This window comes from Lonchura striata, chromosome 1A (assembly GCF_050655825.1).
Source record: "Lonchura striata isolate lonStrDom1 chromosome 1A, ASM5065582v1, whole genome shotgun sequence".
Taxonomy (NCBI): domain Eukaryota; kingdom Metazoa; phylum Chordata; class Aves; order Passeriformes; family Estrildidae; genus Lonchura; species Lonchura striata.
Window position 1 is genome coordinate 52,007,707 of NC_140741.1, and position 282,221 is coordinate 52,289,927.

General features: G+C 36.7%; 5 protein-coding genes across 5 annotated transcripts; all 5 read left to right on the forward strand.

Annotated features, from left to right (window-relative positions):
* Positions 1-9,094: 9,094 nt before the first annotated feature.
* RPS16 (ribosomal protein S16) lies at positions 9,095-12,649 on the forward strand. Its single transcript, XM_021528059.4, has 6 exons — positions 9,095-9,150; positions 9,238-9,293; positions 9,952-10,053; positions 10,724-10,820; positions 12,272-12,319; positions 12,453-12,649. The coding sequence occupies exons 1-6, from the start codon at positions 9,096-9,098 to the stop codon at positions 12,596-12,598; spliced, it is 504 nt and encodes a 167-aa protein (XP_021383734.1). The 5' UTR covers position 9,095; the 3' UTR covers positions 12,599-12,649.
* A 1,135-nt stretch (positions 12,650-13,784) lies between these two features.
* OTOGL (otogelin like) lies at positions 13,785-108,628 on the forward strand. Its single transcript, XM_085569748.1, has 58 exons — positions 13,785-17,887; positions 18,849-18,888; positions 19,934-19,982; positions 22,079-22,355; positions 23,804-23,902; positions 24,523-24,677; positions 27,380-27,501; positions 28,636-28,841; positions 30,853-30,983; positions 31,601-31,707; positions 33,932-34,038; positions 34,736-34,861; positions 35,578-35,686; positions 35,924-35,970; positions 37,316-37,461; positions 38,999-39,122; positions 40,746-40,923; positions 41,666-41,790; positions 43,611-43,820; positions 44,654-44,819; positions 45,925-45,999; positions 46,585-46,637; positions 47,317-47,479; positions 50,590-50,697; positions 51,710-51,848; positions 65,591-65,725; positions 66,177-66,323; positions 67,875-67,994; positions 70,274-70,390; positions 73,097-73,253; positions 73,772-73,798; positions 75,254-75,421; positions 76,987-77,265; positions 77,885-78,002; positions 79,228-79,307; positions 80,189-80,859; positions 81,529-82,983; positions 83,659-83,836; positions 84,694-84,836; positions 85,880-85,903; positions 86,040-86,132; positions 86,735-86,924; positions 89,157-89,371; positions 90,425-90,566; positions 90,897-91,082; positions 91,576-91,788; positions 92,625-92,729; positions 93,048-93,155; positions 93,531-93,632; positions 94,888-94,992; positions 95,077-95,117; positions 96,099-96,162; positions 97,131-97,309; positions 97,718-97,822; positions 98,662-98,781; positions 100,207-100,252; positions 104,360-104,439; positions 106,756-108,628. Exons 1-58 carry the CDS (start codon positions 17,809-17,811, stop codon positions 106,954-106,956), a joined length of 9,255 nt encoding a protein of 3,084 aa, XP_085425874.1. The 5' UTR covers positions 13,785-17,808; the 3' UTR covers positions 106,957-108,628.
* Positions 108,629-109,096: 468 nt separating this feature from the next.
* PTPRQ (protein tyrosine phosphatase receptor type Q) lies at positions 109,097-238,000 on the forward strand. Its single transcript, XM_085569150.1, has 63 exons — positions 109,097-113,061; positions 115,642-115,779; positions 116,403-116,538; positions 117,573-117,827; positions 118,772-118,989; positions 122,409-122,595; positions 122,734-123,018; positions 123,315-123,599; positions 124,180-124,449; positions 125,564-125,824; positions 127,338-127,468; positions 127,647-127,776; positions 129,080-129,230; positions 129,740-129,846; positions 130,325-130,422; positions 133,121-133,283; positions 134,642-134,902; positions 136,587-136,747; positions 137,773-137,884; positions 138,584-138,810; positions 140,912-140,981; positions 142,977-143,176; positions 144,425-144,674; positions 145,826-145,954; positions 146,689-146,835; positions 148,420-148,592; positions 150,911-151,124; positions 152,786-152,938; positions 153,051-153,230; positions 154,029-154,136; positions 156,484-156,765; positions 157,512-157,694; positions 158,408-158,509; positions 160,788-160,908; positions 164,460-164,620; positions 166,181-166,326; positions 173,094-173,259; positions 173,736-174,026; positions 174,265-174,540; positions 175,328-175,479; positions 176,601-176,742; positions 178,311-178,580; positions 188,188-188,520; positions 194,801-194,922; positions 198,563-198,749; positions 200,982-201,226; positions 201,828-201,894; positions 202,466-202,624; positions 203,917-204,139; positions 204,583-204,656; positions 209,975-210,074; positions 210,905-211,033; positions 212,264-212,308; positions 218,481-218,507; positions 219,171-219,252; positions 223,689-223,779; positions 225,208-225,284; positions 227,682-227,816; positions 227,933-228,058; positions 230,215-230,363; positions 232,131-232,266; positions 235,321-235,444; positions 235,732-238,000. The coding sequence occupies exons 1-63, from the start codon at positions 113,014-113,016 to the stop codon at positions 235,767-235,769; spliced, it is 10,209 nt and encodes a 3,402-aa protein (XP_085425276.1). The 5' UTR covers positions 109,097-113,013; the 3' UTR covers positions 235,770-238,000.
* A 19,350-nt stretch (positions 238,001-257,350) lies between these two features.
* Positions 257,351-259,633, forward strand: MYF6 (myogenic factor 6). The gene is made up of 3 exons (XM_021528075.3): positions 257,351-258,036; positions 258,255-258,345; positions 258,523-259,633. Exons 1-3 carry the CDS (start codon positions 257,521-257,523, stop codon positions 258,639-258,641), a joined length of 726 nt encoding a protein of 241 aa, XP_021383750.3. The 5' UTR covers positions 257,351-257,520; the 3' UTR covers positions 258,642-259,633.
* Positions 259,634-265,118: 5,485 nt separating this feature from the next.
* On the forward strand, positions 265,119-267,651 carry MYF5 (myogenic factor 5). The gene is made up of 3 exons (XM_021528074.4): positions 265,119-265,735; positions 266,220-266,295; positions 266,419-267,651. Exons 1-3 carry the CDS (start codon positions 265,229-265,231, stop codon positions 266,610-266,612), a joined length of 777 nt encoding a protein of 258 aa, XP_021383749.1. The 5' UTR covers positions 265,119-265,228; the 3' UTR covers positions 266,613-267,651.
* The last annotated feature ends 14,570 nt before the right edge of the window (positions 267,652-282,221 follow it).

Sequence of the window (282,221 nt, forward strand, 5' to 3'; positions counted from 1 at the left end):
CAGTTGTCACATCATAACTCAGGGACTATGCCAACAAATTTGAAATCCAAACTCACAGACATTAACAGGAAGATGAAGAATTTAGAAAAAAAGTGCATTTCAACCTCTAAGCAGGTAAGCCTGCACTGACATTGCTCTATATAAAGCAAGATTTCTGTTGCTACGGTTTCCAAATGGCCTCATTGTGAGCAATCAATAAAGGCACTGAATGAAATTGTTAAATTAAAACTGCAGCTCCTGATAGTGAAGGCAAGGACTGTGTGTATCTTCAGTCACAACTGTAAGTTAGTTTCTTTAAGTCCTTGTGTTCAGAGGATTTGATCACTGCATAGAGCAAATTCATGCATGCACAGCTTGAGATCACACAGGGATGGTCTCTTTTTCTTTTTGCACAAATGATGGTTTGTCTTTTGTACTGTTGAAAGGTAAATATCATGACATACAACTAACTGCAGAATATTTTGTTCAAAATGATAAATTGCTTTATCACATTTTAACATTTTATTAAAGCGCTATTAATCAGAAAATTTCAACTTTTCTATGATTTTAGTGAAAAAGGTATAAACACCAAGTACAGTCAAATTGAACATCAACAGATCTGAAACTGAATGCTGTCTATAGAAAAGAAAAAAGTATTTATATAAGCTCAATATGAATAGGCAAAAATATATAAGTACCATTAAATATCATTTAGGATGACAGAAGATTGTGAAAAATTATGGTTTTGGCTTACCTATACAACATGCTGCTGACCATGTGTCTTGGTTTGACAAGACAGGAGTCTGTGAAGGAGGGCAAAAGCCTCCTGTGCAATGGAGAAGGTAAACCCCCTCCCTCTGAATTACCAGGATTTTTAAATCAAAAGGCTCTGAGGCAAAGATATGGGAATGGGAGTAACAATTCTTTACTAGGAGAAACTAAATAACAATTTAAAGAGGCAAATGCAATTGGTACAAACAAAACTAGTGATAAAGTCCACACCCTGAGGATTCGGGGTGTTGGTAGCAGTCCGGTTGGGATGATTGCTCCCCTTGCAGTGGCTGATGAGCTGCAGCTGCAGTGGTGATCTTTAGAAGGGTATAGTTTTCTCTGAAGATCTGGTGGCAGTGGGGCCGGTCTTCCTCTGTGCCGGGGCCGCCTCCGAGCTCCGCCGCCGCTGCCTCACCGCGCTCCGGCCACTTCTCTGGGAATTCCGCCGAAGGAGCTGCTTCTCTGGGAATCCCGTAAACAGAGAGAGAGCTGCTCTCCCCCAGAAGGTACCACTCCATACAAAAAAAGAGTGCTTGGCTTCCCCCTCTGGGTGGAACATCTCACAATGGGATGGTGTTTTGTTACCAGCCCTGCAGTGAGTCAGTCAATGGCCCATTAACAAACCATTACCTCTACGGGGCAAACCATCATTCTTGGAAGAGATAATAAACCTGCCCAACCTCCAACAGATGGCAAATAGAATACAAGCTTATCTTACAAACCAGGACACCATGGAATGGAATTACATGGTAGAGATTATATGGGATCTTCTTTCCAAAATACTTTAACTTTTAAAATAAGCAACTAGCAACTGAGTCCCCCCCCAAAAAAAAAAAAAAAAAAGGAAAATTGTTTATAAAAGAATAGCTAAGATTAACAGTTTAGAGCATCTTTAAATCCAATGGACTACATTTTTTTAACCCTTAATACCCTGATGTATTTGTCCCAAGCACACCCCTGGTGTGTCTGTGAGATATTTGACCTGTTTCCTTTCAAACCCCTCAAAATAATGGAATTGGTAGAACAGAAAGGTTTACTCCCCTTGATACAGACAGCATGCTAGATGGAAAAAGAAATGTTCCAAAGATTTCCAATGATGATGACCGAAGTCGTAATTACAAAAGGTAGAGGCACTTTAAAAAGCTTAACTTTCAATTAGACATAAACTATGAATCTATGTCATTTTGCAAACAGAACTCAGGAACCTAAGTAACCTAAAGGCAAAGGTTTCGTATTCCTTTGAGATTTAGGCATCTTAATCGCATATATATTTTAAACATTTTTGAAATCTGGCATTCATTTCCAAGATAACCACTGATTTTTCTGTGGTATAAAATCACCAGAGTTTGTATTTCTATACTTACCTTACTCTCCAAACTCCTTCATTTGACATGATTTGCAAGCTTAGCATCAACAGTGTATTTCATGTGTAAAACTAGAGTCACCAACCATAAAATCACAGAATCATCTGTGTCAGAAAGGGCCATTAAGATCATCGAGCCTCACTATAAAACCAATACTGCCAAATCCAACATTAAAACATTTCCCAAGTACCACATCTATACCTTTTCATAAACGCCTCCAGGGATGGTGACTCAGCCACTTCCCTGGGCAGCCTGTTCCACTGCCCAACCACCTTCTGGGTGAAAAACCTTCTTCTAATATCCAACCTAAACCTCCCCTGACACAACCTCAGGTCATTCCTTCAGGTACTCAAAAAACAATGGACTACAGGATGAAATGTTATTTGTATGAATATTCCAGTCAATCATCATAAGACACATATATAATTACTTTACTTTGTGTGTGAAACCTTCTCTAGAAGAACAAAGTACCTTACAAAATGTGAACTTTGTCTTCATAAATAAAAGCATCTGGATTGCTGTCTAACCATCTGGTTTGTCTAAAGTTTATAGTCTCCTGAGTATTATTCACAGGCCCACATATGAGCAAGCCTGCACAGACATTTTTATTTGGTAAAAGCTTTCCCACAGACCTTAATTTTTTTCTATCTGTTTTTGATCTTGTAAAAAAATGTCACTAATACGTGTGTTGTAATACTGCATGTGTTTGTGTTTCTGTGAACTGTGCAGATCTCCTAGTGTGTAGATATTATGGGCTAGATTCTCTTGGGAACAGTGGAGGAATGAACTACAGAAGAATCATTTGGAGATACCAGACCCTATGACTTCTCTGTGGTCTATGAATAAAGGGCTAGGTGAGGATGGATAGGTTACTTTAAAATGCATCAACTACTAACATGTAACAAAGCATTGAGAATTGTTTCAGTTCAAGAGCTACAGCTGGTAATTGGCAACAACCACTTTGTCAATCCTACACCAGACAGGTATTCTGCTGTGCTTGACAATTCCATGACTCCTAGCATGCAGCTAGCTGTGTTCAGCTCTGTGTGAATAAAATATGTTATTATTTTCCCTTAATTCTACAAGCTGAACAGTCACTATGTTTCTGCTTGCTCTCTCTGTTTCATAAACACAAGATTTTCCATCCAGAGCCCTTAGAAAGCCTTGCCAAAAGGGTTCATTCTCCTTTAGAGTTCAACTGCTCCAGTTTCTAAAGAAAATGTCTCAGTTCTCTGATAGGTCAATAAGTACACAACAGTTCATGAGCTCTGATACTTCTGCCTAATCTGCTCTCTTACCACAGGCAATGGAAAATGTTTCACTTGAAACAACAAACATTCAAAATCAGAAATAGAAATTACCTCAGTAGATATTAATATAACTTCATAGAAACCCATATCTTTCTGCTCTAAACAATGACTGATGTTTCAGCAAAGTAAATGTTGTATATTTTTCTGTAGTTGATAACAATGATTTCACCTTTTTATCTATTAGAAGTCAGCAACTTTATGTATTATGTCAAATGTGTGATTTAAAGAAGTATAGACCTATAGATTATGGAGTGCAGTACTGTATTTGCAATCTGAACATAATTAAGCCACCTGGAGCAAAAAGCTTGTATTTTAAGTGTGAAAATGTGTCTATTTCTACAGTCACTCTTCCTTGTATTTCTTTAATATAAGAAAGTAGAAAGGATCCAAATAGCCCTGCAGAAACTAAGACCCAGGACTTCTCTTTCTACAGAAGAGTTGAGAGAGGGCAGCTGGATCCCACTGGACCCTGCTGTGTTTAGTTTCTAAAAATGGGAAGTAAACTGAGAAGCAGCCTCCAGGGGCAGCAAAATACAGCAGGAAGCTTGGAGATACTGTTCTGTTCTAAAAAAAATAAATTGTTTCATGTATGTGATTCTATTTACTTCTTTGCTTATTAGTGTAGCTTGAGGGTGCTGGGCTGTTGCCAGGTCAGATTTTTGCAGCTTTGATTCCTGTTGACATACAAAAGTGTGAGTGTGTGAGCTCACACATACATACTTAAAAGCAGCTTCTGTGAATGCTGAGGAGAAGAGTTTTAAGTAATTCTAACTTGCTGTTAATAGATTTCACTAAAGCCTTGTATGCTGCAAGAGAGATCCACCATATCTTCCAAGTCTAAATCCTAGATCATTCAATTTTAGCCTCTATCATATAGACAGATTCTAAAATGAGCCATACCTTTCCATCTGGAAAGTTAGTGTGCTAACTGATTATACAAATTTCCAGCCATTTTAAATAGGATGCATGTTGCAAATTTAAGTCACAACTTTTTTCAGATTTCAGCAACAAGCCAGGTAACAGAGCTGAAACAATGAGCCTTATTCTTTGTCTGTATGTTCAGATACAAGATGGCTTTGTATTTCTATTGTTTATTGTACTGAAAACCTAGCCTATTCATTCAGAATGAAAGTCAAGACAATCATTAATTGTGATTTTTCCCAAGTAGCAATGCTAAGCCTGGTCCTAAGTAAATTACTGTACTGCTAATTATTTACATGCATTGAATTTCAGTGTGAATGAGCCTATCACTGCATCAATTTCTACATTACAAATCATTTCATGTTTCCAATCTCAATGCAAGATTAACACTTTTAACCTATGAATGGGAGACAGTATTCACACCAATCAGGATAACCCATATCCTTATGTTCCAGAACTTATGCTACAGAGCTTTATTTGAGAAGGATAATTAAACAAAAAATTTTGCTTAAAATTTTATATTTTTAGGAAAAAAAATATTTATTACTATGAAAATCTTGTGTGATCTATATTTGTTTTCAGAACATATTTCCAAGAGCTGGGAAGATTTGTTTTCTGGCATGCATCAAACATTTTTCCATTGGCCACAGCATTCTTGCACTAATTGAGTTTAGAAAACTCTTCAGCTGCTGCCTGGATTAATACAATCTGTGAAAAGCAAGCCTCAGAAATAATGGGATCCATTAGCTAATTACACTTTATACTGAATCAGTTGCAAACTGTAACATGAGAACTATATTCTGGTATCCCAGACTTTTCAGCTTATCAAATCTGCCATCAAAAAGGGATGTCAGTATCTTCCTTCTGAAATACTTCATACTTCCTAGTGAAGGAATCCACTAATTTTCAAAAGATACAAAACTGTACAAGACCAACACTGCCTTCTGAAGAGATGATTTTGCTGTCTGAAGTAAAAACGTCAGAGAATTTGCTTTGTTTATCATGTATGAAATCCAAACAACTCTGTTCCCTAGTTAAAATTATCCACTCTGCTAAAAAACCACACAAAATCCTACAAAGTACAATCAATTGCAAATTGGGACATTTTGGTAGAAGGTGTGTATCTTTTAAAATGTGATTATGGACTATGTAGAAGAATGTTTATTTGTATTTCCCCTAAATGTTCCTTTACTTTCACAATAATTTTATTTCCCATGACAATATATGTATAAGTAACTGATTGTATTTTGCCATAGCTCTTACCTTTCTATTAATGTTTTAGATAATACATGAGGAAGATAATCTCACTATTTCTCCCATTATTTTTCCACTGAGAGCATTTTATTTCCTTTTTAAACACAAGGAAATTTAGAGCCACATTACAGCTGGCCTTGTTAACATACTGACCTTGACTCTTTGTTGCCTTACACTCTTGGCAGCTACATAATTCTGTATTAAGTGAAAGCTAAAATGCCGTCCTCTTTGAATGTTTACCTTCTGAACTTACATGTGAATTTGATTTCAAAGAGGACAAGATCTGAGCGGAGAACCAATGATTTAATATGGAAGTCCAGTCACTTGCTGTTTTAAATTCCAAACTACATTAAATCCCCCAAAAAATAAACCCCATGCAAGGATGTAAGTCACAAAAATCTTTAATATATTTGACTCGTGTTGCCAAATAAACTTTGAGCATTCAAGTAATAAATATGCTTAAATTTAAAATTCATGGGTTGTGCTGGATCAGCTCGACAGTGCTGGTGGACAGTGAGTCCACAGGTTTTGTACTGCAGGTTTTGGACTGCTCTACACTGACAAATTTCCAAAGAAAGATTCATTGCTGCTCTCCTCAGCCCAACTCACTGGCTCTGTTCAGCTCACCTCTGTCCACCTCCTGCCATTCCCTTCCAGCCCTCCTCCCTGTGGAGCCAAGTTATATTCACAAGGTTTGTGCTCCTGTCACAAAGTGAATAAACAACTGGAGATGCTGTCAGAGACATTCCTTACAATGCTACATCCTGCTGCCATATCCTCACTGTTTCCAGAAAACTGAGAGAGCAGCACTGCATGTGGCTGGTCTGTGGGAGATGAGCAGGTCACAGCAGCACCTTACATCATAGCCTGCAATGAGGTCAAAGCAGCCCCAATGGAGGAGGTCAGGTCGTGAGACTCTCATTCCCTTAAAGCCTCACTAAATGCCCATGTAAAAGATTTAGTAGTTGTAAGAATCCTGTTGCTATAAAGATGCACAACACACCATCCATGTAGAATTACTAGAATGACTGTGAAATAAAGTACTTACATTTTAGTAAAATCCAAATAGTTTTCCTTCTATTAGGAAATAATAAAATGCCCTATATGTACATAAGTACAAACCTGCCAGCTTTTTATGAGATGCTCTTTCTGCTAAGAGTGGTTTACCAGCAAATATGCCTTAATTTCTCTGGGTCTGATTATTCCCTATAGGAGTCCTCACACTGGTGCAAAATCAGGCTAACAAAAAGAAAGAAGGCCACCAAAAAAATGCCTTACATTCCACAGGTGCAATTATTTCACAAATAAAAAGGAAATGAATACAAGAGTTTGTAAGTGGTGCTTGCAGATTCTTACCATGTATTCCTTTTGAAATCTGAGATACATTACCATTTTAAAGTACTCTGTGCTCAGTAAAACTAAATAGGGATATTGTTAGTGCTAGGACTTTTTGTAAAATTATAGTATCTTACCTGAGGGCTTTCTTTTCCATTCTGGTATACTTTTGTTTTTTTTTTTTTTTTGCTTGTTTTGTGCTATTCATGTTCCAATTAACTCTTACAATGTTACAGCCTACAACCTCTTAGCTCTTATTCCTGTTTTTATGGTAGAAAGCAAAGGGAACAAGCAGCACAAAGCCTTTAACCTTATCTTCCAGGCAAACTTATCACTATATGCTGGTTATTGTCTTCTTTTGCTAATGGAAGGCAGAAAGATACATATATGTAGGTACATCACTGGTTTTCACACAGGCTCCTCCAGGATGATTGTTTTCAGTTCCAGAAGATGAAGTGCAGCAGATGAACACCCAAATGAGGATGAATTTTAAAGGACCTAAGGACACATGCTCCCAAAATGTAAGTTTTATACATGTTAAAGATACCTATTTAATGGTATACTTCATATTAAAACAGAGGTTTTCAGTAGCAGACCTTAGATAATGCACACACAGGAAACAGATTTAGAGTTGCTTTCTTTTTCTTTTATAGTTCCTGGATACCCAACAAAACTGAATTACTAATGGCTCACTTTTGGGTTGATCATGAGTCCTACCTGAACCTTTTTGTCTATCTGGGTTAATTAGGTATTATGTTTTCTCTTTTTCACCTAAATAAAGATTTTATTATGCCTCAATATTCCAGCTCCTGCCGCTGCTTTCATTGTGCAAGTTAAAGATCTCTCTCATGCTGAGCCACCTGTTTTCACCAAACATGTAAAACTTGTATTGGCTCTGAAATTTCCACTCATCTTCAAGAACTGAAACTGGCCAACAAGGAGGTGATCATTCCCCTTCCTCCTATGATAGGGAAAGACTGGAAGATAGACCTGTGTGACTGCATAAACACTGTTCCTTAGGAAACAGCCTTAAAAAAAAATCACTTTTTGGATCACATGGTTAAAGCTTTGTACAATTGAGGGTTTGAGATGTGCTAAATCTTACACGTTCTGCACAGTCCTATTCATTTGAACAGAACTAATCACTCAAATTGTATAAAGCTAAGTGCTTGTTTAAATCCTCACATGACTGATGACTAATGTTCACTATTTAAATCCTGTCCAAAGACAAAGGAACTGATTGTTTCATTTGAGCAGTCAACTTTCTAATCATCATAGTAATTTAAATCTATATCATTTAAAATGTCTAAGAAGCGTGACCTCGCTTCATGAACAGATTCTTCTTTTATCCTTCTAGAAAATCTTGCATACTAAATACTACCGCGTTAGAAGTAAAATATTTTCAGTCTGAGAGTGACTTAAATTCCATGCTTTACGAAACAAGAAAAAAATTGAGACAGAAGATATTTGATGGGGTTCTTTGAGTGCACGAAATCTAAAGAGAACTCCGACTTGATCTTAAAAATAACCATCACTGAGTATTTAAGTGGGTATAAAGCAGTTTCTGAATGTGTCAGTGTACAGTGCTAGAAGCGAATACAGGGTTTACTGCTTCCTCTTCTCCAGTTTGCCAGTTATAAAAGCCACGGAGTTTGTCCTGTTGCATCTCCAGGAGGTTCAAAGAGCGACTGTAAGCCTCTCCGCCTTGGCACCGTTTAGTTCTCCTTACAGCAGAAGCCCACCTGGTTCCGCTTTGTGACCGGGACCCAGCAAAGTGCACTGCGGTGTCAGAGGGCAGAGCTCCCGCCAGCCGCCCGCTGTCCCTGCCCCGCCCGGGCTCTCCCTGCCCCGCTCCCTGCCCCGCTCGGGCTCTCCCTGCCCCGCTCCCTGCCCCGCCCGGGCTCTCCCTGCCCCGCTCCCGCCAGCCGCTCGCTCTCCCTGCCCCGCCCGGGCTCTCCCTGCCCCGCCCGGGCTCTCCCTGCCCCGCTCCCGCCAGCCGCCCGCTCTCCCTGCCCCGCTCCCTGCCCCGCTCCCCCGGTCCCGCCCCGCCCGCCTCGGGTCCCTCGCGCTGCCGCAAAGCGCGCCAGCAGGGCCCGAGCCGGCCGTGCTCTGTCGCGCTGCCGGAAGCGCTGGCGTGGCGCTTTGCGGCGCGGCGCCCCTGATGCGCGGGCAGGAAGCCCCGTGCGGCCTTTCCGCGGAGCCGCCGCCGAGGACGGGTGAGTGCCGGGCCGCTCCGGCCGCGCCCGCCCGCCGCGCTCACGCCGCGCTCACGCCGCGCTCACGCCGCTGCCTCTCTCTTGCAGGAACAGCCATGCCGGCCAAGGGCCCCCTGCAGAGCGTCCAGGTCTTCGGACGAAAGGTGAGGCGCGGGCATGGCGGCCTGCCCCATCTGCTCCTCGCTGCCGGGCTGGCCCGCGCCTTCGGGCCGTGCGCGCTCGGCGTTCTCGCCGTGGCTCCTCGGCGGGGTCGTGCGGCGGGGCTCGGCCGGGGGATGGGGCCCACCGGGCAGCCCACGTGCCCGCTCCGTGGCTGCCGGAGCACGCCGCGTCCCTGGTGCGCTGCGGGGCTGTGGGGGAGGCTTTGCTCCTCTCGGGGATGGCTCTGGGTGGTCTCTCACCGGAGTCGCCCCAGCCCACAGCGGCCTGGCTTATCAGTGTCGGAATCTGAGGGGCACGTTGTGAGGCGGTGTCGGGAAGGTAAAGTTCGCCCTGTTGGATGGAATGCTGCGTCTCGAATAATTCACGGTACCAATCTCGTGAGAAAATGAGCCACAAAACTACGGTATTGTAGCACGGAGGGTTTTTCCTTCGTATACAATTAAGTCTTGTAAGTCTAAATCAAACACTGAAACTTATTAAGATTCTGTTGTAATACTGTGATTGTACCTGGAGGTGTAGGGAGAGATACTGTTTTGTGTTAGTCTAAGACTAAGACTGCTCGATTTTTAAAATGAAATTGAAGTTCCTGCTGCTTGTGCGAAAATAAAACGCTGTGTTAATACATGTTTGGATTTTTAGAAAACTGCAACGGCTGTTGCCCACTGCAAGAGAGGGAATGGCCTCATTAAAGTTAATGGAAGACCTCTGGAAATGATTGAGCCCAGAACTCTGCAGTATAAAGTAAGCATCCATCCAGCTTCTGCCCTGCATCCCTTTTTATACATATAATTGCTTCACACTGGAGACAAGTGGCCTGTCCTACTGAAAGTACCAAATTTTTGGTTGCTAACCTGAAATACAAATGCTATTATGAAAATACGGTAAACTTCACTTCTGTGATGGGGGGTTTTGCTTAACAGGTTTCATTTAATGTGAAGTATTCTTTGCACTTCCTACCCACTTTCTAAACTGAAATTGGTGACTTAAAGCCCTCATTTTAAAAAGGTTATTTAGAAGTTTATACAATAGGTGCTGAACAATGCTGACAGAATCTGTAACTATAAAGTATAAGTAGTGAAGAAAACTACCTAGAAACTATCGGGTCTTCACTTTTAATGAATTTGACTTTATTTTTATATATAGTTATGGCATTCTAGTTATTTCTCTTAATTCCCATGTATATATGGTTTGCTGCTAAGATATTTGAAACTTAAATAAACCGAAGACTTCAGAAAACATGAAAGCACTAGTAGATGTCAAAGAACTCTGCTAGAGGTGTACTTGACCTGGGTGTTTCCTTTTAAAATCAAGGCTCCATTTTTCACAGGATTCAATAACATCGCATTCGGTAAAGCTACTACGAGCTCTGACCCTTATTGCAAATGAATTTTCTTTGTGTTTCGTTTCCCAGCTGCTTGAACCTGTCCTCCTCCTGGGGAAGGAACGGTTTGCTGGTGTTGACATCAGAGTCCGTGTGAAGGGTGGTGGCCACGTAGCACAAATCTATGGTAAGGTTTTTGGTGGGATTTCTGGTGTGGGCTGGAATGGGTAAAGCCACTGTGGCGAGTTGACTCTGGCTGGATGCCCAATGTTCACCAAGCTGCTGTATCACTCATCTCCTTATCCTGATGGGGAAGGGGAGAAAATAAGATGGAAAACTCTTGTGGGTCAAGATGAATGCAGATTAATAAAGCAAAAATAAAGGCTGTGCACTGAAGCAAAGGAAAACTAAAGGCTTCCATCCGCAGGCAATGTTAAGCTACTTCCCAGGAAGTGAGGCCTCAATAGCTATAGCAGTTGCTTTTCCTTTGGTTTTACTGCTGAGCAGACATCCTCTGGTATGGAATATGCCTTCTGGTCAGTTTGGATATCAGTTGTCCTGGCTATGTCACAGGAAAATCATCTCAGACATACCCAATGCAGCTACATCTTTAAGAGGCTTAAGTTTGGAATAGTGACTGGCCAAACTGTTCTTTCTCCACTGTGCAAATGTAGTTTCTCATAAGGGCATGTTGATTATATTTTATGTTCAAAGCTGTAACAGAAAAAGCTGAGTAAAGCAAAATGAAGTTTTGACTAAATGCACAGGAACTACCTTTACCTTGTGAAGTGAGAGAATAGTTTAAATGCAGCTGAGCACAAAGATTTTAGGAGTGGTTTAGCCTTAGAAATTATATCCTTAGTTGGATATTTCCATGTTGCTCAGAAGCGTCTTTGCAGTATGAGCAAAGCTAGGCAGTTTTCCCCTTGCAGGGAAGGCTGGGCATATATTTGCATTAGCTGTTCCTAAGAGGTCATCTTTGCAAAAGATAGATTTGTTCTGCTCTTAATTTCAACGTAGTTAGTAAAGTGGAGCTGAGGCTGCATTAAAACTAGGCAAATTTCAGGCCCAAACTCAATACCATTTATTTTTCAGAACATTGATATTTTCATCAAAATCTTGATGTTAATGTTTTGACAGATAAGTGTAACAACATCCTCACAGTTCTGGTTACTGTTACTGTGCTAGTTTGTATTGCCGTGTTCTAGCACTCAGACCATCTTGTTGTCCCTTTTGCATCCTTAGTCTTTCAACACAGTATCAATTTTATCTTTGATGAAAAGTATAGACATTTCAGAGAACTGTGTTTCTAAAGATTTTGAAAGTTGACTACTTGTAGATAGAAAATGAACCTACATTTGTACTTGGGAGAGAAAGTGATCAGAGAGCACTTGTGCAATTTCTTGGCTAGCTGGCAGCTGTCAAATCAACAGATGAACTGTGGGTGGCCTCTTGGCACAGATTTCTTAAGGTTTGCCAAAGTAAGGGTCACGTGGACTATGTGGGAGGGGATACTAAGGGATGAAAGGGCAATTTGGCAGTGAACAAAATAGCATATTTCTCAGATAACTGGCACTTCGTGTTTATATTTTAAATAGATTTGCAGTCGTTAACTGATCTTTTATCTTTGTTTAACAGCTATCCGTCAAGCTATTTCCAAAGCTTTGGTGGCTTACTATCAAAAATGTAAGTAACTGATTGTTTTGTTAGCTTTACATGGAAATGTATGGCTTTTGGTTGTTTTATTGCAAAAAGTATTAATATGGATTTGTTCCATGTGAAACAGCTTAAACAAAAGATTTTTTTTATTTTTAAACAGACGTTGATGAAGCTTCCAAGAAAGAGATCAAGGATATTCTAATCCAGTATGATAGGACTCTGCTTGTTGCAGATCCTCGTCGTTGTGAATCCAAGAAATTTGGAGGGCCTGGTGCTCGTGCACGCTACCAGAAGTCTTACCGTTAAAATTGGCGTCTAATCATGTGGCAGTCAATAAACAGAAAGAATTTGATAATTTTTCATGTTTCTAAATTGCCTTTTCTTGGATGGGTAAATAGATTTTTTCACTGTGTGTTAAGATTGATACACAAAGGGATTTGTATTACAGTAAAATCAGTGCATTAATGGCAGTTCTTTTTTTTATCCTTTCATAGTAATTCTGATAGGTAGGGTTTTAGAAGTAAAGAAAAACTTTCTTTTGAGGAATGTGTGGTTATCCAAACATAAAGAAGGCTCACATCCTGGATTGGCAGGCACATGCAACACAGTGGTTCATGGGCCATTTCAGTCTTTACTCTTCTGATAGTTAATGTTGCCAAAACCAAAATAATTACGGGGCAAAGGAGGGAGATATGTTGAACTCTTGCATTACCAGATAATGCAGCAACTGAATCCTGGACTAATACATCTAAATTAGGAAACTTAAAATATTTAAATATAGTGTTTTGTAAAAATAGATCAAGGATTTTGTGTTTTAAGATTAAGTCTGAGTGATTAATCCTTCAACCACATGTTCACACGTTACAAGCCAAGAGGGGGTAACTGCTTATGTTACGAGCTAGGTGAGGCAATTTGAAAGCCTTGGAGGACGAAAGGGTGAAAAAAGTGAGTTGGAAAGTGATTTTCAAAAATTTGGCTACAAGATGTGCATATTAAATGTAGACGTTTCAGATCCTGTCCATTTACCCAAGGACGAAAAGTAAATTCTGAGTAAATGTGGGATGGGCCAACAATAGTCTTAAAAAGACTCATTCTGTCCTTTGGAAGAGATGCAAATTACGGAGTGAGGCTGTGGGTACAAACTGACCCAACTGGAGTGAGTACAGCCCTGAGCTGTTTGCTGTGTTTGTAAGCCAGTTTGGAGTGGAACTAGAAGAAATACTGGAGACTACTGCTGTATTGCTCTCCAAGCCTGGTATTTTAATGTCTGTGTATGCTTGTATGGCAGTACTGGAATTGTCATAGGAGTACCTTAGAACATGCTTGAAAAGCCCAACATTTAAAAATCTCAAGCTAATTTGCTTAATGGGAATTTTTTTTCAGTGTACTTAGTCAACACAAACCAGCTTCCCTTGTGTGTTGGGGAATTGGAATGAATAGTAAAATCCACTCTTTCACTGTAGTTTAATAAAACGTTGCTTACAGCTTTTTATTAATGTTAAGCATTTGTCATGAGGTCTGCTTTTTCAGTAGAAGGGTATTAAAGTTATCCTCACAGTTATTCAAGAGTTAAATGTGCAGCAAACAAATTCCTTCTAAAAAGGGAATTTCGCATCCATCTCCCCATTTTAGCTACCAGTTTCTGCCATGAAATAATTGCATTCTGTAATATGAATAGAAGTGCAATGCTTATATTCAAACCTCGCATGCTCCTGTTGAAGCAGAGAGACTTGTATGTTCTATCACCAATTCACATACCTGTGTTACTTGGTTTTACACAAAGCAAATTGGATACTCCATCTCAGGCTCCTGTCTGGTGAGATGCATGGTCTGCTTTCCTCAGTCCCCCTTTCCTGCTCTCTAAGCTGCCACGCTCATCCTCCTGGCTAGGTTTTCCAAGGAAAAGATGCTATGCAGAGTTGAGTTTGATCACTTGAATTCCTATGAGTTTTGTGAAAACCTGAGTCTTGATGTTAATTAGCTTCAGCTGAAGGAAAATAAATCTCTAGTTGTTTGGCTGTTTGAAAAGCAATGGCTCACTCATTGCTTAGGAGATGCTTCCTGGCCTGCCAGTTGGCACATAAATACCCTATGCTGTGGCTTGTCCAAAACTGATTCTTGTCTGGCTGTTAGATCTGTGGGATGGAGGGGAAAAGAGATGATGCAAAGTTGTGGTGGTGAAAATTAATGAGGCAGGGGGAGATGGAATACCTGATGCCAGTAACCTTAGAGGTGGATTTCACAGTTACGAGGAAGCCTGATGAATCTTCTGGTCACAGAACAGCTTGTAACAATTGGGGATTATTGTTAGCTATTATTTTGTGGAAAGGCTGAAAATAAAACTTGCATTGCTACTAATATATTCAGAGATATCTGCATGTCATTTCTTCAACCAGAAGACTCTAAACGTAATAAAAATGCTTTCTGAATGGAACTCTGATCCTATAAAAATGCCATGTTAATCCTGCAGAGTGATGTCATTCCCACACACTTATTTTCTAAATGAGAAATGTTTGTAGAAGTGGGCTGCTGTCTGTCTGGATGGCTGAAGATATTTTTTTTTCTGAGGTTGCTTACTAGTCACCCACTAGAGGGCTTAACTTCATTGGGAAACTGTAACCACTGTAAAGTTTGACGGTGTTTGCAAAAATGTTTCCTCCTGTTCTGGGTGCAGGGATGATAATCAAGCACTTGTCATTGAGCATCCACTCTGGCCAGAGAAACACATCCCCAGAGAAATAGTAAGAGTTTGATCTTCAAACCATTAAGAAGGTTCTTGAGCAGCCTGGGAGATGGTTCTCAGAAAAGAAGAAATGCCCCTCACCTCAGCTCTTTCATTAGGTTCACCAGTGTTAATCCTTAGGAAGATTATCTGTGCACAATAAAATGCAGCCTCACTTGAATTCTTCATTAAAAATACCATGTTTTGTTGACAATGACAGTGGACCCACTTTCAAACCAGGGTAAGCTTGTGCCCATGGCACAGAAGGCAGTTATTTCTTTATCCATTTTTTGTTATCCTGATGAGCATTGTGATGTGTATATAAATTTAAGTAGTCTCAAACATTATGTTGGAAAATTTGGAGATTTTTTTCTTTTTACTTCAATGTACAAATATATTACCACTTAAACGTTTACATTTTATTTTTGAAGAAAAAAAATCTAACTTAAAAATGTAACACTGACATTTTTAAAGTGTGGACAAGTGTGTTCTGTATTGTGCTTGTTTTCTTACAAAAGCAATTATTTTCTAGTGCTTTTTTTTCCAAGTTTTTCAGAAGTGCCAGTCGGGGAGTATTCTAATACTTGTGTAGATAATAACATGTTGTTACCTTGATATAATTTGATTTGAATTTTTAATCTCTCTCTTAATATGCTCTTCTGAGTTACAGTTCAGAGTACTTGGTTGAGTAATTATTTTTCTTTAGCTGACATCCTTAACATGCTTGGGACTTTGCTGTTTCCTACCTTGCCTTGGGCTGAAATGTCTAAACTTTATGAAGCCTATTGCTTTAACTCTTACAAAATTCCTTTGCAGATAATAAGGCTTGGACTATTTTTAAATATTAAAAGTTAAAAAACTGTGAAATACTGCATATACCAACTTCGCTATAGAAAAATTGTTTACAAAATTCCAAAACCAAACAAAACTCACATAAGTGCTATTTTGGATAGCTTTTCTTTCCCCTTTTAAACCAAAAAAAGTTCATTTCTATTAATATTACATTAATTTAGCTGTGAAACTGCATATGAAGCATAATGAGAAATACACTCTTGAGAAAGGGAGGAATACCAGATCAGATTTCTAAAAGGAGCTTGAGTTTTCAAGAGTTTCTAAACCAGACTTAGCTTGACAGTAAAATAATAGAGAGACTAGTAATGGAATTTGGAAGACGTAATGCTTGGTTTCATTTCATCTTGAGATCAGTCTTGAAAGTCTATTTTCTGTAAGTTCTCGCATAAGAGTTAAAATTCTGTGAGTGACTATATCAATGTTTCCATATGGCCTAAGAATTCACTTTTTTTGCTTCTGTTTGTGGTGTGGAGTTGTTTTGGATCATACTGCAGGTGCACATACAGCAGGTGCAGCTGAGCTGAGATATGCAGTCCAGCTGCAGACAAACAGCCAATCCATTGGAACAGACCATAGCTACTCCCATAGAGGTAAAAACAAAGCAACAAACTCCCTTGAAATGCAACTATGGAAGTGTCAGCTTCTCAGATCCAATAGTAATAAAAATAGTTCTTAAATACTCCACACAGGGTATGTAGTAGTGTTATGCATCAGTTTCCAATAAGTACCCTTGCACCATCAGTGACCCCAAACCTTCACCAGTGCTGTTGGCTGCTCTGTGGACACAGGGTTTTGTCCTTGTCCATGCTTGCAGAGGCTGAGTTTTCATTTGCTTTCTCTTGTCCATATGGGGAACAGGAAAGAGAAAGAGCTGGAAGAAAGGATGGGAGAACTTTTTACCCAAGAGAAGCCATCAGCTTCTGAATTTTATTTGGGTCCAACCACGGCTTCTGTAGCATGCTCAGAGGGTCTCACAAAGCACCTCTTAGGAAGAATGAAAAATAGGCTAAAGATAGGCTTTGCAAAATAAAATGAGCAGCAACAATTTCAAGTAGCATTATAAGTGTTTTTAAAGCTGTGCTTTTTGATGATTCTGTTTACATTATGGCAAAGCAGGTAAGAGACTTTTATTTTAAAACATAATTTTTAATTTTTGTAAAATTGTCGTTTTATATTTTAATGAAAAATAGAAATTAAACCCTTTGGCCCTGTCAACTTCTTTCTCCTTTTTCCTAATATGAAGTTTTCATAACATGTTTTATTAAAACTAAAATATAGTTATCCTCTGAGAATCCTTCTTTTGTGCTATAGGCAAACTATATCCAGAAAAGCATCCAGAATATTCTTTAAAAGCCAGATATATTATTTAACAGAAGTCCATCTCTCTCCTTTCAGGACAGAGAAAAAACATTAATATGTTAATATGTAAAACCATGTAGTTATAATTATACAGTGGTATTATTTCAGGATCTTGCAAAAAAATGTTGCTGTACTAAGGAGTAGAGAATAGCCCTCAGCTCAAGCCTCAGTGCGCACAAAGGTGTGTGACGACAGAAGGATCTCTCAAACCACCATGACATGGCAACATTTCTGTCATTGTCTGCTGTGTTATAAAGGGCCAATTCAAATCAACAGGGGAGTAATACTCGCAGGTCTGGTGGAAGTGTAACTAATACAGGCTGTGCTGAGGAGCTCCCATGCATTGCTAATGAGACACATGCAGCCAGGAAGTTGTACTCGCAAAGCTCCTGAAGCTGCATGTAGCTACCAAGCTTGATGTCTCCTGCTCTTTTCCTCTTTTACATTGCATTCTTTAAAGTAATGAGTCCAATTATCTAACCTCTGAAGGATTTAAACACACTGTAGAAATACACAATTGTAAGATGCCCTATAATCAAAGCCCTTAATTTCGATAAATTACCTTTTTCCAACTTATACTGAAATGAACATTGTAGGAAAGCACAGTTTAATGATACCATGGAGTATATTCTTGCTTCATTCACTGCTGTCCACTTTGCAAGGTAAGAATTTTATTATATTTTTTGTAGTAATACTAATTTTTACAAACTTTTTCTAAATATTTTAATATTACAGCTAGTTATTTTTCTATCATTATTTTTTTTGACCTTGCTGGAATTTTTAAATGCAATTTAAACAAGTATATATCACCATTCTCTCTCACAGGTGTCGAAACTAAAATATAAATTTTTTAAGAGTCATTTTTTACATCTGAATTGGTTAGAAAACAATTATTTATTAACAAAGTCTAACTTTCTTGCCTTTCTTGCTATTATTGTCAGATGAGTAGCATTTAATGGTTTTCAATGAGGTAAGATTTTATTTGATGACTACACCTGCAGTTTGTTTAAACATTTTTAGACTGCTAGGGTAGATAATTGCCCTTCTAGTTATAGAAATTTTCTTACTTTCTATGTAATGTAACTGGATCTTATATATAGTTTCCTTGCTACAATTATAAAGATTTCTAATATAATATTAAAAGTTTTTTTGTAGTTTTGTTTGATTTTGTTTATTTGCTGGCTTGTTTTAAGCATGGACTCATTTAAAATTATTTGCAATTCAGTCTTCTAAGCAACAGTCAGAAAAGTATTTTAACTCTGAAGGTTTGATTCTGGAAAGCTCTGAGTACCTGTTCTGTTTTACCTGTTTACCTGTTCTATTTTTTTGTTCTGAGCCTCTAAAGAACTATGAACTCTTTTTACTTCTTCATGGTAGCGCATACCAGAACAACAGCCATGAAAACCTGCAGGTAAAGACTGTGTGAGAGAATCAAATTGTTAGGAAGGAGTGCATAAAGTGCTACATTCCTTGGATACAGAGTTTGTACAAAGGTGCCCTGGAAAACTCAGGATTGTTAAACCCTAAAATTCAATAATGTTGTTTTAAACTTGACATTGCTTGCCAAGGGCAGAGTGATGCTATAGAAAAAAATGTTTAACTTTGAGATTTTTTAATTGACAGGATCTTATTGCAAGCCTCCTCTTTTGAGAAGAACTTTGAGGTAAGTTTTTATTGAGCAAATGCAATGCAGTGCAAGTTAGAAAGTAAAATATAGCCTTGAATACAATGTGTAAAATGTCATCTACATGTAGATTGGATGTAGAACACACTTTCAGAATGTTTACAACTCTTTCCCAAGTATTTATGTAATGGGCATGGGTTCTCAGTTTGAAAAATGGAAGTCCTTATGAAAAATGATACTTCTATGGTCTCGAGAAAGCTTAGAGGAATAATGGAATGAAAGCAGCATGAGATCATGATTTCATGACTGGAAAAATACATTAAATGAGTATCCATCTACAGTTTTAACTGCATGATAAAATCCTAGCTGCTATTTGAAGCACAGAGAAGTAAGTGCGGTACAGCCTTAAAATAAACATTTTGAATACTAATTTTCACATAGAAGCTGAAATCCAAACAAAACCCAAACTAGGCAATGTTCCTGATCCCATTGAATTAAATGGGATCTATGCCATCAATTTCAATGGAAGCATCAAGTTGGACGTAGCTTTGTGTGTCTTATGATTTCTAATACATCTAGTGGACACACAGGCATGTCAAATGATATGCCATCATGAAGTGTTGATACAACTAAGTGTGTTTTATAGTTTGATGCCCTTGTTTCTAAACTTAATCACAAATTAAAGTTGGCTCCAGCTGGAGACTCATCTCTTGCTATCAAAAGTACCATCAGAGTATATTCAAGCAACACACTGGGGAACTTGTAGCCACTGACATGCCACATGAAGTAAATATGAAGCTGCTTTACAATTTTGTATCCTGTTGTGTAAGTCTGTTTTGCCTATTTATGTCTCCCCAAAGCTCCAGGTACCTCCCTGTCCAAGCAGAGATTGGAGAGCTGCCCAATTCTGTAAAATGAGACACTGACAAAAAAAAAAAAAATCACCTTTTTAAATGTTAACCTAAGAAAGACCTCTTTGATAAAGTGATGGTAATCAGAGAGAAACACTTCTCTCTGGGGACTTGCTTATTCAGGTTGCTCCAGGGACCTTTGATAATACAAGATCCTTTTTGTTTTCTTCCAGAACTGAGTCTAATGCAACTCGACAGAAAAGAGATCTTGTAACAGCCGAGGTAGGTTATACCTCCAAAAGCAGGAGGGTGGGGAAACCCTCCTCCCTTTTCTGCTCTGGGCCTTTGCATCCTTACAAATGACCCTTTGTGGGGAGATGGGCTGTGGTAACAGGAGGACAGTGAGGAGGAGCAGCTACTCCCCACCTGCTCACCCCACCGGAGCCATGGCCTAATGCCTTCATTCTTCCTCAGCAAAGCACCCAGTGGATGACTGACCTGCCGAGCCGACTGACACACACCATGGGAAATAAACCCGGGGCGTCTCTGTCTTTTGTGGGGGTGAACAGGACCTGGAAAGCTGTTTGTGTTTGTTTTTGTGTTTGTGAGAGGCACAATGGCTGCGCCACTGGCAAGGCTCCTTCCTGGACATAGTGCCCTGGCGGCTCCGTCCCAGCCCTGGCTCCCATCACCCTGGCCCCACGCTGCCTCAGTGCTGCATCCCAGCAATGTTGTGCTGAAATTCAATCCTAAATGGAGGAATCTTGTTCCCCCACTTGTACACACTTGGGCTATGGAGCCCAGCCAAGGGTTATAACCCCTTTGAAGGGGGTAGGCAGGAAGCCAGAGGCGGTCCCACCTCAGGGTGTTCCAGGGAGCCTGTGGCTGAACCAGAGGTGATTTTCTCCAAGACCTTTGAGATCTGTGTGCCGCTACAGAAGGCAGCTGGTGTGAAATGCTGCACTGAGGGAAATTAAGACTCTGAGAGAAGCAGGACTGGAGGTGTCCTTGGAGGGCCCTCAGCAGGGAAGTGCTGTTGCACCAAGCACGTTCTGCAAAATGACGCAAAGGCCAAAAGCAGCTTTTGTGAGGCGGGTGGCTTGGAGTCACTATCAGAAAATATGGGAATGGGTCTTGTTGTGCAGAAAGGGAAGGGACCCTCTGCAGCTAGCAATGGACCATGGGCACCAGGAATAATTTTGGTGCAGAGGGCCTTCCAGGTGGTGCATCAATGAAATCTATTTCAGGTTGATTTTTAAACAGATTGTACTACTTGGAAGCATCCCACAACATATTTCCATTTGGAAAAGGGAACTGTAAGAGGTGTTGGCAAGACTAACCCTAAAATGTTCCTTGCACAGTGTTGTTAACTTGAGATCCATCAGTTCAAACTAGAGATGTGGAGAATGAGTGGAGTCAGTAGGGAAGAAAGAAATTAGCTTACAGGAAAAGACCAAAAATTTCTTAGTTGTGCAGCTGAAGGCTGGCACTTAAGTCTGTGGGGACTGCAGAAAGGTAACTGTTTTTTCATAGAACATCAGATAAGAAATAAATAACACACAGAGGAAAGAAGAGCTATTTAAGCAAAAAGGAACAGATTTATAAAGGAAGGGATTTATACTGGCCACGAATAAATGTAAGTAGGAAATATTTAAGTACTCAGCACTTCAATTCTGGTAAACTTTCCAGTCAGACTAGTGGAGGCAGAAGCCCCAGGGTACTTTCAGTCTGGAATGGGATCAGTTCTTGGAAGGGAAAATGTGATGTGATGAGCTGCAATATCAGAGTGCTGGGCCAGGTGCAGGGTTTCCTCATAGTGTCAGGCTCCCTGTGACTAAACAGGAGGCAGGTCAGGCAGATATGCTTTCTCTGTTGTTTGGGATGAACCAATTCTGAAGGATCTCAAGGAGAACACAAAATCCATTGCAGCTAGATTGGCCATAATGGGATGATCTGGATGCAGCATGGAGTAGGAATCAGGGGAGTGGAAGCAATAGAGGGACCTCTTCAGCTATGGGTATTTGAGTGAAGTGAAAAAGGGAGATTGCACTCTATCCCCTTCCTTTTCCTTCCAAATGTAAATGAAAAACTTCCCATGTGGAACCTTGGTGATTCACTGGAACTGGAGGGCATAGATGAGAAGCCAGTAGTGATCTCACATAGCAGTTGTATCTTTCCCCAGTCTCCTTAAAAGCCACTGTGCTTCCCTTTCCCAGGCTGCTGATCCCTCCAGCACCACCTATGATTGTGCTTGAGATGCAAATTGCTCTTCTGTATTTAAAGTTCCAACTCAGTGTTTGACTGCAAGGCCTCAGGCTTTTATCAATTAATTTGTAAACAACAAACACCCTGATTTTGCTTTTACGTTTCTCTGACAGGTTAAATCTGCCTCTCAGTTGCAGCATCATGGGGCCCTGATGAGGAGTCCACCAGGAGGTCAGTGCTGTGCCCCTCACCTGCAGGAGGAGAGAGCTCTGAAACTGCTGCCTTCCTTCCCTGTGTTACCATGGGCTGTGGAAGCCCTCTTCTTTATGCCTCTACAAAACTCCGTCCTGACTCATTTTCTCATTTTAACCATGTTAAATATTAAAAAAAAAAAAAATCTGTTAAAATTGTACTTTCAAAATAGGGCCTTACAACCAAATCTGAACTGCTAAGGAAGTCAATCTTTTGAGATTTTGTTTTTTTTTTAAAGTTTAGTTCTATTACAATTTTTAATTTCTGCCACTTTTTTTCTGGCCTTGTCAGAGGATGTAGCTGTATCAGAGAGGCTTATAACTGGTTGTGCAAAGTGAAAGGAGTACTAAGGCAATGAACATGAAGCTGCTTTTGTAATGATTTAAGTATTGGACAAACATGTAAAGCAGGCTCAAGAAATTGTTTTACAGAAAAGTTCACTATGCAACTTTGATTGGAATTTTGATATCCTTGGAAAAAAGGCTCGTGCCTTCTTTTGCATTTTATTATGTAAATGAATATATGCAATTTTACAGCTCAAAATTCTAAAAACAGCAAAAGATTTGTTATAGAAACAATAGTTTTTGCTTTGTTGGTATTTTCAGAGTATCTATGTATATTTGGAAAGCAGTTCTTAAATGGAAAAAATTCAAAGCTAAGCATGGAAAGGAATTTTCACAATGACAGATGATATTCCTAACCACTGGTAGCTTCTGTGTCCCTTTACTGTAAAGGTCCCATTTTTTTTCCCATTTATGTCACTATCAGTTTTGCTGTGCTTCACTGGGAGTGGAAGGGCCTGTTTATTTAATTTACTTTTCACCTTTTGTAATGATTTTTAAATCTTCACCAGCAACATTGGAAGCTTTTATATGTATGTAGACTTTTAATCCTATTTCAAGAAAGCAAGCAACTATCTGCAAAAACTGGTGACTTTGAGACTAGCTTTCTTCTCCACTTTTGGGGAATGATGATTTAGACCCACCTCAATGAATGATTAGTAAATGACAAGGAGGTCATAGACCTCAGACCAAACAGACTATAAAACTGTTTAATGCTTTTGGAAAAAATTACTAATTATAACATAAAACAAGCCATTCCCATGGAACCTAAAGTCCCTGACTCCAGTCATCTCTGAAGCAGAAATAACCTTTTAGCTGACTTTTTTTAGAATGTGGGGAAGGTTGTTTAGGACTAGTTTTGACTCTAAAATATATATTCTGGCTTGTTCATAAACTGAATGTACTCTTGCAGTAATGTTTAGGAGGAAGAAGCTGAATATACGTATAAATTATGCTGAATTTAGTGAATTAGAATGATCTGTGTCCTGTATATTTTGAGATCAGTGGGACTAGGATTTGATTTCTTTACATGGGAACTTGACCTTTTGTTTGCTTGGAGGAGGTTGACCTTTTGCTCTTTTGTTAGTTTATAAGTCTCAAACCAAATGAGAACCTTGCTTCTCTTTTAACTAAGGAACATGAAGGATTAAATTAAGCATATATTAAAAAATGGAGATAGCTGTTGATTAATTTTCTCAGCTAATATAGTGGCTCATGATTTAACAATAAAAAGATTTAACTGAGATCTCTCAATCTCTTTGCAAAATACTGCATCTACTTAAAGGCTGGAATGCTTCTTTGCAGGTTCATGTCCTCAGGAATGCCTTAATGGAGCAGCCTGCACAGAGGCAGGTGACTGTGACTGTCAGATATTTCAGGCTCAAGGAAGCAGGTGCCAAATTGGTACGTTTTTTGGGCCAAAATAGTTTAGTGTCAAGTTTCAGGGAGATTTAGGAAACAGATTTTGAAAAAATACTGATACCAGCATATTTGTGATTCTTCTGTAACAGGACTCAAATCTGGCCAGTTAAAACGATTAAAATTTTACGCATTAGGGACATACAGAAAGCAACATCAGAAATGCCTACATTTTAGTACTTAATGATATATAGATATATAACTAATAGACTATAGTTTAGTATATCAGTAGCCAGACAGCTTTTTTTTTAAAGTTAGATGAAAAACCAAAAACCACCGCATTTCTTTTAAGAAGCAGTGGTTTATTGCAAATTAAATTACCTACTATTGAAATACACTAGTTTCTGGAATCTCCTGTGTGTAGGGATCAACAAGAATTGTCTTCCAGGATGTGCAGAATATCTAAATCCCTTGCCTCTACTTGTAATTAAAATGTCTCCACTGAAGCAAATAAAAACTTAATGATGATTGCACATGGCTAAAACTGCAGACTTAAGACTAAAATGACTGCTGACTTTATTTAAAGTTGAAGGCATAAGTTTATCTTTTGTACTTGCTAATTTTTGGTGACCATGCTTCTTGTAAACTCAGTGTGTTCTCTCCAGTACCTAACACTGGTAAGGACCGAGATGGGATTTGCAAATCGTGGGGACAGTATAATTTTGAAACATTTGATGGCATCTACTACTACTTCCCAGGGAATTGCTCCTATATATTTGCAAAAGACTGCAGTGCTCTGGAACCTCAGTACACTGTTTGGGTAAGTATGTAAACATACTCTAGACATAAGTATGTAAGTAAACATAAAAGTAAATAAGTAAGTAAAATAAGTAGAGAGACAATAACTATACCAAATTGGGCATTAATTACTTATAAATATAATTTTTTTGTGGAAAACATCTGGAAAAGCCTAAACCTATATGCAGTAACTCAAAATACTAATGAAATTATGATCAAAAGAGTCAGTATATTAAAAATAGTTTTTCTTTCTCTTCCGATCCTTAATGGGATATCTGCTCACTCCCTTGTGGGAGCAAAGGTAGTCTTAAGGTCTTACCATTCTAGGTAGGACCCTAGAAATTTCAATAAACTTCAGCTATCAGGCTGTAAATAAATATTGAGTTGCTGAGTTGCTGAGTAAGTGCAAACAGCTATTACTTGCCTAGTAGCGAGGAACACGAATGTGCTAGGCCCTAATTCACAGCTATTGGCATGCTATGAGGAGCTGTCTCCCTGGCCAATGGGATTTGCTCCCCATCCCCTCTAGGGATTTGCATTCTAATTCTGGATTACCTCTACGTCATGCAGCGAAGATTAACTGCTCAAAAGCTTTCAACTTGACCTATGTATGGAAGGCACTCTTTTTAGTAATTTCTTCAAATTGCTGAGTATCCATGGTTAATGACTGTGAGTCAGGGAGATTCAAACCTGTACCCTCTTTGAAGAGAGATGCCCTATTTGTCAGGCAAGTGGTTACTGTGGAGATGATATAAGATCATTCTATTACCTTATTCACAGTGGTTGGGATTTGGTGCTGATTGGGCAGGGAAGAAGCGACAAGAGGAGTCCTCATTTTTAGCCCATGTATGTACACTGGTCATAGGCATGAGGGCAGATCTAGATGCTGATTTCTGCTCTGAGGACTGTTTTTCATTTATAAACAGATTACCTCTTCTTCCCTCAGATAACAGCACTTAGTGAAGACAAATCTACCATTAAAACTGCCATTTCTACCTGCTCAAGTTACAGAGAGATGCTGTTACACTTGCCTTTCACAATTTCATTTTATTTGGATTCTAAATGCAGCTGTGACCTCTTAAAGGTTTTCAGAAAGTGCTGTAGCAAAGTCCAATATTATATTAAAATCTGGAATCACTATGTCAGTGGATTCCAGTGGCTCTGGAAAGAAAGAAGGTTCTATTCAATTGTTGGAACAAATGTAATATTTTACTAAAAAATGAAAATGTTTACTCAGCAAAGTCATAAGTAATGTGAGACTGTAGACAGACTGGGCAATGGAGAGACAAAACCTTGCCAAATCCTAACATTATGGTCCTTCTGGCTTTAATAATCTACCCCTCAAGAGGAGAAGAAAACATAAGAATTATTTTGATTTTCCTTTATTATGTTTTTGTCTTGGGATGGATTCTGTCATGGGATGGTAGAAGCCATTTGCCAGGACTAATAACTTTTATGTTGTCTTTAGTTATGATTATCTTTGTACATGTAAAAGCTCCTAATGCTTTTCCTGACCTAGTTTATTTCATCCAAAGAAACAGTAACTGGATTTTACTTTCAGATTTAGTGTCAGTCAAGAAAGACTAATTCAAGTATTCATGAGCACTGAATGTCTTTACTCACAGATATTTTCTTCAAAACAGTTACATTTACAACCTCCATCACTATGTTGGTAAAATGTTCCCAATTAGAAGTTTATTTAGCTTAACAGCACTGTCAAGTAAACTGGTCATGAAATTCCCATCCTTCTCAGAGAATGATAACATGACACACAGAGCAACATAAGTCATATTTGAGCTATCTAAACTCTGTCCATATTTTAATCGGGGTAATGATAGGCATCCAGGATTCAAAACACATTCACCTCTCTCTTCAGTGGAGTATAAAATAAGCTCATGGATTTTTGAAGCTCGTTTGGACATCCTACAGGTTTGGATGGCTCATTTCCCCTGAGATGACTGAAAACTCTGTAACTTTTGCTCAAGCACAAACCCACAGTTTTCAAGTCCTGAGAGTACTGTAGTCAAGCAACAGAAGTTGATACATGACTGAGACAATGCCCAGGCTCACATGTAATGGAGAGAAGCCCACTTCAGAAAACTGTACCTTTCTCCATTAGCAGGGCTGGAAAGCCAGTGCAAAACAGATTTTAATGGATCCATTAACTCAGATGCCTGCCATAATCTGTGGCAGCACTTCAAAATCTCAAGAAATCCTGAGTGGTTCAGGAGGGTATGCTGTAGTTCAGCTAGTACCAGTCTCAGCAGGCAGGGAGAGTGCTGCTGAGTTACACTGAGATTCTGTATGGTTTCTAATCCTGTTTTGTAGATCAGATCTCTAGAAACAGAGAATTACGGGTGTTTCTTCAGTGCAGGTAACAAGCTCCTACTTTGGCCTCTATAAGCTAGCTCACTACAATGTCTCTGACGTTTGTCAGTGTAAAATACCTGACTGCTGTAACCAGTATTTAGACCACAGGCCTGTGATGCTATGCACTATTAAACAGTTGCTGTATTTCTCAGTAGTATTGTGTAATGTGAACTTTGAATTTTACATATGTTTGTAATTGTGACTTTGCAATATTCTAGGTATTTATATTTAAAACTCTTTCAGTAATTAGAGCATAAAAATGTAAAATATCATATATTAATTTAATAAAAAGGGTGCAAAATTATTGAGGACAAGCATTTCTTCTTATTGTGTGTCTATTTTTTTCCTTCAAAGGTTCATAACAGTCCTCACTGTTATGGTTCAGTATATACTTGTCATAGGTCTATCAGCTTATTTTTTTCAAACCAAGAAGAAATAATGATTTCTGGACATGAAGTAAGAAAAAGTGGAATCAGGTAAGTGTTTTAATGGTAAGTTTAATATTTTATTGCAAAAAGGTAATGCGGAGTTTGGGAAACAGATGATTCTTGCACAATTCAGATAAAATAAATTGATCTGTACCTTTATGAATCCCTTGCTGTTCTGTATTGGGGCTGATAGTGCTCTAATCTGAGCAGCTGTGACAGTACTGATGTGATACATGTGAATACACTCCCTGCATGTACTGTGTTCACCTTCTCAGCTGTAACCTAACAATTATTTATTCCTTCTTTTTACAGACAAAGTCTGTTTCAGGCAGTCCCATCTAATCCCTGGTGCATACTGATAGCATTTTGAACAAGGCAATCATTATTTATTCTTGGTAGCTATAGCTAATATAAGACATGATCTTCTAGATGTGTCTGAACTGATTAAAACAAAGATATAAAGCCCCTTTGGGGCAAAAACTCCACAAAATATCCCTGAGGTACATCAAACCTCCAAATTTACCTTTATTTTTGTAAGCAAAAAGATGCACTTAAGGCTATCATAAGTTTATTTTACTGGTTGATAAAGTACAGAAATTTTAAGAAAGTTGCTGAGGTGCTTTTGCCATCCCCTTTGGAATTCCTTTAGTATCTGAGAATGGTAGCTACAGTGATACTGTTCAACCCAACAGAAGTAACTTTGCAAGACTAGGATTAGATCTATGTCTATTATTGTTCAGTGGTCTTTCACCAAAGGAGGAAGAGTTCCAACTTTTTTGTCAGTGGTGTTTTCTGTACTGCAAGTTCCTCCTTTTGCTGATGCCTAACCCAGTGATGACCCAGTGCCCAGAGGGCTGCTGGTGGTCTCCTTGCCCAATGCAGCATACTTGTGCACTCAAGTATTCCTCAATGTAGTGTGCCAGGCTTTGAAAGCAAAGATGCATTTTTCTTTTAAGCCTATAACTGGTACAACTGATAGGTGATACAGCAGAAAGCATTCATTCTTGATGGCTGATAAAGAGAAGTAAACATAAGATAGTAAAAACATGATGAAGGATTGAATGGAGTGACTGTGTACACTCAGGAAAAAGTGTTGAGTTAGAAGGTGATGTTTTATGTGGTATTTTTCTAGCATGAACCTTATCTCATCCGAGATCTTTGATGTAGACTATATTTTTCCAGATTAATATTGCCTCAGACAGTTGGAAATGCTTTCATTGAGAGACTGGCTGACTATATTCTGGTGAAGACTACCTTTGGTTTTTCTCTTGCTTGGGATGGAAACTCTGGTATTTATATTAAGCTGACAGAAGATCATAAGGGAAAACCTTGTGGCCTTTGTGGAAATTTTAATGGCAATAAATATGATGACCTGATACTTCAAAATAGTAAGTAAATAGCTTACCCTTACTTTGTGTGATCAGTTTCCATGTTCACTTTAAATCAAATGCTGTATAAATATAATGCTGTAAAAAGGCAGCCCTGTTTCATTTATTTCAGTAAAATAGTATATCTGCTCTACTTTGACTTCTCCTCATCATTAAAGAAGCAATGGGAAAAGGTCCTAGTTCAAGAAAGTATTTAAACATGCATTTAAACTTCTTACTCAGCAAAACACTTGGGGTATGTTTATCCTACCTTGTGGAAGGGGCTAACAGTGGGCCTGTTAACTAAAGAAGCTGAGAAGCAAGAGGAAGCTGATTAAGGAGCCTTCTCCAAGCTGTTACCAAAGAGACCATGAGAAGAGAGGAACTGAAGAAAGATAAGGAGGGAACTTTGCAGCTGGACAAAGTATTTTTAGAAAGTTAGCTGAAGTCACTGTTACTTTTCACCAATGGTGTTATGCTGAATTATTGTGGCCAATAGTTAGGGTAGAAGAAGTATAAACAATTAGAAAGTGCATAAAAGGTCAGCTATCTTCGACAATTAAAAGTTGCCATGTGAATCTGCTTACCATCTATACTTTGTGTCGCAACCACCTCAACATCAACACTACCTGATGAAAATACCTTCAAACAATGAATACATAAACAAATGTTTATGGTTTTCTCTACGTTTAAAGATGGAGGAAAGAACACCATCCTGAGTCATTCTTTTATAGCAACATTATAAAAATCCTAGTTGAAATAAGTAAATTTCCAAGCTGTTTCCTGGGAGTTCCTTGTATCTCCTTGTTGGTATGATGGACTAATGGCCTCTTACTACCCTGTAGAATGAGGAGCTGATTTGTGCTGTGTCTGAGGCGCAGAGATGAGTTTTTAAACTTGTATTCTGTAGCCTAGGTAGGGAGTACTCCATGGGGACTTTTGTCCTACTTGCAACTAATGTGGAGAAAGAAAAAAAAAGGAACAAGAACAAGCTTGAAAATATGAGGATTTTTCTCGCTCTCTTATACAAACCAAATAAGCCCCTAGTTATCCCCCAGCCTTTTATGTTTGGGAAGGGTTTTCTGCATACAGAACTACTCTGTCAGAGAGGAAGAAATATTTTAAGTCTCTCTCACTCTTAAGTAAAACAAACTGGATCTTATAGTAATTTATTTGTGGAGATCCAAGTACATATATCTCATTTGTGTACTTTGTGACTTTCCACATTGCAGTGTCCATCTTTGTACCTCTTGTGCTAGAAGTTAGATTTAGTCTTCTATAGTACAGCTTTGTGGAAAAAAAAAAAAACCTTCTAGCTAATTTCATTTCAATATCTTGTCTCCTAGTGATGCATGGATATAGATAACCATAGTACAGACAATTACTGCCAGGTTCTTCAAAGTGGAGGCAATATAACCTTTTTAACCTAATTAGGAATTTAGAGAAAATGCAATTTTTAGTTCTTTCTGCAAGTATACAGAAATTTTGTGTCTGTTTTTGTACTGCCAACCTTCTTGTATGTTCATGTATCTAAGCCTGTTGCCATGACTTCCAGTTGTGCATCTTGTTCATTAATTCCTCCATGCTCGTGCTGTGAGGAGAGCTGGGCATCTTGTGTGTGTGTGTTGTAGGGCTTTTCTACAATAAGGGAAAGGAGGGAGATAATAGCAGTAACTGACCTTTGTGAAACGTGATGAAAGACTTAAATTGCTTCAAACAAATGTATTTTTTCTTAAGTATTCAATGCCTTACACTTGTCATTATTTCTATATTCGTTATGAAATTATCAGTGATTGCACTTAACCCAAGCTGAAACCTTGGCACGTATTTTTCAATATTTTTATTTATATGTAGTATAAAATGCAACCTGAAGAAAAAAAGGAAGATACTACTTTTCTTTATGATTTGTACTTGGAAATCGCCTGTAATTGAGGTAATGAGCACATTGAAAAAGTACTAAAATTTTCAAAGCTGTCTTATGTGTTTGTGTTGACAATATTTTTATTGCTTGTCTCCTAATGTTTTTATGCAGTAGGTGAATATACAGAAGACATTGCTGAATTTGCAAATAGCTGGGCTGTGCAAGCCTCAGATGATATAGTTTGTGTCCCTACTGCCTCAGATTTTTCCAGTCCTTGCTCAGCCAACCCGGAATCCACTGAGGTAAATAAATTATGTTTTATATATATGCATAGATACATGCATATGTATACATGTCTTTTCTTAATCTTCCCTGCCTACTGATGGTACAAGAATCTAACAATATACACAATGTTGAGGCTTTGGGAAAGATTTGGATCAGGGCTGTTGCTAGGGAGTGCCTGAAGTTCATACATTTAGCTTAAAAGTACAAAGGCTCAGATTGGATGTGCCAAGTGGCACCAGTCTGCTGGCAGAGCAGAGCTCTTCATTACTGCATTAAACTTGGGTTCAGTTTCCAGTTCTGGCATCTTGCAACTCATTATTTTAGTGACTGTGAAATACTGCAGAAATAGTTGCAGGTCAGCTACTGCATTGACACAAAATGCTTTTCTTTGCCATTTCACACTTTTTCATCCCAGGTAGTTTAGGACCAGCATGCAGTCAAGCACACCTAGGCACAGAGGAAAAATTCTAGGAAGAATAATGAAGGTGATATAATAATAAATTGAGACATCACCATGCTCAAATTTTAATGGGGATATAAAGGACCTTAGACTAGGGAAACAAAGTGAAAGAGAATGATGCCTGTTCAGAAAATATTGGCTAACTTCCATTTACTGATTCTCTTTCATGCACAGGACATATTCTTCAAGTGCCAAATATTCCTACAGTTTCCTTTTCTCAGCTGTCACGAAAGTATAGATCCGTATTCTTATATTTCAAGCTGTATGAATGATCTTTGCAGGTAAGTACTAGAATTCTTGTGTATTTAATCTTGACACATGAAATCAATGCTCAGACTTTTGTGTGGGACCAGATTTAAAGAACATTGTGGGAAGTTGGGAAGATGAAAGTGAAATGGAAAAGAAAATTAAAGAGATGGCGTTTCTCAAGGGGTGATTTGTGTAGGAACAAAGGGCACAGAACCAGCCTGACAAGGAATATTTTGATTGCTAAGAGCTTGCATAGATTCAAGGAAATACTAGACAAATAAGTGTAAGGTAAATTCATGGAGAATCACTCATGACAAAAGGTGAGTTGCTAATCACAAAAACCCATGAAACTTTTATCTGGAGGCCCATAAACAGAACTATGTGGAGATGATGCTAGGAAGAAATCTCAACAATACTGGAGGAGCTGGGCTATTCGTCAGACACAGCTGGACAGCTTTTTATGAATAACCACAATTATTCAAATTAGTAGAATTTTTACAAAATGGTGACATTTACTTACATTCAGCACTGCCAAAAGAAATTCAACTCATTTGCTTTGATGGGAGTCACACCCCCTCATCTGCTGGCATTGTAGGCAACCTGGTATCCTGATTAATTCTAGTCATTCAATTAAAAACCGTACTCCAGTAATTGAAGAGATAATTGGGCAATCTACCACTTTCTTTTTAGTAAGATTTTCAAATGAAGAAGTAATTGTCAGAAATAGGAGGATTTTTTCCAGACTATATAATTTTCTGAGTATCACCAGTTTAATCAAAAGTGCACAGAAAGGATCACAAGACTAAACAGAAGGATCCCTCAGTACAATCCATTACAACTTCTTAGTTCAATTTTCGACGAATATTTAGTTTTCTGATTTACCATAGAGTCAAGAGAGAAGAATTTGTGTTTGTAGGCAAACACTGGTGTTGCTCAGAAAAGAGATGAGTTGCCTGTGTATGGTCTCTGTGTAACTCAGGAATTTACTGTGACTTTTGAAGAATAATGAAAGTAATTTTTTTCAAGTAGGATATTGAATCAGTGCTGTGGTGTTAAGAAAGGTTGGATTTTTTGTGAACAATCTGATGTGTGTTGATATGAATTTTGTGAATGTTAAAAACTTTGACATTTCTATGTCTCAGAAATTAATTAATTTAGGCTTATTTTGTTTATAAAAGAGACCACTCTTCTTGTGGATTAGTGTCAGTTTATGAAGGTTTTTTGTGTGGCCATAGTATACTCCAAGTATTCTTTCTATTAAGACCCATTTAATTGGATTAGATAGGGAGAGTTGGAGAGACTCTGATCACTGTAACAAAGAGTGTAGTGGTGTTTGATTTGATAATAGATGTGTTGAAAGCAGAACACAAACACAATACAACATATTTTAAGATGATTAATTTTGGAAGCATGATCCTGTGTGCTAAGAGGCACACTCAGTTGATGACCTGTCATAAACATGCTTATAATAGAAATGTCATGTTATGACTAGTTTATTTTGGCATCAAATCTTCCACGACAAATGTAAGTTGTTAGACTTTCACAGTAACAGAAGTTTGGTGGTATTTCACTGTATGTGACTTACATCTGAATAAAATTTGAACTTGCCTAAATATTAATGAATATCTTTTTACTTGATTCTGGTAAAAATGCACTGTACAGCTTCTTCTGTATAGAATAAGGCAGAAATCTTGTCTTTGCTCAAGACTGTGCTGTAAATCCCTGAGTCTGTCCACAGTATTCAGTGGATAATACTTCTGACTCAGAACTTCAGCACAAGGTCAGGAGTCCACTAATACGGTTCTTCTTGTCTAAGTTCAAGGCAACTGGAGACTTGAAGTTCTCACTTGAACCAGGATGTCTTTTGTAAGTGTAGGTCTGAGTTTTTGCATCATGCAGGAGGAGAAGCCTTAGATGGGGATCTTGAGACTGCTGAGTTCAAGAAAAGGTCCTGTTTCTTTTTCACTTCAAGCAGCTCTTTTTAAAAATAATAGATTAAAAAATAGATTTAAAAACTAATAGATTAGTGGTTTTATTCATTGTTGTAACATTAAAATGAAATACCTTTTTATGAGATCAAATGATAAAACCACAATAGTGTATTCAGTATAGCTCATTCCTTTTTATGTTTTCCCTGTGTGCCTTTATGATCGAGTGCTGTCAGCTATGTGTGAAATATCCTGTGCTGTGTCACATGGCAGAAATTTGTAGATTGGATTTGTATTCCTTGATTATTCTCTTATTTTATCATTTCAGAGTGGATGATGATGAAACATACTGCAGGGCAGTGACAGAGTATGCTAGAGCATGTTCTCACGCTGGGTCCCCGGTGCGGGACTGGAGGGATGACTTTCCTGCCTGTAGTAAGACTCTTCAATAAAGCATACTACATGACCTTTGAGATATCCCATGTATTAAGTTCAAATATTCCATCTTGACAACATTTTTCCCTGTAGAACTCAAACCTGATACTCAAACTGATCAGCCAGTTTCACTCTTGCTGGGAAATAATGAAGACTTGCTTGAGGAATATTTTAATTCCATTGTGCTATGATTTAGATCCATACAAAATTCATGTTTCTGAGGATTTCTTGAAACATTATGTGTGCTAATCATATTCTAGGACAAAAAGCAAACATCTGTGGAGATTTGCTGCTGCTCTTTGTCCCAGAAGACCTCTCAGCCTCTACTGGCCCTATAACAGAATTAATGTAGTTAATCCACTTCCTTCTTGTTATCACTACCACACATCAATTGCAGCTCATTCTCTTGCACAAGGCTTAGAACTAGCTGAGATATGAACATATTCACAGAATGTCACAGAAGCTATAACTTATTTTGGAGAGATGATATAAGGATTTACTAAAGAAAGACTTAAATATTGACAAGAGCTTCACCATAGTACATCAGTTAAAACTCTTCCAAAACATCCATTTTACTTGATCTGATTCCCTATCTATATCAGAAGAGCTGCACAATGTTTATTTGATAGAAATGGATTTTATAGCATGGAAAGAGAAATTGCACTAATGTTCAGTATACCATGGGGTTTTTTTTTAGCTGAGAAGTGTGAAGACACCTTTGTTCACCGTGACTGTATCAGTTGTTGTCCACCAACTTGCACATTTGAAAAGGATTGTCTTGGCAGCAATCTGCACTGTTTAGATGGCTGTTACTGTCCAGATGGTAAATATTGTCAATGTTATTTCAAAAAATATGTGTAAAGCTAGTATTACAACATCATAATGATGTCTAAATAGATTATGGTTAAAGTTAATGCCTGAAAATTATTGCTATTGTAAATTTTGCTCTAGATGTTGTTATTGTCACAGTGATTGTGGCCTTTGTTGTGTGATAAACATTTACCTAGAATACAAAGATGTCTCAGCATGCAGTATCAGTTCAAATCTGGAACTGTTACTAGTGTTTTCTACAATAAGATATTGCAAAGATTTAGTCTACTTTATTTGAATTATTAAAAAAATCTGCAGAAATTTTGTTTAAACAGAATGGGTCATGCTCTGTACAAGAAAACAAAGTTTCTGAGACCTGTATGGGACAAAAATTATTGACTGCACTATGAACCATCCTAGTTCTAGACAGACTAAAGATAGTGAGATTTCAGAATCTTTTCATTTTTGAGTCTGTACAGTTTTACATGCTTAAGGCAAACATTTTTCATAAAGCAACAACTTACAGTGACAACTTCTTATTAGTGAGCTGAGGTCTGGGCTCTCTGCACCCTCTGGGCAAATGTTTTTGCTGGTCCTTGTTTAAGACTGATAACATCACCTCCGGGGAGCCTGGAATGTTTGAGTCCCTCACTGCTCTTGAGGGAAGAGCAGTGATCTGGGGTTTGTTAATTTGTTTTCTATCTCATTAATTAACTTGTTTCCCAACAGGTCTCATTATGGAAAATGGAACTTGTATCTCTTTGTCGAATTGTCCTTGTGTTTATCATGGAACCACTTTCCCTGTAGGCTCAAAAATTGAACAAGAATGTAGCAACTGGTATGTGAAAGCCTGTGTGTTTCATCTCTCTAGGATTACTGTCCATAGTTAGTTTAACTTAGTCACACTTAAATTTTAAATAATAGTTACTGATTACATTTTACAGTCTGAGGCCTGTGTATCACTAAAATATACAGGGTATTCTGTGTGAATTCAAGGCATATTAATTTACTCAAATCTACTTATTTTGCTAACGATCGGAACATTATTACTCTGTTTTGTGATTTTCCTTTTTAGTATTTGTGTTGGTGGCATTTGGAACTGCACTGATCATGATTGTCCAGGTATTTGTATTTCATTACTCTTTTCTTACTTCGTAACAAAAATGATAAACTTTTCTAAAGACAACAGAACCATATATGATCCAAGGCTTTTGGCTGCCACTTTAGAAAGAAAGATTAAGCTGGATATTGACAGTTGCTGTGGGCCAGCTGGAACGAAGCTGTTATTTGCCTGATCGTACTCATCCTGCATTTTCTTACGTGCTTCCCCTACCTCTGTGCTATATCCATGTGTTGTTTTCTATCTCTTGTTTATGCTTAGTGTTATTTGCCACAGATAGTGTATTTTTACTGCCTGTGCAATACCTAGGCCAGGTATAAGGATCTCCTCACTTTCACTGCAACTTTATTGTAAGTAATAAAACCATCATTCTGATGCTGTGGGCTGGATTTTCTCTCTTGTACTAGCAGTTCATGTTTGAATAATCATCCTTATCTTTAAAGATAGCATGTCTCTGTAGTGAGTTACATGGAGGAACATGCAGCAGGCAGGTGGTAAAACTCCCTTGATAGTTCATCATATAACCTCAGACAAGGTTATATTATGAAGCTTGTGAGAGATTATTTTAAAAATTAAGGCACTCTCTTTGAATGTGGTAACAAGGCTCAACAGTTGCTAAGCAGGGCTTGACAGTGTGGATCTGTAATGTAAAACAATTTCCATTGAGAAGCACTCTTTATGTCTTGTGTGTGTTGTATGCACATGGGGGGTTCATTACGACTACTTTGGCCTGGTCCTAGGGACAGAGTTGCTGTTAGCAGTGGAAGCAGGTTAGATGTGCTCCAACAGAGCACATCCTGCAGCCAAAATGGATCTAGTTTGTGTGCTCTGATGCTATCCCATGGTGTGAATGAAAGTGTGGTAAGTGGGAATGACCTGGAGACTTGCTTCTGGAAAAACCTCAAAAATATATTCCCTCATGACACCTGCATCCCCTTTACACCTGTGGTAAGAAGCAGTTCCATAAATACCTAGAAGGATGGAGAAATAAGCTTGTCCTCTTTCATACTGAGTCATGGGGAAAATTGACAATAAGATTCTAGGAGGCTTCTGAATTGTAGTAAAGAGAAAAGTCTTTTGTATTTTAGTCATAGGTATCTCACCTAGTTAGCACCAAAAGATGCCACACATGGATGTGTTCTTTATGAGATGATATCTATTGGAAATAGATGTTTCTAGCAAAATTTGTTTCTAAATGCCATTATTGTTAGCTAAATTAAAGTTAGTCTGGATTGTATAATTAGAAATCAGGAGAAAATTCCTTTTTTTTCCCCCTCTCTTACATGATTTGCAGAATAATGATACATTGTTATGTAAGTGAGCATTCTTTATACTCTTTCTCTCAAGCTGAGTGCTCCATCACAGGCAGCTCTCATTTCACGACATTTGATGGACGTCATTTTACCTTTCTGGGGATTTGCCAGTACATTTTGGTAAAAGGCACTGGAAAAAACAAATTCACAATCACTTTACAAAAAGCACCTTGTGGACAGGTAAGCCACATTTTTTTGAAATGTTGAAACAATCTATATTCAGGCAATCTTCTGTAAGTTCTACTGTAAACTACTTGGTAATGTTAAATAGAAAATATAAGCTGAAACCATCTTACAGCTTTTTTTTGTAATTGTTTGTGTTGCTCCATGTTATACTGCCCTTTGTAAAAGCTATTGCAACATTAGAGGGATCAAGTCTAAAGAATTACTAATTTATGCACATTAAAGTTTTGTAAACACCTTTAGTTATGGAACCAACAGATGTCAGGCTTTGGAAAAGCTGCATTTGACAGAACTGTAGGTTTAATACATCACTATTTAGGCAAGAATTTTTTTTTTTTTTGGTAGCTCTAGATTTTATTTGATATAACATATTTAATGCCTTTTAGAAAACCATCTATGAGACTAGGCACCACACATACTTGTTAGAAAATATTTTGGCAGACATTCAACAATAGGTTTTAGGAATAAAGGTGCTTATAAAAGTACTTACCTGTGAGAGTGGATTTAATGATGCTATTAGGCTCTCAGGAGAAGGAGTCTTGAGACTGTGACTCACAGCTGACCATGTGCTGAGGACAGGGATGTCTGAACACCTCAGCAAGGAGCAGTGCCTTGCTCTGGGACTGTCTCTCATGTCCTCCTTTCAAAAGCTTGATTATGAGCTGGTGCCCCTCTGCCTTTCTTGTAAGCACCTCCTTCTCCTGCATAGGTGTTGAAACAGCTGTTTCTCCATTTCAGGTGGCCTCAAGCATGAAATGTTTGGTTAGGTAGCCACTGAAAAATAAGGTTGCACCAGTAATAACCCTTTGTAGAACTCCAGGCACGTTGAAAAATTTGTAGATGAAACCAGAGGGGTCCCTGGGGAGCATAAGATGCTTGGTTTCAGCTAATTCTGTGTTGGCTTTTGTCCTGTCTTTAGGTTCATAAATTCTGCCTGGATTGCACATTAAAATGATGCATGTGACATGGTTTATAGGTCACAATTTTTTCAATAGTCAGATATTTATAAATTATTGTAATATCATACTGGACAATTTATGTCCTTTTTTATGTCCTTTTCGTCTGTAATCAGAGATCATCACTACATTTTATGTGTGCCAAAGCTTCTTTTTCCTGCGTTGCTGCATTTGTGCTCTGATTGCAGCAGCTTGATTTAGATCAGGTCAGACTTTCTTTACCAATGGCTAACCCATCAATGAGCAGTACCCAAGATGACCATGCATATATGGAATTTCAACCCAGTAACAGTACCTGGGGACCTTTGCCCACTTGCTATAATACTGCCGTAACAGCTAAAAGGTATTCTCATAGCATATGAAGATTATGCATAAGCAATGTTTTATGATGTTATACATACAATTTTGAGTGCCTTGTATAATGCTTTGAGTGATAATTTACAACTGATTTACCTGTTGACAGTTCTGATACTTCCTTTCTTAATGCTTCCCCTCCCCCCAGTTTGTTTGGTTCTGTTTTCCATGGTAATATGAATGTCCATTGCCTCTTTCTGATGGTGAAACTTGTTTCTACTCAGAACTTTGACCACGCCTGCATTGAATCTATAACACTGGTTCTTGAAGATGATGAGAGGAAACAAGTAACTCTCACAAGATATGGTCAAATCCAAACTGTCCCTAACCAAATTTTTAACCTCAATGGTAAGAAGTGCATGAAGAGGAATATTACCATAGTTCACATTTTGTCTCTTATATGCTCCAAAACTTTTTAATAATATCAATCTATGAAAAAGGGATTTCTTTAAACATAACTTATAAAAGCATACAATCACTTACTTCTTAGTACATTAGTAACAGTTATAGAAATTTACTTTTATCATCTGTAAAACAGTTCTTCATTTTGCCTTCATTTCTTTGCATTTCTTATCTTACAGAGTACCTAGAAATTCCACTCATTTTGTTTGTGTTTAGGGGGAGAGAGGTGAGAAAAAGAAAAGAGGTGAAGAGACCTTGATGCTAAGGTCTAGCTTGTTTAAATCTTTTTAGACTAAATGGAATGGAATAGAATCCATGTGCTCCATGGGATTTATATTGATTTCACTGCTGACTTATGTTGTGATTTCAGACAGTTTACTTCACGGTTTTGGAAAGGATAGTAAAATAAACCAACCTTAAAAGCATGCTATAAAGTTAAGCACTGAAGGTAGAAATAATATTGCTAAATTTTGAAATTTACATTGACCAGTTAATGGAATTTTAGTCTCTTTCTAAAATAGTAAAGTGAGAGTAAAGTTCTTACCTAGCCTTCAGCAAAACAGATTTTAGGGAGTCCTGTGCTGGTGATTGCAGTTATGTCTTTTCTTCATTGTATTTGTCCAGTCACAGTGTGCTGCTTTTAGCATTCACAGTTTCCTATGGCAATGAAATTCATAGCTCAGTTATGCTCTATGTTTATAATTCTGCTGCAGAATTTGATTGGTAACTTAATTTTATTGCTTTTGAATTGGCCCCTACTCACTTTCTTGTCTCTTTTCATAGTCTGCAACAAATATAATCTATGAAAAGTATTTTGGTGTCACATTCTTGATTATTGTGTGTATCTAGTAAGTCTGATCACCTAAGGACATCTTTAAGGATTTTATCCTCCTCTCTTAGTTTATGCACCTGAGTCTGTGTGTGTAGAGGCTGCTTATGAGGGCAGATCTACTTTAAGCCTTCAGCTGCAAGTAGCCCAACAATGTGTAGCAAATGAATGCTGTGACTGTGAAATTTCCATTTCCTCACATAACAGATTTGCTGGGAAGGAAAGCTGGAAATTTGATAGGGGCTCAGTTCACATACAGTCCAAGGAAGTAGCTATACTGATGTCAATAGTGGTAAGAGAGAACCTGCTACCTAAGGATTCAACACACTGTACAGGCATCTGTTAATTACTCTTGTAATATCACTGGAGACTAAGAAACAAGTGGTTCCTGAATACCTTCTCATTGCCAGAGGCTTGCAGTTGCATTGTTTTATTCTAAAATAAAAAAGAACCCAACAAACAAAGAGAGGTGCAAGCATGATTTCTAGCTAACTCACAGGTACAGAAAGGTGTGAGATTTTATTAATGTCAACAGTAGCTGGAATTCCTGATTTATGTTGTTACTGGAAATAAGCTCAGATGGAGAATGGGTAAGGATATTTGGCTGATGGTGAGGTTGTGTATAGTTTTTCATTTTATGTCTGAGTTTTCAAATATGTTTTTTTATTTAATGGGTAAACCAGTACAACCTGGAAGTTGGGTTTCAATGACTGTTTTTCTTCCTCTTTTTCTATGTTCAGGGGCTATTGAAATTCAGAATATATCTTCTTTCTTTGTTCAACTGAAAACTAGTTTTGGTTTAAAGATACTGTTTGCTAAAGATGGAGAGAGGATCTATGTTCAAGTTGATGTCAGCTGGAAGAGAAGAACATTAGGACTATGTGGAACTTACAATGGAAATTTAAGAGATGATTTTCTGTAAGTTTCATGATGTGCATTTATATTGTACTTAATAACAAGTGAAAAGTTTTGTTGAACATAACCATCTGATTATTTAATTTCATTAACATGCTCAAACTTTATTAAACTAACCAATATAAAGTGTCTTAATTAAAATGGCAGTCACTTTTATAAATATGAAAGTCAAAAATGTAGGCATTCTAAGATATTTTGCTAAGTAATTATAGGAAGTTACCATATTATTTTTAGAAGTTACTGGATGATGATATTTGAATGCACTTTTCCCTTTCCTGTTGCTCCCTTATCTTCAGAGCAAATATATGAGCACTGAGAAAAAGAGTGGGTGATAATACTTATATCATCCTCACATGGTTGACACTTACTACTGGTTGATTTTCCTCCCCACATGAAGTTTTAATGTAAAAAAATGTAATTCTGAACCACAGGAGTATTTAAATTAGAAGGGCACACTTTCCTTACTTTTTAACCTTATTTCCTCCAAAGTTCCTCAAGCTATAATGTCACAAAACTTGTCTGCACAACAGACTTGGAGGGTGGGAACATTTTAACTTGAAAAAAATATTGAGGAAAAAGTTTCACAAGCCCTCTCTTCTTTTATATCTCAGAGATGGAAGTTCTTTTGGCAAGTTGATTGTTCAATGTGACTATACATTTAAGTCTTTTTAATGAACTTGCATCCTTACCGATGTACACCCTAAGGTCAGCAGGATGCTTGCAGTGCTGATATTTTCCTTTTCAGATCTCCAGCAGGGATGATAGAAGGGACCCCACAACTTCATGCCAATGCATGGAAGGTTTCCTCAGCTTGCTCCATGCCTATCAATATCCCTGTGGTTGATCCCTGCAACGTGAATCAGCAAAATGGTATGTTTTCACATGGGAGTCTGCACTTAGCTGTATCTTAATATTATATAATTAATATTATGTCTGCACTTAGCTGTATCTTAATATTATGTCAGCTTCAAGTTTAGATGTACACGTTCTTTTCTTTTCCTTTTTAACTTTTTTTGGTTTTTTTGGCATAGGCAAAGAACATTTTCCCATACATTTAGTATGTAAAATGAAGTAAGTACTTGATAAATAAAAGCTAGTTGATCATTTAGTGATGGGTGTACTGGCAATGAGAACAAAATTCTGCTGTCTATTATACATGCAGATTTTTTGCTATATATGGTCCTGTAAATTATACCAGTGAGAGGAAAGATTGATACATGTTTGTTAAAGAAAGTCCAGGAGTCCGTGTTGAGATCGAAAGTCCAGGAGACAGTGTTGAGATCAAAAGTCCTGTCTCTGGCTTCTCCATGCTTATTGCATTAAAAATTTCTTTATCCTCCATCTATGTTCTCTGACAAAAACTGATGCAAAGAATCTGAGAGCCTTGAATTTGTTCAAATTCCTGGGCCAAGATTTAATTTTGGCTGGTTGGCATGCCTATGGTTTGTGTTGAACTTTCACTGTCTCCTTTTTGCATTGCTGTTCTTTTCAATTAATGAAGACAATGGGTAGACTGTTGTTGCCAATTCTGACAGAATGTGGTCTAATATTTTTAATTTTTCAGACATCATATCTCACTAGGGATGTGGGATTTATCCATATTTAAAGCCTGTTGAAGCAAGGCTGGTATAACAATAAATTTCTAACAATATGGGGAATTATAGGAGTTTTTCTACCCTCTTTGTTGTCTGTCTTCTCTAGACAGCCAGCTCTCTCAGCCAGAACAGCTCAGAGCCTTCATGCCTTACCTGCAGTTCTGTTCTAGTTCAATGGAGGTGGAGTTTGGCATAAATGTGAGCTGCTTAGAGCAGGAGGGTGGACTGCATGACTTTCTGAGGGTTCTTTCCAGCCCAAATTTTGCTATGATGCTCTAATAATCACTGTGAAAAAGCAGTGGAGAGTGAAGTGATCCATACCACGCTACAAGCGCAGACATCTTTTCTAGGTCTGAGATTATAGTGATCTGATTAACGAGGAAAAATAATTATTTTTTTGGTTATTTATTTTGTCAGGTTAATTTTCAACTGAGTTAAGTTCAGTCCTTGAACCTAGTTTACTGGGAGAATCCAAAAATGTGAAATTCTTCTGTCAATGTGTGTACGTGGAAATGAACATGGAGGTTGAAGGAGAGGCGCATTCTTTTAGCAGCAAAAGTAGCTTAAATATAAGCCACATCACAGAGTTCCTTAGCTATTCCACCACTTGTGGTGGTAGTCTGCTTCAGTGGCTGGCTGGAGGAGGGTTTATTGCTGCTAGAAGGTGTATGGCCAGTTTGGGATTTGCATGCCCTCAATCTCTGCTTTGTCACACTTACTGATACCACATGCCAGGAAGTACATGGCCATTGTTGGTGTTGAAACAAAATGAATGTCAAGAGAAAAACCATATTCCAAGTTTTTGGGGACTCTTTAACTATTCTTTTGAAATATATTATTTTGGCATTTAAATTTCCTACACTATAAGAGGAAGGCAAAACTGTTTTAGTACAGTAATTTTTACCTTAATTGGAGTTTGCTGTGGAGGGAGTTGCTTGTAATATCAATTTTAAACTGCAGAATTTTACAGACAGATATGGTATGCAAGTGTTCATTGCACACCTGGCTATGTTTGATTTTAATATTAAGTGCTATTCATTTGACTAACTGTTATATTAAAATGGATCTGACTAAAACAATGTCACCTTCTCTTAGCTGGGTATGCATCTCACTGTGATATCATCAACCAAGACGTGTTTGCTCCTTGCCATGCCTACATCAGTCCAGGGCTGTACTACCAGCTCTGCCGCTTCGATGCGTGCAAGTGTGGAAGCAGCTGCCTCTGCAACGCTTTGGCGCACTACGCTTACGTCTGTGGCAAGCACGGCGTCATCATTGACTTCAGATCTCATGTGTCTTACTGTGGTGAGTAACATTTCCGTAATGGACTATCTTTCAGAAATGTGTAAAACTCTACAAATTTCAATCACTCCACAAAATACAGGGGCTGGCTTCTTTTTCCTGGAAAATAGAATTTGCACCATGGTGTAATGATGTTCTAGGGGAGAATGGTAACAGCCTCTAAATTTGGCATCTGAGTTGGAGCCCCTGAGCTACCTCATGCAGAGTGTTTGCCCTTTCTATTAGTCACAGAGAGAAATGGAATTTTTTCTTTGAAGCCCTAAGTCACATGGAAGCCCCTATTAGGATAAAGTAGTCAGGGAGTGGCAGGAGTAGAGCCATTCCCTAAGGGAAGGCTAGCTGGGCTGCCAGGGGTCTCCCTGGGTGAGCAGGGCAGGGTGGGCAGTGACTGGCAAGGAGGATACAGTAATGATTTAAAACAAAGCATTTCACAGAATCTTAGAGTATTGTGAGTTGGAAGGGACCCACAAGGTTTATTGAAGTCCAACTGCTGTATTTCTGTTTCTAAGCAATGCCTCAGCCTTAGCTAGACCATTCTTCACCTCTTGGAAGCCTGAATTACTAGGTAGATGCCCAATTTGACATACAGAAAGAATAGAAAGCAAAACAGATGATTCCAGTCAAATAATTATTTTAACAAAAACCCATTTCAATCTAAGTATTTCTTACTTAAGAAATTGGTAAAACAGTATATTTTTTCTCATGCTTTTCAACTAAACCCAGTGCAACAAGAGACCACCTTCCTTTGATTTTTTTAACTTCCAAGATACACTACTTTGTTTTCTATTTTTCACATTTTAAGAGTATGCTGTTCTTTCTCCCTCTCTTTCCTCCAGCTGTGATGTGTCACAGTGGTATGCTTTATCATCAGTGCTCTTCTTTTTGTAAACATTCCTGTGCTTCACTTTCTATGGTAAATATCTGTGCTGATGACTGTGCAGAAGGATGTAATTGTCCTGATGGGAAGTATTTTGAAGAGTCGGTCAATTTTTGTGTATCAATGTAAGTAATAAAAAAATAGAATATATGTATTTCTTTCCAGCAAGATTTAAAGTAGCTTTTCTGTTGTTTCCCTCAAGATGTAGACTGCCTAGAGAAAATAACAAACAATATGTGAAGATTTAATATTCTGTCTTAATAATCAAAAGTGAGGTCTCATCTGTTTCTCTGTGTACATACATCTGCTTCACTTTAGAGCAGAAATGTCAAACTGCTTTAGAGAAGGGTAGTGAAACTTTTTAAGTTAATGGAATAACATTTTCATGTGAAAAACTTATTTTAACATTTGAAAAAAACCGAGAAGGAATCTATAAAGCAACAATCCAAAAAGTAAGAGATAGTATGGGAAGAGTGGCTAGAAGTGTCGTTTTTTCTGTCTTGAATTGCAAACCTCTTCAGTTAGATGGGAGGAAATGGTCAGTGAGAGAAACCAGTTTTTTATGTTGTACACCCAAAATTTTACAGCTTACCACCACAGGTAGTTACAGAATTGTTTCTGTTCATTGCAACATATATTTTGAAAAGATCAGTAAAGTTCATACTGTAGGGACAAAGACAGTTTTAAACTATTCACGAATGGGAACTAACTTCTTATTCACATATTTTTACCTGGTTTCTAGCTACTTCTAACCTGTCTGGTTCTTATCACAGAGTTAATGGATTTTGCTATGATAATTGCTCTACCTCATGATTTTAACAATACTTTGAATTGGAACTGCATGTTTTCATTCTACTCCCATAACTGAGAAGAAAAAGTACTTTTTATTAGAATAATGCACATAAATTTTTAATATTAATTAAAATAAATAAAATTTTATTTGCTGTTTCTAATATTTAATATTAGAAACAGCAAATAAAAAGTACAGAGGTTGAGGAAAATCCTGGCTTTGTTGAAGATGATACGAGTTTTGCCACTGACTTCAACACAGTCTGAGTATCATCTTTAAGATTTTGTCTTTCAAAGAATATTGTACATATAAGGATCTAGTTAATGAATTAAGTTAATGTTATGATGAGACCTCCATATCATAACAGCTTGATAAATAGTGGGCCCTTAAATCCCATTTCTTTGCTTTTCTACCTAAATGCAAGAATATTCTTTTAACAGATCTGGCTGTCATTGTCATTACAAAGGCAGAGCTCTCCAGCCTGGAGAAATCCTTCCTATGCCAACAGGGTCCTGGTAGGTTTGAGTGCAAGAATTTTATCCTTCTTGTATCACAGTTTGGACACATCTTTAAGTGGTTTGAGAATTTTTCTCATGTAGATTGAAAGTTTATTGTATCAAGTTTGTTTTTTTTTTTTTTTTTGTTTTTTTTTTTTTTTTTTGTTTTTTGTTTTTTTTTTTTTTTTTTGCACACTTAGTAAAAGAGAGCCTAGTATAAATTGGATTATGTACCTGATTATTTTAACAAAATACCTGGAATATTCTGTAAGCTATGGTGGATAAGGTTTTGTGTTATACTGCCTGCATCCTAAATCACCTGGCCCTCCATTATCACAGGGGTTGACATACTCAGCTTTTTTTTTTTATTTCAGGGGAAATTAGGAAATTACATAATACATAAATTATGAATTTAGGCCCTCTCTACAGATCAGGAATTAGAAACTACCAAGAAAATATTGAGCGGAACTCAAGCTTTTGGATTTTAATCCTCTTTCTCCTCCTAATTTCTGTTGTTCAAATTAGGTTGAATTGTATAATCCTTTTTAACATGGTGACTACAAAACATTTTTCCCTCGAATAAACATGAGCTTTCTTTTCTAGTCAATGCTTGAATGGAACAGTGAAATGTATTGAAACCACTACAGAAAACATAGGTAATTTACAGTCTTATCCCATATGAAATTTGCATGAATAGAGAATTTGATATTGAATAGCAATTTGGTTTTCTCCTCATAAGTATTTAAATGATGGGATACTTTATATCATAAAATATTTAAAATAGGAGGTTAGGAGCACAAGTAGTCTAGGGGGTTTACCCTTATTTTCTGTAGTGGAAGTTCTACTACTCAGTCACTTCGGAAATTAAAAGAAATAAATAATTGCATGTGACATCTAGGTCAACGTGTTCTCATGAGAATACATATAATTAGGCTCACTGTCCATGTTTTGGAAGCTTTAAGGTCTTGATTTCTAGAAAGTAAACTTTTAATGCATTTCTAATGGATTTAGAAATACCTTGAAAATGATGCCTCTTCTAAGGGTTTTTTCTGCCTAAGGTATAATGGCTCTGTCATTAAGAATGGACTGTGTGAGATCCAGGATGTCTACATCCAGATGCTTAATATTATTGTTTTTTTACATTAGAACATATATTAATTTTATGTGTCTGTAATATAGATATGTTATAGACTGCTAGTCCAATTGCATTCTTATATGAACTGTAATGTAACCTTCCCTTGTATCCAAATAAATAGACTGTGAACAAAAAGAAATAGAAAACCTTCAATGTAAAAGAGGAGTCAATCTTATTTAACCTTCATTTTGTATTTGAAGTTCACATATGCCCTGAAGGAAAAATCTACTATGACTGCAGATCTCCTCTGCCTGGGTTGCCAGCATCGGGTGTGAATTGTGGGATCTCTTGTGCGAACCTTGCCATGAACTTCTCCTGTGTCCCCTCACCACCCTGTGCAAGTGGCTGCATTTGCCCCCCTGGGTAAGCTTTGTTGGAACAATCTGAAGCACAAGCCAAATGCATATTTTCCACAGTTCAACTCTGCATTTTTTTTTTTCTTTTTAAATTCCAGTGGTATCACACTTCTAATTTTGAAACTATTGTTCTATAAATTGTTGCAGATGCACAGTAACAGCTAAAAGCCATCAGATATCCAGCTTACTACTGTTCCAATTGGCTGGTATTTGGGACTATCTGGGCAGGAGATGACTTCCACCACTTCCACAGTTTATTTTATTTGAATGTCATAGCAAACATGACAAAATATTTTTATGTAAACGATTTGTGCTCCTGCTTACTGCTGCCCAAGTCTTTGTCTCACCTAAATTTCTGCTCAGGCTTACACTGTCAATGCCCAGCCTGGGGTATGGAGGGCAGGTGTATGGGCTGGTTTCTGCCCTATTTCCCTTCATTCTCTCTGTCCTTTTTTGCTTTATCAGCTTGTATTTTTGGATTTGGTGCCCAGAAACAGACTGTTGAACTTGGCAGAAGTCAAATCCAAGTATAAAATCTAAAAACTTCTATTGTAGTTTGTGTCAGGATCAATCACTACTCCTTCCTTTTGTCTCCATTTCCTCCCTTGACACCTCCTGTGTGCACTTTCAGATTGAGGAGACAAATAATGCTTTGCAAATTGCTGTAATTGCTACTAATCTCATGTGGAGTGCTACTTTTTCTTTCTCAGGTTTCCATTTTATTTCACTGTGTGTGTAGCCAGTGGTCTCCTGACAGTGTATCAGCTGTGCATAGATCAGAGTATAGATGAAGACTGTCACCATTCCCCTTCCAGCACCTTGTGATGTTCATAGATGACTAAGCACTGGTGAAGGTAGAGATTTCAGGCATAGCTATTTAAGATTTCACTAGTTCTTGCCTGGTATTCTGTAGTCCTCTAAAACCTCTGCCTCAACTGAGAACTTAGCTTTCAGGACCATTAGTGTTATGGGAATAAACAATTATTTTCAGCACAAAAAGTGCATGGATCTGTAAAAGTAATAAACTGGTAACAAACTGAAACATCACTGTGATATTTGCATGACATTAAACTAGTATTATTGACTTCAAAGTTCATTTGAAAATTTGAAGAAATTAAAATGAAAGTAAAAAAATAGAGCTAAAGCCTTGCTTTCACAGTCACGCAATTAAATTGAGTATTACTTGATTATTTTCTGAAATATAACCAGAGTACAGACAAGCAGAATCCTAAGTTTCTGTCATATAATAGGATAAAACACATTAATTATTTTTATTACATAAGAGAATAAACATTCTTTTTGCTATGAGGTTGAAAAGTAAGTGTATAACACTTAGTGCATTTAGTAATGTCCTCATTGTTAAATTGCACTTAATTATGACTTTCAGTCTCATGGTTCCAAAAAGCGAGTATGGCTTTTAACTAGGAAGTGGCCAGCTGTATTATCTTAAAGATTAGTTTCAAAAAAATCTCTTTTTTATGCAAGAAAATGTTAGACATGTATCTCCTGCTATTAAATCTAAGTGGACAAGTCATTAAAAATTTGTTGTGAGACATTTTACTGTAATGTAGTTTTAAAATTCTCTTAAGTTGCCCTTCTCTTTGGTTCTCCTTTCCCACCTTATTTCTACTACTGCCTATTGTTTGACTGAATGACCTAAGCTTTTGGGGTGGAATCCTGAATTCCCCTGGAGACTGGCACCTTATTCTAGCACCCTGGGTATTTATGGTGCTTGTAAAGTAGAGCAGTTTGTGCGTGGTATGGAAACCCTTTCCTTTGGAAAACCATGACATTATGGACTCCAGTATGCAAAAGAATGGTCTTCCTAAAGTAAAAATTGTTTACCTTTTCTATTATTAAAGCTCTTGCACAACAATTTGTTGTTCTTTTAGCCAATAGTTGAAGAGGTGACAAAAAATTAGAAATGCTGGAAGTCTCTGATATACTTTAGAAGTTGAATAATGCAATAGCCCAAATTTTCATGAAGAAATTAGCTGAGAATGACAGTAAATTCAAAGATACCCAAAGATAGACTGAAAGTCACCCTTACACTGAGCTGGAGATATAGGGATAAACTGAGTTGCAGAAACACAGAGTAATGTAGAAAGGGACTTCATGGGGCTAAAATAATCTCCTGCCTTTAGGCAGCACCAGCAATACCCATGTTATTCTTGGGAGTCATTTAGCTTCTGTTGACAAAGACCAAGTACCTTCCTAAGCCATCTGTTCTGGTGTTTTCCTATCCTTGAGAAATTTTCTGAACACTTGACTCCTTTACTTAGAGCCCATCACCGTTTAATGAACTAGTAATGAGGCGAAGAAAACGAAACTGTATATTCATTTCAACCTCCAGTGAAAGGTTCTAGATTGTACTTCGAGCCATGTGTTGCATGACAACTCCAGGAATTTTTCTCCTAAAGAACAGCACCAGGAGTATCAGTAACATTTTTGTTAAGAAAGTTAAAATTCCTAAATAGGTGGAAATGAGATAGCAAAAGTATGGTTGATCATATATCTGGGTTGCTTATTGATTTAATTAGATTTGACATTTTTTGCATTAAAAGCCTGTTTTGTCTTGACCTTGTTGGTTGTTTGAGCTTCCCTTGTGTAGGCAAGTAACCTCCACCACTGCTTTTCATAAACTGTGCAGCAAGTGCCATAGGCCAGCTCATGTTCTGCACTCAGAACAGGACTGGCAATGCTTGTGTAGAGGAGCAGGCACTCCAGTCCAGCTGCTTTCCTGACACAGCAGGACAGCGCAGCAGAGAGGGAAGGGCAGTCTGGCCACCCCTCAGCTGCTCGCATGGTACCCAGACCCGCTGGAGTTTTCAGAGAGGAACACCTTCCCTACCGACACTCCTGCATGGGAACTGCAGCCCACACCAATTTACCCCTTGCCAGATAGAAGGAGAGCTGCAGCTGTGGGCTTGGCAGTCTCCAGCTCTGCACAGTGGAGGTCATTTGATTTGGACAGCTTTTGCTGATGAGACAATTTTCCTTAGCTGGGTGGAAGACTGGTTGCTCTTGGTGGGGTTTCAACAATACGCTGCACATTCAGTTACATTGATCTTCTTTTGGATTTACTTTTTCATCTTAATATTTTTTTTTATTTTGAAGGATGGCTGAGCACAGAGGGAAATGTTATATTCCTGACAGTTGTCCATGCACCTGGAAAGACAGAGAGTTTCTGTCAGGAGAAGTGATAGCTACTCCATGTTACACCTGGTGAGTTCATTTTGCACACTTTCAAATCATCTGGATCTAGACCCAAAGTGAAACTGATACAGAAAATGTGTTGTGTACTTTGAAAATCAAAAATATATATGCCTGTTTATAGATAGAAGATATATCTTTTATTAGGCTTACAGATAGGCTTGGATAGGTAGGAAGACTTTGGGGTGAGTGCCTTTTCAGATCTGAAAAGGAAGCTGAACATATCCAAGTTAAAAAGCAGCCAAAAACAAGCGCTTAATTCCACACATACATGTTCGTTTCTGAAATGAAGATGTGGCATTTTGCAGAATAGAATATAATGAAAGACAGCCAAAGAGTAAAAGAGAGATATGCTAATTTCCTAGCCAAAATATCTATAATCACTTAAGTGTATATTTAATAATGAAAAAAAATTAGCATGGCAGCTTTTAATCAGTTAAAAACCAAACCAACTGAGGACTTACACTTACAAAAATAGAGGATGCCAGTACTACTTTCATATAAGTTTGTGTAAGCCACTGAATGTAGCTGACAGGAAAGTAATCTTACAAAATATCAGCATTAATTTCTGAAACGTATTCCATATTTGTCTGATATCCTGAAATCTTACAGATAGCAACTGGAGGTATTTTCCTTTGAAAATTTACAGACCTTTATCAAAATTTAGATAAAATAGACTACTGATGTCTTATGAATAAGCATGTTGTGGCATTGTGCCTTATCTACACTGGGGGCAGGGATGGAAATATTTGCATAAGCCCTGCAAAGTTTGAGATTTTGCATTTATTTTTAATGCATTTTTATTGTACTTATGGAAAAATATTCAGCACTATCTTGCCATGGCATCACCAGTATCCTCAGAAGCAATTCACAGTGTAGATCTCTGTTTCAAGGACTGAGACTATTATTCCATTCCTGAATTTCTGTGTGATTTGAAATAAAGAACACAAGAAAGCATTTTCTTGAAAATATGCAGCGAAGACTGCCATTATGAGGAGATACTGATTGTTGGCTTTCCTTGCAGCGTTTGTCGGAGAGGTGTCTTCAACTGCACCAGCTACCCCTGTCCTGCTGTGTGCACCATTTATGGAGACCGACATTATTACACCTTTGATGGGTTGGAGTATGATTATGTCAGTGACTGCCAAACTTACCTGCTAAAGGTAAGAGGACTGTTTTCTTGTGTCCTCGAGAAAACAAGTGTTTTGAACATCAGGAGTTGGTCTTTATAAAACAATATAAAAAAACCAGCTGTAAAGCAGATGTGGAAGAAGAACCTGTACATGATATTTTGTGCTCATCTGTTTGAAATGGTACATGGGTGTGTTCTTGCATATCTCTATGATTTAGATAAAAAGAAAAACTAATATTTTCTTTTCTGTCTTAACCATACATTTGTCACAATGAGCAAAGAATAACACAATAGAAACTATTAGAACTAGGTGTAATCCATTGATTCATTTAATAATTATCTGTAAACCCTGTTTGGCCTAGGGTTAGTGTTGAGCTCAGGCTGCTTGGAATTCTTCTTGAACGTGATCTGCATCAGATCTGGATTGATATGTATAATAATATCAAACATAATGATTTCATAATTCAACAGTGAAATAATTCATTGAGATTGTCTGTCAGCTACATGCTTATGTTCCTCATAGCACACATTTAGAATACATTGCTAGCTTTTTGTTTAAAAATGCCATTACTTTAAAAACCATGACATTTAAAAATATAGTCTATTATTAAAACCACTATTGTTTATTATAATTGTTGCTATTTTAAGATTGTCTGTGTTCTCAGTTACAGTAAAATGTTTAGAAGAATACTCATTTTCCTGACTATCTAAGTTTAAGAATAAAGCATAGTTTCTCAACAAAGACTATTGCAAATAGTTTATTTCAAGTATGTTTTAGTAGAGTATTCACAGCTGTGAAATAAAATACATTTGTTCCAGATTTTTTGTGTATGTTTAAAAAGAAAAAAGAGAGATTTGAAAAAGAATAATATCTCACAGCAAATTCCTGTCATGTATCGTATATAATCAAAAAGCTCTTACTCTTAGAGATATATGAACCTTTGTACAAGTCTTCCTTCTTTAAGATGCAAAAATCGGGGCTACTTTACTTGTAAAATCATCTTGCCTGTATGATGATGTGAAAAAGTAGGTTATCAGTTCTTAATTCTTGTGCCATTCATTCAGAGAAGTTTTTAAGACAAATCTGTGCTCCTTTTTCAAACTTTAGTATGATACTGGAATATTTGGCTTTTACAATCAAATATCACCTGTCACTCTACTGTGTAAGAAAGAGCCTATCTGGAAACAAATCATGGGGAGCATTTGGCATCCAAGAATAAAGTTGGCAGCCAGATAATTAAGGCACATGGCACACTGTCAATAGGCCATTCTTCAGGTGAACATGACACAAATGATGAAAATGCTGCCTACACAGATCTGCTTTTCAGACTTCTCAGACTTTTTTAGCAGCTTTTCAAACTTAATTTTTTCCCAAACTCAGCTTATGTGAGAAAGTATAGTCTAATTTGTTCAAAATTTTTCTTTCTTTAGTATATGGAAAGCTTTCATGACCTATATTGAAGGATTCTTTAGTACATATTAGGCATTGCATAATTATGTCTGGAACAGAAGATATACCTGCGGGCTGATTTTTGACTGGGAAATGTTTAGAGAATTTTTAAGGGGGAAAAAAAAAAGAAAAAGAAACAAAGGATGGGATGTTATGACAAATGCCCCAGAGTTTTGAGGGAACTAAAACACACAACTGATGAATTATGTGATATGAAACCCAGGAATAAGAGGAATGGAAGATGGCAGGATAACCAAATATTTTAAAAGGACTTAATGGCTGAATTTGACAGGAACAGAGCAATATGTCTAATTTATATATGAAGGAACTTAATATAATTTTTTAAAAAGATAAATTATAATGGGAGAAAAGTTTAACCATCTTTTTTTTTTTTAATAAAAGTAATTCATGCATGATGAGTCTTCAGAGATATTCTGTGAAGGCAATATATTGACAAGGATAATCAAGTTATATGTGTGTATTTTAGCTCAAAGACCTTTTGGGGAAATATTTCAAAAATATTTTTTAGAAACTATTCTCATATAGGATGAGAATGAATATTCTTTGAGACACAAATTCACAAAATCACAGAATGGGTCATCTGGTCCAACCTCTCTGCTCAGGCACATCCTAGAGCACATGGCACAGGTCTGTGTTCAGACAGCTCTTCATTATCTCCACACCCTCTCTGGGCAATCTGTGCCAGTCCCCAGCACAGCAAAGAAGTTCTTCCTTATATTAAGCAGAACTTGCTGTGCATCTCTCTCTGCCCATTGCCTCTTGTCCTGTTCCTTGTCTGGGAAGAGCCTGGTTCCATCCCCTTGACAGCCTCCCTTAGACATTTATGAACTTTGATGACATCCCTTCTCAGTCATCTCTTCCAGAGGCTGAACAGGCCCAGCTTCCTCATGCTTTCCTTGTAAGAGGTATATTCTAGTCCCTTCATCATCTTGCTTTCCCTCTGCTGAACTAATTACAAGCCAGAGGTTAAAACACAAGAAAAAACACAAGAATAAGTGGCCTTTTTTTTTTTTTTTTTTTTTTAATCTTTTTAAAGAAGGAAGAAATCCTGGTGGAATCCCACAGGGATCCATGCTGAGACCTGCACTCAGCAGCAGAAACAATTTTGAAAAGGTGATGTGAGGACTGAGGTAGAGTATTCTGATGATAAAAATTCAGTCTGAATAGCTGAAACAAAAGCTTCAGGACATCTTATGGCAGAACACATTGCATAATAAAAGAGGAAATTCAACAATGAACAAATGCAAACCAATGAACAGAAACTACATTACTGTGAAGTTAGGCACTAAATTAGCTACTATTATGCAGGAATAGAATTTTATGTGAGAAAAAGAAATGAAATACATGTAATGGACATCTTCATAGTGGCAGCTTGAATGATAATCACATATGCTTTTATTTGTATGTACACATTTATACTATATTTGTATCACATCCAGATGTGGTTAAGCTGCATTATATATACAGACATGATAGCATGATGAGGCTGCTCTTGTTTAAATTATTCTTTTCTTGTTCCTAGAGCAGAGGTTTCCATGTCTCTCTCTCTGTATAATCCTCTTCCCATATATTGTGACATTTTAAATAGTAGTGTCTAAGTAATATGAGTCTACCTTGAGCTACTATTTGTTGAGAAGGTATGTAAGAGAGCCTTGTCTCTTTTAGTGTTATCCAAATAGAGAAGCCAGATGAAAGGTGGAAAAGTGTATATAGAACTGCAAAATTTATGTTCCTTGCCTAACATCTTGGCAGATATCCAAGGCAGTAGTGCCTAAACTGTGCTACCTGTTCTATAAACCATTTTTTTTTAAACACAATCACAGAATCATAGAATGATTTGGGTTGGAAGGGGTGTTTAAAGGTCTTCTAATCTTCTGTCATTGGGGTGTGTGCTTCAAGTTTGCTGCCTGTAAGCTCGCAGATCATAGATTTCACAGCTGCTAATACACATTCCATTGATTTAATGCTAGTTTGTAGTGCTGTTGCAAGGCAGATTTTTATGGATAACATGAAATGCTCACCAGACGCCTGAAACTGAAGCAGCTACAGTGGTTGTATTATTGTATATACAGAACTGTAATAAGTTTATCCTTTCCCTTTTATCTTTTATCCTTTAGTCTTTTTCCTGTAAGCAGTGAACTGCTTTGTTTCTACTAACAGAAGCACCCTAAAGGTGTTGTGGCAGGGCAATAAGGGAAGTTATAGCTACAATCCGTTTGTTGGCATATGAGCTCTTCCCAGATATAGAACTGAGTGCAAGAATTATAATTTGAATCCATCATCCCCAGAGGCATGATAATGTTCTGTTCCCATCCATGTTACCAGCCCTCACTGTTTGATTTGGCTGTTGGCCTTCCTAAATCTGATCTGTTTGAACAACTCTTTGTCATCATATTCCATTGTACCAAACAAAGAACTCATCCTTACCTTTATTATGTTTTTAATAAGGAGCCCTTGTGCTCCTGTGGGAGAAAAATCAAGTATAAGCTTTCAGCCAATTATGAAACTTACTTGTTTTCAGCATCAGTGTCTCCTGTCAGGCCTTTTTGTTTAAGGTGACTGTAAGTGTATGAAAAAGCCCTTTATAGCTAGTCAACAGATTTGTCCATTGGGCAGAAAAATGACATAAAATATTTAGATCAGCAATTAAGAATATTAGGGTAGTAAGGTCTCATGAAATAATAACTTCTCTTTTATAAAGGAATTAGGAGTTACATTACATACTGAGATGTAAAGTCCCTATATAGATGAATGACATTCACGGAGAAAGCATCAATATTTATTTTTAACATTCTAAAATCTCAGTTATTTTGAAGGTTAAAAAAAAAACCTCACCAGACCAACTCATTTATCATTGTCGATCATGTAAACACTTCATTTTGCTAATCTAAATATGAACAATAAAATTAAAGTCAAATAGTTTCTTACTTGAAAATATTTAAATATATTTTTTCATCCATTTTCTTGCTTATTGTCTTATTTTACTGTCTTTGATGATGCTACATTCTTTCCTCCAAAAAATGGGGTTGTTTTCCTGGTAAACATTTTACTGGTTGCTGTCTGTTTCTTCCACTTACCTATTTCATAGACCTGCACTTACAGTAAAATTAATGTCTTTCTATGACAAGTCTTGGCCTTTTTATTTCTGTGGTGGTTTTCAGTCCTGCAGCTCAGAACTTTTAGTAAGTCTTGAAGGGTGAGCGCACTTGGAGCCCCTCAGAAATGTTCTCTTAGGTGAAACAGAAGAAATTTTTTTCTCAGAAAAAAATATTAAAAAAAAATTAGTAGCATTTGTAATAAAAAATATTTTCTCTGCTTTGGGGCAGATTTCAAGCAGGAGTTCAGAGGGATAAACTACCCATCAGAATATTCTCAAATGAGAGGGTGCTCTGTTGCAATGCTCATCTGCCTTTTAAAAAAATACCCCAAAACCCCCACTGAAGTATTTCCACTAATCTTAGGTTTCCACTGACCTTAAGTTGTCAAGAAGATCCTAAAGCACAGAAAGGGATGGACTGTTTTGATCCTGTATCTTGAAAGATGCAGGTCAGCATAACTAAGGTCTCATCCTCAAGTATTCCTATTTAAAAGATTACTCTTAAATTCAAAGTATGAGGTAAATATTTTCACTTCTTTTCCCCTGCCATTAGAGGTTTCAGCATTTTAAAGTACCCTTTTTAAGCTTTTTTGATGCAATCATGAAAACTCTTTTGAAGCCAAAGTTGGAGGATTATGATAGCAGCAAACATTTTGAGCCATTTGATCAAATAATCAGACCATTATGCCAATTAAAAGCACAGATGTAACTCTTTTGGGTCAGCAGACGTTACATAAGAGCCCATTCAAGTTAAGTTCATTTAACAAAACATACATCAGCTCAGGAACCACCACTACAGTTTCCCAAGTGGCTCTCCTCTGGCTGAGCAGTCCCCAGAGGTAGATACCTGGACTGATCTGGGGAATACAGCCAGTGAACTCTTCTCTTGCATTCCCCTTCTTTTGTAACTTGAAGCAAGTTCAAAGCTCTTAGTAAATTACACTTTTATTAGAGTGCTTAATATAGAGGTTGTTTGATGCACTGATAATCCTTTGGCCATTATTTGCTGATATATTTATCTTGAGTGGTAAATTTTTCAGATGATGTCTAGGCATAAGATGGATGAATCATACAGAAAGCAACAATTTTTCAATTACTCGTTTGACAGATCTGAGGAGTCAGAAGTAGGATTTATCCTATTCTCCCTTATTGAATATTTTGTGTAATTTTTTGTGCAGCTCTTTTTCAACATCATTTGTGCCAGGTAGCCAGACTGTAGATCCATGAAATTGGCAAAGCTGTAGAATTAAATATTTGGCATGGTCTCTCTCATAGCCTATTTGTAAAATAAATACATTCTTCTTGTTGTCAGTCACCCTATAGAGGATTAAAGCTGCAGGTTCATGGTTAATCAACATTGTCAAGCTGACTATTTATAGTTAAGACAAATAGTTTCTTATAATAGATTCTGGAGATTTTAAGGAGAAAGTAAAAAAAAGTTGAATTTGAAATTACAAATGTTTAAAATTGGACACCAGACTCTAAAAGCAATTTCCATTTTTTCTGGGAATAAAACTGTACATGGGCTTTCAATCAGAGTGCCTTTAGATTTTTAGTTAACATACCTAATCCTCAAGCCATATTCTCTTGTATGACTTTATGAGTAAATGATGCACCAAAATATTTCCACTTAAAATACTTGTCAAATAATTTATAGCAGCAGTAACTGCACAGAAATAATGATGTATTGTGTGAAAATTTGTGCCCAAAAAAGAAAGAGACTATATTTTAGTGAAAAAAAATTATTTACTGTGAATAGTTTGCTCTGCTCTAGTTGCAAAGAATATCAACAGTTTGCTTTTCATTAGTCCCATGATTTCAGAGGAAATCTTTCTGGATGCCCTCTTTTTTTTTTCTGGGTCTCTGGAAGTCCTGTAAGGGTCAATAGCAAGCTCCCTCGGGGAGACATCCCTTTCCATCCTGTCTTCAGCTGTACCTGTTTTTCTATTTGTTCTATTTCTTCTGTGAGCAAAAGATCTGATTACAGTTGGCAACGGATTTATGCTCTGGTTCCATTTTCTTCAGATCAATGATTTCAGACTCAATTACCTCTACATGCCTTTCCGCCTCCACCACCTGATTCTCCAGACCATTAAATTATGCAGTGAATGAATCACTTTTATTCTCCAACAAAGGAAAGATTTCTTTCAACTTGTGCAGATTAACATGGAGGGCTTCCAGGAAAGGCTTGGGGAAAATATTCTTACCACTATAATGGCAATTTGGAGGTGGTGTTTGCGTAGTGTGATTCAGAAGTTGGATTCCCTTACTGAGGACTTTGCTATTTAGTGACCTTTTGCCTTGAATTTCTGATTTTTGGTTAATGTTCATCATCCAAAAGCCCTTTGACCATACTGACTCCAGATTGTTTTACTCTTATGGTTGCCTGAAAAGGCAGTTCACAGGATGGCTGCTTGAGGGCCTCTGGTGGGTTCAGCTTTGTGGACTGTTGATGACAGAGCGCAGTAAAAGATGAGCAAAGCCCAGAGTGATGTGATGCTGTTTCAGAGCTGTGTGTGCAGCGGTAGCACCCAGCCCTTCTCTGTGTGGGGAGGTGTTGGATGCTTGGGCCAGTGACCTGCAGGTGCTGCTTAGTTTATGGCCTCTGACTCTGGGTGTTGGTGAACTATGAGAACCATGAATTCAATTTATAATGATTAAGGTCAGGATATGAAGTTTGGGGTTTTTTCTGAATATATAAAAACTAAACTTCAGCAGTGTAAATGAACACACTTTACATTCTTTTATATTGCAAAACATAACAGCTTTGTGCAAGTTTCAGCTTTCTAGCTTCTGCAATCATTTGATGGAGCCCTTGTCCTTTATTTTCTTGTTGCGGTTTATCATTACAACTAACAACAAAATATTAACATTTATCATGCACTTATTAATAAAACAACACTAACAGGTCTCATGTAAATACATGTAAATGCATGCTTAGATATTAAAACTAACACCACCAACTGTACTGCTGATTTGTAATTCAGAATAATTCATATTACAGATTGTGTCACTTGGAAACAAATATTCAAAGATTCTCAAATCTTCAGTCTACAGAAGGTGTCATGTTTAATTAGAAAGAGATTGCAGTAATATGACCTGTGCAAAAGCTAGATCTGGTACACAAGCAGGCAAAATAAAGTAAATGAAACAAAAGGAAATCTGCTTTAAATGATTTTTTTCTCAAACCCTTTAATATAGTTCTTTTAAAATGTGAAAAAAAGAACATCAAAACTTTTTCAGTGATATCTCTCTAGTGTTTTCAAAATTAAGAAATATTGAGTTAGAACAAGGTTCTATTTTAAGTAGATAAAGTAAAATATTTTCTGTTATGTATTTTCATTATTATTATATTTTTAAAAAAACTATTTGGATTTTATTGTTGACAAACCTTCAGAATACCTAACAGCTCTTTATTGCAGTAAAATCTGCTAGAAAAAGCCTCTATATATAAAGAAATTATTATATAATGGTATGTTTTTCCTGTTGCTCATATGTATACATACATATACATATACATATACATATACATATACATATACATATACATGTACATAGTTGTCACACATATTTTTGGATTTTTTGAGAGTTTATTCTGCCTGAGAGGTATCCTTTTCAGAAGTCATTTTTAAAGAAATAGGAAAGAGTTATCATGGATGCATTAGCAAGCATCTGGAAGTTGTTGGAGGGTAAGTCAGTAGCTGGAATAATCTCACTCCTCTTGAATTTTCATCAGTGAATCTACTCAGTCATGTTGCTCTCCTCCTATTCTATTCAACTGTGCTTCAAAGCTAGAAATGTCTTGTATCTTACATGTGTATTGCAAGCTTCTTTGCTATATTTTGGGTGAAAATACTCTGCAGCCGTGTAAAAGATGTAAAGGAAAAGAAAATTAACGTGCATTTGCATAAGCAATTTGGCTCTCAGATTCTTAGTTCCTAAATGTCTTTTTTTATTCTTTTTTTAAATACTTGTATAAAAATACATAAAATTGGTTGTAAAAAAAGTGCTATTACAATTTCTTTCCTCTCTTTTCTCTCTCGTGTAAAAGGATCACCCACTATCTTTCCCACAATATTTTTCCCAACTTTCATGTGGATTTCTTCCCAGACTGAGACAGTGTGTTTCAGTGCCATCTGTTGACTCCAAGCAATATTGCTTCATTGTTTTAATAGCTGTGGGAATGACTATTTGCTGATACAAATTAGTATGGGATGCAAAAACAGGGATCAAATAAATTTACATGGACTGTATATGTAATTCTGGGAAGGTGCAGAAGAAATTAGGTGCAGCAGCAAAAAAAGGGAAGCCTTTCAATAAGAGATGCTTCTTAGTGTCAATTAAAATGAATTTTGCATAATTAATGCATTTCCACTGATTATCTGGAGATCAAGTCCATAGTAAAATGTCACAGGAAATGAATAGAGCAAGAACAAGTTAGATGCCAAGGCATTTGTCTACTCCCCAAAATAACTTACATATTTATGCCCAAATGCTCATTAAATATGGGCTAATATGTTTTACTTCTCCTGGATCAAGCTTCCTAGAAGTAATAGTTTCAAATATTAAGTTCCTTCAGAAGAAACTCCGAGCCAATAAACCATGACCAAGCTAATTCTGACTTTCCATAAAATCTCCTGAAATGTTAAATCTGAACAGAGCTAAGGAATCTCTCTGAAAATATGTAGGAAGAAGAAAGAAAATTCTACTTTTTAAACTACTTTGTATTTTTTTTTCAATATTTTTAGAGATTTTTGCACTTCTCTTTGTGGCTATGTATGAAAACACCAAAAACATCATTAAAGGAAAAGGAATATAGGTCTAATTTATCTTTATGCCACTCACAGGATGTCCTTATATGTCTTTATGGCCACCCTAGTTTGCAATTTTGTAGGGAATAAATGAAAAGTAATGGGTAAATAAGGGTATTGAGAATGGAAAAAATGAGTCTTTACACTGAACAGTTAGAGAGATTTTGATGAAACTTTCAAATAAATTAATACAGCCAATTATATTTTCTTCCCCAGGCTGCATTTTGACGATGTAAGCACACTACACAGAATTGGTTAAAAGGGACAGGAGATTTCTAACAGGATATTGAAATAGAAAGTTTCTAACAAAAATAAACTCTAGCATTCCCAAGCACTGCTAAAAAAACCCCCAAACCAACACCAAACCAGAAAAAGGAAAGCAGTGCTTTACTTTTTTGACTAGGAAGAAATATATTAAAAAAAAGTGCAGTGAAGTCTAGAAAAAGAATGTCCTGAGAAGTGGGACTGACAATGAGCTTTTGACTGACTGCCCAGAGCTGTGACTCTGTCTTTTCTGTTGCTTGGCAACTCCATGTTATCACAAAGACACTGATATTAAGTTGGAACAGGCTGGATATGGTAATTTACGTGGGAAGATACTCTTGCAGTGGGAAAACCATTTTATTTCTAGTTTCTGTCAGCATAAGTAGGTTTCACATGATGAACTGAAGTACATCCCCTGCTGGGTGCATTTTACCTAAAAAGGTAATGAGTGACTCTGCCTTGGAAAGAGGCTGTGCAGAAAAAAACAAAACCAAAAAATCCCCCACCTTGTTATTCATTAGACCTGCTCCTAGTGTCTACTCAGACATTTCTTCTAGTGGTAGTGACAAAAGCTTGTTTTCATATTTGTGTGGATTTAGTGCAGATTAGAGAGGTGGAACTTGATCATTATCATTTATACCATCACATTCCTCAAGAATTCTTGAGATTTGCTTAAGACCTCCCTGTCTTATATAAACATCAGAAGATGATCCTCGCTTTATCTGAATAGTCTTTTCTTTTGCGCTGGTAATAGTTAAGTGCTAAGTTTCAGCTGCACTTTATTTCTTCTTTATTGAAAGAAGACGCTGCCTGTGCAGCAGCTACAGAATAATTTGAAGACTGTGATAGAAACTGTCTTTGAATTTGTCTAGTATTGTATGGCTTGGAAAGGTATCTATTGACCTATATGGAGAGAACAGCAAGCAAATAATTTTGTAAATGTATGGAAAGCAAATAATTTTGTGAAAGTTTAGAGCCAAAACAAACATGTAATCCATAATGATATTTTTATGTTTGAGTTTAGGCCTAAGATTTAATTAGAAAAAGAGAAAGCACAGAAGATTCAGGATTTAATACAAAGCCCTTTTTTCTTAAAAGTGTGATTTACTCATTACTCTACTGAACTACTAGCACAGTCTCTATGCATATCTGTCCTGCATAATTTCTAGTAATTTAACACCATCATGCAGTCTTATAAGTAAGGAAGTATTTCAAGTGTCTTCAGGACTCCTTGTTCTGGCTTTGGTCAGCAAAACACTTCCTGGCTCCAGGCTTATCTGTACTGCAGAGTTAACTTGAAATATAACTCAGTGTGTGCTCTTGGCTCAAATCCCAACCATATACAAAAACTTCTGACTTTAGTATGTTGATGCTGTTCAGCTGAAGGGATTGGCCTGGACTGGCAGAAGGCACAGGCAGCAGCTTCAGTTAGCATAACTAATATAGCTACCCTCTGCTGCCTCAAGGACTTGACTTCATTGCCAAAAAAGGTGTACTTTCACTGTGGGATAATTAGCCTGATTTCACTATCCTTATTTAAAATCAAGATCTTAATTTCTTTTCTTACAAGGAAGACATTACTTCCCTATTAACTCAGAGTGTCCCTTTTTGCTGAGGCTAAGCTAACCTGTGCAATGAAAAGAGCCCATAGTGTCCTAGGCACCAAATAGACCCAGAGACTGCAAGCAAAGTCCTTCTCTGCGCTGAGCCATCGTGGGGAGTAACTCCTTTTCTCATTTTTCAGTTGCCCAGCACAGAATGTTTCAGTTTGCATCCTATCTACCAAACTAATGACATTGTCTCCTTTTTAATTTACCACATCACATCCAATAAATCAAAAACTGCTCTGGGCTGTTATCTGACTTTGAGAGGAATAATTGGTACTCCAGCAGCAGGCTTGGTTTAATTAAAACATAGTGTATTTCCCAATAAGATAGTGACCGGTTTTATTTTGAGTGCAACCTAACACGAATTTACAACAAAATGGAACAGATGAACTTTACCTTGAAACTTTAAATACTTTTAAACTGGGTTCCCTTGCTAAATCATGGAGATCTGATTTCCTACATGCCCTTACCACTAAGCAGTTAGTGAATAACCTTACCCATGTAACTGCTGCCTTCCAAGCTAACTGCTGGCAAGTACCATCTGTTTCCTAAGCCCTGGCATTAGGATACATAGGGCTTGCAGGCAGTCTCCCACAACTTGTGCTCATCACATTCACAAGCACTTGCTTGCTGTAGTGTTTTCCCTGCCAGGTAGCAGCATCCTCTGGCTTGTGGGCCATGCTAGACTAAGGGTAGCAAAACAGTAGCATGTTCTGTGTGTGGGAAAAAAATGCCTCTATACTTTCCATCATCTGGGGTTGGGTTTGTTTTTTGATTTTAGATTGAAAGTGTTCTTTAAAGGGTTTGGTGACTTTTGCTAAGAAAAAATTACTTTTGACTTTCACTAAGAAAAAAATATACAAACTGCTTCCTATAGAACCTATGTTTTATGCATGCAGTATTTCTCACTGATGAAGAGAAATTACTGATTTTTTTAATTCTTGAATTCTGATGAGCACAGAATAAATAAGGGTACAAATGTGAGACAGGCAAGAAATAGTAAGGAGTAAGTAGCCAGCAACTTTTGGGGGTACACTGAGCAAGGCAGTGGTACATTGACCACAGGAGGGAGCAAAGCTCTGGGGGAAGATGCTGTGGGCAGACACCAAGGCGAGGGATGCCTCCTGTTGTGACCGAGTGGAGCTCTTCAATGCTCTTCAATGCTCCCAGCATTTCTGGGAGCCAAGAGTAGTTCCCAGGACTGGGGAGATGCTGAGAGCAACCATTTCCATCTTGCACACCATGCCCATTAGTACCTCCAATTAATTTTATCTAATCATAGTCTCAGAGAGTATGTTCAAAAGAGGGTGGGAACAAAAAGAGTTTTAGCAAAAGAGAACCTTTTTGTTCCCAGCACTACCCAAGTGTCCCATATGAGATTAGATTAGTCAGTGGGTGTTACTTGCCATTTCCAAGATTTTTATTTCATGTCTGTCTCAGGTTTCTGATGACTGTAGGACTAAATTTATTCAAAGATTGAACCAGATTCAGAAACAGTGTGTCATATTAATATTAACAGTAGTTCATATTAATGTTATGAAGTTAACTTTCTCAAGTAATTTCTATAGTTATGGCTGCTTGTTGATTTGCAAGGATCGGTACAGAAAAGAACAGAAAAGCAAATTAAAATAGGAAATAATAGGAAAAACACAACTTCATTTTTTTTTTTTTGTGGTAGTGTTAACAACTGAAAAGACAGTTCATCTCCTTTGTTCAAATAAAATCTTACTACGGGGAATTACACAGAAGAACCACAGAAGCTATAGGTGAATGAACAGATGTGTTGAGCCAAGGTGCAAAGGTGATTTTTTTTTTTGTGCCTAGAATGCAAAAATAATGAATGGGCTGTAGAGCCAAAAGATTTGGGATTGGCAAGGCAGTACACTTAAGTTTGAAGTACTAAAACACCAGTAAATCAGGACAACAAAATATTCAAATCTTCTAAATGTTAATATAACTCCACCCTACAAACAAAAATATTGGCAGAAACCTTTACCCCCTCCAATAACGTTGAGTATGACTCATGGTTTTGTGAATTTTGTTGTGTGGTGGCACAGAAACTGTTCTGTTACTGACGGATGGAAGATTTCTTGGTTTTAGAAACATGAAAACATCTTGATCTCATGTACCTTGGTTTAAAAATAAAGCTCTTTTTATAGCATGTCTAAATTTCAACAAGCACACTGTGCCATAAATATTAGATTCCAACTATAAGGATTTTTTAAAAGCCTAAGCCAGACTCTTATTTTAGAGGTAGCCTGATCCTCTGAGTTTGTAAAGTCTTCAGCAAGAGGAGTCACAGCTGTACATAATGGCTCCTTGAATTTAACTCCAAAGTTTGTGGGCTCAATTTTGAATTTAAAAATGCATTTCCTGATTTGGTAACTTGCTTAAAGTTAATTTAAAATGTGTGTAAATTCTAAAGTATCCTTTTTTTTTTTTCTTTTTTGTGATGGTAAGCATAGAATAAATCTGAAATGCAATTGCATACATAAGTAAAATTATTTCTTCTTAATGTTGCAGAGCACAGATAACTCAAATATATCTATAATTGCTCAGAACAAAAAGTGCTTTGACAATGATATTGTTTGCTCAAAGAATGTTTTCATCACTGTTGGAGAAACTGAGATTTATTTTAGTGAACCTTCTGAGAAGCAGGTTAGTTGTTTTCTTTCCTTTTTTGGTTGCCTTTTAAGATAAGCACTGCAAATTTACAGCTCTAAAGGGGCATGTTTTTGGAAAGCATCTCCCAGTCTGAGTAAATGTAGTACAAGTGTTTAGGCCTGGTTAAAGCAGCAGGTCCCAGAACACACTTTTTTTTTCCCCATTTTTTTTTCAAGTTCTATTTGTCATACAAAGAAGATTGCCCAAAAGTCTCAAGGAGTTGAAACATACTGGCATTTATGAGTTTCTTTTCAGTTGATTTAGAAAGAGAAACCAAAGAATGAAGCAAACTTCAGTGACTGAAAAGACAAAATATCAAAGAATTAAACAACAGTTCTACTAATATTATTGAGTCAGCTATATGCTAAGTATTCTTCAATATATGCTCTGCTGTAATGTGGTAGCATTACTTTAGTAGATCTTAATAAATATTCATTTGTGTCAGAAGACCCTAGGGGCACAAGACAACAAATCTAACTATCAGCTCTGGAAGGCTGGATATTATACTGTGATACACTTTCCAGAACAGGACATTACAGTTCTGTGGGATAAGAAGACAATGATGCATGTAAAAGTTGGACCTCGATGGAAGGTGAGCTGAAATATAAACCCAAGATTTTGTGTCGATTCTCTATATTGCTAATGTGATCTTTTATTGAATAGCTGTGATAGTCTTTCCTTCAAGACTAGCTTTCCCAGTGATATAGCTTGTTCAGCTGCTAGTGTTTCCCAGGTAAGAAGAGATGGAGAAAGCAACTTCTGAAGAGAAGGAGTGGTTTCTAAACGTATGCTCACTCTGTTGCTTGATACACTGCAGCCTTGGAGATATGCAGTGATTCGGCTCTGACTCAGAGATACTTTGGGGGATGGAAGGGAGGGGTAGTTTTTGAGTTACCCAGCTCACTGAATGTTTTCATTGCCTAAAGCCAATGTAAAAGATGCTTCCATGCCCAGTGACCTGGAAGATGGCAAGTTTGTAGTACAGATTGCATTAGACTGATGTTGGAACTGCAACCTGGGATGTAGTAGAGGCTTCTGAGATGAACAGATGGAGTCACATGTTTGCTTTAATTTAAAAAGACAAAATGCAGAAAAAGACCTAGAAAAAACCTTATATTTAAACCTAATGCATATATTGTGACAGGATTCAGTCATGATGCAAGGAAGAATTCAAGACTCCTTTTTTTCCCAATTGTTCTTCTTTTTCTATACAATAATCTACCTTCATGTCTCTGGAACTCAATCATTGGGTGCTGGCAGAATAACCATATCAGTGCAATTCAGAATGACATTATTCTTTGTTTCAAACAGGAAGACTTGTATGAAGATGGGGCTTATTCAGCAAAAGAAAAAAAAGCATGCTAGGCTAGAATAGAGTATCAGATTCTTTGAAGTGTAAGTCAAAGCTATAATGACCATCTAATGTAGTTTTAAAGAAAAATTATTATAGGCTTCTGAGTTCTACAGGTTTCATTTAGGAACACAAATACTTCCCGTTCTTTCTCTTTCCAATGACTATTTCTTCCAGAGACTCCAGTGCGGGAAGATGTCTGCAACAGAACTGAAGAAAAAAGAACTCATTAGTGTGAGCCACAGCACCCTAAAAATCCAACTCTACTTTTTATTGTTGTGCAGAAATGTCTATTTTCCTATATATTTATATATGTATGCACATATACATAGTTTTTCTATCAGCAGCATATGTCCAAGGAAAGAAAGTTGCAACTGTCTCTTTTATAATTGCTATTACAAATGTTCTAGCTATTGTGAACTAAAATTAGAGGCAGCAAGTTTTAATGACAACAACTAATCAGGCTTCACAATCATTAAATAATTCACCTGAACTTTTTACTTTTGGACTGGAATCACTACTGAGCTTTCAGAAAAAAATATTACTAGATTCCAGTCTGTTTTCACAGGCAGGCAGTAAGAAGAAGTTCTGGAAAATACGAAGAAAACCACTGATTTCTGTTAAAAGATATTTACAATATGGTACTGCAGGCATAGCAGAATGCCAGATATTTTCAAAGGATAAGTCAGATTTACATTCACAGTTTTTACTTAAAAATTTTTATATTCCATGTGTGTCATTTGTGCCAATTATTGACTGTAAGTTTATGACAAAACTTCTTTTCTCTTTCAGGGTAAACTAGCAGGCTTGTGTGGAAATTTTGACAAATATACTTCAAATGATCTGACTACATCAAACAACATGGAGGTGAGAAATGCACAGGTGTTTGGAGACAGCTGGGTATTAGGACAGGTAAGTCCCAGGTCCAATAAAAATGTAGAGAAAAAAATATTATGATTTTAATTTGTAAATGAGCACATTATAAGCACATGATGTACAGGTATTTTCTAAAATTATGGTCACTGTATAAGAGGATATTTTAATTTTTGTGTCCGTAGATATGAAATGTGTTAATAATATATGTCATAGCAAACATACAGAATTTAAATGATACCAATTGATCTCTTTAGGGAAGGATATGTTTTCCCCTGTGTAAGACAATTATAGCGTCTGCATTTCAGTATTCTACAAAGTTGGGTGCACTGCTTCTGGTATTTTTGATTTATCCAAATTTTAAAAGCAATTATAATTTCTCTGGGGTTGGAGGCATCAGAATAGTGAAAGCAAACAGAATCTGAATGCTGGAAAAAAGAGGCCTGGAAGAGTTTCTTTCTAAACACTAAAAATAAAATGAAGATTTATTTTAGTGGCACTTTCTAAACAGAATAAACTGACAAAGTTGAGGTAGTGAAGGGATGGGCAGAAAAGGCTCAGAACAGCAACAGGATCAACCCAGTATGGAAACGTGGATTCTGAGGAGAAGGTAGGAGGATGCTGTAGGGAGTGAACGGTTTATAACATCATTTGGTGTTATAAATGTATAATGTTATAAATATATAAATTTATAATGTTATAAATGTTATATAAATAACACCAAATGGTGTTTATAACACACATTTATGTTGCAACTCTGGTTTATAACACAGGAGAATAGGCGTTTCATTAATTTTTGCTGAGAAGATGTAAAGTTTTATAGCCTTGTGGACCTCCTGAAAAGTCATTATTTGTAATGCATTCCCTTTGGATGTCTGTCAGGACCAGTTTTTAATCTGTTCTCTCCTTGACACAGTAGGAAATTTATCTCTCACCTCATGGAAGAATGCTTTGGAATAAAGATTTTGAGGCTTCTCTGCCTCAATATCTCCCTTCAGATATATTTTATTCTACATGAAATGTTTAAATATCATAAGCAAGCAAGACTAATGTGTAGAGTTATCCTGCTCATCTAGAAGGTCCTACATAAACAAATGTGTGAATACTTTTATCAAGTTCATGATTTTTTCTTTTTCAATTTATCAATTTAGTGTCTCCTTTAAAAAGGTGCATAATGTTTGCACAGCTCATTAACTTGTAGGATTTTATAATTTTTGCATATGCCTCACAGACTTGCACCTTACTTTTTGGTGGAGATACATATCTGTAAAATCTCATGTCATCTCCTGATACCTATGTCTGTCAAAGCACTCAAATCTTTGGTCTTGCTGGTTGGCTTTGCTCAGAAAGACTTGACACTTCATCTGCCCTGCAATAGACCTTCAGGATTTTTTCAGAAAGGACCTTTGACATGTAAAGATGTATCCTGGTCACCATTTCTGAAAAATAGAAGTACTGTAAAGGAGTATTTGATAGCTGGAGGCCTAGAACCCAGCTCTGCTACTGGGAAATGTGCTTGTATTAGCACTGTGAAGCAGGACATGCTTCCAGGGCTTCTCCTTCCTGGGAGTGGCAGCACATGTCCTCACAGTGTCTGAGCACCTGGCCAGGAGGGCAGCATAGGTGAGTGATGCACTGCAGCTAAGGCTGCTGTGGGACACTCCAACGATGCCTATGCATTCATTGCACACTCTCCTGGTGCATTACACCCACCTTGCCTGCAGCACCAGCACAGCATGGTTTCAGATGAACTCGTGTTCTTTCTGAGCTGAGTGTCCATTTCCTATATTATTCTATTCTTTTTTTTCTTTCTTTTTGAAGAGATTCTATAAGTAATGTAATTGCATCTCACCCATTTTTGTGTTATCACGATGATCTTTGACTATATTTTAATGAGTGGCTCCCTTCCTACCACTGCTTCTTTATTTGAACTTACAGGGCTAAAGCCATCTGTAGTATGACTCCATTTAAAGTCAGTGAAAACCACCCAGGATGGATTTGGATCACGTATTTGTTTGTGATGTTACAGTTGGTTGCTCTGGTAATGATTATAATGTGTCACAAAGAAAACATTTTGTCTTTATGCACTGAGCAGACAGCAGGAACATTTTAGTGCTGTAGAACAAAACAAAAGATTCTTTTTTGGTGCAAATGTTTTCAATTATAAAAACAAATCAAGGAAAGAAGATGAACATAGAACTGAAATTTTTATTTTCTGATTATGAAAGTATTGAATTATATGATACTATGGTGTACATGAGTCAGTGATAAACACACCTACCTATAAAATATTTGTGGGTTTTTTGCTTGTTTTCAAGTGCAAGAGTCCAAATGAAACACTGAGACCATGTGAAGTACATCAGAGCAAGTTTCCTTATGCAAAAAAGGAATGCTCAATTTTATACAGTGATCTTTTTGCACCTTGTCGCAATGTGGTAAGTTTATTAAATATCCAAGATTGCTCTCATTAAAATAATAAAATTACAGTAATTAATTTCTTCTTGCCAGTACCCTCAGTCTAAATGTGAGGACAAAGAATAAAGCCCTGCAAGTATCTCTGTTTGGGTGGGCTATATTTGTGCAGAGCTCCTTGTTCCTTTCAAGACTGGAACCTAAAAATAAAAGTGGTAAGAGAATTGTGAGTTAATCTACTGAATAACAAAGGTTCTGTCCTCTTAAGGTTTTATTTATACCTTTTGTCTATATAGGTAGCTAAGTTTTGCAAATTGTAAATTTGTATAAATTGAGGGATTCTAAAGTGAGTATATGTGTAATGCACCTACAGCTTAGTTCAAATGCTTTTATTTTGTTGTGTCCTGCTTTATATAGAAAGAAATATGAAAGAGCAAGATTTCTTCTTTCAAGCTATTGGTATTTTTAATTGTTTGGCAGCTTATTGTCTGGTTTTATCAAATCTCTGAGGTTTGGTATCCTTGTTTTCCCAATACCTGGCTGAGTATGAGTTAAAAGAGTTACAAGAATGTCCTTCAGTTCAGCCTAGACAATACGGGGAAAACACTATTTAGTATGGTAATCTCTTATTCCATTTTAATCCACCCATTATCAGTGCAAGACATACTTTATACATTTTTCCCTATTTCTAATTTTTGCTTCCCAATGGTATTTAGGTGCTTCTTTACACCTGAACAAGCAAGAACCACTACAACAATTAATCTAAGTATCTTAATTTCTTCATGAGTATTAATACTAAATGAGATCATTAGCTGTCTCAGCTAGACTTCCTGACTGAAGCTGGATATCAACATGGTTAGGAATTTGCCTGTGAAGGAGGTGGCAGTAGTTTAACCCAAGAGATTTATTAATGTTGACTTAAGTTACTATGTAAAGAATTTTTTGAGCATGTGCCTGAAAACATAGTGATGAGTGTATTTTCGAAGTGGCAAATAATACATAAAAATAGAACTTTTGTGAGTCTTTAAGAAACTGTATTATTATAACAACTTAGAAAGATCTTTTCTCTTGAATGTTAATTTTCTATATCTTATCCATGTTGTGATTAGAATTTGTAAATATTATGCCAGAAATCTAGCATAATTATGTTAAAAAAATCTATGTCAGGAACATGTGATTTAATTAGTAGTCAAGTATTTCCACACGTATGCATCTATCTTGTATGGGAGAGTAACATCTTTCCTGTGTTTTTAGAACCTGTTAATCAGCAGTGAAAGTACAGCGCCTGCAAAAGTAATGTAGAGTGACCTCCTACCAAGGGCATGCACAGCTGACTGCTGGCTGGGGAGCAGGGTGCCAAGAAAAAAGCCTGAGCAGAGACTGACACTGGGGGCATGGAAAGATCAGAAAACATAGATGGGGGTTCCCAACGTGCTTATTGCTGCTGCTGCTATGTGGGTGGAAGATCCTGCAGTACATGCAGGCAAGCTCCTGTCTGTGGGGCAGGTGGCCTTGCAGTTTAACTCAGGCTGCAATACCAGTTTGCAGGGAGGCAAAATCTTGGATCTGGGGCTAGCAGCAACTGATGGATTGCAGCTGCCCAGGTAAGGACTGAATGCATCAGGGTCTGAGGAACCTGACAACAGAGAAAAAATGATCTTCTTCCTAATTCCTGAACTCAGCAGGAACTTTGGCCCAAGGCTCCCAGTTTGTCACAAGAGTGGAATATTGCTGACCTATGGAGAGATTGAGATATTTGGAGCCAGTTTGCTTTAGGTGATTTTTACAAAGCTACTACTGTCGCTTTCAATGGAGCTAGTTCTCATGTGTGTCCCCCACATCCCCAGTGGTATCCCTGTTTTCAAAACAAGGAAAAGAATGAAAGCACAATAACATCTCTCTGCCCTTGATGCAGTCCCTGCCAGCTTCTAGCAGCTGCCAGCTGAGAAGCTGTCTTCGTGGTAGATAAGTACTGCTTTGTTACTGTGGTGGTATTTCTGTAATCTGACATGTGCCATTTGAGTGCTTTACAGCTGAGCTAGACCAGAGACTAAACTGAAGGAAAGCATTGCTTTAAACAGTACATGTGTTGAGTAAGAACATTGTTTTGGAAATGTTGCTCGACCTTACAAAAAAGAGATTTAAACTCAAGAAAGAGTGTGTCATGCAAAAGCATGCAATATTCTGATAGATTTTAGAGAATGTGGGTTTCTGATGTAATGAAGTTTTGTGGGCAAATTGTATTAAAATCTTGATAAACGCAGAAATGTTTTTTTTCTGCATAATTTCTCCAGTGATCATAAGCTTTCTTCCCCTGGGAAAACCCCCCTGTATAAATGATTACTTTAATAACTTGGTAATCAGAGTCACACCTCTGATCTTGTTGTTGTTCATGCAAAACTGACAGGATGACTACAGATGGCAGTATTTGCCTTATAAAAGCATAAGTGCCAGCTTCAATAATTCTTTAAAATTGATGAACAGCGAGCGTGTGGATGAACATGCTTTTTAGTAATCACTGACTGAATTTTTCTTTTGACCTTTAACTTAGGTATAAATTGCTCATTCGAAGTATATATTTTGTGTAGGAATATGCCCAAATACCTTTGAAAAATATCTAATTTTTGTGTTTAATTCTTTCAGTCAGTCCAGAAGCAAAACTCCTGCTGCAACTAGAATTTGTACAGCTCATGCAATTAAGTCACCTGTTTTTGTTCTTTCCCCCCCAGATTGATGTGACTTCTTTTATCAAAAACTGTCACACAGATACATGCAACTGCAATCTTGGTGGGGACTGTGAGTGTTTGTGTACCAGTATTGCAGCTTATGCCCACAAGTGCTGCCAGCAAGGAGCAGCGATTCACTGGCGATCTCCTTTGCTCTGTGGTATGTACCCGGGCTGGCCATGCTCCAGAGCTCATCTCATGGGCATCTCTGACTTTTTGCTGCCCAATTATATAAATATGACAGAAGCAGGTGGATAACAAACATAGTTAACATCTCTCAAGCTGTCTCTGTGTTAGGTGTGTCATCCTTATACACCCAAATTCACTGTCTTGCTGAAAAGGGCTGGCTGTGCTTAGGGTGTGTTAGTGCAGAGCCTGTGGGAAAGGCACTGGTGGATGTCCAGTTTTCTGTGTATGGCTCCAAAGAGACCCAGTCTTTTCTTTTCATTGACAGCAAGAAGGGTTCTTAGCTGTACACTAATTCCTCCTTCAGGTCAGCTGTCACTGGACGAAAAATATCTTGTGGGACATGAAACTTCCTCTCCTGAAATGAACTTTACATATTTAAGATGCAGAGATACATGGATTATCTTGTTACTTTGTAATAATAATAATAATAATAATAATAATAATAATAATAATAATAATATTAATATGCTTATTTTATTTTTCGTTTAGCTTATGACTGTGAATATTACAACCAAGGTATGTACTATTAGATATTTTTGTTTAAAAACTCAATTAATTTATGGGCTTTTTCTTTGACTTGATGTATGCAGTTTTAAAATTATTTTTATTTTTTAGTGAGTGAAGGTGGCCCAGCTTTGTTGAATGATCCTAATAATCCCTGATGCCTCCATTAACAAGTTCATAATGTTCAGTGTTGGGGGTGTGGATTGATCCATCATTCTACAACATATGGTAGCAGTCAGAGAGAAGCTCTAGAAGGACCTTTCCTTGTGTTTGTACTCTAAATTTCAGAGCTGGGACCTACAATATTTGGACATTGATAGGCCATTGGATTTTGTGCACAAGTCTCACAATACTGTACTGTAAAAAGAATAGTACCTTAGTATGAGAGTTGTATTAATTTAACAGGATGAATTCCTGTCATCCTCTCTAATATTTGGATACTGTGCACATACTTTATAGGGAGCAATAGATATTGAAAAGGGAAATGTGACTAATCACAATGAATGAATGAATCTGACTTTTAATGTATCCTTTTGATGGTGAGGATGACTTGTGTCCTATAATGAGGATCATTCTAGAGATGATTTTTTTCTCCTCCAGTCTGGCCTACTATTGTAGTAGCATGTAGATCTTGCTAGGTATAGCTGACTCCCCACAATTACTTTGTAATAGGGAATTTTATCTTACTGAAAAAGGTTTGAGGATATGGCTTTAATGATAAACATCACAATAGCGGTCTTAAAGGTCTTTTCTGCCCTTAATTATTTTATGATTCAATGAAAAAGTAGGAAGGAGTAGTGGTTTTGGCTAATTTTCTCCATATAGTTAACATGAATTTAATAATATATTTTGTATTTGTGATGACAGTGATGCTTTAGCTACTGCTTACATAGATTAAGGCTTTTTCCAGGTCTCATGCTGATCCATCAGTAAGCAAGCTGGGGCTGCACAGGAGGTTAGAGGGAGCAGAGCTGGGTCAACTGGCTCTAGCTGACAAGAGGGATGTTGCAGAACACATGATGTTGAGTTCAGCAATAGAAATTGGAGGCGCAGTTTTCTGGGACTGGCATTGCTTAGGGTTCAACTAGATGTTGGTCAGCTGATGGTAAAGAATTTTGGCTTTTTGATCACTTTGCTTTGTTTTCTTTGTTTTCTTTTTGCAATTGTTTTCTTTTATTTCCTTTTCTTTTTCCTTATTTCTCTACAAACAAAACTCAAACCAAACCATGATTTAACTGTCTTTATGTCACCCATGAGCTTTTTTCAGTTCTTCCCCTCTGATTCCTTCGTGAGGTGTGTGGTGAGTGACCTGGTGTGTGGTGCTTAGCTGCCTGCCGGGGTTAAAGTCAAGTAGAGAGTTATGCATGTTCCCACTACCAAGTGGAACCAAGTGGAAAATTAAGACTTAACTTTTGTATATTATGCAATGAAAATTTTTGGTTTTCTGTCTGATTTTTCTTCCTGTAGGTCTTGGTGAAGGACCCTATATTTTGGCAAGTTTTGGTGTGCATGACACAATTATAGGAGCTAATGTATCTAGCAGAAGGATATTTCCCTTACCTAGAACTGGAGCACATGGAAATGTAATTTTCAGTTTCATGATAACTCCAGGTCTTTTCAAAGACAAAGATTTATGTAAGTGTTCTCAGCAGTTTTGCTAATGGTGAGATATATATCTCAAATAATATGAATGATTTTTGCTGCATCTTCTAAATGTCCTAAAGTAGTCTATATATTTTTAGTTTTTGGAATAAGTGGCCAATTTCAAAACGAAGGAGGGATTTAAATTTTAATTTTTTTAATACTAGAAGCCATCAATTCCAGCTTTAAAACTGACTTTTCAAAAGTTACTTTAGAAATATTACGAAATACAAGTGAATAGAGTAACTTTGTGAAAAAATCCAATTAGTTTGTATAACTGGAAACTGGTGAATTTTTCACAAGTATCTAGCAAATATCAACACTTAAGGTCAATGCAGGACATTTTGTCTCCAGTGAAATTGATTCTACCTTGTGTTTCCACCTTATTTTTTACTTTTCCTGACCTAGAAAATGTGCAACTCAGAATGATCATCTATTTCTGCTTCGCTAACAAGCAGCATCTCTGTGCAACATAGAAGGTATTTTCTTAGGTGAACAGCTAATCATAAACTCGATGTTTTACTTATCAGAGACTTATCCAAACTATACAACAAAAATAAACCTGTTTAAATATTTTTCCTTCTGTATATATTTTTCTTTCTTCACATATGTGAAGATTGTACCAATTAAATCAATAAAGATTTTGTCATTGCTTTGTCAAATAATTTAATGTGTTGAAAAAAATCACAAACACTCAAAAACCAACATAAAGAATGTTTCTCTCCACAGAAAATTTTCAAACTAAGTTTACAAACATTTGAATGTTTATTTCCATGGTAAAATTAGGTTTTTAGATGTGATTTTGAAGTGAAAAATACATACAACAGAAGAATTAATTCAGTCTTGTCAAATCCCCATGTAAAATGGAAGTAAATAATTCATTATATATGTGCAGTACACAGATGACTTTCATATGTAAATGAGGGATAATATTCCTATAGATTAAAGAACTTCAAGACCATATTCAAGTTGAAAATCAAGGTGACATTCAAGATCATATTAAAGTATGAAGTCAGTCTTATAAAGCCTTACATTTTCAGAGAATTTTTTCACTTTTTATTTGTGGCATCGGTAGAGCAAATGGAGGCCAAGTCTCTTATTTGGCCATAGATTTTCCTACAGTATTTCTGGATATGACTGCATATAAAAAAAAGCCTGACCTCAATGTTCATACAATGTGATATCATTTACTAGTGAAATTTTGGCCTTGCTAAGCTGTCAGACATTTGTCCAAACTTGAGGAAAAACTCCCAAGATATGCAATTTCCAGTCTGAGACTGCTTAGGAATAATTTTTGAAGATTAGTAGCAGTCGGCTGAATGCAATTTTGGTCTAACTGATACATTCCCTGGTGGTTCTGGATTATAGGATCCACTGCACTGCACTGTGTTTCTAACTCTCTTTTGTGCAACATAAAACTGACTTTTTTTTTTTTTTTTGTGAAAAGACAGTTTTTAACAGGAGCACTTAACAGCCAAAGTATAGGATTTAATATCAATTATAAGTTGTTTTCTGTGAAAATCTCACCATATTTATTATTTCTTTTTCTTCTGTGGAAGCTCTGTCTCTTGTTTCCCTTGAATCTGCTGAAAGACCAAACTACTTTCTGTGTGTACATGACAATGAAACCATTGGGTTGGAGCAGTGGCAGGCAAATGCCTCCTTTCAGAGACGAGCCACCTTCTTCCACCACCAGGGTCTTTGGAGTCCAGGGCTCAGTGCCTTTGAGCTGCACAGTAAAAAAGGCTTTTTCATCATTCTCACCTCATCCAGTGTTAAAGTGGAAAAGTATGATGGTTCAGAAGAATTCAAACATTTCAGTAGCTTTAGTATTGAAGGTAAATTTTGCATAATCCACAGGGATAAATATCCTTTTTCTGCTTGCCTTCAGAGCATTTTCTTTCTTGTATTTAATCAACAATAGTAACAAATATTTTTTCTTATTTTTAATTTCTTTCTGTCTTCCATTCCATCTCAAAATGTTATTATTTTCTAACTTTTGCAGATAGGATGGTCACTTTATCTTTGAACTATGTTTTCATTGGCTTACTCTTTGAAAAGGAAAGTGACATTTCACAAAACAATGTATGTTAATATCTCATTAGTAATCTATAGATATCTATTATTTTAAATGAATTGGGGTAATTGTTTTGCATCTGCAACCAACAGTATCTTCAATATGTTTAACTGACCTTTTAGGTTTTAAACCAGAGTATAATGTAAAAAGGAATAGCTGTTTTTATTGCCAAAGCTTGAAGTGCCTTTTAGCTGGAACAAATTTAAAATAGTCAAAACTGAACAAAATCTCACCTATTGGAAGGTTCCGAAAAATTTGTCTATTTGTTTTTTCATTTTTCATTTACCTGAAGATCTCAATGTATGTTATAGAAAAGGTTTCAAATTTAAATTGTTTATTGACTATTGAATCAATAAAAAAATCCTTTCTTTCCTTCTCAGAACTCAGTGCTTCTGTGCCTTACAGAAGGATGTGTGAATGGCGATATGAATCTTGTGCTAATCCTTGTTTTAAGACATGTAGTGATCCTGAAGGAATAGCATGTAAATTTCTTCCTCTGTAAGTAAAATTAATCTCATATTGCTACTGTATTGTTTTTTGTAATAAGCATACCATATGCTTTCTGAAAATCACTGCTGCTGCAATATCCATTTAGTTTTACTATCCAGATTTCAATATCATCCTTATGAGAAACTCTCACAAGTAATATGAAAACATTTGTACCAAGCCTCTCATTTCCCACAGTTTGTATTCCCATTTAGATGTGCTTTCCAGCACAAGAGTAAGAGGGTTTGTATTTAGCCCAGAGGACTCACTTCTGGTAGTGGTTAAGTAGGAAGCTGTTAAATTAAATGAAGGATATTTCCTTCTGTAGATTTATAGTTGCATCCTAAACCAGCACACCATTATGCTAAAACGACTACATCCTTCTGGTGTTTATATGACAGAGATCAAAAACTGTGGGAATAGCAAGGGAGGAATATGCCCTCTCCTGTAAGAAGAGGGAACTTTTATGCTGGGAGATGCCCATTGGCATTGAAGGGAGGGATTTCAGAGTTTGGGATTTAGTAAACAGATTTCCTGTCTCAGTGGCTCTCCCCTGGCCTCTATGAAACGACAGCAAACTAAAAGGAAAAAAATGCCTAAAGCTCAAGGCACAATGTGGTGGAAAAGAAAGGATATTTTAGGTTTCAGACTCCCTAGGCATATGCAATTTATGATTAGTAATACTACTAATATGACTAATTTTCTCTGTTGGTATTCTTAGCTTTTTCCTTATGGGAACACTAGTTGTTAATGTCATGATTTTCTTATTGAAAAGTCCCCCAGAATGAAACAGACATGGAAATATAGTGATTTGTCTGCATTCTCCTATGTTGGAAAGACACAAGAGAAGGGCTTTATGTAGTCAATCTAAATATTTTAATATCTCAAATTAACATATCAGAATAAAACAAAAGTCTTGTAGACAAGTTCATCATTCTGTGAAAAATCTTTCTGTTTATGGATCGAAACTTCCACCCGGCTGTGGAAGATAAATGGTCCAAAGCTATCATATTCATCAGCCTATGCAAATAACTATTAACAGTTTAGAAGTAGAATTATGCTGCTCAATAACTTTTTGACCTTGAAATGCCTCAAAATGTTATGTTCATAATTTAATTGGAAAGTTCTCAGAACTCTGATAAGACATTCTGATGGTTTGTTTAGCCAAAGTAAAATAATTTAAAATTAACTTATACCTCTACTGTGCCTCTAGAATTGACTATACACTATTTTAAAGGGTTGAAGGATGCATGCCATACTGTCCGAAAAACATGATCCTTGATGAAGTCACACTTAGATGTGTTTATCCAGAAGATTGTGAGTATGCTTTATTGTGTTGATCTACTCTTATAAATTACTTCAAGATCCCAGGAAAGGATTAATAAAATGCAATTCCTTTAAAATTAAATGCTTTCTCAGAACATATTTCTGTTGAAGAGGGACATAGACTTCATTCCCAGTCATCCAAACTACAGCTTCTGCATTCAGAAAGTTATATTTTTACATTGAATTATATATATTTCTCAAATAGTGAGTTATAGATAACCTTTTGTGATTATGTTATACTCAGAGCAACTATATTTGACTATATAATGTTAGTATATTACACTTCTGTAAGGGAGAGATTCCAAATGAAAGAAATAAAGCTGTAGCAAAAAGTTCAGTCTTTTCTGAGGATGACACAGCACTAACAAATTCAGCTCACCTATTTCATAATTTTTGGTGTGTAAAGATACCACATTACATCCTTATTCTGTGGGATAAAGATTATTTTTACATTCAAATTTCATTTTAATACTGTATTTTATTTTATTGTACAAATTTTGAATTAGATAAAGTATGCTTAATATTTGTTAGTACAAAATTATCTTGTATAATATCTTCTAAGGATGAAATATACTTATTTCAAATATTTTGCCATTTTGGATTTACTGAATTTTTATTGAATTGTCTTGTTGTTTTGAAATTGCCCTTCAAAATAAAGTTTTTCACCAATAATAAAAGTTTAACTACTTCATTTGCAGAGAAAATTAGCAAAAATTTTAGTCAGCTGAGTTCCTCAAAGTGTTCAGATGACCTGGAACCATTGGCAAGATCTGATTTGCTAATATTTAAGTGGGATTTGAGTACAGAGAGTTTTTTTTTTTTCTTTACTAATAACCCATAAAAGACAGTTAAGCACACATTTTTCCTTTTAGGCATACCTGTGACACCTACAAAATCAGAAGTTGGACTGAAACCTTCATTGTTAATCTCTCACATGGGTCCGACCACAGAGAGATTTCCTCAGACACTCCCTGTGGTTGTTACTTCAGGGAACAAATCAACTCTCATCGGTGTGACAGACAAAATAACCATAAATGCAAACACAGCTTCAAGGGGAATGGATATGTCAGCACAGTCCATTGCAGACTTTTATTCATTGGAAGCTTCTAATGCAGCCACCTATTCAACATTTTCATTACCAAGTACAGTGGAGCCTTCTGATGTACTTCACAGCACAGCCAGCCCTACTGTCCTTTCCAAACCCATCCCTTCAACAGATTTTCCAATTCTTTTTCGAGCCTCAGGAGTCACTGCCTGCTCTAATGCATCTATAACTTCACCCACTACAATAACAACTCCAACAACCCTGCTCAGTCCAAGTCCTAGTCCAACACATTCTGCATTATTAACACCCACTTCCCTAGTGGTAGTTCCATTTTCACTCGAAACATCAACCACTCAGCTAGGACCAGTTCGACCTTCCTCAGCACTAACAACTTTAGCCTCCAAGATATCTTTGGTCACTTCTGAGCTGTCTGCAGGGATTGGGAAGAGTAGGAGTCCTTCAGTAAGTCATTCTAAGGGAACAGAAATACACTCTGAAGTGTCTTTGCCTTGAGGGCTGACAGAGAAACTTTCACAAGACCAGTATTTCTTCTGGATTCACGATGGACACTAAACACATCTACTTCTATATCTACTTTGTTAGAACTAGGTCTGGCATTAGTCAAACTGCAGTTTACCCAACACCTAGTTCTGCTCTGGCTTCAACTGCTTCTTAAACTCCTATGACTACTAGGTTTTCTAGCTCTGAGACTAGTTCCTCAATTAATCACAGTTTCATATTTCAAAACAGCAAAACCCTTGTCTAAAGCTTCTCTGATATCATTAAATGTTAGCTATTCAACCAGTTTTTCTCCAAAGCCACTTTCATCTTCAGTGCAAATTTCAGCAACTGTTCCCAAGCAGACATCTGCATTAAAAAAGGGCAGTATTTCTGCTGTTCTGCCAATAATGTCTGTATCTTCACCTCAAGTTGTTTCTCAAATCCCTTCAAACACTCCTTCAAGTCCTGTAAGTTGCACAGTATCTACACCAATGCATTCTCTGTTTACCTCCCTGCAGCCCAAAGCTATGGCAGGTGCCACTGTTGCCTCCAAATGCTTTTAAACAGTACCTTTTAGTGCCTCCACTCCTCTAATCAATACAACAATCTTTTATAGGTTTGTAAGCAAAGCCTCAACAGAAAATAAGCAAATAATGTACACTGATTTCTTTTCATTATCATTCATTTCTAAAAATCCAAAGAAATCTGTTAAAATCTACAGCCTTCCCTCTCCGGATATTGGTATTAGCTCTGAATTCTACATCAATAACCACTTCAGAACTTAAAGAGTTCCCAAAAAGTTCAGATACAGAATTGAAAACTGACACTGTGGCTCGAAGTTCAGGTACTTCCACTTCCAAAAATCCTTCTTTTGCAAGGTCATTGGCTTCATTTACAACCTTGTTATCAACATCAGAACCATCTTATGTGACATCTCAGACTAAAAGTTCTTCACTGGCTCCCATAGTCAGTAGCACATTGTCACTAACACAAAATATAAGTGCTACCCAAGCATCAGTTTCATCTCTAGATACACAAGGAACTTCAAAAATTCCAATTATAGACCTTGCAACTTCTGTGGATTTTTCTAAATTCACTTTAAAAATAAGTCTCTCTACCAACTTATCAGCAGCACTAGAAACATCCATCATAATGCCCTCTTTACTAATGCCTAACACCTCTGAAATCACTTTAGAAAGCCAGCCCTCTGTGCCCTCACCTCCTCCTAAGACCACTCATATCTCTAATGTTTCTCTAGGAAAACAGAGTTCTTCGGTAAGTTCTTCAGAAGAAGATGGAACAATATCAGCCATACCAAATGGAATCATCACTCAATCCACTACGCCAACGAGCACAAACACAACAGTGAATGCTACATCCTCAAAAGCACCTTATATTTATGCAAAAATGTTACCTAGTTCTTCAGCCAGTTTATTAGTTACTTCAGGCACCACCACCCTAGCCTCTAGGATTACTACAAAAACCACTGATTCTTTTGTTGTCAATTTGGATTTTTATATGGCTTCAGCTTCAGTTCCTACCACCATAGAAACACAGAAATCTTTATTTACAACTGCAGTAACTCAAGCTTCACAGAGCGCTAGAGAAACTCCAAAGATTAATATAATGGAAACAACTGGTACTACAAATCCATTATCACAGACGAAGAGTACTTCATACGTAGCATCGGCAGTTAAATACACAACTTCATTTGAAAAAACTGTGGGTATTTCAGAAGATGGTCAGACATCACGTGAGCAAAAAAATGCTACCAAGACAAAGACAACCACAACTGACAAATCTTCTCCACCTTTTTTGCCAGTAACTGCACTTCAGAGTCTGCTTTTTTCAAGAAATACAACCTCAGTCAAAAATATCTCTACTTCTGGTGTCCTGGATGTAACAACATCAGATAGGTCCAAAATCCCAACACAGAAACCCATTACATCTTATTTTACTGTAACAGAGGCCACAGAGCTGCAAACCAGAGCTATAATAGATTTATCTCTTTCTAGTGGCGGAATGGCTCTGCCTTCCTCATCAGAAACGATGGCTGTAGCTGACAAGGCTTACTTTGGCACGATGATGCATACACTGATATCTACATCTTCTGAGTGTATGGTATGATCAGTTGTATTTTATCCTGTATGTTAACATATATATTACTTTTCAATCCTGCATTGTACATATATAATACCAGAGATTTAAAATAGTTCCTATTTTCTATTTAATTTACTTGTTTTAAAATTCTCAGTTATTCTTAGAGGATAGTTTTGTTGCTGCTCTTACATTGCCCTGGTATAATCTGCAACTTGGATGTATTGCTCTGAAAAAGATGCTTTAAAGCTGTGTGAGTTTTCTAGGTAGCTAAATATATTTCTGAGGTGCCAAAAAAGCCATAATCCTTGGAATTTTGATGTTTCTGCATGATCTTACCCTGGTTTTTCTTCTTCCACTTGTTTCTTTGTCACAGATTTTAAAATGATGGGAAAGCATGATTTTGTGTTTCTTAAAATGCTTCCGATTATAACTGATTATAACATGTACCCTCAATGCATAACGCTTTACATAGGGTATTCCTCCAAAACTGGATGGAACAGGAATGGTGTGGGTGAATGGACATGTATCATTGTCGCTGGTTACAACCACACAAATGCATGTCATTCTGAAATAACTGATGAAGGGCAGGTAGATGTACAGATTCAGAGCTTGGGGATGGACAAGTCATCACTTGGACTTCATAAGGCCAATTAAGTTAAAGCTGTTGACTCTGGTTGTTTTTTCCTTATGTAACAGCCAAGATATCTCGAACCCGTTGACAAATGTAGCCAGTATGTATGTGTTAATATGGCTTGGATGTTATACAACCTTTCAAGGAACTGCCCTAAGGATGTGCAGAAGCCAGATTGTGGTTTTCGAGGAATGCCTGTTCAAGTTAACACTGACAGCTGTTGTCCAGAATGGGAATGTCCCTGTAAGTCTCTCTTTTATTTTTAAATAAAATATGGAGCCTTGATCTGTAAATGTCAAGTAATAAATTAAAAGGTTATTACAATGGGAATATGAGGTTAAATACTGGAATGAATTAAAAATAATTATTCATCAACAAAGCAGAATGAAATTTAATGAACATTATGGTACCTTTGAATTGACATCCTGGAGAATGAAAATATTTTTCTTTTTTAATGAAAACATTGAAAGGACATCTCCAGCATGAACACCAGTATTTTTCAGCTGAGACTTTACAGGATTTTTATCAGTGGAAATGTTAAGATTTCAACATTTTATGAAGAAAAAGAAATTAAATATTAGCTTTTCTGAAAGACAGAACCCCCATATTTCATTAAACTCTAATTGCAGTTTTTAGTCATGCTTAGACACTGCAGAAACTGGTGGATGAGCCTGCCAAAGGGAACAAAAAGGCTAAAGAGAAATCATATTTAAAACCTTGCAGTATCAATGAAACCAATATTGTACTTTATATTTTTTACAAGATAAGACAGATAAGTCCCTTGTCAGTATCTCAAAAAAAAATTATGCATGTATTTTATTTCACATCATGCAGATTCATTGACCTTGCCTGTAAAACATTGACTTAAGTAAAATTTTCACCAATTTAAAAATTTTTCCCTACCCTGGGCACACAGAATCAGGTTAAGGTATTTCCACTGAGTAACCTAAACATTTCATTAGGCTTATGGCTCAGTATGTTGTCTGCAGAACAAGGTCATCTATCTACCTATGAATGTTTGTGCAAAAGAAAATAATGCTAGTATTGAAAGTTTTTATTCAGTTTTGTGGTAACCTCATTAAATGACAGTTCTTTTTTAGGTCATTGTTCTGTACTGTCTGAACTGAGTGTTATTACATTTGATGGAAACAACATAGCCCTCTGTAATATGGCTTCCTATATTTTAGTGAAGTTACCAGGAGAAACTATTGTTGCTCATATTGAAAAATGTCCTGCTAATCAGGTAAGGTTCTTGCATTTATGAAATAATTATAACTGTTCCTTGAATTTTTTGTGTTATAGGTTTGAAATGATGCAAAAACTTATACATAAAAGTCACACTCAATGAAAAATAGCAAGTTATTTAATTTTCAAGAAGCATGCTTAATAATGCTGTCTAGATAAAAGAATTTAATCTTGAGTTAAATAGTAATTGTTGTGTTATAAGGAAATTCAAATGTAGATGCCTTTTAAATTATCAGAGGTGACATAACTCCTCAATATGCATGTCTCCTTTCAGGCTCTCCACACAGAAGTGTTCTTATAACCTTGAATTTATACTTCGCAATATGGTCAAAATAGTAAAATGTTTTTAATAGTCACAAAATATATTTTGTAGCTATTTTAGGAAAGTACTAATGACTTTGTGATGGGTTGTCCTTTGTAGTTGTCTGACTCTCTGCATTGTCCACAGAGGGAATCCAACTATTTTCAGATTTCCAGTTTAGGTCAGGTCAGTCTCATCCTTAGGGTCTGTACATACATTTCCTTTGCATTATCCATAGCCCTAATTTGTGCAGGCCTTAAGCAGCTGGATTGAGTCCATCTTCAGTTTGTAGATAAACCAGTCAGTGCTGAGGGGCTTCAACAGGGTTCTTTCCTTCCCATTTCTTATTTATTCTCACAGGGCAACTGTACACTTGAACTTTAAGACTGTTGAAGGTAACAGTCTTGCATTGTTTTAGATGTTTGCTATTAAATTGCTCTCTCATTTCCTGGTTGCAGTCTAGAGGTGGGAATGCAGAGCACATATGCAGATGAGCTTTAGAAGTCTGTAGTTTTAGTTCTTTAAGAAATATAATTTGAAGGGACTTTTCAGCATATGCACTAAATTAGCTGGAAAGTATGTATTTTTTATTATTTATATGGAATATATTAAATTAGTTTAATTATTTAGCTAATTGTAGAAGAACATTAAAGGCAAAGAAAATAGTAACTTATTTTTGCTAAATAAAAATGCTGCTGACTATTATTGCACTTCTAATTTATTTTTAATGTTTTTTTCAGAGTGCAAATTCAATAAGAAAGCTAGTAAGTATTTGCTTATTTTGCTGATTTTAAAATGCACTAATAGTAAAAAATAATTAATATATAAAATTCTAATAAAAACTGGCACAAAATTAGAAAAATAATAGTAACTAAATTTCTTTGTCACTTTTCTTTCAAGGTGCCACCTGCAAACACTTCAGGACTCTGTTTTAAGAAATTAAATGTCACAACACACACTTGTCAAATACTTATCAATCGTTTAGCAAGAAAAGTGAGTATATATCAACAGCATGTGTACTCTTAAAAAATAGCTGGAAAGCTGTTCTGTTGTAGAATGTTATAAATCAGATTTAACATAAAACACTACAGGGTTAGGATTAGTTTTGCAGATTAGGTTCCCAATAATTCATGGTGTACTAGAGGCAAAATAAACAATTTACATTTCTGGTACCATGCTTCACTTAAATGTCATTTTTCCATGTCACTTTAAAGTTCTTTTGAGATTTTAATGAAGCTGCAAAAGCAATTATGCCTGAAACCCTAGAACCCTTGAAGTGATAAATACTTAAGCTACTTTTCTTGCTAGTCAGTAACAAGTCACAACAGATGACTTTCAATAATTGGAATGAGGATTTGTTTCATCATATGATATGTGATAAATAAGATTTATTTTTTCCCTAATTACTAAAGATTTTTTTCCTCATTCCTACTTCATTTTCAGTATTTGGAAGTGGCATGGGTGGTCTATAAGCACTGTGACTGTTATGTGTGGCAGAGGCTGTGAAAATAGTATTTTGTTATAAAATAGAAATACATATAAAATACATCATTGCAATCCGGCTTTACCTCTAAAATGTGTTTGGCTTATTTTAGGTAGTTGTGGATTCTGTAATTCAACCATTACCGTTTTCAAAAGAAGGCCTGAGTATTCAGGACACTGGTGCAATGTATGTGGTTAATACCCCAGCTGGTATTAGCATCAAGTGGGCTCATGTTACAGGCATCATAGATATACAGTATGGATTGCACTCCAACACAACGAGGAAGACAGAAGGACTTTGTGGTGAGGCTATGGTGGCAATTTTTTTCTTATTCAATAACTTACCAATTGAAATTTGCAACTCCCTTTTGTGTCTGTGACCAGCTGTCCCTATAGCTCTCATTGTGACCTTCATTAACTCTGCTGACAGTCCTATGTGACAGCCTGTGAAATACTGTTAATTAATTAATAATAAATTAATCATTCTGTTTGAAAGCACTGTGTGCTAATAAAGTACTTTCCAGATCAAGTAGTGATCAGCACATTGTATCTAAATAACTTTAAAAAAAATTACTTATTTATTTTACTTATTTCTGCCTGTTTTGAGAGTTTTGCTGAAGCCAAGTAAAGAAAAAGAAAATTTTTAGTGAAGAAGAGGCTGCTAAAGAAGTTCAGGTAGTGATAGTATATTTCACTGATTATGGAGGCAAGAACAACTGTCTGATGTTAGCAGTGGTAGCTTATTGCTATGAAAATACTGACAGAAGTTGTATCTTGGGAAGGGTCCAAGTCTTTTGAGGACAGTGAATTAAAAATCTGATTTTAGACCTCTTGAGGCTGGGTCTAAGGTCCAAAACTGTGCTGAGGTATCTCAGTCTTGAATTACAATGATAGTAAATGTAGCACATTTCAAGCTTTTATAACTTTGACAGTATGAATGGTATGGAAAAATGTAGGCAGGTGATTAAAAATTACTTTAATTTTATCATAAATGTTCATTTTCTAGTGGTTTGTAATTTTACATAATCTACTTCATATTGAAAAGGAAAATGAACTTCTTATAGTTTTTAAACTGCTATTAGTTTTAAAAGCAAGCAAAGCAAAGCTTTAAGTGTACATATAAACAAATCAAGTCTTTAATAGAAATTGCTGGCTCTGCTTGAACAAAAGGAGAGTTCTCCTAAATCTACTGAGAGAAGGTGAAGTCTGGCCCTGCATCTTTCCCCAGTACCATGCCATCTCTTCTATGCATGCTGAATGAGTGGGACAAGATGAGGTCAAATGTAGAGAGAACTATAGAATAGTTCTTCTTTGTGTCATGAGAACATAAAGAGGAAGTCTATGCAGACAAATCCAAACTTAGCTGAATATGTTGTGCTACCTGATGTTTTGCAGTAAAGTTGGAGGTTTTCTTTAGTGCTTCTTTCCTGTCCTCTGCTGTTTGTTCCTATCTGGGATTCTACAATCCTCTTCCCCTCAAACTAAGGTTGTGGGACTGTGTGGTAAATTTGCTTTATTTTTAAAGCTATATTGATTCTGCAGCTCTGTAGCATGGCCTTACAAATTCTAATACCAGCAGTTTGTGAACTGTGGCAAGAGGCAGAAGAGCTAAGAATACTGGGAAGTGATGCTACTAAAAAACACTTCTTATTTAAATGCCATCTTCTATATTTCTCCATGCTGTCTGAAAGAATAATAGCCTGCCACACCAAGCTAGTCTTGTTCTAATAACAAAGGACCCTGGAGAGCATCAGACTGCAGGGCTGAAAACATGATGGCAAGGGCTTAGGGTATGTTTAACAGTGCAGAAGAAAAGTGAAAACAAGAGAGGAACTTTACCTGATCAGTTCCTGAGATGTAAAACTAGTATGAAGATTAAAGTTTTGGCATTACTCACTTGTTATGTGCCTAAAGAGATTATATATTTTAATTTATGTGTCAATAGAATAATGAATTCAGGTAGACAATGAATGCCAGGGGTCTGGGAAGGTAGCTTTTTACAGTGGTTTTGTATTAATAACTTAAGTAAGAACAATGTTTTCTCTAGATAAAGAATTTGTTCATCAAAATATTCTTTTAATAACTTCTTGCACTTATAATGTTCAATTAAATCTCAATACAGTGTGAAATCATTGGTGATGAGCAATTAATCACAAAACCATCTACTATTACTTCTAAGGAACTGGCTGCCATTCAGTAGAATGAGATCAGAATCTAGCACCATGTCAGTGAATTTGATACACTCAACAGAATATTTTGGTAGCAGTTTTTCTCAAAAGTTAATTTTTGTGAAAGGTACAATGAGTTGTATTGTACGGTCTACTTGCTTTACTAAGCCATTGAGCTGAGAACTAAAATCACAAGCAGGAAGCTTGTGAACTACAGTGGACATACAGCTGCTTTAACTTATATACTCAGATGACTGAGTATCACAGACCAGCCTAAAGCAGTGTTGGTCATAACTTATCAGGTTGCTTTTCTTTCCCAAATGAAGACATGTCTGTATGTGCTTTGCATATGATGCTCTGTCCCCAGGGTTTTGTAATGGAGATCCTAGTGATGACCTGAAAATACAAAACATGACTGTAATTACAAATATGGAGGAAATTGAAGTGTTCATCAAGAGTTGGGAAATTGAGAAATCATTTGATGTAACAACCAGGAGGCCAGTAAGAAACTGTATCGAAGATAACTGCACATACTGTATGGAACTGTTAAACAGAAGCATTTTCATCCCTTGTCACAAGAAAGTGAGTATGAGGATCCGAAAAATGACAGGACCAAATAATATAATAGTTGTATAATTAAGAAAAGTGACAGATACATGCACATTTTTAATGTTTTGCTTATTTTTATGATTTGACAATGGAATGGGTGTCTTTAATACCCCTGTCACATTGTCCATTGTAAACACACATCTATATTGATCCTTGTGCTATTATGTTGTTTTTTAAAATTACTTAATGGGCTTTTCTCAAAGGAGACACAATGGATCATGATGGCAAGATAAACACATTCCAGAGATGTTATTTTTATTAAATGCTTGATGTGGATCACTAGAACAGAAAGCCTCATGCTTCTGCTGCATAACAGCGATTAATGCAGCTGCAGACTTACTAGACTAAAGAAATTTCCAGTTAAAATATTTTGACATAGTCAATATTGCATTGAAAATTTTGTAGCATTTCTTACAGAAATCATTATAATTTTCTTCTGCAAATTGTACTTTCTAATGGGGATATACCTGTAGCATGCAGCTATAGAGGTGAGTAGACCTCTAGAAGTCGCTTGAGGTGGGTAGTGCAGCACAGCTGCTTTCCAGAACAGAAAGTGAGGGAGTCCCAAATCTCTGAGGTCTAACTGACTTTCCTGACTTAATTAAAAAGAAAGGATTAATTACTCAAGTAACCCTTTCTTTCTGAGAGATAGATTTGTAAAATAGGCTATCAAGTCCTCCAGGCACAGAAACACAGTAATAAGTAATCCATTTACAGCAGGATTGTATGGAAGGTACAGCAGCAATGTTTAGCTGAGATTGTTCACTTTTAGTTGACAGGGCTATGCTGAAAAGTTCTTTAAAGTAGTATGACTCACTAGGACTGCATTCTCTGTGTACTGGCCAGCATAAAATATTCTGGCAGTTTAAGTTCTGCAGATTGAGTGTTCTGACAAAAAAGATATTTTTAAATTTGGACACTGCTAGTGATTTTTTCCCCTTGTGTCTGTATTCTCTTAATTGCTGATTTATTTTAGTTGGAGGAAGTCCTTATACTTGTTAATTCCCAATTTCAATATGTTCCTAGGTGTCACCACAGGAATTTTGCGAGAAGATGTGGATCAACAGTACTAATTTTTGGAACTATGAGTGTGACGCACTTTCTGCGTATGTGGCATTATGCAACAAGCACAACATCTGTATTAAATGGAGGACACCTGATTACTGTTGTAAGCAGACAGCCATATTCTGGACCCTTATGTGGCTTTAGTGATGATGTTTTTTAGTGATAAGTTAAAATTACATTTCTTTCTATTATTCTTGTAACATCTCATTTTATCACAGCATTGGTAAATTAGGGTACAAGTTCTTAAGATGGGAATACATTATTTAGTCATGAATGAATTTTAATCTTGATTGAATCAGTTGCTTACCTAAAGTACTGTTTAAAGTACAAATATGTACTTTCTATGCTAACACACTTGTTATTACTGCCTATTTAACCAATGAAATGCTAAAGGAATACAGAAGAACTCAATGTCCTTTTATATTCCTTGCAGCACTGAGCTGTCCTGAGGGCAAGGAATACCAGCCTTGTGTGCAACCCTGTGAAGCCAAGACATGCTTGAATAAATGGTTCTATGAAGATTCTCCCTGTTCCTATTTAAGGGAAGACTGTGTGTGTAAAAATGGCACCATTCTGCACAGAACAGACTCTGACCTCTGTATACCAGAAGAAAAATGTAGTAAGTACAGTAAGACAGAGTAGTTTTGCACTTATGATAGTATTAACCACAGTTACATTAATAGCTCATAGTAAGAGATAAGTTTAAGTTCTGCGTCAGTCCTCAGTAACTGTGAATCTGGTAAAGGTCCCTTCAACAGAGAGCCTGCCTTCTTCTCAAGCTACAGCAGTTTGTGCTTTCAGTTAACTTGGCTTTAAGAGCCAGTGCTGATGTACCTCTGTTGGGGGAGAAGTGATGGTCATTCTTCTACAGCTCCCAGGCTTTCCTCTCTTGAAAACTTTGGAAAGAATAACTTGCCCTCACCCACTTTCACCTATAGAAAAACATCTGTTCCTCTTGGGCTTTTAAGGTCATCCTCCTTTCTTGAATTCTTTTATTGTAATGCTCCACAGCTATATTTTATGCAATGATTTTATGCAAGTCATAGCTGTTTTCAGGAAATGGAGCTGTCTGCTTCTTGAAGGGATAGAATGATTTTTTTTTTTTCTTCCAGCATGTACAGATAATAAAGGACAACCCCACTCTGCTGGGGAGATCTGGAATGGGTCCATGAGGGGATGCTGCATGTATGGCTGTTTAGAAAACGGAAGCATTATTGCTGTAGAGCCTGAATGCAGTGAGGATCCACCACCACTCTGTGAAAGAGAAGGGGAAGTTCTACTCCATGTCATTGAAGAGAGAGCTTGCTGTCCCAAGAAAGTTTGTGGTACGTACCACACTTGTTTTCTGTAACAGAAGTATAAAATAAGTGCTTCACATTCAGAGGCAGCTGACAAACTTTAGATTCAAGGTAACATTCTTTAGTTTTTAGAATTAAAAAATTGTGGCTGGTTGGGCCAGCAATTGAGGTTCTATTCTTTATAAGAATTATTCACTGAAATAACCTTTTTCTTAGAAGTCCACCAGTTAAACAATACTGCTAAAAATTATTTTCTAAGCTCTTGCATGGAATTTAATAATAAATTGATGTACATTCAATGATAGAAGTACCTTGGTATTTGAGGACGTTGTCAGAGATTGCTTGCTTTTCTTTCTAGTACTTTGATGGGATGAGCAGTGTCCTCTGATCTGCTGTTTCCCAGAAGCTGCTTTTTGAGAGCTGATCACTGAAATACTAATATTCTGCCTCGACATGGTTGTTAAGAAAAAGAATAAACTTATTGCTCCTAAAACAATAAGCAAAATATACTAATTTCTTCATGATGTGTTTAAGGAAAATGAGAATATACGGTCCAGATGATGTGGTGCTTTTGCTTACTAGATGCCTGTAACCAGTGCTGTATTTTCCATTTGCTCAAGGAGTATCAGTGGGACATTATAGTTGGCTTCATGCATAGGGAGCAGAGCAAGTAAATAGCAGTTTGAAGAGGGATATAGCTGCATGCTTGGGTTGAGCTCAAATGTCTACGTGATGGTATGGAGTGAACTTTAGGCTGACTTGGGCTGCTCTTGTTTTGTGAATCTCTGTATTAGATAGTATAAATAGCCTGAACTTGAGCTTGTATCTGTTTAAAGATATCAATATTGTTTTTTGTCCCACAGAATGTAACATGTCATTGTGTGATGCTGCTATTCCAACATGCAAACCCAATGAAAAATTAGTGGTAGGCTACCACCCCCTGTCCTGCTGTCCACAGTATCGATGTGGTAAGGGAAATACAAAACCACAGTTAGTGGAAAGTTTTCCATACTTGTATTATATGTTGGAAGAAAATTTGCATTACAAGTTAGCAGATTGTTAACAGAATGGGACACTTTAGATAGCACCAGGCAATGATGTACGTTTTTTTAAACATTCTCCAGTATTTTTTTTTTTGTCTTTGTGTTTTGTGTTACTTCTGATTTACAGTCAATATGAGGTATTTCATTTTACTTAGCATATATATAATAGAATATATTTTCTTTATATTTTTCATATTGTTTCAATGACTCCTTTTAAAACAGTGTTTGTTTCACATCCTACAGAATGTGATCCTTCAGTTTGTTTTAATGCCTCCCAGCCTGACTGCAGAGAAGATCAGTTTATTGTTGAAGCAAAGCAGGAAGATCCCTGTTGTTTCTCTCATCTCTGTGGTAAGAAGCCTCTAATATTTTTTATGGAGAGCTAAGGAATAGTCTAGTATTTACTAAAACAGACTGTAATTCTAAAATAAATAACTCAAGGCAGGAATTCTTGGAGTGAGATTTCACACAGATCTGACCTGGTGGACTGGAGCATCATTATTCTTGGATTGGGGGATCTTTTTTTTCCAACATAATTTTGAACATCAAAAACTTTGTTTAGCTTTGTTTAGCTTTTATATCCATAAAATCCTTAGAAGTTCTATTATCTGAGTAACAAATGCAGTATTGCCTTTTATATAGTGTACTGGATAGAATTCACATGCGCTAACTTTTTAATATTTGAAACTTTTTATATGTCTGCTTTGCTTTTTTTTTTGAATTTAGTTTGTGAATCCTGTATTGAACCTGTTCCCTTATGTAGTGAAGGGGAAATTCTGACTGTAGACCTTAATACCATACACTACTGTTGTCCTCATTACTACTGCGGTGAGTGTAATTGTTGTGAGTTTGATATGTCACCAAATTCAGTAAAAATTACAGTGCATGGCTGTGCAGGGATTTGCTTAAGTTTGGCAATTAGAGTGGGCCTCAAGTATAGACTGAGAAGTCAAAATGAGGTTGTAGAGGTACCAAATTTGACACAAATTCGAAGTTTTTGGTATGCCCAGCGGTGGTCTAACAAACCTAGTCAGCAGAGTCTGGAGAGGTTATTCAGTTCACCAGACAGAAATATGGTTATCTTCACAGTGATTTAAATACCAGTATATTAATGTGGCACTGAATTCCATCCTTGGAGTACAAATATACAGTTGTTCATGTATTAAAACATATTTAATGAAACAGCTTCTATGTTGATTTTCCTCTGTTGTACAGTTCACTAATTAAGGCAGTATCTTTGCACTTTTAGCTCCTAGGGGAAGCAGTAGACCAAGCATTTCAAATACTGTTGGGTTGACTACTTTTCAAACAGTGAGCAGGCAGAAGAAAAATATTTGCTGTGTAACTTAGTCCTTTTCATAGTCTCATAAAACACATAAATTGTGTTAAAATTGTGTTTAAAGTAACATCTAGAAGTATAACTGCCTAATTTAGATTAACTTTCATCCTATTGCAGTCTTTCGGAGTAATTTCAAGTAATTGAATTAACTTTCACTAAGTTTGGAGTTTAGTAGTTTTTACTTCAGTTGTTTCTGTATTTTGGTCCTTTCCTTTCCTAGCAGTTTTACCCATGTGAAATTCTCTGCAAAGGCCATTGTAATTTTTTTCCCCAGTTCTGGCAGGGAGAAAGTTCAATCTTAGTACGTGATCTTTCACAATCACAGAAAGATACTTCTGATAAGAGAGACAGTATTTTCTTATTTGTATCATACCTGGAGAGCAGTTTCTCCGTTATGTTACAGAAGTGCACTTTACAGTACATATCAAGTCTATGTTTCCCAAAGATTATGGTTTTAGTTGACTTTGGTACTGGTTATTATCTTGAGTAACTCTGAAGTTGGAGGAATGTTAAATTATTCCTGTTTGATATTTTCTGAAAATTTAAACATGTTCTAAGAAAACTAAAATCACTTTTGAAAATTTTTGTTTAGTTTTTCATTCCAAGTATAGTTCAGATGCTTAAGAAACACAATAACATTTATATAAAATAGTTTTATTTTTAAAATAGTTTTTCAAAAGTAATGTAAGATGGAAAACATGAAGGAAAGTTGAATAAATTCTCATGTGTCTTTTCCCAATTTAGTTTGTGATGAAAAACTTTGTTCTGAGCCTCCTATGATTTGCACAGATGACATGACACCTGTGAAGGAAAAAATACTTGGGCAATGTTGTCCAGAATGGCACTGTGGTAATTATTGCTTTATTCCTTAGTCACAACTGCTAACCAAAATTAACAGTTAGCTAATTAACACAGATTTCTTTATCTCCTCAGAGTGTAGTTGTGAAAATGCTACCATGCTGACCTGCAAATTGGTAAGTGGTGTCTTTAAATACTGTTAGTAATGGTGTTGAACTGTCTCATGCCTCTCTTTTACACCCTTGTTTCAGTTAGTTCTAAAGAGTGAACAGGGACAGGGTGGGATTGCCCTCCAGTCCCAGCTCAAGCATGTAATTCCAAGTGTCTGCATGGTGTTGTCAACCATTCCTTGGAGAAATTTCACTTTGTGTGTTGTAAGGTGGAAAAAGAAAAGAAGCAATTGTAATTTTATCCTGTTCAGTGTTGACATGAAACAATATGCTAGTAAGGCTTTCCACATAAATAATTCACATTTTAAAAATAATTAATGATGTATAAGATATATGATTATATGTATCATGTGAAGAAATGTGTAATTTTATTAATAATTTATGCATTTGATTAAAATTATTTATCATTCTTAAATTTTGCTGATATGAGAAGTCAAATATTTTGGTCCTCATGTAGTTTTTCATAATAGGGACTGTGAGCTGGAAAATAATTATGAATGAATGTTCAAGCTCCCATTAATACCATAGTGACCATATTTTCCTTATCCAATGCCTGAAGTTTTTTTCTCATGTGAAGACAGCATTAAACAGAACCCAGACAAAGAGGTTTAATGTTAAGTCTATTGAGGAATTTTAGATTTAAATAGCTTTCACCTATCTTTCAGAAGAAAATACTTAGGAGGCAATCTTTTGCTAATATACTTATAGAAGTAGCTTTGTATCTCAGGAAAAAAATGCTGTTTATTGACTCTGATATTCTATGCACCCCTACAGAAAATAAACTGCTGTTTTCTGTTTTAAGAGATAAATACACTGAATAACTCTAAATGTGCTACTGTTTCTTGAGTACATTGCAATTTTACTCTTTTATGAAACTAGAGGTGGAAGTGATGAAAGTAATATTTTACATTTTTACAGAAAAATTGTCTGTGTAGCACTACATTTAATTGTGCATGACTTTGCAAACTTTTATCTTTCTGTACTCAGGGAGAAGTTAAAAAAATAGATAGCAGTGTTTCCAGTGCTTGTGGATGCACTCACTACATTTGTGGTAACTTTTTCATATTCCTCATTGTTATGTTTTAATTTTTAGCAAAAAGGGTGTGCAAAGAAAGCAGAACTAAGGTCATTGCCACCTTCTCAAATGTAAATGCTCTTTTATCTTAATTTGATGTGTGTCTATGTAGTTATGCAATGATACCTTCTTTTCTGAATATGGTGCTTTGTCTGATAACCCATCCATTTCGTGTCTATTCTGGCAGAGTGTGGGAGTGCTGTAGAGCTGCCCATGCTTTCAGAGTCAGGTTCAGTCTCTCTGGTGAGAGACAAGTAGGAAACAGGCTGTGAATGGTAGCTGAGTGTGAGCAGGGCAGCTGCTCCTAGTCTGCTTTCAACACAAATGGGACAACATCTTGCACAGAGCAACAGGCCTGCTCAGCCAGCACAAGAGGAGGTAGCCAGTCTCAAGATCAGAGCTCTGCTCCCTTCCCTCACTCACCTACCCATGCAGAGTAGATTTTGGCTGCACTGTGCATGGGGGTGCTGAGGCAAGCTGTAGTCCTGGCAGCAGGCCAGGCTGGACTGCCTTCAAGAGCCAAGCACATATTTATGGTACAGCTTGGACAGATGACTGGACCACAGGCATTTGCAGACAGGGTAGTTTAATTGACAGAAAGGCTACATTTTGTGATGTGCAGAATAGCTGAATGTTACATATTGGAACTTGTTGTTCTTAAATAAGAACAACAGACTTCTTCTACTTCCATAGTAGGAACACTATCAGTTTTAGGCAGTTTTCCATTTTGCAGAATTTTCTGAATTACCATTCAGAAAAAACTGAAATTATCATTCCTCCCATTCTTGTTTGGTAATTAGAACTACAAACCAATCAAGTCTAAAAGATAGAATACTTTTGCAGTGAATAGCAATTTGCCTTACTTCTGTCTTACCAGTGGCTCTGTTCATTTGTTTCATGATTCTTTTTTCCCCACTGGTAACATCTATTTCTTTTGGTTTTAGAGAAGGATGATGTATGCATCTTCCAAGAGGTCACAGTACTGAATCCTGGACAGTCAGTGATTCAGTACCTGGATGGAGACCTTTGTTACACTGTGCAGTGTTTACAAGAAAAAGATCAGAACACAGGTTACAACGCCATGCATTTCACAATGATGAACTGTTCCCAGCAATGTGAAGCTGTGAGTATTCTTAAAATACAGTAATGGGTGCAATTTGTGAGCACAACTGCACAACTAGGATAAAAGTTTTAGTGAAGACTTTTGCTAGTCCTGTTTACTTAGCAAGAACTTGTATCTACTGTCTACACAATTATTTTGAGAGGCAGGTTCTAGCAGCCTGTGCAAACAAACCTGTCTGTCTGTCTGTCTATCCATCCATCCACCCATCCATCCATCCATCCATCCATCCATCCATCCATCCATCCACCATCCATCCATCCATCCATCCATCCATCCATCCATCCATCCATCCATCCATCCATCCATCCACAGTTTTCCTTGGTGTTTTTAATTTCAGAAATCAAAGAATTGTAATACAATGTATGTTTAAAAAGTACTAGTTTGTGTATTTCCTTCCTTTCTTTCCAGCATCAAGTATATATTCCTTCCTTCAGTCACCATACTTGTTGTGGTATGTGTCAAAATGTGTCCTGCTCTTTTCATACAGAGAATGGAACACTTATTGTGTATGAGGTAAGTGCCTCTGAACAGAGATAAGAAGTAACTGTAATGACACAATAGAAAGGAGTCTGACAGGCATTTCTTAGTTAGCTCATGCTGTCATTCTTGCTTCATACTTCTGTACTTGTGGTTACATGCTTAGAGGCTATTAATGATGTATGATTGGAAATGAGTGTCTTTATCTAGAGACCTGCCATTTCAGACATGTAAATATCTTATTGCTTGTAATATTTCCTGTGAAGATATGCACATGTCGTCATTTATTTAAGACTGGGTATGCTCTAACTGCAGAGCAGGGTTAAAATTGTAACTCTGTATTAGGTACTATGATTTAGATGTGTTGAGAGCTTCTAAGCCTACGTCAGGACTTCTATGTCCCCCTCTTCTGAGGGCCACTCTTCTCTTCCTGCTAGTTACTACAGAACGGAAAAGTGCAAATTGAGGCTCTGGGGTTCAGGATCTTGATGGTATGCTCCAGCATTCACATACATGGAAATTTAGATGTGGCCATGACTTGGTTCATACTTCCAATTTATTTCAGTGCAAAATAAATGATTGAACTGACACAAAGTCCTTTCATTCTGCAGTAGGACACGCATGCTCAGCAGCATGCTGGAGAGTAGAGCCACGGCTCCAGGGAGAAGTAGCCTCTGCTGCTGAGCATGTGTGTCCTCCTGCAGAATGAAAGGACTTTGGTCTTTCCTTTTTGCCACCCACAGGTGGTCTGCAGCAGACTTTCCACTCCAGTAGATGCTACAGCATGAGGGCACTACTTTTATGGACATTTCAGGCTGGGGATAAAGCTGAAGTCTTTTGGCTTTCCTAACAAAGGCTTTGTTTTATATATTCAGGAAGGAAGCACCTGGACTTCAAACTGCACCAATTACAAATGTGTAAAGACTGCTGCAGGGGCTATTGTACTGGGGTCAAGTGTTGTCTGCCCCCCATTTAATGACACTGAGTGTACAAAGGTTTGTACTTTCGGTAAGGTAAGTGACAATAATTGCTCTGGAGTTTAGCTTACACTCCACAATGCAGGCAAACTTCATTTCTTACTTTAAATTTAAAAAGTGGTAAGTAAAAGCATATAAATGAGCAATCTGCAGTCATTTGCTATACGCCTGTTTTCTTTCCAGCTGACAAAGTGTCTGTGAGGAGTGTAAAAGTTTGGCTTGGGTATTGTTGATGACTGCTTTTAGAATATTGTGGAATTGGAATCATGCATGACATACCTCTATAAAAAGTGCTAATCACTATGTCATACCTTATTTTGGAATAATACTTTGCCAAGTTCATAGAACATACACAATAAATAAATCAGATCAATAAATCCAAAATTTGATCTGATTTATTGCTTTGAAGAACACATATTCTTCACAAAGATTGCATATTTATTTACATTTTAATTTCTAATTTAATAATTCTCTAAACTTATAATACTCACAAAATTTTTCACTTGCAGTACATTCTAAATTTAATATGAGCTACAAATAATACTAAATATATATGTAGAAAGGGTAAGTACCATTGCTGCCTTGACTACAGATTATACATTTATTACTAGTCCTACTTATCCCTTCCATTTGTTTAAAAAAGTTCCTATTTCTTCCAGTCTTGAAGAAGGTATTCTATTTAAAAATATTGCGTATACTACTTTGAGTCAATTGCTTGAGTTTCTTCCTTGGAACCATTCTGACACCATCTATTAGGTGTCAGATGTTTAAGAATGGAGCCCTAAAATTAACTTTCTGAACCAGTCTGACCTGTTTTTGAGAGACACTGGACATAGGCTTGAGCCAGTAGCTGAGAAGAAAACTTTTGTCACAGGCAGATCAGGATAATTCAGGAATATTTGAGTTTAAGTGCTCTTTTAAGAAGTTCTTGAACAACTTATTCAATATAATGAAGTAAATATATGCTCACATAAAAAGATAGAAGCTGAAAAATATCTGTCTTTTGTCTGTTGTTATCCTAAGATATTATTAGCAATAGAGAGCATCTATTTATCTTCTGTAGTCTGCTTGATATGCAGATCTGGGCTACTCACATGAATTTTTGAAACTATCCTAACAAATCTCCATGGTGAGGAAATAGAGGGTAGTAGGTTAAATAAAAAACGTGCTTATAGAAACTGACTTCTTCAAAGGCAACTAGATCAGTTCTCAACTGAACAAAATTGAACTTCTCATCAGTGATGAGTTAATTTTCAGTTTCAAAGGCTGTAAAGAATTCGTGAAACAAACCTTCAGCTGATACATATCTATGTAATTCTGCTGATTTCAGTGGCGCTACTTTATATTAGTTTGATATCTTTAAAATGTGGAATGTCTTGAGATACAATTTCCCTTTGCATTGGGCCCAGGCTTTTTTGCTATATTCTTCTTTTATTTTCCTAGAATGGAGGAATTGTGGAGTCGTATAATGATGGCTGCTGCAAGACCTGTAAGTGATGAAGGCTGCAATATGTGCTATAGTTTGGCTTTGGTTCTGGAGGGCTTATATTTTAACCTCAGTTGCTGGGACCTAAAGAGGGAAAAAGCATGCAGTTCCCCCTACAAATCACATAAAATTGTTGTAGTCACCTAACTACTCTTATTAAAAGATCTTGCTTAATTTGGCTGCTGACTTGGTGATTTTTAACATTATTGTTCTGGAGTATAATCAAATCTCTCCAAATATAACTAATGGAAGATTGAAACTGTCTCAATTAAAACATTATTATTAAGTTGGTTCTCGAATAGTCCCTATATGAACTTTACCTTAAAAGACAAGAATCTTTCCTCTTAAAAGTGATTCCTGATTCAATGACATTTTGCAATGCATCTTCAAACTTAGCAATTTATTCTGTATCCCTAATACGTAGTTTTTAGGTCCAAAATACTGGGATGTTTTTTTATTAAATCCCAAACGAGGAAAAATTAGAGTAATACTGATGATAGCAATGCTTGTATAAAATCAGCCTTTTAGTATCTTGTAATACATTTATATTTTCTGTGTGTAACTTTAAAATATGATTAAATGTGACTAAAGATGACATAAAGGTTTTAAAATTTATGCAATTTTAAAAAGATTGAGAACAAACTGGTTTTCTCTGCAGATTTGAAAAAAAATTATTATCTATTTATATAATTATGCATGTGTGTATATATATAATACACTGTTCTGTAAAACTAATTTTGTAGAGCAAGGACATGTTCAACATTACAGAAAATCTTAACTCTGTTTTGGCCTTTTTTGTGTTCAATATTAGAGAAAAAGCAAATTAGTCTTTGTATACAAACTCTTACTTAATATTATTGAATAGCAAGTTGCAGACTTATAACTATATATTGCACAGTTGTTACATAAAACTGAAGTGCAATATATTGAATATAATTTGGAGAAATAAGAGGAAATCATTTTATTTATAAAATACAGAGCAATACCAAGTTTCCAAGCTATATGAGTCTTAGAAAGGAAACTGCAAATACTGTTGTTCCATTGTAACCAAAATATGGAAAATGAAAGGTATTTTAATGTAACAGAATATGTTTTATTACTGAGAATCACCATAGAGAAGCAGCATACATGAATTGCACTAAAATCTTATTAATCAATAATCTTTCTCTCATGATATAAACTGTGTGAAAAAAATCTGTCCCCCACCCAAAAAAAAAAAAAAATAGGCTGTCATTATTTAGAAAATTAGTCTTAAAATTATTAAAATTATTGACTGCTGGTTCTCTGTTGACCAGGAAGATTTATAATTTTGGCCATATTATGTGGCCTCAGGAAAGGCATTTTTATACTTCAGAAATACTGGCTGAGGTGGCTGCTAAATCCGCCAGATATCGTTCATACAATTTAATGCTATTTTTTAAACTGTTGTGTTATTTTTAACTAAAAGCATGTGCCCTGTGGTGAAGAAGTTAAGATAAACTTATGAATAGAGCTTGCAACACATTGGGATTTTAATGGGAGCAAATAAATTTTCTGAAAGAGCTTGATTTAGTGCATGCAAAGTGAGTGCATATATTTAATTCTTACCTTGCCATAGACAGACTAATTCAAAAAGTTTAGTTTAAAAGGAAGCATTCCAGTTTTGTGTTAACCAGGAGAGTAATAAAGTATAGGCCATCTTTAGTGAGACTTGAAGCAGCTGCAGTTTCTGAATTGTAGAAGACAAACAGGAAAGCTCATCATCTTTTGCTAAAAGAAAAATTGCAGTTGGCAGTGTAAGAATTAATGAAGTATCATTTATACAGAAATGTTTTTATTTCATGAGAATCTTCTATTCCTAATGATTCTGCCAGGTTCTGGATTGGGTCTATTGCCCTTTGCCATTAGTCCAGTAGTGCCTACTGATAGTATTAATTGTGAACCAGGTATTATTTTTAATAATGTATTCTCTTTCTTTTTTTTTTTTTTTTTTTTTTTTGAAAATAATATAAGCTTGATATGTGTGTCATAGCTGTCATCATTATTGGATATTACCATGCAGTTAATGGTTCTGGGCCTGATACTGAGAGATGCTGATCCTCTGCTGGCCTCCCAAATCAGTGGTTTTCTAAAGCCTGGTTAAGATTCACTGCTCAGCACCTGTCAGAATTAGGTTCATCCATTTCTGGTATATGCTGTTGATGGTTATTCCTGATGTTCATTGTTGAAACTGGTTTTATCACATGAATTACTGTAGATGGTAGTTTTAATAAGAAATGTTACTTAAAAAAATTCATAATTCTGAATACTGTTGTCAAGAGATTATAAATCTGATCCCAGGTCTCTAAATTTAATGGTGGAAATATTTTTCCTTTAAAATAGAGCAATAGTGTGTGTTATGGTCTGGTCTCACCTTTGCAAATATGGATTTATGCTGTATTTTTCTTTTCCACAAATAATATGTTTTGCAGAGTTATGAAAGTGTTGAGGGCAGGGGTGGGAAGGGGGACATAACACATACAATTGCAACCCCATGGCAGTACACACTTTTTATACCAGATATTACAGAATGTTGCAGAATTATTGCAGTACACTCATAATTCTTTGCTTTTTAGCATGATGAGTCACAACAACTCCTTCCTCAAATAAGGAGTGAGTAAATAAAGCACATTTAATACTGAAATGCAGATCTTTACAGTTCAAGGTTGAAGAGAGGAAAGTCTAGCAGCAGAGCTTTCATAAGATATCAGCGCTTTATATGCTGAAATGTTAGCTATACATCTCTATATGACTTGTAGCAGTACAAAGATTGCACTGTCTACATATAAGCTGGCAAACACTTTCATATTGAAACATCACAGAAATTTTTAAGTGTTTCTGAGGAAGGAAAAGCAAGGTGTTATAGTCTAACAACTTCTCTCATACAGTGATCTGCTAGTTCAGTAACAGAATTTTGTTTGATTCTTCAATGTATCTCTTAAAATCTATCTGTAGTCTGCAGCCAACTTAATTATTCAGGTACTTAATGGAGCTGTGGTTGCAGAATATCTTGGTTACTCAGAGATCATTTATCTTATAAAAGTGCTCTCAGGCTTCTGGAGAACAGAAGAGTTGTTTTTCCAACCTTGAAGGAAGGTCAAGAAACTACTAAATAGTGCTTATTATTTTATATGCTGTATGTCCAGAATGGTTACACAGCAAAACTAACAAATAATTTTGGTGGGTAGTGGATGAGGAGATCTAAATAACTGCTGTTACACAGATAGTAATAATTGTCTGATACAGAGTGAAGCATGAAAGATTATATCTTCAATTGTTTCAGTATAATATTATGACTTTGACTATGATTAAAAAATGGCTTGTCACTCTACAGCTTTATTTTTCAAATTAAAAAAAACCCAAAACCCTTCTAGCAAAATCTCCATAACTGTATATAAAAATTCAGTACTTCCCTCATCCTAGATCTAATATATGCTGACCTCATGTGCTACTTGCTTCAGATCTGGTGATAAAAAGTGCACCATATTTAGCAAATAAATTAATGTCTTTCTTTCAAAGCTTCCTAAAAGGGCATATTTCTCAAAATATATTGAAATAATATAATTATATTTAATTTTTAGTCATGAAAAATAGCATGAAGATTGCAATCACATTCACACCTTCACTTTCTTAGATGTTAAGTTTTGATAAGTTTTTAAAAGGCAGGATCAAAATCCTATTTGCATTCAACATTTCCAAGAACGAATTCTAATACTATTAAAAATTGGGGATACAATACATTTTTTTCTAATTGTTTCTATTTCTCTTGCCATATGTGCAATTTCAAAACATGTTTATAGTTTATAGTTTTATAAGCTATGAAGCATATTCATAGTATAATTGAAAATTGTATAGCTTATTTGGAGCATTTGATGCTCATATGTGCTGCCTAAAAATAGGTAATACTGCACACACCTATGTATTAATATATTATATTTAAAAATAAAATTGTGGATGTAATAATTTCTGAGTGTACATTGATGAAAATAAAATATAACTATTTAAATTATGGTAATATCTTTAATTTTTTAAGAAGAAAATACATTACCAAAAATGTATTGATTAAGTATGCAATTTTTTGTGTTTTATCAGGCAAAAAGGAAGAAAGAATATGCCAGAAAATGACAATCAGGACAACCATAAGAAAAAATGACTGTATAAGTCAAAGCCCGGTAAGCATAAAATTTCAATGCTGGGCCTATGGCATGACAAGCCAAGCATCAGAAAGTTGGTTATAGCTAACAACAAGCAACAAAAAATGCTGCTTTCTTCTCAAAAGCAGACCCTTGACTCTAGGAATGTTATCCTACCAAAAATGGAGTAAAACTAGCTATTTCTATTACTGAAAGACTGAGCCCTACCTGGAGAAACATCTGGCTTCAAATGAAAAATACTGACTATAATTACTTTAACTGAACTCTTTAGCATGAAATAATATCCTGCTCTAAAAGAGGAGCAGAAATGTTTCAGCTTATAATGTGATGAAACACTGCTGCATTCCTCTTTGAAGACTTCCCTCACATAGCATAGGTTTCCATGTAATAAATTCATAATGCCATTTATTTATGGGTCTGCTTAAAACACCTTATCTCTCAGCTTTGGTGTGGCCCAATCTACAGACCCCAGGAAATTTCTAAGCAAGAAATGTGCTACTCATGTAGCACTTGTAAGGGAGCAATTGAAAAAGTATCTCAAGATTTCCAAAAGGTGTCTGGCAAGATTCTGTCGAGAACCTAAGCAGTCATTAGGGAAGAGGCAAAATGTCACCGAATGTTAAAAGCCATCCTGTTAGAAGGTCAGTGGTGACATGTTCAGATTTTAATTCTAGGTGTGCATGGTGTATTTATTTAATTTTAGAAGGACTGATAATGAGAGAGCATAAATATATAGAAATTAGAGTAATTTGCCATAGTTAAGAAATGAGTTTGGAGAGCTTCAGTGTTTCATCAACAGACTAGGGTAAGAGACAGTGATACAACAAAATAAAGACCTGGTATAGACTAAATAAAGAATATTAAAATGAAAGATATCATCAAACCTCAGAGGCTTTTAAAGCCAGGTATAATGATCCTTGCCCTTGTCTTTTATGAATCAATGCTGCAGTATGAGAGAGGGCGCTGTTCAGCTGTGGTTGCTGCAGCACTAAAGCATTCAGAGAGGAGCAACAAGAATGTTGGCCAGGTCATGTCTTGAATAGCACAACAAATGAAGCCTTCCTTTTCATTTTTCTGTTAGAAACTCTACATCTTTTCTTCCGTCTCTACCCACCTTCCAAAAAGACCTACCACCATCCCATCTTTATCTGTATTAGAGCCCCCTTTCCCATTATCTCCTTGCTCCCAGTTTCCTTGGTGGCTGCACATCCTTCACACAGTCCGTATTCCCTTACCCTTCACACAGAAGTACCTCCAGATTTTCATGTCCTCATACCTTAAACTCCTTTTCCTCTCCAGCTTCCCCACTGTCACTCTTTTCCATCATGTGATTTTGGCCCATCAAATGGTGGTATCTGCTGTGACTGGCTGGGAACTACATATATGTTCTTGGCCAGATTACTGCTGTCAAACTTTGGATAGGGCTGAGCATGATTACACTTTATAATTAATAAATGGGCTTGCTAGTGCTTAGGACAAAGTCTTTTCTTACTCCTGTCAAATCTCAGGAAATTTCAAAAGTAATATTTTAGTCTAATTTGTATGGGAATTAGATGTTTCATCACAGGCTTGGGAGTAGCTCAAAGCATCTTTCATATGCCCCACCTGCAGAAGACAGCAGATTTAAGTCTGTCACAAAGAGAACTAGACCTTGTATACCCATCCTTTATTTCCCAGCATTTGAACTCTGCTTAAGTTTAATTAAAAAGATTTTTTTTTCTTTCAACATATCAGCTAAGAAAATTCTTCACATAATGTAACAATGAGAGACAGCTTTGCTCTGGTGAAATCTAGAACACAAGTAATTTTCTAGCTAGTATGTGCCTTAGCTGGTTTGTTATTTCATCTACTTTTTTGATATATTTCTTTGAGTGATAGCACAGCCCTCAGTCACAAAGAGTATAAATAACACTGGGAAAAGCTTTTGCACTGATAATGCTTTTTCTCTTTCAAGGAGAAAGATAAACTTCCCTTCAGCTTACTTAGAAGAATTTAACTTTTTATCAGTGAACATGAAATAGACGTGGATTCAGCTGTGCCGTTCCAAAGTTATTCATTTGTAAATGGGGGTTCAATTTTGGTATCCATAGCACAAGGTCGAAAAAAACCACATGATTAAACAATAAAGAAAAGTTTAATTAAAAAACTATTTTAAATGTGGCTAAACTTAGAATTAATGAATTGTAGAAGATAAAATGATTTTAAGACCAGAGTCCTTTTCAAATGTAAAAATTGATTTAATCAAAAAGAAGTTTGAAGTGTAATATTTTTAGAATAAAATTTGAGATTTCCAGCTTTAATTCTTATTCTTATTTTCTTTTATTTTACTCATAGGTAAATGTGGCTTCTTGTGATGGAAAATGCCCATCTGCAACAATTTTCAATGTCAATATTGATAGCCATCTAAGATTCTGTAAATGTTGCCGAGAAATTGGAACACGAGTCCTGACTGTGCCCTTGCGCTGCTCAGGAAACGGCACCGAAATTCTGTATGTCATTCAAGAGCCCATAGACTGCTCATGCCAGTGGAACTGAACCGTGCTGGGGACAAGATTTTGCTTTCACCAGACACAGTTTTTTGCTCACAATTTTATACCATGGGTATAATATTCTGCAGGGAAATAGAAAAGACATCAGTTATGCTTTATGATGTAACTATTCTCAAATTTAGCAAAGATGTTGTTTGTTCTTCAATTTGTCCTTAAAAATATTGGCAAGAATAGAAAGAAAAACATAAATCCTTTTGAATAAGGTGTAGTTTATCCATAATTTATTTCTACTCAGTGGCTTTCTGATGACATGGTGGAAAAAGCTGGTTAGTATTTCCATTGCTTTAAAATTTTCGATCATGGCTACCTATAAAACTTGAGAATTTCTCAAAACATTTCTCAGTGGTTCATTTACTTAGAGGCCTCCAGTTGAAAACCATCACCAGTCCTATGTTTAAATGGGAAAGAGCATATTAGGATTTTGAAAATTACTGAATTAGTTTATTTTAAAAATAGTGGGTTCAACTGTAACATTTTTTACTTTGGTCAAAAATCTAATTTTTTTGCATTAAGCTGTTTGCCAATTATTGGATTCTGCTTACACTCTAAGTCACTGAGAAACAACATGACTGTGATCTGTAAGTAAGTGTAGGAAATCTCCAGTATATAGCATATATAAGATCATAATATCTTGAAACCTTAGATGTATTTAATTTTATGTATATTATAAATATGAAGCATGACTAGGCAAAGGCTGAAGAGTGATAGCTTTTGTGCATTAAAAATATCTGAAAGCCACTTCTGCTATGAAGGTTTCCACTTTCTACCCATTTCTTAAATTTTCACATTAAAAAATTGGCTGTTTGCTACTATAGAATAAGATTATATGTATATATATTTATTAAAAACCCCACAATACTGCACATTTAAAATATTCACAATGGGTTTTGTCTGTTTTCCAGTCTAAAGATTCATGTTCAGTATATTTTTAAACTATTTTTTCAATACAGATATTTAGAACATTGCCTGAATTTACGATTCAAAATTTTTGAGTCCTGGAAAAAAAGTCAGGTAAAATAAATGTTTTGAAGGATTTAGGTGAGTTATTCGTGCTCAATCAAGCTGTAAATATCCATGACTCAACACCTGAAGGTGAATATCATTGCCCTTTTACTTGACATACTGCATAACCTGCTTTTAAAAATAAAGTTTAAGCTTGTTTTTAGGAGATCACTCTGCTTTATAAACTCACTGAATGGAAATTATATTAATTATAACAGTGTTTTCCTTCTCAATTTTCCTGTTAACTGTGTCAAAATTGAAACTCTTGTTTAAAAGTTTGAAAATGTTCTGACAGTTCTGATTTCAAGCTGTCATAATTTACTTATAAAAAGGTTGGATTATCACATGGGTTATTACAGTGAAATACAAGAAATTAAAACTGCCTTAAAATCCAAGGCTATTTTTCTACTTTGTGTGATAAATCTTTAATTGTTTGCTCAATTCAGTTTGATCAGTTTGATGGCTTATAAAGAAAAATAGCTTATACAGAAAAATCTATCATTATTACAAGACTCATTTACTCATCCCTATCATTAAAATAGTGACTTGGTTTAAAAATTAAGTAGAAATCCATTGTAAGGTATTAGCAAAATATTTAACCATAATAAAAAACTAATGATCAATTAATGATCAAAATAAAGTGACACTATGAGAAAGCCTATGCTTCATCTGCATGTTTTTCTATTTATAAGGCAGATATTTCAAGCTGTATTATATACCAGGGCCTAGAACAAAAATATTCTCTGATACTTCTGTCAGAACTTGTGCATAGAAACTTTTCATGCAGGCAAGAAATAGAAGTTAAATCATAGTCATAGCTGTAATGCTGGTGTATTTATGGGAAATTAAAGGACAACTTTAAAAAAAAAACCCTGTACTTTTGATTTTTTTTTTTGAGATAGAAGTATGTATCCCATACTTGCATTAAGAGATTTGGCCCAAATCTACTTAAGGAATTTAGCATTTGATAAAAAGGAAGCTCTCAAAATATAGCAGTTTTCAATATAATAATCAAACACATTCACTGAACATTTGGGGCCTTTTAAAAGCCATGTAGGCCATTTGCTTTTCTGATTTAGAACTGTGTTTGTAATTGAAAAGAATTTAATAAACATTATTTTGCTGAGCGATAATAAATCAGTGTTGATGCAATTAATTAAGCTTTGCCACTAAGATGAATGCTAATGCAGAACCTTAGGAAAGCCTGGAAATTAGAAATGAAATTATTATTAAAATTAACTTAATGAAAACCTGCAATAAGATACATGCTATGAAACTAATTTTTTCCCACTTAGATGATTTGTTTTTTAAATGAAACAATCCGCAGGGACTGTGTCAGGATTCTCCCTGAAACCTACAGCAAAATCTTACATCTTCAGTGGAGCTGAACAGGGTGCCTCTAAGATTGTCTTTCGTTTTGCAGTTAAACTTCAAATTTGGGCTGTTTTGGCTTTGTCAGAAAGCAAACATCTATTAAAACCCAGGAACCATTTCCTGGAGGGCCACCCAGCCCTTTTACCTCCAGGAAGGCGACACTGGCAGAATGTGATGTGTTTTGTGTAAGGTGAATGAGCCCTTGCAGGCCTTGCACCAGAGAGAAGGTTTGAATGAGCCTGCAGCGTGCCAGGTCTGTTCTGCACCAAATGTTTCCTATGTCACGTAACCACATATGCAACTTATGGCTCTGTCTTGGCTTTCTCATATCTTTTAACTCTGCATTCCTTCCTCAAGCCCTGTCCTCAAATTTTGTGTAACTCTGTCTGCACAGGTGTCTTGTGAGCTTTGGAAAGCTGATCCAACTCAAATCTTGTTTAGTTAAATACCAAAATTAATTAGTCTGTTCATTATTGACCAAAAGAGTGTTAACATCAGCAGAGTTCTCTCCCTTCTGCTCTGAAGCTAAGGCTAGCATAATTTCTACTCCCCTAAAAGGAAGGCTGGGAAGGCATGCTCTGGAAACTCCCACACTGTCATTGAAAAATGCAAGGAACTGTGCACGATGCAGTGGAGGCTTTGTGCTGCAGTCCCACCATGCCCTGCCATTCCTCCCATTTGGAACTGCTTCCAGGGACCTTTTGTTCCTACATTTCCACTGTTCTCTTCTCCTACATGTGCTTGAAAAGAAAATACAGTATAAAGGCTTAGCCATAAGACTATGCAGATATTTTAGGGATTAACATAAAAGTATCTCTACACTTAGAATCAGGTTGTAACTGAATGTGCTTCTATAAAATGGTAAGTCTTTGCTATGTTATTTATTTTAGACATTTGTAATACCATTGCCCTTTTACCAGGTAATTTGTTAAGACCAACTATGCAGGCAGCTAATAGTCCCATTTTTAGCTTAGCCAAATATGTATACTAAAAATTAAAAGTAAAATGTAATTCATTTGCATGATTTATTTCCGCATTGCACACAGAGCTATTCCCAAGTACATGCACCTGTATATTGGTGAAATTTCAGGGCGGGGTTTGGTGTTTGAACACAATTACAAGCTACATAATGTACTGAGAGGCAGAGGCATTTTCAGCAACCCACTCTGGGATTACAAATGGTCACTGTGTTGTTCACAGTGCTTCAGAAGTGACAAAGTTCTGTTTCAGATGTGGCTCCTTTCTCCCTTCTTTCACAGTCCATTTTTCCTGACACTAATTGTTTTTCTCTTGAACTTCTGCTCTGCTAATAAACTCAGCATACAGCAACTGTAAATATTTTTTAATAATTATTTTATTATTATTCATTAGTTCTGTATAATTCTTCCCATCTCTTTTACTTCCATCTTACCTTTTACAAGAATTTCAAGGACAAATCCAGTTTCCATAAACTACAGAGATTCAAGTTTGTGTAAAAACTTACTGCCAAATAAACATGTAGATACTGCTCAGGAATACCATGGCGATGGAAAACATTAACTTGAACTAATTTTTTCAAGTTCTGTCTCATCAAAACCTTTTTCAGATGTTACCTTGAGATGCCGCTGCTGCTGTAATCATGTATGGGTATATATGCAATGAAAAATCCCATAGGAGTGTGTTTTAGAGGACAAAACAAATTAGTTGTCACACGTGACCATAGCAATATTACCATCATGGAGGACAAAGCGTGAAGGCCAGAACATTAGAAGGAAATTTTTACAGTTACACCTCCCACCTAGTCTCTGGAATACATTTTTAAAAATATACAACATTTAACTAAAAAATCTTTTGAGGGGTAGACTTGCACATTAATGCAAGAGGAAAAATTGGTTTTATTGAGAAAAGGTTACAGTGGAGATGGTTTGTGCATTACAGCATCTAAATTTTGTCTAAACTTTCTTTAAATGCCAAGTGGAATGTGAAACCTGCTTATAGACTAAGAAAACTTAAAAAATTATCTCTCCATTAACAGGTCACCAGAGTTTAGGGAGGAAAGGTATATTCAGAGCAGAAGAACAATGGACTGTATCAAGTAAGATACATTGACTTGACAGCTATATACTGATCATTTAAGAATTGTCATTTTTGCCTATTTGGAAAAGTAATTTTACATATAGACCAATTATGTGGTCCTATATCGGCTGGAATCAATGGTAAATGATTCCCTAAGATGAGAGATTTGAGTCTTGCTTCAAAGAAATTGTCTGAAAAAAATGTCTTATATGTGTGGTTTCTAGTTTTATGAGTAGTTTTTGTATGGGGGAGCTTGAAGAACTGCTTCTGTACTGATGTCACACTGGAGAAAACCAGTACTGAATGGTGCCACCACTTAATCACAAGAAATGCTGAATAAAAGGAATGTGTTTATGTTTTGGGGAGTGTTCTTTTGATTAAGGTGGAATGTGCCATGCACACTTAATTTATTTGGGTTAACACAGAGAGGACTCCTGCTGGTGTCTCGAAAATCACTTTGTTAATAAAATCTCCCTATGTGCCTGATGATTACAAATTGCTCTGGAAAAAAAATTGAGCATGTCTCCTTTGCCAAACAGCTGAATAGGCAGTAGCTAACTTTTGGTTTTGACAACTAAAATAGCATTCAGTTGATTAGACCCATGTGCTCTGCTGCTCTGACGGGGAGATTTACTCAGTGTTTTGATATCAGCGGTTTCATTGTAGCAGCTTTTGTTTTACTATGTGTGTCTGAGTCTGGATAACATAAAAGTTCCAAAATGGTATTTTTCTGGTGAGAGTAAGCCTGCTTTTTTAACTGCAACTTCTAAGTAAAGCTTTTAAAAAATTTTATTCCTTATTTCATGATTCACAGTTCAGTGAGATACAGGTTTTAGTAAAAATTAGAAATAGCCCACTGAAAAACCAGATAGTATCTCAAGACAGGATAGCACCTAAGAAAATACAAAGTATATAATATGATGGTTGCTCTTTTTTATGACCTACGTATAACATGACAATGATTTTTTGTTTATTTTATAACCTGTAAACAATTTTTATGAGCTTATTAAACTGATTTATTTTCAAAGAACATAGTGGAAAATGAATTTTTTATCAAAAATTTTATTTGGGGAAAGGTTAGGGCACTGGGAATTATATTGAGGTAAGTTCAACTTACCTCTGTAAGTCATAAGACATACCAATGGTTCTGCAGCTGTGCTTAGTACTTCTGCAGAAAAGTGTTTTCAGGCTTATTTTGTACACTGACCACAGAACATCTGGACAGAAAGGTGTACTGTAGAAAGCAACCAGAGTCTGAAGAAGAATAAGTAAAGGGTAGCACTGATTTCAATGAATTTTGAGCTGGTAATCACATAGAAACTAAAAAGAATTTTTTACACTGAGGGGTTTTTAAATTACTGGAAACAACAGGCACATGCACTGTTCACTGAAATTAAAGGATCTCAGGAAACTTGATACGAAGTTTGGGAAGAGGCAGGGCCAGAGCAACGACACACATCTCAGGTGCACCATTGGCTGCCTCTGTATCCATGTGAAGTATAAATGTCTGAATTAGTTTTTCCCTTCTTTGGATATTCTGACATGATATTGTTTTGTAGCTGTGGTGATACAAGCCCTTAAGAGATACCAGGACTATAACATTTCTTTCCCTATGGATCAACCAATTCTTCTTCTGCTTTTATTAAAATACTTATTTAAGGTAAGGAAAATATTCTGTTTTTGGGGGCTGGATAACTAGTCAAAGTTGATGGTTTGTGATTTGGACTGGATTTCCCCCCCAGTATTCTAGCTCTCTGTTCGCAGGGAGCTCTCATTTAGTACTATGGAACATTCTCAGTCTTCTTTCTACTTAAGTAGTTGGAAGTTCTTTTGAGATCTTTAATCTGCTTTATTGCCTGCTGTTTTGGGTTTAATGTTGTTCCCCAGAAGAAGGAAGAGATTCTAGCATCTTTAATACACCTCTTAGACAGGTATGGTATGAATTAAAAGCTTTAATGTGTTCATTATCATAGCTCTGACAGTGGTAAAAAGCAGACCCTTAGGGAGGACTTAAAGAATAGCATAAGAAAATTACCTATACTGTGTCAGTTTTCCACCATTTGCAGCTTAAGAACTTCTTGAGATGGGTGTATTTGTAGTGCCCTTTGTGAGCTTCATTGTAGTTTTCTTCTATGAACTTGAACTTCTGCAAATATGAATGGGCCTCCTCTGACACATCTTGAAACTTTTAGTACTCATTTTAGTACTCATCAGATAAACTACTTATTTTGTGAATAACTGTCTTTTTTCTCCTCTTTAAATCTGGAGCATACCAGCTGTGTTTCATCCACCACAGTGCTTGTACTTGAAGAGAAAATGAAAATCAATCTCTGCATACTTATGGCTACTTAAGATTTTATCAATCTCTGCTGTATTTCCCCTGAAGTGCCTCTTTTTCAGACTGAAAATCCTTCTTGAGTCTTATGTTGAGACACAGTTGATAGCAGAAGTCAATAAGTTGTTGTTTGTTGTTTAGGTCTTCTGGCTCCTCTGTAGCTAGCCTAAAGATAGATTTGAACCTTAGGTATTTTTGGTCAATTTAACACTTTTGTTTTTATTTTAAAATTGTTTCAGTCTTTAGATAAGGGTCTAAAATATCACTACAAGGTGCTGGCAATAAAAAGGAACATTCTAAATCCCTCTCATTAGGTATAAGTATGAAACAATTTTTGTGTGCATTTGAAAATGGATTTCTTGTTTTTTAGGTCTAAGTAGGATGTATTTATGTATAGTAAAATGGCACACAATTGCTGCTGGTGGAAAAAGATCAAAATTAAGTAAAAGTTAATTCAATTAAATTTAAAGTTAATTAAATTATTGCCAAATATATATTTTTTATTTTTAAAATCAGATTTTCTTACCCTTTGAATTATGTTTTCAGGGAATACAAGCCAGCTTTACACCCAATACACTAAATAAAAAATCTTAAATTTTCCTGGAAAAATATTCCTTAAAGACTTTTGTGTATGATATAATTATTGTAAGTCCATTGTGTCAGTTCATTCCAGAGGTCGTATATAGCCTCCTGTAAAGGATTTATAGACTTTAAAGGCTTTATAAGCTTTACAAAGTTTATACTTTGAAATGTATAATCTAAACTCTGAACATTGAGATATTGATAGATTCAGAGTTATGTTAGTTATTTATTAGTTAAAGGAATAATGTTAAGCCAAACTGAATTCCAGAGTCAGTTATAATTAAAAAAATATAAAAGACTGAGTCTTTTTGCTTTTTATGGTTTGGATTTGTTTTGGCATTTTTTGTTTTGTTTTGTTTTTTGTCTTTTTGTGCATGGTAGATTGCTTTACAGGACAACACAAAGTAATATAATAATAAAACTCCTAACATTTTTTTTAGTGTCCTAGGGGTTCATACATTATTTTGTTTTGGTTTACTTTTTTAAACTAGATTTTAAGTTCATTTCCAAGAGGGCATTCATTTGTCATCTCAATTCATTAAGAAAGCAAAAATGGACCACACAAGACAGAACTGCAGCATTTTATAAATATTTTCTGATAGGAATGGGCATCACATGCACCTATTTCTTTGAATGTTACATGTGATTCAGGTTTATCTTAAATTAGATCAAAGCAGCTCAGAAATTAAATTCAAAATGAAATTCAGAGAAGGAAGCTGCTTCTCTGAAGTGTTAAGCCAAAGTCCTTTTAAGGCAGGTAAAATTGTCAAAAATTGTTCTAGACTTATGTCTAGAATGAATTCCCTTTTGCAAGAAGCTGAAGCATTGAATGAAATTTGCATTGTCATGGCTAAATTATATTGCTAGTGAGGTGTTTAATAAATTCTTTCTTTAACTCTTGAAAGCGGTTGTTTATTATTCTGAAACAGTTGAAAATTTTGAAAGTTTTGTAATGTAAGACTAGGACTGAGTCTCCAGCTCCTGACTGCCTGTAACTGCAGTTGCAGTATGAACATTGCAAATGAAATCTCTGTCATTGTTTCTAATATAAAATGATGACAGGGTTTTGTCATATTTGGGTCAGCTGACATGATTTTTCCACCTCTGGAGAGAGAAAGAAAACTGTACCTGCAGAACTTGTAAAATATTAGGAGGTCTCTGTGTATCACACAGTAGACCTGCTGTTACTGGTCCATGTAAAACTATTGCTAGCTGACAAGTTCTAGGTAAAACTAATTAAAAATGAGAGAGTTTAATTATTAAGTTACAGGTATGTTTGATGCATTTTCTACTAAGTTGCATTCATGTATATTTGTGTTACAGGGTGCACAGTGTGTAGACTGTGATGAAGCAAAAAAGCCTCCTAGGAGAGTTTTGATGGAGTGGACTGAACTGCCCAAAGGAGAGGATCCAGACTATTATATTCTGACATACCAGCAAGCAGATGCTTTCAGTCAAAAAGTACATTTTATCAATCTAAGCAATAAGTTGTTCCATGTTATTTAAGTTGTAGGTAGCAGTAATTAATAGTACTGTGTGTTTGTTTGGTTTGTTGCTTTTTTCTTAAAAAAAAAAAAGTAAAATAGCAAATAAAGAGAAATTTTGGAAAAAATCTATTGGATTTTTAAATTCCTGTCATTTATGTGTACTCTTACAGAGTCCTACTGGAGCCAGTGGGACTCAAAAGACCCTTGAGTACCCTGTTGAATAAGGATGGATAGTTATATGCTCAAAGATAGCAATGTGCAAGTTCTTCAAGGTATTGTGGTTTGAAGGAGGAGTTTAACTTCTCCAGGATATGTGCAGATACTGCTCCTAGATCTCAGTGGGAAGGCATTATTCTTATTTTGAGTGCAGAATGTCCTGGAATTTAAAGAAAATATGAAGATTTTAATATGAAGGTGTTTGTTACTAATGTGATTTCTAAGAGGCATTGTTTCAAATGCATTGGATATTTTGCAGTGTAATTGCAGCCTCAATTTTGGCATGCAGCAATATAAACTCTCTTTCTAAAACTTCACAGATCACTTATAAACTGTGTTTTTATTACTTTCACTATATTCAGAAATTCTTTTAACTTGCAGAATGTAAGAAACATTACTAAAGTTGAACAGAAACCTGTCAGTACTACAGTTCTGCTTGAGGAAACTAGGAAGTATGATATTACTATACAATCCCTGAAAAATGGCCAAATCTTAAGCGTAAAGTCATTTAAAACACGTGAGTACCACAAAAATATTTTGGTATCTTTATAGTTAGTCTAACACAGAAGATTAAAAAGTAGGGGTTCAGATCCCAAGATTACTCATGCATTTAGAAACTTTGCATTGATATGTTTTCAACCACGAAGTGTTGAAAGAATAATTTTATATAATGTGCTTTGCTCATGTAACAATTCTAAAACATGAGACTGATATGAAAGTTTGTGAGTTTTTAAATATTACAGGTTTTGTTATACTACAGTAATTCTAGGAGAAGAAATTTATAAAACAGGATCATGGGAAAAGCTGCCTAAAGCCTGGCAATTTCATAATAACTTAGGGTCATTGTCATATAAATAAAAAAATTGTTTCAACTTTATAACAGTCCCTCTTTACAAAGGGTTAATAAGTATCTTGAAGATCTTAGCTTTGTGACTAATTGGGACAGACATTCAGTATAAGAATGTATGATTTTAGCCACTGAATTTATAAAAACATCATTTATAGCTGTAAATCTGTTCAGGACCACAAGTCCCACTGGTTACAAGAATGAAGAGGCTTTCCAGTCTTAACTTTGTCAATGAAAATGGTTTATAACACTACCTTTGTTCACATTGCAAGCTCATACTATTGCATATCTTTGCAATACAGACTTATACAATACAGACAACACAGTTGGGAAAAAAATAGTAAAAGCATTGCAGGAACCATCAACAGAGGAAAGAACATTCAGCAAGCTACAAAACATGGTTATGCTGCTAATGTGTTATTGCACTTAGCATCTCTCACTTAACTGATATCCTATCCATATGTACTTTTGCAGTTAAAACGCTCCTGAAAGTTTGCACTTTTATCTCTTCTTGCTTTAGACATAAGTTAACAAATCATAAAAATAAAGGAAAACATTACTTTCTTAAATGACACTACATTTCCTTCTCTACTGGGGCTATCCTTCATCCCTTTCCAAAAGAAGAACAATATTGATGAAATAAAACTTTGAGTTAATAATTTCTTTGTGGCAAACACAGTATTTATTTTTCCATTGTCTACTAGGTGGAATTTCAGAAAATGACATCAAAACATTTGTGACAGCTACTACAGTGTCTTTTAATTGGAGTATGATGATCAAAGAATTTTCAGTTTCTCTTTTCCTGAATGGTACTTCTCAGATTATAAAAAGACCCAGTGGATTCTTTGTATGGAGAGATTTGAAACCTGCCACTATTTATACATTTAAGTTTATATTTGAACAATTAAATCCTGAATTTGTAAATGTGTCCCAATCACTGGATATTCAAGCTGAAACAGGTATATATTAGAGTTTCTTGGATTCACTGTGAATGCAAATTAGTACTGCATATTTTCAAGAAGAGTTAAGTGTGAATTGTAAAATTCTGAATTCCATTTTACATATTTTAGTAGATATGGATGTTATTTCTACAAAGAGAAAATTAATTGAATGTTAATGACATGGGGAGGTTCTTTCTAGTTAATACTTCTTAGTGTTTTAATATGCAAATATTTTAACTATATCTTTGCAGTCTAAAATAGAGTGAAATCAATGTTGAAGTTAAGCCTTGTAATTACTGGAGTGTATATGTTGAATTTGCTACATAGTTTCAATGAAAGGGCAAAGAAAATCCTGAGTTTGGTAAGAATTTGGAACACTTTCTGAAGCATTCAAAATTATGGTATTTTTATTGTTGAGTGGCAAGCTTAGCTGTTTTGTTAGCAGTGCTGTGAGGGAGACAATATTCTGAGGCTTGGTTGTGTAACCTTAGTCCTTTAATTTCTTAATTCTTCTAATGCAACTTAGAATTTTTACAATTAGATACACAGAAGAATTATATATAATCAAATTCAAGGAAATAATTATTTTCATAGATACAAGAAGATATTAAAAACAAATTATTTGTTAAATTCATATTTATAATTTTAAAAATGAGTCACCAGAAACTAAATTTAAAAATTAATTTATTTTCTAGAGTGTGATAAAGATTAATGGATCTCTTCTATTTTTTTCTTCACTGGGTTGCAATTGTAGCTTTTAATTCAGTCAATCTTATTTTTTAAAACAAACAGGGCTTTGAAGGAACGTTGGTTTATAATCACTGAATGTTTTTATGGGGGTTGAAATAATGACTTAATTAAAGATTATTGTCCTCAAAATATTGGTGTAATTTTAAGAAGTGACCACCACTTCCATGAGTAATAGAGTGTATCTTTATGATCTTGTCCTTGTTCCACTATAGGCACCTGTACCAAAGGGTGGGTGGCATTCCAGAGCAGCTGCTACCAAATGGGTAAGGAGAGCAAGCCATGGAAGGTGGCACAACAAACCTGTGAAACCTCTTCACAAGGGGCACATCTTCTTGACATAGGGAGTGAAGAAGAACACGGGTTTGTGTTGTCATATCTCCAGAAAATTAGTCGAATAATCATGTTATGGACAGGTCTTAATGACCTAAAGGTCAGTATATTTTATCATCTTTGCTGTTACAGATATGGAAGCAGGAGAATTTTGAAACAGAGGAGCCAATCCTTTGGAATAAAAATTACTAAACAGTATATTGGTTATTTATTCATATACTTATTAATAATTAGACAAAGAATCATTGTTTCTTCCTATTTAGAAATACTGAAAATATTTAGAAGGCCATAGCTGGCGGGAAAAAACCCATAGCATATACTTAACAACATTATTATTATTATTATTATTATTATTATTATTATTATTATTATTATTATTATTATTATTATTATTATTATTTTTGTGTGTGTGTGTGTGTGTGTGTGTGTGTATTTGTGTATTTGCCAGCGATATTATTTTGCCTGTAGGTGGTGCTGCATTACCCGATTTTAAATCTCAGTCTACACACTTATTACAATGGATATCGAAGTCTGGCGTTGACTTTCTCAGTTCCGAAATGTTGAGTGGTGAGCTTAGTGAGGTCTGTCCAGTATAGATGGAGCAAGGTGTTCTTGTAAAATATTTCCTCTTCCTTGTATTTGGGATATGAAAGTTCTTAATGCCACAGCTGCTGTTCCAAAATGATTCAGTGTGGTGTGGTGTATGTGGCTGGGGAAGAAGCACAGACGTAAATGAAAGTGTTGGGAAAGCTCTTGGAAAGATGGAGGCACAGTGCCAGAAATGAGGGACCCAGGCTTCTGTGATTTGGTTTAGTGAAAACTTACTTTGTGCTAAGTGTAGAAAACTGGAATAAAACAAGTGGTTTTTGTTTTTAAAAATCTGCAACCTGAAAATTAATTTTAATGTTGTTTTTGTAAAATTATTTTTAAATTATTTTACTGTGAAAATAGAAAAAAAAAAGCAAACTTTATGTGTAAGAGCAGGAGTGGTAAGTGTCACATCATATGTCATAGAGATAGAAAAATTCCTTTTTGCAGACTGTTAAATAATGGGGCTACACAAAGAAGTCAGAATGGGATAGCATGCAGCCTGAGAAACACAAACAAATCTGTCTCAGTTAGAGAAGCACTGTAACCATCCTGATTACTAAAGCACCAGGAATAGATGCACTTTACATGTAATAATGTTTTGTTAATATGATTCCATAGTCACTTTTCAAATTGCTGTAAGTTTTACACCATAGTGATATTCCTTGTAACCACCTGAGTATTTTAGAAATAAGGTAGTATTTGTAAGAGGCTGTCAGAAGCATTATAATTTTTCAAGTTGGAAAGAGTCCTAGAAAGTTGGTTTTTTTAAGCTCTGATTACACAGAAAAGAGGGGATTGCCAATTTGGAATTTGATTGTTAGTCAACTGGTTAATCATGACATGCATTTTTATGTTTGTGGGAGTCAGTCAATTAAACGAACTAGATGACAACCATGTTTTAAGAATAACAAGATAAAATAATAAGGTCCTTGTATTACAAGAGCTCCTTTCATAAATAATTGCACCTAATTAGGGTGTTCAAGTGCTGTCTGAACATGGTTCAATTTGAAACTTCATTGTTGTAATCTGTTCTCATCCTGTGAGAACTCTGGATTGTACTTGCACCAAATGCACTTACCTCAGGAATTCAAATGTCATGGGGCATACAGTACAAGTTGCAGGATTTCTTTAAAATTTGAGATTTGAATTGTAGATTCAATTATTTTTTCCTTTCTCGTTTGTATTTGAAGTTAAATCTCTGTTTTCAAAACGAAATTTCAAAGTTTCTGTTTTACTCCAGGAACCCCAGAACTTGAAATACTTGCTGAAAAGAACCTGGGGCTATAACCTACTCAGAAGATTTCAGCAGCCTTAGGAAAACTGCCAAGCACTGTGACACAGATAAAAATTAGCAGCACTGTGTGCAAAATTAGTTCTGTAGCATTTGTATTCTCACAGTTTCTCCTTCTTTAACACTACTTTGATCTATGTCTGAATTCAAACCCCCTCTGATGAGGGTGATCATTCTGTGGAATTCAACAGAGAGCTTGGAGGTGTAGGTTAGTTCATGAATGAACGGAGTGCTTTGGTGACACCCCCATGTCTGTCCTGACACACGGTGCAGTTCTTCAGTTAGGAAGTGCAAAAGGTAGCCAAAGACTGTTTACTTTGCTTTTTCTTGCAGGCCTTGCTGCAGAAGTTCGTGGTTTCCTGTGATTGTCATTAACTCTAGTGTCTAGGATGACCAGTACATTAAAAAAAAAAAAAACAACAAACCCCAAACAAACAAACAAACAAAACAAAACAAACCCAAACAAACCCCCCCCCCAAAAAAAAAAAAAAAAAACCACACCATTGATCTGTGTAGCATTTTTGAAATGGCAGATGACATGTACAAGACTTCCTGAAAGACAAGTTCAAGTATTTCGTGCCACTGAAGTTGTTCTTTACTATCTTGGGAAGTGAAAATATCACAATATCTTATTTCATTTTTTCAACACAACAAATTAATTGAAAAAATAGGCTTATTTTCAACAAATGTGATTTATCATTTTCTCAGGGAAATGAAAACAAAAGCTTTTTTCCTCCTCTCCCCTGTTCTGAGCAGCTTTAATAAAAGAATAAATAACAGAAGTCTTAAAATGATGGTGGTACCTCAACTTTTCTCCATTGTAGTACCTAAAGAACTCACTTAGCCTATAGGACCACAAACTTGCTATGTCTGAGAGCGCTCATGCTCTTTTACCTCTGGAGAGTGCCCCAGTGCTGTGCCTAAATGTTCTGGGTTTTCCATTAATCCCCTATAGATTTTAGAATGTGTTAGTGTAGTGCAGATTGAAGCCCATGTCCCACTGGAGGGCTCTGCCTTGTGATACTGTAAGAAGATTCTGCAAGCATCTTTCCTCCAAAATGTCATGTTGTACCACCCTAGTGTTTGTAGAACTCTGCTGGAAGAACAGAAAGTACCTCAAAGGTTAGAAAGTGGAGTGAGGTGTGAGTGAGTGTCCTAACACCTGAGAAACCAGCAAATAGGAGAAGGGGCAAGGATAGATGGCATTTCTTCATCTGATTGTGAACCTAGCCATGTTTTTTTAAGCTAAATATTTTTGTTTTCAGACTCAATTTATGAGTATTTTTGACTGACTGATTTTTTAAGAGAATACCCTTTTTAGAAAATTATGCATACAAAATTATTAAGTATTAGATTAATAATGATTTTTTAAATCTTGTTTGTAAAGATAAAACATACTCATGTGGCTTATTTTATATTATGCTATGTTATATTAGTATCTTGTAATCTTTTGTGATAGAAGGAATGGAACTTTAAATTGGAACCTTTATTAAAAATAGATGTATATAATCAACTTGTATAAATGAAGTACATAATTTTTGGATATTTAAGATAATGCTTGCAATGAGGGAAACCTTAATAATTTATAAATATCATCTAAAAATATCTGGGTTTCAATTTCATTTATTTCAATCTAGGAAGAAGGTCAGCTCTTGTGGACAGATGGATCTCCTTATCTTCTAAAAGATGGTATCTCATCTCTGTCAATGATACCAGAAAATCAAACTGACTGCTATGCCCTTCAGAGAGATCCCACTGGTCCAGACTATTTCTTCACAGGATTTTTCTGCTATGTGCAGCTACCATATATTTGTGAACATGAATGTAACTATATTTATTCAATCTTTTACATTTATTCTTAAAAGCCTTGCCCTGATTAAGTTTATATTTAAAAATACAAATATAAAAATAAAAGACTTTAAATTATTTAAATTTTTTTTCATTTATGATGCTCTTTTTCAGTACCTCTGATACCAGAAAACTTCATGTTTGATGTGCATGATGTCAAGACAACTGAAGCTGTATTGGTGTGGAGCAGTATGGACATGTGGCTTAAGTCAGGCTTTGCACTTATACTTAAGTATTATTTTGATCAGTGGAAACCATATAATCTGAACTTGCCTGTGAATACAACTCAAACAAAAATTGGGCAGCTATCTCCAGGCCTTTGCTATAGTTTCTTATTAGCAGCAAGGAACCCAGAAGGAGCACAGATTAGCTTAAGTCCAATTCTGAAGATAGAAACAAGTAAGTTGCAAAAGTAAACAGCAGTAATAACCAGATAACCATGTATATTTTATATTTGCCCTTTAATTGCTCTGTTTCCTGTATTCTCTGTTTATCAATATTTACTGTCACTGTTGCTTTGTTAGATTTGCTCTAATAATATTTAGCCTGCATGTAAGTGTACATTGTTAAATTTTCAAGCTCTATTTTAAACAAACAAACAAACAAACCAACAGGCTCAATAAAACACCCCACCACTATCAATAAAAGGAATGAGAAACTATTACTGTATTTCTGTTCCTAATCTTATTCAACAGGACCATTGCACTCCCAGAAGTTAGAGGCTACATATGTTTCATCTACAGAAATACATTTACAATGGAAGTATCCACAGCATTCATACAGTGCTGCTTTTCATTATTCCCTGGTCAACATATTGGATACTGAAACCAACATCTGGGAACAGTTACTAGTTGAAAAAAGCAAGACTTCAATCATCATACAAAATAGAAAACCTTATCATCAGTATCAGTTATATTTACAGAATGCAGCAGAGAAAGGAACTCTAAGCTGCCATGAGAAGCCTATATTAATCACAACAGGTGATGTATCTATTTTCTAGTTGTTTTATTTCACTAGACAGAATCTAAATTGAAAATAGAAGTCATAAAGGTATTTTTAAAGCCATGTCAGATTGTGGTTGATGGGATATTCTTCAGAACCTTATAAAATTGTGAAAGTACCAATCCCTTTATTTATTTATTCTTTTGCCTACTTAGAGCATATTAGTATGAACTAAAGAAGTGATATTCTCCTTGATAAATTCTGATTTATAGTTTGAATACTTATTTTTTTAGCAAAGTTAAAAGATTACCACAATTTCTCAAATTCTTTAGGGCACACTGTGTCATCTCTTTACTCCATATATATTCAGTGGAATGGAATATGCTTGCAAAATGAGTCCTTATCTGTTATGAGAAAACACAAAATTACAATCTGCCTTTAACAGGTAGTTACCTGCAAATTATTTTAATAAATACTTAAACAAAACAGTAGGTTTAAAATCGTGACATTTTATAAGGAAAAAAAAAACAAAAAAAAACCAACAAGAGACATTATTGGAAAGTGATTATAAAGTGATAAAGTATGGTTTTTATACTGACATCTTTTTCTTTGTTTAAGCTGTCAGTCCACCTACAGCTGTTTATATTCACCCAGAGGATGTAGAAGAAGAGAGTGTAATCCTTCACTGGAAGCTGCCACAAGAGTGTCAGGAATCCTACATTCAAGTGAAACCTAATGCAGGCATCAGTGAAACAAAAAAGTTTTTATTAACTAATAAAGAAGAATTAAAGGTTGATGACCTAACTCCTGGAATGGCTTATGAAATAGCAGTGGCAAGTGTAAAAAATGGAAGTATGAGTGAGCTGAAGAGCATTCAATGCACTTTAAGTAAGACACTATTTATGGCGGAAACTAGACTATAATGCATATGTTATTCTCACTATTGTTGCTATCACCTAATACATTTTGTAGATCAAGTCAATTTCCTAAATAGCCAAGGATCAAATCTTAAATATGAAATGTAGAGATCCACTCTTAACTTTAACAGCAAAGTTAACAATTTTTGCAAAACAGTGCAGCTTTAGAAAATGTATTGGTACTAGCTGTGATGGGGACCACAGCTGGAAATCCTGTTCTCACTGGCAAAAGAAGCTCAGTGAATCATTGATTTGCATTGAAATAGGAAAATATTGGAATGGTTGAAACAGATTATTGATTTTTGGAGATATGCTAGTTGTTCTGAGAACTGTGAGAAAAAATTGCCCTACCATTAGTGAGAGACGTCTATGAAAGAATTAGAAGTAACAATAGCTGAATATGAAAGCTTTGCACTGTTTGTCAAAGCATCTTCCCCATCAGTGGGGAAGGGTTCACTGAGGGGTCTTACTTTACCAAACTGTTGAAATGCTTTTGGTGTAGTATAATTTTTTGCATATATGAAAGGAGTGGGCAGGATTCACTTATACATTTAATATATGAAGGCTGCAGCTGTCAGGTTATAGATTCATGAAATGCTGCATTGTTATTTATTTCTAAATGATTACAGTATTTTGGAGGGTAACAGTCTAATTCTTTTCAAGAATTTTTAATATAGAATTTTATTTAATACCTCATTCACAACACAGATGACAAAATTCTATATGGGATATTTCACTGCTGTCAGAGCCAACTGTAAGGGAAGAAATCTAAACACATCAATGTTGTATCCATCAAATGCATCTCATTCTCCATGATTATCTCCCTATCCACATCTACATTTCTGTATAGTTTTCCACTTGTCCTGCTTACCTTCTTGGTGCAGTTGTGGTTGAGAAGGAAATTCCAGTAATAAATAGTTAAAAGATCAGGCTGTTTATTGTTTCTGAGCAATGATGTGCTATGGTAGCTGTTAATTTGCACTTGGCGAGAGTATTTCTCAAGGTAGTAGCTTCAGGTGCATTATGTGGTTTTGATTAATTTATTTTCAGCTGGTTTAACATGTGGCCATTTTTTTTACTTCTAGAGCCCAAGCCTGTTCAAATTGTAGTTCCGTATGAGCTCTATAGCAATGCTGTGGTACTATTTGTTCGCATGCCCGATATGGGAGTATTTGATGGCATATATATTACAAGTAAAGAAGGACCTAATGCAACATTCATTATAAAAAGTGATGGTAAAATTACAATTGGAAACCTTACTGCAGGAAGAGAATATGATTTCTGCGTCTCCACAAAAAGTGGAAAAATGTTGAGCTCCTCTTATCATATAAATGGTGTAAAAACATGTGAGTATTTTAAGTACTTGTACAATTGCACAATATAACATCTTGATTTTTGAACCTCTTGAAGATTTTTTTAATTTCAGTGGAATAGAAAAGACATGCTATTCAAAAATCATCTCGATATATTTATGTAAGCACTCTGCAGTTATACTATGACTAGCTGTTTTTTAAATAAGACTATAATAATTCCTTATAATTTCTAAACTTGCTAATTTGTACTTTTTATATTGTGTATAAAATGTCTAGCAAGCATTTCAGGGACTTAGGCTGTATTAAATTATTGTCCTTGTGGGAGACGAGACACATTTTGACCACTTATTTTAAACAAGCAAATGAGTATCAATGGGGTTACTTCTCTGCTTTGAAATTATTATGTTTGTTCCTCCTGGTGCATCTTTAAGCAAATAATAAAAGTTTTCAAGTTCTCCAAGGTGATAAATTCATTCACAAGGACATTAAAAGAATAGTAGGTGGACAGGACACCTTCTAGCAAGGCTTTTAGAAACACAATTATAATAGAAACATAAAAAATGTTTAAAAATACCTGCTGAAAATCTGTGGTTTTACTTTCCTATTTTTTATTGTGTTCATACTTCCATAAGTTTTTCTTTTCCCATTTTTTTAATTTTCCTTTGAAATTCTTTTCCGGCCCTGTTTCTTTCCGAATAGAAATAGTGTAAAAGTTAAGATAGGATCTAAAGAAGTAAGGAAGAAAGAAGAGGAGGATGAGGGCAAAACAGAAAATATCATCCCCAAATACACAAAACCTTGAAAGCTGATATTTCTTAAAATACAGTTTTAATAAAAACTTGGGGTTCAATCAGTCTTCTGCCAGCATTTCCTAAATTTAGTGGGAAAGTGCCTTATGAAACCTCCTCTTATTCTGACTCTTCTGGGGCCTCAAAAATTTGGAAGAAGTAAAAATCCTGACACCACACATGTATACAGATTTTCCTTAGAAAAAGTGAAAATTTTGTTATACTTCAGACAGAATTGGCTGTGATGGGGATGAAAGAGATGTAGAGAAGAGTGGAATTCTCCTGTAATGTGATCTGAATTGTACCTAACAAGACTATACTAGTAAGGGATAAATTGTATTTGTCTAGCCTGACCTACCTAGTTTTTCTGAGCCTTTTGACAAAATTTAGGTGCATTCTGACCACTATGGTAGTGCTATTGGAGGGATTAACATCATCCTAGATAGCTTCCCCACCTAGGAGTGACAGCTCTGTTCTCAGGGAGAAATGTAATTTCTACCTCAAGTAATTTTAAGATAAGAACACAAGCAATTTTCCTTAAATAGTGGCATTACTATATCTTTTTTTTTTTTTTCTCTATTACTTTTTCTTTCTCTATTTTGGAATTGCTGGGTGTCTGCATGTCTGAGACCAGATTTTGCCCTCTGTTAGTCTGTTACTGATTATCTTCACTTTTATGTCTCCCCAGGAGATAAGAAAAGTGTTATATTGAGCAATGCCTGGGATTGAACAGAGAGATGTTTTATGTTCATCTGTAGGTCTGGCAGCTCCCCTGAATGTACGAGAGGGTGACGTCACTGACACTTCCATCCAGGTCTCTTGGGACCGTGCTGATGGAGATTTTGAGCAGTACGAGGTTACCTGTACTAATTGTGCAAGTGCTTTCAAGGTATGCTCTGTGGAGCACAAACCATGCATATACACTGCAGCTATTTTTCAGTCTTCTATTAAGTAGTCAGAGGGTGAATGAAAGGCTTTATTTCCCATTAAAATAGTTGGATGTGCAGTTTATATAAAATAAGTAAATTTTGTAAGCTGTTGTGTGAAAACTGTATTTGGTTTTCTAGGTCCAGAAGGTCAAGCAAGAAGCAGCAACATTTTCCAACCTCAGTCCTGGTAAGCTGTACAGTTTTGCAATTCGAACAGAGAAGGAAGGTTTCAGAGACAGTGTTTTTGTGACAAAAGAAATAGACACAGGTAAGACCACAAGGTTGTCAAATTCAGTGGTTTTTTTTTCTCCATCCATATCTCTTGATTTCTTCTTAAATTTCATTTTTGTCTCAAACAAATAAGAGTAATTCAGCTATCTTTGTAATTTTCTCCTTATTCTCTTTTACTATTTTTCTTATTCTCTGACTGCAAGAGACCATTAAGAATCTCAATATAGCTCCTGTGTAGAATGAGATACCAATGCTAACTTCATGTTGATTCAAGCAGCTCTACAGTCCAGTAACTGATACTTTCATAGTGTCTGGCTATCAATATTAGAGAAAATCACAAGTAAATTTGGGCTTTACTACATTTAGTTTTACTTTGGGTTGGGACATTTGTTTGTCAGTAATGTAGTTCTCCTCTATTCTGGTACTTCTAGCTGGTTGACATGGCCTCTCAGGCTATTAGATCTGGCATACTATAGTTTCCTCTAAAAGGACACTAATGTGAAAAAATCAAGCATAGTAGATGTGATTGAAAATGTTCAGCATATGTGATCAAAGATATGTAATATTTTGCATTTAAGGAACCACTGAGTTAAAACTGGTACAGGAACAATGTAAATTTAGAGAGAAAGCAAAGTGTGGGGAGGCAATTGTGGAGCAAGTAAATCATGGTTCTCTGACATTTCCTTTTTGAGAACATTTTTGAAATTAGAAAACAGAAAGTAGAAAAAAAGCAAAAGGATATGGTTGTTTATGAAATTTGTAGATAAACTACAGAACTCCTTGCCACAAGGTATTTTGTCTGATGATTGCGATCATAGGTTCAAGTGGAGACCAAAGACATTCATAAAAGAAAAATCTGCTGAGATTTACTATATAGGACCTTTGGTTCATGAAATCATTGGGCTGCAAACTGCAGTCTGGGGGACTACTGAAAGGAATTATTACTCTATGAAATTCTTGCTTTTTCTGCAGACATATCCTTTTGGCCACTTTTGAATAAAAGACACAGTGCTAGTTGGGACTTAAGTGTCTGCACAGTGTGTTACCTCTTACACTGACCTTTTCTTTAAAAATTGTCCATTTCTGAGGAACTCCACATCAGTGATGTCAGAACTGTGCTAAGCAGCATTACAGAGCAACAAACATCTTGGTTCTGGATTTCCTGGATAACAAAAGTCACTGTACATGTTTCTGCAGTGGTAGTAGTCTGTATGTCCTTGAAAAACGTGACATCATTTATGTGGAGTTTTTATTGCATTCTGATGATGAGAGGCCTGTCATAAAGAAACGTGTTTAAGATGGATTTTTGAATCAATGCATTTTGTTTTATTGTCACACAGCACCAAGTGCAGTCAAATATCTGAACTACAGCAGAGACGCTGAATCAATAACTCTTACCTGGCCCCCAGCCCAAAGTACACTTGATGGATATGTTCTTTCAATAAACAGTAAGGTCTTCAATGAGAAGAAAATGTTCCCTCCTGGTGTGAGGTATGATGATTACATTTTAAAAATAACTGACATGAACTCAAAGCAGCTGTTTCCCTGGATATTTAAAATAAGTACCCTGCGTTATTATTTATATGTTATATGTATTTGATGGCTCAGTTGATAAACATTACTCTTGTAATAAACTATGTTCTTGTATTTTAAGAACTGCATTTTTAAATCAAATTCCAATTCTCATATGATGTGTTTATACAAAGAAGAGCACATAAAATCCTTAATTGGGGTGAGCACCAGTAGAATCTCTGTGCCACTCTGGATATTTAATTAAATACTTTAAAACTTTCTAGCACTGGAACTTGCTGTGAATCATACTATAATGCACTCTATTTAAGGTTTTATAGTACTAAAATATTTTTTGACTCCCAATATATAGACATGTATACACACATAATATGCAAATAATATCCATAAAATTATAAAGAATTAACATATGAACATACATATTCTTTTAGAGCCCCAAAGGACATAATCTCTTATTTTGATCTTTGTAGAATGCACAAATTTGAGCATCTTCTGCCAGGCACGGATTTCTTAATCAATATTGTGACAACAAATGGATTAAAAAGAAGTCGCCCTACTGTCCTCAACATTAGCACCTGTAGGTTCAGTTTATTAATGACTTTTCATAGTTTCAGATAATTAAGGTTTTTATATTTTAAGTTTTTTTTTTTTAAGAAAAGCTATTCCTTATTATATCCATGGATCTTAACAATGACTGAATGAATGCTTTTAAGTTTTTCATTTCAATCTAAACAACTTTGAAAATAACTAAGTATATAAAAGCTTTTTAAACACAGTTTCCTCTGCATTAAGTGGGATTTTGCCACTAACTGAATCAGCAGTAGTGTTAGGATGATAAAAAAATTCCATAAAAATGTACAAAGTTTGACTTTATTTCTGATTCTGTTTCCAATATTAGAGATGATTTTAATTTATTTGAAATTCTTTTTAAGTACAAAATAAAATCTCTTTCTAGACCAAACTATTAAATAATGAATTAAACCTATGTATTCTGTAGATGTCAATTTCCTTAAAATAAATATAGATTATTTTAAATCTAAATTTTACATCTGCAGATCCTGATTCACCATCAGATTTACAAGTGTTTGGACAAGAAGAAAATGCAGTCTATATTTCTTGGAAACTACCAAGAGGAGGATTTGATATGCTTCAGGTAAGATGAGAATGGGAAGAAACCAATGAAAATTTTTTTTGTTTTTGTAATTTCTGAATGAAACTGTCATTCTGTGGGTGATGCAAAACCAGTAATAAATATTTATTTTTATATCCCATGTACGTATTGGAAGGAAATGCTGCTATTCAAAAACGTCAGCTAAATATGTACTTATATTACATACAAATTTAAAAAATTATACTTTTAATAGCTCTCAAAAACTAATTTTTCAACTAATGTGAAATAAAAAAGATCACAGGTCAAGGGTTGAATGTAACTGCAACATATTTTTTTCTTAGCTTTTCAAATTTGTCATGCAAAATAATTTAAGTGAAGTGAAAAATAAAAAATTTCTTTCTTACACACGAATGTAAACGTTTTGTTTAGAAAGTTAAAGAAAAATTCTGGGGTTTAAAAAAAATATAACAATTTATTAGACAAAACTGCAAACCTTGGATATCTGCCATATCCTTCCAGCCTTGGGCAATAAGTAGTTTAAGGATTTCCTGAGTGCAATTGGATATACATAAAGAAAAACAGGAACTATTCCTGATTTTTATTTTGTTATTTATACTTCATAATTTTGTTATGCCCTGTTTAAAAAAATTAGTACTTCTCTGTTCACTATACTGTTCATGATTTTATAAACTTCATTTTTTTCAATTTCTCATCATTCCTTATTCTAGCTCTCTGTCAAAAATGATCCACAATAGCATGCATCTAAATAGCATGGATCACACTTTGCAATGACATGCAGCCAGTCTCTTTTTTGTATCCTGCCTTTTGCAGTCTGTCTTGTATTACCCTTAGCATATTGTAGCCACTGTATCGACATGTGGTCAACAAAAGTTAGTATATTGGTGTTTTAATATATCACTTGAATCAATATAGATTTCTAGGTATAATCCTTCACAGTTAACTTACTTAAATGGGATATTATTTGGTATATAGCACTACCACGAGTCAAAGCATGTTTTGCAAAAAGCATATTTTGATGGTCTGCATTATTTTTACCCTAATATTGCAGTGCCCAATTCTTTTCCCTCTGCTCTCCTATGGCTCCAATTTTTCCTAACCTAAACCTGAAATCTAAGTATCCTTAGGATAGTTCCTTAACATTTCTTCTCTCTTCATTACTGTAAAGCTGCACTGAACTCAAGGGATAAGAGCAGCCAGTCAACTTCTCACACTATTTGCTGGTGCAGCCTGGAGCATATTTATGAATTTTAAAATTGAATTTAGTTATCTTGTTCATGTTTTGAACCAGTTTAGATCCACTTTTGAATGTGATAATGCTATTTTTGCCGCTCTGTGGAAAATAATTGTCATGTGTAATATTGATCTTTATGTCACGGTATTATTGTCCAGCAGCTCATAGAGCAAGCAGCCACATTAGACAGTGCTTTGTCTGTATAAATGAGCTTATCTTAAATCTTTAATGAGAAAGGCTTTCGTAGACTGGTTGCTTGGTAAGGTGCACCTGCATAAAAGGGATCGCTTTACTAATCATTTAAAATTAATCATCCCTGCTCACCAACTTTCTATGCAATATATTGTAGTTTGTAAAGCGAAGAGTGCACAAAAGGTACTTTCCTAACTTCTTTATACTAGATGTAAATCTTTAATCTATAGCTTTGCTTCTAGCATCTTGCAGTGCTGTAATTCTAATAAGATGATGACAGTTTCCAAGATTTTTTTTATACAAACAGGCACTGTGCTGGTAAAATAGAGGGGAAATGGATCATTCCTCCCCATATGAATAGCAGCTAACCCCAGTGCTTTCAGGTCACTGCCATGTGAACAACATCCCCTTTCTGCTGGAGGAAATGACTAGTTGCAGGACAGGACTCTCTATGCAGGCAGTTGCAACCCTACTTGGTCTCAGTATGAAGAGTCTTCCCTGAGAAATATGTGGTGTTTGTTGGAGGTCCAGTGCCCTCCTCTGCAGGGCAGGCATGGTCTGCATCTTGCCTCTCACTAGTGTAGATAGGAACCAGTCTGCAGGGACACTCTTCCACGTCCACAGAAAGAACTGCTGCAGGAATTTTTTTTGTCACCTTAGAATTGTCCGGAATGTCAGAAGGAGTCCTCAGCCTCTAGGAGTTCAGTCCCCAGACTTCAATGCCTTGATATCTCCAGCCCTTTTATTCTCTGCAGTGGCTCTTAGCAGATGAATTTGCAAGGTGTAGCAACAGAGTTGAGTGACTGATTCCTTGGGAGGCTTTTCAGAATCTCATCTCTGAACATGGCATGGGTGGATTTTTTGGTTGAATGGTTTTAGGAGTTGTTTGGGATTTTGTTATTTTGTTTTGCTATTTTTTTTGTTTTGTTTTGAGGGTTTTTTTTGCCAGAAAGGTATAGAGTTACTTAATTGACAGTTTATCAGTATAGTTGTGAGACTGAAGAGTCAGAGTACACTTTATTATCCTTCCTCCAAGAGCAAAACCCTGTAAGCCTCAACTTCACATTTCTTATTTCATCTACTTTTAAATATAAAAGTCATTGCTTTCACTACTGGGCTATTAAGGAATGCTGGAGTTCTACACTGGTGGAACATAATATAAAGCTGCTTGATTATTTTTTATTAAAATGTGGAAAGTATTCTAAATATTTTTATAATTACAGGTAGTTGCCAGCTCTGAGCATTACTTTTATGAACTTAAATAGTCTAATACAAGGAATTCTTTTCCTTTGATAGCTTTCATACTCTCTGATGAATAATGAAAAGCTGCTTACTAGAACTATTTATGACAGAAGAGTTGTAGTGAAAAATCTGACTCCTGGGACAGAATACATTTTTCAGTTAAGGACAATTAAAGGCTTGGATTCCTCTGTGGCTGTGAAGAAAAAAGTCATCACAAGTAAGGAAATACCTTATAAATTGTCACTTTGAAAACTGGTAGATGTTCAGAGACATTTAAATCATTGTTTGTAAGTAACTCAAAAAGGTCACAGAGCTCAAAATGAAATTCAGCTTTGGGAGGAAAGTTGTGCTTCTTCTTGTGATAGTTGTTTAAATAGGAGCCTTGTACATAACTCGCTGGATTGAGGTTGAGTGGTATAGACATGGCTGAGAATAGCTCTTTGAAAAAAGCTTCCAGCTCTAACAAAGTATGATCTTGACAGAATAGATCTTCCTATACTTTCATAATTACCTTGCATTTTGTTTACTATTTTTTCTGTGTCTCATAGATTAGAGTATTGCTCCTGTGTAAAGACACAGAATGTTTAAGACAGTAAGAGAGGAATTGTGCTTCAGAAAGCTTAAAAAAGTCCAGAAACCAGTATCTTGCACTCAGTTTCTGTCTCTGAGAAACATGTATTTTCCAATGCACTTAGTTATTAAAAGATAAGCAAATCTCTGACAAAAAAACCACCAGAACAAGTTGTGCAGATTCTTGTGAATGAAAGGTGCAGCAGAATATTCATTATTATGTTCTTAAAGATGATTTTATTCCTCAGGTAAATATTTACATGAGAATTGTGGATGGATCTTGAGTATAACTAGATTATGGAAAGTATGATGTTAATGGTAAACCCTTAGGATTTTTTTTCATGCTGAGTAATAGGCATAGGTTAATTAGTATTTTGCATAAAGCTTCAAGCAAGATAAACTAATTATGTGGGAGATTTACTTTTTAAGGGGAATGGAAACATTTTTCTTTCCCAAGAAGCTGTGCTGCACAAATTAATGGAGGTGTTATTAGTGAATTATCTGATTTTAGAAATCTTCATATAATAAAAAATACTATATAAAAAGAAAAAAGGCACAATCACTGAGACTATACTATTTACTGTGTCACTAAGTGAACAGATGAACAGTTTTCTAAAATTATGTGGTATATAATGTATTAGAAAACTTTAGAGTGACTAAAATCTGTACTTCTGCTTACAGAGTGTTCCATTCTCATCCTATGTACCAGTGAGCAATATGGTCTTAGAGAAGACCTGATAAAATTGAAATTTTCTTCCATAAATTTCATAATGCACACCAGAGGTACATCCCCAGGCTTTATTTACCCTGTGCAACATATGGACACTCTTTTCTGTATATCCACAAGAAGAGTTCTAAAATTTGTATCCATATTTCAGGGTGTTTTGAAGTCTCAAAACATTAATTTAGGTAAAAACCATTTATTTTTAAAAGCTGTTATTTTCTTATGTTTTAAGTACTAGGGATTAATATTTTCTTCATTAATCTCAATAATTTTTACCATAGAACCTGCTGGGATATGTGGTCTGACATTAAAAATGGTAAATACTTCCTCTGCAACTGTAATGTGGAATCCAACCAAGACTAACTTCACTTCTTATAAAGCATCTTTATCAAACAACACCTTCACAAAAAAGTTCAGAATTCCAGGAACAGCAACTGACTTCAGTGGTACAGACCTGATGGCTGGGGGCATTTACAATTTCACACTGAAAAGACTAAAAGGAAATATTGAAGGAGCTTCTGCTTTCCTTGAATTTGTAACAGGTCTGTATGGTTTCCTGCTTCCTCAGCCAGTGAATGGGAGCTGTCCCTAACAGTGCATGTTCATCAGTGTGCACCTCACTCCAAATTTCAAGAAGTCTTAGGTGTAATAGTTTGCTGTTGTTGTGGGCACATATTACTTATTCAACCTGTCAGAAACATGTCTTTAGCTGTGCTGCATTTTTTTTGACTGTTTTTAGTATTTTGGATCTTATCCTGCAGAGATACACACAAGCTGAATTTTACCTTACAATTATTTCAATAAGTTTTTTTCTTACAGTGAATGAAGTTAAACAGGTTTAGAAATGTTTGTAGAATTAAGGCTTTAGATTGTAAACTACACTCAGAAATTTATGTGTGTCTGTACAAAAAAGACCTATATAAGCATAAAATCCAGCTTTAATGGAAGATGAGATCCATGCAAATAATAGGACCAATGACAGCAGTAGGACTCAAAACTTATTAGATTATACTAAGAAGAAGAACTTATGCTCTCAGTTAAACTTGCACAAATCCACACATATTATTAATATATTATTTTTTTTCTGTTAGTGTTAAAATAAAAACATGAGTTAAAAATATACATATAAGACAAATAAAGATGGAATATAAAATCTAAAGTTAGTATTTGGATATATTAATATTTCAGCTTATTTGATGGCAGAACTGGAGTAATGTGATACAATTATGCAACTTTGCATAGTCTGTGTAAAGATTTCATCAAAGATATATAATCTTAGCAGATTCACAGCAAGTAAGAGAGGAATGGAAATCTTTCAGAGTTGAAGTTATATATCACTCAGACTGCACAGTATGATACTAATGTATAAACTACTAGAAGATTTGATCTGAATTCAGAAGAACCATGTTAAAAAGGCAGACAGAGGACTGAGTCCAGGGTGAATCTGAAATAAGGCAAAGAGCATCACTGACTGGGCTTACTCTGGGAGATGAGCATGGGGAAAGCTGATAGTTGTACATGAGTTCCAAAGTAAAAAGAAAACATATGAACATGGCCAGAGATTGTACAGGTGAAAAAATTATATATGTAGATAAGATTTTAATGACCTCCTGAAGAATTTAAAATCTGAATCATTATTAGGCTTAAAGTGAATGATATTTCAAATTTAAATACACTATATTAAAGGTGTATTTAAAAGCAGAAGAAAATGGGATGTTGTGGCATAAGCAGGTGGAAATTTGGTTTTACTAAAAGGAGTAGACTACCCAGATTTTGGGGTCTTAACTAGACTTCCTGGAATTACTGGCATTCCAAATACATGAAATGTAAAAAAATGTTACCAACCCTGTGGCTAGCAGCAGAACAAACTCTAGCTATATCTTGAATTTCAATTTTAGCAGTAGCTATATCAGCAGTAGTGCTATATATAAGGTTGAGGACAGCAGAAACCCCAGGACTGTGCAGAGATTTTGTTGTTAACTGAGCACTGTGCAGAGACACTTGAGCTTGCCCTCTGTGAACAGGCATCCCAGCATAGTTGGGAGGCCATAAATGAAATCCCAGAGGTAGTGTAGCAACTGTAGGATCACATGCTGCCATATCCAGACTAATCCTTTGTATAGCAAGTAAACTCTTATTCGATGCTTTTCTATTCAGCTTTTCTACTAATATATTTTAAATGGAGTTATCTAAGTTAATGTCTTTTATTCCACAATTCTCTTTCAGAACCTGCAAAGCCAGAAGGTCTTAAATTCTTCAATGTTTCATCATATTATTTTTCACTGTATTGGAGACTACCGTATGGGCTTGTAGACAGATTTCATGTGGCTCTTGTTCCTGATCATGCTTCTGTTGTTATCCTAGATCTTGGAGTTAGGGAGTATCAAGTAAGTGCTTTTATTACAGGACTTGCAGAGCCAGCTTTTCCTTATGTCAGTGCTGATGAGGAATTCAAGCTTTCCTCCTTCGTTGTTTAATGCACATATGAATATGAAAGTATTAATGAAAAATTGGTGGGATGGGAGTGAATTTCAGCATCCACAGTTTGCTACCTAACAACAGGTAGTGAACCTATTGTTTTTTTAAAATCTACTAGAAGGACAGAGACCGTCATCCAAGGATTCATTAATAGTTTAACAAGGGAAGGGCAGAGCTACTGAGCAGTACAGACTCATTAATTGTGTACTTGCCAGGAAGATCTCTGCTTAAATCATTAATGCAGGCAACATTTCACTGCTAAGCCATCAAAAAGATATAGGAGCACTTTTTAATTCTGCTGTCTGGAACATAAAATATAAACAGAAGTAATGGTTGTTCTGGATGTTTTGCTTTTGTTTTTCATTGGAACTGCAAAGATACAGGTATTTTATATAATTTCTTGATTAAAAAAGTTAATAATTATGTTTACTGAAAAAAATGGGTTAGTTTAAGGGTCAAAAACTTATTTTTCAAGTTGCTTTTTTGTTCATTCTTTCAAAATGGTGTTTTATAATGCTTCATATTTACTTTGATAATGATAATACAGAAAAACCTATATAGATCCATTGTTAGGAGACTCTGGGATAAAATTAATAGTCAATTTTATTGTTCTTCAATACTGAATGTTGTACACATTTTATGAAGGGTAGTTGAAAACAAAATACTGCAGCTAACAGATGTAAAAAACTATTTGTAGATGTAAAAAACTATTTTTAGTTATAAATTGCTCAAAATTGTCTGTGGTTTTTTTGTGCTTTGTTTTGTAGGGTTATTTTCTGTTCGGGTTTTTTTGGGGTTTTTTTTGTTTGTTTGTTTGTTTTTTGCTTTGATTTGGTTTTGGTTTTGCTCTTTTTTTTTTTTTTTTTTGAGGGGAGAGGGCTTCATTTTTGTGATTCTTCATAAAAGGCTTAAATAAAACAATGTCCTATTTCAGGCTGATTTTTCCAATACTATTCCTGGAACAACATACAATGTTACAGTTTCTGCAGTTTCTTCTTCAGTCTATAGTTCACCTGCAAGTAGAACTGTGACAACAAATGTGACAAGTGAGTTAAAAATGACTGATGAAATTTTCATTCTTTAAACTTAGCTTTCTTACATTTATTATGCACACAGTAATGTCCAAGAAATTATAATCAGTTTTGAACAGTCATTAAAATTTTTCATCTTCTTTTACTATTTAAAAATTCACTGAATCAGAAGTGTTCTATGAGAGCTTAAGAATTTAGAAGTTTTTGAAAAATTGGCTATTGTGTCATGCAATAATATCCAGACTGATGTATACCTACAGTGGTACATAAATAAATGTTCAGAGCTATTTCCAACAAAATGTAGCCAAAGCAGATGTGCATTTTAAGAGCATACACTTTAATTGAGTGCTAGAATATATCAGATGTCAAATTGGCATTAAACTCTATTTTTTTAACAGCAGTTTTGACCAATACATTTTTTACATTCTTACAGAAGAATGTTTCTGGTGTTCCAAAATTAACATAACAATTTCTAACAGGACTCTAGCAAGAAAAAAAAGATTTTTATTCAGAAGTGCATCAGTTTTCATTAGTTGTATGAGGTTATGCTGGCAGATGATTTAATTTCTCTGTAGAATCTGTGAATGAGTCTCCACTCTCATGAATCTTAATTAAAAATTGTTTTAGATGTGTGTGCTTGTGTGTGTGTATGTGTGAGTGTGTGTGCATATATATAATTTTTTTTCATGGTTTTTTTTTTTTTTTTTGTTTTAGATCCTGGTCCACCTGTGTTCCTTGCAGGTGAAAGAGTGGGTTCTGCTGGGATTCTGCTGTCGTGGAACACACCACTCTATCCAAATGGGAGAATTCTGTCCTATATTGTTAAATATAAAGAAGTCTGCCCATGGATGCAAACAGCTTATACACAGGTCACAACAAAGCCAGATAGTTTGGAAGTTCTTCTCACCAGTCTTAACCCTGGAACAACTTATGAAATTATGGTAAAATTTTTACAAATACCTCTTAGTATTTTGAATTCTGATTTATTGTAAATTGTATGAGTTTATAGTAGCTTTCTATAGAGTTTTCTGAGGGACCACATTATTTACTGTTGCCATATAACAAAATATATTAGCCAGATATTTGTTTGAGTTTATTTGAATAGTGTTTCTAAAATCTATTTAAAAATGTCCCAGTCAAACTTGAACTGAAATGTACCTTCTTCTACTGATATTCATATTAACATATGGCATTATTTGGTAAAACATAATTTAATCTTTCAAATTACTGGTGTGCTTTGCATATTACATGTAGATTACTAAATCATCTCAGCCAGTCCAAAAAAGCATGTCTTCCATACATGGAAGTTGTTTGCACTGAGATTAGGCACTCCTGATCCATCTCTGAATTCTTCAACAATAGATGACTTCAGGTGGTCAGAAATTAATTACCACTCTCTCAGCAGTATCTGCCAAGCAATCCTTTGCTTGTTTTGCTCTTTCATAAGAACCTTGTAGATGTTCCTCTTTTCAATACCAAGAATTAAATGCAGGTATGTGTTGATTTGCTTAATTCCATTCTGTTGCCTTGAAGTGGCACATATGAGATAGGAATTTCCATGTCTGTCTTAATATTAGTTTTGTTTCAGACCTCTTTCTACCATACCTATCTTGAGATGAGGTAATAAAAACAATGTTTGGGTGAAGACATAGATTATGATTTACATGGTTTAATTTACATATTGTCAGAATTTCAACCCCCTGAAGATCTCCTGTCAATTCCCTCAGCTATTGCAATATAGCCGTAGAATTTATCAATGCCTAAGGATGTTTCAAGTCATTGTCCCTGTGAAGCATAAGTAGGTAGGGTTGGCCGTGGTCATGAGAGGTTTGTGCATGTGTTTGTATGGCTTAGGAAGGAGCTAGCCAGTAACACAGGTTCTTCTTGTCTTTGTAGATTAAGTCTTTGATGCTACCTTGTATTCCTTTACTATGCTTGTCCGTTGTAGCTTTGTCTTTTTGTTAAATCTTTACAGTATTTGAAAAGTGCACTGCTTAGTGCCAAGAAGTGATTAGAGCAAGTTTCCCTTTCTGGCCTGAGGCCTTTGGTTTTCTTTTGTCCTTTGCTACTCACTGTGTGCTGGATCACTTCCACAGTGACCCACACTTAGTTTTTGCACACCTACCCCTTCTCACCCTGCCTTCCCCAGTCTGCACTGTCAGCTCCCTAAGCCCAAGGGCCACAACCTTGTCACCTTAAATTGCCAGCTACAACCTTGCTGGAGAGCTTTTCACTTTGCTTCTTTTTCCCACACCTCTATCATTACTGTTGGAATTTTACTCATGTTTACCTTTTGTTGTCCCTTTTACTTCTTTTCAAAAAAAGAAGTTAGACTTTCTTCCTCTTTCTTTGTCAGTACTGGATGCCATGGTCCATCACCAAGCTGAATTGTCACCAAACCCCATATTGCAGAGCAAATGGCATTATTGTTTTGTTCATCTCAATAAATTTTACTGAGGTCTTGCTATATTTCTCTTCTGTGGGAAGACTCATCCCTGCTTGTGAGCACTGAAGCATTTCCATCATAAAGTGCATCAACACTCCCCCTGACCTATTGCCTTTCTGCAAAAAGTCATGCTTTCCTTGGTTTCTGCTTTGAGGAGGGTTCACCTGCCCTCGCTAGCCTACAGGAGACAGAGAAATAAAAGGCAACTTATTCTCCTTTTTACCCTTTTAAGTTAGAGTAAGTAAAATAGGAATGCAGAATCTGGGTTGTGTATTGTGATAAGAAAAAGGAGTGTTACTAATGTTCTTGCTGTTGGTTTTGGCATAAAATAGGGATCCTCTTTTTATGTGTGGATATTCACATGTGGTTTTCTCAATTTCATATGCTGCTACATACTTTTTCCCTTTTATTTTCTTACATTTAAACATTGAGCATAAATTATGCAACACAACTATAAAGGGCATGTGTATCTGTATATTTATAGTTTAAAACCTAAAAGTTGTATCTCTGTGTATCCTTAGGATTTTCATATTCCCTGAAACTGTGTATACTGTAGATTTTCTAATGTGGATACTTTCTTTTTTTTTTTCCTGTAGGTTGCTGCTGAGAACAGTGCTGGTATTGGAGTGTTTAGTGATCCTTTCCTTTTCCAGACTGCAGAAAGTGGTAAATTTAATAAAGCTGTTAATTATATTGATTAAATTTGCTCTAATTTGTTCAAATAAATTTCCATGATAAATTTCATACTTGAACAAATTCCAATGCATTTAGAACAAAATCCTTATTCTTATTCTATCACTCAGTGACAAAGGTTAATTTTGTTCTATTTGCTAACAGCATTTAGGGTGTGCCCATAGGGGTGTTGTACACAAAGTCTGTTGGAGTTTTCCTATGCCAGTTTCTAGGTAGGCAGCTTCCAGAAAGCAAGGTCATAGCAGAGCAGAGCTACCTGTCAAGCAGATCTATCTGCTGTTGCCTGCAACAGTTCTAGGAGACAGACTGTTGTGGGATCATCTCTGCCATTGTCTGCTAAGTCAATCTGTATTTGTTTAGAGACGGGTTCTATGAACTTCAGCACAGCATGTATTTTATTAAATTTTATGTATTAATTCTGAAGGTAAAAAAAAATCTGAAATAAAAATTTGGTTTTGTTGGTTTTGAAGATTAAAGCATATAATCTGAGTTTGCACAATCTTTACTAATCTGGTGTTTGTGATCACGCTCATTCTCCGGGAGCAGTTGTGCCTTGGCTGACGAGCTCATACACTTGTGAGCCAGTCTCAATGGAATACAGAACTTGTGCCAAGGCAGTGACTGCCCATCTGTGTTTAGGCTGCTTTCAGTTTCTGTGCAAACTGCAGAGTGAGATATCTTAATTAATGGCAGAAATCATCACTCTGCATAAATTATGCAATAATTCATGAACACAATATAAGGAGGAGTAGTAAACTTGCTACATGGATCTATGTGAGATCATTATTCTTCACTATTTGTGCATTATTGTTGGTAAAAACCTTATTTCTATGGGCTTTATTATTTACTCATGTTTGACAGAGGACAGCACTGGCATTTCTCCATATGAGAACATAAGATTTTTATTTTTGGAAGTATTTCTTTCTTCATTTTTATTAAACCTAAAATGCCTTACTATAAGTGTAATTGGAAGGTTTCTTCAAATTATAGGGAAATTTTGTGTCATCAGTATAACATTTATACTTTTACATTCTCAACTGGTTTTTGTTCTAATTCTTGCCTTGATGGCTAAGGAAAGCCAAACATCTTAATGAACATAAAGATGGGAAATTTAAAGTTAAAAAGTTAGCCAGAAGATAAAATTATTTAAATATAAAGGTTGTGGTTTGGGAGGAAGGGAAAAGAGGTAAACGATCTGGAAGAGATTTAGCAGGACTGAAAGCACTAAATATGAGGCTTGGAGGAGCTGTCTCAATTCACCTGTGGAAGGTCTGTAAATGTGGAATGTTTTTGTTTTAAAAGAGTGTGAAAAGCCTTTTCTCCTTAGTACTAAGGCAGCTATTGCAGAACCAGCTGCTGACTCTGCCACGTGTAGGCAGCACTAAGACAGGGCCACAGGGCTCTAATTCACAGTAGAGTTCAGCATGTAAAATAGCATGTAAAATCTGATTTAGATGCTGCATCTCAATCCTTTGTGCTGTGTTTAATACTGATCTTCTGACAAAAGGCCACAGAAATTGTGATTGATACAAAGAGCAGCATTTATGCAGTAATAGCTAATATTCCAATTGAATCAAGTTACTTAAGCTATGTGCAGCAGAAAAGATGACACAGGTAAAGTGAAATAAAACACCCAGTGTTATAAGATGCTCTTAACCAGAAAAAAAGGGCAATTTTTTCCTACTTCTGGAACAGTAGATGACTTGCTTCTAAGAAAATATTTTTAAGTTGACCAAACATATTACTATATATATTATGAGACTGAAATTATATTTCCCACTTAAACCAGATTTAAAACCAGCTGATTGTATATCAGTTACTTTACATGTGTATGTGAATGTTTTTTATATGTTTGTTTCAGAATTTGGAAGCTAGAGATGGCATTTAAGAAAAAAGAGAAGAATTTGCTATTTTTCAGTACTGAGAAGAAAGGTTTATCTCACTGCTTTTGTTTGTTTTGTTTTCAAGCTCCAGGTAAAGTAGTGAATCTCACAGTTGAAGCCTTAAATTCTTCAGCTGTAAATCTGATCTGGTTTCTCCCTCGGCAACCAAATGGAAAGATAACTAGTTTCAAGATTAGTGTGAAACATGCAAGAAGTGGAATTGTAGTGAAAGATGTCTTGGTTAAAGTAGAGGACCTTCTGTCTGGGAGGTTACCAGAATGTAATGTAAGTGCTATAAACCTTTTAAATTAGAAATAGACTCAACCCACAGAATAGAGTTGTACATTCAAAATTTAAGACATAAAAATGTGGAGGCTTGCTTTTCAGAAAGATTCAAAAACCTTACAGACTTTGTCCAAGACAGGATAAAATGGATGAAGAAAAACCTTTCTGTTCAAAGTAGTTTAAATTGAATACTTTTGCTTGAAAAGTTCAGATTAATCAAAGTAAAAATGTTATGAAAAGTTGTTTGGCATCCTTTTAACAGAAAATAATGAAATATAAAAATTCTTATTGTAAATGTCTTATTCTTTATGTACTTTGATAATGTTTTTTGTATTTTAGAAATATGCTTTATTCTGTGTAGCACATTTCAATATTTTAAAACACTTCTTATATCAAAATAAAAACTGAACATGATTAGCAGAGCAATTTTCAAAAATATGGTTGCGGTCTGAATTGTTCTCATTGTTAAATTCAAACCTGTAACCATTGTATCCTTTTGGAATTTCTTGAAGAAAATTCTCTCTTCTAGAATTTTTTTCTTTTTCCTTCTTACTTTGAGCACAGTTTTGCAATTACTGAAATGTCAAAACGTCAAGTAACCAAACTTTTTTTCCTTTGACCTTTTTTTTCTAATATCTTATACTTAGTGCTTTAATGAAAAGTGCAGTTTTAAATGACATAAATCATAATAAATTTGGTGACAGTTTTTATTTGCCAGTTCATCTTAGACATTGCAAAGGTTCCTGACACCAGGCTGGTATTATTCAGCACTGAGAAGGTAGGCTGCCACCTACTGAACCATAAGCATTGGTCACCACAATGCCTTACAATTTTTCAGTTATCTTCTGACACGATGGATTAAGAAACCCCTGTCTGGTTTTATCCTTGATGTGTGGATATATGTATGTTATGCATGTGTATGCACATATACACATACAACATACATGTAATGCTAGGGAACTTTTTTCAAGAGAGAGAGTGAATACTGAAAAAGGAAACTGGAAATAATTAAATGAATCCTAGAGAGATGCTGCTGTTCAGTTAGATTTGAGATCTTCTTGAATAAGGCAGGAAACGGTAACACTGTCACTTACAGGATGCACTATCACAGTCTGCCTAAATCTGAAGTACAAAAAGGAGAACCAATTTAGGATAATTTTTTTCAAAGATGGTCTGCCTATTTTATCTTCATTTATTTACAATTATTGGTTATAGATGCACCTTATTATGTTTCTTATCTACTTATAGGATAAGAGTGAATCTTTTTTGTGGAGTACTACAACCCCTTCAACTACTTTTGGGAAATCCACAATTCTTTCACAGACTACAGTGACTCCAAGTACAGAGGCAGCAAGTCAAATGAGCTCTGTTTGGAGTGAACCAATTAGCTTTGTTGTAACTAACCTCAGGCCATACACCACCTATCTTTTTGAAGTCTCTGCAGTTACCACTGAAGCAGGCTACATTGACAGTGCAATTGTCCGGACACCAGAATCAGGTATATTAAATACATATGGCTTTAAAATGGAAATAACATTTTCAGATTTATGTGAAAAACTTCAAAATACAGGTTTGATTTTCTGCTGCAAGATACTTCTCTCCTAATCTGTCTTTATCTGTTTCATGCTTTTGTGTTTTCAGGATTACTTAATTTTACCTGATGGAATCAATTGAAAATGTATATATATTTATATATCTAATAATGCACAGTGCATGAAAGTTCACTTGTTTTTAAGAGTTAAAGATACCAAAAATATGCCCAGGATAGATCAAAATTTATGAAAAACTGAGGAAAATTTAAGTACTGCAAATAATAGAATAATAGTAGAAGAATTGAAAATAAAGACTCAGGGTCATAGCTGTCAGGCATAATATTGTAAAAGTATGTGTGTTGTGTACACAAAGATGCACTTTAAGCTTCTTTGCCTTTGTTGAGAAACAAGCAATAATAAAGAAAACTCCTGTACTTATGTGCCAATCTGCACCTATTGCAGAAAGTAGTTGAGTGCTGAAGAAATCTTTAAGCACCAGATGAAGTTGATTTTTGATTACCTGCAATGCACTGGGAAGCTGGAATTGGAAGCAATGGTCCATGAGCAGCACTTTTTATAATGGCTTAGGTAGTGAGAACACTGTTAATAGAGCTATACAAAAAAGGCATTCCAGAGGAATGTTATTCTGGCTTTTTCTTTGCTAGGTGCATCATTCTTTTCCTTGAAATGGTTTGATGTTACTTCAAATATTAATACATACAAAATAGATAGCACTGTTCAGATGAAAAGAAATTTTATTCCCTTCTAGAAATGTTCAGTTGAATTGCTTTGATAGTGTTCCAACAGCCTTAGTTTGCTGATTTGTCTAGGGTTAATGAAATTTTGGTCTCTTTCTCTTCTAATCATTTCAGGACTAATTTCCAGTTTATTTTTCACTTTTGTCTCTTAGAGATTATTTTCATACTATCAACATTCTTGATACCTTCCCTGAGAATTAATTAAACCATAAATTAAGTAATTTTAATGATATGCTTCTATTTCTTCCCTTCAGAATATTTCATGTCTATTGTTTAAAATTAATTGTCTGATATGGGGTTCTTGGACATCCTAATATAAAGTATTTTATGTTCAAAGACTTTTTCCAATATTGTTTAAGTTCCAGAAGACCCACCACAGAATTTTGCCAAGAGCAACATTACAGCAAAGTCTTTCTCAGTAATGTGGGACCCACCAACCATAGTAACAGGGAAATTTAGTTACAGAGTTGAGCTGTATGGACCATCTGGTAAGTCAGAGCTGATGCTACCATTTATTTTGATTTTTTGGTGATTATTTCTTTACACATTCTACTGGGCCTGCCAATCAAGAATGGATGGTCAAAAACAGTGTTATGTATCCCTTTTTACTATTATATGCTTTAATGGTTTGTAGATTAATTTTAAGGGAAAAGTCAGTCCATCACGAGGAAGAGTATAAAGTTAAATTCACACTAGATAGTCCTAGGAATGGAGAAAATCCACTTCTCCTCAGTCATTCAGGAGATGATAGGTTAAGCACAGCTTTATTGCTGTGCTTATATATCTAAATCTTTGCTCTTTTTCTGTTAAAGATTTCTGGAGAATTTTCATTCTCATGCAGTATGCAATCATATCTTTAAGTCTGTTGTGATGCTTTTGCATTTTTTTAAAACTCAGACATGTATAGATACAGAAATTATAGAACTGTCTGTAGTTAAGTAAGACAAGCATAAGGTGTATTCTAATGTTTTTATGGGACCACACAGGAAAAGTAAGATACATTTTTAAAAATTTCTTATTCTTAAAACTCTTACCTCTTTGAAGGGACTTGGTTGGTTATTTTGTTGTTTTATTTCCTAAATATTCAGTATTATTCTACTGAAGCTGATTCACAATTAGCTTTTACCCAAACAAATTTGTCCTTTCATTTGTTCATCATGCTAGAAAGTAGCCTTAGACTGTTTCTGTTTTCGACCTAAAATCTCTTTCGTTTTAATTCCAGGTCATGTTCTGGATAACAGCACAAAAGACCTCAAGTTTGTGTTTAGTAACCTTGTGCCGTTTACAACATACAGCGCGTATGTCAGCGCTGAGACGAGTGCTGGGGTGGGGCCAAAGACCAACCTTACAGTTTTCACTCCTGCCGATGGTGAGTGAGCATAGAGAGACAAAGCAAATGGATTGAACGGGATAAAGGGTTACAGTCTCCCCTTCAGAGACTTAAAGGACTTTGCGAAGGAGAGAATGGATGTAAGAGCACTGGAAGAGAGGAGAAAAGATTACAAAATACTAAAGAAAATATTATTACGTCATTTATTTATTTTTGTCAAGTTCATATTCTGTCAGTACATTCATGCGCTATCGAAGGTCTTCAGAGATTGCGAAACAAATGTAGTGTCTTTCTGAACGGAAGTAGTGAATTCTCGTGACTAGGTTGCAGGGCCCCCCGTGCCCCGTTAGATGGCAGCAAGAAGCAGAGAAAGCCGCGCAGATCCCGCTGCGGGCCCCGCCGGCAGGAGCCGCCCCCGCGCGGGGCCCGGCCCGGCCCGGCCCGGCCGGCGGGGCTCGGGGCGCGCAGCCGGGCCGGGCGGGCAGCCGGGCCGGGCGGGCAGCTCACCCGCTCGCGCGCCTTGGCTGCGGAAACGCAGCTTGTCTCGCGTGTGCGGGGCCCGTGGCCAGCGATTGAGGATGCAAGGAGGAACAGTTGAGGGTTGGTGTGTAATAGAGAGGCAGTTTCAAGACTTATTTCTGTCTTTATAGAAAATCTCTGCCTCAGGGATTGCTGGCAATGTTTGTTGTCATGGTGTAATACTGGAAGGAAAACCTATCTTTATTTATCATATTATTTCCTGAATGATCTTTTGGCAGCTGTCAGAGGCGATTTCCAGAGATGAACTACCTGAGTACGGGTGTTCATCTTGTGTTGAAATGCACTGACAGAAGCCAAAAGGAATTTTGGTGGGTTTGGAGTACTTTTTGCATGACACAGAGTGTCTTATTTTAATCCCAAATCTAAAAATCACCCTTATACAAGTAATTTCAAAAATGCTTTTATTGAAGTATATCAGGAAAAAAACCCTCTTTTTGTATCAAATCTGAATATCATTCTACTGAATAAAAATGTTTTTTACCTCTGATGGTCCTATAGAAATTACAATATAATTAAGACTGAAAGTTTAGTGAAAAAATTATATAAACTATTTCTATTTTATAATTAGATAAACTATTTATATTAATTTCTATCTATAATATATATATAATATCTATATTTATATACACACATATATATAAATATATATATAATATCTATATTTATATGCACACATATATATAAAATATATAAATAAAGTAATATAAACCTTTTGTAAAAGGGAAATTAACGAGCTAATTAGAGCTAGCCTTTTATGTTCAAGCATACTTAGAAGTCCATATAAGAAAACAGCAAAGGTCTGCTTAATTCCAATCAAGTAGACCTCAGTACAGCAATCCTGGTTTACATCATCTTAGTTTCTGACCATACTCATACACATTTTATGTGTCTAAAAAGTGTGCATGGTTTTAGAATTATAACTTGTTTACTAAGGAAACATGTGAAGTCCCTACCCTGCACAGGTTCAACTTTATGATAAGGATGTGAAATTGGATTGTCTGTTGTACTTTGTATACAGTGCTGAAAAAATCTTGTAATAATCACAGGTGTTTAATGAACTGAAATTTCTTCTTGAATATTTAGTCCCAGGTGCTGTGTCAGATTTACAACTAGCAGAAGTGGAAGCCACATATATAAAAATTACTTGGAGGACACCACAACAACCAAATGGAATCATTACCCAGTACAGAGTTAAAGTACATGTGCAGGCAACACTCATCACTATGGAAAACACTATTCTTGGGGATAAAAATAAGGTATTAGTTTTCCTCTTTTTTAAATATAGATTTTATGTTAGATTAAATTTGCTCTCTGCCTTAGCTGACATTTATAGAATGAACTAGATCCCACAGAGAAGTTGTCAATTTTTTAAAAGCCATCTTCCTCAGTCCACTCTCTTTCTCTGACTGGCTTTCAAAAAGATTCCAATAATGCTGTTTCCACAACATGAAAAAGAAAATTATTCTAGTAAAATGATCCAGCTGCTGAAGGCAGGAAGCCACAGCCCACAGGCCTTGAGTTCTTTGCAGCACAGGGTGGCCAGACTGTTAAGAGTAAAGATTTGGGCGCCTAAATTGATACACAGCCACTCAATCAAACCTCTAGAAGACATGGGTATGAACCCTGTGAATTCAGAAGTGTCCAAAGGCTAGCTAAGTGTTTTACTAGCAAGGCAGACAGGCTTAGATTTTCTGCCTCCTTCTGTATCCTTAAATTCACATGTGTGGTCCTACATGCTTAGCTCCATGCTGTGGTGGCATACTAAGGATATCTGTGCACATCTATGGGATCTTTGAGGGAACTTAAGCTGTCAATCAGTCTATCTCCTGGATTTTGGGTGCTGATGTGCTTTATGTGCTTAGAGCAGCTCTGAGTTTGCAGCACAGAATATAGACCCCTAGCTCAGGATTGAATTCTTTCTGAGGTAGGGCTTTTTGGGCTGAATTTTGAAAACAGGTGCCCAAAGTCTGCACAATTCCTTATTTTTTTCAGACAGTAATGTCTTTCACTGGATCTGAATTGAAATCTAAGTTTTTGATGTAGAGTTCAAGGAAGGAATTCACTTTCAAGTTGAATGATATACATTAAATAGATCCCTGGAGTCAAATGTTAAATAAGGAGCAAGGGGAAAAAATTAGGATAAGGATCCATTCAATAAGCCAGGCAGGCATCCTTGGAAAAGGAAAGTATATAACTCTGTAATTAAAGATTGTATCATAATCAGGACGCAAAAAATTAAAGTAGTCTGCACAAAAATATTTTAGTGATGGAATTTCCTAATTTTTGAGCTCTTAGTGCAGTATCAATGCTGCTTTATTATAATTTATTGAATGTAATTTTCTAATAAAACCAAAGCAAATAATAGACAACCTTGCTTTATCTAGAACCACATTGACCACAGCCTAGACCAGCTACAGGGCTTGAACTGGCAGACCCGCTGTGCTAATGGTACTCAAAAACCAGTAGCAATAAAAAGCTGTTGTCTTATATGTGGAAAATCCTCATAAGCAAAAAGTATTTCCATGTGGCCTAATATTTTGCTATAAAATGCCGGTGAAGATGAATTATGCACAGGTTTTACTTCTTGGTACTTTGGTGAGATTGATGCTTAATCTATGCCTGTGGCTAATGTACCTCACCTTAAAGGAGTAAAAGTGGCTTTGCCCTTTCTCTGCCCAGAGTCCATAGGGAAAGGACTAATGTGTATTAGTTACATCCCTGTAAAAACATGTCTTTCTGACAATGAGGTGGCCCATATATGTGAGTGGGGAGAGTTCCAGATGACAGCAGAACAATTCAAAGATACTTCAGTCCTGGATTTGGTCCCAGATTTTGAAGGGGCATGAAGATCCGGTGCTAATACACCATTTTGTACCTATGGTCTAGTCTCTCTCTTTTCTGCTTTTGTTTCTCTTCCCTTTGTTGTTCTTGCGCCACTTATATCTGCTGCCATCCATTTTCAGCATTTGTTCTTTACATCTTCTGTCCTATGGGCCCCTATATCCCTTACCTCCCTTATACTCTCCTTTTTCACATATATACACCCTTATTTTTCTCTCCCCTTTATTTCATTAGCTTCTGGTTTTCTCCCTCTTCTCTTATTCCCTCTCAGAGATCTAGTCAGCCTTTTCTTGACAGGGCCATTTGAAGTTCTCTTGTTTTCAATGCCTGCTGCCTTCTTTCAGGTTTTAGTTAGTACAAATAAAATCTCCCAAGTTAAAATGTGTATCTATTCAATATAGATCCAAAGATATAGCTGTAAATTTAAACACCTTACTTTAAAATTTCCACATTAATATAAAATATGTATTTGAAGATTTTTTTAAGAAGTGGTGTTTGTTTAAAAAGTAACCAGAATAAAATGTTGTAGGCTACTGGCAGCTGAACATTTTTTATGACAAAGCTTATATTTTTAAAATTATTCTAAGGATCAATAATGTTTTATGCCAACATTTATATAGTACTATATGCATTCACAAACAGACAAGTATCATTTCTATATTATATACAAATTTAATTATGTAATTTAGTGATGACTAGCTTTGTGATTTCTTTTTATATTTCTAATTTATAGTATCTGATTGGTTCTTTGGAACCATATGCAATAAATGAAAATATCAAACCTTCTTCTCCCCCTTGGAATTCAGTGGAAGCAGACAATGATTTATATGAAGGTTCAGCTGAAATGTTTTCCAGCATTCAGACAGCTTCCCCAGTAATATTTACAAGTGTATCTGGTGATAATTTGCCTGATATAAATGGAGCTACAGAACTACATTCTGCTTTGGGTAAGATATTTTAGGATATTTTTCTACCTGCTTCTTTGTGCTGAAGGACCCCCATCACTGTCCCAGATATGAACTTTAGCACATGGTTCAAGCAAATTATAAATGGGTCATTTGCTGGAGTCAGATTTTTTTACTACCAAATAACCTTCTGAAGCAAATGGGAATGCCACACAGGCAGGAACTAGCCCCTTGTCACCCAGCTGACCTTCTTCCTAGTGAAGGGAGCACCCGAAAGCCATCAGCCAAGCTGCATAGACAATCAGTTATTACAGTTGCCAAAGCAGGTGTGATTGTCAGGGATTAACATATCTCCAAGCCCTTCAGAGACCTTGATTTTTCTAAGCCTTTTGACTAATAGGTTTTCAAATGTCAATGAAGGTAAATAGGTCAAAAAGTTACAACTTTGCTGTATGGGTTACAAACAGGTGGAGATGGCCCCATGACATGGTGATGTCATTAGTGAGTACACTTGTTCTGTATTATCAATGGACCACTGTTTCTTTACCAAGTATGGATATTTACAAATCATTAAGCAGCCCTCAGCTGACAGGCAGGGATTTCAAATATCACTACAAATTTTTACAGTGTTTTGAACAGTGGGAAGAAAAGAATGATTTTAGTTTTTTTTAATGATTTAATGAAGTCACTGAATTCATCTGTATGCACCAATATCTAAAACGAGAATTTAATCCTTTATTTTAAATGGCAGTGAATGTTTTCTGTGCTGTGTTAATCCTGACATATATTCTTTGTCATACACAAGAAATGTACAGCATTTTAAATGTAAATCTTTTTTTTATGGTCTCCTTCAGTTTGAGGTATTGAGTTGATAAAAGACATCCATGTTTGAAAATTTATTTCAGCCAGTGTCTGTTATGATCTACCATCCAAGTATTATTTTATAGGAGTTTTGATATAGTTAAAGCTGTTGACAGCCAAATTTTTAACAGGGTCATGTGATTTTTCAATGCCTTCATTTTAATGCCCTTCTCACTGAACTCTGAGCCTGATATTCAGGTATGTGAAGTGCCCACACCTTTTCATGTTGCACTGGCATAATGACTTCTTTATAGCAGATGGTTTTGGCTAACACAGTTGGATTGAGGCTGACTTTGAACTTTATTTTAAGTGCACCGAACTCTGTGGGCACACACAGCTTCATCATTCTACTGACCACAACTCTTCTGGTAAAAATACCAGCATGAAGGGATATGTGAAGGCAGCCTTTCCAAATATTGTTGTTCTAGCACCATTAGGACAGCAAGGAAGAGGGAATCTGTCTGTCTTGATTAAAAATATTTAAAACTCCTCAAAATCTCCATCAGTCTAGGAGCTGCTGTTCTGAAATCCCTGGAGAAACTAGACCTTATACAAAAGTACCCCTTCCTAGCTTCTAGAGGCTTACTCACTAAACCTCACAATTCTACTTGTTGCTCCTTCATTATTTCACCTAGGCCAATCTATCTATTGTACACTGAAAAGGGACTCTGCTTTAGGGACTTAAGAGGTTGAATGCAGACTTCTTATTTTTTATATTTGACATGTAAATTCATTCTTTGAGAATAAAATAGATCCAAGTTGCATGCCAAACTGAATTTAGAATACATAAGAAAGCAAATTACTTTGTGAATAACCAGCTATTTCTCTCTATTTACTCACAGATAATCAATATAACATCAACATTTTGGCTGAAGAACTGTCATATGTTATAAAGGGCCTCACACCTTTCACAGATTACACAGTTAGTGTGTCTGCTTTCACTGCTGTTGGAGAAGGACCACCATCAGTTCTTACAGTCAGGACACACGAACAAGGTAAATTCAAGCTGGTATTACCAAAGCTAACATACATGACTTTTTTCACTGAATGTTAGAATTTTTTTAGTAATTTATTTACTTACTGTTATGTTTTTATGTTTTGTTCAAGTCCCAAGCTCAGTACAAAATATATCTTACAAGAATATGAGCTCCTCCTCTGTCTTGCTGTATTGGGATCCTCCAGCAAATCCCAATGGGAAAATCATTCATTATACTGTTTATGCGATGGAACTGGATACCAAAAGAGCATTTCATGAAACAGCTTCAAACAACAGCTTACTTATAACAGGTACAGTGTCATTTAATTAAAAAAATATAAAACTATAAGCTTGCAAGTGCATTTTACAAACTTCTTTTTTTCAATTTTATATAATGTAGCCATTTGAAATATATGTGGATCAGATCTCACACATTCACACATGTCCACACACACAACAAAACTGCATCTAAAACCAAGGTTGGGACAGTCTTCAGACTTGTCTACTGTGGAGAAATATGTAGGGTATGTGAGATGGGAGAAGAGGGCTGGTTAAGATAAACAGTAATTTTTGAAATGGTACAAGCAATAATCTATGAAATGGATTTCTCCTTGGAATACTTGCTTCAGTCTCCTGTTTCCCCATAGGAAAATATTCTTAAATTGTCAAGTCTTTTTCAGATTTGAATTTTTTTCACAGCATTTTTCTGATATTAATAACAATTTTCTTATTTTAAGGTAGTATTTTTATAGTAATTGAAGCAAACACATTCCTAATAGAGTTTCACTTATCATTGATGTTAATCAGAATAATGCATACAGACTAAACCCCCATATTTGGATGTTCATATATGCATCCTTTGACGTCCCTGAAAAATTCTTTAAGCTATTTACAGAGTCAAAGCTGGTTGGCTTCAAAATCTGCTGATTTAACTGTATGCCTGTTTGACTGTCACCAAATAAATGGTATTGTACATGTTCTTTTAGGGTGCATAAAAAACTCTCAGAACAGTATCCAGTACTATAGTTTTATAAGTAGCTATGACAAAAGAAGTCAACAGTCTTGTTTATGAAATTAAGAGTCAAGATTTTTTTAATTAATCTTTTCAGGTTTAAAAAAGTACACCAGTTATAAAATGAGAGTCACAGCCTCTACCGCAGTTGGAGAAAGTGCTTTGTTGGAAGAGAATGATGTGTTTGTGCGAACCCCTGAGGATGGTAATACATTGTTTGCAATGATGACTTATTTTCTGTACTGAACTTTGTGTTTGCTCAGAAAGAAGACTAGCACAAAGTGTATAGATAAAACCAATGTTGAAATTATTAGCCTTCTATCAGTCACTGACTTCATTCAGACAATTTTTAGATAAGTGCTAAAAAAAATAATAATGAAAGCTGCGGCATGACCTGCAATCAACCAATTTCAAATGTGATAGAATGAAAGGAAAGCTGCAGAGCTGAGGCTCTCTCTCTCAAAGCAATATGTCCCTAGTATTGATCTAAATCATCATCTTTGTGATTCCATTTTCTTTTTATTTTTGACATCATATGTAAATTAGGTTGGTTTTGAAGCACATGGGCATTTCAAAACTTCAGAGGCCATATTTCTATTTGCAGGCAAAGATGCTGATAAAGTGAAAAATTTTTAATGATGAATATAATAATCAGTTGTTTTTGTATAGGTTTTATTAATTTTAAGACTGGTCAATAATTTTAATGTCAGGTATAATACTACATTACAAAGAGTTTTAAATCTTCCTTTTTTACTTGCAAGGCAGTTCCAACCCATGAAGGTATTAGGGCAAGAGCTGGAGTTGTCATTGGCTTCTGCAAAGAAAACATGGGAAATTGATTTGCAGAGCAGAGCCATGAATATTAGTCTTTTCTTGTTTGTATCAAGTTTCTATTTTCACTGGTTTCAGTGATTATTTCCAGGTTTACTGAAGTAATGCAGAGGGTGATTGCCCAATTTTAGTTTATCTTTCTCATTTTCAAATGTACTACAATACAAGAACAATAATTGAATGTCAATAAAGGAGAGAAAAGTACTATAGGATTAAGAATTATGAGTATTTATGAAGATTAGGTGATTTGAATAACCACACAAAATATCAGAATAAATGGTGAAACTTAATATAGTTGTGAATCTTTTTTAAATTTACATTCTCCTATACTTTTAGTATTTTTACAGAGGAAAGGCACACCACAAGAGAAGAAAATTACTTACATAAGTATTTTTCTCTCTGAAATCTTACAATCCCTTGCCTGTTAGTGTTAAAGAAATTTTTCATAGTAGAGTTTCTCTGCTCAGAGCCAGCAGCCAACTGCTCATTCATTCCTAAAAGAGCCATGCAAGGCTTGAGGAAACTGTGAGAAACTCACGAAGAATTCTTGCTTTTTTATAAGGCTATGCATAATTGTTTATCTTCTCCTTATTTAGCTTTCCAGAAGTAATTCAGGCTGAGATTCTTGTGTCCTAATTTTAGCCAACCTAGGAAAGAGAGATGGCTCCAAATAAAAGATTCACTACAATTGTCTTAGATAACTTGCATTAGGATGGAAGAAGTGTCTTGCATTTAAATATTTTACCATGCCAGATAAATGGAAAAATATATTTAAATTAAAAATTAAGCTTCTTCACATGGCAAATATTCATGTGAGTAATCTTGTCATCCAGAGAGCAGTGATCTGTTACAGTTAACACTTTCATGTGCTCAGAAATCAGAAATGAAAGTGATTTGTAGGACCTTTTAGGCAAAAAAATATAATGGTGAATTCTGCCATATCTGCAAATGGGTGTTTGTACACAAACTGAATCCTACGATCCTGAGTAGGTAGCATATTTTTATCTTGATTTTACAGACTACTTCAGGAGTGAAGTGATGAAACTTTCAGAGGAATCAAAGTTGACATTCAGAGCTGATTTTATCCATAAGTGCAGCCCACACACTTCTTCAACACTTCCATTCCTTATTAGCTCACTGGAGTCACATGAACTCATACATTGCTAATAGATTTAGCCACACAACACCCTGGAGCTGAACTTGCTTTGTGCATGACCTTCACACCAGAGTGTGCAAGATTTACAGAGGGTTCACTAAATAGAATTTAGGTACTGTGCATGCAGGCCCTTTCTTGGTTCAATAATTGATTGAGTGAAGTACTAATGGTTATTTACATAGAAAGCAGTAAGAGGACATTAATCCAAGTTTAAAGAACTGAATATGAGGAAGACAATGAGAAGATTTACATGAGACTGGTAGAGAGGAGAAATTTTTTTTCTTAATAGGTGCAGTTTGAGATAGATTTAGAAGTGGACAAGAAAAGAAATTTCAGAAAAGCTAAAATGTCATAATGCAAAAAGATGCCTAGCTTTACAAGCAGAAAAGAGACATACCAAAATTAAGTAAGGTAAAAAGCAGTAAGGCTTTGAGGAGAGTGAGAAAATGAGTGTAGCTCTTTTGGTACAGTTAGGATCCAATGCCAGAATCCAATAGGTTTATGATCTCAGTTCTGTATTCAATTACTTGAAAAGTTGGTTTTTTTTCTGATATCTGTATTGCAGAACCAGACTCCCCACCTCACAACTTAGAATTAATAAATGTAACTGCAACAGAAATAAATCTGAGATGGTTACCACCTGAGCAGCCTAATGGTCTCATAACTCACTATGAAGTTCTATACAGTGATTCCAACAATTTTTTTATTAAAAATGCCTCATCTACAAGTATATCACTAAGTGAAATGAAGCCATATACTCTCTACAACATCTCAGTAAGGGCATTCACCAGACTTGGCTATGGGAATCAGTCATCTTTTCCACTTCTGGTCAGAACTTCTGAAACTGGTGAGTATTTTTTAAAAAAATAATTTTTTTTTCCAAGAAGTTGCTTTAGGACAACATTTGATGGCCAGAGGATAAGTTTCAATAATTTTAAAAGTACTTGCTTTCTTTGCAAGGCAGTGAGTTTGAATCCTGTTTTTCTGTTTTATATACAAAGCAAAAGAGCAAGGCCAGGTTCTTGGGGATGGGATGGGGAGCCAAGAGCTCAGGGGTCCCTGGGCCAGCTGAACAGAGGCCTCCCTAGCCAGGACTTGTCTCACCACCCTGCTGCAAAACCCATGGGGCAGGCAAGGCATGGCTGCCAGGGCCAATCTGGCGTGTCAAACACCTCATGCTGATGTGGCAGGTCTGAGGGCAAGCCAGGAAAGAAAGTTCATGGGTTCGGTGACAGTAACCAAGATAGACAGAGCCACTAGGCTCTGCCAGTGGGGCAGGCCTGCAGTGGGGGAGCCAAGCTGAGGCTGGGCTGCCATGTCAGGCAGGGACTGGATCAGTGGGTCCATGGCCAAGCACTGCCATTACAGCAATGAAGCTGAATTGATTTCTATAAATTTTTAATGACCTTGTTGGTACATGTGTGTCTAAGTGGTTTTCATCTTCAAATTCAGCCTCTTTTAAAATGTATTTCATAAAAAAGAAATAGGATGCAAATCCAAATATTAACGAAGTGTTTAATTGAAACTGGTTTATAAGAATTCTTTCCAAATCAATTAAACTGACTGAAATCTTCTACAATTTTTTCCTTCTAGTTCCTGCTTCTGCACCAGAAAACATAACCTATAGGAACATCTCATCCATGGAAATTGAATTATCATTTTTTCCACCATCCATTCCCAATGGAATCATACAGACCTACACAATATATCTCATGAGGACCAATGGGACTGAGCAAAGAATTATAAACACTACCCTTCTGACACTACATATTACAGGCCAGTATATAATGATCTGGAACTTATGGCAACTGTGAGTTTTTCTGAGATGCGTGCAACAGAGAGAGATGTAATAATTCATTGATTGGACCTGATCCTTCTTGCTCTTACAGAAATTTTTTTGCTTCCTGTCCTGAAAAATAACTTGTGTCCTGTCATAATGTGGTGAAATGGACATTGAATGTTATAGAGTCTAACATATATCTCACTGTATTTTAGATGTTTAAAATACCAGGATCTTCAACAGATATCTTTGCAGACCTATCATTGTAACAAAGTAAACCCTCAAGTCACCTAAAAATCTCTCTGATCTTATTCTGGATAAAACTTCCTTTTCCACTCACCTTTTCATCTTTTCCTAAGTTCTGCCATTATCGCTGAGTCATGGCACAGTGGCTAGTGCTGGGAGCTCAGTACCTTCACTGCTACATTTTCAGAGTACAGCCAAGGACAAACTGTAAAACATTCTAGGAATATGAAATATAAGCTGGTAATTAGGGCTTTGCCCCTTCTTTTGCAAAGTGTCTTGTGTTCCAAGCTTTCTCAATGATTATTTCAGTCTATAATGACACAGATCATTGTGATAGGCTTATTTACTACTTCAAAAATACAGGCTTATTTACTACTTCAAAAATACTTACAGTCCATTAAAAAATAATTTGTTCCATTGAATGGTTGTTTTATTGAATGATTCCTTTTTTTTGTTTGTTTAGATTTAAATAAATATACAGAATATACTGTAGAAATATCTGCTAGTACCACAATGGGGGAAGGCATTCGTAGTTCACCTCTGCATATACTAACTGATGAAGATGGTAAGTCAGAACAGAAGATTCAGTGCATCATTTCCTGCCTGCATTCTTAATTTACTCTTAAACTTCATGTCAGATGTTTTTAAATTTTATGCACTTTCGTTGGCTGTTATGTCTCTCCATTTCTATATGTACCTACGTATTTACACACAAACCTATGTATCTGTCCATCTATCTACAATATATTTATCAGTACAAGCTGTATGAAATGTTGCAATTGCTGTGCATAGACTTTTGATCTTACCAATATCTTATGACTCTGAAGAATCTTAATTTACTCATATTATTTTAATCTAATACATGACATGGTAGATTGTATTTGGTTTTTCAGTCATATGAGAGCTCAGGAAAGGGAAAACCATAAAAAGCAGTTTGAATGCTCCAGGGACATTTCTATGGAGTTTCTTGGAGGGAGATTTTTGTATTATTCTAAACAGATGCTTGTACAGGCACACATAGATATATATGAAATTATTAATATTATGAAAATGCCCAAAGTCCATCATCTGTAGCACTGGACTTCCAAATTGAGCTGGGGCGTGTGCAGGCTGAGGGTAGAGCACAATTGTTGCAGTCCCTGCTAATTTACAAATTAAAATAGCCCCTGTTATTTTACAAAATAGCAGAGAAACATTAAAATTTTGTTGTACTTTCAGTACACAATGTTGTAGTGTGAGGTTATCATTGGTCACCTCTCTAGTTTCTGCAGGGGAATCCTGAAAAAAAATTCATAGCAAAAATGTTAACTTGGGTGCTGTGAGTCACATTTTTGAAAAGGCTGTGCCTGTTCCTCTCCTTTGCTTCAGGAGGAAATCTCTGGTAACCTATCTAAAGTGGCATTGACAGAAGCAACTCACCAGCCACACCATCAGTAAAAAAAATTTGCTTAAGAGTTATGTTGCTGGAGCAGACTGAAAAGAGCTAGATTGGATAAATCCATTTTTTAATCAGAGATTATTTTTATTTAGAATAATGTAGTTTCTATTCTTTAGCAAAAAATAAAAATAAAAAGTAAATTCCTTGAATAAGAATTGTAGAATTAACTAGACATGTCAAAAACATGGCATTCACCATATAAGAGATCTTTTATTGTATAGCTGTTGAGGATAATATAACAAGTAAAACATAAAATACAGCTGTCAACATTTTTCACCAGTAAATACACTCACTGAATGCAGTGAACCTTTGTTTATGAAAAATATAAAATAGTTTTTTCTATAATATAAGGAGTTATAAAACCTTTATGCCAACTTTCAAGATAATGAAAGGAACAAGGATTGAAAAACAACAATATTTATAATACACCACATGTTCTGTATTCACAGGAACACAGTGTTCCAAGGTTCAGACCAAATGTTTCATAGATTTGCTAATAGTTATGCTCATATTTTCAATTTTCATGCATGACTACAGCTATGACCTGAATTTTTAGTGCATGATGCACTTTGGTTTAATGTGAGAAAAACAAATGCAATTCTAATATTACTTAATAGTGATGCATAGGTCCATGAATGAAGATGCAGATGAAGACTCATTTCTCAATAACATGCTGATAATAAAGCAGTATAATTTATGCATACATTAGTTATTTGTCTTCAGTAAAATTATTAAGAACCTTAGAAAAAAGTCAAACGTGGTCTAGCATTTTCATTTATTTACAATGTTTCCCTGCAGAGTCGGAATACGGTGTCATCTAGGGATCATCTTAAAATTAATTTTAAGGATCTCAATGAATGCCTATCTTTTCATTTGCCATTGTGACATGTAAATCTATTAATGTCCTCCTTATTTGATTGAGTGAATAGATTTTACTGTCTAGTATGCCACAATCCCACATATCTCTCAATGCCATGCTTATCCACTTTTCCACCTTTTGGCACTTTGTATAATTCTTTACAGCACCTTTTTTTTTTCCTCAGGGGAACTATGTGTTCATATCTGTTAAGCTCTTGCTTTCATTAGAAGGGAAAAAAAATTACAGCAATGTACTTGGGCAGTAGGTGAATCACTGTGACCTAGCCATTGCTCTGTTTTCTCATGAAGTACTTTTTCCATTGAATCACAGAAACAGATGTTCTAACACCATGCAAAATCTTCTTTTATCATCTGTCAGAAAAAGGAAAAGAAGCTGTGCCTTAACATTAGCTGAATGATACTATACCAGTGTGGTACAAGGTTAACTTTCTATCACAAATAATTCAAAGCCTATTTAAGGATGTTGTGTATCCCACTGATCCTAGCTGTTTAACAAGATGTTGTGTTCTATTGTCTCATTTTATAGCTCCAAGTTCTCCTCCCCAAGCCCTCTCTGTAAAACAGTTGTTGGGTGTCACTGTGAAGTTGTCATGGAAACCTCCACTGGAGCCAAATGGAATTATCCTCTATTACACAGTTTATGTCTGGTAAGATTTTTCTGGAAGTACTTCTGAGGATAAATGTTAATCTGTAACCTATCAGGAATGTTAGGTTTTTGTTGCACAATATGTTGAATACATGTTTTGGGATAACAAATATCTATCCAGCACTTAAAATACTGGTCTTTTTTATATGCAAATTCAGACTAGCCAAAAACTGGTGGAACAATTTCAGCATTTTGCAAGCATTTTAAACATTTTTTTTTCCAAAGGTTATACTATAGTAAGTGAATTCAGATTTAAACTAGAGCATGGTGCCTATTTTTATAATATTTTGATTAGGCCTGCTGCAAGGCAGGGTGCAAACCCATGCTGAATTGTCAAGGAGATTTGAAATAGGCTTAGAATAGAGAAATATTGCCTCCTTTTATAGAGAGTGTGTAAGAGCAATGTTCAAAGTTTTTGTATGTGCTATCAATTATGTCTTCTCTTATATTTTATATCTATTACATTCATAGCAAACATGTATTTTTAACAGATACTTTTCATTTTATTGTGTTTTAGTTTTTTCTATCTAACATTTTTTTATTATTATTTTTTTCGTCCTATCATATTTTTTCACCTTTCCAAACGAGTTTTGTCACTTTAAAACTTACAGCTTCTGTCCTATTCCTTGCAAAACATAGTTTGGTCTAGCAATGTGGCATCTCTTCAAAGACCTATAACTTCTACTGGCAGTGAAAACGTTTTTTATTGATCACCTTTAATATATTGCATTTATGCTTTACCATTTTATTGCCACTGCTAAGGTGCAGGAATAAGAAATACTAAAGTGCATAAGATGCCGACCCGATGTGCAAATTCTCAGTTGTTATGGGCAAACTACTCTTGAACTTGCATTATTTTATTGTTATTTAACAGTTTTGGGGTGGGGTGTGGCCTCAATCACTACTATTTTTTTAAAATTATAATTTCTAGTTAAGTTGATGATAAAGTCAAGAGGAGAAAGCTTTCCAGAAAAGTTGAATTAGTCTTCTCTTGTTAGTTCTACTTTACTGGGAATGTCTGTTGCTCTTTAAAATAATGGCTGCCCTCAAGCTAGGGAAGATTTACTTTATGATAAGGGCTATGGTTTTGATGAACGTTGTGTTCAAAGACTTGAGGTTATGCAACTTTTCATCCATATGTCCCCCTATAACTTGCTGCTTTTGTTACTGTGAGAAAAGATTTAGACAGAATTATTTTTAAAAAATAAACCTCTCTTAAATTGTCCATCTTTCTAAATATCGTGATTAAGAAATCACACAACTTCTTGCTCTAAGCCTTGCTTTTTGCTCTGTCTTGTCTTTCCTTACTGTGCCATACCTAAATTTAGAGAGGCTTTAGGTATCATGTTAAGGCAAGGGCATTGGAGAAAAACTCCCTTTGCCTTCAAAGGGGTCGTAACTTCACTTCTTCCTTGGCAGGGAGTGAGGGGTGTGGAGGAAGGAGAGTAATTTTAAGTATTTAAGAGTTGTCTGTACAGTTTCATCAAATGCATTGCAGGGGGAGATTTGACAAGGCAAATTGTCATGCCATATATTTGCTGCTCTTGGGAGGTATTCAATATATTTTGGAGGAGACTCTTATCTCAGTGCTTCTCAATAAAGTAGAAAAAAGGTTACTATAGTTGTTAAATAGAATACAAAGGGTGATATTTGCAATGTTTTCAGTTATATTTTATGAATTTGTCAGAGGACAAGGTGCTAGCAGGTAGTAAACCACATTTCTTCTTTCCTTGAGCCCAAAACCTCATACTCCTTAAATGTAATTTTAGAGTATTAAAGGTGCAATTGAGAAAATTGCTGAACTTGTATGTAGCTATTGTTTTTTTTTAATTATTCTTTTCTGCAAATTTTTGTGAGATGCTTATTGACTAGGTCTATTTTGAGGTACAGATTTTTAAGAAAATATGGTACCTGTCTTTGCCAAATGGAATTATGCAATTTCTTGGAATCTGTGTTGTCTGCATGTTTGAAAAAAAATGTGATTTAAAACCTTTTATTATTTTTCTTTAGTAAAATTTCTTGGCTTAACTTATTCTGCTAGGTATTTTCTCAATGTCTGGGAAGGCTGCAGTCACTTTGATCAGTGCTTTCTTATTTTTATTGCAATCTCAGTTATTTCTAAACAGAAAATCAGCTTCCCTTGAAATACCTCAAGTTTTTGTTCTTCTTTCTGTGCCTGGTTGTGGAAATGTTTTTTGGCAACTCAGATGTAAGAATGCAGTTATTCAGACTAGAAATGTTAGCAACACTAAGCTGTGGATTTTCTTCTTACTTAAATTATAACCAGATACGTATTTCCATACTAAGAATACATTGGGCAAAGATCCAGGAAAAAATGTCTTTCTTTGTATAGAGTTTGATAACTGCAGCTGCAATCTCTTGTAAATTTTACTGACTATTAAAAATGTCAGAAGTTTGAGAAAAATCTCTGTTACCAAGAGTGTTTCCCATGTCAAGTGACATTCCACTCAAAATCTGAGGGTTAGGAAGGATTTTTTTTTTTCTCATACATTTTCTCAATCCAGTTGTTGGTTAATGTAACCTTATTTCAGATATATTAGATGGTGATCTTTGCTAATGGGACAGTCATTCAGTTATCAAAGGATGGAAGTCTGGTAATTTTGAATCTCTTTTTGCTTTTTTTTAGTATTAGAACACATTGTCATTTGTGAAGAGTTTCATGGTGGCTTCTGGAGCAAGATATTTTATTTTAATTATCAAATTATCATCTCTGTATGAAATCCTATTAGAGACACAGGACACCTACTCATACAGAGATCTTTGAAGGAATGAAATGTTAGGTTTTTATTTTCCTCCTATTTTTTCTAAAAATATTATGTTAATTTTACAAGGAATATAAGACTTCTTGAATTCTATATAAGTTATTTCTATATCTTATTTTACTTTCTGATAATCATTTCATATCTATGCTAATACCAGCCTTTTATTAATGTTACATCTTACAGTCTTTCTAGGCGGGTTTTGACCTGATTGGAGTTCCATTCTGATCCTCTGCTACATTCCACTAGAATTAACTCAGCACCAGCTAATTCCTGTTCCATATCATCTTCTATTATTCCATTTATAACTTCAGCCTTCTGACCAATTTCACAGAGTCACAGTAGGGCATGCTCCCTATAATCTTTTTATATTTCGCTATTCCTGTCCAGGGAGACAGTTTAGTTATGCCCTACTGTGTCCTTCCCAAGGGTACCACATAACCATTTGAAAGCAGTTAATAGATAGAAATACTCCTCCTTAATATTTCAAATAACCATTGTCTTTATTGATGTAACTTGCAAACTTATTTCTGTGGGATTTTTGGGTGTTATTATCTTTAAGAAACAAAATTAAGAGCCCTACTGCGATGTCATGGCACAAAAGTTAGCTTTTCACCATAAAAGAGAAAAATTTATCCTAGCCTCTTTTAAAAACCTAAACTACCTATATTTAACATGATACTGCATTTTTAATTTTTGCAAAAAATGCTGTAATTATATATATATAAATAAATGTTTTGTGTATGCAATTAATAAAATACTTTTTCTTTAGGAATAAAATGTCAAAGAGGAGTGTAAATGTAACAGAAACATCACTGGAATTCACAGACCTAGAATATAACTATGAGTATAGTGCTTTCCTAACAGCAAGTACAAGATTTGGAGATGGCAACATAAAAAGTGATACTATAACATTCAGAACTTCTGAAGGAGGTAAGGTTATATACAATATGAACCTGTATTTTCATTCAGCCTTAAAATTCTGTCAGCCTTATTTAAGTTAATAAAGCCACTGAAGTAGAAGTGACATTTGACTTGTAGAGAACAGACATTCTGCCTGTCTCTGTGGCTCTATCTTTGTGTATACATGTATCTATGGCTCTATAAAATGATGATAGGTATTTCCATTAATTTACTGAGATAAAAACTTAGCATTTCTCTTCAGGACAGATAAGATCCAAATAATTTCATTCTAAACTTTGAAATAAATAATATTATTTTTGTAATATATTTTTATAGATCCTTTAAGCAGCTGTGATGTAACTTCTGATAGGGAAATACTCTACTTAGAGTATCCCTCTCAAGTCTGAAATATTTTTAATTTGAAAATGAACGCTGTAAGTGTATATTGGTTTGTTTATTGTATTTGAATTATTTTATACTTCCAACATGGAAAGTGATATTTATATGACTGTATGATATACTGTGTTTTGAAAGTCATTCAGTTTAATTTTTGTTTCTGGTTTTCCATCAGTCGTACTTCTATAATCTATTCCAAAATAAATAGTATGCAGGCATACTTGAGAATCATTCTGCATAGATATAAAGAATTCCCCAATGCAGAACCACTTGTATGATTAGCATCTATTTGAGCCATCCCTCCAAAATCTGTCTACATCATCAGGTTGTAGCTATTCAGAGTTGCTATTGAAACTGTTATGGGAATATGAATTGACTTGATAGGGACAGACTTTAAGGAAACGGTTCTGGGGCTCCCCCTCCAATTAATATTTTGATATTTTATGCAAACTACAGCAGGACAAAGCAAGAGAGATACATAACTCATAGTCTTCAGTACTCTACTGCAAGCTCTGTAGAGCATTTTCTTGGATGGTGAGAAATATGGATTTAAATTCTCCTAAACTGACTTAAGGAATTGAATTTAATTCTCCTATATCACTGTGTTACTGAGAAGAACCATATGCTGCTATTCTTTATAAATAGGAGGAGAGACTAATGGAAGAAAGTTTACAGAGGTCTTCCTGTACATTCAATAGGATGAGAAAAGAGGAAAAAATATAAATTATCATACTGTCCAAGCTTAAGTATCTGGTTTACCTATATGAGTTGGGAGCCCCAATTCTGTTAATAATCAGAGAGAAAAAGGCTTTAAATTTAGGTTTTGTGAAAAAAATCCTTTTTTTTTCCCTACTACCTGTGTTTGGAGTATAGACATGTAACTCAGTCAACTTCCATCTCTGCAAATTAGATTTTCTATGTGCACAAAGCAGTAAGTACAGGACAAATACTACAAGAAAAATCTTACCTGTTTACAAATGCAGCTAAATACAAATATGGTTGAAAAAGTGTTTTAATAATTCATCTTACATATACAGTTTTATATTATTATTTTGTAAATCATAATCAGAAATACATTTAATTTGCCATAGGATGTTGTAAAATCTACTATAGTGGATGATCCTCAGATACTAAAGTGCACAAAACCTTGAGGTACAAAAGCTTTAGGTATGCTAAAACTTAACATTTTTCCAGCACCAAGTGATCCACCAAAAGATGTTACATACAGAAACCTTTCTTCCACGTCAATAATGCTATTCTGGACTCCTCCTCAAAAGCCTAATGGAAATATACTGTACTACTCAGTTTATTTCAAAAACAATTCAGGAATATTCACACAGGTAAGCTTATTTTTATATTCTTTCATAGAAGTCAATGAAATATTCTAATAATTACTTAAAGATTAAATCAGTTTTATAATTTTCAACAAATTGATTTTTCATATTTCTTTCATCATGATGTAGTTCTTAAACTTACATGTATGTAAATTTAAAGATCTAAGTTTTTAAACTTATAAAGACAGAAGCACATCCTGTAATCTTATATGTTACACTGCATCTCATTGAGCATTCATATCATATAAGCATTAATGCAAATAGATTTTGTGTAATATTCCATTATGCAAAGTTTATATGTCCATATATATATATGTATATATATGCACACATACACCTAATACATATCTACACACTTAACATATGTAGTGGATAGACTCAAGACCTACTACATGCATGGCACACCCTCGAGAGTGTTTATTTTAGTCTAATCAATCAATTTGAGTAAGTTTCTGGTTCTGGTTTTACTTTTTAATACTTGTTTGTACAGTATTGAAAATATGAAGGTGATGTGAAAGTAGGGAATGCATTTTTTTCATATTTTTCTTACTCTCAAAATGAAATTACTATTTAGTATATTGAAGCAAAGATGTTATTCTGAAGTTAAAGATTAAAAGACAAAATCTTATAAATAATATTTTGGAGATACATTTTCATTTCGTTTTTTTTGCTCTTGCTTATTTCATCCTTTATTATGCACTACACTTATTAATTGTATATAGTCTTTCTGTTCTACTTTCTGTGAATATATTATGGTGCAGAAAAACAATTAAGAGAAATAAGCTTCCTTTACAGGTTTTTGATCACAAGTTTTACACATGTGGTAGAAAAACAAGAAATATAAATTCATTTAGAAAATTATGTATGGAAAATAGCCTTGACTGCATAAAATTTATGATAAAGATATGTCTAGGGTGAGGTATGCACGTTTTTGAGGATAACTAGAAAAAATATTCACAAGTGTTAAAAATAACTGTGAGTGAACAATCGCTGACACACTTCAGTGTATACACGTCTCTGACTTCTGTGAAGGTATGTAGTTGCTGGACTCTGCATAATTTCAGGTGCAAGCAGGACTGTGCCGTGAATTCACATTCTGATGAGATTAAAATCAGGGCTACAGTTCAGATAATAGACTGTTTGCACATACTGTTACAGCAAAAGTTTTTTTCTTAAATCTCTGGACAAACTCTGCATCACCTGAGCTAGCCCATCCTATGAAGGACATTTCAAGGAATTTTAGAGGAGGACTATGGACTTGGACTATTCCTGCCTTAAGGAAGGTGCAACTCTGAGATGAATGAGTAAGGTGAAGCTGACACTCTGAGGGAGAGAGAGATAAAACCCCCCGGGATGTGCCCAGGATTCTGGAAATAAAGGAGGAAGATAGGGAAGATGGAGCACAGTAGCATTGGCCCATCAAGGTGAAGGTCCAGTTTTATTATCATGTGATGTAGTTAGGTCAGGAATGGATGGTGGCACAAGTGGAAGTTACTGCTGCTTTGGCATATTATGTGTTTTCAGGAGAAAAATGCTGACAGTAGTTCTACCTCTGTGTGTGGAACCTACCATTTTCATCCTTTTGACTTTGATTTTTATCCCATTCCTTTGCCCTCAGAATGCAGGTTTCAGCTGCTGTTGCATCTTCTCTTACTACCCATGGGATATGAACATTAATCTCTCAAATCATGATCAAATATTAATACTGTCTTTAATTATTTCTGCCCTTTACATCCTGTCTGCTCACTGTTTAGCATGGCAACTACCATATCTACACTGCAGTCCTAATCTATACCTTGGATTTCTTGGGGATGCAAGACAGATTTCAAACAGGTGAAAAAAAGCCAACTCATTTCTGTCAGATATTTTATATTACTCCTTTTACAACAGAGAAATGCATGTGTGAAAGTCAGCCTGATATGTGACTATATATATATACACACATATATGATATATATGGACAGTTGTAACCTACATGACTATGCATACATATATAGCTTACAACTTTTTGTAACTTAGAAGTACAACCATGTAATTGCAGGGTCTGTTGCTAAGTTTTGTATTGCACACATTTGGAAAGAAAGAATCCTTGGTTGAAATACTTTGTGCCGAGGTCATCGTTCTGCTTATGTTTAACCAAGCTGTATTTTCATTTTGACAAATTATAAAGGACAGTTGAAAAAGTGGGTGATCTTTTCACATTTCATATTTTCACATTGTGAGTAGCCATTCTCTACCAGTCTCCTCTGCTTCTTTTCAGGACATAATGCCAGAGGTCCAAGTCTTAAAGCATAACTTCTAGATGCCTGAATAAACACCCTTGCTGAAGAATATCAAGCAGATTAATATCTCCCAATGCTCTCATAATCTGAAATAGATACAGAAGTCATACTAAACTATTCTGTTGTCTCAATTTATCACTGTCTGTGCTATTTTGTTGTCTTAATTTATCACTTCTCACATATTCTCAAAATGCTCAGGCATATTAAAACCTAATCAATATAAACCACTGACAATTAATATGTTAAAACTAGGAAGTTAGTAGTTGCAAAATGAAGGATTTTGTTTAGGGAAAAAATGCCCAAATACCAAAAAAGACCTGAGATAAAAGATGCAGTTTACTCCTTGACATGATGCAGAAATTTGAGTTTTCTTCAAAAAGGGAAAATTTATGTACCCTCAACAGTCAAAAAAATAATGTATAGTTTCTTTTCTTTACTGCTGTACATGAAAAATAACAACTGCAGCTGTCCAGTCAGAAGGCCTGGGATGCTCAGACCCAAGGTTCAAGACCAGAATAGCAGAAGGAAATATTTAGTGATGGAGATTAGATTTAAGGATTTTGGTAGATGAGTGGGCTGTTTCTATGGGGATGCTGACAGTTGTAAAAGAAAATGTGTCATAAAGGGAGGAATGGCTGGCAGCCAACTAGAATAAACCATTACCTGCATTAGGCTAGGTTCCAGTTCAGCTTTATCTTTCATCTTCTGCTGTCATAGGTCTAGGGAAAATGCTACTTCTTGGTGTATATATCCTGTCCCAGTGCAGTAAAGATATGACATGTGTGCTGACAAAAAATACTACCTTCATAGATGACATGACACTGTACCTTTTCTTCATGTTACTTCTCTGTGACACTGCTGGGTTCCTGAAGTTCAAGATCTCACTGTTTGCAATAGCAGCTTTGCAAGTTTTGCTCCACAATGCCTTGACTGGTGCTTGAAGCAATCATAATGCCCATATTCTCAGTCCTATCAAGGAAATAAATCAAAGACTCAATGGTAGTAGTTTTCTCATGGCTAAATATAAATCTATGAAAGATATCATTGGCTTGAATGAACTCTGTTATTCAATCTCTATATACTTCTGTTTTGATTAGCAAAAAAGTAGAAAGGTGCTAATTACAAACATAAATATATGCTTCAATAAATTTCCCCAGTTTAGGAATTTCAGTACAGAGGAAATGTGCCAAACAGGGGAACCAGGGGCAAGGACTGAAAAAAAGCCTATGATCCTTCTAGCAACTGAATATCTGACCCCAAATCATTCAACCTCTACCTCAAACCAAGCAAAGTGAATATGACTTGATACAGCTCAGAGTGAAATTAACTTGTCTATGCTTAGGATCTAGACAAGGGATGCAAACAATGTGCTGTTACTTAACAATCAACCATTTTCTTTCATCAGTATGACCAAAGTAGGGATAAAAAGGACAACTTCCCTACAATACACTGCAAATTTTTAAAAAAGCTTGTCTCAGAATAGTACAGCAAACAAAAAGGAAATAACTTCCCTTAAGTTTTTACTGAAATGGTGAATATTAACCCCTTGAAGGATGGCTTGATTAGCTTTCACAGAGACACCACTCTCAACTGATTCCCAGAATCAAGTATGTGTCCTCTGACTCAAAATAAGAATGCAATGCAATGAACCTAAAGAAGAAAACAGAATGGGGTAAAATGTTAGCAGAGAAGAGCATCACCATGTTTTCCTTATACAGCTAAATACAGCTTTATGCCACTGGAAATATCTGCCACTTCCTGAGGTGAAGAAGATACTAGTTTCTGCTGACACTTTCATTGCTTGAGTGTATTGCTTACACTTAGCTGCTTTTAATAATCTGATACTTTGCTATGTCAAAACTTCTTTCATGTATGGATGAAGAAAGGAACAGAAGGAAGAATTTCTTCAGCTGTAGCCAAAGATCTTAAGCTGTTTGCTTTCATCTACAGCCACAGTGAATTGTAAAACTTCCTATAGTGTTCTATCCCCAGGGTACAATTAGCACAAGTTTCATCTTTTCTCATTTTGTACCCACACAGCTCTTCCTGCTCACTGTTACTCTTAATTATGTATTCCGTTTTTTCCCCTAGTATTTTGAAATATCAGTAGTTTGAGATATCATCACTCCTTGAGCTCCTTACAGTAAAGGAGCTACCTCTTAAAATAGTTTTTGTTGACACACCAAAACCCTGTTATTCACATTGGTTCACTGAGTCCTCAACTGCCAGACAGCTGCCTAAATTGTAAAGGTCTTTTTAAATTAAGAGTTACATTTTCAGCTGTTCATACCAATAACTCCCATTAAATCTAGGATCAAAACTTGACATGTTAGCCTTGACATTTTTACCTTGAAAACTCAGGTAATTATTTAAGGTTTTATTTTAAAAAATCTGATTATTAATTGTTGTTATAAACTACTAACTATTGCTAACAACAATAATAATAGTAACAACAAGAGGGTATTAGAATGCTTCTCCTGGGCCAGATGATGTTTTCTGTCATACCCTGCTTGAGTACCAGAAAGTTTAACTAAATACCTTAGAATCTGATCCACTGTTTCCTCTATCTTAACTTACCAAATGTAACACAAAGCTCTTTCCAGCCTTTTTCAGTTAGGTATGAAGCTAGTATGAAAGCCAAACTACTTCTAGAATAAATTCATATATTAAGGTGGAATTTTTTGTATTTTAACTGATGCTGACTTAACCTAATCTATTGGCCAAAACTAACAATGTGCTTATATCAGTTAATAAGAGTGGATACAAAAATTTATACTCACAATTTGTGCAGCTTCTGTTCTGCATTCCAAGCAAAGGTTTAAATTTTCATTGACAAACTGTTTGCTTATTTATGTTATGTCAGTACTAGTGACTGCAAAACTAGGTCTTCAAATACGGGCATAAAAATCTCAGGGAAATAAATGAGAGTGTCACCTATTGTTTTCTGCAAAAATAAAAATATTTTGCCCGTAGAAAAATTGGTGAAGCATTGCATTAGATACATAAATTGATATGAATTGGTAATAGACACCAAGATTGCATACTGAGCCGTCAGTTTGCACAGTACTGATTCAACTGTGTGATAGAGCATATCACAGTGACTTCTTCAGTAGGAACTTTCCTCATGAGAAATATAATACATTTTTCAGTATGCAGTTTTAGCATGCCTGTGCTTATATGTGGTATTTCTAAATTTTCGTACTCAAATATTTCTGTAGCCTTTTTCCTGCTATAGTAAGTTTGCTCTCATGGCCTCTCTTTTTCAGAAAAACACTTGAAAGCCAACTTGCATTTTAAAGAAGTGGAAGGTGTGGAATTGATCTAATACCAAAAATAGGGGGCAGGCCAAATAGCTGGAATTCATCAGGGGGTTGGGCAAAATCCAGCCAACCCTAAAAATATTGCTATGTAGAAAAAATTAGGATTTCTTTGGTCCTGAGAAGTGCTGGCCATGCCATCTGCTCAATGGGGCAATGTGGCCGCTGGAGAGAAATGCTACTGGCTCTTTGAATCAGCAGTGAAGATTTGACTTGCTACCCCAAGCTTGAGCTGAATATGCTTATGGGCTAAATAACTTCTCAACAATTTTCAAACCATGAACCAAACTGTGTTGGATCATCTAAGCCAGGTTTCTATAAATCAGTGGATGATTCAACACACTCACTTATGTGATGTAGCTGAACTTGCGAAAATAATATGCTTTATATTTTTTCTTTTCATCTTCCAAAATTGTTGATTCTAAACAGGAATAGCCTCCTCAGAGGTGCTGATCTGAAGCACTGACTTATTGTTGTAGTCACAGTATCAATGACATTGATTTATATAGTTCAAAAGACAGCGGGACTAGGTTCTGCTGCTATTCTTTCAGTAGCAAGTCACTGCACAAAAGAAAAAAATTCAGTTGATGCCTTCAGTTTAACATGATCCACTCACTATAGACATTTCCTTAAAGATAATGGCATGGTGTTACTGCATAGGACAACTAGCAAAAGGAACAGTTTACCAAGGGTGAGGTGAGATCTCTGCAACTGAAAGCTTTAAGTTCAAAATCTACTCTCATAAAAATAGATTAAAGAGGGAAAGTCCTCTGATTTGATTAATGATCAGTCAAGGCATGTGTGATTCATGTAATCTATAAACAATTAGCAGATACTGGGGTTTTTTGTTGTTTTCTAGATGAAATATGGATAAAAACACTGCAATATTACAGCTTTAATCCCTGAATTGGCATTCAACAATTACAAACAACAGAAGAAGCCAATTATGTACTCTCTAGTACTGACAAAGAGTATAAATAGACATCATACAATCAAGTATTTCAGAAAAATCAGTACTCATTAGGAGTCAAAGCATAGGTTTATGTCTTCTGAGTGCTATGGTAAATCATGTCTGCTGGTAGTGATGGTGATGGCTAAATGGGGAACTAGAGAGAGAAATCAATTAATAAAAAACATTTTAAGTGGTAACATTTTCTTTTATTTCACTCTTTAGAATTTCACAAGTTATGGTAATGACAGCAACGTCAGTGTGTCTCCATTTGTAGTGCTGGATGACTTGGCAAAATACAGCCATTATACTTTGTGGTTAACTGCAAGCACAGCATTTGGAGATGGAAACAAAACCAGTGAAAAAATCGATGTGTATACAGATCAGGATAGTAAGTTAATAACTTTTTTAGTATTCATTGTATATCAGTGCTTTTGTTAAATATTTATTAAATATTCTCTAACTTAAAAATTATTTTACTGTTGTGATGGCAAAGTTAAAAAAGACCATTAAATGTGGTTTTCAATGCTGCAATATTTAGCTTTGCAAGGAAGGCATTTTGATCTGAGTCTTTGAAATACTAAGAACATAGAGCACAGATCTCTATGGATAAAAGCAATAAACTTATTTTCTTAAGCTTTCATTAAGACTCTTTTCCTAAACAAATTTAACAGAAAATATGATTCATATATACCTTCAACTATTTGCTTTTGATATTGAAACACAAATTATTTTTAAAAGTTGTAAAAGATATTACAACTGACACTTTCAGACTAATTATGTTTTGAACAGTTATTTCTGGTTGGGGTTTGGATGTTTTATTACTGTAATCCATGCATTTAATTTTTTGCTTATTATCTCTCATAGTCCCAGAAGGTTTTGTTGAAAATCTGATCTATCAAAACATTTCCTCATCTTCTGTAAATGTAAGCTGGCTTCCACCATCCCAGCCAAATGGCTTAGTCTTCTTTCATGTTTCTCTAAGTTTAATGCAACTGGGAACCAGTAAGATATTATCTTTCCTTACTTACAACACAAGCATAATTTTTGATGATCTGGAGAAATACACTGATTACATTTTGAAAATCACACCAGCCACTGATAAAGGATCTTCTGAACATCATGCTCTAAGTCTTCATATAAGAACTGATGAAGATGGTAAGATTAAGATATTTTATTAATTCCTAAGGAAATGTATAAAAAAAAGCCCAAATATTTTTCTAAAAGAAAAAAAAATTGTTTATTTTTCTTGTTTCACTTAAAGTGTTTTTGCCATACAGTGACACAAACAACTGCTGCACATTTCTATTTTATATCTGTGAAATAGAACTTTTCGTTGTAACTCATATTTTTCTGAGATTATCCTTGTTTTTCTCTTTCTTATTTCTTCATATAGTACCAGAATCAGCACCTATGATGAAAACATTTTCAAATCTCTCAACTACCTCAGTTATGCTCTCATGGGACCCTCCCATTAAGCCAAATGGTATTATAATACATTATGATTTAAATCTATTTGGGCCAGAAAGGAATAACTCATTCTCTACCACCAGTAATTTTATCATTTTGGAAGACCTTCTGCCATTCACATTGTACCGCATTTATACAGCTGCCAGAACAATAAAAGGACTTGGTCCACCTGCTGTGCTTCAGTTCTACACAGATGAGTCAGGTGAGCAAATTCAATTGTAAACAACTTCAGAATGTCAGCCATATCTTAGAGCATCCATCTTAGATCTGAGCATCAGACCTGTTGATATGAAGGATTCATTTTCCATTGGTCTGTGAATGAAGAGCTTTCAGACAAAGGAAGCACTTCAAGGCAAGTATTTCCTGAGTGCTCCTCCTTGTGCCACAGTGCATAAGAGGAGGTCACATTCTGCATAGGATTACAAAAATAACTCCATGAAGAAATATTTGTTGTCTTTGGAATGTGTTATGGTTTGCAAAGTGCCAGGGATTTTGAAGAAAACAGTACCTTTCTCTTCATCCCCCCATGTAATTGAAAAATGATAAAACATGGAAATATTTCTGACATATTCACACAGTTCTCCCTTACATGGACCTCATCTCCACTGCATGGTAAATTACACATCTTTTAAATATATGATGAGTTGTGCTCCATATATGGTGTAGGAAGCAAACTATATTGTATTCCAGTTATATATGTAATATGACTTCTGTTAAATTAATCATCTAAGGTTCTGACAGTAGGGATGTTTAAGTGATTAATAGATTTGATAGATCTCTAAGAATATCCTTTGCTGACTAAACATGTATTCTGGATTAATGGAATTTGTTTCATGTCAAAGAGGAAGAAAAAGGCCTGAAATAGCAATGAAGTACTGTTAGCTTGAATTCAGATACAAATGTTAACAAAAGTACCTGTGTTCTCCTGTACGTATTGTTTTACCTGGAGTATTTGTCATTTGGTACTCAATGGCATTTCTCTTTTGCAGTGCCATTAGCTCCACCCCAGAATTTGACCATCATCAACTACACCGCAGATTCCGTGTGGCTAAAATGGGATCCAAGTCCCCAGTCAAATGGTGTTATTATGACATATAATTTTAAGATTTATCAAAACAACACTGAAAAATTATTTTTTTGGGTATGTTTATAATTAAGAGTGTATAATATTTTAAAGTATTTTTTCATGCTTTAGGAAAAAAAAGATATGGCAAATATTTTAAATGTTCATTATGCTCCTAGAATTATGAAGCATCTGTAAATTCCTATTTGGTAAGACAGCTTATTTTCCTTCCCATGTTACCTGTAATTCCATTTTTCAAATTAAACAGGAAAAAATATTCTATTTTAATGTGCTTTGAGCTTCTAATGTTTCATTAACAATGACATTTATTAATCTTACTTGGTATTTTAGTGTAAGCTTAATGTTAGAAAATGGCAGAAGTTAATTGCTTTGTGGCTACTTTTGTTTAACTATTTGGTACCTATGGACTTGCAAGATTCAAAAATAATTACTATCTCAAAAAACAGTAAAAACTGTCCTGAGTTCTTTATAAAAAAAAATAAATCAAATAATAAGAACTGAGTAAATTGTAAATGCTCCGGGCCAGGCTGGGTGAAGCTCTGAGTAATCCGGTCTTATGGACGATTCCCTGCTCACAGTATGGAGGTTAGAACTGGATGGTCTTTAAAGGCACCTTCCAACCCAAGCCATTCTGTGAATCGGTAATATTATGATATACAAAATTTGAGCAAGGCTTAAATCTGATTGCTTCAGTGGCCTCAAGGAATACTCCATGTACTCAGCAAGCTGAGGTCAGGATTGCATCTCAAGCTTAGAAACTATATAGTGAGCCCTGTTCATCGGTGATGCTTGTAAAAGCTGCAGGAAAAGACAGTGCTAGAGTGAGGTCTTCTGTTATTCCCCAGTGTGGAAGGAAGTGCTGGCATCATCCTAGTTTCTTCCACAATGCCTGAAGGCCACAATGTGTATGTGAAGGTGGAACTGCCGATTCTACAGCCAGCTACCTTTGGAAACACATTCTTTGGGTACTCATAAAAACCACCAAAGATCTGTAAGGAAATAGAAGGTGAGAGGGGTTGATGTGAAGCTAGAAATAGTTTTCAGTATTTGACTGAAAGCTACTCGGAGTGGAAGAGGAAAAACTGTGGCTGTAAATCTGTTCATTTCAGCAAGTTCAAGGTGAAGGCTACAATGTTTCTAGAGATTAATTGTGTACTAATAATATTTCCTTCCTTAAGAACATTTCAGGTTCAAACCATGAGGCAAACATTGTTGGATTAGAACCATACAGCCCCTATGTTATCAGTGTCTCTGCATTTACCAAGCTTGGGAATGGCAATCAGTTCAGTAATGCTGTCCGATTTACAACGATGGAATCAGGTTAGATATTATTTTTTCTAAGCTGCAGTTCTGATAGTTTTAAATATATTTATATTTGTTTTCCTTGTATGGTTGAAAAAGTCTTCCTCACACTAACTCATTGTCTCTTGCCTGTGTAGCACCAATTCACATTCCTATTGTAGACCAGGTTTGAAGTCTGATTTCGGAAGTGTAGAATTAAAAATGTCCTCATCTGAAATGAGAGGCTTACGTGGCTACTATAAATCTTTTAATAGCAACACAGATAAAGGGAGGAAAATTAGATAGGTATCAGTCTTTGCAGATCAAAGCAATAATTCAGATCCCTGTGAAAATAGCTGAAACATTAGCAGTATCAAAAGCAGCTGGACAAAAGACTGGCAAATGAACTGGAAATTATATTAGACAAATATAAATTTTTAACTTTTTTTTTTTTTTTAGAATTTATTTTAGATAGGAAGCTAGCCACTAAAAGTGAAATACATAACATTCACTAAAGAGAGCCTTTGGGTGTGTGTAAATGGTTGTTGTGCAAAACTGCATCTCCTTTGCCAGGTCAGAGCAACCCTCAGGCTCTGTAAGAACTGTCAGTGCCAGGGAACAAGCATGGGTTAGGAGACTCCAAGGTTCTTCTACACTGTTAGCAAAGGGAGCAGACCCCAGAATAAAAAGATCCCATATGATGACTACAGGTCTGCTAAGATTATGCTTCCAGTGAAGATTCTTTCCAGAACCAGTAAAGAAGAGTTTCTGGGGAAAAGTTTTCTGTCTTTTGTACCAAAGAGTTATACCATCAGAAATCTGGACCAGTTTGGCTGTTGGACTCCTGCAGTTGAAGCTGAAGGTCCTCCTCAAAACCATGGTCATCCATCAGTTGTTTCATTTCATCACTGACATTCCATACTTGTGGTATTTTCTTCATTTCTCTTTAACCAATTATTCATAAATAATTGCTCTATTTTCAAAGTGATTGTAGTATTTTCTGCCTTCATTAATTTTTTATGAGCATTTAAAAAATTTGTTTTGCTACAACCAGAAAATAGATGGGGAAAAAATAAATTGAAAGAATTTATATGAAAGCTCTGAAATCTGCCCAGTGACTTCTGGACAGAGAAATGTAATATAGTGCCTGAAAGAAATAAGGCTGACAGATAAATAAGAAAACAGAAAAATAAGGAACTTATGCAGTTGATGCTTTTGCTATGTATATGGAGTAGGTATATAGAGTATGTATACTGTGTATGTTATAGTACACTGTGTTTAAAAAAACATGGGGAAAATATGAGCAAAAAGTTTTGTTGGGGAAACAAAACTGAAGCCCACAACTAGGAAGAAGCCAGATAGATAGATGGCCTCTTCTTTCTCAAGTACTAACATCAGTCACATTCACAGCAGCTGGAAATGAACCATCTAATGAGAACAAAGTCATAGCTCTTTTCTTTCAATGTGGTTTTTTATTAATTTATCTAACACTGCAGTGCTTGACTCTCACTGTGAACACTGGGTCTGCTTCTCTAATGGTACTGTTCTGTGATTACCACTTTAGTTGTGTGTGCATGTTAATCTTTGATGCCTGTGTATCCTTTAAGTGCCAGACGCTGTACAGAACATTCGTTGTATTGCAACAAATTGGCAATCGATCCTAGTACAGTGGGACCCTCCTGCTTCAGCCAATGGCATAATCACACATTACATCGTAGCAGTCGAAGGAAATTCTACAAATTTTTCATCTTATGCTACACTGCATACTTTTAGAAATCTGCTTTCCAACATTACTTATCAAATTAAAATAAAAGCTGCAACATCTGCTGGTGATGGTGAAGAACGGATATGCAATGCCAGTACACTTCCAGAAAAAGGTAAATAATTATTCAAGTTAATTTTTTGTTTAATTTAAATGATGACTATGAAAGAAGCAGACATGAAAAAACTGCTTCAATACAGTTAAATAATTCTGTTGTTTATATATTTCTTGCTAATAGTGAAGTAAGAGAAACAGGGCGTCCTCTTTCTCCTGTTTTAGAACACACCTAGTGATGAGAATAAATTGCCATTTTTAAAAGCACAATGAGAACACCTTTTTCCATGTGAGTTTGAATAGTTATTTTATTAATTTATTTTACCTATTATTTTTTGTCATATAATATCTGCCTTGTTCCTAGTGTATTTAGCATATTTGAGACTGTATGTCTGAAAAAAATTTTTGGGAGCAAAATTTTTGTTGTTTGCTGTTACTAACTGTCAGTGGTATGAATTCAATGACAATAAAGCTGCTCAGAATTCAGGAAATTGAGAAGAATTTAGCCTCTACAAGCAAACTTTGTCATAACTTTTCATAGGCTGGATTTTTTAAAACAAGAAAGAAAATTGTGAGCTAAATCTAAAAGAAAACATAGACAAGTTTTCTGGCATTGACGTAAAAAATTGTTACCCAAAGTCTGTCATCCTTTTTCTCTCCACACACACACTTAACACTTCACCTAATCCTGGCAGTGCTTTCACTTGACATGTGAAACATAGAGATGATATTCTCTGCAAAATAGAATTAGTTCTATGTGAATAGCTGTGTACCTATCTTCGAAACTGAAAGTGGAGAGAAGCTCACATCTGAATCCAGGAAGCAAAGGCCTATTTCAGTCTCCCAGTTAGGGATGATTGCTGCTCTTGGGACTATTTCTTGGGATTGTTTTCTTCTTTGGTGATTGTTAAATATAAAAATTTAAAAATATATGTTAAGCAAGAAACATCCAGATAAGATTTCACATTTCTACTGAATTACAGGAGAAATTATTACATTTTGCTCTTTTATTTTTGTTCTCTTAAGTGACATCAATTTATGCAATGAAGCTGAGGAGGTCTCTGTTTCAGGATAATTAGAAAACACAGCGGGGGTGGGATGGAGGAGCACTACTGTACCCCAGAGGCTTAGAAACCTAACCTAGCTTTTGTAATACTTTATTACTAAGTTTTTGAATAACTAAAAAGATGAGTTGCAGCACTCATATATACTTCAACTAAAAGAGTGAATTTTCCCAGATCTGTCAAATAATAAACAAAAGAATCAGTGTCAGCAGCAAGGTTTTGGTTCAGAATGACAAATGGAGGGGAGCAGCTCAGCTATGCAGACTTGAGTCAGACACTGAACTTGAAGATCAGACTTACCCTTACTCTTAGACTTCTTGTTGCTAACTTCCTGAGTGGCATACATCTCCACTGGATCCCTCCTGTCCACAAAGCCTTGGTCTCCCATTATGAGCTTTGATTTCTGCACTTGTTAAAATTAGACTTGTGGATGTGCGTATCTGAATGAATCTAGACCACATCTATGTTGTCAGCTGAACTATTGCTGCTTTGGTTCCAGATCAAATGGATGAGCTCCAAATGAGGGCAAGCCCCTTGCTGGAATATTTTGGCTAACATTGTGAAAATAGCCAGGGTTGTACTTTGATGACTGCCCCTCCTCATCATACAGTCTATCCCACTAAAGCCTGGCCACATCTGTTATTTGAACTATGATGTGGCACATTCATACACATTTCTGATGAAAGTTTTCTGTCTAAGTTGGCTTCCTTGTCAGCAGTTCCCCAACAAATGCTGCTAGTTTGTGATCCCTGATGGTCCCCTTCAGTCCAGAACCTAGGCAATTTAAATGCCTGGTTCATCTGTCCTCTTGTTTGCTCAGAAACTTCTGTTCATCAGCAGGGCTCAAAATCCAATTTTAAAAAGACAAAGCACTTATTGTGCTTTGTCTTTTCAAAATTATTAGACATGAGCATACTCTTACACAACATTTTACAGTGTTGGCTGGAAATAATGTAGTGAGCTGAGCTGCTGTGCTCGATGTTAGATACGTGTGTTCCTGCATTTCTGGATGTTTCTCAAATGCAATCAGAAGGCTCAAAGTTTTCTTTTACACCATGGCTGCTAAACAACCAACCCTCAGAGCTAAAGCAAGACTGAACCTGGGCATGGAATTCAGACTTGGAGATAGTTGCATAGAAGGGATGTTACCCTCTGATAACAAAGGAGAACAGTAGACTTCTGGGTGCATCACATCTTGCAGGATGGGGGAAAAGTTTTCTAGCAGTGTTAAATAAGCCTGACACCTGAGAAAGTTAATTGTTGGGATTTCTGAGAAATTTGGGATTGGATATTAATTAGTCCTTGAGGAGAGACTGAGAAAACTGTGGATTAAGCTTCGGCTTTAGGGAGCCATTGATGTTGTTTTATGGTCCATGTTATAAGGAGCTGTGCTAGCAGGGAAAAAAAAAACAAACTAGTTTTTACTTAATAACATTTGTTTTATGTGTCTTATTACTGGGAGTTTTACTAAGTGAAGGATTTACACTACAACACATACTTTTTGCCACAAACTCTGCACTGACTGACCCTTTCTTGCTTTGTTGTTGCTTAGTCATATTTACAACAAACTAGTTATTATTAGGACATTTCCTTAGCTGTGTGTTTGCATGAATTGTTTTGTAGTGACTGGATACTAGAAATTGGAGATTCATGGATGAGAATGGAAACAGTTTTATAGCTGTTGTCAGCTTCTTATTTATGGTGGTCTAAGATTAGTCACAGAATATGTAGCCAGCACTGAGTCACTGACAATGCATTTATTTCTGACATAAAGTGAAATCGAATTTGGCTATGTCTCTCTGCATAGCATTTGACCTTTAAATTCTTGGCAAGATTGCCTTTTTTGAGGTAAGTTTGTTCATATCTGGGTACAATTAAACATCAATCATGAAGCTTAAATTTATAAGGAGATTAGTAGTGTTTTTTGTCTAATCTAGCTCCATTGTCATGGTAAACCACCTCTGCCCGGCTGCAGTATGTTACAAAAGCTGTCAGCTTTGTAGTGGTAGTATTACTTTGTGATTAAATACATTACAGGGGATATGAAAGATAATATAGTGTACATACACATGCATAAATGAATTAGGATTTTATGACTGAATATATATATCCTTGGATTATTTTCAAGATAATGCACATACTAAAATGAAATTTCATTAGGGTTGAAAGAATTTTTAGAAGCAAGAGACAGCCATAAAATAGTAGGAAACTTCTCCAAAAGGCACAATAAAGATGTGAATATTCAGTTAACTCACAAATCTGGGATAAGTGTTAACAGTCATTTAGTTTACAATAAAAAATAGAACAATTAAAAACCACTTGGGGTAATCCAAAACTTGAATAATAAATGAAAATTGTTTCTGTCTTAATTATTTTTTCATTTAGATTTTTCTTTATAGGCTTTTCACTGTTTTCTGAGAATATCAATCATATTGATTGCAGTATTAAGACACAGAGAGTAATTTCCCCACTTCTCCCCCTTACTGCTAGTCCTACCTGATATTATACCTGAGCACAGTCTAAGAAGAGGCTGAGGCCCCCACTGTACTCTGGTGACTATCCTTACCATTTGTTTCCTGCTAAACAGAGATGCATTCCTGATGACTTGCATTTTAAAAAAATATATCTAGAAATTTGCCTAAGAAGCATTTTTTCATTTAATCTGGGCTTCATTTTCCAGGCCATTAACTTGTAGCTATACATAAAGGTATGCCTTGTGAATAAAGAAGAGTAGTGCTTAAAGGAATTAGTGATGGGAAAGTTTCTCAGGTTTTTTGATGTGGAGGTGGCAAATTAGCATCATCTTTTGTTACATGTGCACAAAATATATTTACTCTTTTGGACAAGGAACACTCTAAAGGTTCTGGATTTACATCTCCAGTATGGAGGTTCCCACTGGGAAATGTGGGCTTTTTTAAAATCAAGACCTTTGAGAAACACAGAGCATAGTGTTTAAAGCCATCTTCACATACAAGGAAATGTTGTTTCCTTCACCATAGATCTTTTAGTCAGGATCTGGCAGTTCATGACAGCTCTGAGCTGGAGTTACATGATTGTCCTCATTAAGTAGTGAAGAAAATGACAGATGACCGTGATGCACTGCAAGAATATTTAAACCCATGCCCCCAAGTGGTTCTTAGGGCTGCAAGTAAGATGTGCAGTGCAGATGGTTTGCCCTGGTTATCCTGAAGAATCAGCCTGCTGAAGAGCCACTGTATCGGAAATGTCAAAGCTTCAGTGTCCCCTGTCACTAATGAAGAAAAGGGCTCTGTGTTTCACATGTTCAATCCCAGCTGCAAGTTCACATTTCAAGATTGTATTAGAGTAAAATAATCCAAAAATTGCAGAGTGAAGTAGGAATAAGGATCTTTGAAGCACTTCTACCCAAGATGACTATTTTTTTTCCCAAATGTAATTTTATTTATGTAATATGGACTTCTTTACATCTTATGATTAGTTGTTTGGTCCAAATTTAAGTTAATGGCTTTGAGACTGATGGGAAATCTTCACTAGAAAAATGCAGTGTTACTTGGTTGCTGCAAATCAAATTGAACTGGTGTTATTTTTATAAGAAGGTTGATAAAAGTTGATGATTCATATAGCATAGGATAAAGGAATTTTTGTCCTTTTTGTCAACTCTGCATTAATATGTAAGAAATGGTGGCGACATATATGTACAAAGCTGACATGGATGCTACAGGTCAAATACAAATGTTTACTGAATAGCAGACAGTGTTTTAGTTTAATGGAAAGCTGAACATTTAAGACTTGAGTACAGGCAACTTTTCACTACTCTTTTTAGCTTAAAGAAGTGCATTTTTCTCTAGATTTGCATTATTTGATTTTTCAGTTTTTAGATCCCACAGTTTTCTGATGTGCTAAGGACTGAGAAACATGGTCCATAGAGGCTCATTTAAGACATGCTCTCAAGTGTGCAATTCCCTTTAAAGCATGTCTGATAATGTCAGTACAAGTCATGGGAAAACAAGTCTACAGTTTTTTACATTTTTGTGTTAGCAAAATAATTTGGGTCCTATTCATGATGTACTTAGTCATACTGAGCAGGACTAGATATCATGATGAGTCCTTCTGAAGTTAGCATTCCATACTCAAGTAGTATTTAGCATGATCAGGGTTAACAGCTTCACCCATGGAACTCATTTGTGTAATTAAGCTTTCAAAATTTAATAGAGATAATCAATACAGAGTATTTATTTTCTTTTCAGCTATTTCTATTTTCTGAAGACTTTTTTTGGTTTGTGCCCACTGCTGTCGGTTCTACTTTGTTCTTCACTTTCCTCCTATTGATGCTCTTAATACCGCCCAACAGACTTCTAGGCTGCCGCAGTCCTTTTAATCCAAACTCCAGCTAGAAGCAGCTGTTCTGTAGGCAGGCTTTTTTTTTTATTAACTTTGTTAGGAACTATGCCATATCATATTACTGTCTTCTGTTCATGGCCCATGCAGCTGTAGTTGTTGCTTTCCACAAGTCTCCACAGAAAGCCATAACCTCTCTTTTCTCAGTAGATTTGAGTATATGTCCTTTGCTGCCCTTAGGTTATCTTTGCATTGTGAGTAAGGTTTTTCTACCAAGTGTTTTTTCTTAGTTTAAAGCAGTTCTACTGGCCAGTTTCAACTTGATATGAGTCTTTGCATTGTGCTAGTGCTTTTCCCTTTATTTATATTATCAAATTCTTTTATTTATATTATCAAATAAAAACTTAATCTCAGATCAGTCCATCAGCTTTGGAAGGGCTTATTAGCATTGTAGCCAGACAAGTATATGGCCAAGATCTGTCAAACTAACTTCTATTTAGGTGTTTATCTTTCTGTCAACTTCCGTGAGAGCTCAGTCACGTAAAGAGGTTTTAGGAGCTGAAAATCCCATGTGGATCTGATTTCAGTTACTTTTCCTTGAAATTTAGGCATCATATGAACAATGGTAGATGAATCTGAAAATACCTCATTCCTCTTCCATTCCAGAAACTGAATTCACCAGCATTTCATGGTTAGCCTCTCTGCCAGCTTCCCGTCTGGCTTTCAAAAGCTGAATTAGAAACTATTAAATGGAAAATTAGGTGAAGGGCATCACACCAAATGTTTCAGATTTATACAAACTCCCTACTCCCAGAGATAGTTGAATTATAGCAAACATTATACAATAGGGAAAGACTGTGAGATATGTGATGAGACTTAAGGGATCCTGTGTATGATTCTTGAGAAATTTAAACTTGGGATTAGGACGAGAATTTTCACTAGCTAATCAGAGCACAGTCCTCACCAATTACTGTCTTACAATGCCACAATCACAGTATTTTTCATGCCTTTTATTTCAGTGCACCTTTCTGGAAATTTGGATTAATAATACAATTCCCATTAGGTACACAGCAAATTGTCAGTGTATAAGAATCCATAGTAAATCTTTATACAGTTCCAGTGTAACCTGAAATAATAATTGAAAAATATGCAGTTTCTGGCTTCCGTAATTTTTAGTGTGAACAGTGATATTTCATCATAGTTAAGTCATGTTTAGAAAATTTAGACAAGCTGCATGATTACTCTAGGAAGCATGGAATGGTTTGTTCAAATCAGTACCATCTGTGGAGAGAAAAAGTTGGGGGGGATTTTAGTCATTCTTGAGGAATGGAAATCTAATTCTCCATGCTAGAGTAATTGTAATCCTCTTTGTATCTGTAACCCAATAGCATAGCTGTCTTGAAATTGCCTCTGAGCACAATCACCAAGTTCAAGAGACACTGTGCCACTGGGTGTCACTGCTCTTCACTGTGGCCCTAGGACCAAACCTCTTTGATCTGCTCCAGTTTCAGGTCACATCTTTTCGTTTGTTATGAGTTCATTACATTTATATTTGATTTGCCTATGTAAGCAAGGAGAGAAAATTAGCTTGATTTTAAACTGACTAATGTTTAAGGCTCTGATTCCATTTTAAAGGTCTGGCTAGGAAATGACAGAGAAAATTTTACTGTGAATTCTGCTGACTAACACTTCATTTCTAGGTTCAAAATATTTTGTTTATATGGGTTTTCATAAACTGAAAAAAAGACAACATGAAATAGTTATCAAAGCTTTTGTGTGAAAGAAGAAATGCTTGTCTGATTGTCTGCTATCGGGATACCTGCAAGTTTGTCTTTTAAAATGGTGGTTTTCATGTGTTTAAAAGTGTTACTGGGATAATCCCAGGTGTTGACTTCAGCCTTGTGAAGATAATTTGTATGGGTGTCCTCAGCAGTCAGTGGGAAAAAGGACAGATAGAAAGAGAAACATCATTTATCCACCCTCCATTCTTCCCCCACTTTCAGGGAATTTGTCTCTTTTCCAAATAAAAGAAAAGCTCATAGAGGCTAGATTTATTAGAATTTTGTTAGTCTGGCCCCAAATCAGAGCCACCATCATTTTGTCTGATATAATTTCTAGTCCTATGAAAGCCAAGCATTTTTTCCTTCTTTACTTTGAAAATGCTAACACTCAGTTATTTTTGATGTCATTCTGCATGTTGAAAATAAGGGAACTAGGTACTGTCCTTAAGAAGGAAAGGCCACCATGGTGTCCAGACAATGAGCATTCCTCTTCCTGTATCTATGACCAGTCTCTTTAACCTGCCTTGTTTTTGGCGCAGAGACTGCAGTTGCGCCAGCCAGGGCTTAACCAGCTGCACATTTGAGTAAGTGAAGGTATATATTTCCACCTTCCTACTAACACCCAGCAGCTAAGCAGTTACTATCTGTTTTATGGCAAACCCTTGTATCTGTATTGGAATATAGCCCAATAGTTAGTTTTCTATTCTATCCCACATTTTATCATTACTGTATTTGAGTACATAAGAAATCATATTTTTGCAGCATCTTAACAGATATTAACAGCTTACATTACAACAGAGTAGATTTATGGAAGAAAAATACAGGTATTTTCTTCTAACCATGTAGCGTTTTTCTGCCTTTATTTTCCATAAAGTAGTAGTCAAACTAGGACATTTCTTGTAATTTACACAAATAGCCAATACAGTTTATAGAGCTTTTATGACAATATTGCAGTTATTTTTTTTTTTTAAAGTAGGCAAACAAAGTATTACATCTCCAAATCTGAGCATGATGTTTTTTACTACTCTCTGTACTTATCTTCATGCTAATAACAACAAAGAAAAACAACTTTAATTTTGATATCATGGAGTATAATGATGGAAGTTGTCTTTAGCAAATATTTTTTTAATATAGTTTGCTCTTATTCTGTGTCTGGTTAATGCGTAGCAAGATGGGAACCTATGGGGCTGTTGCATGTTGTGGTGTTGTGTGCTTGTGCGTGAGAGAGCTCAGTGGAAGAACAGGGGTTCTCTGCCTACTCCCTCTCCTGCAGACTCCACCTGCTTTAGGTTCATTTGAAGGGATTTTAATTTCTCAACCTTTTCATCAACACAGCTTTGTCTGATTCAGATTTCTTGTTAAACATCCGCATTTAGTGGAGAAGTTTTAGCTTATTATATTGTGATGATTTTAATAAAAAAAACTTTGCAGACAAAAGCAAAGATCAGATATTCCCATGAGGCTGAAAGAAAATTAATACTTTCTTCCCCAGTAACGCTGGTCTGGGATCCTTTTCTTCTTTATGTAAGCCTTGGGACTTCTTCAGTTTCAGTTTGAGGATGTATCATGTGTTTTTCTTTTACCAGTGATACCTCTTACCCCAAAGACTATAAAGCACTCTTTAAAGCTATGTGCACACAATGATTTCTGATCTGATTTTTCTGCACGGTTTTTTTTGCCATAGAGAGTATTAGTATTATTTTACAGAGTCTTGGAGATAATATTAGCTTTCTCTATGTCTATGTGATATGGCACAAAACCATATGTTGCAACTAGACTGTGAAATCTGGGAGTACACTGCTGACTCAATATAGACAGGGTAAATGGGTGTACATGTATATGTATGTACATACATGCACTGCTTCTGTCTCATGGACATGAATATAACCTGCATATAAATAAATTGAATCAAAGTTTGTGGGAATCTTATTTTTTATCTTTTATTCAGCTCTTAAACGTTCTTGTAGAGCACTTCTATAATGCCAGACAAACATATTGCATGTATTGATATTTTTCATTGAGAACATAAAACAGGAGGCTTATGAAACTTACTTTGATGTGTTGTGTGAGGATTTCAGATATTAGCAAGAGAGAGGGAGACACATGAGTATTTCTAAATGAGAGGCGAAGAACCCCAGTTAGAACCCACAGTAAAAGATGCTATGGGTAGCATAGAAAAATAAATTTCTGTAACATTCCCTCAATTAGTTGAGATATAGCCCCAAAAGTAGCAGTAGAAATGTCACACCTCTCAAAGCTGGTCCTACATCCCATGCCTAAAAGAATTATTCTCTATTTCAAAAGCTATAGTAAATGTATACCACTATACCATATTTATGTACAATGTGATTTATGCCATTGGAAATATGGCTTGTTAAGCATATGAATTTGAATCTTGGTTTTTAGATATGCTTATTAAAATATGTTTTCAACAGTGGATAAAAGTCATATAGTGCAATGACTTTTCATTCAAATTAAGGTATCTTACAAGTGTTTTAATCTGTAGTTCCTAGTGCTCCCAGGGATATTGTTTTTTCCAATGTGCAATCAACAAGTGTGACCTTGCATTGGAGATCACCAAAATCTATCCTTGGCTACTTTCAAAACTACAAGATTACCACACAGCTACAATCCATCCACTGCAGTGACTGGGAAGCTATGGAATGTATTGAATATGAGAAGCACCAGTATTTATATGAAAATGTCATGGATGACTGGATAGAAGACACAGTGTATGGACTGAAAAAATACAGATGGTACAGATTTGCTGTTGCTGCCAGTACGAGTGTTGGTTATGGCAGTTCTTCACCTTGGATTTCAACTCAAACCCTTCCTGGCTGTAAGTAAGGATGTCTGCTGTGTCTCATTGATGCTATAGCAATGTGATATTCATCTAAATAACAGGAAATCTTGTTAGAAGTTATTTCTTCATAGACCTAAAATACTGGTGAAGTCAAAAAGGATTTATAGCAACTCTTGACATATGAGATACAGATGTGTATATATATGTACAGATATAAATTGTGTGGTAGCTATACCTTACACAGACTGATATGTCAATTTATTTTGTGTACTCTTTTATATTTACTGCTTACCCAACAGCATTTCAGACTACTACACGTGTAGACATGGTAAGTCTGAATTTTTGCTAATGTGAGTTGATATGCCAATTTTCAATACAATTTCACCTGTGGGGTGTGCCAAAGAAAAAGGTATTTTTTTTTAATTCTTTGACTCAAAATCTGTTCATTAAGTTGTAATATTTTCCTGAAATTCTGTGTGGTTTTGGCAGTGGAATTTAAGCAGTAGTTTCAGAGCAATTAAGATTTCTTTCCAAAACCATATCCATCTACAGAGTTTACTAATCAGAGTAGCCATGTAACATGTAAAGGATTGCCATGACACATAACTCTCATGCCTCAGCTGAGGATTTAAGTTTCCAAGCAAGAGAAGCAGTAGTTGTCATAAATAAGTCAGCATTAAATATCTGAGAGAAGAGGACATGAAACATAAATTATTTAGGCAGTTGTCATGGGAATATATGGCCTTCCTTACAAGTTTGCAGCCATCCTAGGCCAGAGAATATCTGAGACCTGGCCTCTGAAGAACTGAGAATCACCATGGATTGCCTGACTTAATCACTCTTTCAGTCATTTCCCCTTTCAAAGTAATAGTAATATTAGAGCCACCAGGTACTTAAACAGCTGTGTACAAAGGACTACTCAGTGGTCCAGATATTTACCTTGTCCTGCTCATGTTTTTATAATCATGTGATGTGAACACAGGAGGCTTTGGGTGCTGTTGTAGTAAGCATCATAACAGCCTGATTTTTTATAAAACTCAGAAGTAGTAATTTGAATTGAGAAGTTCCCAACTGAGCAGCAGAGTCATTTTCATGTGCACTTACTTTCTTTGTCCAGTGACTCATGGGGAACCTCTGCCTGTAAATCAATGCAACATTTTAAATTAAAGAGAAGGAAAAAAACCCAACAAACCCAAATGGAGCAGAAAATAGATAACAGAAGTTCTGCACAACTTGAGCAACTCTTGAGCCAGCTGATCTGGGGAGATTTCTTACTATTAAATTGATAGAACTCAGTTGCTGATGTATGCAAATACTTTTCAAAAATGGTTGCTGAGTTTACAGAAGTTAGGGATTTAAACTGGAAGGAAAAGCAGATAATGAAAACATATAATTGCATAAGTTAGGATACTTTTTATTATTTCTTCTTCAGACAGTGATGATTTGCTTTAAGAGAGAGCTAGTTTCCTATCCAGTCCCACTGAGAAGATGGTAGTTAAAATATAAACATCTTAATAGACTGCATAAACCCTTTTCATGCCAATTCAGTGTCTTCTCAGCAAAAGTGGTGGTGTCGAAGGTATAAAAACTCTTAACAGTTCTTCCAGCCCAAGTGTCTGGGGCTGCTAACCTGTATCTGTGGTGATGGAAGTAGGCAGTGATGAATTTCCTGTGAGTTAAACTGGTGACACATCAGGAGATAAGCTGCCTATAAAGGACACTGCTGTGGAGTCAAGGAAGCATAGGCATTATTCCAAATGTCATGTCTGGGCACTGGTCATTTCCCTGGGCAATCAGCTGAGGAGGAAAAAAAAGACGAAGGTGATATGACACATGTAGGTAGCCAGCTGGCTTCTGCTTCAGCAGTGCTGGGAGCCTCCATGAGCAGTGGCTGATCTTAAGCAAGGGCAGGTTTCTTGGTACCTCATACTTTTCAAAGCCTAGGTTTTAAAATTACTGTTAAAAATCCCCATAGTTCTGCTCTTTCTTTTACAAAGGTTATGGCCTCTATCAGGAAAGAGAAATTCAGAATGCACCGAGCAGATCCAGCACTCTGGGCAGACTTGTAAAGTGTATTCAGAAAACAGGTGTTGATCTCCCTTTCCTTCCCCTCATGAACAGGGCCAAGCATCCTCTGGATTAGCCTGCTGATACACAGCCAATATACATGGTCTGTTAGGGCTTAAGAGTGTTTAGCTGCTATGTAAAATACCCTGAGTACTTAGCCCATAAAATCAATGGAAGTTGTGTTTGTGCACTTGACGGCAGAAGATAGGCACTGTTCACTTGTTTTTCAAGAAGTGCCTCTGTAGGACATTGTTTCTACCAAAGGTAAGGTTACCTTTGTTGTGAAACAATAGTTAAAGGATTTTTTCTTCATAATTCATTGGGTTCTCAGAAATTTGTCTTTCTCTCAAACCTAAAGAAAATATTCAAGTATTATATTAAGGAGTTTATTTATTATCATATTCAGGAGGAGCATATAAGGTGAAAACAGTTAGACTCATTTCCCAGAATATAAAGAGAAAAAACCTCAATAGCAGAAAATTTACATAAATGAAATCCTAAATATTTTTTACATGTTCTGAGGATGTGATTGTTGTACTAAAGCAGAAATTCCTAGTAATTCTGACTATCCAGTGACTAAGGTGAGGATCTTAGCTGTTTATTTCAGTTGTTCATTATGAAGACAAATGTAAGGCTATAGGAATTATTTTCGAGATTCTTTAACTCATTTGCAAGTTTCAAACAAAAAATAATGGCAGTGTTCTGTACTGAGAGTGGTTCTAGAGTTACTCTGTGAAAATATTACAGATTGTTAGTACAGCCCAGTTCTCACATCACACAGATAAACTGTTCAGCCTTCTGTCTTGCAGATTATACTCACAGGAATTGTCTTACTGTCTCATAAAGTAGTGTGATGGCACCATTATTACTTAACTGATTACTTGCCCAAGAGCCAAATCTATTCTACAAGATTAAATATTTCCATTGTAACTTAGATTTATATAGTTACCAGCACAGAGGATCACAGTTTTGTGTCACAGTAAGGGAAAGGGCAAGAAATGTTTTCCATAGCTATGGAAACTGTTCCTTCACACCCACACTTACCCCAAGTTTCACTATTACATTTTTGAGGAGAATAAGATTGGCTGAATTTAGGTTTTCTGAGAGAAAAATGGTCGTGGAGGGTCAGTGTTAGCTGGCAAATGAAAGACAGTGAGATCACTGACCTCATTTTGGATCTCATACAGTTATACAATGCAAAGCTTTTTGGTAAACTGCCAAGTTCCCCAGTGCCAGGATACACTGAGGTACAAAGGAAAATCCCAGATGTTCAAATGGCCCATGAAGGCCAGGACACAGAAGTATGGGGCAGAGGGTTATGCTTCTCTTTTCAGCGCCTTCTTTCCCAATCCCTGTTGATACCCAGTTGCTTGATATTATTAAATAAATGTTTTTGTGTGATGAAAAGTAATGAGGTTTCACATCTTGTTCTGTGTTCTTTCTACTGGAAAGCTTTGTCTGGGATAACTTGTTTTTCTTTTTTTGTTACATTTCCTCAAAAGTAAACATTTCAAAATAATTATGGGCTAATATAAGCTATAACTGTTTTAAATTACATTAAAATAACCTAGGTGATTAGAAATTAAATAACTGAAGCCCACACTTAATTTTTGCTGGGAAAGGGAAAAAAGGAGCTGATCCTAACCAAACTGACTTTCTGTTAGAAAATTGGAGTATTCAGTCTTACTTTTGAATATTATGCTAAATGATAGACTATCCAGACTTATCTTCAAACTAACACACTTAACTGCTGCCTTAGCATCAGGACACAGATGGATGGGAAAGATGACCCTGACCTCCATAAGACCCACATTCCTGTGCAAGGATAGAAGCATGATAATCAGGAAATGATGGTTATTAGTTACAGAAAATGCATTATTGTGAAAACCAGGAGAAAAGTGCTTATGAGAGGAAGTGATTGGATTATGGGGGAATGAGAGAATAAGACTAGGTCATTTCTCCAGAGTAAATTACTGTGATTTATAAGAAAAAGGGGATAGTGATATCATGGCTTCATATTGACCAGATTCATTTCACAAACAGATCTAAATCAGAATTCAGCAGTTTTCCACTGAATCAAACACAATTTTAAAAAAGATATCTTTTGTAAGACACAAGACATGTCAGATAGCTTTCATTTTGTGCTTTTCTCCCCAGTTATACATGTAATTTCAGAAAAGGTTCCTATATTTTACTATGATTTGGTTAATGTCTGATATTCTACTTTGCATAATTAAAATAAACCATGTATTAATATTTAGACATACTTTAGATAAGTAACTTAAATAAAGCATACTCAATCAAATTTTTTTGCAGATATCTACAAATACATCAAGTATAAACTGCATATGGAACTTAACCATATAAGTAACTGCAGACTGTATAATTTGTAGATGAGATTATGCTTTAAAATTATTTCACACCAACTAATGCTTACCTGCAGAGTCCATTAATTCTATAAAAAACAATGGAAAATTATCTTTGGAAATTTGGTTGGTTTGAAAACTAAGGCCCAAGAAGCTGTATATATATAATTTTATACTGTCTTCCAGAAATTTCCTTTTGCAATAAAGCTGATAAATGTCATTGCCATAGTTACTGGAATCACTGTTTACACTGAAACACTGTTTGGTAACAAGACTGACATGCATTACCTGAAAAATAAAATTTGTGCTTATTCTAATTTTTTGGGACAATTTTGTATTTGTTTTATCTGTTGTAGCTCCCCACTTGACAGCCAGACTTCTCTAAACAATCTCCTCTTTTAAGACCCTCATGTGCACTCACAGTTCATTCAATTACACTCTCCATTCAGTTGTCCCATGCTCTTCAGTATTTTTGGGGACTGCTTCCAATGGTTGAATTTGATCCTGCCTATAAAGTCTTGTATATTCCTGCTAATCCCAGCGCAGGAATCTAATTCCTGTATCCAACATCCTAAACTCATTTTAGTACCTTACCTAATCCCAAATATTTCTATTTTATTCTGCAATGATGGTGCCAAATTTTCACTTCCATAGTGCAAAATTTTATTATTTTCCTCATTAATCTTTCACACATAACTGCAACAGTTACATACTTCTTTACACATTCTTTTCATTTTCCTACCCTGTGTTCTTCCTGAAAAACTAAATAGCCTTGTATACCCTCCATTTTTTTTCCTCATTTAGCCCTCTTACCTAATGATTAATAGTGGCAAACTACATATTCATGTGTTAATCTTGTTTGAGAAAAGAGACTGCATTTTAGGATTAGAATAGGTATGATCCTTTAGAAATTTTTTTATAATGTACTGTTGACTGGTGTGGATATTTTTGTGGTAGATAGAAAAGGGGGCACCATGAAGTCAAGTTCTGGAAATAGGCACAAATATGTTGTTGTTTTTTAATAAGCTGCTCAGTGATAGTTTCCACAGTTGTCTTTTTTTTTTTTGTAGTGCATCCAAAAACAAGGCACCCTGGAGCCAAGTTCTGTGATTATCTACAAATCTGTTGTCATTCTATTCCAAATTTTATTTTCCTGAAATTTGAATGGTTATTATGAAAAAAGTAATATCATTTACTGAGAATTGCTGAGTTGTTATTATGATTTCATTAATTTTCTATTAATTAATAAGAAATAACTAGGTTGATTCACATATCACCTCAACAAATGGAAATTTTAGGGAAATCTCATTTCTTAATGTGAACATTCATGCCCTCTTGCAATTCTTACCACATTTTTTTGTTTGGGTTTTCTGTATTTTTTCAACATGATAAGAATAAATCTAAAGGAAATGTAAAATATTAATTCTACTTGTAATTTATGATACTGCTGGAAATTTTTTCTAGCATGCAGAATTTGATGTCTTTTCACAATTTCTTGTTCTTTGAATGATTCATTTGACATAAACAGATTTATTATACCTGTCTATTTGTATAAATATTTGAATATATTATGCTTGTGTAATGTGAAATACTTATAAAGAACTTGTAATTAAATAACCCTATAATCTCAATTTAAGATTAAGTCGTAGGCAGTCTATACTCTAGAAAAATTGTAGTGGTTACAATAAAAGATGTATTTCTAAACCACATGGTGTGACTTACATACGAAAAAAGGAGAAAAATTATAGTTATTTAAGCAGTGTGTAATCTTAATTGTGTGACAAAATTTTATTTGCAAATCTTTGCTGGCCATTAAAATTATACTGGGTTATTTCTTGTGCACCTTGTTGGCCATGATTCACATAAACATTTTTTTTCTACAGCTCCAGATGCTCCTCCAGAAAATGTGACTGTTTTAGCTACATCTCCTCACAGTATTAATGTCAGTTGGAGTGAACCTGCCATCATTACAGGACCAACGAGCTACCTCATAGATGTTACCTCAGTAAGGCAATCCTGTTTTACTCAGTGGTTATACAGATGTTTGGGGATATCAATACCACAGCAACAGAAATTGCAGGACAGACATAAGTGGGTTGAGAACCATAAAATTGTGTCTATTTCCACAGAAATTCCACATAAGGATTAATTGTACATTTATTCATTTATTCATGGGAACTAAATTAATTGTTTCATATTAAAAATGTGCTAATAAGAGGTCTTGGAGGAAAAAAAGTCTATCTATAAATGTACACAGGAAAACAGTAGCTGAGCTTTGTGGAAGTGGACCTCTTAACCATAATGGCTTTTTCTTCTTCAAAGTAAGGAAAGGTTCATCACAGTGATTTTACAAACCAAAGTGGAGAGCCTAGCAAAAGGAAATTATGTGTACAAATTTACACGGCACCAGAGGGCAAACTTTAAAGTCAAGCTAGATTTCCCACTTTGCACTTGGTGCTCTATCCATCAGATTAGCTGTATTTTGGTAGCACAGTAATAACACTTCTTTCTCCTTGATATTTATAACTAAAAAAAGCTGACATAAGAGAAAAACTCTAGTGGCTTTTCTCTTTTCATTCTCTGCTGCCTGTACAAACTCCTTAAAACCACCATTAATAAACCCCATTTCCTGCCCTGTGGCAAGATAGGCATCTTTCTAAGTTCAAGCATATGAGAAGTAGGATATAGCTCCCATGTTCTGCCAGGAATTATACAAACAGGGCTTTAAGAGAAAATAGGACGTAGTTTACTAGATGCTACCTAGGAAAAGTTGCTGTTTACAGTTTCAAAAATTTTGAATCATTCTGTTAGATAGTAGGAAAAAAATTAAAGTACTTCAAACTATTTAAGGTCTTTAAACAGAAATTTAAGTTTTCTGTGAGACTATGTGTGTGTATTTAATTTTTATGAATCCATCACAAGAATTACAGATCTGCTAATATATTAATGCTGAGATATTTCTGCAATCAAAATGTATAAGGAGATCAGTAAAAAATACCAAATATTTTTAAGCTACTCAGAAAAGTTACAAGAGAGAGTAATGTGTAGTCCTTGAATTTTCTCTTCCTCTAAGTTCACTGTACAACATGCAGAGAGAAATCAGCTCAGTTCTGAACATGCTTACTGCAGCTTCATGGCAGGATGAAGGATGTACAAGGGGAGGACTTACAGTGGTGATTGCTTGGCCCAGTGGGTAGGTCACTAAAAACTACATAGCGAGTTTTATTTCTACTCTAATAAAGTTAGAGTGGAAATGTGAAAAATTCCTGTCATTTTTGACTAAGCAACATTTTAGTGCATCAGTAGGAAAACTTTTCATGTTTTTTATAAAATTTAAAAATTCAGTTTTCAATGGTTGATTTTTTGGGGGTTTAATATTTTATCCATTTGCATTGAAACAATTTCCTCTCTTTCTGTTATTATAAATGATATAATCTCAATCTACACTCTAAAAATATTATAAATACTTTATCAATATAAGTTATAATAAAACTTGTGAAGGATTAACTTGCCAGCATTTGAAAGGAACTTAAAAAACTGTTTCAAATCTTCAGTTTGGAGGATCAGTTTTGTTTTTACAAAGAGAGTTTTTTGGGGTTTTCTTCCAAGTATATTTCAGATAACCAGCTTTATGTTTATGGATTCCCTGTAATTATTGTCCGTAATGTTGTCTGTCTAATGACCAGTAACTACGAGTGCCAGTACTGGAGAATTTCAGTAGACAAACCTATTCCTTCTTTAAGACCAGCAAAGCTGTTCTAGTGTTTTTTGGTAAAATTTTTAGTATATATTTTATTGTCTCAGTGGGAAAGTTTTATGAAGACTCCAAATTCCACAAACTTCCAGTATATATAATTTTACTCATTTTTATTCTCAACTGAGTATCTTTAAATATTTATAAAAATAGCAGCATAGAACAGAGTAATACAGGTTTCTCCTCTGTTATATACTAAATTTTAATAATTAGTATTTATAACTGAATGTATTAGGATTCTGTTTAAATTACTAGAATGTGCCTTGCAGGTTTAAGGATCAGAAAAGCTAAAAACTACTCCATTGTTTTTCCTCCAAGTCATGTTTTAGTTTGCCATACTATAATTCTGAATAAGTATTTCTGAATAAAATATTCCTGGAAATAGATAAGGAAAATGGAACTTAACCTTTAAACTTCATGGAAAATAAAAATACATTTAATGATGCAGGGCTGTGACTTTGCTTTAGCTGTTGGATAAATATTTATAGGCCAGATTTTTGATAAGTCAGGAATAAGAAAATGTTTCAGCTCTTGATGGCCATCCCAGGAAATGAATGTCTGTGTAATTCATCAGAAAGTTTAGTTCAGGTTAATTCTCAGTGGGGAAAAATGCCAATCTGTCAAATAAATGATATGCTTGAGCTATTCTAATGTTTTATCAGCTGCATTTAATACAGATTTTGTTCAGTGGGAAAACTACTGTACAGCTACCTAATTCTCTTTTCAAATTACACAGAGAAGAAAGAATAATAAAAACATTATTAACTGAATCAGTGGGAATATACATAAATACAATTTTGTAAATTATACTTGATGAAACACTAGAAAAGCATCATCCTTTTTTTCCTTTTCCTTGTTTTTGAAGCTACCATTAGAAGTGATTAATTGGATATGAAGTCCAACACTGGAGATTTTTCTACACAACAATAGGTTATTTGAGACGTAAAGATGAGAGGTATCCACGATGTAATCCAATCTGTAGCCTGCTCTAACACAGAAACAAATGTACCTAAAGAATTCCTCAAAAATTATTCATTATCTTTTTCATATAATGTCCAGTGCTGAAAATTGCTCAGCAGATCTCAATATATTATTTTAGCATATAACTAAATTAATAGTCAAGGTTTTAGGTATATCAATGCAGATTGTGTATTTTTTAATTCTAGTTGGGTTTTGTGTAAGTAAAATTTCTATGTTTATATAAATATTCTATGTGTATATAAATTAGTCTATATAAATGTTCTATGTTTATTGTGAACCCTCTAAACAGTGTGTTATCTTCAATTTATTGACATCCTTATTTGTGTTTTGAAGTTATTACTAGTTCCCCTATAATCTACCCATTTTTAAATTAAACCTTAAAGCATTCCAGGTTTTCTAGTGGGAGAATGAATCCTTCCCAATTCTCTCATGAAAAAGAGCTTCTATTCATATATCCAAAGAAGAATTGCACTTTCTGCTGTTGTATCAATATTATATATTGCTGCCCAACTTTCTAATTGTCCTCCAAACAATCTCTGCTATATAGCTACTCATCTTCTGGATCTTTGTCTAGTTTGATGCTTGTTTCAGGTCACTATAATTGCCCAGGCCCAGTGTCTCCAAACTGGTTCATGTTTGCTTGGTGTGAGACCACACCAACCAAAGAGCTCATTCCCTTAACCACAAACTACATGAAGTGCCAGAAAGGCAGCACATGGGTTAGATGGGAGTGTATTCCCAGTACAGCTTTGTACACTTGGTATCCAGAGACTTCTTATGAACCCTTCTATATAATTAGTTAGGAAAGTGAAAGAATAAAACTTAAATAAGATGTTCAAGTAAAAATTTCTTAGTTTTGCTGTTTCAAGACTTGTAACAACTTTCTTTTTATTTTACTGGTTTTTTACAGGTGGATAATGACAACTATAAAGCTCAGTTTTTGAAGACAAATGAGGAAGATACAGTCTTAGAAATTTCTGATTTGAAAGCATTTACGAGGTATTCTGTTGTGATCATTGCCTTTACGGGGGATGTTAATGCTGCACTGCTAGAAGGCAAGGCTAGTTCCCCTGTAATTATCTCCACTTTTGAGGCAGGTTTGTAATTTTTTCTACTTTATACAGATCAAAATTCACAGTTTTTCTTTAATTTGACAAATACATGAGGACTTTGAACACAAGGTGGGCTCTTAATACAGATTTGTCCTCACAATATTTTTTCTTTAATATTTAAAAAGCTGTCAGACAACAAAAAAGGGATGATTATAAATACTAAGTTTTACCTTTAGTTACGCTGGGATCCTATCTTGCTTATATAAAATTTGGATATGTGGAACATGACCAACTAGATTACTTCTATGGCCAATGAAGAGAGAGGTTCTTTCTGTACATTAGCACATATATATGAGATACCTGTCTTAGGCAGGGATGACTCCTTTGTGGACGTATCTGTTAAGAGACTGACGAATATTTCATAAAGCATCCTTGGTTTTGGTGCAAAATTTAAACATAAAAAATTAAGTGAAGTGAATCCTACCATTTATAAGTGGTATCTGTGCAGACTTGAGGACATTATCTGTGTATTCTCTGTGGAAGGAAGTTGCTAGTGAACACCCATAGGAAATTCTGCTTGAGTTAGCTGTTCCACAGATTCTAAACAATTTGGAGAATGAGCCAGATATTAAGGTGACAAAAGTAGATGATGCTGTTAAGTTAGTCAGAGAAATAAAAGAGAAATGAGATGTTAAAGAAAAGTAGATGGGATTTGCATTTGCTTAGAAAACTATAAATAGTAAAAAAATATAAATATGTACATGGGGAAGATTTAGTCCTAACTTTACGTACATACATCATGGTTGTGCTCTGTCTACTCTCTTTGCTGGTTTTGAATTGTTTTCCGTTGTTTAAACAAACAAACAAGAAAAACACTGAAAATATTTTCTCGAGAGGTATTAAAGTTCTGTTTCATTCAAGCTAATTATCACCTGTGAATAAAGCATGCTAACCTTATCTATAGTGGATCTGCTGCAGAACAACTTTTTAGTTACATATTCAAGTTAATGTCAAATTTAAATATACTACACAGTGACTTTATCATTTATTTTTCCTTTGATGTATGAAAAGCCTGGGTCCCTAATTGATATGATATGGTATGTACACACACACACACACACACACACATATATGTGTGTGTATCTCCTATGCTTTAAATAAGATAAATTCTAAGGATTTCATGACCTATTTCTATCCCTGGAAGATGATATGCTCTTTTGCTGTGGAAAAAGATGTAGCTCTGCAGTAACTGGGTCTATTCTAAGACAGATAGCATCCTGTAGTACCCTTTCTGGTAGCCCTTTTCCTTATATAAATATGTGATACATTAGGAGGTGCCATAACTTTAGAGAGGAACAGGGTTTCTTTTCCATCTCATTTCATCTGGTTTGTACAGTTTAGCATATGGCTTAGTTAGGATCAGTTGAGACAGACTTACTCCAGAGAAGCTTCAGTATTTGTTACCTGGTATAAAAAACCTAGGAAATAGGACAACTGCGTCTAAATCCTTGGCTGAGGGAATGTGTTTACCTTCCATCACTTGATTTCACTATTTAGAGGTCACGCCACATACTTGTCTGCTCAGATAGAGCAATAAATATTTAGCTGCCTGGAAAGAATGTTACAGCCTTTTCTTTCAGATAGGGACATTGGGAAAATGATTTATACCTTTGCTGTCTTAAGAATGAGCTACTGGAATCAGCATTTGTCAAGATACTGCCTCCAGGAAAAAGGCATGATTTTGTCTGGGCTTCAGTTAGTGGAAAAATTTTCCTAAAGATTTAGTTGTGATAAGCAGAGAGTCAGGAGCACAGTAGCTTGTTTACATGTTGGGAGGGAACTTGCTGTTAACAGAGGAATACTCCGCTGTTTTCAGAGAGGAGTACTCAACTGAGCCTTGCTTCTTGCTTGTCAACTTGTGCAAGGATTTGTATACCCCAGATGTGTTTCCAGGTATAATGATACTTTCAGGCTTTTCAAATAGATAATCAGAAAAAAATTTTATGAGTAGCCATTACTGAGTGTTATCTAACCATAATTTTAAAAGTTTGTAGCATTCAGTGCCATCATTAAGAAAGGATTTCAGTAGATATTTGACTTTATTGTGTTTATGAATATTTGCACATGCAATAAGTATTTGAGAATTTGTAATAAAATGAAGAAAATATCAATTAAATAATACTGATATACAAAAAATATAATTTGAGTTTTTTGTGTTTTACTCTGATAATAATAGTAGTAAACTGATTAAGTGGGCCATTGAAATATTTATTTCAGTGCCTGAAGACCCACCTAACAACATAACTTTTCAGAAGATACCAGATGAAGTAACAAAATTCCAAGTAACATTTGTGCCACCATCTGAACCAAATGGAAATATTCAAGTGTATCAAGCTATGGTTTACAATGAAGATGACCCTGCTGCCATCCAGATCCACAACCTTAGTGTCATTGAAAAAAAAGATCAGTCAGTCACTGCCATGATAGAAGGACTAAAAGGAGGACATACCTATAATGTCAGCGTAAGAACTGATATATTTTGGAAGCAGGGAGTATTTCCTTTTCCTTGATAAAAGTGTGAGATTAGTTTGAAATTTTGGCTGAATATGAGATTTTTCATGCCAAGAATGTTAGCTAGGGTGCAAAGAAAGGCAAGTGTGAGGAACAAGGGGAGAAATGAACAGGATAAAGTGAGTGGGAGAAGGATGCATCACTAGTCTGGATGACCAGTACTTAGCAAAGCAATTCATGACACATAGTCACAAGCACAGGACTAAAATTCTTTCTTAATTCCAGTACTGGCATTGCTCACTGGACATGAAAGGTCCAGTTCTGCAAGGGGAGCTTGCTAGAACTATGTGCATGAAGTACTTTCAAATAGTCAGAGACTGGGACATGCGAGGAGGAAAGATCATTACCTGCTTACTTCTCTTTTAAGAGCTACATTATAAGCAATGAAGTTTTACCATACGTAGGATTTCAAAGCAATGTAAAGTAAGTTCTAGCCTAGTGTGAGTATCAAAAGGAGTGTTTCGGCATTTATTGTTGCTACAGATATATCCAGAATTGGCCAATATGAAGCTATTACAATACTCATTAAAACAAATGTTTGGTTTTTTTCAGGTGTATGCAATCAATGGTGCTGGTGCAGGGCCAAAAATTCAATTGAAAATAACCATGGATATCAAAGGTATGTCCATAAGTTACATTGTATCTGAAATCTCTATAAAGTCTGAAGAAATTGCTGTTCCATCTATGATTACACTGCTGTGTGCCTTGAGCTATTATTTAGGGGCCACATAATGTAGGAACAGGAATGTATAATTGATCCCCTTGAATTATAGTGTTCAGTTTTGCTGATCATTTACTATTTGTATCCGAATCATACTGTCAAGCAATTGCAGATTCACTGAAATTATCATATCAAGTTCAATATTTTAGTCACCATCAGCAAACAGCTTAGAATATGACATAGAATAGCTAAGTTTGCAGTATCACAGTTGTCAAAATAAAGTCATTGATTGATATTAATTGAAAAATTAAAACTCACTCTTTTTATTGTTTTTTCTTTTAATTGAAAATTATATATGTAGGCATTTATCAGAATATAGTTTTTAGAGGCTTAAGACAGTAAGTAGAACATTAAGTAGTCCCTGAAAATACGCTGGAGATTTTTTTTTGCATAACTCAGCTATGTGCCTGTACCTGCAGTGAAAATATTGTAAAACAGAACTGTGTGCTATATCTTTTCTTAAAAACAGAACCACCAAGGCCCAAAAAGAAACCAGCACCAGTTTATGATACCAGTGGAGCATTACTCGTCACAGCTACAACAATTACAATCAGAATGCCAATATGTTATTACAGTGATGATCATGGCCCTATCAAGAAGATACAAGTTCTTGTTGTGGAAGCTGGAGGTAGAGTTTAATAAATTCTCTGAAAAACTGTTTTCAGGTTCAGACTGTTTGTCCTTTTCATTTGTTTCATGGATTTTAGTAATTTTATTTTAGAAGACAGAAAACAAAGTCACTTCTGCTGCAGCAACTGCACTTAGGGCACACAATACCTGTGGGCTGGGTACTGGATTCTGAGAATGCTTTCCAGTGAAGTGTTCTCCATGCTGTTTAAAGCCATCAATATTATCCAGTCTCTAATTTTATCACTATAGTTCTTTATTTTCTGTTTCCTTGAAAAACACCCCAACATTTGATATTTGTGAGTATAAATAAATATGAGAATTTTGGGGTTTGGCAAGGTTATTCTTTTGTTGCTATTAGTGTTGCCCATAAAGTAATGCAGCCATGTGCAGTTGATTTCCATTTCATTATGGGGGCAGAGAGTTATATAAATCCCCTCTGCAGACTGTGGGTAAGAATGTTTATTCCCTTGTACGGGCTGATGAACATTTACTTGTGTGAACAGTTCTGTAAAACCTTTTGAGTAATTGCTTACCAATGTGAGTGGGAGTTTTATGATAGGACATCTCATGGTCATGCTTACTTAAGAAGGACAACTCCATGTATTTAAATGCCTGATTTTACTTTGTTTCAAAGTATAGAAGTAAAGTATGCACATTAAGTAAACACACCTTAAGTTGTCACATTTCTCTCTCTCTCAGGATTTTTCAGAGGTGCACAGACAAAAAATGTCCCTGTGACATTAAGTGTCTCACCTTTTTCTGAATTTTGCATTCTTGCACTAATCCTAATGACATTTACTTCATAGCTATTGCAGTGAAGATTCTCGTGAACTGAAAGATAAACAAATACCATGCTAAGCAACATTGTGAAGTTTTTTTCTCATGAGTTGCTGGGTACAATCCATGTATCGAAATCTAGTAATTTAATTTATGAAAGCATTGTTACTGTATTCAGACAAAAAATTTTTACTGGCTTTGCTAGCTAGCCATGCTCAGTTTCAAAGTCGAGTGTCTTGCACAAGTAATATACTCTACAGACAGAACTGCTGTGTGAAATTGCCCCTCAAATTTTCCAGATGTGATTTAGTTCGTTTACTCAGAGTTGACAAAACATGGATAGTGTGGATTGTAAGAAAATTTGGGTTTAAATGCATATTCAGTTATATGCTCATTTGTGTAAATTGCACCTATAGTATACTAAGCTCTTAAAAAAAATTCTGTATGTAATTTCTTCAATTTTAGTCTGGTTAGAATTTAAATTGTATCTATTACTTCTTTTCTTGACAATAGCCCAGCATGATGGGAATGTTACAAAGTGGTATGATGCCTACTTCAACAGACCAAGGCCATATTTTGCAAATGAAGGCTTTCCAAACCCACCATGCATAGAAGAAAAAGAAGATCTGAGTGGGAAAGAAGATATATATATCATAGGTGCTGATACTACATGTCTGATACCAGGCAGTCAAGACAAAATATGTAATGGCCCTCTGAAACCAAGAAGGCAGTACCTGTAAGTACATTTGTCTCCATGTTTGTCCAAGAGAAAGATTAAAGTGCAATATGGATTTATGCAAACACTCAAAACATATAGTTAAATTAGAAAAGGAGGAAACTGAACAGATTATAATACATATCTAATTTTTAATTTTTTTGGCTGAGCATAGATATGGGAGACAATATTTTTACAAAATTTTCAAGCAAATGAAGATGCTTATTGAGTTCTTAAATAAATCCAAATTCAAGATAAGTATTTAACATTGGGGTTTTTAATACATTTAAGATTTTGACACAGAGTTCTTGACGTCTGTCATAATGTCACTTTTGCAGGTGAATAATGATTTAAAATTATGTTCTACTAAACTTAAATATATTCTTTTAGTTTGTAAGTGAAACCATATTTAAGAAAATGCATATAAACTTTATTTCATTACTTTTCCTGGCTTTCTTTCACAGATTTAAATTCAGAGCAACTAACATTAAAGGGCAGTTTACAGATTCTGACTATTCTGACCCTGTCAAAACATTGGGTAAGAAGACTGTAATTTACTAAAGTATTTCTCTATTTTTAAAGAGTCTACACAGTTCCATGTTTCTTTTTAATACAGTGGTTTCTAGGAAGTTAATAATCTCTATGTTTATTGGATGTAGCAGAACTAGAATGGCTGAAGAAATATATCCATTGCCTTGTTTGTCCTTTTGAAGAAGTCAAGGGATTCTACATCAGCCTGGACTGTTAAATGAAGAGACCGTATTGATGAAGTTTGTTTGCAGAGATTCAATTATGCCAATAAAGATGTTGCCAGGATAGTTCATCTTGTTTGTCAAACTATTGTAGCTATTCTGTTTGTGCTGTTTCTTTCTGTGTTGGATGTTGAACAAGTATTGGATGTACAACAAATTGGCTGGGTGGCTTAGCCCAAAGAATGGTGGTTAAATGGAGTTCATCCAACTGGCAGCTGGTCCCTAGTGGAGTTCCCCAGGGCTCACTATTTGGCCAGTCCTGTTTGATGTCCCTGTTAATGACCTGGCTGAAGGGATCTAGGGCACCTTCAGTCAGTTTGCAGGTAACACCAAGTGTTGATCTTCTGGAGAGTGGGAAGGCTCTGCATAGGGATCTGGACAGGCTGGATTGATGGGCCAAGGCCAACTGAATGAGGTTTGACAGGGCAAAGTGCTGGGTCCTGCACTTGGACCTGTGCACTGCTGCAGGCTGGGGGCAGAGTGGCTGGAATGATCCCCAAGGGATAAATGACCTGGGTGTGCTGGTCAACAGCAGCTGAACATGAGGCAGGGTGTGCCCAGGTGGCCAAGAAGTCCAGAGGCATTCTGGCCTGGATCAAGAATATTGTAGCCAGCAGAGACAAGTATTGTCTCCCTATAGTTGTCACTAGTGAGGCCACAGCTCGAGTCCTGTGTCCAGTTTTGAACTCAGTACAAAAAACATTGAGGTGCTGGAGTGTGTCCAGGGAAAGACGATGGAGTTGATGAAGGGTCTGGAGCACAAATCCTATGAGGAGCAGCTGAGGGAGCTGGGGACATTTAGGTTGGAGAAAGGGAAGCTCAGGAGAGATCTTATCACTCTCTACCTGAAAGAAGGTTGTGGCAAGATAGGTGCTGATCTCTACTCCTATCAATATGATAAGAGGAAATGTGGTGACAGGGGAGGTTTAGAGCATATCAGATATAAGGAAAAATTTCTTCACAGAAATAGCATTAAGCATTTGAACAGGTTGCCAAGGAAAGTGGTAGTCATCATCCCTGGAGGTATTTAAAAGATGTGTAGATGTAGCACTTAGGGACAGGATTTGTAGTGGCCTTGGCAGTGCTAGGTTAGCAATAGGACTTGTTTATCTTAAAGATCTTTCCAACCTAAATGATTCTATGATTATATTCCAGTGAGCTTAATGGCAGGTCGTTTGAGGGCATGACCCTTTGGCCCCTTCATGCTTTAGATATAGACAAAGCTCCATATGAATTAATAAATTAATATTGTCTAATAGAATCCATCTGGTTGTAAAGTCACTAGCAAATAGGCCAGCAGTTATTTGGTCTGAAATAAAACACAATTCCTTCTTGGCCATGTTGCTATACCCCCAAAACTGGGAATGACATCTTGTAGCAGATTGCAATGAGATCTGTAAGTTCTTTTAATATATTTTGTAAGTCAAAAACTTAACTAAGTCTTAGCCCTGCATTTCTGAAAATGGATATCAAGACAACTGGATGAGTACCCAGAAGAATTTTAGTGGGCACATATTTTTCATTTGGCATTCATCTTCTGTGACATGAGCTCCTTTATTCATCTAATCCATTTTAGGAATTTGTTACATGATCTGATACTGAAGACCCTGAAATGCTAATTCATTACCTGAATGTTCTGAAAGGATCTGGCACTATTTCTCCAGCCCAGAATGCTTTGGAAAGTGCAACATACAAGTTCTCTTTATATGTTTTGAGTTTAAAAGTTTTAAGCAAATGAAGCAAATATTTTTACCAGTAAGGGAAAGATAGTGTGTCCAATCAGGGAAAATAAATTTACTAGAAATTAGTCCAACTGTATCCAATCCTCTGGGCAATTTTCTCCTTTCTAACAGAAAAATCTGCAATACTTAGTGGCAGTCAGGTAGTGTAATTCATTGCCTTATGTGCTGTTACTGAAAACTTGTGACATTTTCTGCCTATACAAGATAAATAAGCAAGATCTGTTTGTATGCTGAATAAAATGTAATAGAGAAAATACCAAATAATACCTGATAAATTCCTCAGATATCCATGTCTACTTATACCCATCCAATGCCTTCTGTGCTAAACTTTAACATCAAGCATTGCTTTTTGGTGTCTAAGGCTGGACTACAGCACACTTTTGTCTGGCCTTAGCTTCCAAATTTCAGAGCTTCTAAATTTCAGATTAATTCCATTTTATGTGGAATAGATAATCAAAAGCTCTTTTTGCATGCTTTCTTAAAAGTGCTAGGACATTAACACCAAGTTGATATATCACAAGTGATGCAAGTACTGCAGTTGGATGGTCCTGAAGATAGAGCACTCTTGAGACACATAGCAAGAGGAAATTTGCCCAAGAACTTGCTTGGTTATAGGAACTTCCAGCTTGCTCTAAAAATATAATTCAGAAAACATGCCAAAAAGTCAGCTTGTATTAATCTTTGCAAACCAATTACTTCACTCATAAGATCAGCCGCTCCCCAGGAGAAATTTATGCTACCTGCAATCCAAATTGCAATTTGATTTTAAATCAGTCAGCTTCTTTATTAATAATCTCTGAAATCTGTGGGTTTCCAACATTACACTTTCATTTTATTAGCTGAAACCTCAATTTTAATTCTGGCACAGGTATTCATAACAGTTCAAAAAAACCTCTGGTTTCATAATCTACTGATATAAAAGATCTTTGATCTGAAAAATTAGCAAGTTAACCTTTTGGTGCAATTTAATATTACGTGTTTGAAGCAAAAAAAAAAAAGGAAAATCTTGAGAAATCATTTTGTGAAACATGTCAGATGCTTTTGTAGATAATAGGAATTTTATTAGGGAGGAACACTGAAGTCATGGGAATATACAGCTGAAATAATGTTTTTTAAATATAGTAAAGGATGCATTTTAATAGGGTCTACCCACCCAATCATATTTGGTGTACCACAACCTTCCTTTTGACCTGAAGAGGTAGAGTTTCTTCCTCACAATACATAACTCTCATTGCAAAGTTATTGTCCATGCTACAATGAAAGATCAGCATTTTTGCATGAGATAATTAAGGTACAGTGATAAATACTATTTAAATTTGTAATATGTTAGGGCATCTTGTAACCTTTTTGTAAACTCTGATGGTTCTGTAAATCACTGTGGGGCAACTGGTAGTCCTGTGTAAGTGTACCTTTTCCATGTTAAACATAAAACTCATGGAACAGGAAATAATCAAAATGGGATTTCCTGACACTGTCTTTTGCATAGAACCTGACCTTATGGGATTTTATTATTGCAATTTTTATCATCATGTATTGAGTGCAGCACTTCAGAATTACAAGTCATGATATTCACTATTTTGTCTCCTTTTCCATGCCCATGATTATCTCTACAGACATATCTACAGAGATATGTTTAGTCCTCCTCTGTTGCAAAGAAGCATGAGAAAATGTGGGTTTTTTTAATTCTTGGCTGTCATTCTACCAGCACTGTTTTGTTTAATAACATCTGCATTTTTTAGATTAATGTTAATTGTACATTTGAAAATAGACTTCAATGTTCAGTGCAAAATAGGTAGAACTTTTGTAAGAGGTTCCTTTGGATATTCTATTCTTTCACATTGTTAATACTTTTGCCCTATCACAGTGAAAAGTGAGTGGAAGGAATTTTTCATTCATTTTCTCATTGAAACATTTGTGTATGTACTTGCTTTTCTATTCCATTATCTTTATCTAAGATTAATTTTTTTCTTACCTTGTAATGTCCAGTGTTGAATCTAAAATTTTACTAATGCAGTGGAAAGATTGTTTCAGGTGTTTTTCAAACTATACTGAATTCTGTTGTCTGTCATTTCATACAGGCTTGATATTGCTTATTCATGTTGGTGTGAGTTTACAAAAATCTCTCTTCTGATAAATTTCTACCTATCCTACTGTTTCCTATGCTGTATTATTGTAGCTGATTATTCCTGCCTACATGTAGAACCATGCACTTGTTTTTACAAAAGTTCATCCCACTGTTTTAAGGTGATTTCTTAAGATAAATTAGAATCATTCTGAATTTTACTCACATTCTCTTGTGTACATCAGTCCAGATCCAAAAATCACAAAGCCAAGACTATGGTCTTCCCCAGTGTTTCCAGTAGGGAGGATGTCGTTCCTTGTCCAGGAAATAATTTCATATGGCAGGAAGCAGCATATTTTCTCCTTGAGACTAAACAGGAGCTAAGATTTCCTACATTGCGAGCAAGTGGAGGTAAATGTCAACAAAATGAAACAATACCAGCAGTAGAATTCCCTTGCTTTTCTTATTTTCACTGTTGCCTAAGAGAAAAAGAGGGTGAGTTTTGTTTTAGGTACAGGATTACAGGAAGGGTATGAAATTAAATGAGTCCCAGAAATTTAGCATTATAGAAGTTCAAAAAGAGGCTTAGAAACCACTAATCTAAATAGTTTATCAATTTCTGAATGAGCTTTCATTCTCACCTGGAAGGACTGATTAGAATACCAACGCCTTTACTTTTTTATCATAGAGGCCATTATGATTACTTTTGACCTACTGGAGGTTATTCCTAGCAATATCACGAATTCTCACATAAACCAGGAGCATGAATTAATGGTCAGTGAGGCAGATTAATGCAGAAAGTTCAGATCTCATCATTAGTTCAGTTCCTTCAGCACCCTTAAAATGCTTCTGAAAATAGTGTGTTATACTTCATGTCTGTGAGTGGCAGCTGCAAGTCTCATTGCTTTAGAGTTGTGCTCTCCCTTTTCCACTTAAGGAGCTGGAGCAGTCCTGCACAGAGGCTGAAGCAGGAGCTGAACTCAGGCCAGACTGATGTTACTGCTGTATAGACTGACCTTAATCTGTTTAGCAGGTAGAACTGAAAAACACCAGGCAACACCTGCACATACAGCTGTATTAAAATAATGTGTTGGATAGATCAGCAATTCTTAGGAACCATTACATAAACTATTTCTGGTTTTGTTATGCTTTTCTTTCTGAAGCAGCTCTTCAACAAACATAAAATGGGTGCAGTTATACAGATACTAAAAGGGTCTGTCTTTCATTATTCCCTGAATTGTCAGAGATTTAAAAATTCCAAAGAATCTATGATATATTACCTTTCCACTTTCTGTTACAGGTGAAGGACTGACAGGAAGATCTGTAGAAGTTGTCCTTGCTGTTACTTTGTGTATACTTTCAGTAGTTCTTTTGGTGGCTGCAGTTTATGCTTTTGCAAGGTGAGTTTATATATCCTTGCCATAGCTGGCTTAAAAACACTCAAAAATGGTTTAAAGAAGAGTTGAAACAGTCCTATAAGTGGAACTAATCTGTAATTTCAAAATATCTTGAGTTTTGGTTGGGTTTTGTTTGGGTTTTTTGGTTGTTTTGTTTGTTTGTTTGTTTTTGGTTTGGTTTTTTTTATGTAGAACTTTAGGGAGAGAATCACAAAGAATTTTGTCTAGTGAGGGTAACCTCCACAGATGAAGAAAATCCAACTTTTCCATAGGGAAAATCGGAGTGGTAGCCTTTCCTAACCTTTCAGAGCCACTTCTCTATTGACAGATCAGAGTGTCAGCTGGTTGTAGTAATCATGATGGCTAATACTATCTACAGCTGGGTATGAAGTAAATACTCTCAATTATATTTTCTGTCTTCCTAATAAATTTATCAGTTAAATACATTGAGTTCTCACATGGGGAACAAAAAACTGAGTTTTAATTCAAATAGCGAACAAAATATCCATGTAAAGAAGCAGGCTGTGTACTGCACACATGATGCTAGTTTTCTCATTCATCAGTTCTGTTCTTACTCAGCTGCATTATTCAGGCATTACCAAAGAATTTATGTAGGAAAACTAAAAGAAGACAGCATGTAGATTCCTTCATCTGAATTTTAGACAACATAAATTTGATTAAATTACAATTACTAAATTACAATTTGACTAAATAAAAGCCAAGGAAGGATTCTTGGCAACCATTTTTCAGTCTCAGCCTGTCAAATCAAAGTATTGACATATGTGTTCTTAAATATTTTGCATGTGTATTTTTCACTATTATTTTCCATTTAGAATTCGGCAAAAGCAAAAAGAAGGAGGCACATACTCCCCACGAGATGCTGAAATTATTGACACAAAATTCAAACTGGATCAGCTGATCACAGTGGCAGACCTGGAGCTGAAGGATGAGAGATTTACACGGTACGCATATTCCGTAGGCAAAACAGTAGTCCAAAGGGTCTGTAGCCATGACCCCTTTCTGACCTTTTCTTGTTTGGAAGTGTTTGGGCTGTTCTTATTTACACAGGTCACTGAGATCCTTTTTCAAAGAATGACCTCCATCCTCAAGACACTTCTCACTAGCTTTTAGAAAATCACTTAATCTTAAGCTCTTTTTACAAGAAGATAGAAATCTAAGTGCAAACCACTGTTTAATTGTTAGCCAAAGAAGGGTTGCACATTTTAAACATGCAGAATTTCTGGGTGTTTTTAATGGCCCAATTTTTTGTTTAAGCTGCAAAAAAAGAAAGCAAACAAAAGCTTTCTGAAAAAGTCAGACTCCTAGAAGTCCCTGCCAACTAATTCAAGAAGAAATCAAACAGCTCAAGAAGAAATCTGTCATTGTTTAATTGACATTTTGAAAGCATTTGTCTTTTTTACAAAAGGGATTGGCGTAACATTTGGGTTTCTGTGGAGCTCAGCACACTGGCTATCCTAACATCTACTCATTTAGGGTGCATGCAGCAATTCACATTTGTATCTGACAAGAAATCTTGTCACTTATATTTATCAGAAGAACTGCTTTTTGACTGCCAGAAATGTTGGTATTACTCAACAAATAAATATAATGGTGATTATCAAGAATATGTGACATCCAACTGTGTTAGAAATATTTGGTGAACATTCCTCACCTGTCTGTATTTTCCCTGCTGTCTCACAGATGAAACGCTGTGGTAGGCAGTCTCCTTAAAGATGAGAAGCCTAAAATAGTCTTGCCTTAGTAGCCAAATATCCTACTGTTGCAGACTAGGAATAGCTGGAAGATGAAAGGTTGTAGCTGTTGACCTGGGGTTTTTGTGTATGCCTGTGTGTGGTACAGAGTAGTTGATTGCATGTACAAACCTGTTCAAAATAGAGCACACAAGAATGGCTGCTTGTAACAGATGAGAAAACATACTGGGAATCATCTGGAACTCATTGACGTAAGTGCCTGTTTGGGGCACTTGTTCAGATAGCAGAATTTAGTACCTGCTAAGAACAGAGTAAAGCATCCTCTGAAGGCAGAACCATTGCCAATGCACTGCAGTAACTGTGCCTCAGATAAATGATCTTGATAGATTTTCAAAATTACTCTGTTTCCACATTGTTAGCTGAATTAGAATAGTACTAATGTTGTTTATGTACTAAAGTGTTAATGGATTTTACTTCCAGATACTCTTCATTTTTCTTTAGACGCAAGGAGATTTTTGTCATCCAGTAAGTTTTTGTATTATTAAAGCAACATGGTGTGTTTTCCATTCTGTTTTCTTAACCTGTGTGTTGTTGTGCTATATTGAATGATATTGCTAATCAAAATGAAACATCAATCTTTGCAGATATTCAAAAGGCAAACAATGGTATTTTTCACCATGAAATCATGTATGATGTTAGTTCTAATGTTGAATTATAGGGCTTTCACAACTATTTTCAAACAAACCACGGTAATTTTTAAATGGAAATTATAACACAAAATGGCAATATAGCCCTGATATAAACAACCTATCCTTGAAACAAAGGTAGTATAAATGTGACATAAGAAACATGCTGTTTCTTTCCTTTGGCAGTTAGGATATATATACTTAAGAGAAATTAGTTTTTTTCTTCAACTATCTTTTGTACTCACATTGCAGCTGTTTCGCACTATGTCCCAACAATCAGCAACATATCCACGCAATCCAATCATTTGTTGGTCTGCAGATACCATTCTACCACTTTTCTGTCTAAATTATGTGTATTTTAAATTTTTACAGTCTCAAACTCTAAAGAGTAATTTAAAAATATAATATTTCATACTTATGTACATTTCATTATGTGATTTATGCACAGCATGACCTCTACTGAACAGTGCTTCAGCAGTTATAGTTGCATCACCCTTATTTTAATGAGTCAGTCTCACTTTTTGGTTTGCAATTTGTTATGTCCTTCCATCTCTATTTTCCTCTTCCCATCTTCCAACTGTCCTTTAATGGCCAAAAGCAAAAACTTTCTACTTCTGTCATTGTAAAGGCACAGGATGTATTTATTGGAATTTTTGATTATTATTTTTAAAACCATAGTGGCACTGAAGCTACAGCAGGCTCTTTGCCCAGGTCCTTCATTGGACATTAGGACAAACTGATGAAGTCCAGACACTAATTGAGAGCTCCTCAGGACAGGATTCATGACATCTTTTCATCTGGAAGACAGAAAATGTGCCCCAAGGAACTCTCCTAGATAACATACATATAGTAATGAGGGGCAGGATATGCTGTATTTGTTCAGAACTTTTTAGATCATTTCAGCTTTTCTTTTTTTTTAAGCCTCAAATAATCTTTCACTGTGTATAATACTCTGTTCTGGTAAAGTAAATGGCCAAAAGGGACATTTTATGTGTCTGTAGTGCTGTCTTTAATCTAGTTAATCCTTCCTGGTAATGACGAGTTATATCAGGGAGTTGGCAGAAGCGTGGCAGCATGTACCAAGGCAGCTTACTGCAAAACCTAATGACTAAGATGTTATTGTTTCCTGTGTTTAGATTTCCAGTGTTGCATGAAAGAACTCTTGTACCTGTTGTCACTAGGGAACAGCTATGCTAAGTCAATCACAGTTCCAGTTCTTGTGTTGACCCTATAATTCTCATGATTTGTGGCTAAAGCAGTGACATATTAGCATGTTTAATTAGAGTATTTAATGCAATCTAACCTTCACAAATTTCCCATGCATTTGGAATGGGCATCACTGCATCTGCACTATCTACATTGGCTGCCTTTAGGAGCTATCCCAGCTGTGCTGCAGTTTGTGGCATCTTGCAAGTGTATGAGGAGGGCAGAGATGGGCAGATTCCTTTAGCAGACTGCCATGTTTGGATTTTCCTGGCAGCAGTAAATCTACTGAAATCTGGTCCAGCTTCATCCTGAAAGGGCAATGGGGAGTTTGTGTGAAAATGCTAGCTGAAAATAGAATAATATATATTTGTTCCCTCCACCTACTAATCGTCCCATTCAGTGCTCATTTGAAGGGGGTATTTTGGAAAACAGCTTTTTTTGTCACTACTCTGACATTATATTATTCAGCTATGATAAATCAATAAAGGCACACACTTGCAGCTGACAGAGTTCATCCACAGAATCAAAATACTCCAGCCTGCTCCATGAGCTCCTTCTTGCCTGTCTTTCATCCATTGTCTCTTCAGACATTCTCTCATACTTGGTGGATCGCAGCTTATGATCTTGGCTCATATTCTCAGAAAATTTTTGCAGCTGGTATCTCATGAGAAAAACAATAAATTAGAAAAAAATTTTCGGTTCTGTATGAATATGGCTGGAAATACTTTTCATCATTCTTAGATCAAAAATTCAACAGCTTGAAGCTCAGAAAACATTCCGTATAGGTTAATAAAAACATTATATTTCACACATTTTTATAACTTTTTTAATGTGAAGTATTTTGCACTGCAAAAGTCATTTTTAATAGGAAAAGAGAAATTTAAAAATGCCAAGCATTCCATTTCGATAATTTTGAAACTTTTTTGGGGTAACATTTTTTTTGCACCAGGAAATTAAAGGAAAATCCCAGTAGTAGTCATTCAACTTAATTAAAATAATAAAAAAAAATATTTATAAACTTCAGTGGCTAAAATGACTGATACTAGCTAGTACATATACACTCACTCTCAACAAGTCTTTGTTAAACATTTGGATGTCGCTTCAGAGGGCATGCAGGGAATTAAGTCCTACTGCATTTAGTGGAAAATGAGATCTTTATGAATCCCAAATGCTAATTTTGAATGTCTGGGACATACATTGCATTCCATGATAGTGGAGATGGTGTGATACAACAGCAAAAAAACAACATTGTTCAAAACATATGTAGTCCATCAATCTAAACTGGATTAAACACTGTTTAATTAAGCTTGCTGAATATACATATACTGGATGTACTCATTATTTGCCTTACTTACGACAGTTCCACAAGGTTTGCCAAGTCAGTCTTCAAAGAGGCACTACTAATCTGTAAATAGATTCTATCCTTAAATTTTCAGTGTGCACCAGGTTTGGTGAGATACACGTAACTCTTCCCTGTTCCAGGTGCTTACCTAGGAGACAACTTGTCCAGCACCCTACTTTTGCAGTGGTTTCCACAGCAAGAATGAAGCCATTTAGATGCCTGGTTTTTTTAAATCTTTCCTTGAGAAGTTGAACCTTGTGGTTGATTCTTTGAGGCTTTTGTTTCACTCTTTGTGAGACAACTTGTCAAGAAAGCAGGGTCAGAAGAAATATTTCTGCATTACAGACACTGTAGCCCCTGGAAGTGCCAGGTAGTTAGAACTCCTTATGGAAATGTATAGAAAATTATTGTCTGATCTTATCTTTCCTATATACTATGCATTCAGTGAGTGTCTACATTTAAGGTAACAATTTTGCGCACACATTTATTTCTATAGACCAGCCTGATACTTTCTTTGTGTAGACAGACCTGTCTTCCTTTGAGTAGAGCTAGGTATGGCTTCTGCCTTATCTTTTTCTTCAACAGAGTTCCCTTTAGTAATCAGCTATCAACAATAGGCTTCCTGAAATTTGTGTTCCAGGAGAGGAAGGTTTTTGTCTTGGTACAACGGAAGAAATGACCATGTGTTCTCTTTTCTTAGGCCTTTAATATGTAGGAAGGGTTAAGTTCAATATTGCTCCCAATTAACTTGTTAAAAATTAGTTCCTCTGTTGGTCCTAGGAAGTGTCAGTGGTGCTTATGAGTTAAGCCTTTTGCCTACATAGTAATTTCTGTAGTTTTCTGGTTGGATGAAGTTTTAATTCCCTGTGGATTTCAGATGATTGACCCAGAGAGAAAGCTGAGTCTGTGTGACAATATGTCTTCAGTTATCACTGCCAACACAAATAAATAGCTTCTTTCTAGCTCTATCGTATGTAATCTGAGTGGGATTCAGACTTTTGATAGTCTTCAAAAAAAAATCTACACATGAAACAATACACTGTTTAAAAGAATATCAGATTTAAAGCTAAAAAGCATTCTTTATCTTAGAGAATGTTTTCTTTCCTCATATCAAAGTCAGGCAAGTGGGAATCTGAAATGGTCCAGCTGAAGTAGGGAAATTTTCGACTTCATGACTTGATTCTAAATTGTGCTCATCAAGATCTAATGATATTTATATTTTTAAGTTTTATGAAAAACAGTGGGAAATGTGGAGAACAAGATTACGTTTACATGAGTTTTAGTTCATTGACAAAATACTGTAAGATTATTACTATGTAGTCCAAGACAAGAAATGTAGAAAATATACTATTTTTTTTAAGCCTAAGGATGCTGAAACTGAGAATTGCTGGAAGTCTTTGGACTTTGGAAGTGAGAACACAAAATGTATCCCTTCTGAAGATCCTTACACAACAAAGTCAACACTTTTGCCACAGTCAGACAAGTTAGACATTAACTTTCCTACAAGCACTTTAAAGTAAATCATCTTATTTTCTGAGCTACCAAACTACTCCTATGTGCATTTGCTACTAACGAACGTGTGACAGTTCAGTAGTTCTAAAAATCACTTAAATTCCTACAGATAGGTTGAAGTTTCAACCCATAGATGCCTTGTTCTTAAAAAAAAACTTACACATGGTTGGATCTATGTACCTTCAGCACTGAAATACTAAATGACCTACCTGGATTGCTTACGTACACCACAGAAGTAATTTTTATTTCCTAATGACCAAACTACATTTTCTTATTGCAAATTACATGCAGTAAGCCCTTCATTGCTAAAAATTTGAGAGTATTTGAAAAATTACTGGAATATCAATTGGGACATGGCTTTTTTCTGTTGTTCTGTGGTGAAGATAAGTGAATTCAAAGCAAAAAAAAATGTAACTTCCCATCAAAGTCTGCTTAAAATTTTGACCTGAAAAGAAAGCTTACAAAAAAGTTTCTGTTCTAGTCAAAGACAAATATATATTTGTGTGTAGTACTTTGGTACAGCTATTAAAAGTTTGGGGTCTTCTTATTATGAAACTTTAGTTCTATACAGTTGCCAATATTATGAGAAGGTAGTTTGATCTGTCACATAATGCAAACAACTTATGTGATACAATGAGCACAAACTACATGTCTAAGTATTCTGAATTAATAGAATGGCATGCTTTCTTGTCTTATTGCCTTCTTTTTAACTCTAAAGCTGTCCTTCAGTTGTCCTTTTTAGTAAGCACCTTTATTTTTGTGAATACTTTTAATTCCAGTGAGGCTGATCTAGTGAGGCTTTCATAGCCAGTTTGCTTTGTTTCAGGATAGCTGCTCTAAAAATGTATGTACCACAAAAACATCCTTCATAGCTTTGAAATGAACTTATCTGATACTTAATAATAAATTATTCAACAATTTTATTAATCTCATTTTATTATCTCAATTAAAATTTAAATAATTAAGAAGAATTTCATAAACTATTTTTAAAGCAATTTTTTCCTTTCCTACTAAAATTATGACAGCGATACTGTACAAATTTGTATTATAGAATACTTTTCATAATATTTTCTGTAAGAATGTATATTTGGAGGAACAGACACAAAAAAGGGGTACTTGGAGTTTTTTGAAGGAGCAGGTTATCTTTTAAACTGAAATATTACAAACTTTTTTACTTGGTCCTTTAGACAAGCTTTCTGAATCTGAGTGCTCAAAATTTGGTTTCTAAATCCATTCAGAGGCAAGTGTGACAAAGTTTCAAGTCCTCTGAGTATAGATGTCCATGTTTTGCCTTCACGAAACCTGCTGTGAGATAAAATTAAAGATTTAATAGGTATCACAGTTTTTAAAATTGGCATATACAGAGACAGCCATGAACATGTGAAAAATGAAGATAAAACCAGGACACTAATTTTTTAAATCTTAAGAAAATAACCATAGTTGTGTTTTTTGTGGAGGCACACCAGTATCATGATTTATTTGTGACTCAGATATCTGCTTCAAATGAGATGAAATACACCTCTTTCTCCTCATTGATTGTAAAAGAAATCTAGAGTGACTGAGAAATAGGTGTCTGTATTCAGTCAGATTGATCCTATCCTGATGCTCTGAAATGGCCCTTAGAAGAATGATATTGGGTAAAGAATGCAAAATTAAACCTGTCAAGGTGTATGTAGTGGTGTGCAACAAGTATGGGTTTCCCAGGGCCATATGAGCCCAGAGCACTGTAAAGTGATCTAAAGAAAATGATAGAAACTGTAACTATGTAATTCATACCTGCTGATACCTGAGATAGAAACTAATAAAGGCCATCACCAAAGGTATCTGAGTTTGAATCCATAAGGGAAATCAATCTTTAGGTACATGGTATTTAAGTTACTATTAACCTATTAAAATGCACAATATTGGTTAACTTTCAGCTTGCTTCGTTTAACAAAGATCTCTATTTCAGGTTACTTAGTTATAGAAAATCCATCAAGTAAGTTTACTAAATATTTTTATGTTGTGTTCATCACTGAGTCTCAATGTGTGGTTCTCTCCTCAATGTTTGTTAGAAAAAACCTCCAAGCTGCGTATAAATCATAAAAGCATGACTAATTGCATGGTAACTGGAGAAATGCTTTCTCTCTCTCTGGGGTGAAGCCTGCATGCCTGTGTTTTAGCTTGGGAAGTAATACAGGGTTATTTAAACTCCTCAGGATTTAAAAACCATGTCATTATGAGAATGAGGTCACTGCAATATTTTATATGTCTAAAACCTTGCAATGTGTAAAATGTTTTCTGTCTGACAAAGAAGTATTATGTACCTTAAAATACAATAATAAGTTTTCATATTTACTTTAATGTCAAAACCACGCCTTGAAATGCTGTTGCCTATAAAAACAATGATAGCCTACAGTATTGTTAACATTAGCAACATTAAAAATTGTGTGAGAGGGAGCAACAAAGGGATAAAATGTTTATTTTTAAGTGATTGAAAAGAAATCAAATAAGCATGCTGTAAGCAATTTATAATTTTCTGCCTATAAGTATAATTTTCCATTGAACTGGAAAATATTGTTTATTAATAAACTACAGTTATATAACAAGAATGACAAATATATTCCCTATGGGCTTCTAATTCTTCTGTCCTTACTTTCAGGCCAATAAGCAAGAAATCCTTTCTGCAACATGTTGAAGAGCTTTGCACAAACAACAACCTAAAGTTTCAGGAAGAATTTTCGGTATGTTGCTAGCAGTTGTCACAACATCGCAAGACCTTCAGTCTTTTCGTGTGTCACATTTCATGTCCATTTTAAGCAAGCAAGGCCATGAAGAACTCTGGCCTTGATAATCAATACCCAATTACCAGGTTGATTGTTTAGAAAGTAACAGTACACTGATTTGGATTCTGCAGCCTATACTACAACCTAGTCAGAATTATTCACCTTAGTGTCAGCCAAAGATGATCTTCTTTAGTCTCCAACATTTCAAGACCACCATATTTATGTTTTAACGTATCTAGTGTCGCATATGTAAGTTACCTAAGAACAAGATATTTAGAGTTTTCTAGCATATACACATATACATATACATATACATATACATATACATATACATATACATACACATATAATATGCATACATATACATACACATACACATATACATATACATGTACATGTACATATACATATAAATATACATATAATGTATATTTAACTGCTATAAATATGTTTGTTTTTCTGAGTGGTGATGACTCCAAAAGCAGCGTTAATGTTCATTCTGTAAAATTTTCAAGCCTCTGTCTTACTGCCATGAAACTCAGGAATGTTTTTCTTTCATATATTTTGGTCCAGAAAATCAAAGGTTTGTAATGGTACTTTGGTTTTTGTTCCTCTACAAGTAATCAGGCATATTTCTTATGCCCTTTAGAATAACTTCCATATGAATAGCCTCCATTTCCTTATGTGAGCACATGAAAATAGCAAGCCTGTCCTTCTTTCTGAAAGGGGCCTCATTCTCAAAATATACATTACAGATAATACAATATATGTATAGTTTCAAATTTAAATCTGAAAGTTTTCACTATTTTCATTAAGTAATATTTTAAGGTTATCTATTTTTTCTCAACAATAACTTCTTGTTATTTCAGAATCTTTATCATCATTATCTTTCTTAACACATACAGTTGTTTGCCCAAAAATAATTTGTCAGTGTCCAGTGACTTTATTATTTTGGATTTATAGATTTACCATGAATCATTTACCAGTTGGATTAACAAAAATGGAGACTTAACAATTGGCTTTCTTCCGCTAGATTATAATATTTAGTTTCCAAGGAAAGATTAATAAAAGTGTATAAATATTAATGGTATTTCCTACAGGTTTTTTGTTATGCTCATTAGGTAAAATTGGTCTGGATTTAATAATAAAAAGCACCATAAAATTTTCAGAGCAATAAAATAGAAGTGTTATTTCACTTGAGCAAAAAATGATTATAGTTACATTATGCATGACTGAACAGATGAAAAGTTTTAATATCAATAACACTTTCACATATTAACATTCATTACTAGAAACTACTACTCTCTAATGTTACTTTCTTTAGGTGTGACCCACTTTAGCTATGCCTTACAACATTGTAACATCTTAAATCTTAAACAATAGTGTTTTCTCAAACCAAAATCTTTGCAATCTGCTTAAGATCTAGAGAAATGCAAGAAGCTGAGGTCTCCTTCAAATAATTTATATAGTCAACCTATAATAGACAGTTTTATATGTCATTTAGGTTTTCAGTCTTTTTTCTCTCTGAGCTTCAACTTTCATGTTTCAGAGTGTAGTGATATCTTCCCAGATGACTTGTTCAAGGGCAGGCAGAATTTCAAGATAGGTTCAGTCCCTCAATCTGAGTGTATCTATGATATTTGTAGCACAGGTTTTAATACATAAACAATAGGATTGGCAGTGCACTTGAAATGACATCGGTAATGACAATGCTCAGGAGCAGGCAATGCATGCAATAAACAAGCAGACCTCGTGATCTGCATTGGTTTTATCCACATGCATTGTTCTACTTTTACACAAATGACTTGAGGGTCCTGCAATGTGTATAGGAAAGATTAGCTTAAGATACAAACCCTTGAACATGATGTAAACCCATATCTGAAGCACACAAGTAAGTGGTGAAACTGGAACAAATTTCTCACAGAAGCTGTGAATACCCTATCCCAAGAAGTGTCCAAGGCCAGATTGGATGGGGCTTTGAGCAGCCAGGTCTGGTGGAAGATGTCCTTGCCCATGGCAATATGGGGTTGGACTATTATGTTAATGTCCCTTCCAACTCAAATTTTTCTATGGTTCTATGAAAAGCACAGTGCTGAGCTTGCTTGGGTTCTCAGTCTGTCTCTGGACGAGTAAATTCAAGTTTACTGGGAATGGAATATGAGACCATGATAATTTACACTAATAAACTGCTAGTATATTCCCTGTGTTGGATTTGGATTGTTTCACCCAGCAGTCTTCCTGGACAATTCCAAGATATGCTTTGGTAGGTAAAGTAGTCTACGGATAATTTGCAGGAGGCAGTTTGTAGACAGCAAATATTGTTTGTAGTTTTTAAGCATAAAGGTGAGTCTTTCCATTTCACTTACTCTTGTAATCTATGGACGTTCCAGGTTTTGTCTAATTTGCTTGACTGACCAAACTGCAGTGCCAGGGCATCTTCCGGGGTCAATCTTGGTCATATGTGAACCAGACCTGTGTTTAAATATGATGAGAAGGAAATCTGGACCTCAGAATGGTTCTGGATCCATTTCTTGTCAGAAAAGACAGGTTTAAAGAAACCATAGGGAGCCAAAGTAACTGATGACAGGCACCACCTCACTGCTATTCAAACTTCCAGCTTTCCAGCTGATTCCTGCATCTCTCAATATATTTGGGAATTTATGCTTTTCTAGTAACTGGTAAATTACTGAAACAGAAATACTTGCATAATACTTAATTTATGATAAGTTCTGCTCATGAGTAAAAAAATGAAATCCTTCAAAGGGTCACCAGTGTCACAAATGTACTACAATAAACAAAAGGCAAACTTTTTATTTCAAAGTTTTATGACTTTGCAAAGAAACATGATTTCTGTGACAAGTTGTTACTGAGTCTGGGAACGCAAATATTCTTTCCCCAAATACAAAAATAATAGACAAGACTGAAATCCCTACTAATGCAGAGAATTGGTATGAGGCTTTTGAGCACTTGTTCAATTAGGGAAGCATCATTATGAAAATAACAAGATCTGCTTCTCTATCTCCTCTCTCCTACAAAGTGCTGTATAATGGTGCTACTTCTACAGTAGTTAACTGGCAAGCTAAAACTCAGAGGAGTGAGGCAAATGAGGAAAGTTAAAGCTTCCATGACAAGGCCCAAAACACTTGCAAAATTCAGAATGGGAATTTCGCGTATGCCTTTCCTTCATGAAAATATTCAATGACAGAAATTTTGTGAGAGTTTCAGCTTTCTGAATAAAGGAATTTCAACATCTCCACCTTTAACTGTGTTTTACACACCAGGCTGACCAAAATATTTGAATTAACAATTAAAGAGATGGACTGAAATAAAACATCCTGGTTTTCCGTTTTTCATTGCCTCTAATTTATTTATTTATTTATTTGCTACGAGATTCCCATTAAATTTTATTCATAAAATACAGACTGTCTCAAATATCTCAGCGAAAGGGCATACTTAATAATTGAGCCTTATAGCAAGATTTCCCAGCTTTTGGAAGTAGCCCATGCATACAGTAACCACTAATATTAAAGGACAATTTTGAATGGATTTCAGCAAAATTTTGTATTGCAATCATTCAAAGCAAAAAACAGGCCTCAATTTATATCTTAAATAGATATGTATAAAAAACTGACTTGCGTATAACATTTGTCAAACAAAACAAAATTCTATTGAAGTTAACAATGTATTTAGAATTCTGGATTTTCTGCATCTTAACACCAAGGTCATCACTTTAACACATTTTCTCCATTAACAAGTTCTGAAGTTAACTCTTTTAATCAACTTTGTAAATTATACCTGTTTATGCACACAAACATCCCCATCAAATAAGTTCCTCAGGATGAATGATTTATCCATCTCTGGCCTCCAGTAACAGAACAAATGGCCAGTTATGAAGCTGCAGTACAACCCAAAATAACTCTTCCCACCCCTTTCACAAACAGTTTCATGAACAATAACTAATTGCCAGTTGTCTCAACTTAATTAAATTCTCATCAGTTCTCATGCTGTACCACAAACTCTCCAAGCTAGAGGAGTCAGGAAAAGGCATTATTCAAGACTAAATCTGACTCAGTAGGGCATGGTAACCAAGCATGTGACTTCATGAAAAAAATCAGAAAATTACAAAAGGTGATAGACTCACTTTATCCAGGCTTTTAAAGGTGAAAGTTCATGTAAGCTTAATTGTTCAAGTTGACAGCATTGTCTGCAGTGCTGCATCTAACATTGTTGATTTAACGCGTGTTGACAGTGAGGTGGGCAGCTCTGTAGTGCTTCCAGCTGTTCTTAGAAATGCACTGTTTCAAAACTGTAGAATTTTTCCTCTTACTGGATGATTGTGTCATATTTTAAATTCAAATGGAAAAGTTTTCCAACAAACATTTATCCCTTTGCAGGAGCTTCCCAAGTTTCTTGAAGACCTTGCTTCAACAGATGCTGATCTGCCTTGGAACAGGTCTAAGAATCGTTTCCCAAACATAAAGCCATGTATGTGTATTTACTGGCCAACTCTTTCATTTTGCTCTTTACTTTCAATAGTGTAACAGATATTCAGAATGCAAGTGTATTTTTGTTTGATCTGTCTTTGAAATAGCAGTACAATCATGTCCACATTATGAAATCATTTTCTGTCAAGTAATCCATCTTTACTTTGTGGGGTTTTTTTAAAGACAGTTTTATTTGCAAGTAGCTTTTAACTTGCTCTCACAAGCTTAATATGCAGGTGCAAGAAACTGTAGCCTCAACAGTTTCTTGTCTTTGTAATTCAAGCCATGTAGCAAACTCTTTAAAATTCTTCCTCGTTGTTTTTTTCCCCCCTTTAGTAAGAAGTAATTTTTTAAACATATAAAATCCACATGTTTGTGCATTCAGCTACCTCAGGAGTCTGGATATGCTTTCTTGTGGATATGTGTACATGTGCTACAAAGGTTCCACAGAAGATCAGAGTGACTGTATGATAACTTAGAAGCCCAGGCTAGATATTATCACAGGAGACAGGAGTCTGTCTCTCTATACTCAACACTGCTTCATTTTTCAGTTAATAAGACAAGAAATGTCATTATTATTTTAGGCATTAGCTGTGATGTGAGATGGAGTGCATAGCATTCCTTGGTTAATAATGCTACATTCTGTGCTATTAACTTTTCAGAGCAGCTGTTCCTGCTATCTACTACCTTGTTCAAGACATATTCTAAGTCACAGTCACTAAAAATTTATCTTCATCACAGACAGTAAGACATAAACAGATACGTTTCATAAATATTTAACTTTGTGTTCTATTGTTCTTTTCTAGAGTTGAAGACCAAACATCAAAATTCTGGTGTTACACACATGTTATGTTTATTGGAATTTGTAATTTCTGTATGTGTACTGTGGGAACAAATCAGAAACCCTAACTTTTTTTTTTTTTAATAATGACTTAACCTTATGTTAAAAAAAAAAATATATATATATATATATGTGTGTGTGTGTGTGTGTGTGTGTGTATATATATGTATGTAAGTGCCAGAATCTGTCTCAGTGACCTGGGCAGCAAGTATATTTAAAAAAAATATCAGATCCCTGACCCTGCCCTTTGATTCACACAGAAGATGTGTGTGCTAGGACAGCATAGCTTGAAGTACACAGGCTCCTTTTAGGTACAGAATCCTCCCATGTATACATAAAATTGGAAGTTTTAGCTCATTCACCACTTAAATAAAAAAGTATTTTCTACAACATGTCTGGAACATTGAAGAAAGACCATAAAGTAATGAAAAAAGGTTAAATTACCTTTGTATTTAGTGTTCTACTCATTAAATATTGCTATTGTTAATAACAGTATTTTTTATTTGTTAGCACTCCAGGTACACTTTTTACATGCATCATGGTTTTTGAACCAATATTTTAGTTAACTAGACTTTACTTCCATGATAGATAATAACAACAGAGTAAAGCTGATGCCTGATGCTGGTATTCCTGGATCTGATTATATTAATGCCAGCTATGTGTCTGTAAGTAGAAAGTCTCTCACATTTTTACTGTATTTGTTTTCTGGTAGAAGAGTGACAAAATCAGGATTCTAATTTTTCTTTCATTCACTATAGCCACTGTTGCCATGACTTTGTTCAAGTGACTCCTGTGGTACTAAAGATGGCAAGTTAAAAAAATATATATGCCATTTTAATTGCTAAGAAATTATTTCCAAAAATAATTAAAACTGTGTCCAGCAAGTTGCTTTGTATAAATTTTCGTAATATATATACCATTTGTATACCATTTTCGTAAATGGCAACAGTGGAGCTCCCACTGATGTAAATTGTTTAGATAGGTGTTATTTGGTCTCTTGATTCAGGAGTCAAAGTTGTTGTATATTAATAGGACAATGCAGAGATAACTGAACTGAAAACTTTCATAGAAATGGCTAACAGTTTTGGGATGCTCCTTCTTATTCTGTGAAAGTTATGATGGAGGAAAATAAAAGTAGGCTTCTTGAAGAGGAAAGGGAACACTATATTTTTCATCCTCATCTTTCTTCCCAGACTTTCCCATTTTCTTATTGTATGCTCTGAGTAAGTTCTTCATTTATATTTTAATCTTATTTTTGTCCTGTTCAAAGTGTGAATTATAGTTATGCATCTAATCTCTTCTCGCAGTGATCTCACATGAGTTCAACATTTGATTTATATTAAATATTTTCCAAACATGTAGCAAGACATGCAGAGTGTAGTCAAAACAGATGACACAAAGGAAAGTAGAAATAGTTGTTTGCAGGTAACTAAGACATTGCAGAGAATAAGCAGTACAGCTGAGAGAATCTTCCTCTCTTATGAGCAAATGGTATTTATTCCCACGATGTCTTTGTTGTGAGAGTTAGCAGATAGGAAGAACCATGCCCCATGATGCTGGGACTACACAGAACGACTGAGAAGGAAAGCAGAGGCATCTTGGAGCATGGTCTAGTCTTTACCCTTCCTGTCACTGACAGGCCGAGTCTTAGAGAACACTAACAGCAACTTCCAAAAGGCTGCAGCAAATGCCAGCTACAGTGTTCCCTGCTGAGGTTTTGCTTGTGTGCATACATTTGGGATGACCATTCATCAGTGAATAGACAATTCCAGTGTTACAGTTTCTCAAGGCTAAAGTTTTGCCCTTTATCTGCTCTCACTTTCTATGTTTGTAGATATATAAATATATAAATGCTTATAGCTGTAAACATGCAATATGTATGTGTATTTACATACCTGATTAGCTAGGCCTGTTTACATATGCACACTTGTAAAGAAAGGAAAAGAGAAGTCTTGTACATAGTTTCAACAAATGGGAATTCTGCTGCTACTTTGGCTTTCATTGGTTAAAGCGACTGATCTGTGAGCTTTGCATCCCTGAATTATAGTTTCTCACCTCGCTCTTAAACTAAGGAGGATTAACGTAGTTTCCCACTGCCACCTGTTCTTTATATTATACATGGAGTAAGTAACAGGCAGCTGTGAATTATAGGGCTATAATTCCAACAAGAAGCTTTGGTGGTGCTATAAACCACTGTGTCTGTTGTTTTGAGCAATAAGCAGAACTCTGTGATATTATAAACTGCTAGATCTGTGGCATAAATTTATTGCTATTATTGCTATTGTTGTTATTTTAGACTTTCTGTAGTACATAATAGTTCCTGTAGGTGTACTTCTTTTCTATGAGGAACCAGATCCATGTGAAACGATGCACTCAGAGCATCTATAGATTTTTTCAAGAAATTTCCTTCTTCCCGAGTTTTACACCAATTTATAAATTAACCAAGGAGCAAAAGCCAACACTAAAATAAAAGTCAACACATTCAGTAGGTTTCTTGAAAACCTTTAATTGGAGATCATTTATTTCAATGAGCTTCAGCCCCAGGTTACAGCAGATCTCAGACAATCACCAAAGAACAAGGCCATTACTGTGTGTATTACTTGCACTGGCTCTCAGACTGCTCCTTATTTGTTTCCCTGGCTCTACTGCTTCTTAGCACTATTTGATTCTCCTCTGCTGGGCATCTCTTGATTTAGTTTTTGGTGGCCTCTAGCTGGATCTGCAGTAAGTATAATATGAAGGCTTAGATTCTTTTAAATGGACTATGATGACCTGATGACCCTGTAATATCTCTGCTAAATGCATTTCTATTACCATGACACTTCTCATATTTTAGTAGAATAATTGGTTCATAACTGGACTACCAAAAAAAATCCATTTCTTTCTTAGTTTTCCAAGGCAGCTTGCCATGCAGCAACTATTTAGGCATTTGCCAATTTGCTCAGTATGTCTGACAAGGTTTTAGCCTTAGTCATGGCAGATACAGGCACAACTATGAGGCACATGCAAATGCTTTTATTTCCTTGCAAACCATTGTGTATTAAACATTTTCTCTTTCTCAGGGCTACTTATGTCCAAATGAGTTTATTGCAACTCAGGGACCATTACCAGGAACAGTGGGTGATTTCTGGAGAATGGTGTGGGAGACAAGAGCTAAAACACTTGTGATGCTCACACAATGCTTTGAAAAAGGACGTGTAAGTTACCAGTGAACCAATTAAAAGTATTTGATATAATTGGACATGCTGTATGTAGTTTCTGTCCAGATTATAACATGATAATTGTTAATTAATTAGTAGTCATCTCCCTGCAGATAAGATGTCATCAGTACTGGCCAGAAGATAATAAACCAGTGACTGTGTTTGGGGATATAGTGATTACTAAATTGATGGAAGATACTCAAATAGACTGGACCATCAGAGACCTAAAAATTGAAAGGGTAAGCCAGCACTGGAAGTTGATAGAAAAAAATTCATCCAACACCCAAAAGAACATCAGATATGCTATATCACACCCAACTACTCTCTCAATATTCTTCTTTTAATCTTTTAGTGCATATGCATTGTACTGCCTGATTGTCCGGTGTTTTATTTTCATTCATGTTTTATTGCCTGAGAATTTTAGTCACAAAGAGCTCAATATGCTATCAAGGGCCTATTAAGCTTACTGAACTTCTGGTCTGGTGGGAGGTGAAGTTTCTACTTGGACACATTGGTGTCTATTCTAGAAAGGAGTAATTCTAACCATTCTGGGATCAGACAAATCCCTTTGAATGGATGCCTCTCAGATAAAAGGGCAAGATTCTCTGGTGCAGCTGTTTTGCATTGTACCACCCGCCACTGGCCTCCACCCCCAGGAGATTCACCCAATATGAATGAGAATCATCAGTATTACTCCTACTCTTTGTGCTGGGAAGGAGGAATAGGGGTACAGCAGAGCTCTGCACCTTTGTCATGACCCACAACTACAGTTTCCATGCATTGGATGACTCAAAACAGCAGGTGGGCTCAAAAAGCAATCTGGGAATAAAGATCCAAAATTAAGTCACCTTTCTTTGGCAATCCCAAAATTTATTTGTGTTGTATGTAGTGCAGCCATATCCTAGGACCTGAAATTGGCCATGCTAATGCAGGCATTACTATCCTGTGGCATGTGCATATGAGAAAGGGCACACAGCAGGTAGGGGCTGGTCTCAGCAGTCGCCCCACAGGGATATGTTGTGCACATAGTACAGGGGAACTGAACATTTAAAAATGATTGAGAGAAGATAAACCTTTTTTTTCTGCTAAAAATAGAACATAGAGAAACAAGACTGGAAAAAGGACTATTTAGAATAAAAATGGATTATAGTGAAATGCCAAGTCACTTGTGTTAACCAGGGTGAGGCTAAAAAGAAGATAATCTGAATTGACTAGGTGATTCATATACTGTAGCCAAACTACCCTGCACAAAATGCTATGCCCTTTATAAGCATGTCATTAAATGTGTTGTATTGCTGGTTTTAAGGCTGTACATCCATTCACAAGAGGGTGAATGGTGATGATCTTCCAGTGAAGATAAAAAGCATAGTGAAGCAAACAACTCAAATCATTGCCATTGTGAATTTCTCTTCCATTTTTGTGTTAATCAGTTTAAAAATAATAGTACAACTACAAAGTAGTTGCTATACATAATTGTTCACTGATGTTCAGTATTTCTTGCAACATGAAAGAAGCAAGTGATTTGTTCAAAAGCAATTTGAATAAATAGAAACTGGTTCATTGCACAACAGTTGATTAAACTGTGGTACTCCTTGCTGCAGGATATTGTGAAGGCTAAAAACTTACAGGGATTCAAAAAATCTATATAAATTAGTAGAAGAAAATACTGATGAGTACTATTAAATTTCCATTTACTGTCTTTCACTGAGGCAGTTCACAAGCCACAAACTATTAAGAATGGAAAGGATATTCTGGGGAACTACAGCTACATTGTTGTCATGTTTTATAATGTTCCCTAACAATTTTTCTTGACTACTGTTGGAAAGAGCATATTGATGTAGACATGCCTTTGGCATTATCCTATTCTTTCATTTTTATGTCCTTCAAAAGTAATCTCAGTATTAGATCATAACCTCTTTTTTGAGGTTACTGTTGCTGCTGCTCTGACAGAAAGAACATGAAAGAATATATATCTCTGTTCACCCAGTGTGTGTGTGTTTGCCTTTACCACATTAGATCAGACTTAGAGTGTTTTTTCATGCTTTTTCCTGAACAAATTTGTCATCCCAGCTCACTAAATTTCTAAATGAGCAATAGAAACTTCAACCTGCAATCTACAAATTATAGATATATAGATATACATATTATATGACATCTTAATTCAAATGAAGAATCACTATTGAAATCACTAATACTTCCTGAAACACAGACTGGATGCCATCCCTCAAAAAAAGTGTCAGAAGTTCTATGCGCAGCAAATTATCTCTTCATGTCAGTAATCTTATAATTATTATGCTATCCTAACTTCATTTTTTTACATGAAATTACTGATAAGGTTACATGAACCTTCTGTAGCATTTCTTCTGTAAAAACTGCATTACTATGTATTTTTCAGCATGGAGACTGCATGATGGTGCGCCAGTGTAACTTCACTTCTTGGCCAGAACATGGAGTCCCTGAAACTACTGCACCAATTATCCATTTTGTAAAACTTATCCGTGCAAGTCGAACACATGATAACACACCAATGGTGGTTCACTGCAGGTGGGTATATTCACCAAGTCATCGTTCAGTAGCTTTGAATCTCAAGTCCATAATAATGCACAGGGAAGTTGCCAGAACAACCACAGAGACTGAGTGCACAGATATGCAGTTCTAGCATAGTCCTAGAACTGCAGTTCTAGTCCTTTCCAGAAAGTAAAATGTCAGTGTCTGTTCTTCTCTTTATGGAAGTTCATTGAGGTGATGTCAGGGAAAATAATTGCTCCAAAAATTACCATAAAGTACTGCTGGATTTTTTTTTCATTTTCCTCCTTAATCATAAGAAGAGGAATAGCAAATTATATGTATTGGTTATATTATGATAATTAGTGTTCTTCTTAAGAAGCAAGTATTAAAAATATATTTAAAATGCACATGTCACATATCATAAGGAAGAAACTATTTGAAGAGAGAATGATAAATAGAAATAAGGGTTTGCATAGGCCAGATTTCAAACTTGGATGCCTGTAAAAGTTAAAACCTATATTTAGGCTCTTAAATAAATGGTCTGGTGGTTAGAGGTGTTCAGCTGTCATAGTTTCCACTGGTTTCATTAACACCCTTAAACTTCTGTTTGAAAGAGTAAGTGTGTGGGGAGGCCTAGGTCTTAAAGAAACCAATGAGTGTGACCTGCATTTTGTGCAGGTCAGTGTTCCCACTCAGTGAGTGGGCAAGCTCATTAAAAGGGGTCTGAACTCATAGGTCTGCTACTGAGTCTTTGCCCCATTCTCACTTGGTGTGAGTCTGGAAATAAGTGAAAGGAAAAAAGATGGCATTGATGCTACAAATCTTTTCCATTTTATCATGCATGGGAGTTCTTTTAATTTGCCCTCAGCATCCTATGGGTGCCACCCACAAAGGGTAGTAAAACCTTAGCTATTTAATATTGTTGTCTTTGATAAACATTTCCCTCTACTGCAAGGACCAGAGAGATTATGACAGGAGAGAACAACATGGTGCTCATGTTTTTAGAACATTTATATTCTGTGGGGACTCTCTTTTTCAGAAGGGAGATATGTATAGGAGCCAGCATGGGTGTGATACTCCACCTGTGCTCAAATTCCTGATGGTTATAAAGCATTACTGTGTATTCTCATATCCAGAAAACTCATTCATTACTTTTTTCTCATTAGATATTGCAAGCTCAAGAGTTCTTCTACATATTTCTTTATTATCTACAGTAATATACACTGCATTTATTACACCAATAGCAGAGAAGTCTGATACTTATTTGGAAATGATCCTATTCATTCTAAGACCATGAAATAAAACTACCTACCAGCATGTCTTGCATACTCATCCTCCTTTCAAAAGTATTTTCTTTTACATTTTTTTGCTAGATCCCATGTTATTTTGTCTCAAATCCCAAAAATATTACAGAATTCCAGTGTGATTTCACAAAATCTTGTGATTGTTTTTGCTCTCAATTAATGAGCTCTAGAAAACTCACAGAAAAGCCTTACAATCTTTTTTCCCCACTCAAAAAGGTTTGGGACACATGAAAATATAAATTAGTAATATCTCATTTATCTGATGAAAATGAAAAATCAAAATTTATGAAAATGTGAAATCAAAAATAGAAAATGGCTCAAATCCAGATTTCACTTGATCCAATTCAGAAAGGAATTCACAACATGTAAATACTGAAAAAAAAATTTAAGTTTTGCTTCAAACGTTTTTCTTTTCACAATAAACAATTTATTCAGAATATTCTAAGAAAATACTGAAAGCATTAACATAGAAGCTTTGTATTGTTTATCATGTTTGCAGTGCTGGTGTTGGAAGAACAGGTGTTTATATTGCACTTGATCATTTAACCCAACATGTAAATGACCACGATTTTGTGGATATCTATGGACTTGTAGCTGAGCTAAGAAGTGAAAGGATGTGTATGGTACAAAACCTGGTAAGATTTATCTATTCTGATTTCCTGTTGTTGAAAAACTAGTCATCTCTTCAAGTGACCTACAAAACAAGACTAGAAAACACTCATAACAATCAGATGTATAATACATTTTCTACCAAACCCTGCTTTTATTTATTTCAAGCATTGTGGAAGCATAGTGTCTGTATCCACCTAAGTACACTTAGCCAGCAAAGTCTTGACAGGTGCTGAAAAGAATGCTATTTATTTTTAAAATAATGATTTCTCAGTCTCTAAGAAAGTTTATTTCAAGTTTTGGGTGCAGAAAAATTGTTATACTAAAAATAGATTCACTTATTCTCCACTTAATTTGATTTTATTTACTACTTTACTATATTTACTTTATATACTACTACATTAGTGTATTTTTTCATGTATGCATATGTGGCATAGTCACCAAACTTTAAAATATTAATCTACTCTTGAACTCGTTATTGATTAATTGATTCTTTTTCAATTGCTTTAAATAAAATAGTACATATGGATATGGATTTAATCACAGATTTCAAACTGTTCAAAATCAATGCTGAGTTTTGAGTCTAAAAAAACTACATTTCTGGCAGATTTATTTTGTATGGATATAAGTCAGTGATGACCTGCTGGTGAGGAAGACTTCCTTTTGCTGTATCTGGAATTCTGACTATATGTAAAGGAATAATAGAAGAATTTTAAGCTGATCCTAAATGCCCAGTGAAATGGAAATCAGCTTTATTTGGGCAAAGCTTCTGGCATGAGTCTCCTGCTGGCCAGATCTAACCCAGGGCAGCCTGAAACCTTTGATTCTACAGCATGACTTACCAACTTCTCAGTATGGACAAGTACTTTCAGAATGAACTTCAACATGACTGATGAATTTAAACTGATTTTAATGTAAGGAGATTTGTTCCATTTGGAATGAAATTCTACTATTCCTTATCACATCAGAATATATAAAAAGTATTTCAGAATATATAAAAAGTTTGTCAGAAGCAGTTCATCCTTCTTCAGAAGATTTTATGGGACCTTCTGGTGATATTCTGATATGATGTGTCTTGTAAGGTGCAGTCTGGATACCATGTGCTCTAAATTTTCCTTTTGAAGTTTTGATGCAGATAAACAATTGCCAGTACTTTCTTGTGATGATGAATTCTGGGAATACGTTTTGGTTCTTGTTTTACTTTTTTGACTAGAAGTATAATCATCTAGAAATAAGTCAAAGGCTGGAAGGCAATTTAATGGAAACACTCCCCAAAAAAATATTTAAACAGTGAGATATGTGATAATATTATTGTATGTTTTTAAAATATGCATCATTTTTGTGTATCTCTTCATTTGAATGTTTTGACAGGGGCTAGGGAAAGGTGTGCCAAAATGCAATACAAGATGATAATGTCAGAGTTCAGATTTCCTAACAAATCAAGTATCCATATGTATGCTATCTGCAAAATTCTGAGATAGCATGTTCTCTGTCCAGGTCATTTCTAGCTCATATTTGCAAGACTGAAAAAGTAGGATCAGCAACAATACTTGCCCAAAGGGAATCAATCTTGTAAAGTTTTATGGCAGATTCAAGAGTCAAGCTGTTCTGAGAGTTCTGTTATAAAACACTGTTGAGTTGCCTATTAATCAGATTTTATGTGATCAGCATAGAAGATATAAAAGAGAGGAGCAATTCCTTCCCAGAACTCAGTATAGAAATCTCTCAGTCAAACTGTGTGTGAGATCTACGAGTAAAATAAATAAAAGCTGCTTGCTCTCAGACGTGTATTTTGCTTGTTTATAGCTTCAAAATAATGTTCCTTTTGCTAACAGACTCACAATCTGTTACTGTAACCAGAGGATGAGAATAGTTAAGACTCATTGTTTCTAACTGAGAAAATAACTAGTTACACATAAATAGCCAAGTTAGCCTGCTTCACTCTCCCCTGGCAAACCCAAAAATATTTTCATTGCTTCATCATCAGAAGTAGCTGTATGAGTGCAAGAGATTACAGAGCTTTCAGAGGCTGCATTCTGAACTGGAATAACCAATCTAAACTCCTCTGAAATTTAAGACCTGTGACAGTAACTCTTATCCATGTAAGCAAATTTCTCTCATACATCTGAGATATTTGAATTCCAAATTGATGGCAGTTCTGAAACAAATAGCAATTATTGAGTGAAAAAAATTACGTATTTCAAAAGTCAAGAGTAAGTATGATTTTGGTGTGGATATTCCAAATCCATCTCAACAAGTCCTGGTGCAAAATGTTCTAGCTAACCCAACTTGAGCAGAGTAGTTGCACCAGGTGATCTCAAGAGGTCTCTTCCAATCTGAATGTACCTGGCTTACTTTCTGCATCTCCATATACAATACTTCTCCTATGTGAATATATGCTTAATCTATTTATTATATTTCTATCTGTTTTCATTCTTTTATCTCATTCTTACATTGCCTTATTTTGTTTTCTTCTTTTCAGACATTATGTCCTTGAAAGTATCAAATTAACTTTAATTGCCCACTCTTTGTGCTATCATATGTTAAAAATGAGGCTACAGCTCGGGAAATATCACTCAAAATACTGGGTTAATTTGCTCCTAGCATTGGAGCAAATATATACAACATATAGGTTTAGATTTACTTGAACTTCTGCATTTGAGTGCACCCTGCTGGTTTCCTCTATGGTAGAAAGAGGAAAATTTTCTTATCTAGATATTACATTCATGTGGTTCAGTTTCTTCAGTCTGCATCTTGTGGCAAAATGGCTTTTCGTAGAATGAACATTCACAGAAAATTGTGGAGCAGTCTACTAATCTCAGTAATGGTTAGTCTAATTTCATATATCTTACTTATATATCTTAGGATTAATATGTTTTGGCAAATTTAAAGCATTATGTTTCATAATAATTGAAATCAGATCAGACATATATGGCATGGTCACTGAAGTACTGAGATTGCTGAGTTAAACTGCAGTTACTTTGAGATTTTCTACGTGTTACAGAAAAAAATTTAAATGTTTCTGGCTTTTCAAGTAGATTTTTCTTCTAATCAAGCATCTTTAAATTCAAATATTGCAGGCACAATATATATTTTTACATCAATGTGTATTGGATCTGTTGACAACCAAAGGAAGTAGTCAGCCCTTATGTTTTGTAAATTATTCAGCACTGCAAAAGATGGACTCTCTGGATGCCATGGAAGGTAAGGAGATACAGGCTGTGTCAAAATTATTTTTTCACAGCAGGTGCAGTGACTTTTCCAGACTAAGAAGCAGCAAAAAAGTCCTTTGACTTCCTTTTTTTGTTTCAAAAGTATAAATAGGTAGCCTTTTGCTGCTCTTTATTCCCCTCACAATAATGGTCATTGCACAAGCTTTCCCCACTATTTTCCATGCAAAATCTTTTAAATTCAGTGAAAAATAATTATCTGCCATAAATTATTATTTATTTAAAGGGTAGGTTAATTTAATATATCTGTTTCTTCTGCAGGTGATGTGGAGCTTGAATGGGAAGAAACAACCATGTAAATATTAGGAGTAAATATTACAGAAAAGGAGATTTTGAAAATCCAAGTAGTATTTTTCTAAGTACAGGGGCCAAAGTGAATTCCCCTATTTTGTTGATTAAACGAAACACAGATGATTGAGACATCTTTTCTTCTATCAATGTGCCTTCATAAATAACTTTAAGTATTTTATTCGGAACACCAAGCAATAATGGTTTGGAGTACTTTTGCACAGACTGCACTTCTGGTGTTATATAAATAGTGCATTCAGTATATATTTAAAGTGTATTTGAACACATTCCTTTTTTCCAGACTATCTTTGTAAAAGAAAAATGAGCCAAATAGGATGTAAAAAATTAATATTTCTATTGAACCTACTTTGGTGTGAATTTGCTGTGTTCTGTGTGTTTTGAATTTCAGTAAAAGCTAAGGTTTCTTTACTCATTCTTGATAGATTGGCTTCAGTGTTATCAGTTCTTGCAGATTAATTCCAAGACCATCACAATGATCTTTACCTAAGTGTATGTTCTTGTGTTTTGAATATTTTTTTTACAAGTGGTAGTACATCAGCTCATGATCCTGAACAGCTGAAGAGTCACCTTCTGACATGTAGAGGATTATTCAGCTTTTACACAGCACACAGTAGCTCTTCAGGGACACTTGGGGCTATTTAAACTATTTTATAATCAGCAGGTTGGGTTTTTTAAATACATAATGATGATTGCATATGTTCTGTGCAGAAAAAAAAAAAGTGTTTTACATTCCTGCTACTTTTTCAAGCAGATAAAACAAGGTAAAACTATAAATCTATTCTCTGTTAAAATGAATGCTATATTGACTTATGTAATAGATTGTTTAGAATTCATTCACCTTTCTTGAATATAACACTATTTAACATTTTGAAAGGTTGTTCAAAATTTAATATCAATGTATTTTATAACATGGTAGTCAAGTAAAAAGTTTTTTGCACCTTACTTAGGTTTGGCAAATCACTGTAGACACTGAAAATTATGGGAGTTAATATCTAGAGATTTAATAAAAGAAAACATCTTCCACTCCCGATGATGATGATAATTTTTATTATTGGAAATAAATCTGAAACAGGAATGAGAGAAGCAGGAAGCTTGTATCTGAGAAGAAAAGCAAAAATTAGTAGCTTAGGAAGACTAGAGACATAATGAAACTATGTGCCCTGGTTTTACATGGAAGTGACAGATTCAATTGATATTGGGTGGAAGGGTTGATTGCTAAGTTTTTCTCAGGTAAAGAAATGTATCATAATTCCAATAACAATGGAGCTGTGACCTTAATATGAGATGCAAAATATAATGGCAAAGAGACTGGAACTGCCATCTTATATTGTGCTTAAACACAAGAAATCAAAACTATCTTGTTGAGGCATCAAGCTCAGAGAAGTCAGACAAAACTTTTTGGAACCTTGAAATATGTATGTGAGGAGCTGTTCTTGTGTGCACACACTCTGAACAGAATAACCAATGAACAAAAATTTCCATTTCTTCACTGTAGCTTCCAGACAGAAAATGCTATGCAGAAGGTGACCTTGTGTTTTTTCAGAACTAAACTATGGTGTTTTTAGAAACTGGCAAGGATGGTACAGTGAAGACCCTTTGTAAATTTGCAGGAAGTGCCAAATATCTAAAATGAAAATCAAAATACAGCATTTAAGGAGGTAGAAGTGCTCTACAGAGATATTTGGGCAATCTGTCTTTTAGGAAGATCAACGGTATTGTAAACATCACCTGTCAGGCTAAAAAGAAAACAATGCCTTTTAAAGCTTGATAGGGGGAGAGAGAGGTGATGTCCACAGCTGTTCAAGTCTCTGGCAAAGCATTCGGTGCAGCTCTAGTTTCATTTGGTTCCTATGAAACATGTGTTCTTCATTTATTATACATGTACTTTAAAGTATTCTGACAAATTGCTTATAGGGACTTACAGATGTTTTTCATGATTTGTGTTTGTACTTGGTAGCAGTACAGGGAGCACTGTGATAAATTGACATTATAGAGTCATAATCTTGTATAGTCTTATATCCACAATGGTGGACTGTCTAGAGGAAAAATTAAAGCCTTATGCAACTCAGAGATGAACTCCAGAAGTCCTGAATGTGTTTAAATGTTCTCTGGCTTTTATAAAGTACTTAATGGTGAAGATTTTGTAAACTCCTTTAGGGGACCTGCCTATGGTTACACTGTAGGTTACACTGCATCCAGTAAACTCTTGCCTGAAAGAAAATGTGTCTCTTTTTTCTCTAAGAAAAGTAATTCAAGTACTTTACTGTACAGTTTGACATAAGCAATCTGATATATGCCACCTTGATGCATTTTCTATTGTCTCCAGGGTAAAAGATAATATTCAGCATAAACTGGCCACAGCTCTTAGGGTACATGGTCAGGAAAAGAAGTATCTCCAAGCAATTCTCCACAAGTGCTGGTTTTCAGTACAAACACAGCAGTAGTTTGAACCTTACTATATGTCTGCCAATGCTTTACAGAGATACAGGAGCATCCATATATCAAATTCCTCCAGATCTCAGTTCAGTTATAAAGGAAGAATTTCCACTTAGTCTCTTGTCTTCCATCCCTCCTTCCTTTTTGAAATGACCCTTCCCTATGGTGGTGCTACTGACAGCACAGCAGAGCTTGAGTCAATTGCTATTTTAAGAATATATATATATATATATATATGTATATATATATATATATATATGTATGTATGAAGTGGACCATTTTTAATGTCACCATTCAATTTTCTACAAATTCTTGACATTACTAATATAGCAAGAGTGTACTTTGCCAAAATTAGAAATAGAATGAATAAAAATTGGTGGAAAAAATCAAAAATTCTACAGGATTATTGAAACTAGGTCACACTGTATTAAATTATCAGGGAAATTTCTAGAGACTGGTATAGCTCCATACAAAGAAAAAGCAGTATTTATAACCAGTTCTGCTGGACATCCTTACAAGAAGCTACTGTCAGTACCCTTAAAATACTGACTTGTTCTGTTCACAAACTTAACAGAAAGACAGTAGGACATTAAATTAATGTTTAATTTAAAGAACTTTTTTATACTGTTAGAAGAGTTGATAAAAATAATTGCGAGTTCAACTGTGATTTTTCTGCATATATGGAGATATTTAGTAATTTAATTTCTTGACATTATGTGATAGATTAATAATGTGAATTAATCTGTATTGTACCATTTATATACTGATGCAATATAGACTACAATCATAAGCAGTTACTAAGAAAATCAGCAAAGAACAATGAGTCAATCATATTTCATACTAAGGTAGCATGACAGGGAGCTTTCTTGGTTGCATACAGAAATTGAAAAGCAACCAAATATGGATATGAATTTGCTAAGATTCAGGGTAATAAGCCCTGTGAAGTTTGTGAACAGGGGAGATTTTTTCTGAAAATGTTTTGACAGCAGGTTAAAATAAAATTTGAGAAGTACCTGTTTCAGAGGGTTACATATGTGTTAAGCATAACACAAGATGATTGTCTGTCCATGGAAATATACAGTAAAAATAGATCCAAAATAATTTTTTAAAGACATATGACAAGTGTTTCATTAGCGAGTGGTTTAGAGGATGTACACATGCTAATAATGAATTCAGGGTTGTTTTATAACTAAATTATGTGCACATTCAGTGCTGCAGTGCACTGAATACAGTAGACTGTAACTGGAAACCATTGACTCATAGCACTGAACAAGTCTTGATTTTAAAGAAATGAGTCAGAGAAAACGTGCTGAAGGGTGATGCTCTGTTTCAACCTTTCTTTGTGACTGTTGTGTCACCACTCTATGGTTTTGAAAAAAACCAATTCCACCCAACATTGTTCTCCCTGTTCTCTTCTCTTTTCTAATGTTGTGTTTCTTATCTGTATGTGACTATATCAGAAAGAATTGCAAGCATTAAATGGGTCATCTGAATTCCAGTACTGCAGGCATGATCTGCAGGTAGTGGTCTTATAGGTGTGTAGTGGTTTTCCTGCAAATCTTCCCTCTGTCCCTTTCCCATGAGTTGCTTTCCAGATGACATCATGGATGTCATCAGATGAGTTGATTTGCAGATGACATCAGCAAAAACATCAGCCACGTTTTTGCTCTGACTCCTTTTCAATACATTTTCTGCCCTGTCCTCTCTGTGGCTATGACTACCACGCAAGTGCAAAGCTACTTCTGTTCTTCCAGAGCTGAGCTGTGTTACCAGTGCCACGTCTTTGCAGCATCCTCTCTGTATACAATTGTAAAGGTAAGCTGATTTCCTATCCAGAAGTTCCCCTTACTGCTATAATAAATTCTGGTATAAATTTCAGTACTGGTCATTGTTCATTGTGAGCTGAAGCAAGTAAGATGGACTCAGTATTTGATATTTTGCATGGAGATTCTCTTTTACCGATAACTTTTCCCAAACAATGCTGAACTAATTACTATTTTAATTTTTTCTTCTCACAGCTCCTTTAGCATATAGACCCTTTCTCAGATTCTACGTAAATAAATCACCACTGAGTGTATAACATATTTCATAGATCCCACATCCTCAAGCAGCTTGCAATGAAGTTGTGAGTCTGTATTTCAGTTGAAAGACAACATTTAGAAGGTTCCAGATATATTTGGATCATCTTACTCTGCTTGTTGATTGGTGTTACCAGGGTGATCTTTTTGTAGGAAGACAGCTGCACCCAGCTATCCACTGTAATCATGAATATAAACTGTTCCACTACTCCTTACAGTCAATACTGTGAGAGCTGGGGGAAGTTTTACAAGGATGTTCCCAAAATATTTTGGAGGAGATGGAGTTCTGAGTGATATAAAAAGAATACTTGGATACTGGAAACCTAATATGCAGCTAAAGCTGTACCATTCACAGTTGCATTCCATGAAGCCTGCTGAGCAGGGGGTGTGTTCTGGAGCACACAGAGCATATTTGGGACAATATAACAACCTGAGTAACACATGGTGCAGGGAACTCTTGCCATCCATGCAGGAATGAACTTAAATAAGCTTTACCATAAAATGTCCCTGGTTTACTTGGAAACACTAATGCAGATAACATCTTTTATGACAGCTGGTAACATCCTTTGTGATTCAACTTAATTTAAGGAACAAAGGACTCCATTTAGTCAATTCTTTCAGTAATCTTAAATATAGAAACAAATACTTTGACACCACAAGTGTAGAACATGGACAGACTGTATATAGACAAGGAATATTTTCTTGGACACACAAGCATAAAACTAATTAAATCTGTATGTCCCTCTCTTCCCCTCAGACTTCTATCTGCATGTGTTCTCCGGTTGGGAATAATATTCATTCATGAAATAAAATTAATTCAGTTTTAATTTGATTCCTGTATGGTCAATCCCTTTCTCATAATCCAGCATAAAGCAGTTACAGAACTGTGCCTTTTCATGTATCAGCCTTCTGTTTGGATGCACAATAGCTCCATTTAACTATTTTTCTTATAGAATTCTACCAATTTTCTGTCAGTGTTACAGGGACAATACACAGATTGTGAATGTGGGCTTGTATATTGTGCACAGAATTCTTTACTGAGCTGCACTAACACAATACTGCACTCCACGCCTGGGCAAGGAATTGACCTGAGGAGAGTGGCTGCCTAGCATGTAATCCTACTCCCCCTGAGAACAAGATAGTTATCTGACAATGCACTGTCCCATTCAGGGAGTCCAGAAAAAGTTCTCAAGCTGTCTGACATTTATATGTAGGAGTTTAATCTGAACCTTTCTCTGCTAAGGATGAACAAGAAAATTCAGGTTGCTGTCATCATCATCAGCAACCCATCTTTGTTGCTTAGGATACCAAGAAGCAAACCTCTTAACTCATATTAATAGTGCTTTTAATTTATAAAGACTTACTGTCTTCTTCATGGTTTGCTCTTAAAGTGCACTTAAATTTTGGTACATTTCTGTCCTTTATATCTTTTTTTTGCTCTTTCAAAGTAGGGATCTGAAGATACAACTTTTAAATAGTTACAGGTTGTCTTAGGAAAAGAGTGAGCTGTCCTGATAAAACAGCCACTATGAGGATTCTTTGTTACAAAATGTTCTATCATAATGGCCTGTTTATTGTAATTCCTAAAAATACTCCTACACCCTGTGATGTGGCTGTTATTGCACCAAGAGTGTGACTGAATGCTCATGAAGGCAGATACATCAATGACTTCTTGATTTTCCTATTCTTTTTGCCCTTCCAGTTCCTATTATCCTATCCTGGCACTCCAAAGCAGGTTTTGGGAACTTATCAGGTTACTAGTTAATGATGAATAATGCATAAAATTATATTAATTCTGTCAAAATTTAATGAGACGAGCATTCCCCTCCTGTGTACTGGTGTCCTTCTTCTCTGAAACCAGAAGGGATCCCTGGCATCACTACCAGTGCCAGCTGGCAGTCAGAAGAAGGTGGTCCTCTGACTGTGGGAGAAAATCTGTTCTTAGTTCTAAGTTTTCATGGATTTTGCATGTCTGAAACAGATCACTTAATTTCAATATAAAAAATACCTGTCAAACCATTTTTCCTAACACTTATGTGTCCTATATATTTGTATTTGAAAGCTCTGGGGGAAACCAGTTTCTCCCCAAATGTCTTTGTGCACCTTGTGTCACAAATAAAATTACCATCAAAGTAATAAATTCCTTCTCCATCCCAACCAAACAAATGGCCAGAAGATTGTAAAGCATCACTATGGATGGCATCGCTGCAACAGAGTGCTTGTCCTTTGCTTAGCTTTCATCATCCCTTCAGTTCTCTTGTCTTGACAAGGAAGAACCTGTGGTAGCCAGTGACTCTCAAGATGAAGGGCATTAGCTAAGAGACATTTTGCATAGAACTGACTTCATCTTTGTGGAAAGATTCCAAATCTGCACTTCAGGAATACAGCAGGTAGTTATCAACCAAGGCATCTTCTTTCTTTTTCAGAGTTTCAGTGTTTCTCCCACGTCTGTGTCTGGAATACTAGAAAAATAACAAAAATTACAATAATTAGCTGAAGATCACTTTTTCTAGCTTGTGATCATTGTTACAATATATCACATCCACACATCCTTTATTATATATGCATGCACAATCAGCTACTCAGGCTCTTGAAACTAAAAGCACATCTAAATAGGGTGATGTCTAAGTCATGTCTCATCACATCTACGTCATGTCAGGTTTGACTGGCTTGTTTTGGGACCATTAAATCTTGAATCTACAGAAGTAACTGATTCTGATTTTAAAAATAAACTTTGGGCTGTCATATTATCTGGTTCTCCAAAACCAGGAAGAATGTTCAGCAGTGTTGTTAAGTAGACTTTGTGAAATAAAATTTCTCCAACAGCTGAAAGAAGAAGAAAGCTTCTATTGAGATAAAACTAACAAAAAGTGTCAAAATGGACAGCTGGTGTCAATTCCAGAAGGATTTAAAACTTAGACATGAGCTTGGAAATAACGTGTTAATTGAGTCAATATCTGTACAAAATGTGCATTCAATGTACAAAAGTACATTGAATGAAGTGCTTGAAATACATGTATTAAAATGCTCAGGAGAAAGAAAATACTTCATTAATTAAATATAGAAATATTATATTCCATTGATTTCCTGAGAGAGAAATTCCAAATAAAATTCAGAGTTCAGTATTTTGATGAACTTGGCTTAAAGGTCCATCTTTCAAATATGTAAATCTATGAGCAAGACTTTATGGTGCCATTTCTAAGAAAATACAAAGCAAATTAAATTATGTTTTCTATTACAATTTCTATTCTTAAGCAAGTCTTGGTACTCTGTATAGGATATTTAGGATATTTCAATCACGTTTAGGAAATCAATATAATATATACTGTAGAAGAACTATGTACAATTCTTTCTGGAGAAGGACTGCAAGAATAATTTTAGGCTTTGTATTTCAGCAGAGGCTAGCCTTGTGCTGCACACAGGTCACACACAATTCAAATAAAGTTCCACGCCAAAGACATAGCATATGACTGGCAGTGAGGGTCTGCTGGCATTGCTGGGTAATCCAAACCCTGCCTTTGGGAGGAAGTGAGTCAGGGGAAGCTGTTGAGGCCAACAGCATCAGAATAGCCCAGGCACTCAGCCCAGTCATGTTCCACAATGAAGCAGTGAGCTCACAGGACAACCAAAACAATCTCCTTCATTCCAGCCTTTCCAAATGAGTGCTCCTCTTCTGCTTCTCTGTGTACCAGAACACTGAGAAACACTGGCTGCTCTTGGGCACAGGAAGTTTTCAGTATACTACAGACCAGGTACATTACAATCTGCTTCATATTCCATGGAATCTTTTTTTTTTTTTTTTTTTTTTTTTTTGTGTGTGTGTGTGTGTGAAGGTAAAAAGAAAAGTATTAAGAAAGGAGCAATGACGTAAAATAGGAGATGGGTCAAGGACATTTAAATGTTACAGTGCTTAACTCTTGGGCAAAATTCTTAGCTGACAGGTAAGTGGCCAAACTCAAAGCACAAAGAAAACCAGCAACTCAAGAAAGGAATTCTCAGAAATTATGAATGAGACTTAGGAAAAAATAAGGATTGATGATGTAGACAAAAATTTTAGTCTAATTCAACTGGAATTGCCAATTCTGATTTCTCCTTCTAAAAAGTCCAGAAGTAAACTGCTAGGCTTTTATTTTAAGCACTAAAATAATACACTGATTTACTTTCATCTTCTTCTTGATTCAGAATAGGGAACTGTTTATCCTTGTTTATCACATCTCAGGGAACCATCACACCAAGGAATCACACATGCATTATCTGTCTTGTCCCAGTAGTGCTATTCTCAAGAATATTCAGATATTCCTTCAGAAAGGGCTGCACCCTGAGGGGGGCAGGCTCTTACATGAAATGTGGAAGGCAGCTATTCAAAACCTGAAGTACAGTAATAAAAAAAATTACAGGAGCCTGGTTAGATCTTCTCCCTCCTCGCAAAAGCACTGATATCTTGACTGCTTTTCTTCTTGTACCTCTAATGCTCCTCACTTATTCCCCCAAAAAAGTAGAATTCTTCATAATAAGGAACTATTATAACGTATTTCATAGCAAAATAGGGCAAAAAAAAGGAATCTCATTGTCCCATGTTGTCCTGATTCTTAAGATTTTCTAAAGCCTTCTGAGTTTACATTCTGTTAGAAAACTTTCCCACACATTTTCTATAAACAACATATTGTTTTGCATTCCTTCATAGGGATGGAGAAACTTGATGTACTAGTGGCTTGTCCAATGTCTTTGGAGAGGTGGCACATTCACTCTCCAATCCACTGTCACCTTTGGAAAAGTATAAATGCTGAAGTCAGAAAATAAACGACCCTTTTTTACCATTTTTACCTTGCAAATAGCAGTGGCTCGCATTGTGCTTTCATGTGTCCTATAGCAGCAGTCCCATAATCTGCGTATTTTGCTTGAAGGCAGTGTCACTTCTAGCAGAAGTTGATTTGCTGCTTCTCTGCAGCCAAGTTATTTGGGTTTTTCTTTCTATCAGGACACTGACATAAATCTGCCTTATTATAACTGATTGCATCTATTTGTTTCCATCCACATAAACACTATCAACATTTTACTCTGTTCCTCTTTGCAGCAGTGTTTACTGTTTTTGATCAGTGCCAGCACTTTTCCTTGACTTTTCTGTACTCTTTATCCCAACATTCATTCAGCATTTACACAATGTTTCCAAGCACCTCATCATTCTTGTTAGCATTTCGTCTTCCCATTCTGTGCTTTCTATAGTTGTACCAACTGTATCAGTTTTGAGATGCAGTGTAGTCCCTGAAAATGGACATGGAATTGCAGCTAAGTCTTCCCAGCCTGGAAAAGGAAGGAAGGAGTACCTCATGTGCCTCTGATCTGTTTGTATGTATTAGTGGGATGTGTGGGATTCTTTTCTGAACAGCACAATATATTTTCATCTTACAACTTACCATAACTATCAGTTTCTTTCTTCTGTAGAATTACTACTTAGCTAGGTACTCAGTTTGTATTTCTGCAGTGATCTTACCCCCTGAAGTGCTCATTTGTGCCCTGGTCCTCATCAAATTGAGATCTACACAAGTCCTCCAAAAGTTGATAATTCAGGATGTCTCTGTGATATCTGCAAACTTGATGACCATATATCCAATTCAACCAGATGAGTTATTAATTAAAACCAAACTTCCTAGAGCAACACTCTGGGAAGTCCCTCATTTAAGAATTCTGCTTTGATGAGTTTACAAAGAATTGACTATGCATAGGAATTTCATTACATAGTCTTCATTTTCACAGTGTTCATATGAGAATGTCATGTGAAAATGTAGAAAAAAAACTTCATTTAAATAATTTCTGCTTATTCTCCTTATATTCTGCTATATTTCTGCTTATTGCATAACACCTATCATGGCAGGGCAAAAAATCAGTTTTGCACAGCTTAGTCTTAAGGATTTTTTAACAGGAACAAAACTACTCCATGTTGGCATTATTCACCTCTTTGTATTTTTACAGCTGTACACAAATATTGTACAATTTTCTATTATTTTCACAGAAACTTAGGTTGAACTCATCTACAAGTCCCATTCCTTTTGTTTCTGCTTTACATTTGCCCATCTATACTCTTCTGCAAGCTCAGTCATCTACCAGTTGTTCTCAAAGATGCCAGAAAATGGCAAAGATAATTTCAGGCAATTCTCTAATTACACTGAGGCCAAATCAGTTTTAACCTGTAAATTAATGTAATAATTTTACCTCTTGGTTTTTCTGTCCTGTCCTGACTCCTTCTACTTTTGTTATTAATGCTAATAATTTTGTTAACCAGCTAATTGCACTTCATTTTTTAATAGCATTTTGAATTGACAGAGGCATTAAGACCAGCATCATCTCTAAGTGGCTTTCTCACTGTTTAGGTCTGCTTTGTTCTCTTGATACTGCGAATCAAACCTTAATAGAAGTTCCTTCTTAATTTTTACGAGTTTTGATATTGATTTCTTTATTTGTCCCTTGCCTTTTTGATTCTGTCCTAAAGTGTCTATGCTATCCTTTCTTTCCCAACATTTTTTCCTGTGTTGCTTACAACTGATCTTCCTCAGCTTTAGAACAGAGTATTAGAGCAATTTAGGCTAGAAATGACCTGTGGAGGTCATCCAACACAAGTCCAACTTCAAAATTTGATCAGGTTACTCAGGGCCTTGGTATGTCAAGATGGCCATTTATCTTGTGGCTTCACTAATCTCAAGAATGACAAGTCCTGAACTGCCACGTAAAATGCCCTTGGCTAAGTTGTGTTTGAGGTTCAATCTAGAAAGTGTGTTCTGACTCCATCTGTTCTAGGTCCTGTCAATATGTCAGCACATGAAAAATAATGTCCCTAGCTGCTCTGCCAAGCCAACAGCAAATGATTTCTGCATCCATCCAGAAGATCATGTTTAGAGACATCTGCAAACTTACTGATGAAAAATGCAGCACATACACCTTTCCAGATATCTCTAGGGTCTTGCAGCAGCAAGACTTGAAAGTACACATGAATTTAGGCACTCAAATTGGGACACAGGCACATAAATCCCATGCGGAATCAGGCCCTAGATGGCATTAGTGCTAATTGGCATGTGTTAACCTATGCACTCCCTGATGTCTCTTGGCAGCTCTGAGACCCTTCTCATGGTTAGTCCAAGAAGGATTATCTATCTAGATTTCCTTTTGCTGGCTTGTCCTTTGGGACTTGATCCTGCAAGCCCTATCAGATGTAAGTAATTGCAAAAAATACTTTGGGAGGTGAGACACTTTTGGGATGTTCAGAAAAGGATTAGATAAATTGATGGGCAACACGTCTGTAAACAGATACTAACAAGCAGGCAGGGAAGTGCTCTGTAACACTGAAAGTTGGAAGAGTCACACTTATCCATTAATTATTTCTGTAAGCTCACTGTGTCCAAGAGCAAGTATGTGGATGATGGACATACGTGACTGGTGTGATGTCTGTGTCATATTTGTTAAAGGAAGCCATTTGGTTCAGATCAATAGTTGCTATCACATATTAATTCTTACAGCAAAATGGAATGTAAGGATGGCTGAGACTAGTCCAATCTGTTCTTCCTAGTCCTACATTTCCTCAGGTACAACAGAGATCATGAAGATCTGACCTAGGACTGCCACCGTTTTGAACCAATGGTAGCAAACTGGTCAAGAAGTGATATGCAGGACAACGAGAACTTGTCAAGTCGTACCATGCAATCTCTTTCAGAAATATCTGTTAGGCAATTCCTATCTTCACCAGAGTTCAGCACAACTGTTTGTTGGGATCAGCAGTGTGCACTGACCGCTCAAGTGAAAAAGATGTTGTTCTAACTTGGACTCTCCAAATGAAAATAAATTCTGTTATCAGTTACTATAAAGTTGTAAATGAATCACAAAGAATTCACGTTTCTGCCACAGAAATTTTTTTATTTAAAAAATCTCAAAGTACTTAAAACCAAATTAGCTATCACAATCAGAAAGTTAATTCCTTCCAAGAACCTGGCACAGTTGATAAGACCACTCTATATCACGACTTAGAATTTTTGGGGCATTGATGAGGTCACATCAAGAATTTTGACTAACTTTAGTCTCATTTACAACTCTATATATGTCAGTTTGAGTCACAGGCATTACTATTGGTCTGTGCATGCATGCAGGTCTTGAATGTGCTATAAACTAAGGTGACTCAGTGACTTTCTTCAGAAATAAAAACACAGCTATAATTTCTTTTTTATTAGCTAGCTCATATTGGTCAGAAAAAAGATAATTACTTGGTCACATCAGGCAATGTCTGTACTGATTGTGAAATTCTTGTCTGACTTTCAGTTCAGGGACATTGTGAGCACTTATTTATCTTCTCTCAGAGAATACCATACATCTCAAGAAAGTGGCATTGTTTTTTTCTAGTCTTGTATTTTCTCTTCTTACTTCAGATACGTGACTTCACAAACACCTTAGAAGTTCCAAAAAATGCTAAACAAGCTCACTGTTAACTAAATCAGGACACAATACAGTAGTGAACAAATACAGTAGTGAACAACTGGAATTCTGGAAAATAGTTTAAGTGAAGTGTCACAAAATTCCTGGGACCATGGAAATATCAAATTTGATATGCTTGACTGCGAAAGCTCCACAATGAGAGGTGATAATCCAATCCCCTGCAGATTCTTTATTGTTTATAAACTGTTGCTGCTGCCTATATAAAATCATCTTCAACTAAAACACATCCTCTGCCTAGAAAGGCAGCTAAATATCAGCACCTATGAGGCATTGATGGTGCTTGAGTGTGCTCACACACTACTTTTCAGCCAGTATAATGAATAATACAATTTGTAAAGATTGTGCCAATTGTGTGATCATTTGATAACTCATTCCATTAAATATTCATGCCTAGCATCAGCTGGATCAAGACTGTATATATGTATATATATAGTCTTGGTCCAGCTGTATATATATAGGTGATCAAGAAAGACTATATATATTACAGAAAGTTTATAGATATAGTCATTTAGGGAAAGACTATATATAGTCTATATATACAGTCATTTACAGATAGACTATATATATATATATATATATATATATATTCAGCCTTTCTGTAAATTGACATGATTTTTTGGATCCAAATGGAGCAATCCTAGTAATCCAGAACCTTCAGAGGGCTCTCTTATTCAAAAGAAATTCAAGTAATTCTATTTCTTAATTCATGGGCAATCTTTCTTGGTAATTCTTCATTAATGACATTGAAACCTTGGATGCTGATTTCTAATTCTTTTGTACCAATGAAAAGTGATTTCCTTGGGAAAAAAAAATGTAGGAAAATTGTCTCTAAGGCTTCTTATAATGTCAGTTTCTTTACCACAATGTTCTTAAGGGTTGTATACTGTGCAGGATGGATTTTGCAGCCTAAAAGATGACAAAAGATTGAATCTCATGTCATTTATACAGTGAGTTTTTTAGAAGTCCAAAGTACTCAGCAGCTCCCATTGAACAGAGCATGACTAGGCCACTATGAATGGACCTCTCAAAATAGAATTAATTTATTATTGGATATGTGAGTTTATTTAGGAACTGCTTGTGCACAATAACTGTAGTACATCCTATTTCTTAGTTATTATAGTAGTCAATAATACTTCAAAGTAATAAATTAAAAGCTTACACTTCCAGGAAAACAGTTGTATTAGGCTGCTCTAATACATGAATGTTGTTCAGAAATAATGACACTACAGGTTGACAGATTCTGTTATTATCCAGCTGGTTTACACTTCACAAAAAAAAAATATTTCTCACTCCTTTCTCTAAGTATAGATATAAGTTGTCAGTTACCACTTTCAAAAAACAGATCTAGGATTACTTTTGCAGGGATTGTTTATCTAATCAGAATAGATTATATTTCTTCTAAATTTTTCCTCAGTGTTTAATTTTCAAATAATTTCCTCAAAAAACACAATCAATACACTTTCTCCAAAAATCCACATGCTTACATTAATTCAGGTGAAGCCTTATTTTGGATGATTTTTTGCAGGCCAAGAGGGTATCTGGCAATCTTTTAGTCTGAGCAGTTTCCCTGAAATATTGTCCAAAATAGTCTGGAGAAATATGAAATACAATCAGGTTTTCAGCATGTTTTTTTTAAATCTGATTAGAATGAAAAGAGTAAGACCCATTTTGTCATATAGAATCTCTGAATGCTCTCCCACTTCCATTCCTGTCTTTGTTTGTATGTGCCAGATGAACTGCACGGGGAAGGAAGCGTATCAGCTCAGCCAAGGTTCTTTCCATACCTTGAGAAATGTCATGTTCTCTTTTAGAAGAAACCATTAGACTGCTTTGGATTTTGGAACATCACCAAGATGTTTTAACATGGCACAGAAGCAGTCATCAGGGCCATTTAATTACATCAAAAATCTCGAGAAATAGGTTTGCAGATTTACCTTTGTGCCACATACACACAGCACATTCAAGAAACTATGTGAAAACGTTTAGATTCCAGTGTACTTTAGGAGTTTTTGAGCCTTCAGGAATACCAAAGTAAATAAAATCTTAGTGTATAAGCATGCAGAACTTAGTAAGTGAAATTATGAGACACAAACAGAATACAGAGGCAAAGGAGTACAGTATAGACCTCTGTATTTCTTGGAGTGGCAGATCACAGGTAACCAACCTTGTATATAAGCATGTGTCTTAAATGTCACATAGATGAATAACAGAGTGACCTTCACAGCCCAAAACAGTTTTGCAGCTGTGCAACAAGTTTCCGTAACAACAGGATACAATATTCAAGGTCATTACTGCTATTTAATACAGTGCAAATTTCTTTCCAGATGACTTTATCTCAATAGCTACTATTTTCCAAAAACAGCAGCTATTTTTTTTTTTTGGAAAGTGAATAATTTGACATAATCATTTAATAATGGTTTTGTGATTTGCTGTTTTAAACAATCCTTATGTTATTGCTAGGGAAAGACTTGCCTACATTCATTACCCTTAGTGCATCTCCACAGCTTCCACCCCCCAAGCCACTGTCATGAAGGTCCATGGCTCTTCAGAAATCCCTTATGAGAGGCCCAGAACAGTGAGCTGTCACTTTTCCACAGTCTGAGCACCAAACTCTTTTTTTTGTACATAGCAGGGATGTGATCAGCCTGTGCTGGATGCAGAAACTTGCTCTTCACATACCCTTTTCTCCCTTTCACTTTTAGAATTATGGTTTGACTATTGCCCTTTGGACAGAGATTAGGTTTAGATGTCACAGTCATCATGTTCGGAAACAACATGGTGTGAAAATGCATTTTACGCTTCCAACAGTCTGTAGTGTAAACAGACAAATCAGCATATACTGTAAAAATAGCCTTTCACCTCACTACAGAATACATGACAACAACAAGTGATTGCACAACATATAATGTGTCTTTTACTTATGCCAATTTCATGTTCCCTGTGTTTGCCTAATCACAATTAGAAGACATCTGTCATTATTACTCCCCTTCTTCCTGCAAGAAATCCCTGCTTGTGGATAGAACCATGGAAAATGCTTGTCCCAGCCAGCAACAGTGCAATGGGCCTCCAGTTTCTGATAGGTACTCCCTCCTCCCCAGGAAAACGTCTTGTAGTAAAATAAATGTGTTTGTGCAGTGGTGACTATTTGTCACTGTAGACCCTGACACAGGCATTAAAGCATCTGCCATTTAGAACTGTGTCTCATAACTGGCCAACATGAGAGCTGCAATGAAACCCTATCTTACCATATTGAACTGGAGAAGTCTGTTTAGTTAGCAAGGTTGCACCTCTCAGATACTAACAGGACTGTAACTGATATGAACACTAAAGTCCATATCCAATCAAAGGCAAACAGCAATAATTTCGAACAGCTATACAGATGAGACCTCTGTGAATAAGAATTTTTAAACTTTCCCCTACAAAGACTGTAAATCTATGCACAGTTGTCTTTTCTAGGTCTCTGCCTTTCTGTCTCCTCAGCTCCAGAGCACACTGTTCACTACCTTATTTGTAAAATTGACGTTTGAGGGATGGTTCCTACCATGTGCTTTTAAATTCTTTAGTGTCACATACTTATATATGAACACTGGCATGTACAGTACAAATACTTCCTCTTGTCAGTTCCTAAATCTCCAGTGAGAATACATGTGATATTGTGGATATGCAAATAATATCAAATCCTTGGACGAGCAAAATTTGAGTAGGGTCAAGTGAACAAAAAATTATAGGTAAACAAAAGTCAGGTAAGTCTAATATCATATAAAAATTAAAATCAAGAATTAAAGCTGGGCTATATTATTTCTACAGACCCCTGTGAAATTCATTTTAAGGCAAGAAGAGATAATTAAATTCAGATAAGAAGTGCTGCTACATACCACATGCCATGAAGCTTGACACACTTTGTTCCAGCAACAGGAATTAATACTATTATTACTTCTGGGAATGTCAGAAAGATTCTCTTTGCTTAAATTTCCCATAGGTCTTTGTTAGCATAAATAATGCTGTCCCTTGTAGAGCCTCCACTGCCCAAACTTTGAAGAAAACTCACAGAAAATCTCTAATCTCTACCAAACATTTCTGTAATATTTTGTAGATTCAGGAATAGATGCATGCTTTTTAACAACCAATCTTTGGTGTGCCAACTCTCCCCTTACACATCTGTCAGCCATTTCAAACATCCTACGAAGCAGATGCCTAAAATATCCTTCTGAAGGGAAAGGAGGGATGAAGTTTCTAATCCTCTATTTGCAATCCTTGGCATAATATTCTATTTCAGCAGCAAATCACACTTCTCTAGTTGTTCCCTAAGAACTGTGGCTACAAATATCAGCGGATCATATAGGAGAGCCAGGTACAGATCTGTCAAACCCGGCAGTGCTGAAGACCCAGCATCCCTTTAACATTTCAGGGTGCCTTACCGCTTAGTTTTTCATGAACAGAGCCCAGATGACACACCCTCGAGAGCACCCTGTAAAGAGAATGGAAAGTGTAGTAAGCCAGGGCTGGTCAGAGATTTCCTTGACAAAGGCATTCCTGACAAAGTGAAATGAGAATGTAAACATATCCTTTGTGAGGATCTGAATGTACCTAGTGGCACATCATGAGGAATGACAGGCAATTAACCCTGTTAACAACTTAGACTGGTGTCCCAACTATCACTACACAGGCTACTAGTGATGGCAAAACATGGGCAGTAGCACATATTTCTAGAAACACCACCTACCCTTACCTGAACCACCTACCTGACTCAGGTGAGAAAGCCTGTGTGAACTGGAATTGACAGAGAACACAAAAAGAGCAATAGCCTAGAGGTTTTCAGTAGCAAAGAGGTTGTCAGTACTCTAAGTGGTTGCCCGGCTAGAGTAATGAAGAGAGCAATTTTTTTCTGTTAAGAAATTAGATTAAAAATGTTACAATTTTAAAAGATGTTATTTTTCCTGTGGGGAAAAGAAAAAATATGTTGGAAATAGCAATCAGTAGAAGATATAAAGTCAAATGTTAGAGGGATTTCAAAAACACATTTAGAAGAATATATATTGTTTGAAAAGGCCAAGGCAGAAGAACAACATCTTGTATTAACAATAAAATACTGAAAGTTTCTGCTAAGAAAGAAGCTGTTGAACATGAGTGTAAAAAGGAAGAAGAGGAGAGTGAGAATGTAACTAGAAAGATTTCAATTTCTAAAGTGCGGAAAAATTCTGAGAGCCCCAGTATGCCCGCAGTTGGACCAACACTGGTAACCTGCACCTCATAAATCTACCAGAAGTCATTTAAGAATCATTACCCTGGTAGCCAAAGTATCTAGCTATCCCTCAAATCAGGTATTATATGAGTAGAACAGGGCTATAACTAGGCCTGAAAATTTCGCCTTCACCAAGGTGCCCTTTCACAGTGACCCACAGGAATGGATGTGACAGAGCCTCACCGATTACCAACACCACTGCAATGAAGTGTCAAAGAGATCAAAGATTTAAAATGCACTGTGCCTGCGGCTGGAAGAGTCTTGAGAAGAGTGAAGGAGAAAAAGGAGATACATGGAATGGTATAAAGTGTTAAGTAAGTCCTAGCTGATAAAATACTTCTTAATAGTTCTGGACTAAATTTCTGCTTAAGCCTTAAGGTGTCAGGAGTGACCCAGGCCATTCCAGGCTTATCAACCACAGTTATCTAGAAAAATTGTATGTCACAAAGTGAATTTAGAGGGGCCTAACTCCTGGCGGCAAGATGTGACTTAAAATGCCATGCATCTTTCTTGTATTTGGTCATCCTGACCATTCATTGAATTTACAAGTCACTGACTTTCTGAAATACTTCTTTGGTAAAGATAATAGACCTTGTAGACAAAATACAATGAATCAGAGTTTTACTTGTATAAATAGCTTGAAAGTATATTTTCAGTAGAGCTACCATGCACAAAAGCATGAACAATTGAATAAAAACTAGCTTCAGAGTAAATTTTTCTGTGAAGTTCTACCAAGGCAACAGAAATTACAAGCAGTCTTCAGCAGTAATCCTCCTTTCAGTTCTATGTCCACTTGCTCTTATTCACATGCTTTTATTTCCTCTTATGTCTTATATCTAACATGATAAGGAATACAAAGCATGAAGAGTAAAAAAGGTCCATACCAACTTTTGAATCCTCCACTTGATTCAGTTTTGTAATGGAGAACATTTCTGAGAATATTCTATTCATATGTGCTAGGGCAGTTTGGTAGTTGTGTTACATAAACCAAGGAGCTGGAATGGGAGATGCAGCAAAATTCAAGTTTCTTATATGATGGGAAAACTGATAATTTTTATTCAAATGAATATTTATTTATAGTTGTTAGGAGTTTTGCTCCTATCCGTTATTCCTACAAGGGACTAATTATGTTGTGCCCACATCACTGTGAGGAACTACTGTTTACTCTACCACTAAGTGCTGGGAAGAAAGAACATATTTTGTTTCCTGTTTAAAAAAAAATCTGTTGAAAGCAGCAGGAGCATCTGGCTCCTAGACTTACAGTTTCCCAACCTGCTGAGTCCACTTAAAGCTCTTGAAAGGACAACAACAATTTGGTAATTATCTCTATCCCTTAAACTAAATTTTCTTTTGTGCACCTTACCAGTTGACTGATCTTGTCTGTCTTGTTCCAAACATTCCCAGGGTAGTATTGAAGAAACAAAAGATTAAAATGAAAAAAAAAAAATTAGCATAGTAAATGTGATAAAAAATAAACAATCATGCACTTTTGGTTTGTGGAGTTTGGGGTTTTTTGTTTGTTGCAGGGGGGGGGGTTGTGTTTTTTGTGTTTGGTTGGTTGTATTTTGTTGTTGCTGCTTTGGGGTTTTTTATTACTATCATTACTAATGCTATGGGACAAGGACCCCTGTAATACCCAAAAGCATGTAAAGGAGTAGCTTTTCCATGGATAGTCAGCAAATTAAATCAGAGACACAACGGATGGGCAAAGGTCAATATTATATCCCTCTTTAAAGGTGGAAAATTAAATCACAGGAAAAGTAAGTGACTGGCCAAAGGTCAAAGAGAAAGCCAGTTGCAGAACATGGAAATTGAGAAGCTGTTTCTTATATTCAGTGCCTTAACTACCAGACTACTATTTTTTTAATCTGAAGAGGGAAAAAACCTCAATGGTGGAATAGTATTAAAATTAGTTTTGCTGAGAACAGTCTGAATTTCTCTGTCTCATCCAAAACTGGATATCATTCTGCCTCATTAAAGCAGAAATGAGATCCATGCCAACAACACTGATGTGGTGAAAACAAAACCACAACTACTCTTAGCATTAAAGATTTTTGTACTTTAAAAAATTGGTTTGCAGTTTCGGAGAAACAGTCAAGTTAATTGTTAATTTCATTGTAGCTTTAGAGAAATTAACAATACCACCACACTTGCCTTCAGAAAACTGAAGTTTGGAGCTATATTTGAGAGCTATGAGACCATTGCAGGTGCTTCATCTTCATGTATAATTGTTTCTATAAAAAGCTTACACACATGTATATACATAAACACACAGGAATATACTTACTTATCCACATAAATATACGTACACATGCATGTGTGCGGGCATATAGACAGGGTCGCATAAGCATTCTACACATATACATATTTACATAAACATAAAGACATTACATGCTATTTAGAGAACACAAGGCAGTGCAGGAAAAAAGGCAGAGATCATTTTCCCAATTCTCTTTCATTATGTGAGACAGTTCCAGATACGATGTGACATTACAGTATAAGCTAACAGAGAGTGGTCACAAGCTCCATTTCTGTCTCTGTGTCTAGGAAGCTCTCTATACCCTGCCAGCCCCAAGGGATTAAGCTTCAATTACGCCATATGCCTGGGCTTTGCTTGCCCTAAACAGTGTCAAGGACAAGGGCTGTCCAGCGAGCCCCATCACACTGTAACCCAGTCACCTGGAATCACTCCTGTCACCTCATGGGCAACGTGGGAAAGTTCACACTGAAAGGCTAAGCCGAGGTCCACTATCTGTGGGTGCCTCATCATCGCAGCACAGCTCTGCCTTGGCAACCTTCCCCGTGTGTGTGGAGGAGCAGCGAGCTTGGCTCCTAACCTTGGGCTGGCCCGGGTGGCTTGGGTCACAGGAATGGCATGCTGCAAGGGGAAGGTGGCGGGGGGGGATGGAAATAGCAGGGGCTTCTACCGAAAATATTAACCCGTCTATTTGGAAAGTGATGGCTGCCTTTGAAATCTCTCCTTTTCCATCTATACTTAGCCCCGGGCGGGGAGCGTGCGCCGGGGGTGTGCGGTGGGCTGGGGAAGGGCTCCGTGCGCAGCCCCGCGCCTTTGTGCTCCAGCCGTGCCCAGACGCTGCTCCCGAGCCCCCACCTCGCTGCGCCCCGCACCCACGGCAGCTCGGGGGAGGTGCGAAGTTGGGTTGTACTTTTCTTTTTCTCACTTGTTTTCGGGTTTTTTGGGGGGTTTGTTTTGTTTTTATTTATTTGTTTGTTTTAATTTTTTTTTCTAATTTGTCTCCCACCTCTCGTGTCCCCCCTCCCCCATTTAAACAGGAGATATTCTCAGGACAGCGCCCGGGAGACTGACTGGAATCAGTTTTGGAGGGTGATACACCACGACAGCTAAAAGTTGGATAGGGTTTCAGCAGCTCCTATATAAAGCAGGGGGGACTTATGTCACTGCACTAATTAAATTCCATCTGGGTTGTTCCTCGGGGTGTTTTTGAGATTGCCACCCAACTCAAGCAGGCAGAGGGGCCCAGGGACAGCATGATGGACCTTTTTGAAACTGGCTCCTATTTCTTCTACTTGGATGGGGAGAATGGAGCCCTGCAGCAGCTGGAGATGGCTGAGGGATCCCCGCTGTACCCCGGCAGCGATGGCACCTTGTCTCCATGTCAGGACCAAATGCAGCCAGAGGCCGGCAGTGACAGCAGCGGAGAGGAGCATGTGCTGGCACCCCCGGGACTACAACCCCCTCACTTCCCCGGACAGTGTTTGATCTGGGCTTGTAAAACTTGCAAGAGAAAGTCGGCCCCTACGGACAGACGGAAAGCGGCCACCCTGCGGGAGAGGAGAAGGCTGAAGAAGATCAACGAAGCCTTCGAGGCTCTGAAAAGGCGGACTGTGGCGAACCCCAACCAGAGGCTGCCCAAGGTGGAGATACTGAGGAGCGCCATCAGCTACATCGAGAGGCTGCAGGACCTCTTGCACAGGCTGGATCAGCAGGAGAAAATGCAGGAGATTGGGGGAGACCCCTTCAGCTTCAGCCCCAAGCAGGGAAATGTAAGCACTGCCGCTTGGCCCCTCCGCCGCCACGGCAGCGCCGCCGCGCCCGTGCCCTCCCTCCTCCTCCTGCACGGCAGGGCCGCTGCGGGGGCCGGGAGGGCTGGCGGGCGCGGAGGGCGCTCCTCGGGAACCTGCCGGCCCTCCGGGGAGCCGCGGCCGCCCCGCTAATACCCGTCCTCTCTCCGTGTCTCCCCGCTCCCGCCCGTGTGCCGCAGATCCCCAGTTCGGACTTCCTGAGCACCTGCAGCTCCGACTGGCAAAGCGTTTCTGACCATTCCCGAGCCCTAGGAGTCAGCCCCAAAGAAGGTAACTCGCCCCGCGGGCCCCGCTCGCCTCCCTGCCGGCCCTGCTCGCCCGCCGCCCCGGCCCCTTCCCCCGCCACGACGGCCGCGCTCCCAGCGGCCCGGCTCTCACCCTCCCTCTGCCCGGGCTCTCCGGCAGCCGGAGAGTCTGCTCTTTAATGCCTTTTCTCTCGTTGAGCAGGAGTCTCCGTTGTCGAGTCGTCGGCCTCCAGCAGCCTTCGCTGCCTCTCTTCAATAGTAGACAGTATTTCTTCCGACGATCCCAAACTGCCCAGCGCGGAGGAAGCGGTGGAGAAATAAACCCGGTTTTATGGTAGTATATTTAACGGAGATGGAGCCTCCACCCTCTCTCCTCTAAACCAAGTAATGAAGCAAATTCACACAGTGGAAAGCCCAAGCAGGGCCCTTTTTAAGATCGAATTAAGGTACACCTACCCCAAAGAAAATGGCTCCCACGGACTCGAGCCAGACAGACTTCTCCCTTGCCTTTTTTTTTTTCCCGAGTTTTGTTTTCTTTAAATTGTGTTGCAAAAACCACTCTTCTTTTTTCTGTCTTTTTTTTTCTTTTTCTTTTTTTTTTCTTTTTTTTTTTTTTTAATTTAAGATACTTACCTGTGTACCGGTGATCCGCTTTGTCTGAGACTCACCGGGAAGTTCATTCCTGTCTGAGAGAAGCTCTTGGTTGCATTGCGTGTGAGTCATATTTAAGGAGTCCCCGCCTCATTTCGTTCCTGTAAATAATTTCAGTACTGTCTTTTCTTTTGTAAACATAACATATATATTTAAATGGTGGAATGTGATATTGTATATAAGAACAGATGGATTTCTTGGGTTGTAAAATAAAGCTCTTTGTGTTACAGTGTTTTCCTCCCGTCCTCTTAATTTCATAAATAACCCGATGCCACTGACTTTAGTGAGTGAAGGCCTAAAGAGTCAGAACCATGTAGCAGAAGCACGACTCCTTTGGCTGGAGGGTCAGATTTTTCGGGACAGACATGGGACAGATTTTTCCTTCGTTTACGCCTCCAAGGTTTCCCCTTTAGAGCTGCACCCGCGGTGTGAATCACCCGTGTTTTCGCGGGCTCTCGGGAAAGCCGGGCGGGCACGGGTGGGTGTAGGGACAGGACCCGCCGCCTCTCTGTCCGCCCGCAGCGCTCCGCATCCCCGTTCCTCACCGTGCTTGCGGAACACACGTCCCCCTGGAAAGCGATTCTGCTCCCTAAAATTTTCAACAGTGCCGCGCAAGCACCTTGCCAGGCAAAGATGCTTCGCCGGCATTGCCCTGCACGTGGAAGGTGAGGGTTGAAACGGGACATGAAAGAAGACCATGAAAGAAGATACCCGCGCCCGTCGTCCTCCCACCGCCCCCCCCCCCCCCCCCCCCGACCTCCTGCCCCGGTCTGTGAGCTGGGAGAGGCTCAGTGCGTCTCACCTTCTCTCGGCACCGAGGACTTGAACGCAGGGCTTGTCTGTGGCAAAACTGACGGGCCTGCTGCACTAACGGGGCAGCAACTGGCCGTGACAGGAGTCCGCTCCCTCTGGGGCTGGAGAGAGCTGTAGTTTCTTCCCAGGAAAGGTAACTCCCCTTGACTTCCTTGAGCCTGAGGGAGAAGGGAATGGGGTCCTTCAGGAAGGAAAGAGTTAAGCGACCGAAAGGGTTTGGGGGTGGGGGGGTTAACAGCACATGAAGCCTTTCACTCAGTGATGTAAAAAAACACAGCCTCTCTGAGGATGGTGAAACGGAGCTGCTCACAGTCAGAGCGTTACGGTTTGTAATAGATTGTACCCCCGGGAAGGGGCGACCACCAGGGAACAGAGCGTTCTGCCCCTAGCACACACACAGGGCTCTCCGGACAGCCTGCACAAGCAGAGGACACTCTCTACCTGCGTGCGGTTTCCTCGCCAACTTTAGCCCTTGATTTATTCTTTGTTTCTGTGTTTTTAAAGGTCACAGTCGTGTTTCGGGAAGGTTCCACTCTTTCTGGCCATCTGGGGCACGGTTACACCCGTCTGAAGTGGAAGCTCTGGGTAGAGCCTTCCTGCCACCCTTTCTGCGCCGCCGTAGCCGGGTTTTTAAACCCTTCATGTACTACCTCTAATTGCTCTCTAACGGGATACTCCCTTGCAAGGACCAATTGCGGCGGGACAGTGTGGTGGGCACAGTGATGCAATACGTTCCCCATTTTTTTTCCTCCTTTCAAATTAAACCCCGTTGCCTCGGGGAACGCTCGGACTCTTTCAGAAAGCGGCGCGTCGGGAGCGCGGAGCCCTTCGTGCCGCCTCTGAGACCTGGCACGGGAGAGGAGACGGTGCAGCTCGCTTCTATGGCAAAGGCACTTGCCCAGTAAGAGACTATTTCAGATCGGGCTAGCAGCCCGTCGACTTCCTTCCTAAGTGGTTTCAAACCCCGCCGAGTCCGCGGGAAGGGCTACACACCGTTCACACGGCGATCCGAGCCCCGCGAGCCCCGCTGCCCGCAGCAGGGCAGGAGCCGGGCTGAGCCACCCCTCAAAGCCACAGTGTCGCGCCCACACCGGGGCAGACGACTGTCAGGTTTACCCGCAGCCGGGCAATCGCCTCAACAATCCGCCCGTCCGCCCGGCAGGACCCCCACGGCAGCGTCTCCTCCAGCAGCAGGGTAACTTGAGCGATTGTTTGGAATAAGTTTGCCTAAAGGAGAGTTTTTTCATTAAATAAAGAAAATACCTCCCGAAGAGACTCTCCGTGACCCCCGCGGCTGCAGCTGACATGCCGGGCTTCCCAGTGAAGGTCGTCAGTGTGTTTGCAATTAAAATGTTTGTGTTAGATATTAATAACGATAATCTTTACTTAAGTCCCCAGCCAAAGCAAACAGGGGCCTGGAATCACAAAATCAAAGGGCAGTAACTGGGTAAAGACGAGAGGTTTGCGATTTAATTAAGTCTTTTTCCGGAGGGACCACGCACAAAGTCATCGAAGTTTTTACGCAATTGCAAGTGCCCCTGCCGCTCCCTCCTCCCCTCTGCGGGCTGGAAATCCCACTCTCAACACAGCCTCCCTCGCCTCTACCTGTTCCGCTCCCCTGGGAATCAACCACCTGCTCATTCCCTCAGGAGCGGAGGGATGCGGGGCTCCGCCGGCCCGCGGTGCGGGGTGCCCGGCCCGGCGTGGCACAGCCCTGCCGCCCGCCCGAGGTGCCTGCAGGGCCGGGAACGATGGGAGGAAGGCGGGGAAAGGGGGGAATGGAGTGCCTGTCTGCAGTGCTGCCGCGTTGACACCGCTTTCCTCTGAAGTGACGCGACCGAGGGTTTAAAGCCTTGTTTTCAGTTTGAGGCTTTTCTTTTTGTATTTTTGTTGTTGGGTTTTTTGTTTGTTTGTTTGTTTTTTGTTTTATTGGTTTTTTTTTGGTTGGTTGGTTTCGGCTTTTATATGGGAAGCGGATAGCCAGCAGCAGGCTTAGCTCATTCTCTGAGCTCGGGGTCAAGGCGGTCAAAAGGCGACACAGCAACTATTTTCACAGGAAAATTCCTGCGTGGACCACTGGTGCTTTGGGGACCATGTACGATTTTTCCACAGTTTCCGTCTTTCTGTGGAGAACGAGCTAGGGATGGTGTAGGGGGCAGGGAGGGAGGAGGCTGAATAATTGAACCATGTGCTCGCTGGGATGCCCCTCCGATAGCAGGAACTAGCAACTTTTCCCAGTCTCAAGGCTGCTAAAAACTCCCTCGTGTCCCTTTGATCTCTCCTGGGAGTCCCGGGGAGCCATCAGAGGCCAATGCCTTCTTCAGCTGTCCTCTATACAATTCCCTCTGGCAGGTACTAATGTGTTTACTTAGGTGCGCACGGTTCCCAGCACTGGGGGGAACCAAACGTTTCTCACACGGCTGGAAGCGCCCGGCCCCACCAGCCCGACTGGGAAACGATTTTGTTGTTGGGGCATCACGGCGGAGCACTCGCTGCCGCTCCCAGCGCCCGCGGAGGCGGAGCGGCTCGGCACCGTGAAGTTCCGCGCTCTCGCCGCCCGCGTGTGCGCTCCGTGGGGGCCCTGGCCGGGCACAGCGTAAAGGCGCTCCGGAAGGCCGGGGCTGAGGTGCCTCAAACACCTCTCACCCCCTCAGTCCGGTGACTTATGGTTTCGGTAGGATTTTCTTCTCTGAAATAGAAAGGCGTGTGACTTGGGAAAAGATGGCACACTCTTCAAACGGTGCCCCCAGGGGCTGGAATCCCTCCAGGAATAGAGCGGCACAACGATTCCTGAGGAGTGGAGAGGGCTGGGGTGAGGAACACTATTTAAAAGGATCCTGACACGTTCACCACTTTCTCTCTAGCAGTCCACAGGAGCAGACAGTATCTGATGCTAAGGCTGCTCCTGCTTTCCAGACTTGAGCCTACTGAAATGCAGCACTATCCTCCCCCTCCCCCCACCTCGCCCTTCGCCAGCAGCCTCATTAGCCAACCTTGTAGTCCGTGTTTTCTCCCCCCTTTCTTTAGTTCCACTCGCCTACTGCATTTTTGCAAATTTGTTTTGAGATCACTTTACCAGAGGAGCCGGGGTCTCCCTTTTAAGGGATACTAATTACTGATTTTTTTTTTTTTCTTCCTGAGTGACAGGCTATGGTTTCTTCAATTTCCCCAAAAACATTCAAGGAAAAAGGAAATATTTTTTTCCAGCTCTTCGAATACTTTTGGGGGAAAGCACGTTTTTTAACAGCCTCAGCTCCTCTGAGTTAAGAGTCAAATTTGTGCGCTGTGTATGCCAGGAGAGCGGGACTGATGGGCTTGGCGTTATGCACCGGGAGATCTGCAGTGCATGTTTGGAGAGAATCCAAGCATGCACCAACATAGAAAGGTGATCGGAACTGCAACCGGCACTTAAATATCAAGTTTATTTGTGCACGAAGCATAAATATGTAAACAGGTCTATTTTAGCCAGCACAAATGCGGTAAATGAAATTGTGTGTGTGTGTGTGTGCGTGCACGCCACAGCCCAGTGAAGAGTTCAAGTTACTGCTGAGCAGAACCCCTCCTGACTGATGCTGTCGTAGGAAAACAATAGGGAGCTGTCCTGTTTCAGATGTGGCCCAACAAAACAGCAACCTGTACCTCAGAGCGGCAGAAGCCTGAAATTCTGAGCTTTCCCATTCTGTAACTTTACTCCTTTATCAACTCCCTGCTTTTCGTACAGTATTCATTTCAAAGGGGGTTCCCCGCGTTTATGGCCCCAAATAAACCAAAGCAGTGCAGATGTAGCCTTCCCCAGCTTTTAGATAATTTTGCATCCTTTCATAGGAAGAAGGGTATGTTCATGGTTGCTTTTAAGAAAAAAATTTTGCCTAAGAGTAGATATCCGCCTTTAGGGGCTCAGGGGGGGTGGTAGTGGGGAAACAAGGATGGGTTCCCTCCAGCCCCAGCACAGGCCGAGCTGCTTGCCTCTCTTCGCCTTGCCCCTGCGGATCGGAGGGCTTCCCGGCGGTGTGTCCTGCCACAGGGCATCTCTCTCAGGAAATACTTCCCTACCGGCCTTGCTAACTTGATCAGCGTCTCCTGGAGACAAGCGGCTCACCGTGTCACCACATCACATCTTCCTGAAGAGAGGCTAGCTGGAGGTGCCTTTTTCCTGGGCACACAAACCGGCTCCGTTGCATTTGAACCGCTGCTGGGTCTCCGTTTGAATTAGCCTAGGTCACATAATTTTATTCCCAGGTAGGGAAGGTTTCCTTTGCCTTCTCATAATATTATCTTCAGCTACAAAAGCCACCTGGATGAAAGCAAAGGATTCCTGCGCGCTAGCAAATGCCTGTTAAATGGCTTCATTACCACTCTAATGACCCTTGCACCGCCCCACTCGGCTACTGCCGCGGCTGGGGCTCTGCAAGGCTTTTGTCCCCTTGTGTAAAGTTACTTAGGGATTGCGGGGTTAGAAATTTTACACTTCCAGGAGGGGTTTGTTGCACTGGCAGCTGGGACGCATCTGTAACGGTACAAGTTTGCCTGAAAGCAGAAAATTAGCAAGCCCAAGGCACTGCTTGACTGTTGTGTCCCTAGCAGCTCCAGGTCACAAGAGAAGGAGAAAGAATGGGAAGGGGATTTGTCTCGGAGCAAACACGTACACTTTTTTTTTTTTTTTTTTTTTTTTTTTTTTTTTTTTTTTTGTGAGTACCTTTCCTTATAATCCAATCCGGCAGCAGTAAAATCTGGTTTCCCTCCTCCTCGTCTCTCCTGGCCACAAGTAGCTGTGCATTGTTGTCCCCCAATTTGTATATTTGAGCGGTTGGTGGCACAGCTTTAATTACTGGACAAAGCGCTCCTCGAGATAAATAAAAACATCCTAGGTCTAAGAAGAAGGCTGTAATTTTTCAGGTTAGACCTGGATCACGGGCTGTGGGAAATAAAGATATGCAAGTAGACACTGTAGGTGTCCCTCCCGCGGAAACCTGTGATGGGAAACGGGAGATGGGAACACCGAGACGAGGAAGGGCTCTGTAGGAGCCACTGAGAAGCGGTTCGTGCGCGCCCACTGCCCCTCTTTCTCTTTCCGTACCAAACTGCAAATTCACAGACTTGGGTGGGAATTAGGAGATGTCGCAACCAGTGCTTGGGGGGTCGTTCGTTAGAAAAGTGCCCATCTCTCGGAGCTCTAAAGGAGCGGTGCGGAGCAAATTGTCTCCTGGGGACTGGAGGGGGCCTGCCCAGACAGCTCCCGGCAGGGGCTGTGGTGGGATATGCTAATAAAGACTGGCCGCTGCGGACCAGCCTCCCTTTCCATGTATATATAAGGGCCCCCTGCATCAGCCAAAGGACACTTGGTCTCGGGTCCCTAATTACGGAGCAAATTGCCCCAGCGCGCTGCGGAGCGCCTCGCCGAGAGCCGGTGGCCGCCGTTCCGTAGTGACGCCTCCGCAGCAGGGATGGAGGTGATGGACAGCTGCAAGTTCTCCCCATCCGAACTCTTCTATGACAGCTCCTGCCTCTCCTCCCCGGAGGGCGATTTCCCCGAGGATTTTGAGCCCAGGGATTTGCCTCCTTTCAGCGCCCACGAGCCCCCCGAGCCCGCCTGCTCCGAGGAAGAGGAGCATGTCCGAGCTCCCACTGGCCACCACCAAGCTGGTCACTGCCTCATGTGGGCTTGCAAAGCCTGCAAAAGAAAATCCACCACAATGGACCGGCGGAAGGCAGCCACCATGAGGGAGAGGAGGAGGCTGAAGAAAGTGAACCAGGCTTTTGAGACCCTGAAGAGATGCACCACTGCCAACCCCAACCAAAGACTCCCCAAGGTAGAGATCCTGAGAAACGCCATCAGATACATCGAGAGCCTGCAGGAGCTCTTGAGGGAACAGGTAGAAAACTACTATCACCTGCCGGGACAGAGTTGCTCCGAACCAACCAGCCCCACTTCCAGCTGCTCCGATGGGATGGTAAGACAGAAGCAGGAGCCATAGGGCTGTGGGGACCCCAGGTCGGCCCACGGGCAGGTCCCTCTCGGCCCAACGCCGTGGGACCAGTCCCATGGGTGTGGGACGGGCCGAACGCATCCGGACCTGAGGAAAATGCGGGCGGTTTGCCCTAGAACAGGCCCTTTCCCAGATTTTCCGCTGAGCAATCTCACGGGCTTTCCGGGGATGCATGGGGGGCCGTAGCGCTGCCCGAGGGCACCCTGCAGCGCCCGGGTCCCGGGGTCCCAGTGTCCCTTCTGCTGTCCCCTTAGCACGGCATTAGAGGGGTAAGGCTGGGGCTGGGGGAGAGGAGGAAGGCGCTGCCCAGGGCCAGCAGCCTGGATGGGGGGCGGCTGCTTCGCTCCCTCCCCGCCGGCCTTTATGGCCCTTTCCCTTCTCGGGGAGCGTCCCGCTGGCCCCTGGGCGGGGGCGGCAGGGTCGGCACTCGCCCCTCGCTGTCTTGCAGGCCGACTGTGGCAGCCCCGTTTGGTCGGCGAGAGGCAGCAGCTTCGAGGCCGTCTACTGCGCGGAGATGCCCCACGGTAAGCCTGGCTCGGCGCGGCCGGGGGCGGAGGGGGCCGGGCAGCCGCGCTCCCCGAGCACGGGGAGGCAGCGCGGCGCCCGCGGTAACGCGCGCCCGTGTCCCCGTCCTCCGCGCGGCGCAGGCTACGCCGCCGACCCGAGCAGCGCCCTGTCCAGCCTGGACTGCCTCTCCAGCATCGTGGACCGTCTCTCCCCGGCGGAGGAACCGGGGCTGTCCCTCCGCGACGCCGACTCCCTCTCGCCCAGCACCAGCATCGACTCGGGGCCGGAGACGCCCGGGACGCCGCTGCCCCGACGGACCTACCAGGCGCTATGAGTGCCGGCACCCCGCGCCCGGCCCCTCCTGCAAACGCTTCTCGGGCGAGAGGGGCAGCCCCGGAGCCCCTTGGGCCGCCGCTTCCCTCTGGGGCTGCGGGCAAAGCGCCGGCCGGGGATTTCCGCACCCCGGCCGGGCGGGCAGAGCCCGGGGCTCGGGACACGCGCGCTGCCCTGGAATCCCCGCTGCAAATAAAGCATGCTGTGAGAGAGATGTCTGGCCGGCTGGTTCTTAAAGTGCATTCCCTAGCATGAGGGAGGGCAGCGAGACACGGCTGCGGGCCGCCCGCCAGCATCCCTGCTGGGCCCCCACCAAACCTCGGTCGCCCCTGGGCTCCTGCCTGCGGGGTACGCCCCTCCCTGCCCCAGCACGGCAGTCCCCAGCCGGGACATGGGGTGTCTTGCCGGGCTGGGGCCTGGGAGCTTGTCTCTCCTTCCACCAGTGTGTAGTATTCTGAGACCACTCATGGAGCAACAAAAACGTGGACGTTTAAATTCTTACACTGTATGTCCTGTCATGGGCAGAGTTTCCTTTATTTTCTGCAACAGCAAAAATATTTCAAAGTCATATATTTCCATCCTTTCCTCCCTGCCTTCCCTTTCCATCCACACCTGAAAAGCTCAAGTTTCTTTCACTGGGTGTGAAGATGGACTGTGTATTCCAGAATTTGACCCTAAAATTGCATGGTGACTCTCCTCTTAGAGCAACTGTATCTAGCTCTGATGCTGTGCTAGGGAATTTTATTTGTTGCTCTGGCAGAGACAAATTTAGTAAATTTAGTAAGAACAAACCACATGTGTCTCTTTCATAAGCCACGAGGTATATTTCACAATATTCATAAAGCAATATAGATTTATTTGCTCCTAATGACTTTGGTCTTAGCAAACAGGATGCAAATTGATTCTACATGGCTCTAGAAATAACCAGGTCAAATCTTCATGTGTTTTCAGACTTAACAAATACTTCCTTCCAGGCATTAAATTAGCCAACCATCCCCACCCACACTCCTTCCCCCCCACCCCCCCAAAAAAAAAAAAAAAAAAAAAACCCAAACAAAAAAAAAAGAAAAGAAAAAAAAAAAAAACAAAACAAAAAAAACCCCACCCAAACCAGATGAGATGGAGAGATGGACTCTTTCAGTTAATTTAAAAAATGTTTCATATGATAAATATTCTGAGTGGGAAGGGATATATACACCTCCCTATTGTGGGATAAGAATGTATTTGCCATTTGTGTTTGTGTTGCTAGCACTCAGTGGCCAAGGGGCCTGGCAGTGATATTTCACCTCTGATAAATCTTTCAGTTGAACCCAGCCCAGCTGAGTCATGTCACCAAAAGTTATCATCTGACTAGCCTTTGGCAGCATCTCTGAACCAAAGATAAAAGAAGCCCTTGCTTAGGGATGGCTCTGTTCCTGTAAGCACACTGAGGGTCTCTGTCCCCCGACAAGGGATCACAGGGAAAGTGAGGTGGCACCTGCCTTCCTGAGCCTGCAGCACGGCAGTAGCAGGTGTGTGTCTGACAAAGGGCAAGGCCAGCCCACTCTTTGTGCAGTTTCCCTCAAAATTACTTCTTGCCCTTGCCCATAGCCTTGAGGTAAGTGTTCTTTTCTTGCAGAATATTTCAGGAGGAGCCTTGACCAAAAAGGGCTTTCTGTGTATACAGATATGTCTGAACTAATCAGGGAGTAGAAGAAGTGGTTTCAAACCCCTGAGTTGCAGTTGTGCAGAGGTATAAACAAGGTATTCTCAAACTCCTATCATTGCAGATGTTTCAGCAGAATGGAAGTGCCTTAACACAGACATAGTCTTGGTTCTGGGGGATCACTTCCCAAGCCTTCTGTTCACAGGAATCCTTATGCAAGACCATGAATGTCACTGGTTTTATTTCCTGGCTTCTCACACTCTGCTGCAGTGTTGCAGTGTTTGCTCCTCTCAATCAAAATACCATCCCAAGGATACTTCTTATGCCCAGGATTTAATAGAGTGCAAATGATTTGAAATGGTATTTTAAAGTGAGCTAAGCTAGAGAACTTTCAGCATTTCATTCTGCACACTGCTGACCTTGGCAAGTGATCTCGGATGAAGTATGCAGAGTAACACTAGCAAATCACATGCTGGTAATGTACACCTCTCTTTGGCTGGCAGACATTTTAGGAGTTGCAAAAAGGTCAATACTTCTGAGAAGCAGATTTTTAGTGTGAGGAGAAGCATTCTGTCTGTGGGATGTCTCTTCATAGCCTCCTAAGTCCTAGTACAGTAGTTTACCACCTGTAGGTTTTGCTATACACATCTGGGAAACAATATCTTTATTACAGGACGCCTACAAAAAAAAGCTACCGTGAGCTGAAAAGTGCAATAATCCTTGTAAGGAATGGAAGTGAGCACCATGAAACTGCCTTTAGTCTGTGGATTGAGAAGAACAAAAAGGCTGTTGGGAGATACACCGTTCTGGTCAGATTATACATATTTAATAGTAATATTAATAAGTGCAACTGAAAAGAAAGATTTGTATTCTATATGAAAGATGTTCATTTAAGGAAGGCTGTGCCCAGAAATAAATAACAAAGTGATGGACTAGAAAATCTGAGCTCCACCTATCCCAACTACGTGTCTAAGTGCTTAAGGCTCTGGGGCAGTGTGTAGTGGCCTCACAGGCAGGCGAGCAGGTGCAGGGATGCCTCATGGTGTCAGAATAATGAATAAAACACAGAAGGTGTGTTACAGCAAGTTTTCTGACTACCACTCACTTCAAGGAAGGGCATCATTCTGTACACTTTTTAGAATACAAAAATATTGTATTTTCTCTCTGAAAACCATGCTTATTTGGCTTAAATTATGACTGAGGGAGGCAGCTGAGCTGTATTTTTTTAATGTGTGAAGTCTCTTGTATCTTTTTGTTAATAAATCAAACAGAGATCTTTAGTGAAATACATATTTTAAATTCAGATCAAAAGAGACATTTGTACATTGCAAAACTAACCTAGAAACCTGGAAAAGGTATCTTAAATGTAACATCAAGACAAAAATCCTGCTTTCCTAATGTTCACATTTCTGGAGTTGCTTGTGTGGAAGAACACTAATTTTGCCTTTAGGAAAAGATCAAGTTCTTTCTTTTTATAAGGCTTAAGGTTAATAAGGCTTAAAAGTGATAGATTTTTAGTAATTAGTTCTTAGAGGATGAAGGGAACTTTATTTGTAGTGCTTGTCTAAATATGTCTAGGAACATCTCAAATTCATAGCTACATTTCAGTGGGAATTCAGCATCTCTCCTTCCCAGTTCACCCTGCTTGTTAGGAGCAGTCAGGCTTCACCACAGCAGGCAGCTCACCTCTCCCCACACTAAACCTCCTCCCTCACTCCCTTCTTCCCTGCTTTCCTTCTCCATCTTATCCTCTTCAGAACCCTTGACTCGCTCATCACTTCTCCCTGCTCCTCTCAGCTGGCCCTTGGCATGCTGGAGGACTCACAGCTGGCCAGCTGACTTCTGACCTTTGGCAGGTCCTGCATGGGGTATCAGCCTTACAGCTGGCCACAGCTGCCTTCCTGGCAACTAAAGGCCTAATGAGCTTGGCCAGCTGGAGACTGGGCTGGAATCCTGCTGGCTGATTTGACCCTATGCAATGGATTGAGGGGTTCACCCCCAAATGTGGAGTGAGTGAGCGGTGCATCTGTCTATGTGCTGCTGACCCAGGGCATTAGAGCCAGGCTTCTCCTACAACCAATTGGATTACTGGGATGACAAAAAAAAAAAAAAAAAAAAAAAGCGACAGCAGGGATGTTTTTTCTTATGGTTGTGGTTTTTTTTTGTTTTTGTTTTTTTTTTTTGTTTGTTTGTTGTTTTTTTTTTTTGAGTTTTCTGTTGAGTATTAGGCTTCATTAGTGCCTATTACCCTCACTGCACCGCATAGTGTTCACTTCACAGAGTCCAAGAGATACCCTAGACCAGGGCTGGCCTGAGGGAGTTGTTCCCCTTCCCAAACGCAGTGGGATAAATTTTCCCTTTATCCAGCAGGTGCCCCACTTTCCTGTCTCCAGGAGGTTATGCATCTTGGACACTCATAGATACATCATGCAAAACATTGTAGTGCTACCTTCTCAAAAGTCTCCTGCTTTCTACTCCCCTGACCAGCTGAAAGGCATCATTGATCCATGGAGTCTGTTTACTTCTTGAGCATTAGTAACATTTATGAGCTGCCTGGCAATCTGCTGAAAAATGTTGCTGGCTATGATGCCAAAGGCATTGCTCATCTGTGCTTGAAAAAGTGATACTATGATATATGAGGGTCAGCAGACCCAGAGAGAGATCAGAAAGGTGTTTCAGTATCTGCATTAAATCAGGTGAATTTGAGTCCAACACTTTCTGAGAGGCCCTCAGACCTGGAGTAGCAGCAGAGGAAAAATGTGCATTTTTTCTCATTATTTCTCTGATCTTTTGCAAATAAATGCTTTTGAACTGATACTATTTTCTGTTTTAAAAATCCACATAACATAAATTGAAAAAGTAACTTTAGAAACATTAAAAACCCTTCCAGTTTTCTGGAGTAGAGTCAGTCAGTCATCTGGAGGTGGCTGCCTTTGCTCTCGTCCTCACTGTCATGGTTCTGTCTTCTTTGTGTAGTATCAAGCTGATATTGGGAGCAGACACCACACTCCTCCTCTAGGTTTATGCCTACCAAGACCTGTCATTCTGAGCCTAGAATTCCTACATTTCATTAATATTGTATCTTGAGCAGCTGGGAGTCCTGGCCTTTTTTTCCTCATGTTGTATATAACGCTGTGCATTCCCAAATGGGAATAGTTTGGCTGTAAAACTTCTTCAAATGGATGTGCACCATCCTCTTGGATGCCTACAGCAGTGAAGACTTACACAGCACCGAAATAGTAAGATATGAGCTCATAATCCCTGTGTGATTAAATGGGGATTTTTCTGGGCTTCATCCTGAGTTTAAGCATTCACCCTCCTCTTCCTTGCAAACTCAGTGCAACTGTTTACCTGGTCACAGGTAGTGTGTGACCTCCAGTGAGGAGTTTGCTCCTGTTGTGCAACTGGCTGAGGAAGACACATCCTATGAAGGTGCTTCATGCAGTGGGAACGCAGACACCCCACTAATCTGAAGCTGTTTGATTGCTAGAAATACGGGTGAATTTACACCCAGTCTGGGAGAAAGTGCCTGTCTCATATTGGAAATTCTCTTTGGAAGACACACCTGGTGTCAGAAAAAAGGGGGTTCCTGCTGAAGCCAGGAAGGTCAGCACAGAAAGGGAGGGCAGTGGTCACCAGGCTGTATGTGCAGCTCCTCAGTGTGGATTAAAGGGATGGTGACTCTGGGCAACTGGGAAAAAGTTTAATAACTCTAAAATCCCTTATGCTGAGCATGAAGTAGAGGAGAAACCAAGTAAACAAGGGCTGAGGCAGCTGTATCGTACCAGTGCCTGAAACACACATTTCTCACAGGGTTTCATAAATTTCTCACATGTTTATTTCCTGGGCGAAATACAAAAATGACTGAACTTTGAAACATGAGACTTGTTATTTCTAAATTTCATATTAAATGGGACAGTGAAACTTTTTAGAAAAGTACTTATGAAACTAGACTTCTCAAGCAGAAGTGATTTGCTCTGAGGAGTATCCTGACCATGTTTGCCTCCCACAACTCACATCCCCATATCTTTTCTGTGGAAGAAAAGGAATATGAGAAAAAAAGAATTTTTTTTTTGGTGTATAGTCTTGCTTTAATACATTCTTTCAACAATACCATGATTACTTACATCCCTTTTTATAAAGTGAATAGTCCTATTTTTTTACTGATTTTTATTGTCCATTTTTCCCATCTATATAGAGTTTCATTGTTGATAAGAAATGTGCTTGTTTACATGAATAAATTTGAGTACCATTTGGATTGAATATGTACAGAGACATCTCTTTATCTTCATGTAAACTCTTCTTTAATCAGAAATAATGTATTATAAAGTATAGCTAGACAGTTGGTTTGTTCTTCCTGCAACTCCATTGAAGCCCCTGGAGTTTCACCAGGAACAGATTTGGGCCAGAAGGCCGAGAGTATAGTTACAATATATTCGTTTTCTCATGCTTCAAAAATGGACTGTTTATGCGCCAAGCTGTAAAGTGATATTCATGATGACTGAAGCCTGAACAACATTAAAATATCCAGATCCTCTGCTCCAAATCCTCTGGTATCCGAAACTGTTCCTTTGCTTTTAAAAGGAGGGGTTTATTGCTGCTGAGGGTAAACAAGGGCAGGAGCACAGCTTTGGTGCTCAAGCTGAAATAAGGACTAGCCTAGCTGATATTGAATCTTAACTGTAGTGAGCCTATGTCTCAGAAACTGCCCCAGCCCCTAAGTCTGCCCAGGGCCCTCTGCACCAGTCCAGCCTTCCTGTTCCTGTGACAGAAGGTTTCCACTGCTCCTTTCAGCTCAGAAACCCTTGTGAGACTTGCTGCCCCATTCCCAGAGGAGCCCCATTTTCAGAGGAATTTTTCTTTAAATGAAAAGTACTGTGGAAAATTGTTTTTTATTGCGATTATAATGGATACAGTGGTTCACATAACTTGCAGTGTGCTTGAGAGCCAGAGCCCACACTCTGTTCACACACTGGCATATCAAGTACAATCATGTTTTCTGTTTAACTTGGCCACGATATCTAGAAGTAGGAGCTTGAAACTGTCCTCACAATAACTGCATTGTTGTTTTGATGGTATTGAATGCCAATCAGCTCTTATTAAATAGGTAAGAAAAGGTAGGTACCTCCTTACTTAGCAGAGTAGTTATTGATAGATAGTAAGTGCAAGGTGCTCTTGAAGAACTCTTCCTCTGGAGCCTAATTATTTTTTAAAAAATTGCCCATCTGTTTACTTAGAAAGACATCCAGAGAAAAAACTTTGCTGAATACATGATAAAATCCTCCACTTTTTAGAAATAAATTTGAGATACATTAAAAAGAAATCAGTATGTGTAAAATACTAGAGTAAGATGCAACAAAGTCTTCACATCCTTTTGAACCAGTAGAAATACCTGTGCACAGACATACTTTATATATGCAGGTTTTAGCAAGTTCAGAGCCTAAAAAGGGAGTCCATTGGAGGAAAGAAGAAAACGAATATGACAGTATTAGCAGATTCTTTACTTAAAATGGCATAGGAGTATTTTTGGGGGGATTGGTCATGTGATGCTTGACTGAATCTTCAGCCCCCATATAATTTTTATTATATGTAATCCTGGTATGTTATATGTAGATATCTGTAGTGTCTCAGACAAAGCCTTTGCCCATAGCTTTACCATCATACTGCTACAGGTGATTTCTTCAGAAAGCTCAGGGTCTTTAGAGATGTTAGAGACTATTGACAAGCACCAGTTCTGCAAGGGGGAGATTCTTCATCTTTTAGCTACCTGAATAGCTCTCTTTGATTCTAATCTTGAAGGTCACTTGGTTAAAAGCTGTGAGCAATACCTACAACTGTTCTTCCTCTGATTACAGGAAGAAATGTGCCTGGCAAATATTTGGTGGTTTATGAATGCTTTTATGTTACAGTTTCCTGCTTCCTTTTGAAAAGGAGAAAAGCAGTGTATAATCCAGTTGAAAATGTGGGTTATCTGCAAACAGCCTGTGCTGCAATAATTAGAGCATTGCCCCAATATTAAGCAATCCTCAAAATTTTCTGATGACGTGCATACTCAGGCAGGATTTAGCAGGTCAGAGCTGATGTCGGTGCTGTTTGGCATGGCAGACATGCAGACCTGGGCTCTAACTTAGATCTGGAAGCAGGGAGAAGAGCTTCTGGATTAATTTTGGTGCTGCAATTCTTCCACTGCAATTAAATTAAATGAGGCATCAGGTAAGAGAAGGGATAAAAACCTGAATCCATTTTGAAGACATATGCTGTGCATCTGAGCCAAGTGTGACTTAAATAGCCATAGCCTGAAAATTGGAATTTATAAGCATAACCCAAATCTAGCAGAAAGTATAACACATAAATACCTATAAAATTAAAAATAATTCAGCAGCACCCAAAGATAAGAACACCTTAAATATATTCTTTTGGTCATAATAGACGTGCCTATCTTCAAGTGACACCCTGCACTTCTGCAAGATTTTACTCCCTCTGGCTTCTCAAGAGAAGGCTGCTGCAGCTGAGGCTCTTTTGGGTGCAGGAATTCAAAGCTGAAGAATCCTTTTTCCAGTGGGATTATTCTTTTTATGAAGCTCTGTGTGTGTGCTGGAAAAGCAATTTATTTTGTCAAAAATGTGGGATAAAGCATCATTATTCTTCTCAGCTGTCACTGAGGAGTATTTGAAAGTGGTAAATCTATTTTGGGCCTGGTAGTAGCTCTAATATTTCCAGCCTGAATAAAAAAAGTAGGAAGTACAGGACATAGTCTCAACACCCCCCACCAAAAAAAAAAAAAAAATTCTGAAACTTAAGGGACAGATTTTTTATAGAATGAAGGATTTTAAAAAAAATGTCATTTCCCTAAAAATGGTAATCTTCTTCTGTACTTCTGTTGAAATACAGAATTTTAAATATATGACTAAAAAAATCAAGTGTACTATTTAAAGTATTGAAATATACAGGAGTTAGGTACTTTACAATATCCTATGGCAGATGGAGGCTCAAATTCTCCAGGGGGATTAGGTGTTTAAATATAGCTGAGAATCAGAGACTCCAGGTCCACAAGCTGGGTTAGGGATGCCTGGTGCCAAGGACCTTGTCCTTGTAAAGCTATACAGAACACTGGGAATATGGGAAATTCTCAACATATGGGGAGAGGCACCTGGCCCCCAGCATAGTCTCTGGGAATACACTATGTGAAGCAGGGCTCTGCCTAAATAGCAAAAATTTGATGAAGAACATGTCTTACTTAAGTGTCTTAATCTGGATTGGAATATAATGTCTTTCCCCAGTTAAAATCAATCTGCCCATCTCTCTTTTTGTCTGTCTGCCTTTTCACTCTGTGCCTAAGCCCTGTGTTTCATGGGGTAAGCAGGGACTAGTACTTCATTTACAAAGTAAAAGGGGATGTGCAATTGTTTCCCTTTTATTAACTGGGTTGTCACTTACAGCACTCACTCATGATGTGGGAAGATGAGTTTGTACCCTTTCCTGCCTATTTCAAAGGGACTGTTTTGATTAGGAGAGAAGAGGGTGTTTCAGGGCATGGTGCTTCCAGTGCATATTTGAATTGCATTACTGCATGGATTAAACTAGATGGTCCTTCCTTCAGCTTGCATGATGACTTTGGCTTCTCAGACATTAAATTTGCCCCTAAATCAGATTTCTGCTTCCTTTTCCCCCAGGTTTTGGGCTGGATGAGTTGCATGGCGTATTATCCTCTCTTTCTGAAGGGCTTTGTGATCTTTTTGGTCATGTGTCTGGAAGCATAGTTACTACATGGCTAAACTGTTGGTGTTTCCCATCTTGCACATTCAGGGCTGTGACAAGACCTTTTGTGTGTGCTCAGACATGATGGGAGCAGTCTGCTCATCCTCATTTTCATGTGTGTCCCTTGCAACATGTATTTTGGTCACAAAGGAGGCATACTTCTCGTTCAGCACAAATAGGCAGGGTCAGGACCTACAGCCCATGCCTACTCTTCAGATTGAATGGACATCCTGGAGCAAGAGCCTTGTAACCATTGGGCTGCTGCAGAAGGTGGATTTTTGTAGGCTGTGAACTAGATACCCTGTGACAGGAAATTCCATCAGCTCTGCCATGGTATGGTGGAGTGTGAGCCACAGGAACAGTGAGGTCCTAATCCACCACAACTATTTGCTGAATTACTTCAGTATTTCTTTTGATATTTCTAGACCTCTTTGCTTTCTAGAGGAGGTCTCCTTGCCAAACCTCATCCTCTTAGGACAACCTGGAGCTCTAGGACAATTACAACAAGGTTTCTGATAAACATCAAGTATACATACTGGAATAGCAATATATAATAGCTGCAATATATAATAACAATAGCAATATATAATAACTCTGCCTTTGTCAAATATTGGAGGAAGTTTCTTTCCAGTGGTCACCGCACTTTGAATAGTTATGGCCAAGAATGATGAATGGGTTTGCATATTACTTGTAGCAACTGAGAGCACTGAGTGAAAAACAAAGAAAAATCTGTGCTACCTGCAGCTATTTGTAACCTCGGGTCTTGAATTGCTTTCTGACTCTGTGGGGAAGAAGGTTAATGAATTGAGGATGAAATGGCAGTAACCTCAGGCACACATCTGGAGCATGTTGTTGTGTTATGTCTCTTACATTTCTGAGAAAATTCAGCTTCAAAGTGTTGCAATGTTGAACTATTCTAAGGACTGGTGAGTGTCCTGGGATCTTGCAGCAGAATATGGGCATCTCTTTTCCAATGCTCAAATTGTTCCTGGCTTGAATACCCTCAAAATGAATGTGTGTGTGGACAGTGACTCATGCTGAAGGATATAGAAATGTTCAGGCAGAAATTTTTTGTCCTTTTGCTGCACCACAGCAAAAGGCAGTTTAATCTGGCATGATTCTTTACACGCTTGTACTGTTCTGTGACCAGCATTTGTCACTTCGTTGTTGGTCTCAGATTGAGTCAAAGAGAGAAACAGAAAGTTTCTTACCAGGCAGAAGCCTGGAAATCTGTTGGAAAAGAATGTAAATAAGAGGTTTTATCTCCTTGTTGTTCACATTGCTTACAGTTAAGTTCTATCACTGTGTGTCAAGCACTCTGCACCAATGGATTGGGTTGTTTTCACTTCAGGACCAATGGACTTGACCTGGACAAAGCTCTGTATAAAGAGTGATGCATTTTGAAATAAATCAGAGTTTCACTCTCTCAGCCTTCTCAGTCTCTTCATTCCAGTCCTGCCTCAACAGCGTCACTTGGTTGCTTTTTTTTTAAAACTTGTATTCCCAAAAATCCTGCGAGTTAGAGTGACTTAAAGTGGTGACAGTCACCCATGTCAGATTCCTGTGCTTTTGCACATTCACAGATGCAAAAGCAGCAAGGTCCATCTCACAGCACATAGGATGCATCTAACTACTTATCCAGCTTGAACTTGCTTCTATCTTCCCTGAAAGGAAAAACTGACTAAAAAGTATATTCTGCCTGAAATAAATCCCTCTGCTATTACTAGTGCATGACAAAGACCCTGGCTGCTGTTTATACTCCTTAGAAGTTGAGGAGCGGCATCAAAATGCACAAAACCATTTTCCATCTGGGTCTCTGGGGAAGTGTGGATGGTGTCCTTATGCATTTAAACTGAGCCTTTTTTCTGCTGCTTCCCAAGCTTCTCAGTTATAAATAATGCTGATCCTGCTCCTCTACTCAGCCTTAGTGAGGCCACATCTGGTGGGCTGTGTCCAGTTCTGGGCTGCTCAGCACAAGAGAATCATGGAGCTCCTGGAGCAGGTCAAGTAGGGGGCAACAGAGATGATTAAGGGACTGGAGCACCTCTGACGATGGGCTGAGGGAGCTGGGCCTCTTAAGCTGTTGATTCAGCATTGCCTGTCTGCTGCAGACACACAGAGTCATCATTCTTTGTCTCAGTTAATGCCTATCACTTCATACATTCAGAGTTTGCTTGGCTACTGTGCACTGATCTCTCATCAGCTAAAATGTTGCAATGTGCAGCATCTAAAATTTAGGCTTCTTATCTAATGTATTCTTGTAAGTTCCCTCTGTAGTGAATGAAGGAAACGAAGCATTTTTCATTATTAATATGAGATGCAAGAGACAAAACTACCCAAGATATTTCCTTCAGTGACAAGTTTGGAATAGGATGCTCCTACAGACAAACCAAGAAACCACAGTACTTTCAATGGGGAAAGTGAGACAGTGATTTTATGCTGCTACACTGGCTGAAGGAGAAACATATTAAAGTTCAGGTGGGAATTAGGACTGGCAAGGGAGAGGGATGGAGGAGAATGATTAGAAAATTCTTATTCTGTCTTCACTGGAAAAAAAAAAAAAATTGTGTCAGTAACCATTACACAGACGAGGTGAATCACCTCTTGGAGATAATTGTGCCCTCAGCTGAGAGAGATGGTAACTGCAATTAATTGCACCTTCACTGACACTGGTCTCTGAAAATCATGTCAGGTGTTTTGCCTGACTTTTGAGTCACAGCAGCTGCTTCAACAGTGAGTTTTACAGTCAAAGAAACATGCCAAATCTTCATCTGATTTGACACTTGGAACTATTATTTTTTTCCCTCCATATTTTTTTCCACCTTTGAAGATTGTCATTCTTTAACTCTCGGCTTACAGAGCAAATTTGCTTTAAGATTGCATTTATCTCCTCAGTAAGCCAGATCACCTGCGTCGCTGAGCTGAATAATTTAATAAAGGCAAGATTGCATCTAAAACATAATTTGGAGGTGTACAAATTGTAATGCAGACAGCTGCTGAGGGTTCATTAGTTCAGCAAAGGCTCTGGTTGGAGACTCTTTCTTATTGCATGAAAATCACTTGCATTTTGTTGGAGTCAATGACATTTCTCACATCCTTGCTCCCTGCAGATTTAAATAATCATCCTAGAATTAGCCAGGGATACAGGGAAGAAACCAGCCTCAGCCACACTAGCTTCAGTGGAAGACTTGTTTACAGCTGTCAGGAGATTATTATTTAAAGCAATTGGCATGCATTTTGACAAAATATATTTTCAGCCTTACCTTAAAGTCTGAATTTGCCAAACAGGTAGTCACACAGGATAAGCATAAGTTTCCTGTTACACTTCCTTGCCTACAATTGTAACCTTTGTAAGAATCAGGGGGTTTCTAATGGATCTGGAGAACTTGGGCTGCTGTTAAGCACAATAGTCAGAGCATGAAAACTGAACAGGACATCTGGTCCTTAACAAACAGTGAAGGCTATCAGAGCCTGGGCTTTACTTCTGGAGCTTGCTGAAGGTAGGATTATTTTATAATTTTGACTTCTTTCCTCTGTACTTTTTACTAAATAGTGGTGACAGTTTTCTGAAGGCTCCTGTATTTTTCAAGCTGGTGCTTCTTGGGGGTATTGCCTTCTCTCAGGTCTTTCAGAGAAGAATCTGCCTGAGAATATAAGATGTGGTATACAAAATGTAGCTCCTAGTTTGTTTTCCCTGCTGAATAAAGGAGAAATTTTAGATGCCTGCATACTTCAGCTAAATATCAAAGCCTTGATTTAAGTTGTGGTGGAGGAAGAGGAAGAAATGAAAGGAGCGTCTAGAAGGGGATAAATAAAAACGCCTCTAATAAAAAATAATAATAAAAAAATCCATAGATACACCTGGATCTAATGATCCTGGATTCTATTTGGGTGTCCCTCTGTGGAGGGTAGTGCCAGGCAGTGGTACAGACTGTTACCATCTTTGAGAAAAATCACAGCTACAATGGAAACCAAATTTGATGGCTATCTTTGGCAAGTCCCCTGCTAAAAGCAGAGCAGCAGCTGCAGTAGGAGATTCATGGTTTGCATCAATTTTTAACTGCACCTAGTTTACATGGCTCCTTTCAGCAAGGCATAGAGACGTGCTTCATCTATCATTTATTTCAATGTAGATGATACAGTTGCCTAGCATTTGGGACATTTTTTTCGTCAGTATATGTATAATCTTCAGCAGCAGCAACAGTAGGTGAAGTGTGATCAGACCCTGTGTGCGGTCCAATACCATGTTAATATTTACATCAATATTTACATTTACCAAGAATTATTACCCAGGTAAGTGTATTGCCTTATTGCCATAATCCTATTGTTAATTGCCATTCGTAACACAGGGAGTTAACTCCAGTGGTGTTATTCTACATATAAATCAGGTTCAGTTCTGAACTGTCCACTCACTGTTAAAATGTGTGGCAATATGCTGAACGAATGCTGCGTGCATGCCTGTGTGCAGCTTAACGCTGGGAGGAAAGAAGCCCGAGCAGCTCTCGGTGCCATGAGCGTCGTTTTACACTAGGCGTCTCCCTTGGCGTATTTATTCAGCTGCGAGCCCCACCTGCCATGCCCGCCGAGAGGAGTTAGTCGGACTTGGGGACACAGATTTGTACAACAGGGCTGTCAACCTGCTACAGTGCCATACACATAGTGGAGACAAATATTGCTCAAAAGACCCAGTCAGCACTTATACTTTAGTCTGAGTTAATTGATGCTTAAAGCCCCTTCACATGACCAAGTCTTTGAATAGTTTAATTTCTTTCTGTCAATCCTACAGACAAGATAAAGACAACATGCACAAAATTGAGGCTTGAAAGGTGGTGCTGGTGTAAGTTTTGCACTTGAAGCATGGTGTTAGTAATGAAATAAATATTTTGTTACGTGTTTGATCCCTCAGAGTTTAAGAAAGGCTCTTGCTTTCTCATTGCTTACTGATAAAAACTTACTTTGAAATTTAATTTCAAAACAAAACATTGGTTCTTGGATGTCTTTTTATAATACACTTTCAGACTGGATGGCTGAAGGCACTGACTCAGTGTTAGGATGCTGCCAGGAGTTGGTTCCACATTTTTACCTGTGAAATTCCAGACAGACATAGGTCTACATGCCACATGTGATGGGTTTTCTTCACCTATAAACTTCACTTGTGTGTGCACAGTGACTCTGACCTACTGCATGTGTGGGAATTCATGATGTAATGTCTCCAGCAGGTTTAGATGTCCATTGGTTTCAGACAATGAGCTGTTTTTTAAGCCAGAAGAGGGTGTGTGGTTGTTCCACAGTCACTGTCATGGCATAGATTGCTTTGTCAGCAGGGAACTAAATGCAAGAGAAAATTGTCACCTGATGAAAAAGGGGTGACTCAGGAAGAAGATTACTTTCTTGGCACATCTATTTTTTTTTAAGGTTTATCTACCATTTTTTTGTGTAAGGCAAGTAAGACAGCTGACTATGGTGGCCATGAGAGGGCAGCTAATGGATGTGGAGTGTAAGTGAAGAGCAGAGCACTCCAGAAGGTAGACATAACAAAGCCTAAATGCCATACTTGGCTGAAGAGATTGTATGTGATCAAAAAGTGTGAGGAGTGACTCAGCCAACAGAAAACTCACATGGAAAGAAGGGTAGGGGAATACTGCAGTGGGAGAGTTGGAGTAGATTATGGTGACCTCTGGGCTCTTGTCAAAGGGAATTTGTGAAGCCAAAAGGTGGAGTGATAGGAGAAAGATCAGTGAAGTAATTCTGAGTTGCTCTCAACTGAGTTGGGCCCACTCTTGCCCACCAAGCTGTTCATGGCTACCTTAACATACCCAGGGTTCTTCCCATGCTGTTTTTTTAAAGCATTTTGTCTTTCTAAAAACTGCTATAAGAGACATAAAAAAGTAACTCAACATAAAAGAGTAACTTATTCAGATGAAAATAATATTCTATATTTCTTGAGAAGTTTTCATGGATATGGGAAAAATTTTAAATATCTTCCCTCTTCTGTAGTGCTGCACTGGCTATTCTGTACTTCAGAGATTGTACTTTATGTTTCTTCAATTTCAACAGAAATTTATGGAAGCGTCTCCTGGGATCCAGTTTTTAATTGGGCCAGTTTACAAGACAATCTCAGGCTTCCAATCGGTAATAAGTGCAATTTATATTGATCTGTTTTGGGATGTCAAAATTAAAAGGTTGGGCAAGATTTACAACTTCAGG

Coding starts and splice junctions, on each gene's coding strand:
- MYF5 (XM_021528074.4), top strand. CDS start 265,229: ATGGAGGTGATGGACAGCTGCAAGTTCTCCCCATCCGAACTCTTCTAT. Junction 265,736..266,219: donor CCAGCTGCTCCGATGGGATG/GTAAGACAGAAG, acceptor GCTGTCTTGCAG/GCCGACTGTGGCAGCCCCGT. Junction 266,296..266,418: donor CTGCGCGGAGATGCCCCACG/GTAAGCCTGGCT, acceptor CGCGCGGCGCAG/GCTACGCCGCCGACCCGAGC.
- PTPRQ (XM_085569150.1), top strand. CDS start 113,014: ATGGATCAACCAATTCTTCTTCTGCTTTTATTAAAATACTTATTTAAG. Junction 113,062..115,641: donor TATTAAAATACTTATTTAAG/GTAAGGAAAATA, acceptor TTTGTGTTACAG/GGTGCACAGTGTGTAGACTG. Junction 174,541..175,327: donor GTTCTACACAGATGAGTCAG/GTGAGCAAATTC, acceptor TCTCTTTTGCAG/TGCCATTAGCTCCACCCCAG.
- OTOGL (XM_085569748.1), top strand. CDS start 17,809: ATGAACATTGTAGGAAAGCACAGTTTAATGATACCATGGAGTATATTC. Junction 40,924..41,665: donor AATTTAAGAGATGATTTTCT/GTAAGTTTCATG, acceptor TTTCCTTTTCAG/ATCTCCAGCAGGGATGATAG. Junction 91,083..91,575: donor TATACCAGAAGAAAAATGTA/GTAAGTACAGTA, acceptor TTTTTCTTCCAG/CATGTACAGATAATAAAGGA.
- MYF6 (XM_021528075.3), top strand. CDS start 257,521: ATGATGGACCTTTTTGAAACTGGCTCCTATTTCTTCTACTTGGATGGG. Junction 258,037..258,254: donor TCAGCCCCAAGCAGGGAAAT/GTAAGCACTGCC, acceptor CGTGTGCCGCAG/ATCCCCAGTTCGGACTTCCT. Junction 258,346..258,522: donor AGGAGTCAGCCCCAAAGAAG/GTAACTCGCCCC, acceptor CTCGTTGAGCAG/GAGTCTCCGTTGTCGAGTCG.
- RPS16 (XM_021528059.4), top strand. CDS start 9,096: ATGCGCGGGCAGGAAGCCCCGTGCGGCCTTTCCGCGGAGCCGCCGCCG. Junction 10,054..10,723: donor CCAGAACTCTGCAGTATAAA/GTAAGCATCCAT, acceptor TTCGTTTCCCAG/CTGCTTGAACCTGTCCTCCT. Junction 10,821..12,271: donor CCACGTAGCACAAATCTATG/GTAAGGTTTTTG, acceptor TTTGTTTAACAG/CTATCCGTCAAGCTATTTCC.